The following is a 279,717-nucleotide window of genomic DNA, read 5'->3' on the forward strand; positions in this document are numbered from 1 at the left end:
AGCCCCAGGATCATCTCAAGACCAGCAGCCACATGGCCTTGAAGCCAAACTATCAAATTACTCCTGTAGGTTCCTTCCATCCACTGGGTAGGAGCAGGATGCCCTTCAGAATCAAGGACAGAGGAGACGGTAGAATGGGTATCATTAGGAAGATATTCCTGACAGGGTAACAGAGTGTCTTCGTCTGTTCAGACTGCTGTAACCAAGTATCACAGATTGGGTGGCTTACAAACAACAGAAATTTGTTTCTTACAGTTCTGGAGGCTGGAAGTCCAAGATCAAGGTGCCAGCAGACTGTGTCTGGTGAGAGCACACTTCCTGGTTCACAGATGGCACCTTCTAATTACGTCCTTCCATGGTAGAAGAGGCAAGGCAGCTCTCTGGGATGGCTACACTCTTATTCCTAATCACCTCCCAAGCCCCACCTCCAAGCAGATGGTAAGAGAATCAGACTTCCCTATCCACAATGTCCCTGTCCCCAATCTGTCCAGCACCAAGTATATAGAAAATTTCCCCTGACTCACAGTTTCTACACTAAAAAAAAAAAAAAAAAGATTGAAGTGGACAACCAGCTTCCCCACTATCTTGGGTTCCCCCGGCAGGAGATCTGTTCCTGCCTCAACCCAGGGGAAGCACTGGAAGTCCCTAAAGGGAGAAATATCTCAGAGACACTCTGCTCTGTAACCCAGCCAAAGGAGATGTCAAACAGGAGCAGCTCTTCAGCAGCACCACACTATAGGAAGTTCATTCCACAAGTCCCTGGGCATGAACCTTTAGGCAGCCTTCCTACACTACACTACCTTTGGGACCTCCCCCATTCTTAATAGGCACACTGTTTACTAAAACTGAGGCAAATCTGGGCTTAAGGCACCATCTAGTGCCAAAAAGGAGGCAGTGACTTAGCAGGGAAAAAAGAAGTAAGAAAATCGACAGGTAAATTACAAAGAATTCCTAAGCAGGCCGGGCACGGTGGCTCAAGCCTGTAATCCCAGCACTTTGGGAGGCCGAGACGGGCGGATCACGAGGTCAGGAGATCGAGACCATCCTGGCTAACACGGTGAAACCCCGTCTCTACTAAAAAATACAAAAATCTAGCCAGGTGAGGTGGCAGGCACCTGTAGTCCCAGCTACTCGGGAGGCTGAGGCGGGAGAATGGCGTGAACCCGGGAGGTGGAGCTTGCAGTGAGCTGAGATCCGGCCACTGCACTCCAGCCTGGGTGACAGAGCGAGACTCTGTCTCAAGAAAAAAAACAAAAACAAAAACAAAAAAAAAGAATTCCTAAGCAAACATATTGAATAAAAAACAAAACAATGAGGGATAAAAATAACTTCAAAAGGAAAAAAAAAGGCAGACAGAGAAAACTGGAATAAGTAATGAATCCTTAAATGCTGAAACATAGACATATATCCATAAGAAACAACAGCAATCTGAGAATGATGACCTCAAATGGACAAAGCAAGGAACCAGCAACTGGCCGTAATGAGACAGCAATATGTTTGAACTCTCTGGCCAAGAATTAAAAATATCAGTTTTGAGGAAACTCAGTGATCAAAAAGATAACACGGAACAACAATTCAGAACTTTTTTTCTTTTCTTCTCTATTCCATTATGACTGGTAGCAATTCAGAAATTTATCACAGAAATTTTACAAGAGTTTGATATAATAAAAATCAAATAAATCTTGAAACTGAAAAATACATTTGCTAAACTGAAAAATTCGAGGCTCTCAAAAGCTGAACGAATCAAGGAGAGGAAAGAATCTGTGAGCTTGAAGACAGATTATTTGAAATTTCAGTCAGAGGACAAAAAGAAAAAAGAATGAAAAGAAACAAAGATCATGTATAAGATACAGAAAATTCTCCAGGCACAGTGGCTCATGCCTTAATCCCAGCACTTTGGAAGGCCCAGGTGGGTGCATTGCTTGAGCTCAGGAGTTCAAGACCAGCCTAGGCAACATGGTGAAATCCCCATCTCTATAAAAAGAAAATTTAAAAATTAGCTGGGCATGGTGGCCTGTACCGTAGTCCCACCTACTTGGGAGGCTGAGGTGGGAGTATCACTTGAGCCCAGGAGGTCAAGGCTGCAGTGAGCCAAGTGCCACTGCACTCCAGCCTGTGTGACAAAGTGAGGCCCTGTTCCAAAAAGAAAAAACCGATACAGAAAATTACCTCAAGGCCAACCAAATCTAAAAAGTATTGGTGTTCAAGAGGGAATTGAGTAAGAACAGGGGTAGAAAGCTCATTCAAAAAAATAATGACAGAAAACTTTACAAAACTTGAGAAAGAGATAAATACTGAGGTACAAAAAAGTCAGAGAACACTAAAGAGATTCAACTCAAACGAGACTACTCCAAGGCATATAAGAATCAAACTCTGAAAGAACAAGGACACAGAGAGGATCCTAAAAGCAGCAAGAGAAAAGAAGTAAATAACATATAAAGGAACTCCAAACCATCTGGCAACAGACTTCCAAAACAGAAACTATACAGGCCAGAAGAGAGTGGATGGAACAACATTTTTAAAGTGCCAAAAGCAAAAAACCTCCCATCAAAGAGTACTGTATCCAGCAAAGCTATCCTTCAAATTTGAAAGAGATATAGCCTTTCCCAAACAAAAAAAAGGTGAGAGAATTCACCTCTTAACTTCTTCTTCTCATTTCTTATAAGAGAAATGCTAAAGGGAGTTCTTCGTCTGAAAGAAAAAGCACTAATGTGAAAAAGATAATTTTTAAGGCATAAAACCCATTGGGGGCCGGGCACAGTGGCTCAAGCCTGTAATCCCAGCTCTTTGGGAGGCCAAGACAGGCGGATCACAAGGTCAGGAGATCGAGACCATCCAGGCTAACACGGTGAAACCCCGTCTCTACTAAAAAATACAAAAAAAAACTAGCCGGGCGAGGTGGTGAACGCCTGTAGTTGAGGCAGGAGAATGGCGTAAACCTGGGAGGCGGAGCTTGCAGTGGACTGAGATCCAGCCACTGCACTGCAGCCTGGGTGACAGAGCGAGACTCCGTGTCAAAAAAAAAAAAAAAATCCATTGGGGAAATTAAGTACATAGACAAACCCAAAACACTAATATTGTAAATGTGGTGTGCTATCCACTCATAACTCTAATATGAAGCCCGAAAGACAAATCTATCAAAAACAATGATACCTACAGCAACCTGTTAAGAGACAGGCATTATAGGCCTGGCACAGTGGCTCATGCCTGTAATCCCAGCACTGTGGGAGGCAGAGGCGGGTGGATCTCCTGAGAAAATCACTTAACCACAAAGGAAGAAAGTAAGAAAGCAAGAAAGGAAGACAGGAGTTATAAAACAAACAGAAAGCAAGCAACAAAATGGTAGTAGTAAGTCCTTACTTAATAATAAAGCCGAATGTAAATGGACTCAATTCTCTAATTAAAAGGCACAGAGTGGCTGAATGGATAATCTTGCTCCCACAAGAAACTCACTTCACCAATAAAGCCATAGACTGAAAGTGTGGAAAAGATATTCCATGTAACTGGAAACCAAAAAAGGGCAGGAGTAGCTACAATCATATCAGATAAAAGAGACTACAAATCAAAGACAGTTTAAAAAGATAAAGGGGGTCACTATATCTTGATAAAGTGGTGAATTCAGCAAGAGAATATAACAATTATAAATATCAGGTCGAGTGCAGTAGCTCACACCTGTAATCTCAGCACTTTGGGAGGCCAAGGCGGGCAGATCACTTGAGGTCAGGAGTTTGAGACCACCCTGGCCAACATTGTGAAACCCCATCTCTACTAAAAATACCAAATTAGTTGGACATGGTGGTGCATGCCTGTAATCCCAGCTACCCATGAGGCTGAGGCAGGAGAATCACTTGAACCCAGAAAGCAGAGGTTGCAGTGAGCCAAGTTCGCACCATTGCATTCCAGCCTGGGCAACAAGAGTGAAACTCCACCTCGAAAAAAAAAAATGATAAATATCTATGAACCCACCAATGGAGCTCCCCCAGGTATATAAAGCAAACATTAATAGATCTGAAGGGGCAGATAGACTTCAATACAAAAATAGCAGGGGACTTCAACATCCCACACTCAGTAAGGGACAGATCACCCAGACAGGAAATGAGCAAAGAAATATCACAGTTAAACTATACGCTAGATCAAATAGGCCCAATTGACATGTAAAGAACATTTTGGCCAGGAGCAGTGGCTCACACCTGTAGTACCAACACTTTGGGAAGCTGAAGCAGGAGGTTCACTTGAGCCCAGGAGTTCAAGACTAGCATGAGCAGCATAGCAAGACCCTATCTCTACAAAATATTTTTTTAAAGAACATTTTACCCAACTGCTGCAGGATACACATTCTTTTGGCCAGTACATGAAACATTCTCCAGGATAGACCATACCTTATGCCACAAAGCAAGTCTTAACAAACTCAAAAAAGTGGAAATCGTATCAAATGTTCTGTCTGACCACAATGGAATAAAACTAGAAATCAATAACAAGAGGAGCCTCAGAAAATACACAATCACAAGGAAATTAAACATGCTCCTAAACAATCAATGGTCAGTGAAGAAATTAAGAAAGACATTTAAAAATTCTTGAAACAAATGCAAATGGAAATACAACATACCAAAATCTATAGGACACAGCAAAAGCAGTGATAAAGGGAATTTTATAGCAAAAAACATCAAAATCCAAAAGCAGAAAGACTTGGCCAGGAATGACGATTCATCCCTGTAATCTCAGCACTTCGAGAGGCTGAGGCAGAAGGATCACCTGAGGCCAGGAGTTTGAGACCAGACTGGGCAACATAGCAAGACCACATTTCTACAAAAACTGAAAAATTAGTCAGGTATGGTGGTGTGCACCTATAGTTCTTAGGAGGCTGAGACAGGAGGATTTCTTGAATCCAGAAATCTGAGGCTGCAGTGAGCTATGGCCATGCCACCGCTCTCCAGCCTGGTTGACAGAGCAAGATCCTGTCTCAAAAAAAAAAAAAAAAAGTAGAAAGACTTCAAATAAATAACATAATGATACACTTCAAGGAACTAGAAAAGCAGGAACAAATCAAACCCAAAACAGAATTAACATTAATATTCTGTTAATGGGTTAACATTAATTAAACCCATTAACAGAAGGAAAGAAATAAAGTTCAGAGTGAGACGGGCACAGTGGCTCACGCCTGTAGGCCCAGCACTTTGGGAGGCCGAAGCAGGTGGATCACGAGGTCAGGAGTTCAAGACCAGCCTGGCCAATATGGTGAAACCCCATCTCTACTAATAATACAAAAATTAGCTGGGCGTGGTGGCACATGCCTGTAGTTCCAGCTGCTCGGGAGGCTGAGGCAGAAGAATTGCTTAAACCCAGGAGGCGGAGGTTGCAGTGGGCTGAGATTACGCCACTGCACTCCAGCCTGGGTAACAGAGCAAGACTCTGTCTCAAAAAAAAAAAATCAGAGGGGAAATAAATGAAATTGAGACTCAAAAAAATACAGAAAACTGACGAAGTTAAAAGTTGATTTTTTGAAAAGATAAATAAAATCAACAAACCTTTAACTAGACTAAGAAAAAAAGAAGACCCAAACAAATAAAATCAGAAATAAAAAAGGATACATAACAACTGAGACCCTATAACTACAAAGAATCAGCCAGGTACAGTGGCTCATGCCTGTAATCCCAGTACTTTGGGAGGCCGAGGTGGGAGGATTGCTAGAGTTCAGGAGTTTGAGACCAGCCTGGGAAACATGGCAAGACTCCATCACTACAAAAAATGTAAAAATTAGCCATGTGTGGTGGCATGCACCTATAGTCCCAGCTACTCAGGAGGCTCAGGCAAGAGGATGGCTTGAGTCAGGGAGGTTGAGGCTGCTGTGAGCCATAATTGCACCGCTCCACTCTAGCGTGGGCTACAGAGAGAGACCCCGTGAGCCATAATTGCACTGCTGCACTCTAGCGCGGGCTCCAGAGAGAGACCCTGTCTCAAAACAAAACAACAAACAAAAGACCTCAAAGAATCATTAGAGACTATTATGAACAACTCTTAATATACACCAACAAATTGACAAATCTAGAGGAAATGGATAAATTCTCGGACACATACAGTCTACCAAGATTGAACCATGAAGAAATAGAAAATATTGACAAACCAATAACAAGTTAGAGATCAAAGCCATGATAAAAAGTTTCCTGTCAAAGAAAAGCCCAAGATCCAATGGCTTCACTGCTGAATTCTACTAAATGTTTAAAGAATTATTACCAATTCTACTAAAACTTTTCAAAACAATTGACAAGAAGGGAATACTTCCAAACTCATTCTATGAGATTAGTATTACCCTGATATCAAAATCAAACAAGGATATAACAAAAAAGGAAAACTATAGACCAATACCACTAGTCAACATAGATGCAAAAGTCCTCAATGAAATACTAGCAAACTGAATTCAACAACACATTAAAAAAATCATTTCCCATGATCAAGCAGGGTTCATCTCAAGGATACAAGGATGGTTCAACATACCCAAATTGATAAATGTGATACATCAATTAACAGAACCAAGAACAAAAACCATATGATCATTTCAATAGTTGCTGAAAAAGTATTTGATAAAATTCAACATCCCTTTATTATTAAAAAAAAAAAAAAAAAACTTCAACAAGCCAGGCGAGATGGCTCACCCCTGTAATCCTAACACTTTGGGAGGCCCATGTGGGCAGATCACTTGAGCTCACGAGTTCGAGACCAGCTTGGGCAACACGGCGAAACCCCACCTACAAAAAAATAAAAAAAAAAAATAGTTACCCAGGCATGGTAGTAAACACGTACCTGTAATCCCAGCTACTCAGGAGACTGAGCTGGGAGGATGACTTGAACCTGGGAGGTGGAGGTGGCAGTGAGCCCACTACACTCCAACCTGGGCAATAGAAACAGACCTTGCCTCAAAAAATAAACAAACTCAACATACTGGATGTAGACAAAACATACTTCAAAATAATAAAAATCATATATGACAAACCCACAGTTAACATCCTACTGAGTAGGGGGAAATTGAAAGCCTTTCATCTTTTTTTTTTTTTTTTTTTTTTGAGACAGAGTCCCCAGGCTGGAGAGTGTGCAGTGGCGCAATCTCGGCTCATTGCAACCTCTGCCTCCTGGTTCAAGCAATCCTCCCACCTCAGCCTCCCAAGCAGCTAGGATTACAGGCATGCACCACCACATCTGGCTTTTTTTTTTAAGTAGAGACAGGGTTTCACCATGTTGGCCAGGCTGGTGTTGAACTCCTGACCTCAAGTGATCCACCTGCCTCGGCCTCCCAAAGTGCTGGGATTACAGGAGTGAGCTACCACACCCAGACTCCTCTAAGATCTGTAATAAGACAAGGATGTCCACTTTCACCACTTTTATTCAACGTAACACTAGAAGTCCTGGCCAGAACTATCAGGCAAGAGAAACAATTAAAGGGCATCCAAATTTGAAAGGAAGATATCAAATTAGCCTCGTTCACAGACAACATGATCTTAGACTTAGAAAAATCTAAAGATTCCACCAAAAAACTGTTAGAACTGACAAATTCAGTAAAGTTGCAGGATACAATTAACATTTAAAAAATCAGTAGCATTTATATACACCAACAGCCAACAATCTGAAGAAGAAATCCAGAAAGCAATCCTATTTACAATAGCTACAAAGAATATAAAATACCTAAGAATCGGCTGGGCGTGGTAACTCCCAGCACTTTGGGAGGCCAAGGAGGGTGGATCACGAGGTCAGGAGTTCAAGACCAGCCTGACCGACGTGGTGAAACCCCATCTCTACTAAAAATACAAAAATTAGCCAGGCGTGGTGGCACGCACCTGTAATCCCAGTTACTCAGGAGGTTGAGGCAGGAGAATCTCTTGAACCCGTGAGGAGGAGGTGGCAGTAAGCCGAGATCACACCACTGCACTCCAGCCTGGGCAACAGAGTAGACTCCATCTCAAGAAAAACAAAAGACCTAGGAATCAATCTAACCAAAGAAGTGAAAGATCTACACAAGCAAAACCATAAAACACTGATGAAAAGAACTGAAGAGGATGCAAAAATATGGAAAGACCTTAAAGTGAAGGAACAAGGGACAACCCACAGAATAGAAGAAAATATTTGCAAACTATCCATCTGACAAGAGATTAACAATGAGAATACATAAGGAGCTCAAACAACTCCATAGGAAAACAAACAAACAAAACTAATAATTCAATTTAAAAATGAGCAAAAGATCTGAATAGATATTTCTCAAAAAGATTACATGCAAGTGGCCAACGGCTATGTGAAAAAAATGATTAGCATCACTAATCACCAGAGAAATGCAAATCAAAATCACAATGAGATGTCATCTAACCCCAATTAAAATGGCTTTTACCAAAACCGTAGAGGATAACAAATGCAGCCAGGCGCGATGGCTCATGCCGGTAATCCCAGCATTTGGGAGTCCTAGGCAAGTGGATCACTAGAAGGCCAGGAGTTTGAGACCAGCTGTGAGCAAATGACAAAACCCCGCCTCTACCAAAAATACAAAAAGTAGCTGGGCACGGTGGTGCATGTCTGTAGTCCCAGCTACTCGGGAGGCTGAGGTACAAGAATTGCTTGAACCCAGGAGGCAGAGGTTGCAGTGAGCCAGGATTGTGCTACTGCACTCCGGCCTGGGTGACAGAACAAGACTTTTTCTCAACAACAACAAAAAAGAATAACAAATGCTAGTGAAGATGTAGAGAAAGGAGAATCTTTGTGCACTGTTGGTAGGAACGTAAATTTTTAGCACAGCCACTGTGGAAAACAAGATGAAGTTGCCACAAAAAACTAAAAATTTGGCCGGGTATGGTGGCTCGCGCCTGTAATCCCAGCACTTTGGGAGTCTGAGGCGGACAGATCACCTGAGGTTGGGAGTTCGAGACCAGACTGACCAATATGGAGAAACCTTGTCTCTACTAAAAATACAAAATTAGCTGGGCGTGGTGGTGCATGCCTGTAATCCCAGCTACTCGGGAAGCTAAGGCAGGAGAATTGCTTGAATCTGGGCAGTGGAGGCTGCGGTGAGCCACGATCACACCATTGCACTCCAGCCTGGGCAATAAGAGCAAAACTCTGTCTAAAAAAAAAAAAAAAAAAAAAAAAACTAAAAATTAGACTTACCATATGATCCAGCAATTTCACTACTGGGTATGTATCTAAAAGAAAAGAAATCAATAAATTGAAAAGATGTTGCACTCCCATGTTTTTTGCAGCACTATTCACAGTAGGCATAATACGAAATCAACCTAAGTGCCCATCAATGAATGAATGGATAAGGAACATGTGGTATATATACACAATGGAATATTATTCAACCATGAAAAAGAATAAAATCCTCTCATTTTCAGCAACATAGACGGAACTGGAGATCATTGTGTTAAGTGAAATGAGCCAGCCACAAAAAGATAAATGTCACATGTTCTAACTTTTTTGGACCTGAGGTGGGAAATTGCTTAAAATGTTCTAACTTATATGTGGAAGCTAAAAACGTGGATCTCATGAACATGGAGAGTAGATTTGTGGTAACCAGAGGCCAGGAAGGGAGTGGGGGGATGAAGAGAAATTAATTAATGGGTACAAATATATGGTTTGAGAGAAGAAATAAAACCTAGTGTTTGATAGATCAGTAGAGTGACTATAGTTTATAATAATCTATTATGTATTTCAAAAGAGCTCCAAGTAGGCCAGGCACTCACGCCTGTAATCCCAGCACTTTGGGAAGCCGAGGCGGGCAGATCACCTGAGGTCAGCAGTTCGACACAAGCCTGGCCAACATGGTCTTTACTAAAACACGGCCTCAGCCTCACAAGTAGCTGGGATTACAGGCCTGTGCCACCATGCCCAGCTAATTTTGTATTTTTAGCAGAGATGGGGTTTTTAGTTTTCACTATGTTGGCCAGACTGGTCTTGAACTCCTGACCTCAGGTGATCCGCCCACCTCGGCTTTCCAAAGTGCTGGGATTACAGGCATGAGCCATTGCACCTGGCCTTTTTTTTTTTTTTTTTTTTTTTTGGAGAAAGGGTAACCTCAAACTATGGGGCTTAAGCGATCCTGCCGCCTCAGCCTCTGGAGTAGCTGGGACTACTCCAGACACCACTACACCTGGCTAGTTTTTTAAAATTTTTTTGTGTTTTTGTTTTTGTTTTTTTGAGACAACGTCTCACTAGAGTGCAATGGCGCATCTCAGCTCACTGCAAACTCCGTCTCCCAGAATCAAGCAATCCTCCCACCTCAGCCTACCGAGTAGCTGGGACCTCAGCTATGCACCACTACATCCGGCTAGTTTTGGGGATTTTTTGTAGAGATGGGGTTTTGTCATGTTCCCCAGGCTGGTCTCAAACACCTGGCTCAAGTGTTTTCTTAAATTTTTTGTAGAGATGGGATCTCACTATGTTGCCCAGGGTGGTCTCAAATTCCTGGCCTCAAGCAATCCTCCCACCTTCATCTCCCAAAGTGCTGTGATGACAGGAATGAGCCACTGTGCCCAGCCTTAGTTTACGTACAAATATAAATCATTGCTATGAGATAAAATGAAGCACTAGTATGGAATTCAGTAATGCTCAGGTTTTTTCTGTGTATCTGATGTCCTGGACAACTCTGGCCTTGACCCCCAGCCTCGCCAAGCCCCCAGCTCCTCTTTTTGCTGTAGAGCAAGCCTGCATTGCTCTGAGAGTCTCATGAGTCCTAACCGCACATCCCACCCACACTTGCACAGGAGTTAATACTTAGATCAAGTTATAGCAAAATAAGACTTTATTTTGCTTTATTAAGACTAAAATAAGCAAAATAAGCAGTACCCCAGCAGAAAGTAACATGGCTGGTTGCTACATTTTGGGCATCTTGCTCATGCCAGTGCACAGGGCTCAGAGATATAGGCTCCAAGATGACTAGTTTGAGATCAGCCTTCTTCCCTCATCCTCTGGTCCCTGGACCCAGTCATTAACAGCACACAAGCATGTGCACATCAGTATGAGGCAGGGTACCTCACTGTGTACCTAGATCCAGTACAGACCCGATGGTTGCCCCGGGGGTTGACAGTATTGCCCACTTCCCCTTTACCAATCCATCCCGCCCCAGGGAAAATGCAGATTTCTCTCTCAATTCCACTGGGTGACGAGGAAGGTCCAACCCCTTAGCCTGACTCCCAAGGCCACCTGTTTCCAACAGCAAGCTTCTCTCTTTGCAGCCATCATAGGAAGCAAATGGGCTTAGGAGGGAGGAGGGGTACCAGAAAATGCTGGACTTTGGGGGCCACGAATCTCACAAAGCTATTGTTCTCTCCTGAGACAGGGAGAAAGGAGATGTATACCCCATTTGCCCAATTTCAGAGGGTTTACAGTTCCTAAGGCCTGTCCTTGGGTCTCTCAGTTCATGGATCTCAGGTTAAAAATCCCTGTGCCATAGTGAACCCAATCCCACAGAGACATGTAGAGAAACAAAGCAAAACCAAGTTATATATCCAGGGTGGTATCTGTCAAGCAGGTTCCCTTTTCAGCAAGCCAAACCTGGGAGCAGTGAGAGGCGGGGACAGTCAGACAGGGAAGGTCAGCCATGAAGAACCTTCTGGAATCATGATCTGATGAGCAGAGGGGACCTGTGCAGCCAGCCAGCAGTGGCCAGACAGAGGAAATGCAGTGTCTGGCAGCTGGCCATCTTCTCCCTCTCCCACCAAAAGCATCTCTGGCCCCATCCTGACCCCTGGTGGCTGCCGGGAGATGAGGAGGAAAATATTTTCAAGCTCCTCCCTGCTCTAAGGGCGGGCGGGGTGGGGGAAACTCCCGGATCCCAGCACAGATGAAAAGCTGTACCCTCCCACCTCCACCCCCACAGGCCTCAGCTGGGGTCCCCAGGAGGTGCCAGCATGTTTAGGGCACCTTTAGGAGGATTTGCTCCACTGGAGTCACCAGATGCCTTCTTGATATAAGCCCAGCAGTCAAACAAATGTATACTGTATAAAGCACTTTTCACCCATCAAGTTGGCAAAAATGTGTGTGTGTGTGTCTGTGTATCTGTATATCTCTGTGTGTATGTGTATGTGTGTGTGTGTTACAACTAAAGATCAGTGCAGATCAGGGTGCAATAAGACCAGCACTTGCATGAACAATTGGTGAGGGTGTAAATTTGTACAACCTTTCTAGCAGAGATGCTGGTGAAATAAAGCCAAAATCTTTAAAAAATGTTTCTATCCTGTGACTCAGTTATCCTGTGTTAAGAATCCAGCCTGAAGAAATCAATAGACTGATAGAACATGATACCTGGAATGTGAAATAAATGAGGGAGAAGAAAAGAAGATTGGCCAAGAGTGAGAATTACTGCAGCTGGGTGATAGATACATGGAGGTTCTTTATTCTGTTCTGTTTACTTTGGTATATGTTTGAAATGTTCCATGAGAAAACTTTTTTTTATAAAACTTTTTAAAGAAAGTATCAGAGGCCAGGCGTGGAGGCTCGTGCCTGTAATACCAACACTTTGGGAGGTCGAGGCAGGATGATTGCTTGAGCTCAGGAGTTCGAGACCATCCTAGGCGACATGGCAAAACCCTGTCTCTACAAAAAAAAAAAAAAAAATTAGCCAGGCATCATGGTGTGCACCTTGGTCCCAGCTACTTGATCTTGGGAGGCTGAGGCTGCAGTGAAATATAATCATGCCACTGTACCCCAGCCTGGGTGACAGAGCGAGATCCCTCAAAAAAAAAAAAAAAAAAAAAAGAAAAAGAAAAGAAAGAAAGAAAGAAAGCGTTGGCCGGGCGCGGTGGCTCAAGCCTGTAATCCCAGCACTTTGGGAGGCCGAGACGGGCGGATCACGAGGTCAGGAGATAGAGACCATCCTGGCTAACATGGTGAAACCCCGTCTCTACTAAAAACTACAAAAAACTAGCCGGGCGAGGTGGCGGCGCCTTTAGTCCCAGCTACCCGGGAGGCTGAGGCAGGAGAATGGCGTGAACCCGGGAGGCGGAGCTTGCAGTGAGCTGAGATCAGCGTCAGAGATACAAAGATTTGTATATGAACATGTTAATTTTTTTTTTTTTAAACAGAGTTTTGCTCTCGTTGCCCAGGCTGGAGTCAATGGCACAATCTTTGCTCACTGCAACCTCCACCTCCCAGATTCAAGTGATTCTCCTGCCTCAGCCTCCCAAGTAGCTGGGACTACAGGTATGTGCCACCACTCCCGGCTAATTTTATATTTTTTTAGTAGAGATGGGGTTTCTCCATGCTGGTCAAGCTGGTCTTGAACTCCCGACCTCTGATGATCTGCCTGCCTTGGCCTCCCAAAGTGCTGGGATTACAGGCATGAGCCACCACGCCTGGTCATTTGTTAACTTTTAACAGAAAAAAATACAAATAGTGTAAAAGTGCTATGCTAAAATAAACAAATTATTGTGCATCCAAACATTGGAATATTATATAGCCATTTAAAAATCAAGGATGTTTTAATGACATGGAAAATGCTTACAATGTGCCTGGCTCACACCTGTAATCCCAGCACTTTGGGAGGCTGAGGTGGGCAGATCACTTGAGGTCAGGAGTTTGAGATCAGCCTGGTCAACATGGCGAAACCCCATCTCTACTAAAAATACAAAAGTTAGTCTGGGCACAGTGGTTCACACCTGTAATCCCAGCACTTTTGGAGGCCGAGGTGGGTGGATCACCTGAGGTCAGGAGTCCAAGAGCAGCCTGAACAACATGGTGAAACCCCATCTCTACTAAAAATACAAAATTAGCCAGGCTTGGTGGTGCGCACCTGTAATCACAGCTATTCGGAAGGCTGAGACAGGAGAATCGCTTGAACCTGGGGAGGTGGAGGTTACAGTGAGCTGAGATCCCGCCATTGCACTCCTGTCTGGGTGACAAGAGTGAGACTCTGTCTCAAAAAAAGAAAAAAAGAAAAGATTAGCCAGGCATGGTGGTAGGAGCCTATACTCCCTCCTACTCAAGAGGCTGGGGCAGGAGAATTGCTTGAACCTGGGAGGGGAAGGGTGCAGTGAGCCGAGATGACGCCACTGCACTCCAACCTGGGAGACAGAGTGAGATTTTATCTCAGAAAAAAAAAAAAAAAAAAAAAAAAAATCCTTTCAGCCCAAAATCTCCTTAGGCTGATAAGCAACTTCAGCAAAGTCTCAGGATAAAAAATCAATGTGCAAAAATCACAAGCATTCCTATACACCAATAACGGACAGAGAGCCAAATCATGAGTGAACTCCCATTCACAATTGCTACAAAGAGAATAAAATACCTAGGAATCCAACTTACAAGGGATGTGAAGGACCTCTTCAAGGAGAACTACAAACCACTGCTCAAGGAAATAAGAGAGGATATAAACAAATGCAAAAACATTCCATGCTCATGGATAGGAAGAATCAATATCATGAAAATGGCCATACTGCCCAAAGTAATTTATACATTCAGTGCTATCCCCATCAAGCTACCATTGACTTTCTTCACAAAATTGGAAAAAACTACTTAAAACTTCACATGGAACCAAAAAAGAGCCCACATAGCCAAGACAATCCTAAGCAAAAAGAACAAAGTTGGAGGCATCACGCTTCCAACTGACTTCAAACTATACTACAAGGCTATAGTAACCAAAACAGCATGGTACTGGTACCAAAACAGATATATAGACCAATGGAACAGAACAGAGGCCTCAGAAATAACACACACATCTACAACCATCTGATCTTTGACAAACCTGACACAAACAAGAAATGGGGAAAGGATTTCCTATTTAATCAACGGTGTTGGAAAAACTGGCTAGCCATATGCAGAAAACTGAAACTGGACCCCTTCTTTACACCTTACACAAACATCAGCTCAAGATGGATTAAAAACTTAAACATAAGATCTAAAGCCATAAAAATCCTAGAAGAAAACATGGGCACTACCATTCAGGACATAGGCATGGGCAAAGACTTCATGTCTAAAACACCAAAAGCGATGGCAACAAAGGCCAAAATTGACAAATGGAATCTAATTAAAAAACTAAAGAGCTTCTGCACAGCAAAAGGAACTATCATCAGAGTGAACAGGCAACCTACAGAACAGGCAACCTACAGAACAGGCAATCTACAAAATTTTTGCAATCTATCCATCCGACAAAGGGCTAATATCCAGAATCAACAAAGAACTTAAACAAATTTACAAGAAAAAAAAAAAACCCATCAAAAAGTGGGCAAATGATATGAGTAGACACTTCTCAAAAAAAGACATTTATGCAGCCAACAAACATATTTAAAAATGCTCATTATCACTGGTCATTAGAGAAATGTAAATCAAAACTACAGTGAGATACAGTCTCACGCCAGTTAGAATGGCAATCATTAAAAAGTCAGGAAACAAGCCGGGCACGGTGGCTCACTCCTGTAATCCCAGCACTTTGGGAGGCCAAGGCAGGTGGTTCACAAAGTCAGGAGTTCAAGACCAGTCTGGCCAATATGGTAAAACTCCGTGTCTACTAAAAATACAAAAATTAGCCAGGCATGGTGGCAGGCGCCTGTAGTCCCAGCTACTCAGGAGGCTGAGGCAGGAGAATGGCGTGAACCTGGGAGACGGAGCTTGCAGTGAGCCAAGATCAGGCCACGGCACTCCGGCCTGGGTGACAGAGCGAGACTCCATCTCAAAAAGGAAAAAAAAAAGAAAAAAGAAAAAAGTCAGGAAACAACAGATGCTGGAGAGGATGTGGAGAAATAGGAACGCTTTTACACTATTAGTGGGAGTGTAAATTAGTTCAAACATTGTGGAAGACAGTGTGGCCATTCCTCAAGGATCTAGAACCAGATATGCCATTTGACCCAGTCATCCTATTACTGGGTATATACCCAAAGGGTTATAAATCATTCTACTATAAAGACACATGCACACGTATGTTTATTGCGGCACTATTCACAATAGCAAAGACTTGGAACCAACCCAAATGTCCATCAATGATAGAATGGATAAAGAAAATGTGGCACATATACACCGTGGAATACCATGTAGCCATAAAAAAGATGAGTTCATGTCCTTTGCAGGGACATAGATGAAGCTGGAAACCGTCATTCTTAGCAAACTATCACAAGAATAGAAAACCAAACACTGCATGTTCTCACTCATAAGTGGGAGTTGAACAAGGAGAACACATGGACACAGGGAGGGGAACATCACACACTGTGGCCTGTCGGGGTGTGGGGGTACTAGGGGAGGGATAACATTAGGAGAAATATTTAATGTAGGTGACAGGTTGATGGGTGCAGCAAACCACCATGGCACATGTATACCTATGTAACAAACCTGCACATTCTGCACATGTATACCAGAACTTAAAGTGTAATAATAAAAAAATGCTTACAATGAAAACTAAGTGAATAAGTAGGATACAAAATTGTATATGCACCATTTAATTAATTATGCTAAAAGTACATAGAAGACTATATAAAAATATACTAAACTGTTATACAGTGAGACTATGGGTGGTTTTAATTTTTATTCTTGATATTGTTCTGTATTTTCCTGTTCTACAATGAGCATGTTTTACTTTTATAAACAAGACCCCCAAAATTGCATTTGTTAAAGCATACTAACTTGGGAGTCTGATATACATCAAGCTCCAAGGAACTGCTAGGTCCCCGATTTCTCACCTATAAAATTGCCATAATGCCAATCTAATTTTCAAGCCATTATTTACTGGGCATTTACTATGTGCTGGATACTATGCCAAGTGGTTTTCCCTCCTTTTATTTCTTTTTTGTTTGTTTGTTTGAGACAGAGTCTCACTCTGTCACCCAGGCTGGAGTGCACTGGTGCGATCTCAGTTCACTGCAAGCTCCGCCTCCTGGGTTCACACCATTCTCCTGCCTCAGCCTCCAGAGTAGCTGGGACTACAGGCACTGGCTACCGCGCCCGGCTAATTTTTTGTATTTTTAGTAGAGACGGGGTTTCACTGTGGTCTCGATCTCCTGACCTCGTGATCTGCCCGCCTCAGCTTCCTAAAGTGCTGGGATTACAGGCGTGAGCCACCCAGCCCGGCCTTTCCCTCCTTATATTATTATACATATTATGCATACTTACACTTCATACATGATCATTTCAATCCTCAAAATAAGGCATGGAGTAGATTGTGATATTCCTATTTTAGAGATAAACTAACTGCAGCTCAGAAAAGTTAGGTAATATGCTCAGGTTCACCCAACTAGTAGGTGGCAGATAGTTAGGATTCAGACATAGGTCTGACCATCTTTGGAAACCTAGCTCCAGGCCTCTAGCCTGGACCGCTCACAGGGACAGTTTTGCTGTGAGGATGGAATGAGGTCATACAGATGGTGTTCCAAGCACAGTACCTGGCTCCAAGCACAGAGCCGCTCCATCGAATGTTACTTCCCTTTTCTCTGACACCTGAATGTTAGTAAATTGTGACAAAACAAACCAGTGCACTCTCTGGGAAAAAAAAAAAAGTGCCCCTGCCCTGAAAGAACAGAAAGGGGCTGGAAGGCTAACTCACTTAGGTAGACATGGGGGCGGCGCTGGGACTGTGCATCCCACATGTTCTGGGGCACTTCTGTCAGAGATTTCTTCAGGACTTCATTGGACCCTACACTTAATTTGCAGCTCAGAATACAGTATAGCGTCCAACAAGGCATCACACTCCAACTTCCACTTACCCCTGTCAACTCTTCTCCCTAAGAAACAAGGCGCGGGTGTTCCAGGACCATACATTGGTTTTTCTTTTCTTGTTTTCCCTTTCTCTTGGAGAAAAGGGGAATTTTAGGGGTGGAGTGGGACAAGGCACTGTGTGGAGAAGGAAAGGCTGACACTGTAGGCTGAATATCTAGGGGTGAGCAACATAGCTTGGCCTGCCCCAGAACTCCCTTCTGGATTCATCTTAAATGCCTCTTTTTCTAGGGCACCAGCCTCAGGTGAATTCCATCCCTATTCCCTATTCCCACCCCACAAACTTGTGGCACTAACCACACTAGAATTTCTTATTGGTTGTCTATCTTCACTACTAGATAGTAAACTTCATGAGGGCAGGCCCCACAGTGTTCACCACTGTGTCTCTAGCACTTGGCTATGTGGGTGGTACTCAGTAAACTATGTAGATACTTGATAAATAGAGAAATGAGTGAATGAATAAATGAATAAACTCTCCATCAACAGTCATGCCCCAAGTGGACCCATAGCTGACCTGCTCTATGCTAAGCACTTAGAAGATGTGGTCCCTTTCCTGGAGGCTTAAATTTTACATTTCTCCAACCTCATATAAATTGTGGGAAGACATGATGCAAGGGAAATCCCTATTAATTCCAAACCTCATGCTCTTCATTTTACCAAAGTACTCAAAATGGAGGCCCTGAGCCTAAGGGAGGGTCCCCAAGTTCATGGAATCCTGGCAGGAATTACAGGGCTTAAATGGTCTGAAGTCTAGTGTTCTACTCCTAGCTCTGCCAGTTCTGTTGTATAACCTCTGGTGAATGACTTCCCCTCTGGGCCTTAGTTCTCTTCTCTGTAAAATGGGGATGCAGTGAAGGAGGAGTGGTGGACCAAGCTGTGTATGAAAATAGGGGCAATTGAGTGCATTTGACTATGTACTGTTGTATGCAATTGGACACAGTGTCCTCCTTCCTAAAGGCTTAGAAGCAGGGAAAGAACTAGATGCAGAGTCTAAAAACTAAGGGGAGAGGTAAGACAGTGTGTGCCTACTGTCTGTAAACGGCAAGGTCAGGATGTGCTGGCCCTCTGGTGAGAGGACAGGACAGAGGGGTGGTGGGCTGGAGGGGGCCTTGCCACAATAAGGGATCTCCCAAACATGTCTATGTGTCTTTGCCTCTAGGTTTGCAAAAGAAAAGATTCTAAAGCCCTGGGATCTTCACGCCATCACCAAGCATGATGCCCTCCTCCCCATTCAAAAGCAATAAACCCTCTTCCCCTTCAGAGAGACAACCCAGGGAGAAATTGGTGGTGGGGATGGAGGATGGGGAGGCCTGGAGAAGCATCGATGGGGCCAGAGTTCCTAGCAGGGTCCCATTTCAGGCTTCTTCAGAAAGTGCAAGAGCGTGAGCCTCCTGGTCCCCCTCCAGCGGCTTCTTCCGGAGGATAGTGGACTCAGTGGACACCTGCATCCATGCCCCAAAGCTTTCTGGCTTCAGTCCAAGCAGCTGGCAGGTTCATCTTTCTCCTTAGAGCCCCACAAACACCACTTCCGGCCCTCCTGCCTCTATTTGGGCTCTTCCTGCCTGGATCTCTATACCCACGCCTGCCCTTCCCTCTGCAGAGCTTTCTCCCTCCCTTCACGAGCCTTATTTCTCTCTCTCAGTCTCCATATCTATTTCTTTCCCCCTTCTTCCCTCCTCCCCTGCTTCTCTCCTCCTTGTCATCCCTCCCCAGCCCCTGAATGGGTCTCCCCGCCTTCCTCCCTCTCAGGCTGCATCTCCCCCCTCCTTAGTGCTCACCCCTGCACCTCTTTCTTTGTATTCTTCTCACCCTCTCTCAGCCTCGCCAGCATCTCTCCTCCCCCGCCCGGCTTCGGCCTCCCCCTGCCTCCCCATCTTCAACTTAGTCTCCTCCCCCTCGCTCCTCTTCCCTCCCCTCCGCCTCGCCCCACTCCCAGCCCGCATGCCAGGATTTCTCTCCTCCCTGGGGGTCTCAGTGCATCTCCTTCTCCTCTCTGCCTGCCTCCTCCCTCACCGAAGGGTTAGCGGACACCCATCCTTTTCTGCTTGGAGACCCCACCACCACCCGCATCACTGCCTCTGTCTCTTCTTCACCGTATCCTCCTCTACCCACCCTCTTCTCTCTTCTTTTCTCCCTGCCCCTTTAAATCTGCCTGGCCCAGCCTCCCCCGTGATGCTGGGATGGAGCAAACATTGATTTGTGCTGGGATGGAATCGGAATTTTGATTTATTTTTCCTCTCCCAACCATAAGAAGAAAAAAATAATAAAAACACCCCCTCTTGATAGCCCCCTCCCCCTTTGCATCCAGCTCCCAGCTCTTCTTCCCTATCTCCATCCAAGGCAGATTTTTTCCCCTACACTATTCTCATCTTCCCCCACCCCTGCCACTACCTCGCCCCCCCCCCCCCCCCCCCACCCAGCCTGCTCCTCCAGCGGGGAGAGAGGGGACTCACCGGACTCCCCCACCTTTCCTCTCTGGGTTGGAGCAGTCTCTCCGGAAGGGGAGGGGGCTTGGCTTGTCCGGGCGAGGTGGGAGTGGAGGTATCCTGCCATGGATGCTGTGCCGGGGAGGCAGCCTGAGCCCCAGCCCACATGGTGAGTAGCCTGCCCCCTCCCTTCTGCCTCTCTGCCCGTCCCCACCCTGGCCTTTCCCCTGCAGAGCCTCCCCTGGGCCCCATCCATTGCCCCCGAAAAACCGTCTGCCCACCTTGGTCCAATCTCCCCGCTACATATTCTACCCCCATCCCCATCCCTTTGCCAGAGACGCCGAAGAACCGGGACAGAGGGGTCCTGACAGCAGCCAGGGAAACGGGTGCCCTACGATTCTGCCCAGCCCCCTCTCAGGACCCCCAAACTGCCATCCACACTCGACACTTCGGGGTTCTAGGTTGGAGAATTGGGACTCCCGCTTGGGGTTGGGGCCCCAAGTCCTGGGAGGGGCCCGCTCCACAAAAACAGAAATGGGGGAAGCCCCCATGCCCCCCAAGCTTGGGAGCTGCTGGAAAATGCTGCCGAAGGAGGGGGGTGGATTGGGGGGCGGTGCTGATGCCCCGAGCCACCGGGCCAGGGAGCGGCGGGCAAAGAGGAGGGGCCTCTTTCGCCACTTGCCCCCCTCCCTCTTTCTCCGCAGCCACTCAGGATGAGGGTCCGGCCCTGCCTGCCCTCGCTGGGGCCCCCCCGCCCGGCCCCGGTCTAACTGCCCCCGCCCCCAGACCTCGCCCGGCTCCAAGGCCCCCAGCCGGCTCTCCAGCCCCAGGATGCGCTGAGCCGCCGGGGGGCTGAGGCCGCGCCAACTACATGCATGTCCCCCGGGGGCAAGTTCGACTTTGACGACGGGGGCTGCTACGTGGGGGGCTGGGAGGCGGGGCGGGCACATGGCTACGGCGTGTGCACGGGCCCCGGCGCCCAGGGCGAGTACAGCGGCTGCTGGGCACACGGCTTCGAGTCACTGGGCGTCTTCACGGGGCCCGGTGGACACAGCTACCAGGGCCACTGGCAGCAGGGCAAGCGCGAAGGGCTGGGCGTGGAGCGCAAGAGCCGCTGGACGTACCGCGGCGAGTGGCTGGGCGGGCTGAAGGGGCGCAGCGGCGTGTGGGAAAGCGTGTCCGGCCTGCGCTACGCCGGGCTCTGGAAGGACGGTTTCCAGGACGGCTACGGCACCGAGACCTACTCCGACGGAGGTGCAGGACCCGGCCCACCAGTGTCTGTCTGCTCGTCCGCGTGCGCCTTCCCTAGCCTTGCGCCTTCGCCCGCCATTTGCGCCCCTGCGCCCATCCATCTGTCCCCCGCCCCACATCGATGTGACCTCCCGCCCCCAATTTCTGCTTTCTCCCATGATGATTATGCTTTCCTCAATTGTCTGTCTCCTGCTCGCTTCTCCCTCACCCGTTCCCTGTCTGCCTGTCCTCACACCTCCCTCTCTACCTGCCTGTCCCCAACACCTCTGCTCTTCGTCGGCGTGCCACTCAGAGTCCTGTTTGCCTATCTAAACGCCCCCACCAGCCTGTCCTTCGCACGCCTGCCGGGCCCTCCCCGTTTCCCCTGTCTACCTGCACTGCCAAAATCTGCGTAGGGCTCCTGCTACCTGCCCGTCTTCGTTCTGCTCTTCCACACTTTCCCGCCCAGCCTGGCCTGTCCCCGGCTCCCAGTGCCCTTCCCCGACCTCCACACTAACCGCCTCCACCTCTCCCGCCTGACGCTTGGGCTTGCAGGGGGGCTTGGGACTTGGGGCGCAAGGAGCCCAGGGGCACGTCCTGACTCTTTCTCCCACCCCTCCGCCGCCCGCAGGCACCTACCAGGGCCAGTGGCAGGCCGGGAAGCGCCACGGCTACGGGGTGCGCCAGAGTGTGCCCTACCATCAGGCGGCGCTGCTGCGCTCACCCCGCCGCACCTCCCTGGATTCCGGCCACAGCGACCCCCCGACGCCACCCCCACCCCTGCCCCTGCCGGGCGACGAGGGAGGCAGCCCCGCCTCGGGCTCCCGGGGCGGCTTCGTGCTGGCCGGGCCCGGGGACGCCGACGGCGCGTCCTCCCGAAAGCGCACTCCGGCGGCCGGCGGATTCTTTCGTCGCTCGCTGCTGCTCAGCGGCCTCCGAGCGGGCGGACGTCGCAGCTCCCTGGGCAGCAAGCGAGGCTCCCTGCGCAGCGAGGTGAGCAGCGAGGTGGGCAGCACCGGACCGCCCGGCTCGGAGGCCAGCGGGCCCCCGTCCGCAGCACCGCCCGCCCTCATCGAGGGCTCGGCCACAGAAGTGTACGCGGGCGAGTGGCGCGCAGACCGGCGCAGCGGCTTCGGCGTGAGCCAGCGCTCCAACGGGCTGCGCTACGAAGGCGAGTGGCTGGGCAACCGGCGGCACGGCTACGGGCGCACCACCCGCCCCGACGGCTCCCGCGAGGAGGGCAAGTACAAGCGCAACCGGCTGGTGCACGGAGGGCGCGTCCGCAGCCTCCTGCCTCTGGCCCTTCGGCGGGGCAAAGTTAAGGAGAAGGTGGACAGGGCTGTCGAGGGCGCCCGTCGAGCCGTGAGCGCTGCCCGTCAGCGCCAGGAGATCGCCGCTGCCAGGTGGGCGTCCAGTTCAGAGGCCGAAGCTGGGCTAAGAGGAGGGGGTGCGCTGGGGACCGGGAAGGGGGGTGTGCCTAAGGGAGGACCAAGGCCTAAGGCCTAGGGCTTGGTGGGGAATAGCAAGCCTAAGGCCAGGCATTTGTAGCCCTGGGCATTCTCGGTGTTTATATCCGAGGCTACAGGTGGATGTGGGTGTAACTGTGGGTAGCTGGGTATTTGAGGGAGGTGGTGTAAGACTGTAAATGTGTCTCGGTGTCTTTTGTGTGGAGATGTGTCTATGGAATCCATTGTTGTGTGTGGGAGTAGCAAGGAACTGGTTTTGTGCAGGCCCAGAAATCTCTTGGAACTCAAAACATGTCCCTAGTCTTCCTCCTCTTGCAGCTGATCCAGTCTTCAGGCCTCAGGCTGAGAGCATCAGCCCTGGGTGGAAGAGGGACTGTCCCTTCCTAACCACATCCCAGCCTGACACCATTTCAGGCTTGGGCCTTTGGGAAGTCTAATTAGTACTGCTGACCTATCCACCTGAAAACATAGTCTCTCCCAGTTTTGCCCCCTCTGCCTTCTTTTACCCAACTGATAGGAAGTTTGAAGGGAGGAGGCTTCCCTGTAAATGAAACTTTTCTGTAAATCAAATTACATTTCCTTGCATCAGGAACCTTGCTATCTAAAGCAGTGCTGTCTAGCAGGAATATAATACAAGCCAAATAGGTAGTTTTAAATCTCCTAGTAACCACATTAAAAAATAAAAAGAAGTCAGACATTGTGGCACACACCTGTAGACCCAGCTACTTGAGAGGCAAGAGGATCACTTGAGCCCATCAAGACCAGCCTGGGCAACATAGCAAGATCCTGTCTCTAAAAAATAAAAAACCATACAAACAAAGGAATAGAAAATAAAAAGAAGCAGGTGAGATGAATTTTAATAATATTTTTATTTAAATCAATATATCCAAATATTATCATTTCAACTGGTAACCAGTGTAAAATTATTAAGATATTTTACAAATTCTTTTTGAACTAAGTCTTTGAAATCTGCAACTCCCTGGGCAGCAAGCAAGGCTCCCTGCACAGCGAGGTGAGCAGCAAGGTGGGCAGCACGGGACTGCCCCTTAAATTTTACACTTAAATCACATCATTTCCATTCAGACTAGACACATTTCAAATGCTTAATAGCCACAAATGGTTTGTAATTACTGAATTAGATAGCAGAGATCCGAAAGAAGGCGGGGCACGGTGGCTCACACCTGTAATCCCAGCACTTTGGGAGGCTGAGGCGGGTGGATCACCTGAGGTCAGGAGTTCAAGACCAGCCTGGCCAACATGGTGAAACCCTGTCTCTACTAAAAATACAAAAATTAGCTCAGTGTGATAGCAGGTGCCTGTAATCCCAGCTACTCGGGAGGCTGAGGCAGGAGAATCACTTGAACCTGGGAGGCGGAGGTTGCAGTGAGCCGAGATCATGCCACTGCACTCCAGCCTGGGTGACAAGAGCGAAAGCCAGTCTAAAAAAAAAAAAAAAAAAAAAAAAAAAAAAAAAATCTAAAAGAAGCCAAAAATCGGCCGGGCGCGGTGGCTCAAGCCTGTAATCCCAGCACTTTGGGAGGCCGAGGCGGGCGGATCATGAGGTCAGGAGATCGAGACCATCCTGGCTAACACGGTGAAACCCCGTCTCTACTAAAAAAATACAAAAAACTAGCCGGGCAAGGTGGCGGGCGCCTGTAGTCCCAGCTACTCGGGAGGCTGAGGCAGGAGAATGGCGTAAACCCGGGAGGCAGAGTTTGCAGTGAGCTGAGATCTGGCCACTGCACTCCAGCCTGGGTGACAGAGCGAGACTCCTTCTCAAAAAAAAAAAAAAAAAAAAAAAAAGAAGCCAAAAATCCACTTGTAATGAGATTCACAGACCCCTTATTTATACAACTCACATATTTGAATTTTCACATACTGGATTTTCTTTTAAAGGGGTGGGGGATTTCATTTAAATTTGAGACTTCTTCAGAGATCAGAGATCAGGATATGTCCAGATATGCTTAAATGAGTTTGTATAATGGGTGACACAGTGAGTGAGTGTGTGTGTATGTGTGTGTGTGAGAGAGAGAGAGAGAAAGAAAGAAAGAAAGAATATAAACATGCCAAATGCAGAGTAGACGTTTGAGTCAGAGAATGTGCATCTATAGATGTGTCTGGGAGTCTGGATGTTAGAGCCCAGGGCCTTAAGCCAGGGAAGGGGGAGGGCAGAGCACCAGGGAACATTTTAGGCTAGATAGAGTGGAGACATGTGCAGGAAAAACTGATCTCAGTAACTAGAGGATCAGGCAGTGGGAGGAGGTTGGTTGGTCTCCCCAGCAACAGGCCTGGCAATCCTGATTGGCTGCCAGCTGCCATGGAAACAGCAGAGCCTCAGCAGCAGGTGCCTCTGCCAGGTAGCCTGAGCCTGGCCTGAGTCTGAGGCCTGAGCACAGACTAAGTCTACTGAATAGGACTTGATCATCCATACTCTTCATATAGAAAAACAGGCCTCATCAGTGCACCAGTTTCAGGCCACCAAAATAACTCAGTACAACCCAAGACCATGATCCTCATGCTCATGGCTCAACAGGTGCCCTTGACAGCCCTGTCCACCTTCTCCTTGACTTTGCCCCACTGAAAGGCCAGAGGCAGGAGACTGTACATGTGCCTGCTGTGCACCCTGAGACCAGCTCAGTTTCAGCATAGGGCTAGTCATATAGAGTCTGAAAGTCTCTAAGACAGAAGAACCACGTTATCTGAGATCCCTCCCAACAGGCTCTAAAGATCTTTGACCCACCAGGTTTGAGGAGAAGGGACTAATCATAGCTCCCAAAGAACATAAATAAGAGGCTATGGACTAAGAATATGCACAGTAGATATCACCATCCTCTTCCCCACCCCCATACCAGCCTGTCTTCCTAAGCCAGAGAGAACAGGCCTGTGACCAGAGGAAGTCATGGGGTGTGATCCACTCAAGCCCACGGCAAGCTCATCTGACTGACTCTTTCTCAGCTCCTTTGTGTCCTACCCTCAGAATTACAGAACTCATTTAAGGACAAGGCATCTATGATTAACAGCAGAGGGTGAAAGGGAAGAGAAAACTGAGGAAGCATCTGACATCAGAGGGAGAACTGAGAAACAACAGTGGGGAAGGACTGATCAGACTCCCAGACTGCCTGCACCTAAGGAGCAGGGAAAGTGGGAGGGGGTGTGGAAGGGAGACTAAGGGTTTAGCCAGAAGTGTAGTTGCAATGGTGAGAAAGCATGCATATTAGTAGGGAGAGGGGATGGGATCATTACCGAAAGGGGAGACCCACTCTTACTCCAGTTCCAGAGCTCAGAAAAGCATGAGGGGGGGCAGTGGGGTGGTAGCAGTGACGGGATGAAGAACAATGTGATAACAGAAGAGGCCGAAGGAACGCAAGATAGGAAATTCTCATGCCAGGAAATCTGCACTGGTAGAGATAGGATTAATAATAAGGAAAAGAGATGGTAGAAAGGGAAAGGGAGGTAGAGACTGTTAACATGAGGGAGACAGTGGCTCTGAACAAGGGAGCGGGGCAGGGACGAAGCTGCTTGGAAGGGAGGACCAAAGTACAGGACCCTGCGCTGGACCCCACAGAGAGGCCTGTGACTTCAGGGGGTGAGAGGGGTTAGTAACAAGAGGAGGTGCTAACTGCAAAGAAGGTGGTAGGTATAGCTCGTAAGCACCAAGCAGGACTGCAGGGGATGTGCTAAAAGAGCGAAGTCTCAACTGTCACTGGGAGGGGGGCAGGACAGGAATGGAATGACAGAGTTCCAGGAGGTCCTGGCCCTTGCAACTGGAAGAAGTGTTACTACAGGACGTAGCAGTAGAAGGCTGTGAGAGGAGCAGGAGGGTGTGATGATGGCAAATGCAGCCCAGGTCAGGGGGAGGAAACCGAATGGGAGCTGCCCTGGCCTGCCAGGAGGGGAAGCAGCTGGCAGAGTGTGGGGAAGGGTGAAGACTCCAGAGGACAGGAGGATATGATATAGAGGGGACGGGTCTAGGGGGCTGGAGCATCTGAGCAGGGGCTAATTTGAAGTGGGGGAAGGTCTGCTAAGTCCCTGTCTCTGGATCCGACAGGGCAGCAGACGCCCTCCTAAAGGCAGTGGCAGCCAGCAGTGTCGCTGAGAAGGCTGTGGAGGCAGCTCGAATGGCCAAACTGATAGCCCAGGACCTGCAGCCCATGCTAGAGGCCCCAGGTGAGGCATGGGCAGCTGGGGGGAGGGGAGTGAGGTCCCTAGGAAGCTAGAGAGACTCAGGTGTGGGGAAACAGATGAGAAGCCCTGCAAGGGAACCGGGGATGGGACAAAACAAGGAGTGAGGGTGCAAGGAACACAGGGTAGGGGCCAGACCTGGTAGTCTGGGGAGTGGGACTTGGGAATGTATGCAGTACGTTAATGGGGGGTTTGGAGTCTGGCGGTGAGAGGCTATGAGCCTGGGAATTCCAAAGTCCTGGGAAGTGCCCAGTCAGGAATAAAGCTGCAGCCACTCCAGCCCAAGGCCAGTTAGGCCCCTCTGATTCTCAGCTATCCCTACCCAGGCCGCAGACCCAGGCAGGACTCAGAAGGTTCCGACACGGAGCCGCTGGATGAGGACAGCCCTGGGGTGTATGAGAATGGACTGACTCCCTCAGAGGGATCCCCTGAACTGCCCAGCAGTCCTGCCTCCTCCCGCCAACCCTGGCGACCCCCTGCCTGCCGGAGCCCACTGCCTCCTGGAGGGGACCAGGGTCCCTTCTCCAGCCCCAAAGCTTGGCCTGAGGAGTGGGGGGGGCCAGGCGCACAGGCAGAGGAACTAGCTGGCTATGAGGCTGAGGATGAGGCTGGGATGCAAGGGCCAGGGCCCAGAGACGGTTCCCCACTCCTTGGAGGCTGCAGCGACAGTTCAGGAAGTCTTCGAGAGGAGGAGGGGGAGGATGAAGAGCCCCTGCCCCTGCTGAGGGCCCCAGCAGGCACGGAGCCTGAGCCCATCGCTATGCTGGTCCTGAGGGGCTCGTCCTCGAGGGGTCCTGATGCTGGGTGCCTGACAGAAGAACTCGGGGAGCCTGCTGCAACTGAGAGGCCTGCCCAGCCGGTGAGATTCTCTGTCCCTGCTGTGTGCCCTCTTCTCCCAAAGCCTTGCCTCCCACCCTTTCCAGACCTGTCTGATCGCCAGGGGGCTTTTTATCTCCACTCGGCTTCCTCTGCCTGGCCAGTCTTGGACCACATCCCACCTCAAAAAAATAGAGGGTGCTCGAGCTGGAAGGAACCTTACACGCCTACAAGCCTAACTCCCTCATTTGACAGATGGGGGAACTGAGGCCCAGAGCACTTAGAGTAACTTGCCCAGGGTTATAAACTAATAATCAATGGGAGAGCCAGAACATTTTTCCCCCGTTCTCCTTCCATATCATTTCCAGCTCTCAGTTTCCTACTCCACCCCCACCCCCACCTCCGCACTTTCTCTCTTTGGTGCCCAGAAATAAAAAAGGAAAAGATTGTTCCCTCCCTACCCTGACTCTCCCTCCCTCTCCTGGGAAGAAGTTGAAATAGGGAAGAAGGCAGAAAACCGGGAGAGGCGGAGTTTCCCCAGAACCCTCTACTCTGATTGGGCTCTAGGCCTTCTGTTTCCTAGCAACCACATCCTCACCCCTTCATCCCTCTGCCTTGCTGCAGTACTGGCTGCTGCTGCCAATGTCTGCTACTAAGGCCAGGCACCTCCTGCCTAGGACACATGATATGCTGATGGGAGGGGACTAGAGGGAGGAGGTGGAAGGGCTGTCCCTGTATTGAAGGTGCCAGAGGAAAGGTGGGGCCCTGCCTGGGAGAAGACAGGGTTTTGCAATCCAAAACAAATGTTGGCGATCCCCCTGCTCCAGGCTCTGCAGGGAGGTACCTGAGACCCTTCAGCTCTGCCACCTCAGCCAGGGCAGGAAGGTGGGCCATGTCCTTGGGGACTGAGTCTGCTTCCCCCTCTGTCTCTCTAGGGAGCTGCCAACCCCCTGGTGGTTGGAGCCGTGGCCCTCCTGGACCTCAGCCTGGCGTTCCTGTTCTCCCAGCTCCTCACCTGAGGCTACTTCCTGGCCTGGTTCTGGCTTTGGTTGCGTGCCTCTTCACCCCTTTGACCGCCTTTTTTCTCTTCTCCTCTTCCTGGCTGTGTTTTTCCTATCTTTCTTTCTCTTCTTCCTTTCTTTTCTGTGCTCCTTTGTTTTGTTTTCTCTCGCTTTCTCTTTCCCTCTCTTCTTTCAGATTATCTCATTTCTTCTGGATCTGTCTCTGTATTCCTCACTCCCTTCCCCATCCCAACCCCTTCTTTCTCTAGATTGTTTACATATGAAGGGCTTTTCTCTCTCAGAGTTGCTGTCTTCTCTGAGACACACAAATCTAAGTCAGACCATTGCCCCACGCCCTCCCACCTTTTCTTTAGACCTCAACTTCGCTGCGGGTGGGGGTTTGGTGTCCTAAGGAGACTCCTGGAAGCTGAATGGAGAGGAGGAGGAAGAAAATGAAGAAGGAGTGATTGAATGCCGGGCAAGGGACTGGCTGCGCTGCTGTGGCTCCCTAGCCTGAGGGGCCTGCTGTCCCTCTGAGGCCTAGTGAAAAAGCTGCAGGAGGTGCATCCTCCACCTCTAATCTTGGAGGCTATTATCTCACCTCCAAGCACTGAGCTGGGTTCCTGCCCAATTCCATCCTTCCCTGAGGGAGAGAAGGGAAGTGAAAAGTAGAATAACTCCCTACCATTTCCCTCTTTTTCTCCTCATCAGCCAGCCCCTCCTCCAGCCCCCTCTGGTGGCATGCCATGCCAAGAGCAACGTGTAAAGGAACAGAGAATATCCAATGCAGTCAAGTCCACCCCGCCCAGACTTTGCCACTGCCTTCTCCCACCCTTCTGTCTCCCCCACAATAGTTTATTTGGTTGGTCTGGACTCACTTGTGGCCTTTGATTAAATTCCTAAGGGGCCTGAAGAAGACATTTCTATTGCAGAGGGTTAGAGGCACTTGAGCAAGGCCCCCACACCCCAACTCTGGGAGTTGTGGTCGGGGGAGGCACTTCTCGGGGATAGGACCAGACAAGATAACAGGAGCTCACAAGGAAGCAGAAGCTGTGACAAGTTTAGTAGTCTCAAAATGGGTTATGTCCCTTCCCCCTTCACATCAGAATCTTGTGAAATGGGAAAACAACAGAAGGAGGGGATCAAAGAAAGCTGATCTCACATGCTTCCCAGGCAGGGCAGAGGTGGGAGTCAAACCTGGGTGACAGGTGGGTGGAGAGCCCTGTTTGAGGTTGTGGCTGATCCCTCTCTGGTATTAGCTTTTCCCCTGGGAGCAGGAAGCCCTAGGAAGAGGGGACTGTAGGGTCCCCAGGGGATCTTTCCTCCCTCCCCTGCATGAGGCAGAGGCAAGCTGCCTGCCAACCCCCTCCCTCAAGGAATGGCCTTGCCCGGGAATGCCCACCACACATACCCTCTTTTTTTCTAGTCAAACTCTGTTTATTCCTTGGCTTGCCTCCCTCTTTCCTCCCCTCTCAACCTTTACTTCTGATTTCTATTTCATGGAATTTGGGATTGAAGTTAAACTACAACAGTGCCGCCAACACCAAGTCTTGCAGGAAAAAAATACAAAGAAATTTAACAAAAAAAAAAAAATATATTAATAAAAAAGTTCAAAAAAGGGGGGGGATTGTCATCTCCTTTGGGGTGCGATGGCTTCAAATCCAAACTGAGGCTCTCCGGGTGGTGAGGATGCGCGAGGAGGCCTCTTGAAGAACTCCAGGCCTATCATGCTGTCTGTCCGCTAAAGCCTGAGGCTCGAGGTCAGAGGATTCAGGAAGGCTCTGCATCGGCCCAGGAGGGCGGGGTCCCGTGGTGGAGGCGGGGAGAGGGAAGGACCGCACGGATCACCAACCCCTGCTCGGCCCCGTACCAGGAGGCGCTGGGGTGCAGAGGAGCGGAGTTGAGGCAGAAGCCAGGTGAGGCTGGAGTCCTGGGGGTAGGCAGGCTGTCGCTGCCGCTGTCTGAGATGGAAATCGGGGGAGGAAGCTCGCGGAAGAAACCGAGGAGGGTCGTGGAAAGAAAGCAATGGCTGAGCTAGGGATGAGATACCAGGTAGGAGGAGGAAACGGGAGAAATAGGTGGGGCTCCAGCGCATGCTCAATAGGAAGGGGCGCCGGTAGGGTGCGGACGCATGCGTAGTGGGCTTCCCGGGCGGTGGGGTGGTCGCGGAATTTGGAGACCCACTTCGAGAAAGGTAAAATGCGGGAGCAATTTTAGGGTACCTGTGGGACCCGGGCTCTTAGGGTCTTGACACAGGACGCGCCTGGGCCGAAAACCCAGGCATGCCCGGCCAGAGAGTGTTTCTTCACTCCCGGACTCTGCCAGTCAGAATGGTGGCGCCTTCGCTGAAGCTTCAGGACCTCATCGAAGAGATTCGCGGGGCCAAGACTCAGGCCCAGGAGCGGGAGGTGATCCAAAAGGAGTGTGCCCACATCCGGGCCTCCTTCCGCGATGGGGACCCAGTGCACAGGCACCGGCAGCTGGCCAAACTGCTCTACGTCCACATGTTGGGCTACCCCGCCCACTTTGGACAGGTACTGGCCAGGAATACCTCCCTCCTGAGCTTGATGAAGGCTAGTGGGGCAGAGTCACAGACTCTCTCACCTGTTTATGCCCTGGTTTTTTAAATTCTACAATTTCAGAGTCCTCACAGGCTGCACTGCAAACCTCTTTCCCCATTGCTACCCCTACTGGTCATCAGCTGGCCTGAACCCTTCATTCTCTGGCCAGCCTCGTTTAGGGCAGGCACCTCCTCCTTTCCTTTCCCATCCTCCTCAAGTCCTAGTTCCTCCTACCCACTAACGCCTGAATTTCCTAAGCTTCTCCTCTTGTTGAAGGGAGAGTGATGAGATAGGATGCCCCACAGGTTAATCTGGTTTTAAAGAGGAAGATGGAACAGGGATGTGAGTGTCTATGGTTTCACCCCTGCCTCTTCCTGGTTTGCCCCCTTGACTATAGATGGAGTGCCTGAAACTGATCGCCTCCTCCAGATTCACAGACAAGAGGGTGGGCTACCTGGGGGCCATGCTTCTATTGGATGAGAGGCACGATGCCCACCTGCTCATTACCAACAGCATCAAGAAGTGAGAGGGTTCTGGCAATCACTTGGAATCAGGGAGATGGGAGAGTAGGGACCTTGGAAATCCCAGGGGACTGCCTGTTGTGGGTATTGAAAAGGACTGATTTTCTCAGAGGTTTGACGGACCGTCCTCCCAAACCCTGCAGTGACCTGAGCCAGGGGATTCAGCCAGTACAAGGCCTGGCCTTGTGCACTTTGAGCACCATGGGCTCTGCTGAGATGTGCCGAGACCTGGCCCCAGAGGTGGAGAAACTGCTCCTGCAGCCCAGTCCCTACCTGCGCAAGAAGGTGAGATGGTGGGACTCCTGGCACTTGCTCCTGCAGATACTGCCTGCTGTGTGCCATATAGTAGTAGATGCAGGGGTCCATCCCCTCTGATCCCTGTCTGAGGCCCCGGACCTCTGCAGGCTATTCTGACTGCAGTGCACATGATCCGGAAGGTCCCTGAACTCTCCAGTGTCTTCCTCCCACCCTGTGTCCACCTGCTTCACGAGCGTCACCATGGTAAGGCTGTGGGGCTCCCCATCCTTTGCTTCAGCTCTGTGGACAGAAGAATTGAAAATCGGATGGGAACACCAGCTCATAGGAGAAGGGTAGCGCACACACACAGGCACACACGCAATAGACTCTCTTGCCCCTGGCCCCCACCATTCACTTCCCCGACCCTGACCCCAGGCATCCTGCTGGGCACCATCACGCTGATCACGGAGCTCTGCGAACGAAGCCCTGCAGCCCTCAAGCACTTCCGAAAGGTGGGCTGGTGCAGGGGCAGGCCCTGGGCCTGAAGAGAGGGTCAGTGGGGAAGGAATGGGGCTTTAGCTGGAGAGGATTAGGACAAATGCCCAAAGTTGTGCCCTCCCTCCAGGTGGTACCCCAGCTGGTACAGATCCTCCGGACTCTGGTGACAACGGGATACTCCACAGAACACAGCATATCTGGAGTTAGCGACCCCTTCCTGCAGGTGGAGTGACCTTTCACTGCTGTATCCCTGGAACAGAGAGGGCATAGCAGTAAGACCATGACCAGTGGTCTCCTCCAAGAGAACACTGGCCCTCTCAGTGTCCTGGGCAGCAGAATAGCAGGCACAGGATTGCTCAGGTCATCCCAGGACCTGTGAGGGGAGAGGGAATGCCTAAAAGTGAGGAAAATAGAGTTTGGTAACAATTTTTTTTTAAGCCTGTCCTGAACTCCCCTGGCCTCACACACCTCTGTTCCCCTCCCAGGACCAAGAGACCTGTGGAGCTGAGGAGGTATGGGGAGGATCTAGAGAGCGAGCCAGACCCTCACAGTGCTCTCCTCCATGTTGGAGTTTTCTCCTCAGCTCCGTGACTCCTTATCCTATGAACCCCTCCACCTTTCAATTTTCAACCCAACCTCAGGTCCAGATACTTCGTCTGCTTCGGATCCTGGGCCGGAACCACGAGGAGAGCAGTGAGACCATGAATGACTTGCTGGCCCAGGTGGGGGCTGGGAGGAGGGCACTGGTTAGCTGTGTTGCTTGGAGACCCCACCAGCCCTGGGTGCCCCTCACTTGACTCCTCACTGTGCAGTGGCCGTATCATTGCCTCTCCGTCTCCTCTAGACAGTGAACTCCACGAAGAAGGGACACAGTCTGTCTTAGTGCTATTGCCCCAGTGCCCAGGCCGGCCCTGGCACAGTAGAGGCTAAGGGAACTTTGTTGGATGGTTGAAGGCTGGACAGATGACATGTTGGAGTCCTTCAAGAGACCTGAGGATTACCCGGGCTTGTTGGCATGTGCCTGTAGTCCCAGCCACTCAGGAGGCTGAGGCAGGAGGATCACCTAAGCCTGGGAGGTCAAGGCTGCAGTGAGCTGTGGGCGACAGAGTGAGACCCTGTATCAAAAGAAACGGAGACCTGAGGAGGGCCCTGAGCAGATATATCTCCTCTCTCCTCCACTCAGGTAGCCACTAACACAGACACCAGCCGAAATGCCGGGAATGCGGTCCTGTTTGAGACAGTACTCACCATCATGGATATCCACTCTGCAGCTGGCCTACGGGTATCATCCCTTATGCCTCTCCCACTATGGCCCCGCCCACCACCTCACCCACACAGGTCCTGCTTGCTGGTTTCTTCCTCCTAGCCCCATCATCTTGCGCCAATGTGTTCCCACTCCTCAATGGCTGAGCAGGTTGCTTCTTTCCTGGCTGACCCCAGCTTCTGCCTCTCATAGGTTCTAGCTGTCAACATTCTTGGCCGCTTCCTACTCAACAGTGACAGGAACATTAGGTAATAGTCCCAACTGTCTGCCTAGGCTGTGCCACTGATCCCCTGGCCCTCTGCCCTCCTTCCTCCAGAGCCTCCTGATCCATTTCTCTCTTACCCCTATACCCAAGACAGGACGGGGATGGGGGCTGATGGCCATGGTGTGATAGAACCTCCCCCATCCTGACCAGGTATGTAGCCCTGACATCATTGCTTCGACTGGTGCAGTCTGATCACAGTGCTGTGCAGCGGCATCGGCCCACTGTGGTGGATTGTCTACAGGAAACTGATGCCTCCCTCAGCCGGTGAGCAGTGATAGAGGGGACAGGAGGGCAGGGCAGAGGTTCCCAGTGCCTTGTGGCCAAGACTCGAGCCAGCTTAGAGCAGCTGGAGTAAGGGGACTAAGGGGGACAGGTCCCTGGGGAAGCAGAGGGGCTGAGGCATGGACCAGTATAACCTGGGCTACCTGCATGGAAACCTCTTTCTCCTGCCAGGAGGGCCCTGGAACTAAGCCTGGCTCTGGTAAATAGCTCCAATGTGCGAGCCATGATGCAAGAGCTGCAGGCCTTTCTGGAGTCCTGCCCTCCTGACCTACGGGCTGACTGTGCCTCAGGCATCCTGCTAGCTGCAGAGAGGTGAGGTGCCCAGGAGTGGAAGAGGGTAGAATCTGGGCAGGGTCAGTACCAGGACTGATGAGCCATATATCCCCTAGGTTTGCTCCCACCAAACGCTGGCACATAGACACCATCCTGCATGTGCTGACAACGGTGAGGCAGGGGCTAGTCAGAGAGCTGGGCAGAAGTGGTCAAGATTCACCACACTGACTTGGCCGTGCCCACACCTTCCAGGCGGGCACCCATGTGCGGGATGATGCAGTGGCCAACCTGACCCAGCTGATTGGGGGGGCCCAGGAGCTACATGCCTACTCTGTGCGCCGCCTCTACAATGCCCTGGCAGAAGACATTTCCCAGGTACCATTCCCACCTACCCAGGCCCAGGGCTGCCCAACCACTCCCTTGCCCATCCTCGACCGCCTCCTCTCTATACTAGATTCCAATTTTTCTCTCAAGATCACAGCCACCTACATAGTGCAGAAGACATCCAAGCACAGAGCCCTGTTTTTAAGAACATCTGGGCTTTTGTCCTGACTCTGGTACCTCCTGGCTATGTAACTACAGATGACTAACTTCCCTTATGCTCCACGTACCCTGACTGCCTCTTAGAGCTGCCTTGAGATTAAAGCTCTTGTGTTTATGAGGTTTCATTATTACCTTGAATGCTGAATGAATTAACAGATGCCAGGCAGTATCTACAGCCCCCTCTTCCATCTTAATTAAATAGGGTGGGCAGAAAGCATCCACACCTTCCACAAGGGAGGGACCCTCTCACATTTCCATCCTGTGTGGTTAGGCCATGTAGTTCTGATGCTTGGCCACCAGAGGGCAGTGGGAGCCAGGTAACAAACTTCCCTTTCTCCACCCCTCCAACCGCCCCCCCCCCCCCCCCACCATCTCTGTACTGCCTAAAGGGATATTACCAGGTCTGGAAGTGAGGAGAGGACCTCAGACCCTGGCCCAGCAGTGTTTCTCTCTCTCTCTCTCTTTTTTTTTTTTTTAATAGAGACGGGGGTCTCGCTATGTTGCCCAGGCTGGTCTTGAACTCCTGGTCTCAAGCGATCCTCCCGCCTCAGCCTCCCAATGTGCTGGGATTACAGGCGTGAGCCACCATACCTGGCCGGCCCAGCAGTTTCTTATCCCATGTAGCAACCACTGGTGCAGGTGGCAGCCTGGTGCATTGGGGAATATGGGGACCTCCTGCTGGAGGGGAACTGTGAGGAGATTGAGCCCCTTCAGGTGAGACCTCATTGGGGGTACACTGAGGAGGGACTCGTCAGGGGGCAGGACTTGCACCAGGGTCACTAACTGTATCCATGTCTGAAGGTGGACGAAGAGGAAGTACTGGCATTGCTGGAAAAGGTGCTGCAGTCCCATATGTCCCTGCCAGCCACTCGAGGATATGCCCTCACAGCCCTAATGAAACTCAGCACTCGCCTCCAAGGGGACAATAAGTAAGAAGGGGTCCCAGCCTCTTGAGAGATGGCCTTTCACTGGGCCCACCTATTTCTGAGTTTCTTTCCAAGCATATATACCCAGCCCGCCCTAACCCCAAGCCCTTAGGTTCTTGTTTTTGAGCCAAATCTGGGTATTTCCCTGCTCCATGGGCCTTTCCTTCCTGCGACATCCTGCAGTGGCACACTGCCATTGCCACTTATATACTACACTGGCCCAGCCGCATCCGCCAGGTGGTGTCCATCTACAGGAGCTGCTTGGACGTGGAGCTGCAACAGCGGGCTGTGGAATATGACACACTCTTCCAGAAGTACGATCACATGAGGTGTGTCCAGCACTGGGCTGCAGCATGGGACCCAAACCCCTGCCCTCTCCCAGATGCCCTTTTGTAGGTACAAGGGCCTCATCCTCACCTGTGTTCCACATCCACGGTGAGAGCTTCCCACCCACTGTTAATTGAAGCTAAGCTGGCTTCCAACCCTCCTTGCTCATCTGAAAATCAGCAACAACATGTCATTTTAGGAAATCAGAAGGGAACTTCTGAGCCACCATGTGCCCAGGGCTCCATGTTCCTAGTCATCATCCTAGATGCCTCTTGTGAAAGGCCCAGAGACCACACAGAGGCACACTTGCATTCCATCCTCTCAGGGCTGCCATCCTGGAAAAAATGCCTCTTGTGGAGCGAGATGGCCCTCAGGCTGATGAGGAAGCAAAGCAAAGCAAAGAAGCAGCCCAACTTTCAGAAGCAGCCCCAGCACCCACAGAGTCCCAGGTGAGGAGGCTGGAAACCCTGGGGTAGGAAGACGGGCTGAGCTTCATACCCAGCCCTGCCCCTTCTGTCCCTTCCACCAGGCCTCACAGCTCCTGGATCTGCTAGATCTCCTGGATCGGGCTTCTGGGGATGCCCAGCATCCTCCCCCTCTGGACCCCTCCCCAGGAGGTGCCCTGGTATACCTGCTTGACCTTCCCTGTGCACCTCCACCCCCAGGTAAGCCTAAGCAAAAGGGAGATGTCTTAGAGAAGGTAGGTAGAAATGTGCTGCTTCTCCTAAGCCAAGGGCTGAGGCTCATGGACCCTGCTTCTTGTGGGTCCATGTGTGTCCCCCATCCCATCCCCATCTCAGGAGGTAAAAGGATGAAGTCAGTCATGGTCACCTGTCTTCCCTTTGTTCCAGACTTCTTTCTCTGGCCTACAGGGCCCTGCTTCCTTCCCAGCCCTTCTTATACCACTTTCCCACTACCCACTCACTGCCCCCTTCTCAGCTCCTCACACCCTCCCACCCTTGGCATTTCATGTTCTTTTTTACAGGGAATGTTCTTTCCCCAGCACGTCGAATGACCAGCTCATTCTCACTCCAGGCTTCAGCTAAAATGTCAGATGCCTTCCCCTACCACTCCTATTTAAGTCAGTTCTCCCCAGTTATTCTAGAATGACTTACTTCCTTCATAGCACCTATTATGGTCTGTAATTATCTTGCTTATTTTATTTTTTATTTTTATTTTTTGAGACAGAGTCTCACTCTGTCACCCAGGCTGGAGTGCAATGGCGCCATCTCGGCTCACTGCAACCTCTGCCTCCCAGGTTGAAGCTATTCTCGTGTCTCAGCCTCCCAAGCAGCTGGAACTACAGGCACGAGCCACCACACTCGGCTAATTTTTTGCATTTTTAGTAGAGACAGGGTTTCACCATGTTGGCCAGGCTAGTCTCGAACTCCTGACCTTAAGGATCCACCCACCTCAGCCTCCCAAAGTGCTGGGATTACAGGCGTGAGCCACCATGCCCGGCCCTTTTTTATTGTTTCTCTCCCCCATTAGACAGTCAGCTCCAGCCTCATCTTCATATCTACTTTGTTACTAGCCTCTCGAGTAGTGCAGGGCCAGCAGGTGTTCACTCAATTTTTGTTGAACAAACATGTTCTCTCAAACCTGCACGCTGAGCTGCCTTTGTCTCCCTACTCTAGCTCCCATCCCAGATCTCAAAGTGTTTGAGCGTGAGGGAGTACAGCTGAATCTGTCTTTCATTCGACCCCCTGAAAACCCTGCTTTGCTGTTAATCACCATCACTGCCACCAACTCCTCAGAGGGTGATGTCACCAATTTCATCTGCCAGGCTGCTGTGCCCAAGGTTTGTAAAGATCAGGGTTCAGAGGTGGCCTGAGGACTCCAGGAGAAAAGGCCACTAAGTAGAGGAGGTGGGTGGGAGACAGTGTGAGATGCGATTGAGTCATCTGGAGATCAGCACTTGGGGAGTTACAGGAAAAGGGTGTGGAGCCACTGGGTGTAGAGGAGCTGCCTGAGCCCCACCTACTGCCATACTGTGCTCTGTTAAACTCCTGTGCTCAGAGTCTCCAGCTGCAGCTGCAGGCCCCCAGTGGGAACACAGTTCCAGCTCGGGGTGGCCTTCCTATCACCCAGCTCTTCAGAATCCTCAATCCTAACAAGGTGAGCTTCAGGAGTTCCCCCAAGGCAAGACCCAGGGATAGCAGAAGTCATGGGTGCTAACCCTGGTCCCCGCTCTCCTATTCCTAGGCCCCCCTGCGGCTAAAGCTGCGCCTTACCTACAACCACTTTCACCAGTCAGTGCAGGAGATTTTTGAGGTGAACAACTTGCCTGTGGAATCGTGGCAGTAACTGTCTCCATCACAGCCTGAAATTCTCCTGTGTCCCAAACCCCAGCCGCTTGAAACCTACACCTGAGGGCTACCAGCAGGTGGCACTCTGGCTTTGCACTGCAAAAACTGGGGACCAGCCCCCTTCTCCCCCAAATAAAGCCCAATAAAGCCTGAGAGGGGAGGAAAGCCATATTTGGGTATATTTGAAGTGGAAAATGTGTATGAATAACAACAAGGGAAAAGCATTCTTACATAAGAGGTATGCATCTTCCCCTGAACCTTGAGAACCTGTCTCAACACAGGGGCGGGGATGGGGCGGCTGCTGGTTCTTTCTAACCCTCTTCAGTTCAGGGAACAAATTTGCCCCAAACTTCTACAGCCGGCACTCTACCCTCTGGGCCAGAGCTGGGCACAGTGGCAAAATCAGAATAGAATTTCTAGAGTTCTAACTGGGATTCCCAACAAATTCCTCAACTTGCTTCTATTTCCTGCACCCCAAGGCAGGGAAATCCCTGCTGCCTCCCCTCATCTTCTAACTCAGCTGTAAGGCGGTTTAGGAGCTGCTGGCAGAATCAATGGCATCGACCAAGGGAGGGGGGTGGCAAGGGATTTTCCTGTGCTTAACTACTGATCACGGCTAAGTGGAAATCCTATAAACACGAGCGGAAATCAATGGAGGCTGCTTAGCGGCCAGGGGAGAGGGGCGGCCCACAGATTGCATCTGACGGATAAGGGAAGAAGCAGCAGCCAGGGAGGGCTCAAGGAAGAGTAGCTTAGAGTAAGGGGAAGAAACAGGCAGAGCTAGAGAGAGAGGAGTCACTGTCAGAAGGGACGCTGAGGGGAGAGGCACAGTGGGCCAGGAGTGGACTCCATTAGACCCAGAGTTCCCTTCCCATTCTGGGAAGTGACACCCCTAGCCCAGGCAGTTATCAGGATCTTCAGTCCCCTGTGGCCTCTGCTTGGAGCTGTTCACTTCTAGCAGGCGCTGATAGTCTTGAGGCCGGAAACGCTGTAGGTACACGATCAGCTTGGCCGGTGCTGTCTCCTGTGCAGGCACACCTACAGGTAAAAGGACAACGAGGAGAGAAATGGACAGAGCCACAAGCACTTTCACTCTGCTCCCTGCCCACCTAGCCAGAACCCCATGGATGTTTCCAAAGCCACACTGGGGTTCTGAATGTCATCCACCCAGCTTCTATAACACACTAGTCCACTCCTTGCCTGCTTGTGGAAATGGGACCTAAAAGAGCAACTTCAGGCAAGAGTGGGAATAGAAGCCACACTTGAGCCTCTCCTCCAGCAAGGAGAAATGGCGAAGAGGCACCCAGGCACCAAGAAGACGAAGGATACCTCAACATCAGCTCATTTCAGTTATTACCCTGTCCCACAATCAAGAATAAAGCCCATCGCAGGCGCGGGGGCTGACGTCTGTAATCCCGGCACTTTGGGAGGCCGAGACGGGCAGATCACGAGGTCAGGAGATCGAGACCATCCTGGCTAACGTGGTGAAACCCCGTCTCTACTAAAAATACAAAAAGAGCCGGGCGTGTTGGTGAGTGCCTGTAGTCCCAGCTACTCGGGAGGCTGATGCAGGAGACTGGCGTGAACCCAGGAGGCGGAGCTTGCAGTGAGCTGAGGTCGCACCACTGCACTCCAGCCTGGGGGACAGACTGTCTCAAAGAAAAAAAAAAAAAAAAAAAGATTAAAGCCCATCTAGACCAGGCCAAAGCTCATCAGCTTAGTAATGAAGCACATGCGGAGATGTACAAATAGAAACCAAGAGCTATAGAAAGAAGAGGAGGGAAGCTATAGCCATGGGGTGGGATTCACATAGAGTTCTCACCTCTACATCGTAAGGTGAGAATGGAATTGCCTGTTGCCGGTGTCTGTTGTCAGTGCCTGACAGTGTGCTGGGCACGTAGCAAGGAACTCAGTGTATGTTTGCTGAGGGGGCTCAAACAGCACTGCAGGGCTGTAAGGCCTCATGGGGTGCAAAATTCCACACTAGTGCGAATGAACTGTCTACAAGGGAATTATGCTTGGGAACAAATCTGCCAAATCATGCCCCACTGTCTCACATAACTATAATGTTATTGCCCTTTACGAAAAGCTGAAAGGACACATTAAAAGGATCTAGGTAATTGTAAAACAAAAGGACAGAAGATTGGTTGGACTCTTGGTGTAGTGGGCAGTGCATCAGTCTCGTGATCTGAAGATCCTGAGTCTGAGCCTCCCAGAGGTCAGCTTTTGTAAAAAGGCTTTTTACTCCTCCTTGTGGAGTGGTGACTGAAGAAGAAAAAAAAAGATTGGGGGAAGGAAGAGTCAAAGCAGGGAACTGAGAAATGAAACTGAAGGAGATCTGGCTATAGGTATGAGAACTAAATGAGACAGGTTGGCTGGAATTAAGACACATGGAAGGACTAAATCCAAATTAGACAGCTACTGTTAAAGAGAAAACACGATTTCACAGAACTGTAAGCAAACTTAGAAAACTGCTAAAACAATTCCCATTACAAAAATAATCCAGGCCAGGCGCAGAGGCTCACACCTGTAATCCCAGCACTTTGGAAGGCTGAGGCAGGCAAATTGCTTAAGGAGTTCCAGGCCAGCCTGGGCAATACGACAAAACCTGGTCTCTATTTTTAAAAAAATTTTTTTAATCCAGAGGCCCTCCCCCACTACATGGTCCAGTGGGTGCCTCCAAAAGAGAAAAGTGGGGAGCAGGAAAAGCACAAAAGGGCCTGTCTCTCTCACCAAGCATGCTGCTGAGCCTGTGGATCTTCTCTAGGGCAGTTGGTACTTCAGCCTCCTCATGCACCAGGGCCTCTACCTCACCCACAGCATAGCCAAAGTCGGCTGTATCCAAGTCCACCCTGAGCTGTGGCTCCTCTTCATCAGTTCCCAAGAGCACCAGTTTCCAGGCACTCCGCTTAGTCACAAAACTAGCTACTTCCTGCAGCCCCAATGGGCCCAGCACAGCAGCCACATCTCCAGCCCCCAGGCCGTCAGCCCCCAGCACCTTACAGAGCTGGGCCACAATTGTAGGTTCCGCTGTGAGTTCCTTATACTCCGTGTGGTGTCCTAAGACACCTGCTGCTCCAGGACATTTGAGCTCCCATCCACTATCCTCTCGTCGTCGCAGCCAGTGGTCAGCCTGCATGAGGCTCAGCTCAGGGGTGTCATAGTAGGTGTCTCGGAAGGTGACCCGGTGCTCCAGGGTGCCCCCCAACTCCTGCAGCCGCTCCTCTGTGCCAGGCCCTGGAAGGAACTTTCGCTCCACCTCTATCAAGCCCTGGGCCATGCTACCTGCAATTGGTTGAACAAACATTTGCTGAGTTCCCAAGGATGCAAAGCCTCATGCTCAGCTCCTGGGGCGTCAACTCAGTACAGACCCCCTCCCTGGAAGAACTTATGAGGGGCACACTGTGTCGCAATAGTCTCTAGGGCTACTGCCCTTTTCTCTCTACCTCGGTGACATTAAGGCCCCGTCGGTCGTATTTTAAGGTTCTGACAGTGACAGGTCTCCAGTAAAATCCCTTCCACTGCTGCTGATGTCCTCAATCCAAAGAGCCCCCTAGAAAGCAGGCTGGGTAGCGGGTATCCTTTCAACGCCCCCCTCTCTACACCCTGCCACCCCAGGAGGCTAGTGCCTCACGACCCGGGAATGACCTGCCCTTTCCTGCTACACTACTGGCCAGCGGAACCTCAGGACTCACCTCAAAGCCCGAGAGTCTCCTCGCGGGACCCAGAGAGGAGGAAGGGAGCCCACGCCATACACCCGCGAGGAATGCCGGGAGCAGTTCCTGATCCCAGACCTCGTCCCGACCCTCCGCGGGCCCGGCAGGTCCCGGCACCAGCGGCCATATTAGGTCCGTCGTGGCGGTGCCGAGAGCAGGCCAGGGCTCGAAAGACACGCTATGTAATGGGAAGCCGCGACCCCCGTGGTGGCCAGGGGAGCGAGGCCGCCCCCTTGCGCTCTGCTCCTCATTGTCGGCCCCGCACGGCTCCCGGGGGTTGGTACAGGTCTCAGACCAGAGGCTGAGCCAGGCACCGTGGGGCGCGGATGCATGATGGGAGATGTAGTTCCAAAGGGAGACTTTGCCCTCTCGCCCGGTCCGTCGCTATGGTGACAGGAAAGCTGCAATTGGTGCCTGCAGTACTCTACCTAAAGCTGAACTGGGGCTACAGGGCGGCGGGGAGAGTCGGGTGCAAGGAGCTCAAGCCCCAGTTCCATCTCACCCACCCGCCCCACCCCCAACGCAGGCAGATGGGCCTGGAATACAAGCCATTCACACTGTCCAGCAGATATCTGCTATAGCAGCCAGTTAAGTGCAGGACAGTGGCAATGGTGGCAAGGAGGGGGTGATGGGGGGAAGGAAGGGAGCGGGGGCAGCGCGTAATAAAGTCCAGTTTAGCTACTCTGGAGTTTTAGAGGGGATCTAATACCTCCTGGCATGAACGTTCAAGGTAGGAGTGGGTGAGAAACTTTCTGTCAGAAAATAAAGTGATATTTGGCCAGGAACTAAAGATATGATGGAATTTCAACAGTTGGAGACCTGGATGGAGGCAGGAGTAGCCTAAGCAAAGGCCCGGAAACTGGAGAGCACCTGGGTGGTATGTAAGTAGAAGACTAGGCTAGAAATGCAGTTGAAGAAAAAGCCTTGAGTGCTAGACTGAGGAGTTTGTGTCAGAGTTTCCAGAGGTCCCTAAGCAGTTTTTGTCAGGTGTGGAACTACTTATGTTCATTTAGAATACAGAAAGGCCGGTGCAGTTGCTTACATCTGCAATCCCAGCACTTTGGGAAGCCGAGGCGGGTGAATCACCTGAGGTAAGGAGTTCGAGACCAGCCTGGCCAACATGGAGAAACCCCCGTCTCTACTAGAAATGCAAAAATGAGCCAGGCATGGTGGCGCGTGGCTGTTTTCCCAGCTACTCCAGAGGCTGAGGCATGATAATTGCTTCAACCAGGGAGGCAGAGGTTGCAGTGAGCTGAGATGGCGCCACTGCACTCCAGCCTGGGCCACAGAATGAGACTCCCTCTCTCCCCCCAAAAAATAAAATTCAGGAAAACATGGGGTTGACCCTTGGAATGCTTTGGGAGACAAAATATTAATAGAGACCATTCCTTCTTACTCCCTCTGAGGATTATGGTTATCTGGAGACTCTAACTATATGTCTGACCTTCCATGTGAGGAAGCTCCCTGAGGAACTGTGGCTCTTAACTCCTGGACTCCTTCCTATGATGGGTGAGAAGTGCCATGTTCTCAACACCTGCCCTCTCACCAGTATGTTTTTGGAAACACATGACCAGTGAGAGGTATTATAAGGAGAAGGACACTGGTTTAAAGACATGGCATTTTGGCCAAGTGCGTTGGCTCACACCTGTAATCCTAGCGCTTTGGGAGGCCAAGGCAGGAGGATCACTTGAGGCCAGGAGTTTGAGACCAGCCTGGGCAACATAGCAAGACCTTGTTTCTAAAAAAAAAAAAAAAAAAAAAAAAAAATTTTTTTTTAGTTAGCCGTGTGTGGTAGCACATGCCTGTGGTCCCAGCTGCTCAGGAGGTTGAACCAGGGGGATAGATTGAGCCCAGGAGGTCAAGGGCAGTGAGCTATGATCCTGCTACTGCCTGTACTCAGCAACAGAGGAAGACCCTGTGTAAAAATAAATAAACAAATGGCATCTTGAACTTGGGATAGCTGGGGTGAACCCGTGGCCCCACTCCATGTTAAGCACCACTGGTTAGGGAGGGAAGCAACCCCAGCTCCTAGGGCCTGCTTTTCATCCATCTTTTGCTTTCCAGTTTTGTTAACCTGGGATGAAGACCTAATTTTTCCTTGTGTTATAAGGTCCAATCCAGTGGGGTAAAAGCTGCAGCTTATTTGAACGGAAAGATCAGTTTCCAGAGCCAGACCTGGGGTTGACTCCCAGCTTCACTTTCTAGATGTTTGGCCATCAGCAAGCTACTCCACTTCTCTAAGCATCTGCTTTTTTTTTTTTTTTTTTTTTTCTTTTTGATACTGAGTCTCACTCTGGCATCTCAGGTCACTGCAACCTCTGCCTCTCAGATTCAAGTGATTCTCCTGCCTCAGCCTCCTGAGTAGTTGGGACTACAGGCACGTGCCACCACACCCGCCTAATTTTTGTTTTTTATTTGTTTGTTTTTGTTTTTTAGATGGAGTTTCACTCTTGTTGCCCAGGCTGGAGTGCATTGGTGTGATCTTGGTTCACCACAACCTCTGCCTCCCGGGTTCAAGGAATTATTCTACGTCAGCCTCCCAAATAGCTGGGATTACAGGCATGCGCCACCACGCCCAGACAATTTTGTATTTTTAGTAGAGACAGGGTTTCTCCATGTTGGTCAGGCTGGTCTCGAACTCCTGACCTCAGGTGACCCACCCGCCTTGGCCTCCCAAAGTGCTGGGATTACAGGTGTGAGCCACCACACCCAGCCAGCCTCTGCTTTTTCGTTGAGAAAATGTGGTCTGCCTCACAGTTACCTAAGAGGATTCAGTCATAAACTGTTACATAGTATAAACTCAAAATGTTCATTTCTTTCTCATTTTTGTCATGTGAACTTCAGGGTTTTGTTGTGTTGTTTAAGAGAAGTAGGCTATAGCAGTTAGTGTGGGCTCTGGACCCAGACCATGGAGGTTTTTGAATCCTGGTGCTGTCACTTACTTATTGGCCATTGGACCTTGGGCCTGTTAATTCACTTACTTGTGCCTTAGTTTTCTCAACTGTAAAATGGGACTATAATAGTATCTACCTCATGGGATTGAGAGAATTAGACAATATATGTAAAAATGCTTGAAACTGTCCCTCTGCATTCAAGAAATCTTAGAAATTATTGTTATTAGAATACAGGAGCGGCCGGGCAAGGTGGCTCACGCCTATAATCCCAGCACTTTGGGAGGCTGAGGCTGGTGGATCACCTGAGGTCAGGAGTTCGAGACCAGCCTGGCGAAGATGGTGAAACCCCCATCTCTACTAAAAATACAAAATTAGCAGGGCATAGTGACGGGCACCTATATAATCCCAGCTACTTGAGAGGCTGAAGCAGGAGAATCACTTGAACCTGGGAGGCGAAGGTTGCAGTGAGCTGGGATCATGCCACTGCACTGCAGCCTGGGCCACAGAGTGACTCTGTCTGAAAAAACAACAACAGAAAACGGGCCGCGCACAGCGGTGGCTCACACCTGTAATCCCAGCACTTTGGGAGGCCGAGGCAGGAGGATCACGAGGTCAGGAGTTGGAGACTAGCCTGACCAAGATGGTGAAACCCTGTCTCTACTAAAAATACAAAAATAGCTGGGTGTGGTGGTGCGTGCCTGTAATCCCAACTACTTAGGAGGCTGAGGCAGGAGAATCGCTTGAACCCGGTGGTGAAGGTTGCAGTGAGCCGAGATCGCGCCACTGCACTCCAACCTGGGCGACTGAGCGAGACTCCATCTCCAAAAAAAAAAAAAAATTGCAGGAACACGTAATGAGCTGATAAACTGAAGATGAGGAGGAGGAGCCCGAACTTCCCACTACCCAGCTCAGGGGACTATGTAACCGCGTGGAGGAGGCAGAAGCTCTCAGAGACTAAAGAGTAATTGCTGCGGTAGAAAAGGTTCTAGTACCCAATAAGGGAGGAGGGGAATAATAAGGCAGGAAGAAGGGAATGAAAAAAAGGAGGCGTTGGGCGGCTCAGGGTTTGTTCTGTAGCTGATTTAAAACAAAACAACAAAACACATGTATGGTTTCTGCAGACCACAGGATGAAGAGGAGAGGAGACAGAAAAGAGTTTAAAGGGGCCTGCCCTCTTTGCAGGCACCGGCTTGAACCTGGAGCCAGAGTCGAGGAGGCGACCTGGTGGGCTGGCCGGCCTGCCCCCGGGCCCTGGGTCCCGCGAGGCGGGCGGGCGCGAACAGACTACAACTCCCGGCATGCGCCGCGGCGGGCGGGTCGCTGCACCTGCTCAGTGGGGCCGCCCCGGGCGCCTGGGTATTGATTATTCCATTGTGTGGGACGCCTCGACTCCAGCCAGTGAATGAGGCGGAGGAGTGAGGGCGAGGAGGAGGAGGAGGGCGAGGAGGAGGAGGAGGAGGAGAAGGAGGAGGAGGAGGAGGAGGAGGCAGGGAGCGAGCGAGTGCCCAGGGTGAATCAATGGAAACCCCCTCACGAAGCCGGGGAAACACTTCAGCCGCAGCCAAATAGCATTGATTATTTTCCTTCACTTCCCTCACCGCCGTGAATTTATTTATTTATTTTTTCCATCTCCGTCCCCGACGCCCCGGAGCGAGCGCTGGAGGGAGGGAGGAGGAGGGGAAAAAAGAGGAATCAACACATCGGAGAAGTCCCTTCCAAGAGCCGCCCCCTCCCCTCCCCGCCTCGCGCTGCTCGGCGGCCGCGGTTCGACTCCCGTCCCTGCTTCCAGCTGAGGTGTAAGTGCATCGATTTCCGATGCTGCTGGGTTGGTTTTTTTCTCCTCTCCCTCTCTCTCTTCTTCCCTTCCTTGCTCTTTGGAAGCTCGAGACGGGAGAGGAGGCGCTCGGAGACTGCCGCTGGAGGGGACGGAGAGGGACGGGAAGGGGCTGGGGGAGGGGACAAGGACGGACGGACAGACAGACCGAGAGCCCAGGGAGAAAGCAGACAGGGGTGTGGGAGGAAGAGGGCGTGCGCGGGGACGGGGGTAGAGAGAGATGCGGGGGTGGAGGGAGAAACGGGAACGGGAAAGGCAGAGGCCCGCCGGACAGACGGAGGGTATGGAAAGCCTAGACGGACCACGCTGAGCTGTGCAGGGAACGGGGGTCCCGGAGGGAAGGGGAGGCCCGGTGAGTGTGAGGGCTCAGAGCTGTCAGCCTGGAGGGGCCTGGGTCTCGGCGGCCCCCCGCCGGCTGTGGGACGGGAGAACAGCGGCCGGCGGGCTGATGGATGGGCTAGCGCGCTGGGGCGTGGAGTGGGAGGGGACGTGGATACCCTCAATCTTCGTTCGTTTTTGGCTGAAGTTGGGCTTTCCATTCCTTTTTTTGAAAGGGTTGAGTAGGTGAGGGGAGGCCACATGCCCATTCAAGGTGAAGCGTGTCTGTCCTGCACACCCATCCCACCACCCCCATCCGCTCTTGTCTGCCCCTCTGAACAGCCCTATCATTTTCAAGCACAAGACCACGCTTCTCGCTGCGCCTGTAGCCCCGCTGATCTCTGTCCATGTGTCCCTGACTTTTGGTTTTGCCGTTCATCTCGTCTCTTCCATCCCATCCATCTCTGGGTCTGTATGTCACTGCCTCCACTTGTGACCCTTCCCATCCGAGTGATCCTCTCCTTGTGTGTCTCTGTCACTATGTGTCACGCCTTGGCTGCCTGTTCTGTCGGTCTAGAACTCCATGCCCTCTCCTTCAGAGTCTGTCTGGATATCTCTGGCCTTTTCAGGCTACTTTGGAATTTGCATATCAGTCATGATTGTGGTGGTCACAGTCAGGGCCTGGAGGAGTGGGATGATGGAGCAAATGTGTCTCCACCAAAGCCTCTAGTGCCTTCAGCATGGCCAGGACAGCCTCCTCTTCCACCTTCACCAGGGAAGCTTTGGAACTTCCTAGCATTGTTGACTGTCCCCTTTGCCATGTGCCTGTCTCCCTCATCAGAACCTCACTTTCTGGTCTCATGCGTGTCATCTGCCTTCCCAGGAGCTTCCCACCACAAAACCTCTTCCCTGCTGACTTAATTTTCCTCCCTTCCCCCACTTTATCATTGTATATTTTTTATTTCCCCATTTTGCTTCACCGCTTTTTTCCATCTGTTTCCCACCAGCTCTCTTATGAGTTTCCACCTTTGTTCCCATAATCTGCCCTCTTCCTACCTTTGCTTCTTGATCATCCTAAGTTTCTTTTATCCCTTTTCCTCTTATCCAGCATTTTAACCCCAGCAGCAGAATGTGCCAGCAAGCAAGGGGCTGGGAGAGGTGTGGAGTATGGTTTGTGAAGGCACATAAACAGGCCAAGAAATAATTTAATGGGCTTCCAGGGGCATATAACCCCTTCATCAATCAGTGCCGTTATGTCAGTTAACTGTCAACTTTGATTTTGTAAGAGGACATTCCCTAGGACTCTAAGCTCCACCCTGCCTGGTTGGCCCCCATCCTTCCGTTCATTCTAGATATCAGTTGCTTTTTCTTCACTTTTTAGTTCATCTTCTTCCTAGGCCCCTGCTACTATCATATTTAGATCCAGCACCATTTTTTTTATGAGGCAGTGTTTATTAGTGTGATAAAAGCTATCGTATGTAAGGAGCCAGTTTCATTCAGCCTGAAGAACAGTAAGGGTGGATAAAGGATCTGGAGAGTTTACCTTGGTTTTTAGCCCATCATTGTTTTTCCAAACCTCAGGAGCTCAGAAAGGTAAAAGGAGCAGGTAGACATGGGCAGAAGATGGACGATTTCAGAGGTGAACAGAATTAAAGAAAGGAAGGGGTGGTCAGTGCAATGAACACACGGGGTAGAGAAATGTATGACGTGAGGGATATGCAAAGGAAGAGAGGAAAATCTATGCGGACTGGGGGGCAGAGGAGGAATGAAGGGGTGATTAAGAAATTGGAAGAATGAAACAAAACGTGTTGATAGCAATACAGAAGGTAAAAGGAAGAGAAATGATAGAATATTCCTAAAGTGGAGGTCAACAGAAAAAGCACTATTAAATTAATACAATAGTGAAGAGGGGGAAGGAAGGAATTGCCGAACAAGATGAGATGGGAAAAGAGTATGGTACAAAGAAGGTAAATGGATGACAAACGAAGGAGTGCTGAGGCAGATCAGAGCTGCACAGAGCTTGGTAGGGGGAAAAGAGAGGATGAGGTATCAAAGGAAACAAATGCCTCTGGTGTGAGGAGGACACAGCGTGACTGATGCAAAGAAAGCGAGAGCACTGCGGGGCGGGTAGGGGAGGTTGGAAAAAAAGCATAGCAGAAATAGCAGGAATACCATTGGGTGAAGCCCCAGAAGAGAGAAATGCCCAAGAGAGGGAGAAAAAGCAGCAATATATGGGGAAGAGAGAGAGAACCTTACGAGCATTCATTTCATTGGCCTAATCACTCACTACCCCCACCAAAGGCCTTTGTACTTCATTCCCAAGCTAGAACACAAGCAAAGAAATGAAAAAGTAGAATTCCCATAAACTTCAGCTGAGAGGAACTTGAATCTTCCCAGCCCCTGAGAACCAAAGACCTCAAGCCTCTGATGTCATAAATTGCTGGTATTGCCTTGGCAACCTGACACGGTTCCTCCCTCCATGATGTCAGAGGCAGCTGGTGTTACCTTGAGACCCATACAGGAATAACTTGCTGCTTTGCCAGGGTGCTGTATCACCTATGGGGCCAGGGCCTGGGTCGAATTGGTAGGATTTCTGACTCTGGTAGCTTGACCTTGTCTCCCTGGAGCTCTTCTCAGCTCAGAACAACAGTTGTCACAAATAACTCTTGTTTGTGAGTGCCCGAGGTTTGCTAGAGCCTGACAGTAGCAAGAGGAAGGAACCTAAGACAGGGCATTGAGGTCGGGATGGTTGGATTAAAAGTCAGGCAGAGACAGAAGAGGAGGACTAGAAATGGCAGTTACAGAATGTGAAAGGAGAAGGGCTTTGTGAGCTGGGAGAGTTGTTGAAAGTGTAATGGCTTTGGGTTTAGGAATGGAGACTAAAGCTGGAATGCAGAGGAAGGGATCAGGGCTGTGTGAGAGTGTAAACTTATTCAGGGATTGAGAAAAGGGAAGAGTTGTGAAATGTCAGAGGGCACAGTGGAATTTGGCTATACAGAAAGGGTAAAATGGGACAGAGTCCCCTAGTCTGAGAGACTTAGGTCTGGTGAGAGACTCAGGGTTAGTCACATGGCCATCTGAAAAGTGGCTACATCTGTCTAGTTTCCAATTGTTTTCCAGCACCTAGCACAGCGTCTGTCACACAGAAAAGGCTTAATAAATATCTGTTGATCAAACGTTGAATTAGTAGGGAGAGGCTGGGGGAAAGAGGTGCCCACCTAATTTTCACCCACTCCCCCCATCTAAGTCTACATTAACGGGCAAACTGGGAAATAAAAAACCAGAGGGAATGGCTGGAGGGTAGTTAACCAGTGACAGTGAGATCTGAGGCAGACAGGAAAGACTGGGTTAGGGTCACACTTGGAGGCAGCCAGGGGAACTCTCAGGGCTGATATGCCGAGTCTTTGTAGTGATAATTGGAGGAAAACCTGAATGAACAGCCCTAGGAGCCCAAGAGGAAGATGTAGAGGAGGGAAGAGAAAGGAGGCGGTTTCCAGAAAAGGTTGAGAGTTGTTTCCAAAGAGAGAGTTGGCAAATGTGAATTAAAAGTAGCATCCCCACCCAATTCCCAATCATGAAACTACAACTGAATTGGTCATAACCATATATATACAATGACCGCAAATGAGGAGTTCATAAATCAATACCAGACCCATTCTAAACACCTATCCCAACCCAGATAATTATTATTACAAGGAAGGCAGCACTGGCCATGTGGGCCAAAAGGCCAAAGGAGGGAGAAGTTACTGCTGCCCAGATCTTGATGTAAAGAACCCTGTGACGGATGGCCTTGATGTCTTACTCTCCATTGTTGAAAGACTCCAGAGGTATCTAGAAGAGGGGGAGGCAAGAGATGTAGAGCTCACCACAACTCTCAGAGCGAAATCTGCAGAAAGCAGAGGTCTAAATACACAGAAGCTATAGAAAACAAAGATGCACCCAATCAGGAATCACGAGGTGAAGGGCCAAAAAGCCCCTGAATGGGTTGAGAAATCTACAAAAGAAGACAGGGGAGAGAGCTGGGAGTGCTGGAGGACAGTCTGGCTATAATAAGAAAAGGCCAGGGCAGCTGGAGAAGGGGCTGCTGGGCGGGGGCCCTGAAGGAAGGACAGTGGTGGCTGTTGCACTGTCAGCCGCCGCTACGGAGTTGGGCAGCTCATATTTTGCAGCAGGCGACAGGCTGTCGACACAGCGGTCCTTTACCTCACCGTTAGAAACTCATTTCATTGATTTTTCCATCTTTCTTCTTGAGCTTCTCACACTAAGCTCAGTCATCCCACCACCCACTTTCCCAGAGCCCCTTGCCTCTCTGGGGAAAGTCCCAGGGAACTGCCTGCCCATCCCTCCTCCCCAGGCTGGCAAGGCAGGGGTGAAAGATTTAGAAGTAACTTCCAGCCCCATAGGGTAATCCCATGAGCTCTCAGTGGCTTCCTCATGTAGGAACGAGTCCAGAGACCAGGGCCCCCACGTGCAGTTGTTAAGAGGTGACAGGGCTGAGGTCCACCCACAGTCCTGTCACCAAGCTGTACCACTGGCATGAGGGCTGCATACACCTGGAGGAAGATATCTTTGAATAATTTCTACTGAGACAGCTCAGCACCCCTCAGCATTTTTTACCCCCAAAGTCTAACGAGAGAACAGGAGCCCTCTTTCTGTGTTTGGCAGGAACACAGAATTACATCAAAGCTAAAGTTCAGGCCTTGGAATTCCCAGCAGGGCCATCAACTGGGATGTCGCATGCACAGAGGCCTGTGCAATCAGAAAGACATGAACGTTCCAGGTTGTGCAAGACCTCTCTGCAGAGAGGTTTATGCATGGAGAGTCTGATCCTATGGAACATGTTGATGTGCAAAGTCAGTGGGGCAGAATGGGTGTGGGCAGGAATTTAACTTCATGTATGCACATTTCCCTAGTGCCTCCTCCAGTCATAGCTAACTACCCTGGACCTCTCCCTTTGGGGCTGGGCTTGGGCTAGAGGTCAAGAGTCAATTACCAGTCATTTGGCTTTGTGAAGGAGGACAGAGGGTGGGCCAGAAGTGTTAGATTGTGTTTCCCCGAGGACCTGATGGGGTAAACGCCATTTCCATCCTCAGATTTTTCATTCCTTGTTTTGTGATGCCCTTTCCTTCCCCTAGTCTCAAGCCTCTGTCTTCTTTATTCATGGGCCATGGGCATGGGTCTAGATTTTTCTGCTCCTCTTTACTTGTGGGCCTCTTGCCTCCATCACAGTTGTCTGCATTTCCCCCCAGCCATCTCTGTGTTCTGTATCACTGGTCTGCTTGGGCCACAGATGCCCTTCTTCTTCTCACCTCCAGCTTCTTCAGGCTAAGTGGTTTCCACAAACCTACAGATAAATCCTGCTGCTTTAAGGAAAGAAGTGTGCTTGAAATTAGGAAGAGAGAAGGCCAGGAAAGGATAGGAAAAAGGTTGAGGAAAGATTAGGCAGGGAGAAGTTGGGAGAGAGTATGACAGAGATAGGAGTCAAAGGTGAAAAACCCATGACTTGGAGATGGGAGACAGCACAGAGAGATGGCCACAATTTAAATGAGAAAGGGAGGAGTGCGGTAGGCTGTGAGGACTAAGAAATTGGAGAGAAAACAGGAAGCCTGACCCCTCCGCAGGGAAATGAAGACAGCTGAGCAGGTGGACGAGTGGTTGTGTAAGAAGTAGGGCTGAAAAGCCAGGCCGTGGTCTCAGCCTGCCTGTGTCAGTCCTGAGTTCAAGCCGTGCTGGCTTTGACCCTTATGGGAGGAACTGAAGTGGCAAATTAACGATGATAATGAAGTCACTGCTCCTTGTTTGTCTTTGCTGGTTTCCCCTTGAGATTCGTCCTTTGGCCAGACAGGGCAATGTGGGGGAGGGGAGGGACTGGAGCCATGAAGGGCGGGGGAGAGGGAAGGAAAAGAGAATGGAGAAATGGCAATGTGGAGGACAAATCGACTAGGGGAGAGAAAAGGGGGGGGGGGGTGATGAGTGAAGAGAAGAGGAGCCCAGGAATCGAAGAGAGGAGTGGGGAAGGGAGACGTGAAAAGAGAACGAAAGAGGAGAGGGGTGCAGAAAAACGGCCAGGGAAAAGAACAATGGGGGACAGGAAAGGGAAACGTGGTAGGAGGAGCAGAAAAAAAAGGTGGGAGAAGGAAAAGTGGAATGGAGAAATGGCGAGCCGGAGGGAAAGAACGTGGCCAGGACTGCAAAAGCTGCAGCTGGCAGGGCCAGTGGGCGGGGCCTCATCTCCATCTCTAATGGCTGTGAAATGAGGTTAGCTCCATTAGAGGCAGTGAGAGTGTAACGAGATCACACTCATTAGGGCTGGGCCATCCCAGTAATTACCACCACCCTAAACACGCCCGCGCCAGCCGGGCCAAGCACAGACGGGCTCACAGCAACACACTGAACAGGACACCCTGCTACTGAACGGGAAGCACAGGGCCCACACACATGTACATGGAGGGCCTGGGAAAATCCAGCCAGGGAGAACAAGTACTTTCACCAACCCCAAAGAAGTACTGGGACAGGGCTACAGTCAGGTTACTAGCTGCCCCACACACAATCAAAAAACAACAAACATACACATACCCCAACACAGGAAATAAGGCATATGGATGAATAATTATCATTTCCATTTATTGATTACACCCAAAGTACCAGTCTCAATGATGATCCTCTCAATGGACGTTTAACTCCATGAGGTAATGTTCCCCATTCCCTTTTTTTTTTTCTGTTTTTGCTTTGTTTTATTTTTAGACAGGGTCTCACTCTGTCATCCAGGCTGGAGTGCAGTGGTGCGATCTCAGCTCACTGCAACCTCTGCCTCCTGGGTTCAAGCGAGTAGCTGGGACTACAGGTTTGCCTCAGCCTCCTGCCTCAGCCTCCTGAGTAGCTGGGATTACAGGTGGGTGCCACCACGCCCGGCTCATTTTTTTGTATTTTTAGTAGAGACAGGGTTTTACCATGTTGGCCAGGCTGGTCTCAAACTCCTGACCTCAAGTGATCCACCCACCTCAGCCTCCCAAAGTGCTGGAATTATATAGGTGTGTGCCCGCCCTGCCCCATTCTCTATATGAAGAGACTGAATAGAGACTTTAAGCAACTTACCTGAGGTCATTTACATATTAAGGAACAGAACTAGAATTTGATTCCAGGTCTCTTGACTTTAAAGGCTGTTGTTGTTTTTTTGTTTTTTGAGACAGGGTCTCCCTCTATTGGAGGGAGACTGCTTGTCTGATGAAGTTCATATGCTAATATGGATACACATGTGTAGACCTTCAACTTTAAGAGATGTTGTCACAAATGGTACACATATCATTCAAATAACACTACCTGCCATTATCTATCCCTCCCTCCTGTTCCCACTCCCTCCTCCCACTCCTTCCCTTCCTTCACACAGGGCATGGCCAGTGCCCCTGCATGGACTGCAGTGTGAATGGCACACCCTGGAGTTACACAAAGCAGCAGTCCTGTTCTGGCCTACCTTTTTTTTTTTTTTTTTTTTTGAGACAGAGTCTAGCTCTGCCACCCAGGCTGGAGTGCAGTGGTGCAATCTCGGCTCACTGCAACCTCCGCCTCCCAGGTTCACGCAATTCTCCTGCCTCAGCCTCCTGAGTAGCTGGGATTACAGGTGCATGCCACCACGCCTGGCTAATTTTTGTATTTTTAGTAGAGATGGCATTTCACCATGTTGATCAGGCTGGTCTCGAACCCCTGACCTCGTGATCCACCCACCTCAGCCTTGCAAAGTGCTGGGATTACAGGCGTGAGCCACCACACCCTGCCTGGCCCATCTTATACTAAGAAACAAACTAAATGGAAGACAGCCATCTAGCACCTTCAAGCTTAAAGAGGAACATGATAGCACAAGGTGACACACAGGAGTAATACAATCAGACTCAAAAGGCCTCATTCAAAATGCATACCAGGCAGAAGCTTACAAATTAACCCAAGAGCAGAGGCGCTGATGTCAGGCTACCTGAGTTCCAATCTCAATTCTACTTCTTTTTAAGCAGGAGATCTTAAAAATTACTTAACCCATATAAGTCAGTCTCCATGTTTGTAAACTAGGAATGAATAGCTGCATCTAACCCATATAAGTCAGTCTCCTAGGAATGAATAGCTGCATCTATTGCATCAGATTGTAGTGGAGGATTAGGTGATGTGATACTTGCCGAGGGCCTAGCACGGTGCCTGGCCCATGGCAAACATTTAAAGATGTTAGCTATTTACTATTATTATAATTAGTTTTTGTTGTTGTAATAGTATTTAAATGCAGTCATTACATCACACAGGTTCACAGAAGAAAATAACCAGAAAGACTTACGTAAATAAGACTTATGTAAATACACGGTCACTTAGAATGTTTTCCTTCCAGTCGGGTGCGGTGGCTCACGCCTGTAATCCCAGGCCAAGGTGGGCGGGTCAGGTGGTCAGGAGATAGAGACCATCCTAGACAACATGGTGAAACCCTGTCTCTAGTCGGGCGCGGTGGCTCACGCCTGTAATCCCAGCACTTTGGGAGGCCAAGGTGGGCGGATCACGAGGTCAGTAGATCAAGACCATCCTGGCTAACATGGTGAAATCCCGTCTCTACTAAAAAAGAAATCAGCTAGGTGTGGTGGCACGTGCCTGTAGTCCCAGCTACTCAGGAGGGCAAGACAGGAGAACTGCGTGAACCCAGGAGGCGGAGGTTGCAGTGAGCCAAGATCGTGCCACTGCATTCCGGCTTGGGTGGCAGAGCAAGACTCGGTCTCAAAAAAAAGAAACCCTGTCTCTACTAAAATACAAAAAATTAGCTGGGCGTGGTAGTGCATGCCTGTAATCCCAGCCACTTGGGAGGCTGAGGCAGGGGAATTGCTTGAACCGGGGAGGCAGAGATTGCCGTGAGCCGAGATCACACCACTGCACTCCAGCCTGGGGACAGAGACACCGTCTCTAAAAAAAAAAAAAAAAGAATGTTTTCCTTCAAAGTTCTAGGAGACCAAATTCTTCAGCGGTCCCCATGCAAGGATCAGATAGGATCCTGATTGTGAATTTAAGGGCACAACTCCCTGTCCCTTCACTACTCAGTGCTCACACAGAAGAAGGGTTCCAAGCTGGTTTGTGGTTGTCTAAGCCTGGGATATGTAGAAGGTGACAACCACATCCAGCAGGATGTTGAGTCTCTCCAGTGTACTATAAAATCACATAGATCTGTGCAGCAGAGCAGCTCCACACTGCTGTCCTAACACATCCAACATTTTCCAAGTCATCAAGGGAGATGCCTCCTCTCCTGGACACCCACCCCCACCAGTAGCAGACACTCTGCAGCACACCTCAGCAAATCCATGCAAATGTGAACGTGTGTGGTTTCAGTCTACCGCTTCCCTTCTCCTCCTGTCTGCTCCCTACCACCCACATCTTCTTCCTGAGCCTACCCTTTTCTCCTCACACCTCACCCAATTTACTCATGCCCACCTTAAGCATCTTGCAAAGTATAAGACACAGCCTCCTTGCCACCTCCTTCTCACTGGGGACAGGCCATCATCCCAATCTGGTGCCAGAGCTGGGAGGCCTGGAAAAGATTCACTATATGCAAATCAAGACCTAGCTTCATCTTCCTCTTCACTTCTTTACCTCTCCCTCTCTCCTTCCCTTCTTCCTCTCTCCTCTTCTCTGCCTTGGCAATCTTTCTTTGCCCTCTACAACACTCCTTTTCCTGCTTATCTCATTCCCTGCCATACTCATTCTTTCTCTCTCTTTTGGACAAAACTTATTTGCACAAAGTAAGCACTCCTTAAATATCTATAGAAAGGGAAGGGTCTAGGAGAGATAGGTAGAATTAAAAGGGAAGAATCAAAGTACTGTTTGTTTTCTTTTTAAATAGAGAAGGTAAGATTTAGCGATAGAGAGAATGATAGTTTTAAATGCAGGGATGACTTGGAAAGGATCCTTGGAATAAAGAAAAAAAGAAGACATGCAGGGAAAGGCCAGAATAGTTTTGATCTAGTTATTAGCTGCTTGTGTCCAAGTGTGAGCCTGGGCAAAATTTCTACTCTTTGCTCTGGAATAATGGGTAACTCTAGACCCAGCAATCAAGAGGGCTAAGTAAGAAGTGAACTCTATGGCTGAGTAGACTAGATTTAAATCCTGGCTGGGTGCGGTGGCTCATGCCTGTAATCCCAGCAGTTTGGGAGGCTGAGGCAGTCAGATCACCTGAGGTTGGGAGTTTGAGACCAGCCTGACCAACATGGATAAACTCTGTCTCTACTAAAAATACAAAATGAGCTGGGCGTGGTGGCACATGCCTATAGTCTCAGCTACTTGGGAGGCTGAGGCAGGAGAATCACTTGAACCCGGGGGGTGGAGTTTGCAGTGAGCCAAGATCGCACCATTGCACTCCGGCCTGGGCAACAAGAGCGAAACTCCATCTTAAAAAAACGAACAACAACAACAAAAATCCTGTCCACCTAAGATTCTGCCCTCAATTGAAAAGGACAGAGATTAGAGGATGAGTCTTGGTCAAGAAAGGGGTGAACAGAGGCCGGGCGCAGTGGCTCACACTTGCAATACCAGCACTTTGGGAGACCAAGGCAGGTGGATCACCTGAGGTCAGGAGTTCGAGACCAGCCTGGCCAACATGGTGAAACCCCGTCTCTACTAAAATACAAAAATTAGCCAGGCCTAGTGGCGTGCACCTGTAATCCCAGCTACTTGGGAGGCAGACACAGGGAGAATCACTTGAACCTGGGAGGCAGAGGTTGCAGTGAGCTGAGATCACACCACTGCACTCTAGCCTGGGTGACAGAGCGAGACTCTGTCTCAAAAAAAAGAGAAAAAAGAAAAAGAAAGGGGTGAACAAAAGGAAAGCTGTTAGCCTCTGTGCAAACACCGTACTCCACTCTATGATGGGAGACAGCCAAGAGAGAAGGAAAAGAACTACCCTCATTAAACACCCAACAAATGCACTTTACACATTACCTATCTGATCTTCATAACTGAGTAAGGAAAATATCATTATTCCCATTTTCCCAGATAAGGAGACTAAGGCTCCATAAGTAACTTCCCAAAGTTGCACAGCTAGTGAGTGGTAGAGCAAGGATTGAACCTGTCTCTCTGTGCATGGATCCAAAGCCCATGTTCTTCCATTGCCCTAAAAAATAGAGCTCATTTAGTTATAGTTTATTTGCTGTTTATACCAAATAATCCCCCTTACTAGGGGTACACACATCTCATCCTTCCTGTTTCTCTTCCCCTTCTCTCCATGGTCTCCTCCTCTTGTAATCAACAGGTTGAGACAAAAAGGGGAGGAAGGCGAGGACAGTGAGTATGGAAGAATGCAATGCCTTAGGCAATAATTTAAGAGAGAGGAATTAAAAAAAAAAAAAAGGTCCTAAAATTGACTCTGAGTAAGGGAAAGTGGGTAGATTAAACAATTAGAAAAGTGAAAAGCAAAACTGTTAGGAAGGCCGGGCTCCGTGGCTCATGCCTGTAATCCCAGCAGTTTGGGAGGCCAACGAAGGCAGATTGCTTTAGCCCAGGAATCTGAGACCAGCCTGGGCAACATGGCGAAACCTTGTCTCCACAAAAAATACAAAAATTAGCTAGGTGTGGTGGCACATGCCTGTAGTCTCAGCTACTGGGAGGGAGGCTGAAGTGGGAGGATCACCTAAGCCCAGGAGGCAGAGTCTGCAGTGAGACAAGATGGTGACACTGCACTCCAGCCTGGGAGACCAAGCGAAACCCTGTCTCAAAAAATGAAAAACAACTGTTTGGAAGGCCCTGATGTGAAAATCATTGTATGCAGACTTGGTGGTGCCCTGATAGACTTCACTTCGAAAGCCTCTGCCATGGAGTTGGGTTTAGAGAAAAGGGAGGAGAGTTTTGTGTTTTGGAGGGTAATTAAGAAGGAAAAAGCCAGTCAGGTCCCATTAGTCCTACCAACTCCTTGGTGATATTCCCTCTGTAACCAGTAGGGAGCAGTAGTGTTTCTTTTCCTCTCTTGGTCAGCAAGAGGTGGGAGGGGGCTGTCTTGGAGTCCTGGTCTTGCTGGAGAATGGGAGGAAGCACCCCTGGTCAGCTTTGCCTCCAGTTCTGCTGGCCAGCCTGAATCCACGACCTGGCTCCTCTTCAGTGAGGGGCAGATTCTCTCCTTTCTCAGACTTCAGTTTTTTGGTCCTTCCTTTGCCCATGCCCTTTGCCTCTTGTAATTCTCCAATCCTTAAGTCTCACTGTTTCCCTGATTTTGCTCGGTCAGGGCCTGCCTTTTCAGCCTTCCACCTGTGTTTCTGCAACTTTACATCTGAGCCTCTTATCTCTGTCTCATCACATTTCTCTCTCAGTAGCTTTCTGGGTCCTAATGTGTATCTTCCCACCTCCCATGGAAGAATATTTGCAGCTCAGCAATTATGACTGTGTATATTTTTTTGTTTGTAGGGCATTAACTCCCAGACTGAGCCTTGAAAGTAGCACTTCCAACCTTCCTTTCTCATCCTGAGAAGTAAATAGAGACCTGGGTCTCAACGGAGGAAGAGGGCAATACCAAAAGGAAAAAATGTCTTCTATTTCTCCACACCTTTCTCTTCATCTTCACCTTCGTCTCCTCTTCAGCCTTGTGAGGAAATAGTGCATTAGGGGAGGAGGGTAGAATGAGGGGGCAGCAGGGAACTCTGGAGACTAAGGGACATTTTGGAGCTGCAAGATTCATCTCAGGGGATGACTACACCCTCAGAACTCTCCACCCTCCCATGGCTCCAGGCCTCCCTCCTCCCATCCCCCTCAGTGGCAGCAGCCTTGTAATTTAAAGCTCTCTCTGTCGCCTCTAATGTGATCCTCTCGTTTTATTGACTCTCTCTGCCGTCTGTGGCGCCCCTTCACATCAATCTCCTCTCTAATCACACCGCCGCCACTGCCTGCTCTGTCTCCCCTAACCCCTCTCCTTCACAGAGGCCCCCAGCCCTTGCCTCTACCCAGGTCTTTCCTGGACTATTCCCAACCTCCACCCTACACCAGATCCACCCTCTTCCTTCTTCCTCCTCTTGACTCCTTCAGAGGCAGCAACGTCAGGGCCTTTCAGCAGTCACCTTGTCGCTTTATCCACACCTGAGATGTGTCCGCAGGGATAGAGGATGCCCTTAAGGAAAGCCAGGAACTAAAGGGAAGAATGGCGATGGGTCTGAGAATGAGCAAGAATCTTGGTCTTGGGGGTGGCAGGAGAGGGATGACTCTTAGGCCTGTCCATTTCTGCACTGTCTGCAGTTCAAGGTAGGAAGGGCAAAGAAAAGGACGTAGCAATTCAAAGAGGAAAGGAAGGAAAGATGGAGGAGTAAAAATGCAATGAGGGGAAAAAAAGTGAAAAAATAATTGCTGCAGCTAAAGGTTTGTAATAAATAGTGGGTGATGGGAGAAGCTCCAAGAAGGCGGAGCGGAAGTTGGGGTTGGGGGAGGATGTACTAAGGCAGAGATAGATTTGCAATTGAAATTCTTTCCTAAAGAGGAGGAGGGTTAGGTTGGGAGGTGGGGAAGACATTTGCAATTTTAAATAGCTGCCAACCTACCCTCAGCCGATCGGAGTCTCACCTACAAGCTAGCCAAAAGCTAAGCTCCTTTGGTTTCTAGCTAGGAATCAGCTCTGTCTTTTTCCATTTCTAGGAAATAGATGCTTTTGAGAGAGGATCTGGGAGTTACTGCAGGATTTGGGGTTTAGGTCTGCCTAGCCCTACTCTGAGCTGTGATCGAGCATGGTGAGTCAGGAGCCAGGAAGCAGCTGGTAGGCGTAGCGAGGGTGAACTCTAGCGCTTGGGCCAGCTGGGAGAGAGCACCCATCTGTGTGCAGCTCTTGGCGGCAGGGCCCAGGACAGGGCCTCTTGCCCAGAGTCAGTTATTCCCACCAGGTGGGGTAGTGGAAGGGCAGTGTGGCCCACCCTGTGGGTGACAATGGAATAACAGACCCTCACAAACAGCACCCTTACCTCTCTCCCTCACGATGGATTCTGTAGGAGGAATACCTTTCTCCCTCAACCTGAGGGCTTCTGCTTTCTGGTTATCTAGAAATCAGCTCCCCTCAGTCCAATTCCTTCACTTCCCTTTTGGTTCTCCAACTCCCCCGACCTCCCCATCCCTTCCACCCCTTTCCCAGGTGCTGATTTGCATTTTCATTAGCATGCTAATCCCACCCCACTCAGCGTTCCTTAATGGCTCTGACTTCATGCCTGACTAGACCCCCAGGAGGAGGAGGGAAGCAAGAATGGGGCCTTCAGGTTGGTTGGGGCCAGACTGAGGACCCATTCCAAATCAAAAACTCTGGAGGTGAGGGTTAGAGGTAGCCCAGGAAAAGAGAGGCCATGCCCCTCGCCCCTTACACGAAGCACTCTGGCCTGAAGCACTACCAGTTTAATCACTAGAGATCTGCTAATACAAGAGCTAGAGAGGATGTAGATGAGCCAGTTGGGACCTTGGGGGAAGTATAGGATGGAGAGGCATGGGAATTGGTGAGTTTGAAGGGGAGGTTCCTGATTTAGAAGGGGAAAAAAAAAAAAGGATGGGAGCCTTGGCACTTCTGCCAGCTGGAGGGAGCCCAGGAATCCTCATTTCTTTCTTTCTTTCTTTTTTCTTTTTTTCTTTTTTTTTTTTTTTTGAGACGGAGTCTCGCTCTCGCCCGGGCTGGAGTGCAGTGGCCGGATCTCAGCTCACTGCAAGCTCTCCCTCCCGGGTTTTACGCCATTCTCCTGCCTCAGCCTCCGGAGTAGCTGGGAATACAGGCGCCCGCCACCTCGCCTGGCTAGTTTTTTTTTTTTTTGTATTTTTCAGTAGAGACGGGGTTTCACCGTGTTAGCCAGGATGGTCTCGATCTCCTGACCTCGTGATCCGCCCGTCTCGGCCTCCCAAAGTGCTGGGATTACAGGCTTGAGCCACCGCACCCGGCCTCTTTTTTTCTTTTTTTTTTGGTGAGATGGAGTTTCGTTCTTGTTGCCCAGGCTGAAGTACAATGGCATGGTCCCAGCTCACGGCAACCTCTGCCTCCCAGTTTCAAACTGCTCTCCTGCCTCAGCCTCCTGAGTAGCTGGGACTACAGGCACGCGCCACCACACCCAACTTTTTTTTTTTTTTGTATTTTTAGTAGAGACAGGGTTTCACCATGTTGGCCAGGCTGGTCTCCAACTCCTGACCTCAGGTGATCTGCCTGCCTCGGCCTTCCAAAGTGCTGGGATTACAGATGTGAGCCACCATGCCCAGCCTGGAATCCTCATTTCTAGTCTTTTGGAGTCTCATTTTGCCTGTATTGTGTCCAACAGTCTAGCTGGGTAGAGAAGTCTAGACCACAACTTTGGGGTTTACTCAGTGCCGCATCAGTCCATTTCTAGTTTCACCATCTTGGAGCTGTGTGACCCTCAGTAGCTCACTTAACCTCTCTGTTTCTTGGATGCCCCATCTGTAAAATAAGGTTGCTGTGAGATTAAATGAGATGATTAATATAAAGCATTTAACATAGTGCCAGGACCATGGTATAAGTACCTTCATAACTATTAGTAATATTATTACTATTACTTATTATTTGTTACCTCTTTCGGGAGGAAGAGGAGGCAACAGACTAGTTGTTATCTTTCAACTGACCAGAGAAGCTCCCATCTGTTCCACATGCTGTGACCAGAGATGGATCTGGAAGGCATTGGAGAGAAGCATGGTGCCTGCATGCCAGGGGAAATCAATTATGCCCTATCTCTGGCAAGACTTAGGGAATCTACCTCATCAGGGTATGGAAAATCTAAGGGTCTTTCCTAGAATTCTGCCATTCAAAAGACACTGACTGTGGCAGGCATAGTTTTCTGTGCTAAAGATAGAGCAAGAACTAAAGCCTCCATTCTGACTGCTGGATGGAAAGAAAATACACTGTAGCAGGCAGTAGTGGAAGTGGGAGGCCAGTGTAGTGTCTGTTGTGTTAGTCCAGGAAAGAGATGATAATGGCCTGCCATCTGTGCTGCCCGGATTTCAGCAGGCCCCAGGATGGTGTTAGTGAAGGAGATAAATGGAGGGACTGACATGTTTTAGAGGTTGCTGTTGAATTGGATATGTCCAGTGGGTGAGGGCAAGATAAAACTTTGGGTTTTTAGCCTAAGCAACTGGATAAATGTTGGTACCAACTTCTGAGATAGGAAAGACAGGGAGGAGCATGTTCAGGGGATAAATAAAGAGTTCTAGGCTGGGCACAGTGGCTCACACCTATAATCCCAGCACTTTGAGAGGCCGAAGCAGGCGGATCACTTGAGGTCGGGAGTTAAGAGACCAGCCTGACCAACATGGAGAAACCCTGTCTCTACTAAAAATACAAAATTAGTTGGGTGTGGTGGCGCATGCCTATAATCCCAGCTACTCAGGAGGCTGAGGCAATAGAATAGCTTGAACCCAGGAGGCAGAGGTTGCGATGAGCCGAGATCGCGCCATTGCACTCCAGCCTAGGCAACAAGAACAAAACTCCATCTCAAAAAAAAAAAAAAAAATTAATTAATAAAATAAAATAAAATAAAGTAAATAAAATGAAGAGTTCTGATATTTGACATATTACATTTTGAAGCCTGTTAGACACTAAGTGAAATTTCAGGTTAGCAAAGTGGTGTCTGAGTCTGGTGTTCAGGGAAGAGGATGGGGCAGGAGTATCCAGAGATCTAGCTGCCCAGCTGGGGTCTCTGCGGCCTTACAGCACTGCTCTCTCCTTGTCTCCCTACAGGGTACTGGTTGTCACGCTGACATGAGCCCCCAGCACTCCTCCGTCTATCATGGCCACTCTTAACTCAGCCTCTACCACTGGTACCACCCCCTCCCCTGGGCACAATGGCCCATCCCCGCCTTCGGACACATCCTCCTCCAGCATCCCCTCTGATCCTGTCACCAAAGATCCCCCTGCTGCCCCCTCCACCTCTGAGAACATGAGGTCCTCAGAGCCAGGGGGACAGCTCCTGGAGTCAGGCTGTGGCCTCGTCCCACCAAAGGAGATTGGGGAGCCCCAGGAAGGGCCTGACTGTGATCCCTTCCCACCAAATGACCCAGGGGTGGAAAAAGACAAGGAGCAGGAGGAGGAAGAAGAAGGGCTCCCTCCCATGGACCTGAGCAACCACTTATTCTTCACAGCTGGAGGTGAGGCCTACCTAGTGGCCAAGCTGTCCCTACCAGGTGGCAGTGAACTCCTGTTACCAAAGGGCTTCCCCTGGGGTGAGGTGGGCATCAAGGAAGAGCCCAGTCTTCCCTTCCTTGCTTACCCACCCCCCTCACACCTCACTGCCCTTCACATCCAACATGGCTTTGATCCAATCCAAGGCTTTAGCTCTTCTGACCAAATTCTGTCCCATGATACCTCAGCACCATCTCCGGCTGCCTGTGAGGAAAGGCATGGAGCTTTCTGGAGCTATCAGCTGGCTCCAAATCCACCCGGAGATCCCAAAGATGGCCCCATGGGGAACAGCGGGGTCAACCACGTGGCAGTCTTCTGGCTCTGCCTTCTGTGCCGCCTGGGTTTCAGCAAGCCCCAGGCCTTTATGGGTCACACACAGTCTCATGGGGTGAAGTTAACCCCTGCCCAATATCAGGGCCTGTCAGGTAGCCCAGCTGTGCTCCAGGAGGGGGATGAAGGCTGCAAGGCCCTCATAAGCTTTCTGGAACCAAAACTCCCTGCTCGCCCCTCTTCCGACATACCCCTTGACAATAGCAGCACAGTGAACATGGAGGCGAATGTGGCCCAGATGGAGGATGGCCCCCCTGAGGCAGAAGTCCAGGCCCTTGTCCTCCTGGATGAAGAAGTCATGGCCCTGAGCCCACCCTCTCCATCCACAGCCACCTGGGACCCCAGCCCAACCCAAGCCAAAGAATCGCCAGTAGCAGCAGGCGAGGCAGGGCCAGATTGGTTCCCTGAGGGGCAAGAAGAGGATGGAGGGCTCTGCCCCCCACTCAACCAAAGCTCACCCACCTCCAAGGAGGGGGGCACTCTCCCTGCCCCAGTGGGCTCCCCCGAAGACCCCAGTGACCCACCCCAGCCCTATCGCCTAGCTGATGACTACACCCCAGCCCCTGCAGCCTTCCAGGGCCTCAGCCTGTCTAGCCACATGTCCCTGCTCCACTCACGCAACTCCTGCAAGACACTCAAGTGTCCCAAGTGCAACTGGCACTACAAGTACCAGCAGACCCTGGACGTGCACATGCGAGAGAAGCACCCTGAGAGCAACAGTCACTGCAGCTACTGCAGTGCTGGGGGCGCCCACCCCCGCCTTGCTCGTGGAGAGAGCTACAACTGTGGCTACAAACCCTACCGCTGCGACGTCTGCAACTACTCTACCACCACCAAAGGCAACCTCAGCATCCATATGCAGTCTGACAAGCACCTGGCCAACCTGCAGGGCTTCCAGGCGGGCCCTGGTGGGCAGGGAAGTCCACCAGAGGCATCACTCACACCCTCCGCGGGAGACAAAGAGCCTAAGACCAAATCATCCTGGCAGTGCAAGGTGTGTAGCTACGAGACGAACATCTCCCGCAACCTGCGCATCCATATGACCTCTGAGAAGCACATGCAGAATGTCCTAATGCTGCACCAGGGGCTGCCGCTGGGCCTGCCACCTGGATTGATGGGGCCAGGCCCTCCTCCCCCACCAGGCGCTACCCCCACTACCCACCCTGAACTCTTCCAGTACTTTGGGCCCCAGGCCCTAGGGCAGCCTCAGACTCCCTTGCCTGGCCCGGGGCTGAGGCCAGACAAGCCCCTGGAAGCCCAGCTGCTTCTCAATGGTTTCCACCACCTTGGAGCACCTGCCCGCAAGTTCCCCACACCCGGTAAGCTTCTGTGCTTCTTCCCTCTTCTCTCCTCCCCAGGGCCAAACTCTATTCCTTGCTTTCTCCCAAGGACCAACTCCCAACTTAGGTAACCATAAGTCCCTCTGAGCACTATCCTACTCATTAACCCACCTCCCCACATAGTGAACCGACCCTGCCCCATTTCTTTCTTGGGCCACTAATCTGTCTCTGTCCTCTAGCCCCTGGAAGCCTATCCCCTGACGCCCACCTGCCTCCAAGTCAGCTTCTGGGTTCCTCATCCGACAGCCTGCCCACCTCACCACCCCCAGATGATAGCCCGTCCCTGAAGGTGTTTCGCTGCCTAGTGTGCCAGGTCTTCAGCACAGACAACCTGGAGCTGCTGCTCTACCACTGCAGCATAGGCCGGAGCCTCCCGGAAGCTGAATGGAAGGAGGTGGCTGGTGACACCCACCGCTGCAAGCTTTGCTGCTATGGCACCCAGCTCAAGGCCAACTTCCAACTCCACCTCAAGACTGACAAACATGCTCAGAAGTACCAGCTGGCAGCCCACCTGCGGGAGGGGGGTGGGGCCATGGGCACCCCTTCCCCAGTGTCCCTGGGAGATGGGGCTCCTTATGGGTCTGTCTCCCTGCTGCACCTGCGCTGCAACATCTGTGACTTTGAGTCCAACAGCAAGGAGAAGATGCAGCTGCATGCCAGGGGTGCAGCCCACGAAGAAAACAGCCAAATATATAAGGTGAGGCTGGGTCAGAAAGGGCCATCAGAAGAGAAGGGAATGGGGACAGAGGGAGGAGATGCAGAATAAGAAAGTGATGGGAAAACCCTGGGTGACAAATGGAGAAAAAGGAAAGTATGCACCAGGTAACAAAGTATGTACCAGGGTAACAAAGTGACAGATATGGAGAAAGAGACCAAAGGAGAGTAGACTCTGACAAGTGAAACAGACTTTATTCAGCTCTTCTAGTGTTTGGCCCTGGAGGGAGGGGTGGTGTCAGCTCAGTTTGTCATGTCACCAGAGGTTCAAGAGGATGGAACCAGACTCCATTCGCATGCTGGGAGGGAGTCCAGGAGTGGTAGGAGAAAGAGAAAGGGTTGGGGAGAGCAAGCAATAATAAGTAGGTGGTCATAGGAGGGAAAGGGGGGGTTTCAGGAGGAGGAAGTGAGGGGTGGGGAGGGGGCTGCTGCTAGTCAGTCTCCCTTAGGGGAGGCAAGAAGTCCCCTGAGGCTACGTGTGGTGGCTCACGCCTGTAGTCCCGGCACTTTGGGAGGCTGAGGCAGGAGAATCACTTGAAGTCAGGAGTTCGAGATCAGCCTGGCCAACATGGTGAAACCCCATCTCTACCAAAAATACAAAAATTAGCCAGGTGTGGTGGGCATGCCTGTAATCCCAGCTACTTGGGAGGCTGAGGCGTGAGAATAACCCGGGAGGCAGAGGTTGCAGTGAGCAGAGATTGTGCCATTGCATTCCAGCCTGGGCAACAGGGCAAGACTCTCGGGGAAAAAAAAAAAGAGAAAGTCCCCTGAGATCTGGCATGTCCCTTCTGGGTCTGAGCCAGCCTCTTCCCATGATTCTAGTTTCTGCTGGAAATGGAGGGAGCAGAGGCAGGGGCAGAGCTGGGGCTATACCACTGCCTGTTGTGTGCGTGGGAGACACCCTCCCGCTTGGCTGTGCTGCAACACCTGCGCGCACCTGCCCACCGTGATGCCCAGGCCCAGAGGCGTCTGCAGCTGCTACAGAATGGCCCAGCTGCTGAGGAAGGACTTGCAGCTCTTCAGAGCATCCTAAGCTTCAGCCACGGGCAGCTCCGGACTCCCGGTGAGGAAGAGGGGACTGGAGAATAAGAGCTGGGCAGGGAGGGCAGCAGGATGTGGGGAGCACGGGGGCTGCGGAATTAGGGATACAAGGAAGTTTGAGAAGTGGGCCTGTGGGCCACCTATAGCAAATGGGAAGAAGCTGTGAAGAGATAAGACAGAATGAGCATGTCAGGCACCGTGGAAGCTCCCTTGAGTGGAAGGGCAAAGAAGGGCATTGGCTTTGCTGGGAGGGGGTGAAGAGGAACCACCTAGTGATTCTGAGTAGTGACTAGTGTCCTAGTAATGCTGGAGGATGGCAGGCTGGAGCTGGGCAGGAAGGAGAGAAAACCTGTTTTGTGCTGGGCCAGCACTTCTTGGAAGGAGATAGGAGCTGTGGGCATGATCCAAAGGCAGCAGGGATAAGAACAGGCCCCTGACAAGCTTCCCAGCCTCTTCCTGTCTCCTAGGAGGTCTTCAGCCCTAGGGCTGGGCTTAGAGTCACCCTTAGGCAGTTGAGGTTGTACCAGCAGAGGCCGGGAACAGCCAGCCAGGCACCATTGATCCACAGGGTGCAGGAGAAGAGCCTGGAAGGGGCTGCCAGAGGTGGGCGTGGGCATCGGGCTTTGTAGAGCCAGTGGTGGGCAAGGGCGAGGGCATGGGCAGCAGGAGCCAGGAACATGCAGCATTGACTGGTGCTAATTGAATTGCCAATATGCTGGCTGGAGTTAAGTGCCGGAGGGGCCCAGATCAATAGCTAACGATCCTGGCGCAGGACTGAATGGAGTTAAGGAACTTTAACACTTTAATTAGGCTGCCACCGAAAATAAATTCCTACACATCTGTCAATTCTTACTTGAGTGGTAATCTCCTCTTCCAGCTAGACCTGCCACTTCCTGCTCACCGCAGCAGCTGCTTCCATTCAACTGAGGCTTCCTTCTTCAGTGCCCCTCCCACTACATTTCTGGGGCTTCCCACTTCCGGGGTCAGTTAAGACAGGGAGCTGAGTTTGGTCTTGTTTCTGCTGTCTACTGCTGGACTTCTATAAAAGGACAGGAGTTGGACTCTCATAAAATGATCTCTTAGGCCCTACCAGTTCTAATACTGTAATTTTCCCTCTGTCTTCTGTGTGGATGTTTCTTGTTGGCTTTTCATACTCTCCTGCCTGCTGATTGATCCATCCATTTTCTCCTTCACTGACTGGCTGCTTGTCCCGCTTCCTCTGCCCTATGTCCTCCATTCCCTGATGCCACACCTCTTTAAGCTGACTCTCCCCCATCCTACACAGGGAAGGCTCCTGTCACCCCCTTAGCTGAGCCAGAGCCACCCACCCCTGAGAAAGATGCCCAGAAAAAGACAGAACAATTGGGTGAGTTGTTCTTCTGGTCTGTTTTCCCTCCCTTCCCCCCAGTACCTCCTACATTCTGAGATGCTCATGGGACCTTGCAGTAATCCAGGAGCCCAGCAATGTCTCTGCTCAAGGAGCAAAACTGATTAAAGAAAGGGCTCATCAGGGGGAAGGGAGGCTGAGTCACAAGAGGCTAGGCACTTCTGCCCTTTTTGAGAACTCACACCTGACCATCCTACTGACCCAGAGTCAGCCCTTGCCAAGCCTCACCTATCTACTGAGTTTCCTGCCCTTTCCCTAGTGCCCAGCTCCCTACCCTGGAAGCTCTCTGCTACAAATCATCTTGAGGGCTGTCAGGGTTCCTTAATCTCCTCTTCTTTCATCCTCAGCTTCAGAAGAGACAGAAAACAAGACTGGCCCTTCCAGAGACAGTGCCAACCAGACCACGGTCAGAATTGGGGTAACTGGGAAGAGCTGAAGTGGGGACCTGGCTTTACTGAGATCTGCTCATATTCTAAAGGCAGACCTAATTTTGTCATGCTTTGACTTATTTCACTCAGAATAGCACAGTTAAGAAATTCCACCCAGGTCCAGTTCCACATGTTCAGCACTTTGAGGGGCAGAGCTGGCCCAGCAGGGTGAAGCACAGAGGGAGATGATAGGAGGGAGACAGCAGGAACTTGAGGGAAAGATGAATAAAGGAATTGTGCTGAGAGTAGGAAAGAGTGGGGGTACATGCTGGAAGGAGGGGAGGAAAGCAGTAAAGAAATGAAAAGAGAAAGGCAAAAGCAAACAACTAGCTACTGCCCAGCTCTTTATCCCTCTGGAGCAAAAAGACAACAAGACACCAGTGTTCCTACCCTACAAAGCGCCCTGAGCCTAGACGGAACTGTCCTGGCACCCCCTTACTAAGGGTAGAGGCACCAACCAAATGATTCACGCTGACAGCATGTGCCGCAAATCTGTAAATCCCCAGGACTCAGACCTAGGCAGTACCCAGGAATGGCAGCTCTGTGGCCTGAAAGTTGGTTCTGAGGGGATTTCCAGCCTCAGGTTTGAGATGCTATCCTGTGCCTCACAGCTCTCCAAACTGGACTGCAATATGTAACATTTATTGTTATTGCAATGCGCAGTGTTACTGCATTACTGCAAGCTGAAGTAATGCCTTACGTCCTCAGCATCTTTTCTTCCTAACTCCGGCTCCCGTCAACAGACCTCTTCTAGATGTCTGCTCCAGGGGCTAGGCGCATTAGGATGAGCATCCGGATCCCCTTCCTTTATGGTCATCCACTCCCTGACACACAGGCCTGTGCCACTGGTGCCAGCCGGGATGCAAGCTGGGCAGGTCTGGCAGTCAGGTGATGGTGGGGCCTCTGGCAGCCTCACCCCTCTGGAAGTGTGGCTAAGAATGTGCTGAGAGGGCCAGGCCGGAATTTTCCTGGGCCACTGGGGAAGCTGTGGTGTTTATTCACATTAGGAAAAAGAAGAAGGAAAAAGAAAGATGGAAAATAAGGTGGGAGCTGCTGAGCCTGAGGGAGGATGAGCTGGCTTCTGAGCAGACAGGTAGGGCCCCTCGTCAGGTGACAGTTCACAGAGGCAGAGTGGGCAGGGACAAGGGAGCCTCTGGGTCCAGAAAATGCCCAGAGGAAATGGAACCATTTCACAGAGAAGACACAGGCAGGATAGGATAGGTAAGAAAAGAAAACTAAACCCAAGGTGGGGGCAGTAGGTACAGAGCCATCTGTTAGCTGGGGAGTTGAGGCAGGCAGCAAAGACTGGGAAAGACACACCAAGGAAAGGCAGAGAAGTCAGGATGGTGGAAGAGGGCCAAAGAAGAAGTACAAGGTAGCGGCCTAAGCTAGGCCTTTGTCCCAGTCCAGGGGGAAGTGGGGAGGAGCCAGCTCTCAGGACAGTGGCTGGAGGCTGGGTCTGCTGTAATGCTTTCCTATCTGGCTAGTTCCTCTTAAATTAGGAGTGAGAGGCCAAGCGTGGTGGCTCACGCCTATAATCCCAGCACTTTGGGAAGCCAAGACGAGTAGATCACCTGGGGTCAGGCATTCAAGACCAGCCTGGCCAATGTGGCAAAACCCTGTCTCTACTAAAAAAATACAAAAATTAGCTGGGCATGGTGCACACGCCTGTAATCCCAGCTGCTTGGGAGGCTGAGGGCAGGAGAATTGCTTGAACCTGGAAGGCGGATGTTGCAGTGAGCCGAGATCATGTCACTGCACTCTGGCCTGGGTGACAGAGCCAGACTCCATCTCGAAAAAAAAAAAAAAAAAAAAAAAGGAGTGGGGGCCAGTGCTGCATCCAAAGGACTATGTGATGATGGATCCCATCCTTCCCTGACCCTCCACTGCCCATATGTACCCTCCAGGTATACTGCTGTCCATACTGCAGCTTCCTGAGCCCAGAGTCCAGCCAGGTGAGGGCTCATACACTCTCCCAGCACGCGGTGCAGCCCAAGTACAGATGCCCACTGTGCCAGGAACAGCTGGTGGGCCGGCCTGCCCTGCACTTCCACCTTAGCCATCTTCACAACGTGGTGCCCGAGTGCGTTGAGAAGCTGCTGCTTGTAGTGAGTACAGGCTGGGTGAGGATGGTCCAGCGAGGCCTTATCATGGCTGTGCAGGAGGGGAGGAAGAGGCAGGGGTATTCAGGCAAGCACGTGTGTTGGGGACACGGAACATTCAGGCAAGTGCATGTGTTGGCTGGCTGAGGATGGTCTGACGAGGTCTTGTTAGGGCCGTCCAGGAGGGGAGGAAGAGGCAGGAGTATTCAGGCAAGTGCATGTGTTGGCGACAAAAGTAGCATTTCATGGATTTGAAGTTGGATTTTAGAGAGGGAGACTCAGAACTAAGCTTGTCTAGCTGCCTCTACTCAGAGATGAGAAAACTAGGCTTCTGTTTCACTTCCATTAAGTCCTGAGAAGAGTTGCTGAACAGCAGGTACCGGCCTGCCAGAACGATGACTGCCAGCTTGGGGAAAGAAGCCAGATAAGAGAGGCAGCAGCCCAGGCTCTCTCATCTGTAGCAAAAGCAGCAATTAGGTGGGAGGTTTGTCCAGACAGGAGGCTGGATCTGTGGAAAGGGATCTCGGCACAGGTACAGGTGTAGGGCAGATGGGTCAGGAGTGGCGTAGGGGCAGTGACGGGTAGTGGTGAAGCCACTAGGCTTTTTCCCATTGCAGGCTACAACTGTAGAAATGACATTTACAACCAAAGTGCTGTCTGGACCCACATTAAGCCTTCTGGACGATGGCCAAGAACCCCCAACTCATGGGCCAGAGCCTACACCCAGCAGAGACCAGACAGCAGGTAGGGAATGGAACAGCAAACCTCCCAAGGTACCAGGAAAGGGGACTCCATGGGCCATCTGAAGATGACTGAGGCCAAGGTCAACTGCCCTAGTATTGAGTGGGTGAGGTCTGGCTTAAACAAAGTTCCCTGCTTATTGTACCTTCTTCTCTCTCCCCTAGAAGGCCCTAACCTGACCCCAGAAGCCAGTCCAGATCCTCTTCCTGAGCCTCTGCTGGCCTCAGTTGAGGCCCCAGACAAACCCTCGGGAAGTCCTGGTCAACCCCCTTCTCCAGCCCCATCTCCAGTCTCTCAGCCTGATGTGCAAGCTGAAGACACAGCTCCTCCACCTACCATGGCTGAGGAGGAAGAGGGGACCACTGGGGAGCTCCGCTCTGCAGAGCCAGCTCCAGCTGACTCTCGCCACCCTCTGACCTATCGGAAAACCACCAACTTTGCCCTGGACAAGTTTCTGGACCCTGCCAGGCCCTATAAGTGCACTGTGTGTAAGGAGTCCTTCACCCAGAAGAATATTCTATTGGTTCATTATAATTCTGTCTCCCACCTGCATAAGATGAAGAAGGCTGCCATTGACCCCTCCGCCCCTGCCCGGGGAGAGGCTGGCGCCCCACCTACCACCACTGCTGCCACAGACAAGCCCTTTAAGTGCACAGTCTGCCGAGTCTCCTACAACCAGAGCTCCACCCTGGAGATCCATATGCGGTCAGTTCTGCATCAGACTCGCTCTCGGGGAACCAAGACTGATTCCAAGATTGAAGGGTCAGAACGCAGCCAAGAAGAGCCCAAGGAAGGCGAGACAGAGGGGGAGGTGGGCACTGAGAAGAAGGGCCCTGACCCTAGTGGCTTCATATCTGGATTGCCTTTCCTGTCCCCTCCCCCACCTCCCTTGGACCTGCATCGATTCCCAGCCCCTCTCTTCACCCCACCAGTCCTGCCCCCCTTCCCTCTGGTGCCCGAATCACTGCTTAAGCTCCAGCAGCAGCAGCTGCTCCTGCCCTTCTACCTTCATGATCTCAAGGTGGGGCCCAAGCTGACACTAGCTGGGCCTGCACCTGTGCTGTCCCTGCCAGCTGCCACCCCTCCTCCTCCACCCCCACCTCCCAAGGCTGAGCTGGCTGAGCGGGAGTGGGAGCGGCCCCCCATGGCCAAAGAGGGTAATGAGACAGGGCATTCCTCACCCCCCCACCCATTGCCCAACGAGGCTGCCCGCACTGCAGCCAAAGCCCTTCTAGAGAACTTTGGCTTTGAGCTGGTGATCCAGTACAATGAAGGGAAGCAAGCTGCGCCCCCTCCCCCTACCCCACCCCCACCTGAGGCCCTCGGGGGTGGGGACAAGCTGGCCTGTGGGGCCTGTGGGAAACTCTTCTCCAATATGCTTATCCTCAAGACACACGAGGAACATGTCCACCGCCGCTTTCTGCCCTTTGAAGCCCTGAGCCGTTATGCTGCTCAGTTTCGAAAGAGCTATGACAGCCTATACCCGCCCCTTGCAGAGCCCCCCAAACCTCCTGATGGGACTCTGGATTCACCTGCTCCCCATCTGGGCCCACCCTTCCTGGTCCCAGAGCCTGAGGCAGGGGGGACCCGTGCCCCTGAAGAGCGAAGTCAAGCAGGGGGACACTGGCCCATAGAGGAGGAAGAAAGCTCCAGAGGGAATCTTCCTCCCCTGGTGCCTGCTGGCCGCCGGTTCTCCAGAACCAAGTTCACAGAGTTCCAGACCCAAGCCCTGCAGTCTTTCTTTGAGACTAGTGCCTACCCCAAAGACGGAGAGGTGGAGCGACTCGCAAGTCTGTTGGGTCTCGCTAGCCGTGTGGTGGTGGTGTGGTTCCAGAATGCCCGCCAGAAAGCACGCAAAAATGCCTCTGAGGGTGGGTCCATGCCAACCGGAGGAGGCACTGGGGGAGCCTCCGGCTGCAGGCGTTGCCACGCCACTTTCTCCTGTGTTTTTGAGTTGGTGCGCCACCTCAAGAAGTGCTATGATGACCAGACCCCTGAAGACGAGGAGGAAGAAGCAGAGAGAGGGGAAGAGGAGGAAGAGGTGGAAGAGGAAGTAGAGGAGGAACAGGGCCTTGAACCCCCGGCAGGGACTGAGGGTCCATTACCAGAGCCTCCAGATGGGGAGGAGCTGAGCCAAGCAGAGGCAACAAAGGCAGGAGGCAAAGAGTCTGAAGAGAAGGCTACTCCATCACCTTCCCCAGCCCACACCTGTGACCAGTGTGCCATTTCTTTCTCCAGTCAGGACCTCCTGACCAGTCACCGCCGACTACATTTCCTGCCATCTCTGCAGCCCAGTGCTCCTCCTCAACTCCTAGATCTGCCCTTGCTGGTGTTTGGGGAGAGAAACCCCCTGGTGGCAGCCACCTCACCAATGCCAGGGCCACCTCTCAAACGGAAGCATGAGGACGGCAGCTTGTCCCCCACAGGCAGTGAAGCAGGGGGAGGAGGGGAGGGCGAGCCCCCCAGGGACAAGCGCCTGCGCACCACCATCTTGCCTGAGCAGCTTGAGATCCTGTACCGTTGGTACATGCAGGATTCCAACCCAACACGCAAGATGCTCGACTGCATCTCCGAGGAGGTGGGGCTCAAAAAGCGAGTGGTACAGGTCTGGTTCCAGAATACCAGGGCCCGAGAGAGGAAAGGCCAGTTTCGAAGCACCCCTGGGGGGGTGCCTAGTCCAGCAGTGAAACCGCCTGCCACAGCCACCCCTGCATCTTTGCCCAAGTTCAACCTCTTATTAGGCAAGGTAGATGATGGCACTGGAAGGGAGGCCCCAAAGAGGGAAGCACCTGCTTTTCCCTACCCCACTGCCACCCTTGCTTCTGGGCCCCTGCCTTTCCTACCACCTGGGAAAGAGGCCACCACCCCAACACCAGAGCCACCTCTACCTCTCCCACCTCCCCCTCCACCCAGTGAGGAAGAGGGCCCAGAGGAACCACCTAAAGCTTCTCCAGAGAGTGAGGCTTGCAGTCTGTCTGCAGGAGATCTAAGTGATTCATCTGCTTCCAGTCTAGCTGAACCAGAATCCCCTGGGGCTGGAGGGACCAGTGGGGGACCTGGAGGTGGGACTGGTGTTCCAGACGGAATGGGGCAGCGGCGCTACAGGACCCAGATGAGTAGCCTGCAGCTGAAGATCATGAAAGCCTGCTATGAAGCTTACCGCACCCCCACCATGCAGGAGTGTGAGGTTCTGGGAGAGGAGATTGGGCTGCCCAAGAGAGTCATCCAGGTCTGGTTCCAGAATGCTCGTGCCAAGGAAAAGAAGGCCAAACTACAGGGGGCAGCTGCTGGGAGCACTGGAGGCAGCAGTGAGGGCCCCTTAGCAGCCCAGCGCACTGACTGCCCCTATTGTGATGTCAAGTATGATTTCTATGTCTCCTGCCGAGGCCATCTCTTTTCCCGTCAGCACCTGGCCAAGCTCAAGGAGGCGGTCCGAGCCCAGCTGAAGAGTGAAAGCAAGTGCTACGACTTGGCCCCGGCACCTGAGGCTCCCCCAGCTCCCAAGGCCCCACCTGCGACCACACCTGCCTCCATGCCCCTCGGGGCTGCCCCAACCTTGCCTCGCCTGGCCCCGGTCCTCTTGTCTGGCCCAGCTCTGGCTCAGCCCCCGCTGGGCAACTTAGCTCCTTTCAATTCAGGTGAGTAGGGAGGCTGGGAGGAGCTGGACTTCAGAGAACATCCCACTCTAATGACATACCCTTCCTTTTCCTTCCTGATTCTTCCCATGTCCAATCTCCTGTGGCCCTCCTTTGCGTCAGGCTCTTGGGGGAAAGAAGGGAGGGAAGGGGCATGGAAATCCGGTGCTGGGAATGGGTGTGTGTGGCTGGAGGTGGCCTATGGCAGAAATAATGATGGGACAGGAGATGGCTAATCCTTCATCCTTCCTTTCATCTTCCTAGGCCCAGCAGCCTCCTCAGGCCTCCTCAGCCTCGCCACTTCGGTCCTGCCTACCACCACAGTGGTCCAGACTGCTGGCCCAGGCCGCCCCTTACCTCAGAGACCCGTGCCCGACCAAACCAACACCTCCACAGCAGGCACCACTGACCCTGTCCCGGGCCCTCCTACTGAGCCCTTGGGGGACAAGGTCTCCAGTGAGCGAAAGCCAGTTGCAGCCCCCACCAACTCCTCCAATGATGCCCTCAAGAACCTCAAAGCATTGAAGACCACTGTCCCAGCCCTGTTGGGGGGTCAGTTCCTGCCCTTTCCATTGCCCCCTGCTGGGGGAACAGCACCGCCAGCTGTCTTTGGTCCCCAGCTACAGGGGGCCTACTTCCAACAGCTCTACGGCATGAAGAAGGGGCTATTTCCCATGAACCCCGTGATACCTCAGACCCTCATTGGGCTGCTACCCAATGCCCTCCTCCAGCCGCCACCCCAGCCCCCTGAGCCCACAGTCACAGCACCTCCAAAGCCTCCTGAACTGCCCACTCCAGGGGAGGGGGAGGCTGGTGAGGTTGATGAGCTGCTGACAGGCAGCACTGGCATCTCCACCGTGGATGTAACCCATCGCTACCTGTGCCGCCAGTGCAAGATGGCATTTGACGGGGAGGCCCCAGCTACTGCCCACCAGAGATCCTTCTGCTTCTTTGGGCGGGGCTCTGGGGGCTCCATGCCACCCCCATTGCGGGTGCCCATCTGCACCTACCACTGCCTGGCATGTGAGGTGCTGCTGAGTGGGCGTGAAGCCCTGGCCTCCCACCTGCGCTCCTCGGCCCACAGGCGCAAGGCAGCCCCACCTCAAGGGGGCCCACCCATCTCCATCACCAACGCCGCCACTGCTGCCTCGGCTGCTGTGGCTTTTGCCAAAGAGGAAGCAAGATTACCTCACACGGACTCCAACCCAAAAACTACTACTACCTCTACACTTCTAGCTTTATAAACAGATAAACCAAGATGGGGAAGAGGGGAGGGCCTCAGGGTTCCCTCTTTTACCCCAAGGGGTGCTTGGTGGGAGCTCAAATCCCTCACCGCACCCCCTGGCCCCGCCCACCTCACGGGACTATTCAGTTCCCACCCTCAGTGGGCACCACACACCCCACCTCCAGCAGAGTCCTGCCTCCTCCCAATCCCCACAGACACACACACTGATCCTCATCCTCAGCTCCTTGCAGATGTAGCCCTTGCCCATCTTCAGACACATACACCCATCTTGGCACCCTGATTATTCATACATGTCTGCCTACCACACACAAAATATATCCTTGGCTGTATCTTCCTTTTCCTCACTGAATTCCCAGCTCCCCATCCCCATAAATGCATACACATACATGCACACACACATGTTATCCCATGATGTTCCACTGAGAAAACACCAAAAAATTTTCAAAAAGAAGATAAAAAGAAGAAATGAAAAAGAAAGCCCAAGGCCAAGAAGGGGGAAGGAAAACAAACTTTGCCACCCCCTCTTCTCCTTCCTAACCCTTTGTCTAGAGCACCATACTGCTCACAAACTCTTTCCAAATGCTCAGTTGGCTCCCAAAGTTGGAGCCTGGGATGGGCAGGGAGCCCACAAAACTCTAACCAAACTGGAGGCTGGCATGGGAGAAGTGCTTCTGGTTCACTCTCCTACCCTCTCCCTCCTAACCCTCTCCTTGCCTGACAGGGGAGCCCCTGTGGCCTGGACTCTAGGGGATGCTGCCACCAGAAACCCCTCTGCCAATCCCTACCCTGCACCCTGGGAACTGCAGTAACTTATTCTCAAAGGCTTTAAACACAGAGATCCTCTCAGCAGCCGTGGGCCCGCCCCTTGTCCTAGCCCTGCCACATAAGGGTCCAGCCTCCAGGGACAGGCACTGCCCACCAACGGCAAATCCAAAGTTCTTTAAAAAAAAAAAAAAACTGAAACACAACCAAAAAAACGAGAGCGAGAGACAGTGCGTGCACACGCACACAAAAGAGAGAAATGGAGACCAGAGGAATGAACTAAAGAAAAACATAAACTTGGAAAATACAGAAAAAAAAAAGAAAACTCTCCCATCAAACAAGTGTTTTTTTCCTATTTGTGTCACTCCCTACTCCCTGTCCCACCCCTACCCCCCGGTTTAAGGGTTTAAACCACCTCATCTTTGGAAGATCAAACAGCTTTAGTTCCTTGCTATGGGTGTGGTGGTCCTCAAAGGACTGAAGTCCGTGCAACCTTCCCCTGGCTATGCCCAGTCTCAGAGGTGGGAGCTGGCAATATAGGGAGAAGAGCCTGAACTCTGGGGAGAGAAATGTCCCAGTTCCTTGAATTGGGTATTTATTAGGACAGGTAATAGCCCTTCATTTCCAGCTATGAGTTAGAAAAGTCAGTGTCATCAGTGTCACCAAAAGTATCTTGGCAGTCCCAGGAAGAAAGGGGTGAGTGGGGTATTTAATTTCTGAATCTGAGATCTGCCTTTCTTTCATCTCCTACCTTTTCCTTGCATTTACTTTTCTCACAAACTCCTAATCCTATTGCCCTCCCTAGAGGCCCACCTTTGCTGGGTCCCTTGTTCCCTTCCCCCCAATATCCTTTTCTTCCCCCTTGTCCTCTGCCCTTGCTCCTGCTCCCTCCAGTCCAGCCCAGCCCAGCTCCTCCATTAAGCAGCAGCTGTTGGAGGCATTCCCAAGGGAGTCAGGATCCATCCATGAGACTCATGGGGGTCTAGAGCTGATACGAATTGAGGGGATGGGGTGGGCAAGGAGATGACTGAAGCACAGGTCAATCTTTGATAGGGTGTTATCACCAAGGAAACCAACAGAACCTAGAAGAATGTTCCCTACCCCTAAGCAAATGGTTTCTATAGCCATCAGGTGATCATTTTGGCAATCCTAAAGCCCAGCTAGTGTCGGGTAGAGAAGTCCATGTTTTCTTTAGCAAAGAAAAGTCTGCAAAATTCCCACGTCCTCCAGATAGTTTTTCCTACTACTCTTGTACCTAAGACCACTTGTCTTTCAAGGTGTTCTCCTTCCATCCTCTCTCCCCTTCAGGCTGTTGCTCTATCATTATCCATTTCATATTCATACAAATTCGCCCAGCCCTGGGATTTAGGTTTTCTGCTCTATCAGTCACATCACTCTGTGAACATGTTAATACTGAATCTGTGTCTTACATGTGGACAGGATGGGAGGGGAGAGAAAATTCAGCTCAGTCAGTAGCCCCCATATATTCCGTGAGTCTCACTTCTTCTCCCATTCACTTCTAAAATACTCCAACTCTAACAAACTAGGGGTGGGGTGGAATTAGTTTTCTAACTAACAGCAAATTAAGTGGAGTTAGTTGTGTAATTCCACCCCAATTTCTGATACCAAAAATGCCAGTCACAAATCTAGGCAACAGGAGAGAAACTGGCCACCTGGGTCTTGTGCTCACTGCCACCTTTCTTTCCCTGCCTCTCTGGTACCCCTCCCTCCCTGTCCTTTTCTCTCTCCTGTTGAAATTCTGTGTATAAAACTATTTTCTTAGCAGCATGTATCTGAGGAAAGAAGATTTTCCACTTGTGCTTTCTGGGAATGTGACTTGTGTATAAAAGTTGGAAACCAAAAACAATTTAGAACAAAAACAAGAAAAAGGAAACGTTTTAAAGAAAGCATCGACAAACACCTGGCATGGAATGGTTAGAGGTGTGGTGTCCTGTATCTTAAGAATTTACAGCCAGGGTAGGTTGGCTTTAGTGTGAACTATGAGTGTTTTCACCAAGAGTTGATGTAACCAGAAATCCCCCCTCCTCTTGTCACGCAACATGTTCTTTTACACCCAATACCCTGGCCTGGCAATACCGTGTGCAGTCCCAACAGTACATATGAGCTGATGCTAAGTAACTGTACTTACCTGGAACCCTGGAATTTGGGGGGCAAAAGAGCCTGGCTGACTCTGCTGACTTAGGTCAATTAACATGCTTCCTGAGGGGGCACCATTCCATGTTCCCAGGGGCTGGAAGCTTTCCTCCCCAGCCCCTTTCTCAGAGCAGAAGTCCTTAGCGGCAGCACTCCTGCTCCAGAGAGCAATACACAGTGGGCATTCTGGTGGACAGAAGGCTGAGTCAGCACAATCCTTTGCAGAATCCTAGAGGTTAATGTCAAGTCACCAGAATTAAATCATGGTACTTCTCTTGTGGAGTAATAGGCTTAACTCAAGCATTTGGCACAATAATACCTATTTTACAGTACCTCCCCCACCCCCACCCTAGGGCTTCTAACATACACTCGTCCTTAAAGAGGCACCCAAATTGAGCTCTGCCCTACTTAACGACCAGGGTCAGACCGAGAGGCAGGGGGTGAAAGTGATCTTGGCTATTTTTGCTCTAAACCAGAGTCTGTGTGAGGATGGCATAAGGTGTCCAATCCTCAACTAGGAACAAAAACATTGCTAGAAGAATATGAGAAAATCTGAAGCCTTAATGGCCAAACAGGACAGAGTTTGCAACAGAACCACATAAAGAAATCTGTTTCTACCCCACCCCTCTAGCCCTGGAGTACTTACAGAAGCATGCTTAAGAACCAAGCAAGCCTTTTATTCCAGGCATAATAGCACCCATCTGCTTCATTCTTTGTACTTGTTTCTTAACCACTTTCAGGGCTTATAGACCAGATCACTGATTCTCCAAATCTCCACCACCATGATCTAAGACAGTCATTCATCCCTGGAAAGATACGTAAATCTGAAATACAGAGCTCCATGTATATAACTATACCAGTGAAACAAACACACCCTCAGAAACAGCAGCAGACCCCAGCAGAGGGGGCTGCAGAGAAACACACCAGTGCCAGCAAGGATGGGGCCCCATGGGCATATATATAAGTACAAGGGACATACCCCAAGACCTATGACCTATACTCCCATAAGCAGAAACACCCTCCAACACGTGCTAATTTTCCTCACACAAAAGTAGGTAGAAAAAACTTATAAACACAGAAAGTGAGAGGAAAAAGTAACCAGTAAGAGGAAAAGTGACCAAATGTTGAGTATTAACATATGGGGAGAGGATCTGCTAAGGAGTGTGTAACAGCTCACCTGCCAAATCAACTAGCCCTGAAAATGGATGGGTATTGGGCCCATACCCAGCCGTCGCTGGCAGTTAAGAGGGGACGGGGGGATGGCAGCAGCGAGGGCATGCACATGGTTGGGGGGGTCCACTCCCCTCCTCACAGTCACAAAAAACAAACAAAAAACCCTATGGGGAGAGGACCTTAAATTATTCTGGACATCAGGGAAGAGATATGTAGGAGGCAAATGAGGAGGAAACTTTTGGGAAAACTCATGTGATATCACCATGAAACACAGGGTAAACTTCGGCGAATGGCCAGGTATTGGGGGACCATTTCTCTCAGAAGCAACCAGTCAGAAACCTATAAGCCATGAAAGCGTCATTTCTAGAAGACTGAGTTGTGAAGAAATGCCTTTATACTGAGAAAGCTCTTGCTACAAGTCCATAGACCCAGCCTCAGGGTCTACAGGATTATAGCTCAGATACATTATAAAAAGATCAGATGAAGGCAAATTTGAGAGAGGACATTTGCAGAAGACCTAGACCGTGGCCCACCAAGTTTGAGGAAAGATAGGAAGTAATCATGAAGGCAATTCCTCTTGAGAGAAACTACATGTTATGGGAAGAACATAAAATTGCAATTGCGTGACCACCCAGTGATGCTCCTTGATATACAGGACCCAGACAGCCCTCACACAAAGCACAGACAAGGGGTAAACGTCATTATTCTCTGTCAGTAGTCTGAGTATGGTATTTCTTGCAATTCCGCAGCCATAGAAAGAAGTCTGGCCAGAAGCTAATGGGGAAGCAGGTTAAGTATAGGTAGACCAGAGCAAGCTGAACCTGTCCAAGAAGAAGGGGAAAGGTGATGCAGCACCCGAGGTTGACTCATAATCCCACCCAACTGCACACATATTCTTACACAAACAATGGCTAAGACACTACAACCAGTAATCAGCAGGGGCTCAGTACTGCCCCATATCTACAAGTCCTCCCTGATACCAAACCCTGCACTAAGTCTTCTCAATTGGACATGAAGAATGACCCATGTGGTGCTCATTTCCAGATGTCTCCACCAAGTGCTCAAACAACAGCATCCTCTGCCATTTGCTAAGTATCAGCAGTAGGCTGAGTTGTACTCTGTGGATCCCTACTTCCATTACCCAGGACCCAGGCCTGCCTCCAGGACCCATCTTGTATCTAGCCACAAAATCTACACAATTTTGACTTGATCACAGAGAATAATCTCTTGGCAATGTTCCTAAGCTAGTGATTCTCAGTGATGAGGTTTCAGAAACCCACGGGTAGCCAGTCATCAGAATCTGGAGGGTGAAGGAAGAGTGAATTTTGAAAGTGTTCCCTAAAGGATTCTTCTGTGGTAACTACTGCCAATGAGGATCATTGTTCTAACAAGTTACATTCGCTGGATTCAACCTCACAATCTCTCCTTTTCCTCCTACTCCTCCCACTCAAAATGCATACACACACCCCACAACACACATATCCCAAACATGTCAGCATAAAGACATGAGTAAGTTTGGGGAAGACACATGCAAAAGGCAAGGGAAACCCTGGTTGGATCAACCACTCTAAAGGTGACTGCCATCTCTCAGAACAGTGTTTTTCAAAGTTTCAAGTGTCCACTTGCAACATGAGTGCTTATGTAAAGCGCATATTCCCGGACCACACCTAAGACCAACTGAATCAGAAACTCCTGAAGAGATTCTATGCCCTCTGAAGTTTGAGAACTACTGGCCTAGAGAGCTTAGCACCAGATCTGTGACCTGCCCCCATCTCTTCAGCACCTAGGGACCAACCCTGCTACCCTAGGGGCTACCACACCAGGGCTTATCATAACCTCAGATTTGTCGACTTCATCACTCTGACATCACCCCCACCCCCACCGCCAACATAATGGAAATTGACCATGGTCGTCTGCTTACGTTGGCTGTTCTTGAACAGGAGAAAAGATATAAACATTGTCCACTCACCACTTTGGCTGAGTGTCTCCCTGCTTTCTCCTCTGCTGTGGAAAACACCTTGCTTCTTCTGAAGCGGCCATACACTTCCAGAGATGCTGAAATCAGAACTTCCCCAGCCCTGAGCAGCTCAGCCCAGCATGGACTTTACTCCTACCTCTGGGCAGGTCTTATCTCCCAGAGCCACCCAGCCTCCCCTCCACATCACCTATAGTCAAATCTTCCAGATCTGAAGATCTGCCCAGTCATTAGGAAAGCCAAAGCTACTAGAAATTCTTTCAGATTGGGGGCCCAAAGTCTAGTTTTGTGAGGGCTAGTCTGTATCACCACAGTTGCTGGGGATTCTCCTCCTAGGGGCCTCCCCCTCTACCAGGGATCATTGCTGATCCTGTCTCCCTTCTTGGGGTGGATTTCAAAGATATGGAAATCTATCCAACTCTAACTGGGTGCCTTGTATAGTCTTTCTGGAAGGACAAGTCCCTTTGTCTTCCTAACACCTGTCTATCTCTCTAGGCCTAGAGCACCTTTCCATCTTCCTAGGACTATTATTGAATATGGACCTTTTAACAAGGGAGAAAGAACCAGTTCATCTCAACCACAGCTCAGCAAATCACAAGGTACAAGGCAGAATGAAATATGCATAGGTACAAACCACCCCATCACCCAAGAGCAAAGTCTGAGGGTCACTCCTTCCTACTTGCCTTCCAATCTCTTCTTGTGCCATCCTGGTAACAACACAGCTGGTGTCCCTCTCTCCACCTCCTTTTGCCCTCCTAGGGTTTTATTTTTCTGTTCTTGTTGTCCAAGGATATGTATGGTCCACTGGCCTGGAGCCTTGGGTGTGTCTACAGCCTGTGCTATAGCCTGTCCCTCTATGCTCGTTTCCTTTCGCATGGTGCTCAAACATTCAGTATGATACCATCTAAATCCCTTTCTTGGGGGCAGTAAGGGTAGGAGGGAGGTGGATATCTAGTTGGGAGGAAGGCAGAGCTGGGATTGACGAGGGAGTGCTGACTCAGCCCAGTTGTTAAGGGCATCCTCTCATGCCAGTTCCCTGCACAGAGCTCCACCCAATGCCTGGCACCGCTATGTGCAGAGCCCCGTCTCCCTGACTGCCACCAAGTGCCATCATGAGCACGTTTGGTGGCTTTGGGTTTGCCGCAGTGCCAGGATCTGAGACACTGTTCACGTGCCGGTGCAGCACTGCCAAACGTGGTGGCATCCAGTTGGTTGGGTGCCAAGCAGTAGGACCCAGGTGGTGATGAAAGATGAAATGGGGATGAGGCGAAGGGAGGGGGAGGAGAGGAAGGTACCGAAGAGGAAAATAGACACCTCACTTGTTCAAGTGGAGAGTCCAAATGGCATCTGCAGAAAGGTACTCTTCCCATTCTAGAGCCCAGCTCAGCAAGTCAGCCCTTCCCTCCTTCCACCCCAGCAAAAGTGGCATATACAGACCAGGCAAGGGGATTTGACCATCTTCAGCAGGGAACTGGCTGGGGGCCAGGCAGGACTGCCAGCGCTTTCCATCCTTCTTCCTTGGGGTCTTGGCAATGGTGTGCTTCCTCCTTTGTATCCTCATGCCACTCTCCGTCTGTTGCTCCACTCCCCATGCCTAAGAGGGAAGGGGAAGGAGGACCTGGCAGGAAAAAAGTCTGGTCTCCCAAACACCCCACCTCCCGAAATGTTTCACCTCCTTCCTTCTCACTCCTGGCACCATTGCCCTCTCAACCAGATTGGCAAGAGGCACTGTCGCCCTCCCCTGTTCCACACAATGCCAGAGCCTGTGCCAGGTGCCATGGGCAGTGCCAGTACCCACCCACCTCACATCTGGTCCCCTTGCTGTCTCCTTCAATACTCTGACAAAGAGCCAGATTGCCAGCCCCAACAAGTTCTCCCTGGGTACGGTGGCACACTCTCTCCTCCCTGGCTCGTAGACTGTTTCTTGGCACTTCCCTGGCTACTGTCTCCACCACTTTACTTTCTCAAGCTGGAAGAGCACTAATCACCTCATACTCCAACCATTTTTCAGAGCTGAGCTTCTAGAGGGATAGCAACGTCAGAAACACATTCCTGCCCCTTCTCCCTGCTTCCTGGAACCCCCCGTCTCCATTGCCCCAGTTCTGGGCACTGGCCTGACAGATGTGATGCCAACAGCTCCCATGTACAAAGCCTTCCTCCCAGAGCACAGGACTCCTGCTGCTGCGCCCTCCACTCGCCTCCTCCCATCTCCGTGGGCACAAGGGTGGCAGCTGCAATGCCAATGCCTGTAAGCAGGCAGCATGAAGCAACTCGTGCCCCCTCTTCTCCCCTCCCAGACCCCAAGCCTCTCCCCTCCTTCTTCCACTCCATCCCTCTGTCCTTCTGGTTGGACACTAGATTGGCAACCGCAATGCCAACCCCCACCCATGCCCAGGAGGCTCACATACAGCACACGCTTATGCGTACACGTACAAGTGCGCACATACACATACACACACACACGGCCCCATGAGTGCCAGGCAGCGGTGGCAGACACACAGCAATGCACAGTGACTGGTACCCGAGGAGGCAGCCGGATTCAGCACCTGATCCAGCACCCATTTGGGATTGGGTGGGTAGGCGGGCGGGCGGAGGGGTGATGGAGGCAGACGATGGCCCTAGGTTGGCAGCCGATGGAGCTGGGAGAATGGAGGGAACAGATGCTCTTTGCCCAGCCTCCCTCCCTCTCTCTCCCCGAGATCAGTGCCAAGCTGGGGGGATGGGGAGAGGGGAGGATGGGGGAAGGGTGGCATTTGGAGAGCTGGCAGGCGGAGGGAGCTGGGTCCGCCCAGGCTGGGCAGTGCCGGCACTGGCTGCCGCCTCTCCACTCTGCCATCTGTCTCGCTTCTCTCCCCACCCACTTTCCCTCTTTCTCTCTCCTTCACCCACAGCAAAACGAAAAGAGGAAAACAGGGTCCTCATTCCGCCCACCCCCAACCTCTCCCAGACCCCCCTCTTTTCCTCCCCACAACTCACCACACCATACCACCACCAAGCCATCTGTGCTCTCCTCCTGGCTCAGTCACCTTCTCTCACTCGCCTTCGCCCTCACACCAGAACGGGTGCAATTTTAAAAATATATATATATATTCATATATACATATATACATACATATATACATACATGCATATATGCATATATATATACACACACACACATATACATATTTTAGAGCAACTTAAAATAAAAACTCTTTTCTTTGGGAATGTCCTATCCTTCTGAGTCTGGGTCCTCGGTACCAATATTTATGGCAGGCAGAGGGAGGGGACCCCGTCCTCAGCTGGTGCCCATGAATCCCATGCCAGGGAGGAGGGGTGGCTGGGGTGGGGTGGGGGTGGGATGAGGTGGGTATCGGGAGAGCTCTCTTCTCTCTGCGCCTGTGGTTGTTTCTTTTTTTTCTCTTTTTCTACTTCCGGAGCAGATTCAAATAGATCTAGAGCCTTCCCCACCCCCAGCCCCACAGCCCCAGTTCCCAGGGCCCCTGTGCCCTTCCCTGCTTGCTTTTGATTCCTTGATCACCCTTTCCTTTTTGTGTGTGTGTGTATATACGTGTGCGTGCGCGCAAGTGTGTTTGCATCCATGGCGGTGGGCACTGTGCCAGCCACCGCACAGCCATCTGCGATGCCTTCTGCAGCCTCTGCCATTTCTCCCTGTCACCTCCAGCTCCCAACCCCCTGCACCCCAGCTCCCCAGCCCCCAGTCCCCAATCATTAATTAGCTACTGAATTAATTAAATCGTGGATGCTAATTAACATTCCTACAGGGCAGGCTGCCAGGCTGGGGGTGCAGAGGGGATGTGAAGAGAAGTAGAGATTGGGATGGGGGAGGAGGAAGGAGAGCCAGTCTTCTTAGAAGAACAGCGGAGAGGGAAAGAGAACCCAAAAGAAGGATGAAGGAGGAAGAGAGTTGACTGGTGATGGACAGGTTGGGGTAGGGGGAGGAAGAGAATAAGCATGGAAAATGAGGTGTAAAACTGAGATCCAAGTGAGCGCCACTGAACCTTCTTACCCAAATTAAGACTTAGCCAGTTCCTTGTCTTCAAGCTCATTTCCCCACCCCAGCCTAGAAGAATATTCCTCAGGCGGCTGACTCCAACAGTTGCTTCTCCAATAGAAAACCAACTCCAAACCAGGGAGTCAACAGCTACTATTTGCCAATCCAGCCACACTGACCCTCTGAGCCGGTCACCAAGGGAACGTTCTGGGCTCAGAGGCGCCCCTGTTGACTTGCCCTTGTCTACCTCTCTGTCAAGGGGAAGGGGTATTCTAGGAACATCTGCTGCAGGGAGACATGGGAGATCAATATAGGGAAATGTGAGGGTATCAATTCCATGGGAATTATTAACAGCAGAGAATCACTGGCACTGCCTGTAACACTGCCTTAGGAAGACCACGACATAACACTGCCTGCCTTTGGAGCTCCAGAGTAGGAAAAGTGTGTACTCTTACCCAACTCAAAAGTCAGGAATTTAGGAATAAGTGAGTAAGGGCTATCTAACTTTGAGTTGTTATTTTTTTAAAAAGAGACAGATGCCAATATAGTGAAACTTCTTCCTGGGTGTGCTCTGTGCAACACTGATCTGATGAAATGCTCCTCAAGAAAAAAAGGACCCTCCAACCAAATTAGTTTGAGAAACACTGCATATTCCCTCTTTTAAGAGATTCACAATGTATGCTGGTATGTTAAAGACTCTGAGGAGTTGGTTAAAAAACCCAAATGGTTGACCATATTTAACCCACTAATTCTCAAACTTACTTGGCCATAGAGACCTTAATATTTAAGTTTTATTTATTGGCCGGGTGCAGTGGCTCAATCCTGTAATCCCAGCACTTTGGGAGGCCGAGACGGGCGGATCACGAGGTCAGGAGATCGAGACCATCCTGGCTAACACGGTGAAACCCCGTCTCTACTAAAAATACAAAAACTAGCCGGGCGAGGTGGCGGGCGCTTGTAGTCTCAGCTACTCGGGAGGCTGAGGCAGGAGAATGGCGTAAACCCGGGAGGCGGAGCTTGCAGTGAGCTGAGATCCGGCCACTGCACTCCAGCCTGGGTGACAGAGCGAGACTCCGCCTCAAAAAAAAAAAACAAAAACAAACAAACAAACAAACAAAAAAAAGTTTTATTTATTTATTTATTTTGAGATAGGCTCTTGCTTTGTCACTCAGGCTGGAGTGCAGCGGCATGATCACAGCTCACTGCAGCCTCCAACTCTTGGGCTCAAGGAATCTGCCCACCTCAGCCCCCCAAGTAGCTGAGACTACAGTTATGTACCACCATGTCCAGCTAACTTTTAATTTTAAATTTTAAATTTTATTCCCACGGAAGCAGTGTTCTGCTTTGGGGAAACCCCTATCAAGTAACTAGGGCTGGTTCTGACCTGGAAGCTGGCAGATGGATAAGCCGGCCCCACCCAGGTCAGCAACATCCTAACAGTCCATGAACAAAGGGACAGCAGTGAGGCTGTCTTTCTAATGTAGGAGTAACACAGGAAAGTACCAAACCAGGTCATGGGGTGCGGAAATCACATCACAGACCTATACCCTTTGCCTTCACCCCCTCTTTGGAACCCTGCAGCATCTACCTTCCCCTGGAAAGTCTATTTTGTATCCCTGTAGGGGTAGGGATGGGAGAAGGAGTTTGTGTTTTTCAAAATCTCCCCTAAGTGTTCCTGATATCTTGGATTCAGAACTTCAGTGCTAAGCCATCTCTGCTCTCTCTCCTAAAACATCCTTCACTATAGACCATTGGTATCAACTCAAAGCTTCTATTACCATTACCTCCTCAATCCCATTCTGGTCCAGAAACTACAAATGTCTCCTGGGACATCTCCTGCTGCATCCGTAGCAACCTTTCCTTTTCCTGTCCTCACTTAGGCATCTAGAGTCCCTGAGGTCACTTAACCTCTCTATCAGAGTCCTCAAGAGAGGATAGGCTGTCTGAAACCTGCAGGGACACATGACTCACCTTAATTTTTAATTTTATTCCCACAGAAGTAGGTTCCACTTTGGGGAAAGCTTGTCAAGTGACCAGGGGTGGTTCTCTAGCTCCTTGAGCTTCAGAACATCTACCCTCATGATGACTGGCCTCCCCCTGCCATAATGAGCCCAGCTTCCCTTGCATGGCCCTTTGTGGAGCTGAAGAACAATGGTAATAGGTGGAGACCAACTCATTTTAATAAGAATATTATATATATATTTTTCACTTTCTGGGTCCTATTGTTGGTCCCATCCTACTTCATACCCATACTCCCAGTGTACAAACCCCCAACAACTTAACAAGAGTGATGACTCTTCACAAGAAAACTCACCATACCATTTCAAATACAGAACAGCTTTAAAATACAATTTTGATTTGCCAAAGAGATCTACATTCGTATTTCCAGGTGATAAGGTCCCTCCAAACTCTGAAAGTCTATGAATGTGCCATCTGACCCTATCTCCTCCTTCCCTCTCCAAAGCCTCCTGTAGAAGTCCCAGGCTCCTGACAGCCCTATGGCACAGGGCTGACAGAGCGATTTTAGAGTGTGACTCACTGTCCCACCTGCTGACTACTCCTCTAGCTGAGGAACCATAGGATAAAGGGGGACAAAGTGAAGTCACTCACCTAACCAGAGTATAGAGGCAAAACCTCAATGTTCTCAGGGGACACATTTTTTTTAAAGAAAGCATTTCCGGGCTGCTTTTATCATTAGGTGAAATCTTTGCTAAATTATCCTCTCAGTGGTCAGTGAGAGAGGCCAATATTCAGTATGCCAGGGTTGTAGATTCCATCCTGGTTCACTTTCCCTTCTAGAGCCTGTTTTATCTCTCCAACACCCAGATACTGAGCGGTTGTCAGTAGCACAGGCACTCCAGAGCTGCAATATAAATGATGATTATTATATTATCAAATAACATTGCCAAGCCTGGCTGGCTCCCTACAACAGTGGTGGTAGAGGTGAGCTACAAAATTCAGTATTGATAAACTGTATATTGTCTTCTGGAACCATCATTCTGCCTGAGAGCCACTCTCCAAGTCTCCTACCACTAGCAGCAAAGAAGCGGGAGAGACTACCTTGGGGGACTGGGAGGCTATGCAGGGAGAAAAACAGAAGGCCAGGAAACCTTGAGGAAGATGAAAAGTCCTCAGCATCCACCACTTCCACATACCCCCTGCAACCCGAACCAGCTTACTCCAACCTTTCAACCTAGATATGCTCCGCACCTAGGGCCGCTGCACTAGCTGTCCTCTGTACCTGGTGTGCATGTCCATGGATAACCGGGTGGCAAGCTCCCTGTCCTCCACCTACTCTTTGCTCACTGAGGCCTAGCCTGACAACTCTATTTTTTTTTTTTTTTTTGAGACGGAGTTTTACCCTTGTTGCCCAGGCTGGAGTGCAATGGCACGATCTCAGATCACCATAACCTCCCAAAGTGCTGGGATTACAGTAATGGTAAGGTTTATTCTTCAGACAGATTACTTTGGCAGCTAATTGAAGAACAGATTTGAATAGGAATAATACCAGAGGCAGGGGTAAGAGGAGGTTGTGGCTGGTTCAGGTTAGATGTAATTAGAAAGTAAACAAAAACATGGGTAATAGGTAATAGAAAGTAATATTAGCTTTCCTTAACTGATGGTGTATACGGACAAGTGGAGGAAAAAATCCAGAGTGATGCTCAGACTATGTGCTTAGGTGATCAGGAAGATACTGGAACCACCAACTGGAAAGTGACTAAAAGAAGTAGATGCTGGGAGCTAAGCTATGATGACACAAAGGCATAACAACGATACAACAGACTTTGGGGACACGGGGGAAAGGGTGGGAGGGATGTGAGGGATAAAAGATTACACACACAATGGGTACAGTGTACACTGCTCAGGTGATGGATGCACCAAAATCTCAGAAATCACCACTAAAGAACTTATTCATGTAACCAAATACCACCTGTTCCCCAAAAACCTATTGAAATTTAAAAACTATATTTTTTAATCAAAAACTTCTGCTCTGCCAAAAAAAAAAAAAGTGTATGTGTTTGTGTACACATACAGACAAACACATGTATATATATCAAGAGAATGAGAACACAAGGAACAGACTGGGAGAGAATATTTGCAAATGACACATCTGATAAGGTCTATTTTCCAAAACATACAAAGAACACATAAAACTCAATGATAAGAAAACAAATAACCCAATTTAAAAATAGGCCAAAGATATGAACAGATATCTTACCAAATAAGATACACAGATGGCAGGCTGGGCACAGTGGCTCATGTCTGTAATCCCAGCACTTTGGGAGGCCAAGTGGGTCACCTGAGGTCAAGAGTTCAAGACCGATGTGGTGAAACCCTGTCTCTATTAAAAATACAAAAAATTAGCTGGGCGTGGTGGCAGGCACCTGTAATCCCAGCTACTCAGGAGGCCAAGGCAGGAGAATCGCTTGAACCTGGGAGGTGGAGGTTGCAGTGAGCCGAGATTGTGCCACTGCACTCCAGCCTGGGCAACAAGAGCGAAACTCCATCTAAAAAAAAAAAAAAAAAAAAAAAAAAGATACACAGATGGCAAGTAAGTGTATAAAAAAAATGTTCAACATACATGTCATTAGAGAATTGGAAATAAAAATAACAATGAGATACTACTACATATCCTTAGAATGGCTAAAAACAAAATGCAGTATCAACTCCTGTTGAGGACGCAGAGTAACAGGAACACTCATTCAATGCTGATGGGAATGAAAAGTGATACACCCACTTTGGAAGACAGTTCAGCAGTTTCTTAAAAAAAATGAACATACTTTTTTTTTTTTTTTGGACATGGAATCTCGCTCTGGTGCCCAGGCTGGAGTGCAGTGGCGCCATCTTGGCTCACTGCAACCTCTGTCTCCCAGGTTCAAGCAATTCTCCTGCCTCAGCCTCCCGAGTAGCTGGGAACTCGGAACTACAGGCACCTGCCACCACGCCAAGCCAATTTTTTGTATTTTTCATAGAGACAGGGTTTCACTGTGTTAGCCAGGATGGTCTCGAACTCCTTAACTTGTGATCCGCCCATCTTGGCTTCCCAAAGTGCTGGGATTACAGGCGTGAGCCACTGTGCCCGACCGAACATACTTTTACCATACAATTCAGCAACTGTGCTCCTTGATATTTACCCAAAAAAGTTAAAAACTTATAAGCACACAAAAAACTGAAAATGGATATTTATAGAAGATTTATTCACAATTGCCAAAAATTGGAAGCAACCAAGATATACTTCAGTAAGTGACTAAACAAACTGTGGTACATGGAATAGTATTTAGTGCTAAAAATAAATGAGGTATCAAGCCATAAAAAGACATGGAGAAAACTTAAATGCATGTCATTAAGTGAAAAATGCCATTCTGAAAAGGCTACGCATACTGTATGATTCCAACCAAATGACATTCTGGAAAAGGCAGAATTATGGAGATAGTAAAAGATCAGTGGTTGCTAGGGGTCAGTGGGATGGGAGAGATGAAGAGACAGAGCACAGAGGACTTTTAGGTCAGTGAAACTATTCTATATGATACTATAATGGTGAATACATGTCAGTATACATCTGACAAAATTCATAGACTGTACAACACGAAGAGCAAATCCTACTGTAAACTATGCACTTAAGGTGATGATGGGTTAATATAGGTTTGTCAGTTGTAACAAATGTACCACTGTGAGACTGGGCATGGTGGCTCACACCTGTAATCCCAGGACTTTAGGAGACTAAGATGGGAAGATTTTTTAAGCTCAGGAGTTCAAGACCAGCCTGGGCAATCTAGTGAGACCCCATCTCTAAAAAAACAAAAACCAAAACAAACCCAAAAAACAACAACAACAAAACTCCCAAATGTACCACTGAGGTGGGGGGATGTTGATAATGGGGGAGGTTGTACATGTGTGGACACGGGTTACAATGGACATGGGAACTCTGTAATTTTCAGTCAACTTTTCTGTGAACCAAAAATTTCTCTAAAAATAAAGTTTATTTAAGAAAAAAAAGAAGTAAACGTGGTGGAGAAATGATGTAGTGGCTTTAGAAATGTTAAGCTAAGGTTGGGCACGATGGCTCACACCTGTAATCCCAACACTTTGGGAGGCCGAGGTTAGAGGATTGCTTGAGGCCAGGAGTTCGAGGCTAGAGAGGGCAACACAGTGAGATGCTGTCTCTACAAAAAATTTAAAAAGAAAGAAAGAAAGAAAAAGAGCCAAAGCAATCACACAAGAGAAAGGAATAAAGGGCATCCAAATCGGTAAAGAGGAAGTCAAATTGTCACTGTTCACTGATGATATGATTGTATAGCTAGAAAACCCTAAAGACTCATCCAAAAAGCTCCTAGATCTGATAAATGAATTCAGTAAAGTTTCAGCATACAAAATCAACGTACACAAATCAGTAGTATTGCTATACACCAAGAGCAACCAAGCTAAGAATCAAATCAAGAACTCAGCCCCTTTTACAATAGCTGCAAAAAATAAAATACTTAGGAATATACCTAATCAAGGAGGTGAAAGACCCCTCCAAGGACAACTACAAAATGCTGCGAAAAGAAATCATAGGTGACACAAACAAGTGGAAACACATCCCATGCTCATGGATGAGTAGAATCAATATTGTGAAAATGACCGTACTGCCAAAAGCAATCTAAAAATTCAATGCAATTCCCATCAAAATACCATCATCAGCCGGGCACAGTGGCTCACACCTGTAATCCCAGCACTTCAGGAGGCCAAGGTGGACGGATCACTTAATGCCAGGAGCTCCAGGTCAGCCTGACCAATATGGTGAAACCCAATCTCTACTAAAAAGAAAATACAAAAATTAGCCGGGTATGGTGGCACATGCCTGTAATCCCAGCTACTGGAGAGGTTGAGGCATGAGAATTGCTTGAGCCTGGGAGGCAGAGGTTGCAGTGAGCTGAGATCAAGCTATTGCACTCTAGCCTGGGCCACAGAGTGAAACTCCGTCTCAAAAAGAAAAAAAAAAAAAAAAAAAAGAAAGGCCGGACACAGTGTCTCACACCTGTAATCCCAACACTTCGGGAGGCCAAGGCAGGCGGATCACCTGAGGTCAGGAGTTCAAGACCAGCCTGACCAACATGGTGAAACCCTGTCTCTACTAAAAATACAAAATTAGCCAAGCATGGTGGCGGGCGCCTGTAGTCCCAGCTACTCAGGAGGCTCAGGCAGGAGAATCACTTGAACCCAGAAAGTGGAGGTTGCAGTGAGCTGAGATTGCGCCATTGCACTCCAGCCTGGGTGACAGAGCAAGACTCAGTCTCAAAAAAAAAAAAAAAAAAAAAAAAGAAATAGAAAAGAAAGAAAGAAAAACAAATAAACAGAATACCATAATCATTCTTCACAGAACTAGAAAAAACAATCCTAAAACTCATAAGGAACCAAAGAAAAGCCTCCATAGCCAAAGCAAGACTAAGGAAAAAGAACAAATCTGGAGGCATCACATTCCCGACTTCAAACTGTACAAGGTTACAGTAACCAAAACAACATGGTACTGGTATAAAAGTAGGCACATAGCCCAATGGAACATAATAGAGAACCAAGAAATAAAGTCAAATACTTACAGCCAACTGATCTTCAACAAAGCAAACAAAAACACAAAGTGGGGAAAAGACACCCTTTTCAACAAATGGTGCGGGGATACTTGGCAAGGTACATGTAGAAAAATGAAACCGGATCTTCATCTTTCACCTTTACAAAATTCAACTCAAGATGGATCAAAGACCTAAATCTAAGCCCTAAAACCATACAAATGTTAGAAGATAACATCAGAAACACTTCCAGACATTGGCTTAGGCAAAGAGTTCATGATCAAGAACCCAAAAGCAAATGCAACAAAAACAAAGATAAATAGATGGGACTTAATTAAAAAGGTTCTGCACAGCAAGAGAAATAATCAGCAGAGTAAACAGACAACCTACAGAGTGGGAGAAAATTTTTGCAAACTATACATCAACAAAGAACTAATATCCAGAATCTACAAGGAACTCAAACAAATCAACAAGAAAAAAACAAATAATCCCACTAAAAAGTGGGCTAAGGACATGAATAGATAATTCCCAAAAGAAGATATACAAATCACCAAACATATGAAAAAATGCTCAACATCACTAATTATCAGGGAAATGCAAATCAAAACCACAATGCAATACCACCTTATTCCTGAAACAATGGCCATAATTTAAAAAATCAAAATATAATAGATGTTGGCGTGGATGCAGTAAAAAGGAAACACTTTTACACTGCTGATGGGAATGTGAACTAGTACAACCACTATGGGAAACAGTGTGGAGATTCCTTAAAGAATTAAAAGTAGATCTACCATTTGATCCAGCAATCCCACTATTGGGTATCTACCCAAAGGAAAATAAGTAATTATATGAAAAAGACACTTGCACATGCGTGTTTATAGCAGCACAATTTGCAATTGCAAAAATACAGAACCAGCCCAAATGCCCATCAATCAATCAATGAGTGGACAAAGAAAATGTGGTGTATATATACCATGGAATACTACTCAGCCATAAAAAGGAACCAAATAATGGCATTTGCAGCAACCTGGATGGAGTTGGAGACCATTATTCTAAGTGAAGTAACTCAGGAATGGAAAACTAAACATTGTATATTCTCACTTGTAAGTGGGAGCTAAACTATAAGGAATCAAAGATATAAGAATGATACAATGGCCCTTGGGGACTTGAGGGGAAGGGTTGCGGGGTGTGAGTGATAAAAGACTACACACTGGTTGCAGTGTACACTGCTCGGTGATGGGTGCACCAAAATCATAGAAATCACCACTAAAGAACTTAATCATGTAACCAAATACCACCTATTCCCCAAAAACTACGGAAATACAAAAAAAAATTATTAAACTAAAGTTTGTTTAGATCATCCAGGTGAAAGTACCCATCAAATAATGAATACAGGAGTTAGAAGCTGAAGATAGAGACTTAGGAATTACCAGGAAATTGATGTAGTTGAAACCATGGGAGTGAATGGCATGACTCAGTGAGAAAATGCTGTGTGAGAAGCAGAGAGGAGGACAGACTCTTAAGATGTCTAAGGGGTGAGAGAAGGCTCTGAAGCCAAAGAGACCAAGAAGGAAAAGGGAGATACAAAGACCAATGGGAGTGTATATCACAGAAACAAAGGCAGAAAAGTTTCAAGAAGAAAAGTTCAACAGGTCAAATGGTGAGGTCCACCAGGTTTGGGCAAAGCCAAAGATCTTGTGGCCATGCTAATCTGTCCCATTCAGGCTATTGCCATGGGACACTGCTTAGGACTGCTTTGTTTGATGATTCCCATTTTAATGCCACTGAATAAGAAAAACTATTTATTTATTTATTTATTTAATTTTTTTGAGACGGAGTCTTGCTCTGTCGCCCAAGCTGGGGTGTAGTGGCAGGATCTCCGCTCACTGCAAGCTCCGCCTCCCGGGTTCACGCCATTCTCCTGCCTCAGCCTCCCGAGTAGCTGGGACTACAGGCACCCACCATCATGCCCAGCTAATTTTTTGTATTTTTAGTAGAAATGGGGTTTCACCATGTTAGCCAGGATGGTCTTGATCTCCTGACCTTGTGATCCACCCGCCTCGGCCTCCCAGAGTGCTGGGATTGCAGGCGTGAGCCACAGCACCCGGCCAAGAAAAACTATTTATATTCTCATGCTGAAGCTCAGCAAAGAAGCATGCCAGGACAGCAACAGCAGTACTCCAAGGGGGCAGCTAAAGGACCAAGATCCACATCTGAGAAAGGAGCTCATATAATAAATCTGGAACCCTGGAAAATTTTTTCACTATCTAAGGAAAAATCGGCAAAGCCTCAGTTTCCTCATCTGTAAGATGGTTGTAAAGTGCCCCAGTGATTGTAAAGATTAAATGAGCTCGTTTTCCTAAGGAAAATCCCTTATCCTGTGGTTGGCATTTAGGAGTCACCCAATAAATGCTAACACATATTCATTTCCTTCTTTCCTTTATAAGTCTTAAAAACTTTTACTTATTTTCATTTTTATTTTTATTTTTTTTGAGACAGAGTCTTGCTCTGTCGCCCAGGCTGGAGTGCAGTGATGCAATCTTAGCTCACTGCAACCTCCGCCTCCCAGGTTCACGCCATTCTCTCCTGCCTCAGCCTCCCGAGTAGCTGGGACTACAGGCACGCACCACCATGCCCGGCTAATTTTTGTATTTTCAGTAGAGAGAGGGTTTCACTATGTTGGCCAGGCTGGTCTTGAACTCCTATCCTCAGGGGATCCACCCACCTAGGCCTCCCAAACTGTTGGAGATTATAGGCATGAGCCACTGCACCTGGACTAGCGTTAAAAACTTTAAACCTGGCTGGGCATGGTGGCTCACGCCTGTAATCCCAGCACTTTGGGAGGCCGAGGCAGGTGGATCACCTGAGGTCGGGAGTTCGAGACCAGCCTGACCAACATGGAGAAGCCCCATCTCTACTAAAAATACAAAATTAGCCAGGCGTGGTGGCACATGCGTGTAATCCCAGCTACTAGGGAGGATGAGGCAGGAAAATCACTTGAACCTGGTTGCGGTGAGCCGAGATCACGCCATTGTACTCCAGCCTGGGCAACAAGAGCAAAACTCTGTTTCAACTAAAAAAAAAAAAGAAAAAAATTTGAAACCCAAGATCTCATATAATCAAACTAGAGAGATCGCAACCGAGGAAGAAACAGTGAAACCCAACTTCAGAGAAGTTAAGTGCCTTACCAAAGGCCACACAGAAAATTAGCGTAGAGCCAAGATTAGAATGCAGAGCTAAGTCTTTTGTTTGTTTGTGTTTGTTTTGAGACAGGGTCTCACTCTGTCACCCAGGCTGGTGTGCGGTGGCACAGTCATGGCTTACTGTAGCCTCGACCTCTCAGGCTCAGGGGATCCTCCCACCTCAGCTTCCTGAGTAGCTAGGACTATAGGCATACACTACCACACCCAGCTAATTTTTGTAATTTTTTTAGAGACAGGGTTTTGCTATGTTGCCAGGCTAGTCTCAAACTCCTCGGCTCAGGCAATCCACCCACCTCAGCCTCCCAAAGTGCTGGGATTACAGGTTTGAGTTACTGCACCCAGGCCAGAGCTGCTAAGTCTTAGTCTAGGGTTTTGTCATCTATAGCACATAAATGTCCCAAATCTTTTTGTAAGTAAAGCCTTTTTCGCTAATCATTAAATTTTGCATAAATCTGAGTTTTTGTTTTTTGTCTTTTTTTTGAGATGGAGTCTCACTCTGTTGCCCAGGCTGGAGTGCAGTGGTACAATCTGAGCTCACTGCAACCTCCATCTCCTGGGTTCAAGCCATTCTCCTGCCTCAGCCTCCTCAGTAGCTGGGACTACAGGTGTGCGCCACAATGCCTGGCTAATTTTTTGTATTTTTGTTTTTTTTTTTTTTTTTTTTTTTTTTTTTTTTTTTTTTTTTGAGACGGAGTCTTGCTCTGCCGCCCAGGCTGGAGTGCAGTGGCCAGCTCTCAGCTCACTGCAAGCTCCGCCTCCCGGGTTCACGCCATTCTCCTGTCTCAGCCTCCCCAGTAGCTGGGACTACAGGCGCCCGCCTCGTCGCCCGGCTAGTTTTTTGTATTTTTTAGTAGAGACGGGGTTTCACCGTATTAGCCAGGATGGTCTCGATCTCCTGACCTCGTGATCCGCCCGTCTCGGCCTCCCAAAGTGCTGGGATTACAGGCTTGAGCCACCGCGCCCGGCCTTTTGTATTTTTGGTAGAGACAGGGTTTCACTATGTTGGCTAGACAGATCTCGAACTCCTGACCTCAAGTGATCTGCCTGCCTTGGCCTCCCAAAGTGCTGGGTGGCTCCCAAAGGTGTGAGCCACCATAAATCTGAATCTTTAATATAGTAACCTCATTAGTAACTGGACCAATCTACAGGGAATTCACTCTAGGGAACCTGAGCCCTCTGAACCCTCTTGGCCTTCCCCAACAGAACAGTGCCTGTGATCAAGCTCAGGAACAAAGGAACACAAGAGTCCTATTTCCCAGATTTCTTCTTCCGAATATTATTTACTACCAGTTTTATCCTTGACCTAGAAGCTGAACCCAGCTAAACACACTACCAGGATCCTGGAAGGATCTTGCCAGAAGGCAAGACCCGAGACGGATAATGTCCAAGGCTCACTCCAGCCATGGCATTCCTCTGCTCTTGAGATGCCAGCAGAAACTGTACCATAAGGCAATGTTCAGTAGATAAGCCATCTCTAAGTATATGTAGTATGTTAGATGGTGAAAATGCCACAAAGAAAAATCAAGCAGGGAAGGGGGCCAGGGGTTTGTATAGAGGGAGAGATAGGGCCATTTTAAATAGAGTGGTCACAGAGAAGGGGACATTTGAGTAAAGATCATTCTCTGAAACAAAGACAAGATCAGCTCAAAACATAACCTTTCTAAGTCTCAGTTACTTCATCTGTGAGACAGGGGTACTTCAGGACCTACCTGAACACAGGAGACTTAATGCCTCCGAGGAAGGTGTTTTTGTGGGTAAGAGCACATTCTACTTTAAGCTTTGCTTTGGAAATTTCCTGTTCTATGTATCAACACAGAGTGGATATTACTGTCCCTTTAAAGATGAGGCAACTGAAAGGCTGACTCCCTCAAACTTACCCTGTTGTTAAGTAGCAGAGGTGAGAGTAGAACACAGGTCTTCTGACTCATAATCCAGGGCACTTTTCTCTACAACACATGGCCTGGACTGAAGCTACAGGCAGCTCACATCTCATAAGGTGACAAGGGTTTCCCAATGACATGCATCAGACTAATGATGGCATTCTGCATTTACTTCAATATCTCCCTCCAAGGATCTTAAAGCACTTTATATAATTTTAAGAGCTAAGGGAGTTTTTTTTTTTTTTTTTTGAGACGGAGTCTCGCTCTGTCGCCCAGGCTGGAGTGCAGTGGCCGGATCTCAGCTCACTGCAAGCTCCGCCTCCCAGGTTCACGCCATTCTCCCGCCTCAGCCTCCCGAGTAGCTGGGACTACAGGCGCCCGCCACCTTGCCCGGCTAGTTTTTTTTGTATTTTTTAGTAGAGACGGGGTTTCACCGTGTTCGCCAGGATGGTCTTGATCTCCTGACCTCGTGATCCGCCCGTCTCGGCCTCCCAAAGTGCTGGGATTACAGACTTGAGCCACCGCGCCCGGCCGAGCTAAGGGAGTTTTATTTTGTCAAGTGATGCAACACTATTTTACCAAGGTCCTCAGAAATGGCTTACTTTTCATTGTCAAACCTTAGTCAATCAACTAGTATTTATCAAGGGCTTTGCTAAGCGTCTAGCTCCAAGTAAGGAACTGTAGAGTACCTGCTTTTTAAGAAAAGAGAGAGATGTAATTATGAGTATCCCAATTCCTGCCATTAAGTTGTTTTAATAGTTACTGAATCACTTAATTCTTCCTCCTTTTTAATCCCTTTAAGCTTTGCCTTGAAACTTTATCATGGGCTCTTGGGATCAGGAAAGAAGTTTTATGTGTCCAATTCTTATACCCTCTTTGCACATGGGAGGTACTCAATTAACTTATAGATTATGATTCAGCTCTAGGTAAGAGAACTGGGACTTAAACCTAGGTCTTATTATTCCCAATTAGGGTTCTTGCCACTTTACCATACTAGACTGCATGTGAAGAGTATCCCTAAACCCAGGTGTGACCCATGATGCTATCAAGGTTTCTGCTCCAATAAACTCTCCTCAAAAGAGGGGAATGCCTCTACCATCATACCAGGTTTGCATACGACCCTGAGTCTGCAGACAGCTAAAGTACAGCCCCAGCCCCAACACTACAGTCCTGGACCAAGGCCCTCAAATCTCTCTGCCATGTCTTATGGACCCACTCCATTGATCTTACATAGTACTTCGACAGTCCACTCCAGAGCATACCCTATATTGTAATGACCATTCAAACATGTCCAACTCTTCCAAATTATGAATTCCTCTGTGAGAGGGCTCTTGTCTTAGCTTGGCACCTAGCACAGTACCTAATACAAAAAGCAGCACTCAGAAAGAGTTATGGTGTGCCTAGCAAATGCTGCCTGTTGCAGATATCAGACTGCCCAAATTACCTATGCCTAGAGTCATTTCCTTAGAATCCTCTGTAGACATGTGCTACCCTTACCTAAGTTAAGGCATGACGTCACCTGGTAAGGATACCATGAGCAATCAAACTCATTAGCAGCACTTAGCTAACAACACTATTCAGTGTCTCCCAACAGAAAATAAGGCCCTTTGGGAATGGACATAGGAAAAGATAATATAGGGCAAGAAAAGCAGGTAATGGTCCAGAGCTTGAGGTACCACAGTGAAGACAGCAGCCATGGTAGTTAGCATAGGACACGACAGTCCCCTGAAGTTAGCTCTAAAAGGAGAGTGGGTAAATGTTGCCAACTTAATCCATCCAGGACAATCTCTGTACAGAATCTAGCAATATGGGAGCCAATGATTCCCAAAGACACTTGCATACTTTTGCTGAGGCAAGATTCTCAGTCTTGGACCTTCCAGTTTCACATCCTCCTCCCTTCTTCCCTCTGCAGAATGCAGAAAAAAATATCCCAAAGGCCAACCATCTATTTTCCTCTCAGCAGCTCCTGGTTAGGAGGAAACAAGAGTTGACCAATAAGGTACCAATGCTAGGCCGGGTGCGGTGGCTCAAGCCTGTAATCCCAGCACTTTGGGAGGCCGAGACGGGCGGATCACAAGGTCAGGAGATCGAGACCATCCTGGCTAACACGGTGAAACCCCGTCTCTACTAAAAAATACAAAAAAACTAGCCGGGCGAGGTGGCGGGCACCTGTAGTCTCAGCTACTTGGGAGGCTGAGGCAGGAGAATGGCGTGAACCCGGGAGGCGGAGCTTGCAGTGAGCTGAGATCCGGCCACTGCACTCCAGCCTGGGCGACAGAGCGAGACTCTGTCTCAAAAAAAAAAAAAAAAAAAGATACCAGTGCAAATCAGCCTCATCCATTTGGAAGTCCCAGCCAACCAGAGCCTGTGAGCACAGTAGGAAAAAAGCGGGAGGGGAGTCAAGGAGCTCAAAGTACATTCCTCACTGCTTAATGCCAGAGATGGATCCAAGATGACTAGTTTACTGCCAGCAAGGCCTTCTGATAAGCCAGTCAATTAAATCTCCCCAACTGAGCATTTCTTCCTATCTTGTACCTCTGTGGGGTTCCCATCCCAATTATCTGCCTATACACAAAGAAAGACAAAGAAGGAAGAGGGTGCGCACATGTTGTGGGGTGAGGGCGGTGGCAGCAGCATGTTTTTGCTTTTTTTCTTTTTAAACTAAAGAATAAATGAAAGAAGCCTGTATTGTAGTATGGTAGAAAGGAAACTGGACGAAAAGTCAAGATATCTAGATTCTGGGCCTGCCTCTGCTACTCACAAGGTCTGTGACCTCAAGCTGGCTACTTCACTTCTCTAAACCAGTTTCCTCATCCAAATGAAGGTGCTGGCCCATATGATAACCACATGAGTACCTTCTACATACTAGGCACTTTGGGAAATGCTTTATACTTATTTCTATTTCTCATAAAAATCCTATGAAGTGGCCAGGCACAGTACCTCACACCTGTAATCCCAGCACTTTGGGAGGCCAAGGCAGGCAGATCACCTGAGGTCACGTGTTCAAGACCAGTCTTGACTGGTCACTCAAGACCAGTGAAACCCTGTCTTGACTAAAAGTACGAAAATTAGCTAGGCATGATGGTGTGTACCTGTAATCCCAGCTACTCGGGGGACTAAGACAGGAGAATCGCTTGAACCAGGGAGGCAGTGAGCCAAGATTGTGCCATTGCACTCCAGCCTGGGTGACAGAGTGAGACTCCATCTCAAAAAAACAAACAAAACAATCCTATGAAGTAGTTATTATCTTTATTTTGCAAATGAAGAAACTGCAGCTCAGAGAGGGGAGGCGACTTGCCAAAAGCTATGCAGCTAGGATGTGGTTGAGTTTCAAGGTCAGTTTTTTCAGATTCCAAACCCCATTAAGCCATATGCCACTGTAAATGACCTCCAAATTCCCTCTCAGCTCTAATGCTCTGGAGTTTCTTAAATGTCAGTTTTTCTTCATTGATCTGTTCATAGCATCAAGATCTAGAAGCTAAATAGCCCAACTTGAACTTTTTATGGCCACAGTGGCAAACATTCCCAATTATTCAAGGATCCTAGATCCCTGGGGCTGGAAGAGGCCTCTTACTCCCTCCCTCTACACATTTACTCCTCCATTACTCACACCGGAGGAAAATCAAAAAAGGCCTTCAAGAATAGAAGCCTTCCTGAATGCATCTATCCCTTTTATTTTTTCTGTAATAACTACTAAGGCAACTGAAGTTATTAAAGTAGCAAACAATATTCATTACTTATTTATTTTTAGTTTATTGTTTATTTGTTCCTGTGTGTAATCCAAAAGTCAGTAGGGCTTGAAGGTGACTGTACCCCTTTTCATTAGGGCAGGCCCATTTTCACTGTGCACTAGCCAATGCTGCCCTGTAATTAAGAGGCCTCCTGCTGAATTGACACACAAGCACTCTGATCCCACCCTTTCCAAGCACTCTGATCCCACCCTTTAGTGGCTTCTGTTCAAAGGCAGCCTGACGCACACATTCTAAACAGATCACAAATAGGGCAAAACAATATTTAGCAAACAAATAAAGTGTTAAAACAGAAAATAAGCAATGTGTTAAAGTGTTATATAATTCCTCACCCCCACCCCCAACGGGGCTGACAGGTAGTTAAGAGAAATCATTCTGACTCTAAGCAGAGTTATACCTAAACCACTCCAGGCATAATAGTGACTAAAAAAAAGGAAATGCAGACAGGCACAAGGATGTTCAAAAAAGACATAAAATGTAGACACTTGACTCAAAAAGAAAAAAAAAGACTATGTATCTCCGAGAACAGGTGCAGACAGAGGTCAGAAATAATAGGGGGAAAGTTACCCTAGAGTTTAATCAAAAGAGATCTGTCAATATTTGGTTTTTTCTGCAAGAGACCGTCCAGTAGAAGCAATTAACATAAAGCAAATTCAGGTGAGGAGCTACCGTTTGTCCCATGCTAGCAAGGGAAATGGTACTCTCATAGACTTCCACTAGCAGTGTATGAGAGTACCATTTCCGTTGCTAGCATGGTTTAGCGTTTTTGGAGGGCAACTTCCATCTCCATTAACATTTAAAACTTCTCTCCAGCAATTCTACTTCTATGAATTTATGACAAAATAACTCAACATTCTTTCTAATAGTACTGCTTATAATAATTCCCACCATTAGGGAAACAGTTACATGAACTAGAGACATTCGTTCCTTAGAATAATATTACTTTTTTTTTTTTTTTTTTGAGACAGAATTTCGTTCCTGTTGCCCAGGCTGGAGTGCAATGGTGAAATCTTGGCTCACCGCAACCTCCGCCCCCTAGGTTCCAGCAATTCTTCTGCCTCAGCCTCCCCAGTAGCTAGGATTACAGGCATGCGCCACCATGCCCGACTAATTTTGTAGTTTTAGTAGAGAGAGGGTTTCTCCATGTTGGTCAAGCTGGTCTCGAACTTCTGACCTCAGGTGATCTGTCCGCCTCAGCCTACCAAAGTGCTGGAATTACAGGCGTGAGCCACCTCACCCAGCCAACATTGTATCTTCAGGCAGAAATATTTTCAAGGTGTATTATTATTAAGTAAAAAAGCAAGTATGGTATAACCCTCTGTACAGTGTGCTCCTAGTTATCTAAAAATAAAACTCACAAAACCATGTAATACTCTTCTATGTAAATAAACGCACAGAAGGGAATCCAGAAAGATACACATTAATTTGATAACAGTGGTTACAAGAATTTGGGGGTGAGGATGAAAGGCGTACTCTCTTATCTATATTATTAATCTCACGGTTGGCGGCAGGGAATGAGGGAGGATGAACATTAGCCTACAGTAAGAGGCCTGAGTTCAGATCTTCACTCTGCCACTTACTAATCCCACAATTACCGGCAAGCTGCTTAATCTCCCCAAAGCCTTTAGAATTACCTAGCTGGTTCATGGGGTGCTATGAGGTTTAAGTGAGAATGTATACAGCACTTTCCACAGAGATCACCACAAATAAGCACTCAACAGATGGTAGCCATTATTTGTATTATTATTAATAATAAATTCAGTATAAAAAACTGGATCCCTGAGATCATTTCAAAGAGAATCTTTATGACACTTGATTATGACTTATTATTTATATTAATCATCACTCTTTTTAAAATTATGAATTCTGTGAGTTTCAGTCATTAAATTTTAGAGCTGGAAAGGATCCTATAAGTTCATTTAACCTAGTGGTTCCCAAATTTGGCTACACAGTAGAATTAGCTAGAAAGCTTTGGGAGTGGGGGGATATTCCAATGCTTCATTTCAGACTGAATTAGAACTTCTGGGAGGTAGAATCAAAATAATCTCTATTTTTTTTGTACAGATATTCAATATCTTCACATGTACTCATACATGCACAGAACACCTTTACGGAGGGGAAACAAGGGGCAAAAGTGGAAGAAAATTTCATTGCATTCCCTTTTATAGTGTTTAAATTTTTTACCTATTCAAAAAGTAAGCCTTTAAAAATTTAAATAATAATAAGCTTTCCCAGGTGAATCTAACACAATCTACAGACTAGAATGAGGGTCTTTATGCTTTGTGCCAGAAATTCCTCTTCAGAAAACTACAGAGACTTATGTATAAAGATGTCAATGTCATCATAAAAAGAAGAAAACCTAACTAAACAACAAAAATCTGGAAACATTCTAAATGTCTAACAAATAAGAAATGCTTTTACAAATTTTGGTATATCCATGATAGACTATTACATGTTCATTAAGCATGTTTTTGTTTTTGTTTTGAGACAGTATCTTGCTGTATAGCCCAGGCTGGAGTGCAGTGGTGCAATCACGGCTCACTGCAGCCTTGACCTCCTGGGCTTAAGCAATCCTCCCACCTCAGCCTCCCAAGTACCTGGGACTAGAGGCACAAGCCACCATGCCTGACTAATTTTTCTTTTTTTTTTTTTTTTTTTTTTGTAGAAATGGGGTCTCATTATGTTGCCAGGCTGGTATTGAACTCCTGGACTCAAGCAATCCTCCTGCCTCAGCCTCCCAAAGTACTGGGATCACAGGCGTGAGCCATCGTGCTAACCTAAGTATGTTTTTAATATGATTTCAAAACAGTATAGGAAAAGATGACACAATGTTAAGGGAACAAAACAATATAAATGTATATAAATTGCCTAATCATAATTTTGGAGTAGGAAGATAGGGGGAAATGTCTACAAAAAAGTGAAAGGAAATATAGTACATACAAACACAGGCCTATGCCCTTTTCTCTTCACTCCCCACTGCCTCTCTTCAGGCCTGCCCCCATTTAGGAACTGCCCCTATTTAGCCACCCAGGCTGACTTCAACTCCCATTTAGGAACCTAAGCAATTGATCCTATTCAGTTACCTATCATGTTCATCACATAATTATATCTTACTCACCCTCATACTTTTTGCAACTTTTAAAAAATAAGAGCTCCCTTCAGAGGACAAATACTTGCCACAACTAGGAATGTCACAGACTCTAAAGCAATGATTCCACCTTGATAAATGGTGATATATTAATCAACCAATTTACTGAACGGCGGCTAACATGTAAGACTTTAGGCTAGTGCTATTTGGACCTCACTCTGAAGCCCTGTTTCTTCCATCAAAAAGGCCCCCATCTCTGGGGACAGATAAGACACATATATGTAAGAATGAATATGTAACAATATATAAAAAAGAAGCACAGGCAAAAGTGCTACAGGAATTCATATTTGTATGTTCATACGTATATATGCAGAATGAGTTACTGCACTTTGTTGAGTTTTTTAAGGCAGAGTCTCACTCTGTCACCCAGGCTGGAGTGCAGTGGCATGAACCACAGCTCACTGCAGCCTCAAACCTCCTGAGCTCAAGCGATCCTCTAACCTCAGCCTCACAAGTAGCTCAAATCACTGGTGTATGCCACCATACCTGACTAATTTTTTTTTTTTTTTAATTTTTTACAGAGATAGGGTCTCCTTATGTTGCCCAGGCTGGTCTCAAACTCCTAAGCTCAATCTATCCTCACACCCCAGCCTCCCAAAAGTGTTGAAATTACAGGTGTGAGCCACCATGCCCGGCCAAGTTACCACACTTTGCTGTGTACATCCTTTCCCCACCCCACTAAACTGGAATATATAAACCCCTCAGATATAGTAGTTCTACCTCATTCTTTATTTTTGTATCTAACCCTAATGCTTAATGTGTCTGACAGAGATAGTAGGTGCTTAATATGCAAACATTTTTGAGTGAATTGATTATTATAGCAGGAATAATGGTGGTGGGCAATGCCATCTAATTAAATGAATGGTGGTGTGAGGGATATAAGATAGTACTTGCCCCTGATTCATTTCAGACTGAAAAAGGTTGGGTTAAGGGCCATCAGAAGGATCTGCTAACCTGTTGGATACCTTCCAGACATCATTTCTTGGTGGGGGAGCAGGGGACACAAGGGAGAGTTTAGATCTGTACTAAGCATAGTTTTCTTTATCTTTCAGAGGAAAAAAAGCAATGACAAGCAAGCTTTCCCTACTTTTTTTCAGGCTAGGCCACATCTCACAGTGGAGTCCTCTGTGCCGGCCATAACCTTGTCAATCCATACCCTCCCATCCCGCCTTCTTCTGGCCTCATACAGAACTCGTCATTCTCCTGTCTGTCAACCCCTCAGCCAAGAAGAGAATTCATGCTAGCCATCAGACAGCCATCTGACGTCCTAGCTAGGAATCAGTAACCTAAACCTCCCAGGGAAGCAACGACCTAATTTAAAGAGAGGGTTCATCCCTAAAAAGTTGATAGGACCATACAGAGCAAGGTCAAAGTTCACCCTGGATGCAATGAGAAGAGAACTGAGGATGAATCCTGAATTTTCCCATCCTGGATTTTCTTGGTTCTCCAGGACACAGTACACACTACAGGATTAGTATTTATCTAGAAAAAAATCTTCAAAGTACATCACCTCCCCTGGCTTTGGGCAAACTTTAACCATTCTGAGCAGAAAATAATTTACCTTCTAGAGTTCCTTTAGTAAAGTGTCCCATGGCCTTGAAATAAGGAAGTTCTCCTTCATTTCTAACCTAAAGTATTCCTGTTAAAATTGAAATTTATTTCTTTTTTTTTTTTTTCTTTTGAGACGGAGTCTCACTCTGTTGCCCAGACTGGAGTGCAGTGGCGCGATCTCGGCTCACTGCAAGCTCCGCCTCCCGGGTTCAGGCCATTCTGCCTCAGCGTCTGGAGTAGCTGGGACTACAGGCGCCCGCCACCACACCTGGCTAATTTTTTTTTATTTTAGTAGAGACGGGGTTTCACCGTGTTAGCCAGGATGGTCTCGATCTCCTGACCTCGTGATCCGCCCGTCTCTGCCTCCCAAAGTGCTGGGATTACAGGCATGAGCCACCGCGCCCGGCCTGAAATTTATTTCTTTAGAAGACATTCAAGGCAGCAAATTAGCATCCTGTGTCATTATTTCTCAGGTTATTCATGCATGCTAATGCTTGAGACTCACGGCTCTACTTCCTAACCTTTAGAGGCTTTAAGTTTCATTTCCCCAGTGCTAATAATTCTACTTTTTTCTTTTTCATAGGTTCCATGATTTCCCTTCGCTATCTCTTTATACCTATCTCAGTTTCTTTCCACTCTTAAAAGACTGTTCTTTCCACCTCAACCTTTATTCCTCTTCCCTCTACCTTCCCATCCCTAAATCTCCTATCTTAAATGGACAAAGCCTTGTTTTACCACCCCTCATTTTTCTGACCTGGCATTCTTCCCTGTAGAAATGTTAATTAGCATGTAGGATTTAATTAATTCAGCACCTAATTAAAAATGAGAGAGGAAGAGAGGGAGAGGAGGAGGGCGGGACAGACAGTGCCTGCTTCAGTGCAGAAGGCACCGCAGATGGTTCTGGGTTGGCTAGCATCATGCCACCGCCCTCCAAGCTCCCCCCTGCCCCCGCCCCCCCCCCGGCAACAGCATGCACAGCGAGGGGGGAGGGACAAAAGTGAGGGGCATAGGCTGGCAGAGTCTCTAGACAGGCTCATTCAGTCCTGCCGCTGCTTTGTGCTGGGGAGAGACAGAAAGAGAAAACGAGAAAGGGAGGGAGAGACATGGACATACCCACACTCAGGAGCCAAAGAATGGGGCATCTGAACCGAATAATTCCTCTCCTCTTCAACACTGGAAGAAGCCAAGAGAGCTTGTTCATTCCAAGAGTCAGCATCTTGGGGTTCCCTGGCTCTTAAGGATCACTGAGGACAAGATGGGAAAACATAGGACTGATCTTCTGGAGAAAAAGGATAGCTTACTTTGGCAACCAGGGACCTACTCTGCTGCCATTCTTCCCACAGCATGCTGTTTGCTCAGCAGGAGCAAACGATGAGGAAGATAGCTATTCAAAATGAAAGATGGGGGTAGTGGGCATGGATGGGCAACAGGGAGCAAACGAACAAGAAGGAGATTTAAAGGAAAGGTATCCATGAGAGAAAGGGAGAAGTGAGGAAAGCAAAGAAGAAATAAATGATGGAGGAGAAGGAAGAGGAGGAAGTTAGGGGCACTGCGATGCTTTGTTTGCCAAGATGGATAAAAAGGGATGGAAATGTCTATGCAGAGGACTCCACATACTGATCCCACATAGCCTAGGCCAGGCAGAGGGCAATGGCAGCACTGCAGGCAGAATGCAGGAGCAGATCTTTCTGAGGGGCAATCAAGCTGCTGATGACAGGGAACCCATTCCACAGGATCTTCCTAAAAACTGGATATTTCTACCAAACCAGGAATTTATCAAAAGCAATGGAGAAAATCTTCCAAATGAACACAGAAGGAGGCTAGAATGACAGGGAACTGCAAAATCCAATTCCAGGAGCTCCAGCAGGGAGATGGGTGAGGAATGGGATTTGGAGCAGTACCTAGTGGCTCTCTAGGAGTGTCCCCTGATACTCTCAGGGGAAATGTGTCCAGTAGGGGATTGATGTAGGATATGAGGGCTGAGAAAGAGACAAAAGATTTGGTTTCAGAAAGCACCCCTTTGGTGGGAGGCACCTAGGAAGCTTTATGGCTTGAAGCCTCAGGGGTACTACCTAAGGAGGGTAAGAAGGAAGTCTGCCATCAGTGACAGATTACGTAAGACTCGACTGAAGGAAACTAAGAAGGAAGGTGTGAAGCCAGATGAAGGTTTTCTGGTGTTAACTGCCACAGAGCTGAATGCAGTACAGAGAAGGGTCATTATAACTAAGAGACAAGGTTTTCCTGGCTAGGAATTTTGATTTGATCTCTTTACCACCTAGGGCTTCCTGTAAGAGTCAGCAGTGAGTAAATCAAAATTGGGAGAGAGGAAGTAGAAACTCAGGGGCTTTCTGTTCTCCAGAGCCCACCTGTGGGGCTAAACCCAAGGCTGGGAAATGAAACAAAGCAGTTTCAGGGTAAGGTACCATAGGCTCAGTCAAAGTGGCACATACAAATGCTTTCTAAGCCTATTTTCTATTCTAAGCTTTAACTAACAATAAAAATTATAAGGAAATGTATTAATATAGCTACAATGGTAGTTTTACACTAGAAAGAAATGCTGTAAGATTTAGAGTTACCAGCATTAGTGGAAGGGGGTGGTCCATAGAGCCTTTTGTTATTTAAGTGATCCTGGGACTGAAGAGCTTGCTGCAAATGATCAGCACAGAGAGAATGGAGCATCCAGAGTTCCAGCATCCACCACCACGTGCCACCCAGCCTCAAGGTATTTAGCAGAAGGAGTATGCTAGCCAGCAGTAAGGTCAAATTAAATCTGGAATGGGAATTTATTCCCTGCCTTGGTACTCTGGAGGCCCCTGTAGTAGGCTAGCCTATGCAAGGCCTGCGGAAATGCTAATCCCATCCCAGTGAGCTAGATTCCTCAACCAGCCAGCCAAGCCCACACACCCTGACTGTCTTGCTGCTGATGCTGTCTCAGCATCAGGCCAACCAAAGCCAGCTTTTCACACAAAACCTGGCCACGTTGCTGCCTTCAAGGCTGCCAGTGGCTCTGGGGATGAATTGGGGACATTGGTTTCTAAGGGGTAGTAAATGGAATGTCAGACCTGGATGTCAGAGAAAACAGATTCTAACACCAGCTCTGCTAATGATTTATTTGAATAGTCTTAGATAAATCATTTCCCCCTATAGGGCCTGTAAGCAAAAGAAAACAAAAATCAAACAATTTTAGCTACAGCAATGTAAGTACCTAGAAAAAAAATAGTTAAAACTCAATTTACTGCTCTCCCAAAGGATGCTAAAGCACAAAAGTCTCTACCATTCACTTCAACAAATATTTATTGGGCCTTGCTTTTTAAAAGAGGGACCTAAACAGAGATCACTGTCTATATTACATGAAACCATGATCCTAACTACAGTCCCCTGAATAGAGCAAGAAAGATCTCTAAGAAAGGAAACAGGAAAATCTGCCGAGGAAATGAAGAGGCCACTGGCCTCTGCCTCCACCAACACATGTATGCACCTTAGGAAGGCAGGAGAGGCAGGCAAGAAGACAGGGCTCCACAGGCACTTCCAAGGCTCAGACAGTAAGGTGAGGGATTGGTGTTCTAGTCCCTGCTTTTCACTTGGCTCTGGCAAACTCTGCCTCTCCCCATAGTCCAGGATTCAGTCTTGACCCACACATGCTGAGGAAATGGAAGCCAGCCATTCTAGGACTGCCACTTAAGCTAAGGAAGATCTCCTCCCAACAGGGAATCAAGAGGTCCATATTTTGGCCTATTCCTAGGATATACAGAAGTCAGACTCAGCACTACCATCCAGGGAGTAACTAGGATGCTATTAATTCATAAAGAATAATCCAATGAGAAAAAAATTAGCCATCCTAGAAACTGGATAACTTTACAATAAAAAACACTGCTGAATTAGGTGGTTGTGGGGTACTGGTCTCACAATGAAAGGTCTCCAAAATAAAGTTAAGAAGTGAGATGATGCAGGAGCTGACATAACAGTCTAAAGAGTGTGGGTGTATTCTGGAAAGGCTAAACAATACAGGTCACTGTGGGCTGAATGGGGCAACCATGTAAATTCAGCTGTGATAAAGGAATGACACGGAATGACAAAAAGAGGAAGCAGACTACAAGAGTGTGCCAAGGTCCTGCAGCCAGAATTGTGCTCAGCAGTGACCAGAGAGCCAGGATGCCCATCACATAAGTGTCACAGCTGTCCTGGCAAGAACCTTCTAAGGACACAAAAGATCAGTAACAGGACATCTCCTCCAGTCTTCAAAACATAGGATAATGACAGTAGAAGTATCCTTAGCAATCTAATCCAAAAGTTTCTGGATGAAGCCACTATTATCTGAATTACTACTAATCCCTAGCTCCCATTTTCCCAGCATGTAGAACCCAAATCTGTAGTTTCAGGTAACACAGGATCGATCCCTTGCCAAGTGAACTCTCATTATCCAAATCCAGGAACTGAATAGATGCGGACAGCAAAGGATATTTTCTCTCTCCCATAATGTTTCCCCTACAAAGCCTCATCATTCTCCCCACCTACTCTTCAGTACTGACCCCTCAGTTCTCACCCTATTCTCTTCTAAGCCACTCTCATCTACAGCCCCCTTTCATTGGGAGAGTCATCTGTAAGATGTCAAGGATAGAACAGATAATGAAAAAGAAAGGGAGTAAGGAAGAGTGTAGATTTCAGGTAAGGAAGTGAGACGGAGATCCTGCAGACAGACAGAGAGAAAGAGAGAGACAGAAAGCAAGAGAGCTGGAGCTGGGGGAGGGGAAGAAGATGGCACTGCGGAAAAAAGAGCACCACAAAATTAATTTGAGGAAGGGAACAGTAGAGGAGACGTTGGTGGAATAACAATCAGGCAGTAGAGGGCTGGGGAAAGGGGGAGGGCGACAGGGTGGGGAGGAATGATGTTGGTGGGGAGGGCCCTGCCTGCAGAGCAACAGCAGCACCACCTATGGGTATGGTGAAGGGCTACAGGCTGCAACAAAAGAGGTCCTCGCCTGGGCATGGGAGTCTGGGGTGCAGGTTGGGAGGAAGAAGCCATGGCTTTTGCCCTTCAAACCTCTTGGTTACACAACATGCAGGCTAGAAGAATAAATTGTATATGGCTCTCCTTGGAAGAGAGGGACTTAAGGTAAGGGAGGGAAGACAGAGAACTCCCGGCTTTTTCCATTACAACGGGGTTTCCCCTTCAGAATTCAGGCAGTAGAAAAGACAAGAATATGAAGAGGGAGGAACACCAGGTACTGAAAGGAAGGTGAGCACCTGCTTATTTCATTACCTGGAGAAAGAGTTTTTATCTTTATTTCCAAGTGATTTCCTTTCCCCACTGGATATGAGAGAATACAGCTACCTCCCTGGGGCCATGAATGCCCCTCATTCGGCTGCTTCCTCCCAGCACTGCCTCAAAACTCCCAACCACCATTAGAAACCCCCAGGGAGCCACCAAGCTCTAAGAAGGAAAGAAGGGAAAGGCTCCCCCCCACCAAACAGACCAAGTGGGGGAGGACAGGGCGGAATGAAAGAGAGAATGCAAAAGCTCTGCAGAGGGAGGGGAGAGAGAAATGTGATCAGCAGTATTTGTTGTGCTTCCAGGGAGGAAGGATCTGTCACATTTTTAATAATAATAAATACATGAAGACAGATTTGCCAGCACTGCTCTGGCTCCTTGAGAAGTGTGGGGGAGGGGAAGCAATGCAGCTGCAGCACAGACCAATATCTCCCCCTCCCCTCCCCTATTAGATAGGCTCAAGTATTGCAGCAGCCCCTCCCCCTCTAACTGCAGTCCTCCCCTTCACAGCCCACCCTTTCCATGGTCCCTTCACACAGATCTGCCCCTCCTTCCCCCACTTGTATCTCTACTCACTCCAACCCCATTCTATCCTTTCAGTGCTGGTCCTCATTTAACACAGGCTTACTCTAGCTAGAAGAGGCCTTAGCTCCTACATATTAGATGAATGAATCTGCTCCCCCAATCCTGAGGCTGTGCTCTTTCCAACCAGTGCCCTTCATTAGCTGACAGCAATCTTCCTCATACCCCACACAACATTCCCACAGATGTAATCCAGCACATTTCAGCATTTCCTGGATTCCACCAAAAAGGATTGCTTTTCTCCCCCATTTTAATCTCAATGTGACCTCCTTTCTCACATCCTTCCTTAAATATAATGGCCATCAAATGCGTTTCTGTTTAGGGGGTGTCAGGGCCTCAACACTCGGTGACTACTGCCACCTATTGACCCAAATTTGTTCAAGATAGACCTTTAATACACTTCTTACACAGCGATGCTCTGTTATTTCAAAAGCATCAATAGCTTAAACATGCAAAGGCATGGCTCTTGGGGCTTCTCTGAGACCCTCTGAACAATGAGATCAAAGAAACACAAAAGCAAGACTGGGCAGAGAGCCAGAGCATTGATGCCTTTCCTCATGCAGAGGCAGAAAACGAGGCCCAAGGAATGAAAAAGCAACTTTAAGTTCCCTCAAGGTTCTCTAAGCAAAGATGAATAGGAAAGAGTTTTTCTCAAGGGCTGGTAAAAATTTCATGTATCACAATATAAATGATGTTACCAATGGAGCAGGAGGCAGGATTCCACTCACATACCTCCATCAAATTAGTCAAATCTTTGGCATGAATCTGGGATTTATAGACTTAAAAACGATTCCAGGGAGGATGGGAGACACTCAGAGGTGTTTGATTTTCACCCAATCTGTACCAGTCAGAACTTGGAGATTGGACAAACTGGGCTCTGAAAAAGGGCACGTCTATACCACGCAGTTCTATGGTTTAGCTACGTCCTATTCACCAACTAAAGGAATGAGGAGAGTTTGAACTCTCCATGGTGCTGACAATTGACGCACTAATACTCTCCCCCACAAACAAAACACATTTTTCCTAATAAGGTTATCTATGAAAACTGTTGTGAATTCCCAACAGACATTTCCCCAAACCTTCATAAAATCCTAACAAAACAATGCTTTTAAGGCAAAGACAGGCCTTGGTCAAACTCTCTTCCCTGTCCCCTAAGATGAAAAGAATAAGGCGGAGATATAAACTACTTGTATAGAACAAAGCTATCACATGATAAAACGATCACGATAAAACAAACAGGTAAGGTGCTCATGTGTGCATTAATGACAGCTATTACTTAGTGAACACCAGAAATGATCTGTTGTCAGCAATACACTGAGAAAATCTGATATTCATATGCTCTGAATAATCAGAGAACTGATCTATGAGTAGGAATAAGGGAAAGAAAAAAGTCAACAGAACAGCCATAACAAAATCCTAAAATTTTAATTCTTAGTTCCCTTGTTCTACTACCCTAACAGTTGTTCTCAAACTATATTCTAAGGTATTCGAAAGGTTCCTTGGGGGCTCCCCAGGAATCTTGGAGAAAGGGGGTCATAAGAACACGGAACTTTAGGACTCCTCATCCCCACTTCAGTCAAAGTAACCGCACTTACCCCTGTTTTACATATTGAGAATCCATGTAATACTCTATCAAACAATACACTCTAAACAGTGTTTGATGACTCTGGCACAAATATTCTCAGAAATAGTTCAACTTTTTACCAGAAACTTATTTCTGGTAAAATAATGCCTAAAAGCCAGGGAAAACAAAACGTCCTGGAATTAAAGACTTGATTGAATTAATATAAGGTCCACAAACGCAGGGATTTTGTCTGCTGTGTTCACTGGTATACCACAAAGAGACCAGAATTGTGGAACTTGGGGTTTCCTTGAAGACGAGGCCTCTAACAGAAATGCGGCAGTAGGGTGGGGGAGCTAGATTATAAACCATCTACAAATAAAAAAGATTTTTTAACCCTGAAGATTTTCATGAACCACAGGACACTTGAAGTCCTCCATCCTCAGTGTTCTCCAAGCACTGGTTCTACAACTTAGGAAAAATTGTTTGCCCTAAGTGTCTCAGCTTCCTCACTAGTAAAATTGAGATGTCATACATTTTATAAGGATTACTAGGTGCAGTGGCTCACATCTGTAATCCCACCACTTTGGGAGGCTGAGATGGGTGGATCACGAGGTCAGGAGGTTGAGACTTTCCCGGCTAACACAGTGAAACCCCGTTTCTACTAAAAATACAAAAAATTAGCTGGGCGTGGTGGCACGCGGCTGCAGTCCCAGATACTTGTGAGGCTGAGATAGGAGAATCGCTTGAACCCAGGAGGCAGAGGTTGCAGTGAGTGGAGATTGCGCCACTGCACTCCTGCCTGGGCAACAGAGCGAGACTCTGTCTCAACATAAAAAAAAAAAAAAAAAATTGTAAGGATTAAGCATAAAGCACTTAGCTCAGCATATAATACAATTTTTTTTGTTTTTTGTTTTTTTTACAGGGGTCTTGCTGTCATTCAGTCTGGAATACAGTGGCGAGATCATAGCTCACAGCAAGCTCAAACTCCAGGGCTTAAGCAATACCCCTGCCTCAGCCTCCCAAGCAGCTGAGACTATAGGCGCACACCACCACATCTGGCTAATTTTTTTATTTTTTATTTGTTTTACAGACAGGGTCTTGTTGTGTTAAACACGCTGGTCTTGAACTCCTGGCCTCAAACGATCCTCCTGCCCCAGCCTCCCAAACTGCCGGGATTATAGATATGAGCCACCACACCTGGCCAGAAGGTAGTATCTGTTTTGCTTTTTTAAAAAACAGTGCTTCCCTTCCCCTGACAGTTCCCATAATCCACAAATCTTAATAAATTAGAAACAAATACAGTCGTCCTAACAAGCAAATGAAGTGGTTTTAACTAAAGTATTTTTGAACAGAATCACTCATCTAGTTAGTTCAGTCGTAAAGGAAAAAAAGTCTCCAAATCTGTTCTTGTGGCTTTGTTTAGATTCCCTCGAGGAAACAGAAGTATGAGAGCCCAGGGGATGTCAGACTCCCTCAGATCTATCAGGGACTAAAAGTGAGCAGCCCCAGACATAAGCCCATCTTGGTGTCATCCACAAAAGCTGTAGGCTCTTTGACTTGAAGGGAATCTCAGAGATGAAGTCTAATACATTAATTTCTTAGCTGAAGAAAATTAAAGGCCAGGGATATTAAGTGATTCGCCTGAGATCACAGAATTAGCAGAAGACAGTCATAGGTCCAGTCTCTTAACTACTTTCTACCAGGCAGCAGACGACTGAAAGTAGACCCCTGCCCCAATCAGGCAGAATAGTATAAATCCAAATTCATAAATTCAGAATCGACAAGGTTTTAGTCATATAATAACCCAAATTAATGTCTATCGATATAATCCAGCAATACTAGACACTAAAATCAAATGTTCATGAGACCCAAAGCCTTTTTTAAAAACTCCAATGAATTAATTCTACAGACCCAACTTCTATCTTTTTTTATCCCTTTTTTCACTTTCTGTATTATCCAAGGCCTGTGGGATATCTCACCAACAGAGGTTATTCTCTCGTTAGAATACAAGATCTCAGATGTGTAACTCCCACCAGTCTCCTGGATTGAGTTTGGCTAATTATTTCTGTGGGATTTTCATTTGCTTGGCTGTTAAGCTAGGAATATTCTGCTTATCTGCTGGCAATTTTTTTTTTTTTTTTCCGCCAGCTCTTTTTTTTTTTTTTTTTTTTTTTTTTTTTTTTTTTTTTTTTTTTTTTTTTTGAGACGGAGTCTCGCTCTGCCGCCCAGGCTGGAGTGCAGTGGCCGGATCTCAGCTCACTGCAAGCTCCGCCTCCCGCGTTCACGCCATTCTCCTGCCTCAGCCTCCCGAGTAGCTGGGACTACAGGCGCCCGCCTCGTCGCCCGGCTAGTTTTTTGTATTTTTTAGTAGAGACGGGGTTTCACCGTATTAGCCAGGATGGTCTCGATCTCCTGACCTCGTGATCCGCCCGTCTTGGCCTCCCAAAGTGCTGGGATTACAGGCTTGAGCCACCGCGCCCGGCCTCCGCCAGCTCTTTATAGAAGGGTTGGCCCTTACTGACTCTGGTAAAACAACCCTCAGTTGAAGGCAGGGTAAGAGACTGAATAACACGACTATACTGACTCTTCACTCTAGCCTTTTTTTTTTTTTTTTTTTTTTTGAGATGGAGTCTCGCTCTGTCGCCCAGGCTGGAGTGCAGTGCCCGGATCTCAGCTCATTGCAAGCTCCGCCTCCCGGGTTTACGCCATTCTCCTGCCTCAGCCTCCCGAGTAGCTGGGACTACAAGCGCCCGCCACCTCGCCCGGCTAGTTTTTTATATTTTTTAGTAGAGACGGGGTTTCACTGGGTTAGCCAGGATGGTCTCGATCTCCTGACCTTGTGATCCGCCCGTCTCGGCCTCCCAAAGTGCTGGGATTACAGGCTTGAGCCACCGTGCCTGGCCCACTCTAGCCTTCTTACTCACTCTACTATTTTCTACAAACTCTCTCAGTAACTGACCAAAGATCAGCCTTATGTTCATGCTATTTCAGAAAGAAATGAAAAACATTCAGGGAAGTGGAGACAAGAATAATCTTCCTGATGTGGAAAGGTTCTATCTTGCTTTTGATTACAGCCAAGCTCCACAAGTTTCTTGAACCACTTATGCCACCTGGTGGCCAGCCCAGATAACACCAATAAAACCTAAAACTCATGTATTAATATCTCAATCTGTACTGTAACAAATCATACAGGAAGTTGAGGCAACATGGGTTGGAAGAGTTATTATACCACCCTCGTCTATCAATATTTTCCAATTTTTGGTTTCTGGGAAAAATATACTATCAAAGAAAACAATACAAATGTTTTGCACTTCCAAAAAATCTTTCCCTTTTCACCAACCACTCACCAAAAATATCCCAAACCCAACGAGTCCAGTCATATAACACATGTGAAAAAAGGGGCTTTAATTCATAAGTAAAATCAATTTTATTAGTAAGGTTCTTTCCACATGTCCAAAGCAAACAATTAATGAATTCCACGGAAAACAACCCATATACAAATGAAATTAGAAGCATCTCAGGATGACAAAAAATATACAAATACGTACACCCATAATCACCGCCGCCTCCGAAAACCTGAAAGGAAGGGAAACCAAGAATGAGGCAAAGGACAGTTAGAAAAGCTAAAGGGACAGGAAAAGAGGACATCTAGAGAAAAGGGCTCACAGGGGTGGGGTCTCCTAGGCAGTACTCTGAGTATCTTCCCAGGACAAAAGATGAGAAGTAGGAATAAAATTGAAATGGGATAATGGTCCTATTTAGGGAAGCCTGAACAGGAGCTGTGGGACCTTAGAGGTGGAATCCAGAAATTCATTTTGTGAATGATGCTGATTTCCAGCTTAGGAAAGAAAAAATAAAAGCCCACCTAAGGAGATTATTGCCCAGTACAGAAGAGATACTACAAGGGTTGGTGAGACGCAGAATGGCAAATCCAGAGAGTCTCAATTTGTAGTCCCCACCTTGCACCTGATCACCTAAGTCCTAGCAGTTCACTGACCTTTTTTCTTCCGACCTTTCTTAGGTATCTTCTTCCGCTTCTTAATAGGATTCTGATCCTGGAGACAGATGGAGAAGTGAAGGAATGGCACTGTGCTTTTGAGAGCCAGCATCCCTTCCCCAGTTTCTCATGGTAATAAGCCCCACACACATTTGGCTGAAAGTAAGAAAGTCACATCCTACTACAACCATATCTCAACCTCACCTCATCAAGATGAGAAGTTCCCCCTGTCAAAGCACTGATGTCACTGAAGTGCGTAAGGGAATGAAGTTGTGAGCTCATGACATCTGCTCGTTTTCGTCGTCCTTTCTCTCGCTTACTGACGCTCAAACGCACCATCATGCTCTCCTCATAGTTAATCCTGCCAGAGAAAGCCAGTTTCCAGCAGGCTCAGACCATGGAGATGGAAAGCTCCAGCCCAGAACCTGGCCCAAGTATTTACTCATCCCTTGTTCAGGGAGTTCTCAAGAAGTTTCACAGCAGATCAACATATTGATTTAGTAAGGACATATTGAATGTTCAATACTGAGCTTCCTCAATGAAACGTGCTCTGTGCTAGAACTTCCCTCATGCTAGATATGAATCCATAGCCTATCCATAATACTATTTAAAATATTATATCAACATTTTTTTATTTCAGCTCTATAAATGGGTTTCCCTAAATGTGTCCATTCATGCAAATCCATCAACTGTAAAGACTGCACCTGAGCAAAGTTGATGAGCCTGTATTCAATTACACTGCTTTTCTACTTTCCTTCCCTGAACTTATCTAGCACTCACAATGTCACTATAAAAACTATCTTTATTGCCTTCTGCACAAAAGTGAGAGCTGTGACAGTGACACACAGAATTTTAAAGTTGTACTATGTGGAACTGCATATATTCCTCTCTATACTGCTTTTTTTTTCCCCCTCGAATCTCATGTCGAATTGTAATGTACTGCTTTTGCTTTGAACAGTTGGGGTAAAAATTTTCCTAGTTCCTATCCTGTACTCCAAACTCCTGATTCTTAGAAACTATCATCCCAAATTTTTCACTCCATTTTCTACATAACATCAATTCTCTTGGTACCAAACTTAGTCACGTTAGTCTAAAGCATGAGGACAGGACTCTAGAGTGTAGGAACAATTTCTAATGCAAGGGCTCAGACCTGTGTTGGTCCTCCTGACTCTGGTGAGTAACATGGGGATGCCGAGCATCACGGATTTCCTCTGGAGCATCTGAGTACTGCTCCTTAAGTTCACGAATGACAGAGCTACTCAATGCCCGTCTCTTGGCTCGTTCTAGACGCTTCTTCTCCCGCTCAGCTTCTGTTTCATCTACATGATGAAAATAAGCAGGGGTTATCCAAGAACAGAGAAAAGAAGAGAAACAATTCATACTGAGGAGGCAGCAGCCAAAGTTCATACCATAATGTACTGGAACCAAGCGTGGAGGAACATATTTCTTAGACACTCCTTTCACAGATTTCTTCCCTGAAGCCTCAGACTGGCCATCTTCTACTTCATCTTCCTCCTCATCCTCAGAGCTCAACTACAAAAGAAATAATGTCTGCAAACTTAGGAAACATTCATAAGTGAGAAGAAAACCCAAAGCTGGAGTACCCTGGGGAGGTGGGAATATAAAAAGGGAGAAAAGGAAATCTCATACTCAGCATTCTAACACACAAGTTGGAAAGTCAAGTCCTAAGAGAATCCCAGGGGATCCAGGATCACCACGAGGCTCACCTAGGTATAGATATCTCAGAAAAAAATCAGGAGAATAATACAACCCCTTACCTTGCTCATCATATTGCTGGGATGAGGCTTAAAACGAAGTGGGTCATTCTCACCTGAAATAAATAACCCAAGGAATTTTACAAAATTTGTAACTTTCTGATGGTCCCCACAACTTCATGGTGGTCTCTTCACTTACTAAGGCTTCCAGTCACTGCAGTCTTGACCAGTTTGTCAATTTGATACTTCAGTTTTTGGTCCAAGGGACGAAGCTTTTCCAAAACCTACAACATGGTAGTTAAACGGGATTACATTTCCTTCCTAAAATGAAGCACACACCAGAGTCCCTATATTAAGGTGCCACATAAGGCACCTAAAATAAGTACAAAGTAGAGCAAATGAACAGAAAAACACCTTTTTAAATTTGGTTTCCTTAAACATGAGAAAACTCACTTAAATGAGAGCTACTATGTGACAGCCTTGGAGCTCAAGATTTAGAAACTTAAAACCCCAAGACGCCAAATGCTTCATACCGTGCGAATCTCCACCAGTCTCAAAACTCCATCATGTCCCTGAAGAGACCCTCCTGAGGCTTTGTCCAGAATGAGGTGGGTCAAATCCATAAGGTACATGAGCAGCAGCTGGTCTTTCACTTCCAAGAAGCTGAGACCCTGAGTTGAATAAAAGAGAAAAAGATGCAGATTTGGTTTTAGCCAAAGAACTAGGATGAAAGCCTAGGGTAAACAGGATGTTTCTCCAAGTTCAAGATTTTCCCAATCACTTCATATTAGATATCTGGAGTAGTCTCAAGAAGTAGCTGTGCCTAAGATGGCCAATGAGAAAGTTACGCTAATACAAGACAAACAACGCTCAGAGAATTCATAGAAGACAATGAGAAGAGGAAAATCGATAAACTACCCCCAAAAAAGACTATAAAAGGGTTTCTCAATCTCAGAGCTTTTGACATTTGACGCCAGAACATTTTTTGTTGAGGGCTGTCCTGGGCATTGTAGGTTTTCAGCAGCATCCTTGTCCTCTTCCCATGGATGGCCCCTCCAAGCTGCAGCAGTCAAAAATGTCTCCACACACTGCCAAATTTTAAATTAATTTAATCAAAGTAATTACTAATTTCCCCCCATACAATGGAATTATATGATACAGGTAAAAACAACGATTTATATATAATGACATCGAATTAAATCCATGTCAGCACAAGTTGCAGAAAGTATAATATGACTTCAATTGTGAAAGTGTGTGTGTGTGGGGGGGATATGATGAATACATTTTATACACATAGAAAAATGTCTACAAGACAACACACAAGTAACTGCTACTCCTAGGGTGAGACGAGGAAAAGGAAGAAATGGTGTACTCTAGACTGAAAAAGTGTTGCATATATTATTCTCATAATTTTAAAAATCTCAAAAAAATATACCACAGTGGTTATCTCAGAGTGGTGATTACACTGATTTTTCATTTTTTTCTTTGGGCTTTTATGTATCTTCCAAACTTCACAGCCCTAAGAAAACCTATTTCAGAGGCGTTAAACACTTTGGCCAAGATAACACAGTAATATAAGTAGAGCTAAGATTCAAACTCAATCTGACTCCAACACCTAATCCCTGGATGTCTTTAAGCCAACATGCTAAGCTCTTGAGATCAACACTACTGTGGTATAGAAGGAGAGCAAAGGATTTAGAGTCCACAAGCTGAGTTTAAGTTCTGAATTAGGTATTTGGTAGTCAAACATTGAGTAAGTCACTTAACCTTGTGACTTCAGTCTTTTTTTCTTTTTTTTTTTTGAGATGAAGTCTCACTCTGTTGCCCAGGCTGGAGTGCAGTGGCACTGTCTCAGCTCATTGCAACCTCCGCCTCCCAGCTTCAAGCGATTCTCCTGCCTCAGCATCCTAAGTAGATGGAATTACAGGTGCCTGCCACCACGCCCGGCTAATTTTTTGTATTTTTAGTAGAGACGGGGTTTCACCACGAATGGCCAGGCTGGTCTCGAACTCCTGACCTCATGATCCACCCGCCTCGGGCTCCCAAAGCGCTGGGATTACAGCCGTGACCTACAGCGCCAGGTCAACCTCAGTCTTATCAGTAAAATATATACGATATTTCCTTCCTGCCACAAAGAACAATTATGAGGCTCAAACAAGATAATGTGAAAGTACTTTGTAACCTATAAAGCACCTAGTAAAACTCTTTGGTCAAAAAGATAAGTTAATATGTATTTGTTCAACAAACAAACAAATATATAGTGATCTAAGAAGGATGCTGGCAACTCATCCATCTCCAAAAGGCACTGAAATGGTTCAAAGCATGGTACCCAAGGCCAGGTGTGGTGGCTCACACCTGCAATCCCAGCAATTTGGGATGCCGAGGCGGATAGATCACCTGAGGTCAGGATTTCGAGACCAGCCTGGCTAACGTGGTAAAACCTCGTCTCTACTAAAAACACAAAATTAGCCGGGAGTAGTGGCAGGCACCTGTAATCCCAGCTACTCGGGAGGCTGAGGCAGGAGAATCACTTGAACCCAGGAGGCAGAGGTTGCAGTGAGCCAGGATCATGCCACTGCACTCCAGCCTGTGTGACAAAGGGAGACTCCATCTCAACAAAACAAAACAAAAAAGCATGGTACCCAGGACAAAAACAGGTAAGAACTTGAGAAGCAGGCTCTTCTGATGTGCTTGGGCATTGTTAAATTCAAACTGAGCTACAAGCATATGAGAGAAAAACAAAGACTTAAATTTTTTTTTTTTTTTTTTTTTTTTTGAGACGGAGTTTCGCTCTGTCGCCCAGGATGGAGTGCAGTGGCCAGATCTCAGCTCACTGCAAGCTCCGCCTCCCGGGTTTACGCCATTCTCCTGCCTCAGCCTCCCGAGTAGCTGGGACTACAGGCGCCTGCCACCTCGCCCGGCTAGTTTTTTGTATTTTCTAGTAGAGACGGGGTTTCACCGTGTTAGCCAGGATGGTCTCGATCTCCTGACCTCGTGATCCGCCCGTCTCGGCCTCCCAAAGTGCTGGGATTACAGGCTTGAGCCACCGCGCCCGGCCACAAAGACTTAAATTTTTTAAATAAAAATGGACAATAAGAACATAAGCGAATGATAAAGGCAAGAAGGGAATATATTTTGAATGCTTAGTTATCTTTCTGTAAGCACAAATTTGCTGTAACTCCTGTGCTTAAAACTCCTTCAGTGATTCTTATTACAATGATTTTCATACTTGTGTTTACCCATAGAATATTTGGCTTAAATATCTTAGGACAAAAGCTCAATATACAAAAACAGATAATACCAAAGTTTTTCAGTTAAGCAGGAATGAGAGGTCCAGAGTTGTTGTTCTACACTGTCCCCAACCAGTAATCCCTGAGAAGGTTCTACCAGACCTTAATTTGAAAACTACAATATTTCAATTGTTGTTTTGTTTTTTCTCAGATGGAGTCTTGCTCTGTCGCCCAGGTTGGAGTGCAGTGGCGTGATCTTGGCTCACTGCAACCTCTGCCTCCTGAGTTCAAGCGATTCTCCTGCCTCAGCCTCCCAAGTAACTGGGATTACAGACAGGCACGTGCCCCCATGCCTGGCTAATTTTTGTATTTTTAGTAAAGATGGGGTTTTGCCATGTTGGCCAGGCTGGTCTCGAACTCCTGACCTCAGGTGATCTGTCCGCCACAATCTCCCAAAGTGCTGGAATTACAGGCGTAAGCCACCTTTTTTTCTTAGCCAGGCCCTTTTTCTGCTTGTTTGTTTAGACAGTCTCACTCTGTTGCCCAGGCTGGAGTGCGGTGGTGCAATCGTGGCTGATGGCAGCCTCGCCCTCCTGGGCTCAAGCAATCCATTCACCTCAGCCTCCCGAGTAGCTGGGACTATGGGCACACGCCACTGCGCCCAGCTAATTTTTTATTTTTTTGTAGAGACAGGTCTCACCACATTGCCCAGGCTGGTCTCAAACCCATGGGCTCAAGCAATCCTCCCACTTTGGCCTCCCAAAGTGCTGCAATTACAGGCGCATATTTCAATTTTAAGATGCACATTGTTTTCATATTTTAACATCTCTGAAATCAGGATGCGTGTTTCAGTCACTGGCATCTTGGTATTATGTCATGAGGAATTTTTTCTTTTTTTTTTTTTTTGAGACAGCATCTTGCTCTGTCACCCAGGCTGAATGCAGTGGCACAACCACAGCTCACTGCTGCCTCAACCTCCCAGGCTCAAGCAATCCTCTGGCCTCAGCATCCCGAGTGGCTGGGACTACAGGCACATGCCATCATGTCCGGCTAATTTTTAACTTTTGTAGAGACAGGGTCTCACTGTGTTATCCAGGTTGGTCCCCAGCTCCTGAGCTCAAGCAATCCTCCAGCCTCAGCCTCCTGAAGTGCTGGGAATTACAGGCATGAGCCACCAGGCCCAGCCTGTCACATTTTTTCTTAATATACACAATAAGTGGTATGTTCCAATTAATAACTGTCTTAGATTAGATGAAATCTGAAAGTAACTCCTCATTTGGCCTACAGTGATCTTCAGAGTGACTACTTTTTCAGTCTTATTTCCTACCCCCACCACACATAACACAGAAAGTACATCCTATCACAAAAACGGCTTCCTCCTTTCCCATAATATCACCATACTTTCAGGCCTTTGTGCATTTGCACATGTTCCTTCTTTCTGTCCCTCCTGTTTATTCCTCAAAATCCTATCACCTCCTCTGGGAAGCCTGTCCTGAATCCCTCTGCTCTTCTGGCAGTTAATTAATCCCCCCTCTCTTTGGCTACAGACTCCTCATAACTCTGTAATGTGATTGCTACTATTAGTACTTACATCTATTGCTTTGCTTTGTCTTCCCACTAGACTTCAGCACAGAAACTGAATCGTATTTATGTTTGAAGCTCGAGCACTTAGGATATATAAGACAATAAACATACAATAAAAGAACTACTGAGAACGTTAAGTCAGGGGATGCTTACTGCTTGAGTACATCTTACCTTTTCTGTAGGATAGGCACCAGCTTGAACTTTTTGTGTCAGTGATTGCACTTGTGCAGTTATAGCCATCACCTGAAATTAGTCCGAATGAAACAACTGACTAGACTGTATCAAATCATGTCTGCAAACTGTGAAGAGCAAAAACTAAGCAATGCCACCTAAAAATCACCTGAAACACTGTCTAAAGTACAGTACTATCTTCTCACTTCTGGGAAAGTATAGGGGAGATGGTTCTTCAAAAAGTAAAAAAAAAAAAAAAAAAAAAAAAAAAAAAAAAAACTTTCCATTTCTTAAAGAAGAGACCATCTTTTACTGAACCATAGGGAGGAGAAAAGGACTGGGACAGTAGTGACTGGAGGACTGTAATTTTGTTTGTACTGGTTGAACTTACAATGCATAAAACTACATAACTCCCAGACTTATGTCTTAATTTCCACTTTACAAGGGTGCAAAAGCAATATGCATTCGGTAGAAACCGTCCGTTTCTCTCGTGATGCTGGGCAGTGGCATGAAGTCAAAATTTTGACTTACGAGATTTTTGTATTACAATGGGTTTATCAGGCCATAACCTCCATCGTCAAGTCAAGAAGCCTCTGTATTTAAGTGTGTATTACCTGGGCACCCAACGGGCAAATCATGTTACCATTCCAAGCACTGGTTTCCTTAGCTATATGAATAAAGGAAAACTATTCAGATAATTTCTTTTTGGAGTTTCTTCTATTCCCTTGGGTGCAGAATCAATTACTTAGAACTCTGGCCTGGAAAGGTTTTCATTACATCACTTTACTCTTACGGTTTTTGGGAGCATTCATGTATCTCAATCACCAAAGTTTTGAGGCGAAGTACATAAAGTCAAAGCCAATCCATGACTAATTTATTCCAGAGGCGACACTACTCACTTGCTCCTGGAGATTTTTCAGAAGTGTCACGGCACTTGGCAGGTCTGACTCCAGCACCTCCTACAGAAGGGAGAGGAGGAGTAAAGAAGTCATTCTTTCCTCAGGATTATAAGAAGGCGGAACGTCTAGGTTGGGAAAATGCCCTCTCTCCGTCTGACACCCCAGACTCGGGGCCTTCACACTCCTGTTCACAGACTCGCCCTAAAGCCAGCCCCTTGGGTTACTGGACAGGAACAGTAACTCTAGGGAGGCCGCCTCCCTGAAGCAACTTTCATCACCACCCTTCCCTGGTACCAGCAGTTTGCCTCCAGCCGCTGAAGGGAAAGGAAAACTCCACAATAGCTACGCGAGGAAGAAACCACACCAAACTCACCAGCGCCGCCATCTTCGCAAAGCCCACTCCTTCCGGTTCCGTACTTCCTGAGCGCTAAGGGCGTCTTGATAGATTTGATAGACAACTGCCGCTTGCAAACCTAAGCCAATACGAATAAGGCCTCTCTCACTTCCGCCCCCAACGGGATAAATAAGAGGAGGAGTCTGATCTGGCCAATGGAATAAAGGAACTGGCTAAATTCGTCAGACTCAGTGATGTCAGGCCCAAAAAAAAAGCACTTGGCAAAGAGCGTGTGATTGGTAGACTGAGTAAAATGATTGACGGCAAGCCAATAAGAGATAGGCAAATAGTTGATTGACAGTTGGAAGGACCAATAGAAAAAAGGAATTAGCAGCGCGAACTTAGCGCTTATTGGCTCCCGTCTGCCGCAGAACCAGAGTCTTTTTTCACGGCACTTTTCTTGTAGTGCCTGAACAGGCCGCTAGGTGACGGGCCTCGGCTTCTCTTTGCGGTGTAGACGTTGCGGAGCCGCCATTGCTGGCTGCTCATCCAACGGCCACCGCGCCAAATTCCTCACAGACCCGGTGGCCCGGGGATCGATTCTGTACCAATACTCCTTGTGGCCGGGCGCGGTGGCTCAAGCCTGTAATCCTAGCACTTTAGGAGGCCGAGACGGGCGGATCACGAGGTCAGGAGATCGAGACCATCCTGGCTAACACGGTGAAACCCCGTCTCTACTAAAAATACAAAAACTAGCCGGGCGAGGTGGCGGGCGCCTGTAGTCCCAGTTACTTGGGAGGCTGAGGCAGGAGAATGGCGTAAACCCGGGAGGCGGAGCTTGCAGTGAGCTGAGATCCGGCCACTGCACTCCACCCCGGGCGACAGAGCGAGACTCCGCCTCAAAAATAAATAAATAAACAAACAAACAAACAATACTCCTTGTGTGACTGTGGACAAGTCACTCGGTCTCTAAGCCTTCTTCATCTGTAAATAAGAGAGCGGGGCCAGAGAAGCCAGAGTTTAGAAACTGACTGCGAGGACACCTACTCTCTTGATGTGCACCGTGTGGCGCTGAGAAACGGCTCCAATAACGCCCCGACACTCTTCGCTCCTACCAGTTTGGGGACATGAAAAGAACGTTTTACAAGTTGGGGACCGTTCGTATTTACATGACTTACCCCGGTCACACAGGTCTTCAGCAGCAGAACTTGGTTCAGACTCCAGCAGTGCATGTTTCAATATGACCTGCCTCATCATTACCCAATGCTTTCAGATGTGTTCACTCACTCTGATTTTTCACAGGCTGGTGAAGTAGACTGGACAGATATTCATTGTTCCCATCACATGCCTTGGGAAATAAAGCACTGAAAGGGTGAATGATAGTGTATAATTTTCGTTCACAACTGTCCAGCAGAGCTGGGTCTAGAAATCAGACCTTCCTGACTTGAAGCTGCTTTGGAATTAAGAATAACACCCGTATCTGGGCAGCTGGGGTGAGGAAATCCTGGTATCTAGATCTTGCTGGAATCAAGAAAGCAGGAGGGTGTTCAGTCCCCACTCCTCTGACATTTATTTGCTGCTTCAGGCCTACTGTGGAAGCTCAGGATGCTGTTGCAGCATACTTAGTCAATTATCCAGTAGCTTTTGTAATGTTTTATCAAGATTTGTATTATGAAAAGTTTCTGTTTCTACATAAATTTTCGGACCTGTGTAGTTAGATCAGCAATAAACTTTTGGGGGAACTTGAAATTTAGTTTGTTCATATGCTTTATGACATCAATGAGAAAACAAATTGCACTGCCATATTTTGGTCTTGATTTTTTTTTTTTTTTTTTTTTTTTTTTTTTTTTGTGACGGAGTCTTGTACTGTTGCCCGGGCTGGAGTGCAGTGTCACAATCTCGAATCTTGGCTCACTGCAACTTCGGCCTCCCTGTTTAAGCGATTCTCCTGCCTCAGCCTCCTGAGTAGCTGGGATTAGAGGCACCCGTCACCATGCCCAGCTCATTTTTTGTATTTTTAGTGGAGATGGAGTTTCACTATGTTGACCAGGCTCGTCTCAAACTCCTGACCTCGCCATCTGCCTGCCTTGGCCTCCCAAAGTGCTGGGATTACAGGCATGAGCCTCCACTCCCAGCCTTGATTATTAAAATAATTGTCCACTAGGAACGGTGACTTAAGCCTGTAAGAGGCAGGAGAATCACTTGAGCCCATGTGTTCAAGGCAGCATTGAGCCATGATCATGCCACTGCACTCCAGCCTGGGTGATGGAGCAAGACCCTATCTCTAAAAAAAAAGGTGACAGAGGGAGACGCCATCTCTAAAAAAATAAAATACTTGTCAACTATAGGGGCAGAAAAGTGTGATACCTTTCCTCACCCATCATAAGGGTCATAGAAGACACTCCTATAACAAAAGACAAGTTAACAAGAAAAAAGTTTGATGAATGTATTTAAAGTTTTACCTGACACAGAAGCCTTCAGAAATGAAGATTCAACGACCCAGGGAAAACTGTCCATTTTTATGGTTAGGTTTGGTGAAGAATGGACAGTAAGTAGAAATGTGACAGGACAAAAAGAGTACGATCTGACAGAAATAGACTGAGGGGGGGAACCCAGCAAGGCCTGTCCAGATTTTTCTTAGCCTCTCTAGATAACAATCCTTTTGGGTATAGGGAATGTGAAAGAAAAATAACTTGGAACCCCAGTTCACTATGCCAAAAGAAAAAAATTAAATTCAACGCAGAGTCATGCAAGCAACTGCCTTTGCTTTTGTTCCTAAGTGGATAGCTACAGATAAAATGTTAAATATCTCTACAAGGATCTACCGTGTGTTCACCTTATCTTGTATGCCGATTTACTGAGCCTGAAACAAATACCAATTGACTATTCCCCTACCTGCTCCTTTTCTCTTGCAACGTGTGGATTAGTGTACCCTCCCTTTTTCCCCTCCAGCTTGCTTTTTCCCTTGTAACAGTGAAGCCCTGAAAGTCACCTTTGGAGAAAGGCACAAGCCTCACTCCCCAGACACGTCCTTAATCTTGGCAAAATAAACTTCTAAATTGATTGAGACCTGTTTCAGATACTTTCTGGTTTACAGGGAGGACCCCTCCAAAATGAGGATTTATGACAATCAAATGAGGAAGTCAGAGAATATTTTTTATGGTTAGCTCTCAGCAGAAAGGTGAGAGAAATTTAGAGAAAAATTTTTATGTTTTATGGCGGGTTTGGGGGACGGAGGTTCCAGTTTTTTGTTGTTTTGTTTTTGTTTTTGTTTTTAAAGACGTAGTCTCACTCTGTCACCCAGCATGGAGTGCAGTAGCGTGATCTCAGCTCATTGCAACCTCTGCCTCCTGGGTTCAAGCAATTCTTCTGCCCCAACCTCCCGAGTAGCTGGGACTACAGGCTTGTGCCACCATGCCCAGCTAATTTTTGTATTTTTAGTAGAGATGGGGTTTCACCATATTGGCCAGGCTGGTCTCGAACTCCTGACCTTGTGATCCACCAGCCTTGGCTTCCCTAAGTGCTGGGATTACAGGCATAAGCCACCGTGCCCAGCCTTTGTTTTTGTTTTTTAGACGGATTCTCGCTCTGTTGCTGAGGCTGGAGTGACTGGAGTACAATGGCACGATCTCGGCCCACTGCAGCCTCCACCTCCCAGTTTCAAGCGATTCTCCTGCCTCAGCCTCCCAAGTAGCTGAGATTACAGGCATCCATCATGATGCCTGGCTAATTCTTGTATTTTTAGTAGAGATGGGGTTTCATCATGTTGGCCAGGCTGGTCTCAAACTCCTGGCCTCAAGTGATCTGCCCACCTGGGCCTCCCAAAGTGCTGGGATTACAGGTGTGAGCCACCAGGCCCAGCTAGAATTCTAGTTTCTATGGCTTGCCTTGGAGCAGAAGGAAGGGCAGCAGACAGGAGGGCAGGAGAAGGTCAGAGAAAGACTTTGCTTCTGAGGCTGCTTCTAAGGCCTTGCCATCTCCTTTAGTTCAAAGTGCTTAGCATGCCAAAGTGCCATACTCTGGAGTATTGTTTTCTGAGCCCTGACACAACCATTCCTTTTGTTACAAGAGAATCTTGGAGTTAACAGTACAATAAATCTTTGTAAAGCTCTTCTACCACTCAACCAACAAGCATTGGCAAAGAATACAAGATCATTAAATTTATTGTCTTCTATTTCTTTCAACAGTTTCATAAACAGGCAATCGTCCAAAATATTTCAAGTATACACTGAGAAAAATTGTTAACATCTATACTGAGATTTAATACACATACCATACAATTCACTATTTAAAGGATACAATTCGGTGGGGTTGGGCATGGTGGCTTGCACCTGTAATCCTAGCACTTTGGGAGGCTGAGGCAGGAGGATCACTTGAGGCCTAGAGTTTGACACCAGCCTGGGGAGCATAGTGAAGAAACCTGTCTCTACCAAAAAAAAATTGTTTTGATTTAAAAAATCATAAAATTCAGTGGTTTTTAGTATATTCACAGAGTTGTGCAAATATAACCATAATAATTTTAGAACATTTTTACAATGTTCTAAAAAAAACCCAGTACCCATTAGTAGTCACTCCCCTTTTTTTCACCAACCCTCTAAACCTCAGCTGTAGACAACCACTAATCAGCTTTGTATCCCTGTCGCTTTGTCTATTCTTAACATATCCTTAATGTGGAATTATGCAATGTTAGTCTTTTGTGACTGGCTGCTTTCACTTAGCATAATGTTGTCAAGGTATCCATATCGTAGTGTATATCACTACTTTATTCCTTTTTACTGCTGAATAACATTTCATTGTATGGATATACTACATTTTATTTATCCATTCATCAGCTGATGGACATTTCGGTTGTTTCCACGTTCTGGTTAAGTAGTGCTGCTATAAACATTTATAGCTAAATTCCTATGGGAACATATGTTTTCATTTCTTTTGGGTTTACATCTAGGAGTAGAGTTGCTGGGTCATACAGTAACTCTATGTTTAACCTTTTGAGGAACTGCCAGACTATTTTCCAAAGAGCTGCGCTATTTTACATTTCCACCAGCAATAAAACAGTTCCAATTTTTCCACATCCTTGCCAACATCTGCTATAATCTATAGTCTTAATTATAGTTACTCTAGTGAGTTACAAAGCAGTGTTTATTGAGATTTTGATTTGCATTTCCCTAATGTCTTATGATGTTGGACATGTTTTCATGTGCTTATGGGCCATGTGAATATCTTTGAAGAACTCTTAGCTGGGCATAGTGGCTCACGCCTGCAATCCCAGCACTTTGGGAGGCTGAGGCAGGTGGAGCACGAGGTCAGGAGTTCAAGACCAGCCTGGCCGATATGGTGAAACCCCATCTCTACTAAAAATACAAAAATTAAGCTGGGTGTGGTGGCACACGCCTGTAGTCCCAGCTATTGGGAGGCTGAGGCAGAAGAATTGCTTGAACCCAACCCAGGAGGTGGAGGTTGCAGTGAGCTGAGATCTCACCAATGCACTCCAGCCTGGGTGACAGAGCAAGACTCCATCTCAAAAAAAAAAAAAAAAAAAAAAAAAAAAAAAAAAAAAAAAAAAAGAACTGTCTGTTCAGATCACTTGCTCAGTTTTAAATTGAGTTTTCCTTTTATTATTGGTCGTAAGAGTTATTTCCATATTCTAGACGCAAGCTCCTTATTAGATACATGATTTGCAAATATTTTCTCCTACTTCGTTTTGTCTTTTCACTTGCTTAATGGTATTATTTGGAAGACAAAAGTGTTTAAGTTTGTTTTATTTTGCCTTGCTTTTTGAAACAGAGTCTCGCTCTGTCGCTCAGGCTGGAGTACAGTGGTGTGATCTCGGCTCACTGCAACCTCCACCTCCCGGGTTCAAGCAATTCTCCTGCCTCAGCCTCCCGAGTGACTGGGATTGCAGGCATGCACCACCATGCCTGGCTAATTTTTTGTACTTTTAGTACAGATGGGGTTTCACCATATTGGCCAGGCTGGTCTTGAACTCCTGACCTCAAGCGATCCACCTGCCTTGGCCTCCCAAAGTGCTGTGATTACAGGTGTGAGCCACCATGACCTCCCTGCTTCAAGTGATCTTGCAGCCTCAGCCCCCCATAGCTGGGACTACAGGCATGTACCACCACACCCGACTAATTTTTGTGGGGTTTTTTTTTTTTTTTTTGTGGAGACAGATTTTTGCCATGTTGCCCAGGCTGGTCTCAAACTCTTTCTTGGTTCAAGCAATCCTCCTGCCTTGGCCTCCCAAAGTGCTGGGATTACAGGTGTTAGCCACCATGCCTCACCAAGATTTTAATTTTTAGGAAGTCCAATTTACCTTTTTTTGGCGGGGGGAGAGTATTGCTTGTGTTTTAGGTGTCATATCTAAGAAATTGTTGCCTAATACAAGTTCATGAAGATTTACACTTATGTTTTCTCCTAAGAATTCAAAAATTGACTCAAAATGGATCAAAGACCTAATGTAAGATCCACTTTGTCAGTTTTTGTGTGTGGTGTGAAGTAGGGGTCTGCCCTCATTCCTTCGCATGTGAATATTCAGTTGTTCCAGCAACATTTTTTGGAAAGACTGTTCTTTCCTTGTTGATCATTTCCTCAAGGGTCTTGGGACCCTTGTTAAAAATCAGTTGGATATAAATGGCCGGGGGGGTGCAGTGGCTTAGACCTGTAATCCCAGCACTCTGGGAGGCCAAAGCAGGCAGATCACTTGAGGTCAGGATTTCGAGACCAGCCCGAACAACATGATGAAAACTGTCTCTACAAAAAAAAAAAAAAAATTAGCCAGGTGTGGTGGCACACACCTGTAGTCCAAGCTATTCAGGAGGCTGAGGCAGGAGAATAGCTTGAACCCAGGAAGTGGAGGTTGCAGTGAGCCAAAATTGTGCCACTGCACTTCAGCCTAGGCAACAGAGTGAGACCCTGTCTCAAAAAAAAAAAAAAAATCAAAAATCAATTGACTATAAATGTACTTGTGTATTTCTGGACTCTTAATTCTATTCCATTGATCTCTACGTCTGTCTTGATGCCAGTACCACACTATCTTGATTACTGTATATTTGTAATAAGTTTTGAAATTAGGAAGTATAAGTCCTCCAATTTTGTTATTAGTTTTTTTATTTTTTATTTTTTATTTATTTATTTTTTTTTTGAGACGGAGTCTGGCTCTGTCGCCCAGGCTGGAGTGCAGTGGCCGGATCTCAGCTCACTGCAAGTTCCACCTCCCGGGTTTACGCCATTCTCCTGCCTCCGCCTCCCAAGTAGCTGGGACTACAGGCGCCCGCCTCGTCGCCCGGCTAGTTTTTTGTATTCTTTAGTAGAGACGGGGTTTCACCATATTAGCCAGGGTGGTCTCAATCTCCTGACCTTGTGATCCGCCCGTCTCGGCCTCCCAAAGTGCTGGGATTACAGGCTTGAGCCACCGCGCCCGGCCTCGTTTTTTTAATAGAGACAGCTTTGCCATTTTGACCAGGCTGGTCTTGAACTCCTGGCCTCAAGCAATCCACCAGCCTCAGCCTCCCAAAATGTTGGGATTACAGGCGCGAGCCACAATACCCAGTCTAACAATTTTGTTGTTTTTCAATATGATTTGGCTATTCTGGGTCCCTTGCATTTCCATATGAATTTTAGGATCAGCTTGTCAATTTTTGTCCAAAAAGGACAGCTGGAATTTTGATAGGTATTGCAGTGAATCTGTAGATCCATTTGGAGAGTATTTCCATGTTAATTACACTAAGCCTTCAGATCTATGAACATGAGACCAGGAGTAGGAAGCCCAGGATGTCCACTCTTGTCACTTCTATTCAACATTGTATTGGAGTCAGGGCAATTAGGCAAGACAATGAGATCAAAGGCATCCAGAATGGAAGGGAAGAAGTAAAATTCTATTTGCAGATGACATTATTTTATATATAGAAAATTTCCATTTGTTTAGGTCTTCTTTAATTTCAACAATATTTTGTAGGTTTTAGTGCATAAGTTTTGCATTTCTTCTGCTAAATTTATTCCTATGTTTTCAAAATTATTTTTCATGTCATATTATGTTCCTATGACTGCTTTTAAAATTACCATAAACTTGGTGGCTTAAAACAACAGGAATTTATTATGTCATCATCCAGGAGGCCAAAGGTTCAAAATCAGTTGAATCTGTCTGAAATCAAGGTGTCAACAGGGCCACACTCCCTCTGGAGTCTGTAGAGGAGAACTTGTTCATTGCCCCTTTCAAGCTGGTGGCTGTCAGCATTGCTTGAGTTGTGGCCATGTCACTCCAGTCTCTGCCTCCTTGGTCACATTGCCTCCTCTTCTGTGTTGTCAAATCTCCTCTGCCTCTGTTTTATAAGGACACTTGTGATTGGATTTAGGGCCCACTTGGATAATCCAGAATAATCTCCCTAAGGTAATCCCCTGGATTTTATCACATTTGTAAAGACCCTTTTTTCTTATAGGGTAACATTTCCAGGTTCTAGAGATTAGGACTTGGTATTTTGGGATGGCCATTATTCAGCTGTTGCAGATCCTATTGTAAATGGAATTGTGTTTTAATTTTATTTTTTGATTGTTCATTCCAGTATGTAGAAATCCAATTATTTTTGTATATTAATCTTGTGCCCTGCAACTTTGCTGAACTCATTTATGTTTTTTGTTGTTGTTTGTTTTGAGACAGAGTCTCACTCAGTCACCGAGGCTGGAGTGCAGTGGCACTGTGTCAGCTCACTGCAACCTCCATCTCCTGGGTTCAAGCAATTCTCCTGCCTGAGCCTCCCGAGTAACTGGGATTACAGGCGTCCACCACCACACCCTGCTAGTTTTTATATTTTTAGTAGAGATGGGGTTTCACCATGTTGGTCAGGCTGGTCTTGAACTCCTGACCTCAGGTGATCCGCCCACCTTGGCCTCCCAAAGTGCTGGGATTACAGGCATGAGCCACTGCGCCCAGCCTAGGTGAATTCATTTATTATTCTAATTGTGTTTTCGTGGATTCCTTAGAATTTTCTATATATAAAATAATGTCATCTGCAAATAGAATTTTACTTCTTCCTTTCCATTCTGGATGCCTTTGATCTCATTGTCTTGCCTAATTGCCCTGACTCCAATACAATGTTGAATAGAAGTGACAAGCGTGGACATCCTGGGCTTCGTACTCCTGATCTTGGGGGAAAGCATTAAGTGTTTCACTATTAAGTATTATGTTAACTGTGGAGTTTTAATAAATGCCCTTTATCAGGCTGAGGAAGTTTCCTTCTATTCCTAGTTTGTTAAGTGTTTTTATTCTGAAATGGTGTATTTTGTCAAATGCTTTTTCTATGTCTATTGAGATGATCATGTGCTTTTTGTTCTTGATTCTGTTGCTAATGTGTGTTATATTAATTGACTTTCAAATGTTAAGCTAGCCTTACATTCCTGGTGTAAATCCTAGTTGCTCAGGGTGTATAATCCTTTTTATGTGTTGATGGGTGCAATTTGCTTATACTTTGTTAAGAATTTTTACATCCATATTCATAAGAAATATTGCTCTGTATTTTTCTTTTCTTGTGATATCTTTGCCTAGTTTTGATGTCAGGATAATATTGGCCTCATAAAAATGAGTTGGGAAGTGCTGAGAAATTTTTAACAACCATATCCATGAATTTTTCATATAGTCTGTTTCAGAAAGTTGAACACAAATATTTTAAATATGTATCATGTGGTGTGATAAAACAATAATGGAAACTTCAGTCTCTTGTTTTAAAATTCCAATACATTTGAACTTTTAACCTAACATGACTGGAGCACCATCCATTTTGATAGAAACCAAACTTTTTATATCTAGCAAAATTCTTCTATGCCATGAGTTTAATTTTGGGGGGAACCACATATTTCTTTGTACATTTAGAAGTCTTTTGAGACCAATGAAACAAAACAAAACAAAAAGCCAAAAGTATTAATTGGACAGTGTCTCATACTGCATAATTCATCTAAAGCTAAAGAAAAGCACTTGCAATTTTTGAAATTTTGAATCATTTGAATTTTTTTTTTTTAGACGATCTTGCTCTGTCACCTAGGCTAGAGTACACTGGTGTGATCTTGGCTCACTGAAACCTCTGCCTCTAGGTTCAATCAATTCTCATGCCTCAGCCTCCCGAGTAGCTGAGATTATAGGCATATACCAGAACGCCTAGCTAATTTTTGTATTTTTAGTAGAGACAGGGTTTCCTCATGTTGGCCAGGCTGGTCTTGAACTCCTGACCTAATCGATCTGCCGCCTCGGCCTCCCAAAGTGCTGGGATTACAGGCATGAGCCACCACTCCCGGCCTGAATCATTTGAATTTTGACTTTGTTAGAGGTGTCTTGAATTCCATAGCAACTGTTTTGTGTCTTAAATTGGAGAGCCTTCATTTAAAATTTTTTTTCTATACTTTTCCTTATAATTTTCTAACAAAATTTTCATAACGGAAACAACAGATTTTTTTACATCTCCATCTAAATGTGGTTTTCTTTTTTGTGTAAGAATCTAAGCCATTTTATTGCTCAATAAAGCTACAAGCTCAGATTCTGTTAATTTTTAAAAAATTTTTGGACATTTAATTTTGATTTTAGGAGACTAATTTTATCAATCCATTTTGATTATTGAGCAGAAATTTAAAAATCAAGTTCACTATTTATTTATGGAAAATTTCTGTTAATATTTTGTGCATTTTATTATCTTAAAATTTTTTTACACAAGGAACAACTTTTTTTTCCCATTTGCTTTGCTGCTGCAAATTGCTATTGCCATCCATGGTGACATTTATAATCACTCACATTTAAAGTGATTATTGATATATTTGAATTATATATTTACCATGTGTGTAATTGTTTTGTATTCACTACACCTTTTTGTTTTTTAAAAATTCTTCCCCATTTTCTGCCTTCTCTGGTTTTAATTGAGCATTTTATGGGATTCCGTTTTCTCTCTACTCAACATATCTAAAAGAAAACTGTTTCTCTACTCACAGGACTTCTGATACCAAATATGTACGGTTTTCACACAGAGCAGTTTCCAGTTCTCTGCAGATGCCAACTGAGTGTGCTACAATTTATTTTTGTTGTTGTTGGTTTGTTTGTTTTGTGACAGGGTCTCACCGTGTCACTCAGGCTGGAGTGCTATGATGCCATCATGGCTCACTGCAGCCTCGAAGTCCTGGGCTCAAGCAATTCTCCTGCCTCAGCCTTGTGAGTAGTTAGGACTACAGGCAGGGGCCACCATGCCAACTAATTTTTGTGTGTGTGTGTGGGGATAGGGTCTTGCTATATTGCCTAGGCGGGTCTCAAACGCCTCCCCTCAAGTGATCCTCCCGCCTTGGCCTCCCAAAGTGCTGGGATTACAGGTGTGAGCCACCATGCTTGGCTAAGTGTGCTACAATTTAATCCATTCCGATACTAACTACCTGGAGTTAGCACACATCCCACAGGTTAAAGACTTAGTCCCACAAGACTGCCCCACCTCCGCATCAGATGCCAGTTACAAGTATTGGATCCCCAGGTTACCCACACTTCTCTCTCATTGGACTACAAATTGAGGATTCACATGACCCCCTCCTCAGACTCAGTAATTTGTTTTAATGGCTCACAGAATGCAGGGAAGCTATTTACTTACCTTTACCAGTTTATTATGAAGGCTATCATAAAGGATACAGATGAATCACTGAAGAGGTACACAGGGCAAGGCCCAGAAAGGTCCTGCGCACAGGAGCTTCTGTTCCCATGGATTTGAGGTGCACTATCCTCCCAACACATGGATGTGTTCACCAACCTGGAAACCTTCTCAACCTCATCATTTAAGGTTTTTATGGAGGTTCCATTACATAGACATGATTGATTAAGTCATTAGGCATTGTGATTAATTCAATGTCTAGCCCCTCTCCCTTCTCTGGAAGTTGGGTGGAGGGGGTGGGTGCTGAAAGTTCCAACCTATTTTAGTTCATTCTGCTGCTGTAACAAAAGCATCACAGACTGGGTAATTTGTAAATAATAGAAATTTATTGGCCTGGCATGGTGGCTCACACCTGTAATCCCAGCACCATGGGAGGCCGAGGCGGGTGGATCACCTGAGGTCAGGGGTTTGAGACCAGCCTGACCAACGTGGAGAAACCCCGTCTCTACTAAAAATACAAAATTAGCTGGGTGTGGTGGTGCATCCTGGTAATCCCAGCTACTTGGGAGGTTGAGGCAGGAGAATCACTTGAACCCGGGAGGTGGAGGTTGCAGTAAGCCAAGATTGCACCATTGCACTCCAGCCTGGGCAACAAGAGCAAAACTCCGTCTCAAAAAAAAAAAAGAAAAAAGAAATTTATTTCTCACTGTTCTGGTAGCTAGGAAGTCCAGGATGAAGGCACTGGCTGACTTAGGGTTTGGCAAGGGCTTGCCTTCTGCTTCCCAGAAGGTACTTTGTGACTCCATCCTCTGGAGGGGACATATATTGTGTCCTCACTTGGCAAAAGAGCAGAAGGACGAAAGGGATGAATTTTCTCCTTCAGGCTGTTTTAGAAGGATACTAATCCCATCCACAAGGAGGAGCTCTCATGGACCTGGTCACCGAGGTCCCCAATTCCTAATAATGTCATCTTGTGGGAGCTATAGTCCAACGCATGAATTTTGCAGGGACACATACATTCAAACCGTAGCCCTCTAATCGCATAGTTTGTCCCTCTGCCAGTCAGCCCCCATCCTCCTAGGGTCACTTCATTTACACAAGACCAGGTATGGTTGCAAGGGCCTATTATGAATAACAATAACTACCACCTCTATCACCCTGGATATTCCAAGGGTCTGAGATACTCTGTGTGAGGAACTGGGGACAAAAATAAAATATTAATTTATCGTATTACAATAGGAGTTCTGTGTCAGAAACCAGGGATAAAGACCAAATATATATTTCTCATCATATGACTATATTACATACACTACTGGGTTTGTTTGTTTGTTTGTTTGTTGAGATGGAGTTTCACTCTTGTCACCCAGGCTAGAGTGTAATGGCACAATCTCAACTCACTGAAACCTCTGCCTCCCAGGTTCAAGTGATTCTCCTGCCTCAGCCTACCATGTAGCTGGGGTTACTGGCATGCGGCCCTGTGCCCAGCTAATTTTTGTATTTTTAGTAGAGACGGGGTTTTACCACATTGCCCAGGCTGGTCTCCTGACCTCAGGTGATCCACCTGCCTTGGCCTCTCAAGTGCTGGGATTGCAGGTGTGAGCCACCATGCCCGGCCCCAGCTACACCTCTTACAAAAATTTTTTAGTGGTTGCCTTAGGGTGTGCAATATATATTTACAACTAATCTAAGTCCACTTTCAAATAGTATTCTGTCTCACAGTTAATGCAGGTACCTTATAACAGAGTATTCCCAATTCTTCCCTCCCTTCTCTAGTAACGTTGCTGTAATTCATTGAACCACTTGTTCATGTGCTCTAATCACCCAATCCATTGCTGCTATTATTACTTTGAACAAACAGTTATCTATTAGATCAGATAGGATTAAGAAAAACAAAGATTTATTTTATCTTCATCTTTTGCCTTCTCTGATGTTCTTCTTTCTTTATGTAGATGCAAGCTTCTGGTTTATATAATCTTTTACCATTTCTTGAGAGGAAGGTCTACTGGTGACAGATTCCCTCACTTTTGTTTGAGAAAGTCTTTTTTTTTTTTAAATTGGAGTAGACTCCATTCTACAAAATAGAAAGGTTCCCCTGAGGGAGTCTTTATTTTCTCTTCACTTTTGAGAGATAATTTCACTGTATACAAAATTCTAGTTTAGTGGGTATTTTTTTCATATTTAACATTTCACTTTACTCTCTTCTTGTGTGCAGATTTCTGACACGAAATTACAAGTTAATTCTTATCTGTTCCTCTATAGGTAATTTTTTTCTCTTCTTTAAGATTTTCTTTGTCTTTGGTTTTTGCAATTTGAATATGATATGCCCAGGTATAGGATTTTTTGGTATTTATCCTGCTTTGATATTTTTTCTGTAATCTTCCTGCATTATGGTTTGAGTTCTGTCATTAATTTAACAAAATTATCAGCCATTATTGCTTCAAATATTTATTCTGCCCATTTCCTTCTTCTCCTTCTGGTATTTCTATTACACATAATTACATCTTTTGTAATTGTCCCACAGTTCTTGAATATTCTGTTTCTTTTCTTTTTCTGTTACTTTCCTTTTTGCATTTCAGTTTGGGACATTTCTATTGACATATCTTCAAGCTCATTGAATATTTCCTCAGCCATGTCCAGTCTACTAATCCATCAAAGGCGTTCTTCCTTTTGGTCAGTGTTTTTGACTCTAACATTTCCTTTTGATTCTTTCCTAGAGTTCTCATCTCTCTGTTTACATTACCCATCTGTTCTTGAGTATTATCCATTTTTTTCATTAGAGTCCTTAGCATATTAATCATAGTCAATTTCAATTTCCACTCCAATAATGTATTAATCATGTTTTTTAATTTTCTGTATTTTATGAGGTTTCGACATCTTAGGGTCCTGCTAATCCTGGAAAGACTGCCTTTCCCAGAGCTAACTGATTTCTGGAGGTAGTAAACAACTTGCCCATGAGCATCAAGCAAACCAACCAATCCAAAGCCTGTATCCCTAACCACCTCCTTTATCTAACTCTTTTTTTTTCTTTTTTTTTTTTTTGAGACAGAGTCTCGCTCTGTCGCCCAGGCTGGAGTGCAGTGGCCGGATCTCAGCTCACTGCAAGCTCCGCCTCCCGGGTTCACGCTATTCTCCTGCCTCAGCCTCCGGAGTAGCTGGGACTACAGGCGCCCACCACCTCGCCCGGCTAGTTTTTTTTGTATTTTTTAGTAGAGACGGGGTTTCACCGTGTTAGCCAGGATGGTCTCGATCTCCTGACCTCGTGATCCGCCCGTCTCGGCCTCCCAAAGTGCTGGGATTACAGGCTTGAGCCACCGCGCCCGGCTACTTTATCTAACTCTTGCACACTGAGCCAATATTTCCCCTGCCCTAAATAATCTCAGGGCCAGAGACCAGACAACTAGAGATCACTGCTGTAACACAGAGCCTGCTAAAATTGTCCAGACTGATCAAAGCCAAGCTATTTACCTTGCCCTGCCTTCCTTTCCTGTGGAAAACACAATAAAAACTTGTGTCCATGCTTTTCTCTCTCTGTTTACCTCCTGACTGAACCTGATGCTTCTCCATCTGGCCCTGTGTGGCATGACTTGCCCCTCCCCTTAAGAGCTGTAATAAACTCTTCTTTCAAGGCAGTTGTCTCCATGTTTGTCATTTTACTATATTTGATTAAAACAAAATCCTCAGTACATTTTAAAACAGATAATACCAAAATCTCTGCCATATCTGAGCCTAGTTCTGATGCCTACTATGTCTCTTTGGATTGTGTTTTTTCTTGTCTTTTAGCATGCCTTGTAATTTTTTGCTGAAAGCAGGCATGATGTATTGGGTAATAGGAATTGAGGTAGATTTTGTGTGAAGTTTTATTTTTATTTTTATCTGGCTAGGAGTTAGACTGTGTTTAGTTTGCTGCAGCTGTAGGTGTCAAAGATTTTAATTTCTTCTAAAATCCTTGTGTTTGCCTCCTCTGTTGTCTTTGAGTTTCCCTAGAAACTCCTTCGTAAATAGAATCTAAGCCTTGCAGCCCTTTCAGCTGTAATCTACTTTTACTATTCAGGAGTCCTGTTGATGTGATAGCAAGATATGGGGTAGGAGAGCATTCTATAATCCTATGATTAGGGCTCAGTATTTTAGTGGGCCTGTGACTCCAGACTGTCACCTTCATAATTGCTTCTTAGGGTATTTTTTTGTTTTGTTTTGTTTTTTACCCCATATGTGAGACAAGAAGTCCAGAATGAGATGGAGCTAGATAATTTCCTTTTCTCCAAGTAAGACAAGGCATCGGTGAAGGCTTTTCCCCTGCTGGATAGGCCTTTGTTGTGGAGAAAGTTGTGGTTTTATTTCTAAAAGGTCACTTTACCCTCCCCCTGCCAAACATAAGGATATTTTTCTCCATTCTTCATCATGAGAACCTGGTGGGAGGTAAAACTCAAGAAAGTGTGGGTTCTCCCCTTAGACTAGGCTCCCAGGAGTTTTTAACTGTCAAGCTAATTCACACTCAGCCTCTGGCAATTCATCGAAGATACCATTTAGGTGTACCTGTCAGTTACTGGTTCCAGCACCTCCTGCTTCAGGTAAGCTGGCTTGTATTCTCTGTATTCACCTATCTCTCCAGTTTTCAGGTTGAGAGTTTGTCCTGTAGCCAAAATTTCTAATAGAGCTAAGAAAAGTTGTAGGTTTTCAGTTCAGCTTTCTTCTTACTTTGAGAATGAGAGTGACCGACTTATAATCTCTTTACATGTTGGAGTGTTCACAATCAGAAGTGTTCACACTAGATTCTATATTAGTAACATGTCTTCGTTTTAAACTAAAACATTTTGTAATACTTATTTTTCAACTAGAAAAGTGTCATATTTATTAAATTAAAATAATAAGTATTTCAATTTAATTATCAATTATGACTCTACATAGGTATCACTATAACCGTGCTATCTATATCAAATATTCAAATAAACACATTATAATGTTAAATTAGTGTGACAAAAATGCATTGGAACAAATCAATCTATTGACAACAACTTGTTTGGTGGTGTCTGTGTATACACTAGAAACAACGCATATTCTTGACTAGAAACAACGCATATTCTTGTTGCGTTACTATAATACAACAATATCTTATGTTGATCGTTAAAGTAAAACAATCCTACCAAAACAACAAAGCTGTGTTTTGCAGAAAAGTATTTTACACTGCTTTAGTTTTTTTTAAGAGCTTTATTGAGGTATAATTTACATAGCATAAAATTCACCCCTTTATACGACTCAATTATTTTTAAGGAAAATTTACATTTGTGGAAGCATCACCACAATCCAATTTAGAGCATTCCCAATGCTCCAAAGGGATCCCTTACACCCATTTGCAGTCCATTGCCATTTCCACCACCAGCTTCAGGCAGCCATTGCCTTCTGTCTTCATAGATTTTCCTTTTCTGGACATTTCATATAAATGGAATCATAAAATAATAGGTGGCCTTTTCATCTGGATTCTTTCATTTAGTATGTTTTTGAGGTAAATCCATGTTACATTAATAACATGTCTCAGTACTCATTCCTTTTTATTGCTGAATAATATTCCATTGTATGGATTTACCACATTTTGTTTATCTATTCACCAAATGATAAACATTGGGATTATTTCCACTTTTTGGATATTACGAATAATGGATGGCTGAGTTATTTGGTACATGTATGTCAGTTAAGCTTTTAAGAAAAGTTCAGCCGGGCGCAGTGGCTCAAGCCTGTAATCCCAGCACTTTGGGAGGCCGAGACGGGCGGATCACGAGGTCAGGAGATCGAGACCATCCTGGCTAACAGGGTGAAACCCCGTCTCTACTAAAAAAATACAAAAAACTAGCCGGGCGAGGTGGCGGGAGCCTGTAGTCCCAACTACTCCAGAGGCTGAGGCAGGAGAATGGCATAAACCCGGGAGGCGGAGCTTGCAGTGAGCTGAGATCCGGCCACTGCACTCCAGCCTGGGCGACAGAACGAGACTCCATCTCAAAAAAAAAATAAAAATAAAAAATAAAAAAAAAGAAAAGTTCAAACTGTTTTCCAAAGTAGCTGTTCCATTTTACATTCTCACCAGCAATGTTTGAGGGTTTTGGTTTCTCCACATCCTAGCCACAATTTATTATTGCCTGTCTTTTTTATTACAGTCACATTAATGGGTATGAAGTGGTATCTCATTGAGGTTTTAATTAGAATTTTTCTATAACGACTGATGATGTTGAGCATATTTTCATGTGCTTATTATACATTTGCATATCTTTGTTGCGATATGTATAAATCTTTTCTTTCTTTAACCTTGCTAATCAGCTGATTTTAAGTCTATAAATCTTTTGACTATTTTAAAATTCTATTGTCTTATTATTGAGTTGTAATAGTTCTTTATCTATTCTTAACACAAGTCCTTTATTAGAAATATGATTTGCAAAATCCAGTCTGTGGCTTGGATTTTAATTTTCTTTTTAAAATTTTAATCTTCTTAGTGACATCTTTTGAAGCACAAAATCTTTCAGCTTTGATGAAGTCCAACTTATCAATTTTGTCTTTTGTGGATTATGCTTTTAGTATTCTATATAAGAACTTGTTTCCTAACCAAAGACTTTTCATATGTTTTCTTCCAAAAATTATAAGTTTTAGACCTTACATGTAAGTTTCTGAACTGTTTTAAGTTATTTTTGTGTATAGTGTGGGGTGTGGTCTAAATGTATCTTTTTGCATGTGTGTATCCAGCACCATTTCCTCAATGAATTGCTTTGGAACCTTTGTTGAAAATAAATTGATCTCCCTTCATTTTAAATTTTAACTAAATGAAAAATTCAGTGTCTCAGTTGCAGTAGACACATTTCAAGTATCCAACAGCCATGTTTGGCTAGTGACTACCACACTCAATAGTGCAGCCCTGGGGGACACAAAGATGAAAATATTACAGTTCCGAACCCCAAGGACCTCATATTCTGGTGACATCAACTTAAGAAAACTGAAGCAGTGTGAGAATAAGCAATATGCTAACAATGAAAAGCAACAGCAGGAAAAAAAGCCACAATGATTGTAAGTTAATGCTTTCAAAGAGTGGCATATGTAAACATATTCATCATTTTTGACTAAGGAATTCATCTCCTAGAATTTGTTCTATTGAAATTATTCAAAAGAAAAAGAAGCCATGTGTACTTATGTTTAGAAATACATTATTTATAAGTTCAAAAAAACTACAAATGGGGGTCAGGGGAAATGAGGAGTAATTGCTAATAGGTATGGCATTTCTTTTGGGGGTGATGAAAATGTTCTAAAATTCGATAGTGGTGATGCTTGCACAACTCTCACTATACTAAAAACTACTGAGTTGTATGTTGTAAAATGGTAAATTTTATGGCATGTGAATTACATCTCAATAACAATGTCATTTAAAACTATAAACAATCTAAATATCGAACAAGTAAATGTTAATATTTTAACTCAGAAATAGCAAATGAATAGCTCCGTAGCTCCATTTATTGGACATTTACTACATGCCAGGCACTATTCGGAGCACTTTACATGCATTAATTCAGTGATTCTCAAAGTGTAGTCCTCAATCCAGTAGCATCCGGTATGCAAATTCAGGCATCCCAGGCTAGAGTGCAGCGGTGCAGTCTCAGCTCACTGCAGTCTCCACCTCCCAGGCCCAAGTGATTCTCCTACTTCAGGCTCCCAAGTAGCTGGGATTATAGGCATGCACCACTGCACCAGCTAATTTTTTTTGTATTTTTCATAGAGACGGGGTTTCACCATGTTGGTCAGGCTGGTCTCAAATTCCTGACCTCAAATGATCTGCCTGCCTCAGCCTCCCAAAGTCCTGGGATTACAAGTGTGAGCCACTGCTCCCAGCCAAGAAAATGTGTCCTAACAAAGCTTCTGTGTGATTCTGCAGCATGAACAAATTTGAGAATCTCTGTATGTATTAGACCATTCTTGCATTGCTATGAAGAAGTACCCCAGACTGGGTAATTTACAAAGAAAAGAGGTTTAGTTGTCTCACAGTTCTGCAGGCTTTACAGTGTCTGCTCAGCTTCTGGGAAGGCCTCAAGGAACTTTTACTCATGGCAGAAGCCAAAGCAGGAGAAGGTACGTCATCTGGCAAGAGCAGGAGCAGGAGAGGGAGAGGGTTCCACACACTTTTAAACAACCAGATCTTGAGGGAACACACACACTGTTGTGAAGACAGCACCAAGGAGATGGAGCTAAATCATTCATGAGAAATCTACTCCCAGGACCTAAACACCTCCCACCAGGCCCCACCTCCAAAACTGGGGATTACATTTCAACATGAGATTTGGGGGAACACATATTTAAACTGTATCACTGTATTACAATATTATTATCCCCATTTATGAAATAGAAGATTGTAAAAATATGAAATGCTAATTGGTATTTTATGAGATTATGTTCATATATATCTACACACAGCAGCCATACAAAAAATACATATACACCCTATACACACCCCTTGGAAAACTGAACAAAGAAGAATAATGTGATTGGGTAGGAGATCTTGGGTGTCATTTTTGTAATTGTAAAGTTTCAACAAAGTTTGTTTTGTGTGTTTCAGGGGTAGCTGTGTTGGACTGGCAAGTGCTTTCATAGCAGAGCCACTGAGCTGTGCCTAGAAGAGCAGGCAGAAAAAGTCCCGACAAGGTCAGGGCCTGAGAAAGCCCAACCTGAGGTAAGGGTGCTGTCTGTAGACCAGCCAGACCTGGTGGGAGACTGTGAAGGGATAAGGTGGGGCAGTTGGGCCAGCTTATGGAGCACCTTTAAATGTGAACCAGAGGAGTCCAGGTTTCATCTTAAACACAACAGGGAGCCCTGGAAGTTTCTATGAATGACAGATACATAAGTAGTGCTTTTGAAAATCAAGTCTGCTAGCCATCTGGTGAAATAAGCCTCTGGAAGACTAGTTAAGGTGCTGTTGCAATTATCCAGACATGAAAAGGGGCCTTGCCTAGTGTTTATAGAGAGAATGGAAAAGAAGGGAGGAGGCAGGACATTTCGAAGGTGGAATCTACAGAATAGTATAAATATAATTGAGTACCCTTCTCCTGGATCCCTTCCCCTTTCTCATCTCTAGTTCCCAGTTTCTCTAGGTAGTTTTCTTCATTCTCTACCTGTGACCACAAATCTAGAATCTCTCATGCAAATGAATCAGAAACTAAACATTGCTTTCCCCAAGAATGATGGGTTATGCCACCTATTCTATAAAATCAGATCCATGATCTCTCTTAAAACACATTAATACCTGCTCAGTGCCTATAGAGTCCAAACTTCCTTAACTTGGTTCAGAAGGTCCTTCATGACCAGCTGATTCTGCCTTCTAGGCTCTTCTCTTGTCATATTCCCCGATTACTCCCATACTTTAGCCATTCTGAATCAATTTCAGTTCTTCTCGGGGCTTTGGACATGCTGGTTTCTCTGCTCACCTCCTTCTTGACATATTCTGATAGAATTTGGATCTGTGTCCCCAACCAAATCTCATATTGAAATGTAATCCCCAATGTTGGAGGTGGGGCCTGGTGAGAGGTGACTGGATCATGGGAGCAGATTTCTTATGAATGGTTTAGCTGCATCCCCCTTGGTACTGTCCTCATGGTAGGGAGTGAGTTCTGGAACAATCTGGTCATTTGAAAGTGTGCAGCACCTCCCCTTCTCTCTCTTGCTCCTGCTTTCACCATGTGACATGCCTGCTCCCTCTTCACCTTCCACCATAATTGGAAGCTTTCTGAGATCTCAGCGGAAGCAGATACCACTATGCTTCCTGTACAGCCTACAGAACTGTGAGCCAATTGAACCTCCTTTCTTTATAAATTACCCAGTCTCAGGGATTTCTCTATAGCAATGTGAGCATGGACTAATACATATTCCAATTTATCCTTTAAGTCTCACCTAAAATGGTGTTTCTTCTAGAGAACCTTCCCTGATCTCCAGTCCAAATCACGTGGCCTTGCTTCATGTTCCCATGGCATCCGGACTTTGCCCTTCATAGCACCTGGTACTTCCTCCATCACAGAACCTGTTCTATTGTAACCACCTCTGCGCTTGTCTGCCCTGCTACAGTGTTAAAGTAATTGAAATGAACACTGGGCCTGAGGAATCCCTGAGCAGGAAAAGTCAGTTAGGCCTCTTAAGTGATCTTTTTTTTTTTTTTTTGAGACGGAGTCTCGCTCTGTCGCCCAGGCTGGAGTGCAGTGGCCTGATCTCAGCTCACTGCAAGCTCCGCCTCCCGGGCCATTCTCTTGCCTCAGCCTCCCGAGTAGCTGGGACTACAGGCGCCTGCCACCTCGCCCGGCTAGTTTTTTGTATTTTTTAGTAGAGACGGGGTTTCACCGTATTAGCCAGGATGGTCTCGATCTCCTGACCTCGTGATCCGCCCGTCTCGGCCTCCCAAAGTGCTGGGATTACAGGCTTGAGCCACCGCGCCCGGCCCTCTTAAGTGATCTTAACCTTGCTTGATTTGCAAACATAAGTGAAACTGTACTTCGGCTATTTCTTGTAAATGCCTATATTAAAGAAAAACAGAACCTAAGCTCCATGAATCAGAAGCAACCAACAAACTTATAATTATGTGACTAGGGACTTTCCAACAGGACAGACCAAATAAGACAGCTGTATAACTGTAACCAATCAAATGTTTTATTTGCCTTACTTCCATGTTTCTTCTGTAAAAACCTCCCACTGGTGTACCCTTAGTGGAGCCTCCCAGCCACTTCTGGTTTGGAGCTGCCTGATTCATGAATTGCTGTTTGCTCAAGTAAACTCTTTTAAATCTTATGTGCTTTAGTTTATCTTTTTAACAACGTTATTCTGTGAGCTCCCAAAGTCAAGACTATGCCTGCCACAAAGCTGGTGCTAATGAATGTTGGTGTGATGAATTCCTGGGGTGTGGTGAGCTGTGTTCCTGTTAACTGCAGTGGAACAGTAGGCCTGGAAGGACCTGGGATCTGGAGTTAGACAGGACCCAGTGAGATGGGGCAGATCCCAGAGAACATTCTCATTGCAGAGGCTGGGAGGATGTCCAGACTAGCCTGGCAGCAGATAAAAGGAGGTAGTCTATTAAAGCAATCAGAATCAGGAAGATGTTCTAACAAGAGGGCACTAGAACAGGTTTGGAAAGCCAAGCAGGCCATAGATAGTAATAGATACATTCATTGTTTGTGAATTCACTGTTTGCTAGAACCTGTGCCTGTAACTTCATATACATAATCCTCAAGATAAGTATATGGAGGAGGTATTGCCATCCACATTTTACAGGTAAGACTGAGGTTTAGAGCTGGGATTTAGGGCAAGATCTTCTTGGTTCCAAAGCTTGTGCTCTTTCCTCTACATTAGTGCTTCTTCTTCTTTTTTTTTTTTTTTTTTTTTTTTTTTCTTTTTTTCCTGAGACGGAGTCTTGCTCTGTTGCCCAGGCTGGAGTGCAGTAGTGCGATCTCGGCTCACTGCAAGCTCTGCCTCCCAGGTTCACATCATTCTCCTGCCTCAGCCTCCCAAGTAGATGGGACTATAGGCACCCGCCACCATGCCCGGCTAATTTTTTGTATTTTTAGTAGAGACGGGGTTTCACTGTGTTAGCCAGGATGGTCTCGATCTCCTGACCTCGTGATCCGCCTGCCTCGGCCTCCCAAAGTGCTGGGATTACAGGCGTGAGCCACCGCGCCCAGCCAGTGCTTCTTAAACATTAATGTGCACAGAATCACCTTGGGTTCTTGTTAACACGCTAATGTCTCAATAGATCTAGGCTGGGATCTGAGGTTCTGCAATTCTAACAAACTCCCACTGATGCTGATGCTGCCAGTCTATGGATTATATTTTGGGTCATAAGACTGCACATGATACTGCATGTTTTTCTCAGAGACATTAAATAGCATACCCAGGTCACATAGCTGGTTCGTGGTAGAGCCAGGATTTTTTAACCTAAGTCGGACTCCAAAATCTTAGTTCTTAGTTATCAAAATATGCTGTCTGCTTCTATGAGCAGGAAACAGTGCCCCCGGCTTCTTGGCTGGTGCTTAAGGGAAAAATCTAATCCCTGAGAAGTAGACAGGGGCCAGAAAAACTTAAAGGGTTACCAAGACAAGGCCTCTGGCAGAGGGAACCAGGGCTCAGTTACCAGCCTGTGGCACAGGGTGGGGCCCAAGTCTTAGGAACAGGATAGAAGCTGAATTTCTAGAACTAGGGCACAGCAGCAAAGGTGATGATGCTGAGACTCCAAGTGTGGGCCGGAGCCCATGCAGGTCCTCCTCCTGGGTTTTCACATGCATCCGGGAACAGGGGGGGACTGACCCTTCAGGTGTGATGAGGCATGGGAGAGGGGAAGAAGGACACAAGGGCTGGGAGCCAGGCCACTCCTCATATTCTCTTCCCCAGGATTTTTGGCACTGCCCAGAGAGGTGAGGCCTTCTTGAGGCTCACCTTTGGGGCTGTAGGCCCCACTCCCTGCACTTCCCTTTCTCACCCTCCATTCTCTTGATTTCAAGCCTTCCAATCCCACTTTGGTCCTCCACAGGCATGCCCCCTGTTTGCAAGAGAGGATGGTTCCATATCTCAGACCCTTATCCTACTGATAGAGCTGTCAGAAGCCATAATAATTATCTTATATTTTTCTTTCCTTTTTTCCATCCCACCTTTTCCCTTTGATTGGCCAGTGCACACGGTGGGTCTCTGAAAAGGCAGAAACTGGGGAATTAGTATTGGCTTAGTGTGGGACCTGCAGTGGGGAGGAGGGGGCACAGCACGGAGCAGAATGAGAGTAGAGAGTTGGGCATTTCAGATGCTTCTGGTCTCATGCTTTCACATCAGGAATCCACCCATCCACGCTACACCAGCTGTCAGCTCAAGGGCTGCATCAGCGTCATCAACTATATTAGGATCTTGCTCAAAACTTTTGATTGACTTTTGGCTAAAGGCCTCTTTAGAGCTTCCACACAAAGGACAGGTACAAATGTGACATTCAGGATAAGTTCCAGAGTTCAAAACAGAAAAATGACCAGATAAAACGACCACCTTTTTCTGAGCATGAAAAATGTGACATTTCAGAAGCAGCCTTGCAAAATTAATTACTAGGCATCATTATGCCAATGCTACCATTGTGGAAAAAAAAAAAAGTCTTTTTCACAGCAGAGACAGGTAACTCTGCCATGAGGATAATCTCCCATGACCCGAGAGTCTACCATGCGCCTACTGTCACTTCTGACCCCAGACAGACCTTGTCCAAGTGACCTCTCCCGAGAGGAGGATGTCCAGGGACAAAGAAGGGGTGAGGTTAAAAGGGGTCAGCATCCTCTTACTTATCCTTCCTTGGCCTCTTTCATTCACTTCTCAAAATTTACTTTGATTCATTTTTGAGTGTTGATTACTGTATAGCCTCTGAAGGCTCTGGTAACTGTCCACATGTGTCACTTGAAGAGGGATCCTGGAATCGTTAATGACTTGAGAAGCTTCCAAAAACGACATACTTTTTTTTTTAAGTCAGCATTCCCTGATTGCGTATACATGTTTCATTTTTTTTTATATCCCAGTTGAAAAGAATCCCCATGTGGCCGGGCACAGTGGCTCATCCCAATAATTCCAGCATTTTGGGAGGCCAAGGCAGGAGGATTGGTTGAGTCCAGGAGTTTGAAACCAGCCTGGACAATATAGGAAGACCCTGTCTCTCTCTCTCTCTCTTTCTCTATTTTTAAATCCACTGGGTGTGGTGGCTCACGCCTGTAATGCCAGCGCTTTGGGAGGCTGAGGCAGGTGAACCACCTGAGCTCAGGAATTCGAGACCAGCCTGGGCAACACGGTGAAACCCCATCTCTACTAAAAAATTAGTTGGGTGTGGTGGTGCGCACCTGTAATCCCAGCTACTGGGGAGGCTGAGACACAAGAATTGCTTGAACCTGGGAGGCAGAGGTTGCAGTGAGCAGAGATCACACCACTGCATTCCAGCCTGAGTGACAGAGTGAGACACTGTCAAAAAAAAAAAAAAAAAAAATCCCATCGTGTATTTTATGCATATACATAAAAGGTTCCAAATGGGCAAGCACAGGATACACTCTGACTATTAACTTTTGGGGATGGGATTGTGAACAGTGGAAGGGACTTCACTTCTTTTGCCTTATAGAAGATTTACTGTTTGAATTTTTTTTTTTTTTTTTTGAGAAGGAGTCTCGCTCTGTCACCCAGGCTGGAGTGCAGTGGCCAGATCTCAGCTAACTGCAAACTCCGCCTCCCGGGTTTACGCCATTCTCCTGCCTCAGCCTCCCGAGTAGCTGGGACTACACGCGCCCGCCACCTCGCCCGGCTAGTTTTTTGTATTTCTTTAGTAGAGACGGGGTTTCACCGTGTTAGCCAGGATGGTCTCGATCTCCTGACCTCGTGATCCGCCCGCCTCGGCCTCCCAAAGTGCTGGGATTACAGGCTTGAGCCACCGCGCCCGGCCGACTGTTTGAATTTTTAAAGTAATGAGCATTACTTTTATAATTTGGGAGAAAGGAAAGAAGAAAGGAAGGAAAGAAGGAGGGAGGAAGGGAGAGAGGAAGACAAAGCAACTTGAGAGAGAGAAGGAACAGAAAGAAAAAGAGAGAAAGCAAGCTACCTCCACCCTCCTCCACCCTCTCCCTGAATATGATCCAGAGAATCTCATCTATGTCCCTCATCCTGCAAGAGCAATTGGAGCCCTCATAGGAACAGAGAACAGCAGCTGCTCACTTTCTTTGGTACATTATTCATCATGTATTTATTTTATTTCGATTTGTCAGAGTCAAAAGAGCTCAAAATAAAAATATGCATGATAACTTTTGGCCATTTTAAGTATCAAAACGATAAACAGTATTTAGGGATACTAGAGGCAAGAGGGAGGCTAAAGGGAAAATATAAAAGGAACACGTTGGACAAGAAAGAAACAGCAGTTTTAAGTAAATAGCAACAAATACCAGTGTGCTTAAAAACCCAGGAGTCTGCTACTAAGCTTTTAACAACCTTGCCCCTAGAGACTGGGCCAGAAAAGTAGACATAGAAGCCACTGTCCCCTTGATTCCCTTCTTTCCTCCGGAATGCCCACAGCATTGGCCAGCAGCTGTGGACATGGTTCCTCAAGATCCATCCTCTCAAGACCCACCTCCAAGCTCGACTTCACCAGAAACCCTTCTCTGTCTGCCCTGTCCTTTCATGACTCTGCTGTTTTGCATCCCCATGGCTATGTGTTTGACTTTCCAGTTATTTTGCACATGTTAACCGTGTTATTTTGCACTTGTGATCATGTTGCTTGTGTATTTATTCTATTGATCTGAAAACTCTTTGAGCACAAAGACCTCTGGTGCACCTCTTCACCCCTCTCTGTGTCTAGCTGCTGCCTCATCCACAGAGGGTGTTCTGTGACCTTCCGTCCCCTTCCCACTACCTCTCTATCCTCTTCTCCAGTAACATTGCCTAGAAGCCCGGACGCCGTGGTTAGCAGATGACCACGCAGGCACGTCTGTCTAATTCTAGCCAAGGGCATGGGGGAAAGGACAGAGCCCAGGGACCTGTGACCCATTCTCTGAGAGGACGCTGGGCTAATAATAGGAGGGGAGATTAGGCAGGGATTTGACTGCATTGTTATCTCACAGGAATGGCGTTTGAGAGCCTTGCTTCCAAGCTCTTCCAAGAGTCATGCTACCCCCCTCCATCCCTGAATCTCTGTGAAAGCACCCCCTTCATTCTCTTCTCTCCTTCCATCTGCTCTTCTCTGTCAACCCGTCCATCCTGCCCCCCCATCCCCCAGCCCATTCCTCATCCCTTTGCTTTCCACATTCTGACCTCCATGTGCACCTATTCTCTCTGCTTCTCCTCCGCATCCCACAAGTCCTTCCCATGTGTCTCTCCCCGCTCTGGCCTCTTCTGGCTGCTGTCCCTCAACCCCTACCCTTCCCAGAACCCTCCCTGTCTTTACTTTCAGACATTAAATTTGTTTTCCAGGCTTGTGGCCTTTGTCTCCTCTCCCTACCTTGGGGCCACTCCATGTCTGCCCCTCCACTGTCCCTGGGCCTGTGCCTTCTCCCAAAGCTGAGCTGGACAAGCACAGGTAGCAGAGGCTGAGGTGGGCTGACAGCCTCCACTTCCCCAGCAAGTAGCAATAAGCCCTGCCAACACCAGGCATTCAAACACCTCTGAGAACAAGACCCGGGACAGGCAGGCCACAGACACCTCCCCACACACAGCCAAGCTATTCTTAGGAACCCAGAATCACAAAGGGCCCTTTGCTTTGTTTCACACCACCCCCATGGAGCTACTCTTGGCAGCCAAAGCTGTAATCTCAGAGACAAGGGGCCCAGGCATGGGGAGACCAGGCTGGAGCCTGTGCCCCCTGCCCTGGCTTCTCAAAGCCGCAAGGCTCTGCCCTTGGGCAAGGTCACCTCCTCCACCATGGACAGACACACAGCTCTGCACCTTTTCTGCAGTCTTGGCCTAGTCACTCCACTGTCTTTGTTCCCACAGCCAGACCTCAGCTCCCCCAGCCCCGCTACTATGCAATATCTCTGCATATCTCTCCCTCTGCCCCTCTCCCAGCCTCCCCATGGAACCCTTTCCTGACTCTTCCTCATTCCCAGCAAACCAACTACTGTCCCATCTTGCTTCCTTCCCACTCTTCCTGCTTAGAATGGTTCAGCTGTTTTAATCTAGTAAACTCCCAGACCGTTGATAAAGGCCCTTCTTTCCTTGCTACAAGTAGGAAAGCTGAACCTCTGCACTGGTCCCTTCAGACATCCAGGAGCCTGACCAACTCTCAGCCTCCAATCTGATTCATGGACCCAAGAGGCAGTCTGGCACTCGGACTGCTAGCTGCCCTGGAAAAGTTTCCTTGGGTAAAAGCAGCAGCCAGCTCCCCAGGCCCCTCAGTTCCAAATCTGACTTTGTGACTCTCAGACCCAGGGAGGTCACTTACCACCCTCTCCCATGGCCGGAAGGACCTGCATAATGTGTGTATCTGTTGCCTACTTACTCAGTTTCTAATTCTTGTGGCGAACTTTGGGGCATGTGTAGCAAAGGACTGGAATTAAGGTTCCGTACTAAAGTGGAATTAAGGTTCTGCTGGGCTTGCACACCCAGCAAGTGCTGCTGCTGTCTCAAACGCCTGCTACAGCACAGAACATCCCAGAAGGCTCAACATTCCACCATCCTCCTGCAGCACCAGCAAAAGCCCTGCCCTAAGAGACTAGGAAGCTCTCTTGGGGCTGAGTTGTAGGTTGGGCCCAGTAGAGGCACCTGTACCTTCACACCAGGGACATTGTCTTTCTAGGTAAAGTAAAAATACCGAAACAAAAACAAGGAGAAGACATTGAATTACTGAGCACTACTTATGTTTCCAGATCATTCGCTAGGGCTACTCCCTGCCCTCCAGCCCTACTTTAGTCTTTATGTGATGGAACTCAAGAGGCTGAGACCCTTCCCAAGTTAGTCAGTGGGCCCAATGGTGAGAGAGCTCTCCCTTGAGCTCCCTACGTGCATATCTGAAGATGAGGAGGGAGCCAGCTGAGCCTCATGTTTGTAAGCCCACTTTCTGGTGGTGGGCACCCAAACTCCCCAGGCATTCCCAAAGCACACCCCAGTCTTCCAAAAAGAGAAATGAGAATAAGAAAACAACCAGAAAGTGCAAAAGAAAATGGTGAACAAAACAAGGGCATCTTTTATTACCCCCCTTCACATATTCTGGACTGCCCTATCTTAAAAACAAAACAAACTGTGCTACTTGGCCCTCTTCCCTTGAGTTGTTGTCTAATCTCATTTCACTGCCAAACTCCTCAAATGCATGGTGTACATCCACTGCTTCCACTTCCTGTCCCCTCATCTTTTTCCTCATTAACTCCCTGTGGCCTGGCTTTGCCTGTGACACTACACAAGCTGCTTGCTCCAAAATAATCCAAGTTCTTTTCTCTGTCTTCCTGACACACAACCTTTCTTTGGCATCTGACACTGATGGCCACCTGCTCTTCTTGAAATGCTTCTTTTGGCTTCTAGGAAACTGCCCATTTCTCACGCTCCTTGGCTCTCTTTGAATCTTCTCTTCTCTGCGGGCTTCTCTTCCTTCTCCCATCGCTGTGCTGTGGGTATCTCCCAGGCCTTTCCTCTTCTCTCCAACCTCACAGCTTCTTTCACATCCCCTGAGGTAGTCAGTCCTCTTTTTCCAGTTCTGCCCACTGGTCTCATAGCTCCAGCTTCCTTCAGGAAAGCAAAACATCTTCCATTGGTTGCCCCACTGTTACCTCCAGTTCTCCCAAACAGAACATTGTCCTTCCTCCTACATGTCCCTTTTGCCATTATTCCCATCCTTGCTGACATCGTGCAGTCATGCCTCTCCCTTCCTCATTTCTTACGTCCAGGCTGTCAGCAAGGCATTTTATTCCTCCTTTAGAAAGGCCTTCCAGCCTTGCCTCTCCTTTCATGCTGCTGGTCTTGCTCTCCTGCTAACGTTGATGGCTACTGTATCCTCCTCTCAGGTCTCCCTGCCTCCAGCCTCTCTTCCACAAAGAACCCAATAATACCCCTGCTAGGCCCATCAAACTCTAGTTTCAAGAAATCACAGTGACTGCTATGGTTTAGAATTTTAGTCATTCCCCATTGCTTCCAGGGTATTGTCCATTTTGCTATCCTGGGAAACAGGGCAGAGTCTGTAGAAAGTCCTTTGAGCAAGACAGACCTGGGTCTGAATCCCAGTGCCACGTTTGCTACTTACCTTAAGCAAATATCTTAGCCTCTCTGAACCCCATTGCTCCTCCATAAAACACAATTTAAGTGACACACAATTGTGAGCATGTGTGAGATCATGCTGTATAAAACACTGTGCACCTGGCACAGGTGGTCACTCAACATGTATATGGCCCCTTCCCCTCTTCGACAATGTGGCCCCACCTTTCTTTCTTTCCACCTGTGTCTCCAGATCCCCCATAGCATAGCCTTACCAGGCATGTGTCCTCCGAGTCCTTATGAACTCACCACACCATTCCCCTTCCATGCCTTTGGTCACTCTGTGATTCTCATTGCCTAGAACATTTCCTGATACTCAGTGCTTCCCAAAGCCCTCTCCTCACTTCAAGCTCCAGTGTCACGTCACCATCTTGAAAGCTTATTTTATTTTATTTTATTTTATTTTATTTTGAGACAGAGTCTCACTCTGTCCAGACTGGAATGCAGTGGCATGATCTCAGCTCATTGCAACCTCTGATTCCCAGATTCAAATGATTCTCATGCTTCAGCGATTCTCACACCTCCTGAGTAGCTGGGACTACAGGAGTACACCACCATGCCCGGCTAATTTTTGTATTTTTTGTAGAGACGGGGTTTTCACTATGTTGGTCAAGCTAGTCTTGAACTCCCGACCTGAAGTGATCTGCCTGCCTCAGCCTCCCAAAGTGCTTCGATTACAGGTGTGAGCCACCAACGCCTAGCCTGCTCCTATCCAGTGGCCTGACCAACGTCACCACTTGGCCTGGGTCAACTCCTGGTGGACCTCAGGACACATACTGGCTTATCATGAGGGAAGTTCAGTAGGCAGCAGTCAGGCAGCGATGCCTGTCCCAGTTCAGGGTTGGGCTTTGGGCCAGGACTGAGTCTAGGACAGTGTGAGAACCTTGGCCTCCTGGCATGACATTCCCAAAGGCAGCCACAGTCTGGGTAGAACAGACCACAAGACTACAGGATTTCTGGCCCAGACCATCCTTTGAACCAAGTGGACTTAGTGGGGCGGAAGGAGGTTTGGGGACCAAGAACCTATGGCAGGGCAACTGGCCCTCCTGTCTGCAGCCTGGCTTCCTCAATTCTGTGTTCCTAACCTAAGAGCTGCCGTTCAGTGAGGGCCCACAGTGTGTCTGCTGTGTGTAGACTCTTTATTTGTGCAATCTCTAATGGCCTGAGTAGCCCTGGAAACAAAATGTGACTATCCCCATGTTATAGATGACAAACTGGCTCAAAACAATTATATGACTGACATAGACCACACAGCTAGAAAATGGAATCACTGGGTTTCAAAGTGGATTTTTGTGACTGACTCCAAAGCTCACCAGGCTGCTCATCCTGTATGCTTCTGAGGCCTCTGGCCCTCCAGACCCGCCACTCTCCACCAAGTCTCCCTTTTGGTGAGTCATGTCCCTCCAAATACTCCCTGAAGGCAAGATCAACCTGCCCTAACTACCCCAAACTGAACTAGGCCAGCCCCAAGCCTGTCCCTGGCCCTCCATCTCTCTCACTGTTCACATCCATCGGAAAGTAGAGACCTGGAGTAGGGAATGGGAGGGGTGCACAAGTACAAAAGATTTTGAAGCCAGCAGGAAGACAAAAGAATGACAAGAAGGAGCAGCTGTTTGTAAAGGGAAACCTGAGACAGGCAGAAAGCTCAGCTCCCTAATCCTAGGCTCGTGTAGAGCCAGGGCAGGGGCCCCCAAGGTCAGGGATTCTGGGGGCAGGCGGATGGGAGAGTCAGCCTCCGCTCCTGGGTGGCTCCCCTCTGCCCTGTGCACAAACAACGAGTACCTCATTCCTCCCCTGTGCCAAGTGACCTGCCTCTTCCTGCCCCGTTTCTTCCTTCCCTTTGGGTACCGGGGCTTCTTTCTGATTCCCCTCTCTCCATGCCGACATCGCTTCTAATTCACCCTGGTGTCTCCCTCCCTCACAATTACTGGGAGTAATTTTAGCAACTTTTCCTCTCAACTACCGCTGGCATGTTCACAGCAAATGGCCCCTGTTTTGGCTTGACACTTGATCAGGGTGGTGACAGAGTGCAGACAAAGCCGGCACAATGCGGGGAGGGGAGGACAGAGGGACAGATCACCTTCCTTTCACTTCAGGCCTTATTTGGTCTACCTTGCTGAAGCGGCCCTCCCTCCAGTCTCTCTTTATTTATAGCATTTTGCTTTGCTCTCCCTTATCTTGCTATCATTTTGTAGCACACTCTGCACAATCCCCACCTACCCCCGGCATGGTGGGGCCCCTGGCCCCTCACTCTCCCCACAAGGAATGTGCATGTGTGCAAAGCGTAGGCCTGGATTCCATTTCTACAGAGCTGACCAGAGCAGCCCGGAGGAGGGATCTTTCTTTTGGTCATTGTTATGTCCTTATTGACCAGAATAATGCCTGGCACATAATAGGCACTCAATAAATACTTGTTGAATGGAGGAATCTACAAAGCTGCTCAGTCTTCAGACAGCAGCAAGCAGCAGGAAGAGAATCATGATGTAGCCAAGAGCAGGTGCTGGAGGGGCTAGGGAGTGAGTGGAGATCTTTAAGGACAGCAAGCCCTCTGATCTGTCTGAGCTGTGAGGAAGAGCCCAGTTAGGGAAGTGAGTTCTATTCTGCAATGACGCAGGGCAGGGGTAGAGAACAGTAACACCCGAACACCAATAGACCAGAGCCTCCCAAACCCGAAGGGAGGGAAACAAAGTGTGATTGATTTCTCAAATGCGGGAAAGACTTCCCAAGTCCCCAGCCAAGGAAGGAGGCTGGCCCATGGTGAAGACACTAGCTTTGAAATGGCTCAAGTACATCCCAAGCACCCTTTGTGCATCTTAATTGTCGGCATCTGTGCCTGAGCCCTGGGAAATCAGGGAGGGGTGGCAGTTTGGAGCTTGGAAAGCAGGAAGGTGGGGACGAAAGGAGTTTTTGCCCCTCATCGCCAATCCTTAAGGTTCCTACAGGGAACCTCAGACAAAGCTGTCTTAGGGGTTGTCTTCCAGCTCCAAGCAGCTGTATTATCTATAGCTCCAAGAGGGTCTGTCTCTGTCAATAAGGCTGATTCCTCAGCGCCTGGCAGGGCCTGGAGGGCACTGCCAGAGTCTATTCTGCTGGGCATGTTAGTAGCAGAGCCTACTGGGATCACCTCAGCAACTGTATACCTTAGCACTGCAGAGCTGCAGTGGTGTCAGTCACAGCCCTTGCAGTTCATAGTCTACCCCCACTTGCCTGCACACCCCCCTTATAGCTGCTCAGTGTCCTCAGACTGTACCTTAGTGCCTTGATTACCAAGCAACCCCCACAGAGGCCTCTTCCTGGATTTTCCCTTCCCTGCTATGCCCACCCCACCTTCAAAATGTACCTGCTACACCCATCCCCCAGGTCTGCCTCTCTCCTTCCAAGCTGACAGCTAATCAGATGGATTAATCCGCATGCGCCGAAGAGCTGTGCTCGGAAGAAGGGGGAGATTTCACACCAAACCCTGCAGTGGTTGCCTAGACACGGAGCCAGTCAAGCTTGCACACCCCGTTGCTAGAAGAGCATGGCATCGGCTGTGTTCTGTGCTCATAGGCTGGGCCCCAGCTCCCTTTCCTCCCCTCCTTTGTGGCTGTTCCTTAGGCCTGCAGAGGGGAAGATTTTTCCTGTCCTGTCGCTCTGCCTCACTTGCCAGAACACTAGTCGCCTCCAGCTCTGGACAAAGGTCATCCCACCTGAGGCTGGGTGGGCCAGACAACAGCTGTCTTAGGGGTCTCCTTCCAGCTCCAAGCAGCTATATTATCTACAGCTTTGAGAGGGTCTGTCTCTGGGCTCAGGCCTTTAGTACCCGTGGGGCAGAGCCAGGAACATGAGTCAGGCAAAGGGCTCCAAACTAGGACCATTGCAGCTGGGTCGTGCCCTCTGTGCATAGGTGGTCCCCACACCTTTGGAATCCCAGCCCTCCTTTCCAGGCTACCCTCCGCAGGCCCGGCTCCACTCCCATCTGCTGAGGTTTCCCACCTTGAATCCTGCTGCCCCGATTAGCTGTATAACCTTAAAAAAAAAAAAAAAAAAAAAAAAAAAAAGAATGCACTGTCCCTCTCCATAAAATGAAGTGCTTGGACGGCTTGCTAAAGGCCTGTCTGGCTCAGAGGCTTGGTGACCTCAACACATTGCCTGCTGGTCCAAGGAAATCAGTGCCTGAGCCAGAGTCCCCATCCCTAAGCTCCATGGTTATTGTTCTTGCCACCTGGCTAGGAAACATCCTTCCAGCTGCCCCAGTCTAGCCTCACCCTGGGGCCATGCCCCCAACTCTGTCCTACCCCTCTCTGCTGCTGACACTTAGCCCCTTCCCAGCTTACAGTTGGATACAGGACCTGGGCCAGGAGAGCAGGGAGGACACTGTGGAAATGGGGCCAGGCCAGCAGGGGCCTCAGGGCAGGAGACTGGAGGGGCAGCAGTGTCCAGGGCCAGAAGTGCCCTGTGGGAGAGCCAGGACCCTGGCTGCCTTGGTCTTGGTGGTCGTGGTCAGTTCCCTCTCTTGCCAGCTGTGGAATGTGAGGCCTGGCCTGGGAGATATTTTTGCTGCACTTTGAGCCACCCCGCCCCCTGGAACTCAGACCCTGCACACTCCATGCCATAACAATGACGACCACTTCCAATTGTTTCCTAGCTGGAGCGGGGGGAGGGGAGCACTGTTTGGGAAGGGGGGGAGCCTGGGGGAAATGCTTCTAGTGACAACAGCCCTTTCTAAATCCGGCTAGGGACTGGGTGCAGGTGGGGGTGGGGGTGCCCTGCTGCCCCATATATACAGCCCCTGAGACCAGGTCTGGCTCCACAGCTCTGTCCTGCTCTGTGTCTTTCCCTGCTGCTCTCAGGTAGGAGCGGGAGCTGGAGGCTTTCCTCTGGGATAAGGGGGCTCCAGGCTTAGGAAGGATTCCTCTAGGAATAGCAAACTTCATGCAGGACTTTATGCAGTGTACCAGGTCCAGTCACTGGGCACACATGTGCAGGTCTAAACATGGGAGTATGTGCCACAGGAGTTCCCAGGGGAAGATATCTGCATTTGAGCAGATGGGACCAATATGCATTACAGGGTGTGATGTGTGTGTATGTATGTGTGTGTGTGTGTGTACAAGCCTGCATAGTCTGAATGTGATAGAGGGTATGTACCTCACTGACTGACACAGAAATATCAAGTGGGAGATGTGGGTGTATGATCATGCCTGTGAATGAGGAGATTCCTTTGCAGGGAGGGAGAAAGGATGGTGGAGAAGGATTCTAGGAAGTGTGTATTCCTTCATGTGATTCTGTGAGGCCTGGAATGTGTAGCTACCCCTGTCCATGCATGCAGAGATGATTGTCTATGCCTCCAGGAGTCATAATTGTTATAGTATGTACCCTCTGCAGAAGGAGCTCACAGGCACGGGGGTGTAGGATGTTCCAGGTCTTTGTGTACTGAAGAACACGCAGTGATGTGAGTCTACTTACGCAGCACACATCCTGAAATGTGCACATTTGCTGTTGAGGCATATGTGGCACCCTGGGGGTGGGGTGCGGACTGAGGTATGGGAAAGAAGCCTGTCTTTGTGTCAGATGCACTCCCAAGCAGCAGGCATGAGTGTTCATCAGAGGGCTTGTGGAGGGTGTTCAGCTACGTGATGGAGGTGTGTCTATGAGAGGAAGCCCACAGTGTCTTCTCTCTGAGAATGTCCACAAAGTCTGACAACAAAATGGGGACAGGATGGAAAAGAACTCTCTTTAGAGTCATCAGACTTGCATTCAAGTCTTGGCTCTCCCACTTATTGTCATAGGCTCTTGGACAGGCAAGCCACTTAACCTCGACTTCCTCATCTGTCAGATGGGGTGAAGACTGAGTAGGAGAATGTGCATTGAAGTGCTTTTAAACTGGAAAGTGCTCAGCAAATGTGACCATTAGTTGTCTCTCAGATGGCTCAAAGAAAGGTACCACTAGATGGGTACAGGCAGGGGTGGGACCGTCTCGGAGGAGTGAAGAGGATTAGGGTTCAGGGTGAGTTGACACCAGGAAGCTGTTAGAACTAGTTCTTGAGGAAAAAGGGAAAAGGGTTTGAAAAACAAGAAGGATGGGACCAGAGAAGTTGACCGCCCTTTCCAACTTGTTTTGGAAGAGGGTGGATGCTGAAGGATAGAGCCAGGGAGAAGCACGAAGGTGGGACTGGCCAGGTTGGGCACAGCCTGCCCTGACACAGCCTCTTCCCTCTCTCCAGGTCCCCTGCAGGCCTTGGCCCCCTTCCTCATCTGTAGACACACTTGAGTAGCCCAGGTAAGAAAAGCTGAAGCTAGAGGACTGAGAATCTAGTGAGACTGGGCATTAGAGCCCCAAAGCCAGCCTATGGAACTCTAGTTTCTGCCCTGTGCTGGAGAAATATCTTGGCTATCAGGAGCTCCTTACCTGTGGCCAAGGGGTCCAGGGACAGATGAGGGTCAGAGATGGAAATAGTTAGATTTCTGCTCCTACCAGGAGCTCAGGATGCTCTTCCTTCCCCTAGGAGAGCTCCAGCTTGAATAATAGTTAGTTGCTCCTTTTACTCTGGCATGTTTGCTAGGCTGCTCTTCTGGTTAAGGGGTAACCTCAAAGAGGAAGGGACTCACTGGTAACTCTTCTTGACTCTTGAGCATGGTGCTAGGTTTTGGGGCTCCCACTGAAGGGGAGAGCCCAGGGAGGGAAGGGGAGAGTGGGCAGATGGGAGGGCAGCCAGCTTCTGCTCACTCCAGGCACAGCCATGGGAGATTCGGAGATGGCCGCCTTTGGGGCTGCCGCCCCCTACCTGCGCAAGTCAGAGAAGGAGCGGCTAGAAGCCCAGACCAGGCCTTTTGACCTCAAGAAGGATGTCTTCGTGCCTGATGACAAAGAGGAGTTCGTCAAGGCCAAGATCCTGTCTCGAGAGGGTGGCAAAGTCACTGCCGAGACCGAGAATGGCAAGGTGGGTGTCAGACTAATGTGAGAGTCCACCCTGGCCACCTGCACACCTGGGTGGACACAGAGGGGTACACCCATGCCCCACCCTCACGCAGACCTGAGGATGGCCCCATTCTCCTTCCCTTTGGGGAAGAATCCAGACCCTCCAAGGAGCCCTGTCCTTCCAAATCCCTTCTGTCTTCTCTGTGAGATCCTGGTTCCTTCTGTCTTGAGCACTATTGCCCTGTCACTCATCAACTCCTAACCCTCTTGAGGGAGAAGGGAAAGCCCAGGCTGACCGGAGGGCCTGGATGGGGGCTCTTGCAGACAGTGACTGTGAAGGAGGATCAGGTGATGCAGCAGAACCCACCCAAGTTCGACAAAATTGAGGACATGGCCATGCTGACCTTCCTGCACGAGCCCGCGGTGCTCTACAACCTCAAGGATCGCTACAGCTCCTGGATGATCTATGTGAGTGCTGCACCTGGCCCCACCTCAGAATCTTTGTTCCTGCTCCATCCATGTCCGTCCCAGGAGCCAAGAGTGTCTTCTGTTTGTGTCTAGGGAGGGTTACACTCTAACCTCATCCCAACATCCTTGGTTCAATTCCAACACTCTGGGGACTGGCATTACTCAGATTGAGTGCATGCAGAGTTTTTTCTTTCTCTTCTTTCTCTCCTGGGATCTTTCTCTAACTCCCAAAATCACCAGCCCTCCCCCTTCGCAACTGGCAAGTCACTGCTACTTTTCTATCCCCAGACCTACTCGGGCCTCTTCTGTGTCACCGTCAACCCCTACAAGTGGCTGCCAGTGTACAACGCCGAGGTGGTGGCTGCCTACCGGGGCAAGAAGAGGAGCGAGGCCCCACCCCACATCTTCTCCATCTCCGACAATGCCTATCAGTACATGCTGACAGGTGAGAGGCCCCAGAAGGGTCTTCCTGAAGGGAACTGGGAGATGCCAGGAGGGAGAGGGAGAAGGTGAAGGAGGGGAGAAGCCCCACGAGAGCATTCTGTGCAGCTCCTGACCTTTACTCCCCACCCTCTCCCCACAGACAGAGAAAACCAGTCCATCCTGATCACGTGAGTGTAGCTGCTACCCTGTTCCCTTCCAGAATCTCCCTGATCCCCGCCTCCAGCCCCATCAGGGATCCCAGGCCCCTACGCATAGACTCAGCCTCTTTCCCCACCACCTTCTGCCCATCTCCTTCTCTTCTGACCCTTACCCTGACCCCTCTCTTTGATCTCCCTATTCCTTTCTGCTTTCCATCCCCTTCATGTTTTTCCTCTACCACCTCCTTCACCCACTCTCCTCCAACTCATCACTCATTTATCCAGAAGCTCATTATCGCCATGTCTTCATCTCTTCCTTTTCTTTCCCTTTGGAAACATTTCCCATTCTTCCAGCCCCACCCACTTTTCCCAAAACAGCCCAGGCCCATCTCTTCCATTTACTTTGCCCAGCCAAGCACAGGCTCAGCCTGCCCAAACCAGTGTCTTCTGGTGGCATCCTTCCTGGTGCCAGCCCTGACCTCTGTGCATCAGAAGACAGTTGTGGATTTTGGGTGCAGATAACCTGGCAGCTTCTTGTCCAGGGCTCCTACTCTTGGGTAGGCCCAGGCATTCTCTCCTGATTTGAGGCTTGTTGGTCTCCAGCAGTATTGTTCACTGCCCAGTAAGCCCCTGACTGTCTTCACAGCGGAGAATCCGGAGCAGGGAAGACGGTCAACACCAAGAGGGTCATCCAGTATTTTGCTGTTATTGCAGCCATTGGGGACCGCAGCAAGAAGGACCAGAACACGGGCAAGGTAGGCCTACTGCCTTCCAAGGTCTTGCACTGCAGAAAGGGAGGGGGAAGAGCTCTCACCTGCCTCCTTCTTGATCTCTGCAGGGCACCCTGGAGGACCAGATCATCGAGGCCAACCCTGCTCTGGAGGCCTTTGGCAATGCCAAGACTGTCCGGAATGATAACTCCTCCCGCTTTGTGAGTGGTCCCTGACCTTGGGCTTGGGACTTGGACTGGTGGAGGGATGGTCTTAAATACGAGCCTTTCCCAGACTCATCACCACTCTCTTCCATCTCTCCAGGGGAAATTCATTCGAATCCATTTTGGGGCAACAGGAAAGTTGGCATCTGCAGACATAGAGACCTGTGAGTGCCGTGAATCTGCTAGGCTCAGCCTAAGCTCACCCTTGCTCTAGACCATCTGGTCTTGACCTCTCTCTCTCTCTCCTCCCTCCCTCGGTTTTTCTTCTCTTTAAGTCTATGTCTGTAGGTGTCTCTGTTTTCAGATCGACATATCTGTCTCTCTCTGAGACTTTCTCTGCATCTTTCTCCATTTCTGTCTCTGCATGGCTAGGTGTCTTTCTCTGGGATTTCTCTCTGAGACTATTTCTCTCCTTCTGGGTCTCTCTCTCCATCTCTCTGTGTGATCTCTTTGTGTCTGTCCAACTAGTCTCTCTGGCTCTTCCCTTCCCTCTGCCTTTTGCTTGCTACATTTATCCTTAATTTTCCTTGTGCCCAAACCCTAACTTTTCTTTCTCTCCTTCTTCTCCCCGCCTGTTCACAGATCTTCTGGAAAAATCCAGAGTTATTTTCCAGCTGAAAGCAGAGAGAGATTATCACATTTTCTACCAAATCCTGTCTAACAAAAAGCCTGAGCTGCTGGGTGAGTCAGAGCCACTGACTGAGACCAACTATTTCCATGGCAACCTGGTCCCCTCTCCTTGTGGCTGGATTCAGCTGGCATGCCCTGGGTTTCATGGCACTGCTGGATTCAGTTCAGTGGGATGTGGGGCCAAGCCAAGCCCTGTCCTGTGCTCCTCCTCAGGCCATGTGCTGTGGTGAGCAGCCTCCATGAGAGCCGGGGGCTTGTGTCCCTCCCTAACCATGTTTTTTCCCCTAGACATGCTGCTGATCACCAACAACCCCTATGATTATGCATTCATCTCCCAAGGAGAGACCACTGTGGCCTCCATTGATGACGCTGAGGAGCTCATGGCCACTGATGTGAGTGTGTGAGGACCCAGCCAGGGGGTGGGAGGATTAGCAGTGAGGGGCAAACAGGGGTCCAGAAGCAGAGCTAAGATGCTGGCCATTGGTTGTTTAAAGTGGTACGGATCTCCTGAGAGCCAGAATGTGCCCCGTGATCAGGGTGTACTGGGGAATGGATGAGGTGAGACAGGACTGGCCAGTATTTGGTGTTCTATTAAACCAGGAAGGGCTGAAAGTCATGAGACAGAGAGGCACACAGCCAAGAAATAAGCATCACCAAGGGAGCAGGATGAGGAGGGAAGGCCATGCAGATGGCATGGGGCCAGAGGGGCTGTTAGGTAAACAGATGCAGACAGGTATGGAAGGCCAGGCAGGAAGCAAGTGTAGGGCCAGGAAGCATAAGTGGGTAACTCAGAAAAGCTGTGGCCACTGACATTGGGGCTGGGACCGGCTGATGCCTGCTCTGCTCTTGCATCTTCCATCCTTTGTTTTGGAGTTCCCCACTGGGTATGGGAGTCTCAGAACCCACAGGGATTAAGAAGACAAGTTTTCTCTACAACTTACAAGGGATCTCACTTACCCATCATACTTCTTTTTGGGGGGTCCACCCATACGGGGCCTCCCTACAGAATGCCTTTGACGTGCTGGGCTTCACTACAGAGGAGAAAAACTCCATGTACAAGCTGACAGGCGCCATCATGCACTTTGGAAACATGAAGTTCAAGCAGAAGCAGCGGGAGGAGCAGGCAGAGCCGGACGGCACTGAAGGTGGGAGGCAGGGATTCTAGGGGGCAGCTGTCAAGTCATGGAGGGCCACGTCTGCTCAGCAGTCATCTGCCTTTTTGTAGTTTTTATTTTTTATTTATTTATTTTTTTGAGATGGAGTCTTGCTCTGTTGCCCAGGCTGGAGTGTAGTGGCACGATCTTGGCTCACTGCAATCTCCACATCCTGGGTTCAAGTGATTCTCTTGCCTCAGCCTCCCGAGTAGTTGGAATTACAGGCATACACCACCATGCCCAGCTAATTTTTGTATTTTTACGATAGATGGGGTTTCACTGTGTTGGCCAGGCTGGTCTCAAACTCCTGACCTCAAGTGATCTCCCCGCCTTGGCCTCCCAAAGTGCTAGGTTTACAGGCGTGAGCCACTATGCCCGGCCAGCAGTCATCTCTTTACCAACTTTGCTACTTGTCTTTTCCTTCCAGAGGCTGACAAGTCTGCCTACCTCATGGGGCTGAACTCAGCCGACCTGCTTAAGGGGTTGTGCCATCCTCGGGTGAAAGTGGGCAATGAGTATGTCACCAAGGGGCAGAATGTCCAGCAGGTGGGTCCATCTTCAGATGATAATGGGTGGGCAGGGTAGGGAGACTGGCATGATTGGGTGGGAGTTTTCAAGTTCACTCTTCCCAACAACCCTGCTCAATATGGGTCTCTCCTCTACCTTGCAGGTGGCATATGCCACTGGGGCACTGGCCAAGGCAGTGTACGAGAAGATGTTCAACTGGATGGTGACACGCATCAACGCCACCCTGGAGACCAAGCAGCCACGCCAGTACTTCATAGGAGTCCTGGACATCGCTGGCTTTGAGATCTTTGATGTGAGTTGGGACCCCTGGGAAGGGGAGAACAATCACTCGCTCACTCCCACATTCAACAGCCATTTGCTGAGAGTCAGTTGTGGACCAGACACAGGAAGGCAGTGGGGACTGTGCGGTGACAGAGGCAGTCATTGTCCCTGTCTTCAGGGGAAGCCCTCCTCCACTGCCCTGACATGGAGGGGACCAGCCACGCCCTGCTGGGCTCGGACACAGCACACGGGCACAGCCCCAATGGCCACTCACACCCACTTCCTGACTGCTCCCACCCCTCATGCCCCCTGCAGTTCAACAGCTTTGAGCAGCTCTGCATCAACTTCACCAACGAGAAGCTGCAGCAGTTCTTCAACCACCACATGTTCGTGCTGGAGCAGGAGGAATACAAGAAGGAGGGCATCGAGTGGACATTCATTGACTTTGGCATGGACCTGCAGGCCTGCATCGACCTCATCGAGAAGGTGCCTCTTTGGCCTCACCACCTGAATTCTCCCTGAACACCCAACATGAACACCATAGACAAAATAGCAGCCCCTCTCCCTTCTGGGGAATATAATCTTGACAATAGAAGGGGCTGAAGGATCCTGAGCCCTTGGTTCCAGAGCCTATGTTGTGCTGAGCACTGAGGACAGGGTGGCACCAGGGACAGCTGAGTTCCCAGGGGCTTGAGAGTGGACACATGGAGGATGGGCACCTGGATGATGACCTCCCACACCTGCATGTTTATTGGGCCTGGTTTATGCATCCAAGGATCAGGAAGTGTGAGGATGGTGTGGGAGATCATAAGAGTGCACCTATTTTCAACCCTAGCATCTCAGGAATCTGGGTGGTGGGGTGATGTGTACAGTGTTGATAGCAGCCACACTCCCAGACTTTCACAAAGGTCCTTCTGTCATCAGACAAAATCCTCCACCTTGAACCGGTGCCAGTCAGTAGATAACTGTATTCAGAGCTGAGCCTACTACCTTAACACCCAGCGGGGCGCCTCCATGAGCAAGTATTGATCATAGAGCAGAATCCATGTCCACCTGTGTGAAGGACACTCAGTGATGCTCTCCCCTGCTTCCTCAGCCCATGGGCATCATGTCCATCCTGGAGGAGGAGTGCATGTTCCCCAAGGCCACCGACATGACCTTCAAGGCCAAGCTGTTTGACAACCACCTGGGCAAATCCTCCAACTTCCAGAAGCCACGCAATATCAAGGGGAAGCCTGAAGCCCACTTCTCCCTGATCCACTATGCTGGCACCGTGGACTACAACATCATTGGTTGGCTGCAGAAGAACAAGGACCCTCTCAATGAGACTGTAGTGGGCTTGTATCAGAAGTCCTCCCTCAAGCTGCTCAGCTCCCTGTTTGCCAACTATGCTGGAGCTGATGCGCGTAAGTAGGAACTGAGGCTCCCAGGACAGAGGAGCAGGGATTCTGCCAAGGTTCTGAGCTAGGTCAATTGCTACACCCCACCACTTAAATGTCAGGTTGTACCCCAAGGTTTACAGACTCAGTGGGATGGAACTTGGTGAAGAAACTGAGGCAGCCATATTGAAGGCCCTCACCTAGGGGTCAAATGCCAGCAAGGATGTAAAGAGGGGCTGTGATTCTTTACTCACGCCCTCACCTCCCCACACTGAGGCTTCTTTTGTTGACTCTCCTTCCTGCAGCTATTGAGAAGGGAAAAGGCAAGGCCAAGAAAGGCTCGTCCTTTCAGACTGTGTCAGCTCTGCACAGGGTGAGTGGGACCCAGCCCCAGCCAGCTCAGCTCCCCATCTGCCAACTCCACCCAGCCCAGCCCTTCCCTGCCTTGTTCATCCCCTACACCTCCCGCTCCCTGTCTCCTTGGTGCATTCGTGACCATTTTCACTCCATCTTCTCTTCCCATCATCTCCTGGCCTCTTCACTTATTTACTTCCCATCTCACTTCTCTCCTCTTTCCCTCCTGTCTCCCACCCTCTCTCCTTATCTGTGTCTTCCCCAAAAGCCCCTTCATCTCTGTGGCTCCTTGAATTCTCTCCATCTCTCTTTTCCTTCCTTCTTCTCCTCTCTCCTTCCTGCATCTCTTTCTTGCATTTTCTTTACTTTTCTCTCTTGCATTTTTGGCCACAGGAAAATCTGAACAAGCTGATGACCAACTTGCGCTCCACCCATCCTCACTTTGTACGTTGCATCATCCCCAATGAGACAAAGTCTCCAGGTGAGGCCACAAACTCAGGCCAGCCCACTGCTTGGCATACACCACCCTGGGAACAGGACCTCCTAGGGCATCTCCCTACCTACCACCACAGCGGTTTCCAAACCACATTCTTCTCTCCCCATCCCCCATAAGGCCTCACAGGCTACCTCCCTCTCAGTGCTGCCTTACACTTGGAGTGTATAATGTGGGTGATGTGTAAAGCACTCTGATGGACATTACCTCATCAGTGACCCTACAACCCCTTGGATAGCTGGTTCCAACATAGAATCTTAGTTCAACTTTAAATTTACCTGCAGAATCACTTAATCCTCTAATGAGACATATTCAAATTGTTAATCCATTTTTGGCTGATTAGGAGACAGAGGCTCAGGGACCTGAGTTCAAGACCTGGCTCTGTTCTTGATCAGCTTAGTGGCCTTGGGCCAGTCCCATAACCCCTCTGGGCTTAATTTACTAATCTAGAAAATGGGATATATCTGTTCTGGCTACCGCCTATGATAATAGGTAAGAATCATATAAAAAAGGAATGTGAAAGCCTTGTGGTTAAAAATGTGGCTAGAAGAAAATGAAACAAATAAAGGATTATTACGACCTGACTTGCTAAGATTACAAGCTAATCAGTGACAGAGCCAGGATCGGAACCCAGAACTTCAGTTCAGTGTTCTCACAGACTCCTCCCACTTCCCTCCTGCCACAGGGGTGATGGACAACCCCCTGGTCATGCACCAGCTGCGCTGCAATGGCGTGCTGGAAGGCATCCGCATCTGTAGGAAGGGCTTCCCCAACCGCATCCTCTACGGGGACTTCCGGCAGAGGTGGGTATGAGGGCACCCCAGAGCTCATAGAATGGGGGAGCCAGGCTGCCCTGGTGGGAATGAGAGTCTGCAGGTGGCCCTGGAATTCCGTGGGCAGAGCAGATAACTGCAGAGCATGGGCACTTCCCTCCTCAGGTATCGCATCCTCAACCCAGCGGCCATCCCTGAGGGACAGTTCATTGACAGCAGGAAGGGGGCAGAGAAGCTGCTCGGCTCCCTGGACATTGACCACAACCAGTACAAGTTTGGCCACACCAAGGTGAGGAAAGGAGACTAGCTAATTAAAGGAAGACATCTGTTGTGCATTGACTCCTCTCCTCATGATGCTTTTTCTTTTATAATCGTCTTAGCAAAATCTCTTACCTGTATGCTACCCCTCTCAGCAGAACATCTAGCACCACTCCCCTCATTCCAGCTCCAGCTGCCATTGACCTCCTCCCTGCAATCCTTTTCTAGGCTGTTACCCTTCCTAAGGTACTCCCCACTACCTCTTTCCCTCATACCACTCCCTAGTCATGCCCAACACACACCTTGCCTGCAGGTGTTCTTCAAGGCCGGGCTGCTGGGACTGCTGGAGGAGATGAGGGATGAGAGGCTGAGCCGCATCATCACGCGTATCCAGGCCCAGTCCCGGGGTGTACTTTCCAGAATGGAGTACAAAAAGCTTCTGGAACGTAGGTGAGAGATCTCAAGAGGAGGTTTCCACTTCTCTGAGGCCCAGGCTGGTTCAGGGGCAGTGTCAGGAAAAAGAGCTCAACAGGTCTTCAAACAGAGAGACCTGCAGGAGGGGCTCATGTGAACACATTGCAGTCACAGGGTCAGAGGGCCTCAGGGAGAGTGGGAGGGATGAAGAAAATGGGACATTCCCAAGGTTTCAGGACCTCAGGTAGGAAGGAAGCAGGAGGCTCAGCACTCCTTTCAATGGGCCCCTGCAGAGACTCCCTGCTGATAATCCAGTGGAACATTCGAGCCTTCATGGGGGTCAAGAATTGGCCCTGGATGAAGCTCTACTTCAAGATCAAGCCGCTGCTGAAGAGCGCAGAGACGGAGAAGGAGATGGCCACCATGAAGGAGGAGTTTGCACGCCTCAAAGAGGCACTGGAGAAGTCCGAGGCTCGCCGCAAGGAGCTGGAAGAGAAGATGGTGTCCCTGCTGCAGGAGAAGAATGACCTGCAGCTCCAAGTGCAGGCGGTGAGGCTCCTGGGCTACTGTTGGTTCTTCCACCCTGCTCCACCTTCACCTCCCACAACCCTGCACCTCCCTGCACAGGGGCTCACTGTCTTGTTCCTTCAGTAAGAGGACTCTGGGCTCAACACTTCTAAAGATGTCCAAAGAGGTCCCTCAGGAGGAGGAAAGGGCAGAGAGAAAAGAGCTGACTTTTAAAAGCATAGGCTTTCTACTTGGGTTCAACCTAGATTCACAGCTTAATACTTTGTGACCTTGGGCAGACCATGCATCATCTTTGAGCCTCAGTTTCCTCTAGACAGGGAATAGAGCTGTCCATTTCATTGAGCCATCATACATAAGCGCTTGGCATCAGCAAATGCAATTCCCGCCCTTCGTTGGAGGAGACCAGAGGAAGAGGTCCAGATGAAGACTTCTGGTTCCTTTCCTCTCTGCTCCCCTCCCCATACTTCTGAAGCTCTTGCCAACTGGGGATATCCTAGAGTTCCCGTCCTATTTGAGGGATGTGCCTCTCCTTCCCTCTACCTGCAAGAATGAGGACTTTGCCCCCCGAACAGCCTCCCCTCTGTTCCTCGCTCTCAGGAACAAGATAACCTGGCAGATGCTGAGGAGCGCTGTGATCAGCTGATCAAAAACAAGATTCAGCTGGAGGCCAAGGTGAAGGAGATGAATGAGAGGCTGGAGGATGAGGAGGAGATGAATGCTGAGCTCACTGCCAAGAAGCGCAAGCTGGAAGATGAGTGCTCAGAGCTCAAAAGGGACATCGATGATCTGGAGCTGACACTGGCCAAAGTGGAGAAGGAGAAACACGCAACAGAGAACAAGGTAAGGGCAGCTCCCTTTGGCTGCAGCCCAGGTCTCCTCAGGACTCTAGACCATACTGACCTTGACCCAGGCCAGCCACTCGGCATCCAGAGAGCAGCATGGACCTTGACATGGAGCTCCCCATAGACAGCACCAAGCTGGTGACCTTTGACCCTAAAGGAGATGGGATTCTTGGTCGGCAGGTGAAAAACCTGACAGAGGAGATGGCTGGGCTGGATGAGATCATTGCTAAGCTGACCAAGGAGAAAAAAGCTCTGCAAGAGGCCCACCAGCAGGCCCTGGATGACCTTCAGGCCGAGGAGGACAAGGTCAACACCCTGACTAAGGCCAAAGTCAAGCTGGAGCAGCAAGTGGATGATGTGAGTAGATTGAGCGTTGTGGGGCCTAGATATGCCATGTCCATCTGTGCCCAGAGGGGTGTGTGTGTGCGTGCGTGTGTGTGTTTGGAGGGGGGTGGGGTTAGAGGATGTTAACTTTCCTGATATCTTTCTAGAAAGGAGCTGGGGAATGAAAAGTCAGAGGTGGTGATCAATTCTGAATTATGTATCTAATCTCACTGGTATGATCAATAATAGAGATGAGTTTCCTTATTTAATTTAAGTTCAATCCCAGATATCTCTGCCTTTGACACAAGATTTAGAGGGTCATCTCATAAGAACATGATATATTTCTTTGGAAATTTTGTGAGGCTCTCCAAGAAGAATTTTTGAAATTCCAATATTTAAGGTAGAATCTGATCATTGTTCCCTCTGATGCACATATGTCTGTTGACTCACTTATCACTCTGTATTATAATTATTTAAGCTTCTATCTCAGCCATAAGACTACAGGCTTCTTTTTTTTTTTTTTTTTTTTTTTTTTGAGACAGAGTCTCGCTCTGTCGCCCAGGCTGGAGTGCAGTGGCCGGATCTCAGCTCACTGCAAGCTCCACCTCCCGGGTTTACGCCATTCTCCTGCCTCAGCCTCCCGAGTAGCTGGGACTACAGGCACCCGCCACCTCGCCTGGCTAGTTTTTTGTATTTTTTAGTAGAGACGGGGTTTCACCGTGTTAGCCAGAATGGTCTCGATCTCCTGACCTCGTGATCCGCCTGTCTCGGCCTCCCAAAGTGCTGGGATTACAGGCTTGAGCCACCGCGCCCGGCCTGACTACAGGCTTCTTTTAGACAGGAACTTGGATCTATTCAATTTGGGGACTGCAGTGCTTAGCACAGAGCCCAATGCCCAGTAGGTGTTTATAGGATGCTGGAAGAATGAATACTGAGGCCGGACGCGGTGGCTCACGCCTGTAATCCCAGCACTTTGGGAGGCCAAGGCAGGTGGATCATGAGATCAAGAGATCGAGACCATCCTGGCCGATATGGTGAAACTCCATCTCTACTAAAAATACAAAAATTAGCTGGATGTGGTGGCACGTGCCTGTAGTTCCAGCTACTCAGGAGGCTGAGGCAGAAGAATCCCTTGAATCAGGAAGGCGGAGGCTGCAGTGAGCCGAGATCATGCCACTGCACTCCAGCCTGGTGATAGAGTGAGACTGCATCTCAAAAAAGAAAGAAAGAAAGAAAGAAAGAAAGAAAGAAAGAAAGAAAGAAAGAGAGAGAGAGAGAGAGAGAGAGAGAGAGAGAGAGAGAGAGAGAGAGAGAGAGAGAAAGAAAGAAAGAAAGAAAGAAAGAAAGAAAGAAAGAAAGAAAGAAAGAAAGAAAGAGAAAGAAAGAAAACGGCTTTGGGGTTTCATCCCACAATCATTCATTCCTTTATTTATCAAATATTGATTGAGCATCCCCTATATCTAGGCAATCTCACAGTCCCCTAATAACATCTGGTCCACTCTGGGGAAGGTTTCCCAAGTCCTGAACTCAAAGATTTACCAAGTCCTGGGGCAACTGAACAACAGAATCACCAAGTCAGGATGCTTTGCCTACTGGGCCTGGCTCCTTCTCTCTACCAGCTGGAGGGATCCCTAGAACAAGAGAAGAAGGTGCGCATGGACCTGGAGCGAGCGAAGCGGAAGTTGGAGGGCGACCTGAAGCTGACCCAGGAGAGCATCATGGACCTGGAGAATGACAAGCAGCAGCTGGATGAGCGACTGAAAAAGTACTGTGTTCCCTCCCTGCTGTCCTTCCTCCTTCCCAGCCCATAACAGTACAAGCAGACACAAGACAGCCATCCTCTGAGTCAACAACCTCATGCAGCCTCCACAAGCAGAGTTGCAAACCATGGGAAAAGACCTCCCACACAAGGGCTTTCCTCCCTCAGTCCCACATATCAGGGTTAGTTAGATGGTCCTCCCTGGCAAAAAGTCCATTGTATCCCTTAAGTCCTTTCTTATTAGGCACTCAGGGGGAATGAAAATAACAGCCTTCCCCCTTTATACACATCTCTCTTTGGAGACCAGTTCCTTGACATGGAGGAAGGCTCCACATGAGAGCCTCTTAGGAAAGTCCCTTTGTGGCTTTTCACAGAGAGCCCACAGGGCACCAAGAAATGCCCTCACACTTAAGAAGTCAGCGGATCAGGGCCATTTCTTTGTTTTGCTTAATTTGTGGTTTCAATTCTTAGTGTAAGTTCTTCCAAAATGTATAGACTTTCCAGACTTGGTAAACAGTGAGCTTGCAGAACATATTTTGATAATTGAAAGTCTTATGGTGTTTCAGGCTCAGGACTTTGAAAGGCTTTGAGAATCATCATAATCTACATCCTCTTCAAGTTTGTGTTTGCACAGGAATCTTCATACCTTCCCAGGCACAGAATGTGTTGAATAAATGAATAAATACATGATCCTATTTGATTCTCAAAACATCTTTTAAGGATGGTATCTTTAATTTCACTTTACCAAAGAGGAAAATAACTTTCAGAAAGGTTAGCTGAGTTACCCAAAGCAACAGTGACAAAATTAAAGACCATCAGAGCTAAAAGGGACCTTTCAAACAATCTAGTCCAACCCCCTCATTTTACAGATGAGAAAACAAGGACCAAAGATGGGAATGTCCTGTAGAGCCCAGGCCCCATCACCCTGTCTACAGCACTCCTCCCATGACGTTCTTGTTGGATTTCAATCCTACCGCAGGTGTTACACCTCCAGGGATCCTACATCACCCCCAGAAGCTGTTTTTCTAATGAAATCCTACTCTTTAGCTGTTTCATTACCATTTTCAACCACTGGTGGATCTTCCTGAGGCCCCACGAGTCTTCCTTACCTCGCCATCCCTCCTTCCCCACAGGAAAGACTTTGAGTTGAATGCTCTCAATGCAAGAATTGAGGATGAACAGGCCCTTGGCAGCCAGCTGCAGAAGAAGCTCAAGGAGCTTCAGGTGAGGTCTGGACACCCTTGCAGGATGCTTAGTCCCTGGGCTGGTTCTGTTTCCCCTGCCCCCTCCTCTAGGGTGTCCTGTTCACAGCATTACAGGAACTGATTATGTGTCCATGGAGGCAGACACGCAGCTATCACAGTGTCCCCACAGATACATCCAAAAGGGGCCAGGTGATCCACAGCCACCCCAAAAAGGTCACAGGCCTGGAGGGCAGAATTTCTGGCTTCCTGTCTCAGCTCTGCCTTAGTTGGGTGACCTCGGGGAGCCCACTCCAGATCGCTGGGTCTCCATGCCCTCCCCTGTTACTTGGAGGTTTTTACGGGCTCCTCAACTCTGATGGCATGACTTTCCTTACTCTAGAGCAGAAGTTGTGTTAGATCTTTAGTTGTCTGGTCAGACAAATATGACTCTCTCATTTTCAACTTTTCTTATTTTTTTATGACTAAACTACTTAAAATATCCCCAGAACACAGGTCTCTGTCCATCTTTAAGAGCAAATTTCAACCACTTTCCTTCCAATAAAGAGCATGTAGACTGTCAGGCCCTCGCCCAAAGGAAGGCTAACACCGCTCTTCAAGCCATCTTCCCCAAATCCTTTCATTCTCACCTCTCTGCTGGAAGAGCTAAACTGACTTGCTGTTCCAGAGAAGCTGAGAGCCTTTTAGAACCAGGTGGAATCCAGTGGAGGGGTCCAGGCGGTGGGTCTGAGCCTTTTGTGTCTGACCCAGGCGCGCATCGAGGAGCTAGAGGAGGAGCTGGAGGCGGAGCGCACCGCTAGGGCTAAGGTGGAGAAGCTGCGCTCAGACCTGTCCCGGGAGCTGGAGGAGATCAGCGAGCGGCTGGAAGAAGCCGGCGGGGCCACGTCAGTGCAGATCGAGATGAACAAGAAGCGCGAGGCCGAGTTCCAGAAGATGCGGCGGGACCTGGAGGAGGCCACGCTGCAGCACGAGGCCACGGCCGCCGCTCTGCGCAAGAAGCACGCCGACAGCGTGGCAGAGCTGGGCGAGCAGATCGACAACCTGCAGCGGGTGAAGCAGAAGCTGGAGAAGGAGAAGAGCGAGTTCAAGCTGGAGCTGGACGACGTCACCTCCAACATGGAGCAGATCATTAAGGCCAAGGCAGGCTCTGCTCGGCCTCCCCTCCTCCAACTTCCTCCTCCCACCTCCACTTTCTGCCCGTGTCGTCTCTCTTCCTTCATGGTTCATTTTCCCACTTCCCTTCCTCTGCCTGGTTCTCCCATCCCCTCCTTCCTTCCACACCTTCCTCTTCCTTTCTCCTTTAGTTGTACCCCTTACACTCCCTTCATTTGCACCCCTCTCCGCCCCCAACATCCATCATATAACTCTCCTTCCCTTCTCAGGCTAACCTGGAGAAGATGTGCAGGACCTTGGAAGACCAGATGAATGAGCATCGTAGCAAGGCGGAGGAGACCCAGCGTTCTGTCAATGACCTCACCAGCCAGCGGGCCAAGCTGCAAACGGAGAATGGTGAGCCTAGAGCAGGGGCTCCATGGATCCTACCACAGTCTCCCCAACCTCCTGAGCCGCTCCAGCCTCCTGCACACACCAATACATGCATACAGCGACACAGAGTCTCTCCAGAGAATGGGGCCTGAGGGTTAGGGGAGGAGGTGGAGATAGGAGTGCTGATCTAGAATGGTACTTCCCCAGGTGAGCTGTCCCGGCAGCTGGATGAAAAGGAGGCACTGATCTCCCAGCTGACCCGAGGCAAGCTCACCTACACCCAGCAGCTGGAGGACCTCAAGAGGCAGCTGGAGGAGGAGGTTAAGGTAAGGGCTAGACTCCGGCCACCTGGCCCAAGCAAGGAGCACACTGACTAGCCTTGCATTGACATCACTTCCCTTCCCAGGAATAAGGCTGGCTGTAGACCAATTGTTCTCCAAGAATTCTAAAAAACAATCATAGCCCAAACCCTGCCACATGCCATCTACTCCCCAGGCTGAGGCCCTCTGCTTTTGCTGCATCCCTGGGCGGGAAGCAAGGTGTGAGAAGGAGGAGAGGAAATGAACTAGGGAGGCATGAGATGGCTTTGCCTAGGCACAGCAAGGGATGTAAGGACTGCACAAATGGGTCCTGGGATTCGCAGGGCAACCTGCAAACTGGAGAAAGAAATTAAACTGGAGCCTATTCCTAGCACTTTGGTGGTCTCATGAAAAAGGAGAAAGAACATGAGTTTTAAAAAACACCAGGATTCAATACTAACCTGCCTCTTACAGCTCAGCGATCTTGGGGAAGTCCCCCAACCTTTCTGAGCCTATTTCCCTCTCCCCAACCAGGTAAAATGGCAGCGACGATGACCACGTCTGGTGTGGGGAGGAGCTCAGGGCCAATGGCCATGAAGCTTTTCTTAAATAGTTCACTGCCATATTGGCATTATTTGTTATTAGCAAACAGTAAACCATGCTAGGTCCACCAGGGGTTTGGACGTAGATGAGGCCAAGGGACGATGTTGACATTGGGGTGAGGAGAAGGGCAAGGGTGGGGTTGCTTTGTGGAGAAAGCTGAGCCCACCTCCTGGTGCCCACCCCTCCCCAGGCGAAGAACGCCCTGGCCCACGCACTGCAGTCAGCCCGGCATGACTGTGACCTGCTGCGGGAGCAGTACGAGGAGGAGACAGAGGCCAAGGCTGAGCTGCAGCGCGTCCTGTCCAAGGCCAACTCGGAGGTGGCCCAGTGGAGGACCAAGTATGAGACAGATGCCATCCAGCGGACTGAGGAGCTTGAGGAGGCCAAGTGAGTTCCGAGCAGCCTGACTTCTGGCTGAGGCCCCGTTGCAGGCAGGACTTGGCCCAGCCCCAGCCTCAGCAGATCCCACACAGGAGATGCTTAGCTAGTGTTTGACAACATAGGAGGACTCTGTTCCGGCCCCACCTCCTTCTCCTCTCAGGGAAGCTTTTTGCTCGAATTATGTTTCTGATCCGAATATAAGACGAACAAAAGGTTTGTCTGAGGGCAGAGTGCTTCCGTCTGGGGCAGGGCACTGTGGCAGGGAAAGGCAGTGGGGAGGGCTGAGGAAACCTATACTTCCTCCATGTCCACAGCCCAGAGGCTGGCCCAGGGTCAGAGGGTGCCTGGGTCTCCACACCCTGCTGGGATCCTCTGTCTGCCATTCTTAGCCCCTGGGACCTGTCCTCAGGCTTCTCCAGCTACACTTCTGAGTTTTCAAGGATTGTCTTCTGGAAGGCTCATATTGTTTCTTCTTGTCCCCATCTATACCCTCCATCATCCCCATCCTCTCCCACCTTCCCCTGGGCAGGAAGAAGCTGGCCCAGCGGCTGCAGGATGCCGAGGAGGCCGTGGAGGCTGTTAATGCCAAGTGCTCCTCACTGGAGAAGACCAAGCACCGGCTACAGAATGAGATTGAGGACCTGATGGTGGACGTGGAGCGCTCCAATGCTGCTGCTGCAGCCCTGGACAAGAAGCAGAGGAACTTCGACAAGGTGGGTCGTGGGTGGGGGATGCAGCCGGCAGGCAGGGCAAGGGGGTGTGAGGGCTTCAGTGTGAGGCCAGAGCTGTCCCCTTTGAAGCGGGGGGAGGAGGGCTGAGCCCAGGCAGGTCCTGAGACAGACCCTGGACATGGGGCTGAGGCTGGGGGGCTGAAGACTGAGCCATGTCCTCGGGCAGATCCTGGCCGAGTGGAAGCAGAAGTATGAGGAGTCGCAGTCGGAGCTGGAGTCCTCACAGAAGGAGGCTCGCTCCCTCAGCACAGAGCTCTTCAAGCTCAAGAACGCCTATGAGGAGTCCCTGGAGCATCTGGAGACCTTCAAGCGGGAGAACAAGAACCTTCAGGGTGTGCTGGGGGCCCAAGAGGCTGGGGAGGGGCTGCACTGGCAGTGTCCCCATATGGTGCCACCCAGGGGCTCCAAGAGGGGTCTGGGCAAAGAGGCATGTCCCTGCAACTCCACTGGACCTCAGCAGCCCTCAACCGGGTTACCGTGTTCCCCACACAGAGGAGATCTCCGACTTGACTGAGCAGTTGGGTTCCAGCGGAAAGACTATCCACGAGCTGGAGAAGGTCCGAAAGCAGCTGGAGGCCGAGAAGCTGGAGCTGCAGTCAGCCCTGGAGGAGGCCGAGGTGTGTGTGTGTGCAGGGCATGGGGTGCAAGGAGCTGAGCTTCAGGCTTTTGGTCCCTGTTGTCATCCCCCACTTTGTCTGCTTTGTTCACTGTCCCATCCCCAGACCCTAGGACAGAGCCTGGCACATAGTAGGCACTCAATGAAGATTTGTGGAGTAAATGAATGACCAGTCACTGAACTCCCTTCATATAAACATTTTACCCATTGCATCTTAGCCGAGTTTCCCATTTCCACACACCTCCCGGTTCCCACCTCTGCCTGCCTGTTTTCTTTTATACTGTATACCTGATTGCCTCTGTTTCCTTGGCAACACCTTTCTCTTCATTTTCCTCCTTGTCTTCATAGCTAGCTCTCCCCTGTGAGGGCCTGAATCACCTTTCCTTAGGCTTATTTCTATTTTCTCTTAGATTCTCTTTTCCTCCACCTCCTGCTTCTTTGACTGAATCACTTACACCACTCTTGAACTCACTGTGTATCCATGATTAGTGAACAGATCCCCACCCTGCCCTGTGCCCTGACTGTCTGCCTGCATCCCCTCCCCCACCCCTTCCCAGGCCTCCCTGGAGCACGAGGAGGGCAAGATCCTCCGGGCCCAGCTAGAGTTCAACCAGATCAAGGCAGAGATCGAGCGGAAGCTGGCAGAGAAGGACGAGGAGATGGAACAGGCCAAGCGCAACCACCTGCGGGTGGTGGACTCGCTGCAGACCTCCCTGGATGCAGAGACACGCAGCCGCAATGAGGCCCTGAGGGTGAAGAAGAAGATGGAAGGAGACCTCAATGAGATGGAGATCCAGCTCAGCCACGCCAACCGCATGGCCGCCGAGGCCCAGAAGCAAGTCAAGAGCCTCCAGAGCTTGTTGAAGGTACACAAGGGGAGGAGGTCCCCTCACCCGGAGGGGACTGGCCTCCACATGGCCTGGCGAAGGAGTGGTGTCTCAACACAGGCACCAGATTCTTCCTGACCCTGGGTCACTGAGGGACCTCTGACAGGTGCCCTCAGTGAAGGGCACCAAGGCTGGCTCCCCACTCATGCCCACTCTCGTGATCCCCAGGACACCCAGATTCAGCTGGACGACGCAGTCCGCGCCAACGACGACCTAAAGGAGAACATCGCCATTGTGGAGCGGCGCAACAACCTGCTGCAGGCTGAGCTGGAGGAGTTGCGTGCCGTGGTAGAGCAGACAGAGCGGTCTCGGAAGCTGGCAGAGCAGGAGCTGATTGAGACCAGCGAGCGGGTGCAGCTGCTGCATTCCCAGGTGAGCGGCTGCCCTGCTCATTCCTGAAGGGAGCACAGGCTGGGACTCAGCAAGCAAGGCTTGAGAGCTACGCATAGATGCTCAATGCTTTTCCTGTTCTGCCCACCCCTCCCCCAACCCAGAACACCAGCCTCATCAACCAGAAGAAGAAGATGGATGCTGACCTGTCCCAACTGCAGACTGAAGTGGAGGAGGCAGTACAGGAGTGCAGGAACGCCGAGGAGAAAGCCAAGAAAGCCATCACAGATGTGAGTGCCCCCCTCCACCCACCCAATCCAGACCACTATCTCTCCGTGGGCTGGGCCGTGAGTGTGTGAGGACTTGACCAGACCATGTGCCACCTCTCTGCTGCACACAGGCTGCCATGATGGCAGAGGAGCTGAAGAAGGAGCAGGACACCAGCGCTCACCTGGAGCGCATGAAGAAGAACATGGAGCAGACCATTAAGGACCTGCAGCACCGGCTGGACGAAGCCGAGCAGATCGCCCTCAAGGGCGGCAAGAAGCAGCTGCAGAAGCTGGAAGCGCGGGTGCGGGAGCTGGAGAATGAGCTGGAGGCAGAGCAGAAACGCAATGCGGAGTCGGTGAAGGGCATGAGGAAGAGCGAGCGGCGCATCAAGGAGCTCACCTACCAGGTGTGGTGGGCGGTGACTCCAGGCAGAGCCCTGGCACCATGGCCACGGTGACAACCAGCTAAGGAGAATGAAGAGTTTGCTCTTAGCCTCTTCCAGGGCGAGGGTGGGAATGCAGCCCCCATTTCACTTTGCCTAGCCCTGCCCCACCCTGAATGTCCCCTAGCTCAGAGGTCAGTCTCTGAGCCTCCTGGCCTGAGCTCCATCTCAACACCCACCCTCAGCCCATCCCCAGGAGACACACACAGAATTCCAGACAAAGCTCACCTAGCACAGCTCACCAGCGTCACCCCCAAAAGACACCAAAAACACACCAATCCCATTCAAACAAGCATCAAAACTTTTCCATTACCCAGGGCAGTGTGGACTCTAGCTTTCCCAGGTGTTTTCTAGAATCAGACTCTGAATTAGAATTTGTTTCTTTTCCAATCCAGGATGTCACCATCCCTCTAAGCACACTTTGTCCTTAACCTAGGTTAAGTCAGTGTCATCTGCATTGCAGCCCAGGAAATTCCATCACACTCATAGCCCCAAAGTCACTCCCAGCATGTGCTGAGGTCCAGAGCAGGGGAATTTATCCTCCATGGGGTCCCCGGACCCTGAAAAACCTGCTCCCTGGAGCACTGCACACACACAATTTTGTGCATAGTTTCAGGAATCCCACTAGTTCTTTGGACTTCTTCCTGGTACAGATCATTTAAAATATTCACACGTATCAGGTAAGAAATTATAAGGAGAATTCAAGTGTTCAGTGAGGATCAGAAAGTAGAATTGGGTCAGGATATCAGATGAAGCAGGGCAGGGCAGAGGGGATGCTACCTTCTATGACTGTGCCATCTTCACCCCCTGCCTCTCCTCTGGCCCCCAGACGGAGGAGGACAGGAAAAACCTGCTGCGGCTGCAGGACCTGGTAGACAAGCTGCAGCTAAAGGTCAAGGCCTACAAGCGCCAGGCCGAGGAGGCGGTGAGTGACCCTGATGGGGACTAGGTCCAGGGGAGGCATAGGAGAGCTCATCCCCCAAGCCAGAAGTCAGAGAACCCAGGCCCCCTCTCACCTCATGCTCCCACCTCCCGCAGGAGGAGCAAGCCAACACCAACCTGTCCAAGTTCCGCAAGGTGCAGCACGAGCTGGATGAGGCGGAGGAGCGGGCGGACATTGCCGAGTCCCAGGTCAACAAGCTGAGGGCCAAGAGCCGTGACATTGGCACCAAGGTGGGTCCCTCCTCTGGGCTTTGCTAGTCACCCCCACAGCAGGCATACCCAGACAGAGCACCCTCAAACCAGGGATGCTTCCTTTTCATTTATTCCACACAATTGAACCACACAACCCCAGAGGCCAAGGTAATTGGTAATTCAGTTCTGTGTTATTTCTAAGATTCTCCCAGCTCTAACTTTTTTTTTTTTTTTTTTTTTTTTTTTTTTTTTTTTTTTGAGACCGTGTCTCACTCTGCCGCCCAGGCTGGAGGGCAGTGGCACAATCTCGGCTCACTGCAACCTCCGCCTCCCAGGTTCTCCTGCCTCGGCCTCCCAAGTAGCTGGGATTATAGGCATGTGCTACCATGTCTAGATAATTTTTGTATTTTAGTAGAGATATGGTTTCACCATGTTGGCTAGGCTGTTCTTGAACTCCTGACCTTGTGATCCACCTGCCTCAGCCTTAACCCCCCTAAGTACTGGGATTACAGATGTGAGCCACCACTCCCAGCTCAGCTCTAAGTTTCAGTGGCTCTGGGAATTTCAGCCCTAGGGTGGTCTGCCACCCTAGAAGACCCTAATTTACATACAACCAGTATATCCCAATTTTCCCCCAACTGCTAGTTTCCAGTTCCCTCTCACCTAATTTTGTCCTATAATCTTGTAACTCAAACCTAAAATGAACATCCCAGAGAACCCCCTTGTTCTTGCCAGGCAACTTCCCTCTGGCCAACCCCAGAACCCTACCCTGCAGAACTTGCCCCCTGCACATCGATCTCTAGAAACATATCTGCTGCTGCCACAGGGGCTTCCACTTGCCCACACAGCAGGCCTCCACCATCAGACCCCTCTCACATTTCTTTCCAGTGCCCCATCCCTGCCCAATATCTTCTCTCCAAGGACTGATTGGACTTTGTTTCCTTTCAAAAGGGCTTGAATGAGGAGTAGCTTTGCCACATCTTGATCTGCTCAGCCCTGGGGGTGCCAGCGAAGCCCCATCCTGGAGCCTGTGTAATAGCTCCTTGGGAGGAAGCAGAATAAAGCAATTTTCCTTGAAGCCAAGATCCTGACTCCAGACTCTTCTTCACTGCCCTGGGGACCCGGGGGTGGGGTCTGGACTAGGGGAGGTGGAAATGCAGGGGAGAGGGGGAAAATTCAAAGGCCTGGCCTAGGAGGGCTTCCTGGAGCACTGAAACCCCCTTTCACTTCCTCCAAACCAGCCAAATGCAGCAGAGGCAACACCTCTCCTCCCAGCCTTCTCTCCGGTCCAGCTGGGATTTAAAGATTTAGGGAGACCCCTAAAGTTCACCTAGAGCGCCCTGAGCCCATCTACTGTGGACCTGCACCCCAGCTTCCATCAACCCTGCCCCCAACCAAGCACCATGGATAACGCCCGGGGCTGGGCAAGGGGCGGCAGTTCAGGGTGTGGGTGCTGGCCAGTGCCCTTTCTGAGCCTGCAGAAGTGTGAACCACTGGGCCAGGTGAGGCAATGGTTGCCTAAATGCCAGTCCCAGGCAAGTCTCTGAGAGTACACAAGGACTCACAGCTGTAGCCCACATCCCCTTACAAGTAGAGCCACCACCCTCTCCAGCCACCTCCAGAGGCCAACACACCCCCTCCCCATCACAGCTGGTAGAAACACAGTCTCAGCCCACCTGCGGTCCTCCTCAGCTCCTCCCAGGGCTGAGCCCCCTTGGTCCAGGGTGCTCCCTTCTTCCCACTCATTTCTTCCCATTGTAATTCCCATTACCAAGCCCTTTGTCCTCTGGGCTTGCGGGAAGATGGGGTTCTCTCAGCCCATTTATGGCAAGTCATCTTGAGAGGAGGCAGACGGATGAGGGGCTGGGGAAGGTTATGTGTGAGCAGGACTCCAGGGAGAGGGAGGGAAGGGATGGCTCCCCAGAAGGTCGGGAGGTGGAGGAAGGAGTAAGTCTCCTCCAACTAAACAAGTTCAGCCCCTTTGGAGTTCCTGCCACAGCTGGGTTGCTTAGGTGGGCCTGGGACTGTGGGCCACAGAGGGCAGGGGCTTGGGAGGCACTGGGGCTGTCAGCCCCACTGGGAACCTGGGAAGCCATGGTTCAGCCCGGGACTGGATCTCCCCTAACCCACCAACACACCCACTCAGAGCCCACTCCTGCTCTGTACCCGGCTCTGAACTCTGAGCTCTGACTGTGGCAGCCAGGGCAAGGGCCCTATGCCGGAGAAGGAGAAACCAGTACTGGACAATAGCAGGTGACAGCAGAGGAGAAAAAGGGGGTAGGGAGGGGACAAGGAAAGACCTGAGGGGGTGGCAGTGGACAAAGAGATTGAGCAACCAGGGGACAAGGTAGCCAGAGGAAACAGAGACAAGGAAAAAAGATACAGGAAATGAGGAGGCTCCAGAAAGATCCACAGGCGCCACCAACTTTCTCCTCGTAGCCGCCTCCATTCTCCCTCCCTAGGACAACCCAGATAGAGCACCCTCAAACCAGGGATGCTTCCTTTTCATTTATCCCGCTCAATTGAACCACACAGCCTCAGAGGCCAAGGTAATTCAGTTCTCCGTGATTTCCAGGATTCTTTTCCAGCGGTAACTTTTTTTTTTTTTTTTTTTTTTTTGAGACGGAGACTCACTCTGCCGCCCAGGCTGGAGTGCAGTGGCATGACCTCGGCTTGGGCCGAGATACCTAGGGCCATTCCTCTGGCTAGGAACAGACTTCAATAGCAATGAAGAGATAACTAGAAACAAAGGAGAGGACCCTTGAAAAGGGAGCTATGCAGAGAGACCCAGGGCACCTAAACAACCAGAGCAAGAGAGACTGCAAGGGATACGGATCCTTCGAGAATGGCCAGGGACTGGACGCAGGCCGCAGGGTTGAGAGAGGACTGAGAGTCAAGCCAGGGAGAAGGAGGGGTGCTGAGGGGGAGGGGGAGAGAGGAAAGGAGAGGGAGCCTTGGAGGGAGAAGCTTGAAGAGCTGAGGGCATTGATCCCGAGTGAAAGAAAGAATTCTGGGTCACTTGCAAATGCAAGGAGAGTCAGGAAGGTGCAAGGAGATTGGAGAGAGGAGGCGGAAGAGCCTGGAGCAAGATGTGAAGGCCCAAAGTGAGAGAAGAGTCCAGCTTGGAGAAGGCAGAGCCTCATGTTAGACCCTGAGCTGGGTGGAGATATGGGTCAGGGAGAATTGGAGGCAGGCCCCACTCTGAGATGGGGAAGCAGGCAGAGGGAATGAAGGTGAGACATAGAGACAGATGCAATGGGAAGCCAGGCAGAAGAGAGGCAACCTGTGCCAGGGAGGCCAGCCCTGCCTCCTTGGCACCCTCACCTGTGGCCAAAGCCTCCATCGCTGTCCTCATACGCCAGGACTCCCAGCAGAATGAGGAGCTGTTTCATGGCAGCTGAGGGAGGACAGAGAGCAGTATGTGAGAGCCAGGGAGAGAAGAAGCCTGCGGAAGGGAGAGGACAGTACAGCAGAGCAGACAGGGGCAGGGCCTGGGGCTGAGCGAACACCTTCCTTCCTCCTCCTTCCATAGGAGTGGGGGACTAACCACCCCCATCTCCACTACCCGCTGCCCTGCCACCACCACCTATACCAAGTGAGGCCTGCTCAGAGCCCAGGGTTCCCTGAGGACAAAGCCTGGTCTTTGTCACCTGGACCCGACCCAGACTGACCTGGTGTTCTCAGCTCCTTATCATGTCCCCAGAGCTATGGGAACCAAGCAGTGACGCACTGGGCCATGGGCTAACCCCCTGGCTCGAATTCTGGGGCCTCGAGTAACCTAGAGCTGGGGACAGGTGGCCTGCATCCCCTGGGGGTAATGATTTGGCATAAGCACCTGCAGGAGATGGGGATGTGGGGTCAACTCAGGTCCCTCCAAGGACACTGAGAAAAGGTCCAAATGCCCTGGAGAGAGAGGTGTGTTCCTGAGCCCAGGAATGGGGCAGCTGCGTCCTAGGGAGCTAGGGAGCTTGGGGAGAGGCCACATCTTAATGGAAAGTGCTCCTACCCAGAGAAGCTGACCCTTGTCTCCCTACCCACCTCCACACCCTAGAGCTATATTGAGAGGTGACAGTAAACTGGTGGGAGGGGGGCTGGGAGAGTGTTCCTGGGTGTGAGGGTGGGGGGAAAGCCAGAGCAGGGGAGTCTGGCTTTGTTTCCTGAACACAATGTCCACTCTTAGTCATAACAGGAACAGCCTGCTGAAGCCCTGACACCTACAGCCTCTGAGAGGTGGCAGCATTGGAGGATGGGGAACAAAGCCTTGAGGACCTGGGGTGCTTGAGGACACCCACAAAGAAGGGCATGTGAGTATTAGCCCTGGAGGGCTTGGAAGGGGGCACCAAAGTTCTGCCTGGGGAGGGGGCAGGAGACAGAGCCCCACCCCCATGGAATGCGGAGCCTGGGGACTAGCTGGTGTAAATCCCCAGGCCTGCCAGGCACCTGCACCCTCTGGCAGCCCGGAGAGGCAGAAGGGGGCAGCCCCCCACCCACCCCCCTCCTCCCTCAGGCCCTGGGATTAACACCATCTGCTTCTGCCCACCCCACCCCAGGAGTAGAGAGTGGCAGGGGAGGGCAAAAGCCTATGTGTGCAAATGTGGATGTGCAAATGTGTGCATCCGTGTACACAAAAGAAAGTAGAAAAGAAATCTGCAAACTTGAGTGGGTAAGTGTGAAAAATCTGCATGTGTGGCTGAAGATGGGCACAGACACAGTCAAGTCTACATGTGAGAGAGCTGAACTGGGGTTCTGTGTGAAAATCTGCCTGAGGCGGCAGGGGAGACTCCCTTCCATTGTTTGAGCAGGTTGGATGATGGCCACTTTATCAGGAGCATCAGGGAAGGGGTGGGGACTCCAGATGTGTCCCCAAACCAGAGTGGCCTCCAGACCTCGGGAGGACACTTGTCTGGAGACTTGGGGAATAGAAGGAGACCAGGCATGGCACTTGTGCAGACTGAGGCCAGGACAGAAGTTCCTGACGAAAGAAAACTGAGCCATGGAAGTGGACAGCAGATCCCTTCCCTGGGCACCATACTCCAGCTTTTAGTCCCTAGCACTGGGGACTCCAGTTCCAAGAGCAGGAAGATGCTCCCAGCCTGGGGCTGTGTGAAGGCAGGTCAGAGTGGGAAAGAGAGGCTGGGGAACAGGGGAGGAAAGCCCATGGTTGGGAGGGAGAGGACAGGCATTTGGCCTGCAGGAGAAGGTGACCCTCACCCATGTGTTCAATTCACCCTTCACGTTAAAAATAACTGAGGTAAGGGCCATGGTGGGGTGGGAGAGGCGGTGCGAGAAGGTCCTGTCTTCCCACTATCTGCTCATCAGCCCTTTGGAGGGGAGGAATGTGCCTAAGGACTAAAAAAAGGCCATGGAGCCAGAGAGGCTGAGGCAGCAGACCTTTCATGGTCAAATCTGGGGGCCCTGCTGTCCTCCTGTCACCTCCAGAGCCAAAGGATCAAAGGAGGAGGAGCCAGGAGGGAAGAGTGGTGGGAGGGAGGGTCCCTCCGGAAGGACTCCAAATTTAGACAGGGGTGGGGGAAATGAGATATAAAGGAACTGGAGCTTGAGGACAGACAGAGACTTCTCCGGCCCAGGTAAGAGGAGGTTTGGGGTGGGATGCCCTGAAGCCCGTCCACAGATCCCCCACCGTGAGGGACCCCCTTCACCAGGAGTGGGGTGCAGATCAGTTGGAGGCCTAAGGACTCTGTTAAAACTGCCTGTCTCCAGGCCCAGGGAAGTTCCCCCGACACAAGGAAGTTCCACAGGAAACCCAGAAACCTCTTTTCTTCTCTGACTCTCCATTTCTTTCTCTGCATCATTCTGTGTCTCCTACATGGTGTCCCCATCTTTCCATCTTCCTTCCTCCTTGGGATGGCTTCCTTCCCTTGATCCTGGTTTTATCTTGCCTCTTGGTCTTCATCGACACTTGTCACAATCATGCTTCTTTGTCTCTCTCCCTTGCCCTTCCTTCTTGGCACATGTTCTCACATCCCTGCCTCTCTGCTTCTAACCCTGTTTCCACACCCGGTCCCTCACACTACTACTGACTCAGCGACCTTTCTTTTCTGCCTCTGCGTCTTTCTCTTTCTGACTCCCTGGTCTGTCCTGCCTGTCTGTGCTCCGGGGCTGCCTCCATCCCCGGGTGGCCTATTGTTCTTCACTCTCCTCATCTGTTCTCTCTGCCCGGCTCTACCTCTGTGGTTCCTCGCTCCACCCACGGTTCAGATTCTTCAGGATTCTCCGTGAAGGGATAACCAGGTGAGAACTGCCCCCATTTTCTCTGCAGAGAGCAGGGCACGCTTCTCCTGAGAACCAGATTGCTGCACCAGGGTTCTGCTGTCCCACGCACTCAGCATCACCCCTCAGCAAACTCCAGCCGATGTCACCCCAGGCAAACCCCTTGCAGAGATTGTCCTTCAGCATCACCTCAGAGAGCAAGAGAAGCAGAGCCCTGAGTCGGGGAGGGTGCAATAGCAGGTGCCTCTCCCAGGGTGGAGGAGAGGAGCAGGCACAGGGAGGGGGGCTGCAGAGGGCAAAGTCATTCGCTGGAGCCTGGGCCCCCTCAGGAGTAACACAGCCCTCCTGTCTCTGACCCAGAGGAGCACCAAGATGACTGATGCCCAGATGGCTGACTTTGGGGCAGCGGCCCAGTACCTCCGCAAGTCAGAGAAGGAGCGTCTAGAGGCCCAGACCCGGCCCTTTGACATTCGCACTGAGTGCTTCGTGCCAGACGACAAGGAAGAGTTTGTCAAAGCCAAGATTGTGTCCCGGGAGGGGGGCAAGGTCACTGCTGAAACCGAGAATGGGAAGGTGAGTGGGGCATGGCGCCAGGGCGGAAGGGAAGGAGGTCTGGGAAAGAAGATGCAGAGGTGGAGCCACTCGCAGTGGGAGCTGAGAGGGCTGGAGAAAAACCAAGGCCAGTGGGGATGCCAGGACATGCTCCTTTGAGGAGCCCAGAATCTGATCCCTCTCAAATTGACGTAAGCAGGTGCAACAGGTGCCACCCAGGGCCATGTGCCCCTTGCCAGAGAGGATGCTGAGGGAGAAGGACCTCAGTGTTCATCTCAGAGGGTCTTGTAGAGAAAGAAGAAAGAGGGCACAAGCACAACATTAAATGATGCCCCTTCTTGCACTTGTATCCCTCTTCCCTGTGCCTCAGTTTCCTCCATGGGTCCACTTTCTTAAATTCTGTTCACCCAAATCAGGAGTAAATTCTTAGACCCAGATGAACACAAAGATCAGGAACTTTTGAGCTGAGCACTCCATCCTTGACTGGCACTCAGAAGCTGCTGGTCCCTGGTTTGCTCATGCCAGCCAAGAGAATCACCCCTGGTTACCAGCTGCGGCTCAGGGCTGTGTGTCTCATGAACTTGTTGACTGAATGTTACAACCCATTAAAGTGTAGAATAACAGGCCACAATCCCCTGAGGCTTTTGACTCTGATCCCAGCTCTGCCACCCGCTAGTCACTGTGCAGGCAAATCATTTAGTCATTTAGAGCCACGGATTTCTCCACTATAAAAAACGCTGGAATACCTATTGGCAGGATCTGGTGACATCAGAGCATGGCAAACTGCTGCCAATCAAACCACACCAACAGTGATGGATGGGGAGTGTGGAGTAGATGGGTGAACTGCTTTTCCAGCAGGGGTGAAGGTTTGCCCTGAGCAACAGATACCCTAGAGCACTGCCCGCGGGAGACAGTCTTGGGGTCAGCATAAGGTGTGCAGAGATCTGAGAGCTGCCAGTCTCCAGGTCTGCCCCAAGATCCTTGGAACATAGGGACTGAAGAGTGATGGTCATGGGCACAGGTGTCCCCAGGATGGTCTGGGCATCAGGCAAGAGAAAGGTATCCTAGGACAGTCTCTAGGATGGGAGATACAGTGGGAAGGGACATTATCTGGGGAAAGTGTCCCAGGGGACATAGAGGGTAGGGGCTGGGGCACTGGTCAGAGCAAGGAGAGCAAGGCTGTGTCCTGGAAGGAGGTCAGTGGGCAATGCTGGCAAGGGTCCCGGAGGGAGTGTGGTCACTCATCCTCCTGCCTATGTGCCCCCTCCAGACGGTGACTGTGAAGGAGGACCAGGTGTTGCAGCAGAACCCACCCAAGTTCGATAAGATCGAGGACATGGCCATGCTGACCTTCCTGCACGAGCCCGCAGTGCTTTTCAACCTCAAAGAGCGCTACGCAGCCTGGATGATATATGTGAGTGGCTCCTGCACACTGCAGAGACTTCCTGTCCTGCATGGAGGCCAAAATAAGCCAGGGAGGCTCTCCCAAGGAAAGGGGGAGGACTCTCCCAGGGGACCCAAGTCCCCTTCCCCACTCTACCCCTAGTCAGTCACAGGAGGAGTAGAGCCAGCTGAAGTGAACAGGGACTTGCCTGGCTGCCACCACAGCCTGTCCCAGGTTCTCCCCACCAACCTCATGACCAGCCTTGTCTCCTGCTCCAGACCTACTCGGGCCTCTTCTGTGTCACCGTCAACCCCTACAAGTGGCTGCCGGTGTACAATGCTGAGGTGGTGGCCGCCTACCGGGGCAAGAAGAGGAGTGAGGCCCCGCCCCACATCTTCTCCATCTCTGACAACGCCTATCAGTACATGCTGACGGGTGAGCCTGGTGGCCCCTGGCCTCTGCCCCTCCTCCCGGACACCCACCCAGACCCTCAGCCCTCACCCCATTGCTTCTCCTCTTTTTTCTTCCAGATCGGGAGAACCAGTCCATCCTCATCACGTGAGCTAGTGCCATCCTCCCACAGAAGGGACTGGGCTGGGGGCATACAGGTTGATGCCCGGGGTGTAGCTGGGAGGAGAGGTTTAAGGCTGGGATTGCAGGGAGCATGGGGCACTGAGCTCTCATTAGAGGGGTGCCAGAGCAATGAACCATGACAGGCATATCCTGCCGAGTGCTGGGCTCTGATGGCCAGGCTGGGAAGGGAAGCATGCTGTATGGAGAACAGTAGGAATTCTGAGTTTTGATTGGTTCCTGTGGCCCCCAGGGGAGAATCCGGGGCGGGGAAGACTGTGAACACCAAGCGTGTCATCCAGTACTTTGCCAGCATTGCAGCCATAGGTGACCGTGGCAAGAAGGACAATGCCAATGCGAACAAGGTGCCATGGGGGCCACAGGCTCGGCAGAACAGGGGTTGGGGGGCAGGTTGACCCGAGTTACCTGTGACGTGGTGGGGACAGCCACACTGAGCTGGGCTTCTGATGGTCAGCCCAGTGTGGAAGACCTTCCTGACAGGAGACACTCACCCTGAGGTCTGGGTAGGATCCTACGGAGTTGCAGACCCACCAGAGGTTCACCCAGCCCCCCACCTCCATTCCTCAGGGCCAAGGCAGCCTCCCTGCCTTCTCACCACTGCCTGGAGGTGGATGGAGGATGAACCCTTGTGGTTCTGCTCCTTTCATAGGGCACACTGGAGGACCAGATCATCCAGGCCAACCCCGCTCTGGAGGCCTTCGGCAACGCCAAGACTGTCCGGAACGACAACTCCTCCCGCTTCGTGAGTGCCTTTGACCACTCCCAATGGCCTCATCCATCCTTGACAAGAAAAAGGGGGTGCTGTTTTGCCACACCCAGTTGATTGTACTGTATCTGGCTTTGGGATATCAACATGCACATGTTGGTGGGAAGAGAGCTTAGGCTTTGAAGCCAAAGGCCTGACTTTCCACTTGCTCAGCAAGTCCTCACACCTCTCTGAGCCCTAGTTCCTTCACCTGTGAAACAGGGGGACTAATATTCACCCTGCAGATTACTGGGAGGATTAGGTGAGATCATATGAGGGGTACGAGCAGGTGGCATTCCATGTGCATTCCCCTCTGGGCCGAGGTTCCACTAGGAGGTCCCTGCACATTGTGTGAGGGTGGCATCCTCTGCCCGGCTTCACTTATACTCAACTGAGACACCAAAGAGGTTGTTTACATTTCCAGAACCATCCAGGACTTCTGGGCTGAATAGAAGTCCAGGATTTCATTCTGTCCTTCCCACCAGTTCCCTCACGCTGTCCCATTCATCCCCCAGGGGAAATTCATTAGGATCCACTTTGGGGCCACTGGAAAACTGGCTTCTGCGGACATAGAGACCTGTGAGTACCAGCAGGGAGGCTGCCACCCTCCAGGTCCCCCTCTGCCTTCTCTCCCTGCCTGGTGGCCAGTCTTATCATTCCTGCCATCTCCTGTCTTTGTCTGCATTTGCCTCTGGGCTTTAGGATCCTTTTTGTTTAAGCCACATCTTCTCGCCTGTGGGTAACCCCTGCCCCCATGGCCACCTTCTTCTGGCTCTACTCTCTTTCCTTCCTCACCTGCCTTCTTCCCCTCCGCCCACCTCAGACCTGCTGGAGAAGTCCCGGGTGATCTTCCAGCTGAAAGCTGAGAGAAACTACCACATCTTCTACCAGATTCTGTCCAACAAGAAGCCAGAGTTGCTGGGTGAGCCTGCCTGCCACCCCCCACCCACTGCTGTCCCTGCTGCCCTCCCCAAAGCCAGCTGTGTGCAGGGCAGGGCCCTCCTGCTCCCCACTGTGCCCCCATCTTGTGGCTCACTTCCCTCCTCCCTCTGCTCACTCCTCCAGCTCTGTCTCCCTTCCCGCCCAAGATCACCTGAATCTCCTCTCGCCTCCTTGAGCAGTCACACACCTCACTCCTTCTCCACCCTTCTCCCCACTCCTCCCTCGGCTTGTTTTTTGCCTTCTCTTTATTTGCCTCCCTATCTCCCATGTGTCACTCCCCTGCCACCCTCCCTCCTCCTTGTTATTGGAGCCCCTGCCAGGGCCCCTCTTCTACCCTTTCACTTCCTCTGGGTTCACTCTTGGTCCTTGCTGACTTCTCTTCTCTCCCTGCTCCCTGTCCTCCCCTCCTCCATTCTCCCCGTCCCTTACCCCTCCTTGCCCCCTCCCTCCCTTTCCCAACTCTCCCTGCCTCTTCCCTGCCCTCCACCTGCCCCCTTGCCCCTGCCCCGCCCCTTGCCTGGTGCAGACATGCTGCTGGTCACCAACAACCCCTACGACTATGCCTTCGTGTCTCAGGGAGAGGTGTCTGTGGCCTCCATCGATGACTCCGAGGAGCTCATGGCCACCGATGTGAGTGAGGGGGCTGCTGCGGCCGTTTAAGGGCCCCCAGGAGCTCCTGGGGCCACCGCTCCAACTCCTCTCTTTGCTGCTCGCTCTGTTCCAGAGTGCCTTTGACGTGCTGGGCTTCACTTCAGAGGAGAAAGCTGGCGTCTACAAGCTGACGGGAGCCATCATGCACTACGGGAACATGAAGTTCAAGCAGAAGCAGCGGGAGGAGCAGGCAGAGCCAGACGGCACTGAAGGTGGCAGGGGCAAGCAGGCAGCACTGGGAAGGACAGAGGTGCTGACCAGGCTCTCCAAGGGACTCAGATCCTAGAGAATCTGAGGCTTGTGAGGCAGCGGGGTGTGTTGAGGGATGGTGAGGGACAGGGACGTGGGAGAGGTGGGCAGACAGAAAGTCCACCACAATCCCACCAATTCCTCAACCTCCTGCACTCACCAGAACTGAGGTGGGGATTTTTCCTCCATGCCCAAGACTCGCCCAGCTCCAGGAAGTACAGCCCCTGAGCTCTGCACATCACCATCACTAATGCAGGGCCTTTGCTCCTCAGCCCTTGGGTAAGCCCCTGGTGGGCTCATACCATGTTCTATTTGGGAAGCAGTGGGCCAGGGGTCAGGACACAGCCCAGGGCATTGGTGCATCAGTTTCCTCCTCAGTGAAATGGATCAACGATCTTTACTTACTCCTCTGGTGGCTACTGTGAGGTCCTTTGAGAAAATGTGAAGGTGCAAACAGTGTTAGACAGGTGCCCAAGAACATTCCTTCCTACCTTCAGGGACCCGTCTCCAAGTCTGCCCAGATCAAAATGTCAACCTGAGGTTCATGATAACATACCAACAGTTATTACAACATTCTTGAAATTACACCAAATAACTCCTCTAAATAGAGAAATCCCCATGTTAGGTGGCACATTTGGAAGGCTGGGGGTGGGAGTGTGGTGCTGTCTGATATACTCTTGGGGGTCTTGCTCTCCCAGCCAGTCAGATTTGGTGACATGTGGATGGAGAGGACAGCATGGCCAGTCCAGGGCTAAACATTGGGGTAGAGAACGAAGGAGACAGGGAGCAGAGGACATCTAGCCCCTCAGCCACATCCCTGCCCTGGAGAGGTGAGGGACACAGTGAAGGTGGGGATATGCCCACAGCAGTGCTTGCGAAAGACCTGGCCCAGAGATGCCGGAGATGTAGAGAGAGAGAGAGCTGAGAAGAGCCAGTTGTGGCAAGAGACCATGGGCTGGATAAGGGGGCCTGGGCTCCAGCCTGACTCAGGCACACATTGGTTGAGCAACCACAGCAAGCCCTGTGCTCTTCCAGGCCTTGATTTCTTCCTCTTTAAGGAGAAGAAATTGGACCTGATGCTTCCTAAAGTCTTGGCCCCAGGACAGAGAAGGAGGCTCACTCATTGAAAATGCTCACTCAGGCCAGGTGCAGTGGCTCACGCCTGTAATCCCAGCACTTTTTGAGGCCAAGGTGGGCAGATCACTTGAGGTCAGGAGTTTGAGACCAGCCTGGGCAACATGGTGAAACTCTGTCTCTACTACCAATACAAAAATTAGCCTGGCGTAGTGGCTCACATCTGTAGCCCCAGCTACTCGGGAGGCTGAGGCAGGAGAATTGCTTGAACCCAGGAGGTGGAGGCTGTCGTGAGCCAAGATTGTGCCACTGCACTCCAGCCTGGGTGACGGAGCAAGACTCTATCTTTAAAAAGAAAAAGAAAGAAAGAAAGAAAGTGCTCACTTACTCCTTTCCTTCTCATCAAGATGCTGACAAGTCGGCCTACCTCATGGGGCTGAACTCAGCCGACCTCCTCAAAGGGCTGTGCCACCCTCGGGTGAAAGTGGGCAACGAGTACGTCACCAAGGGGCAGAGCGTGCAGCAGGTGTACTACTCCATCGGGGCACTGGCCAAGGCAGTGTATGAGAAGATGTTCAACTGGATGGTGACACGCATCAACGCCACCCTGGAGACCAAGCAGCCACGCCAGTACTTCATAGGAGTCCTGGACATCGCTGGCTTCGAGATCTTTGATGTGAGTTGGGACCCCTGGGAGGGGGACAACAATCACTTGCTCACTCCCACATTCAACAGCCTTTTGCTGAGAGTCAGTTGTGGACCAGACACAGGAAGGCAGTGGGGACTGTGTGGTGACAGAGGTAGTCATTGTCCCTGTCTTCAGGGGAAGCCCTCCTCCACTGCCCTGACATGGAGGGGACCAGCCACGCCCTGCTGGGCTCGGACACAGCACACGGGCACAGCCCCAATGGCCACTCACACCCACTTCCTGACTGCTCCCACCCCTCATGCCCCCTGCAGTTCAACAGCTTTGAGCAGCTCTGCATCAACTTCACCAACGAGAAGCTGCAGCAGTTCTTCAACCACCACATGTTCGTGCTGGAGCAGGAGGAATACAAGAAGGAGGGCATCGAGTGGACATTCATTGACTTTGGCATGGACCTGCAGGCCTGCATCGACCTCATCGAGAAGGTGCCTCCTTGGCCTCACCACCTATGTTCCCTCCTCTGCCATCCAAAGTGGCAGCCGAGTCACTTCTACACCCAAGAAACTAGAGTCCCAAGAATCCCAGGCCTTTCTCCAGGCCCAGCTTCTCCCCACTGTGAAGTCATGGGCATAAACAGGATGATCCCCTCCCCGTCCTTCCTTTTCCAGGAACTTGCACTTTATGTCCCTGTGTGGTGGTCCCCTCAGTGTCTTAAGAGTGAGATGTGGTGAAGGAGAGGCCCCTGGCCCCTCTGACTGCCCATGACAAGCGTCATTCATGGAAAGATCCTAGGCTGAAATTAGAGATGTTTGCCTCCCACGACCTTCCTGTTGGTTGACAAATAAGCTAGTCTCCAGCTCTCTTGCCTATGGGCATTCCTGAGAAGAGACAAGGCCACAGGCGGAAGGACCTGTGGGCTGGGTCTGACTTGCTCTCAGGAAAGCTCTGCTCTTTGTCAGCACAGGCCAGAGCCAGGAGTGTCTGATCCACACCCAGCCCAGCCACAGCCTTCAGAAAATGGGAGCTTCCCCACATATTTTGGGTCATTATCCAGATTCTTAACCAGAGTTCTCATCTTTCAGAGCCCTCAGAATCCCATAAAACTGTGTGTGACAAAAGCATGTGTACATTCATACGTGTGTGCATGTGCATGTGTGTGTACGTGTGTTTGTGTGTACATGTGTTTTTCTGGAGATAGTTTTTAGTTTCAACAAATTCTTAAAAGGATTCCTGACCCCAAGAAAAGTCAAGAACTACCACATTTTCGGAAGTGCAGAGTGTGGTGAACAACCTGGATCCTTCTACCTAACCCTTGAAGAATTGCTACTGGTGTCATATAGACAGAGCCTGGCCCAGTGCCTTTGACACACATCTGTCCCTGCCCTCCTGCCTCTGGGGCAGTGAGCCATCAGAGAGAAGAGGCTGTGCTGTGAGGTGCTGTAGGCCTTGTGGAGGGTGATTAGGAGTGCATGGCTCTTTGTTGTATCCACTGGGCAGAAAGAGGGAGGAAGGGGCTCTTTTAATTCCAGGAATATTGGATTCCTGTTTTGGGCTAAGAGGTACCAGCACAGCCCCTCTTCAGCAGGCCAGTGCTACTGGCTCTAGAGTCCTTTTTCTGTCAGGGTGTGGGACTGTGGAAGCCTGGGAGCGTGCTCAGTGATTCTCTCTTTGCCTCTTCACCCTGCCCTCAGCCCATGGGCATCATGTCCATCCTGGAGGAGGAGTGCATGTTCCCCAAGGCCACCGACATGACTTTCAAGGCCAAGCTGTACGACAACCACTTAGGCAAGTCCAACAATTTCCAGAAGCCACGCAACATCAAGGGGAAGCAGGAAGCCCACTTCTCCCTGATCCATTATGCCGGCACCGTGGACTACAACATCCTGGGCTGGCTGGAAAAAAACAAGGATCCTCTCAACGAGACTGTTGTGGCCCTGTACCAGAAGTCCTCCCTCAAGCTCATGGCCACTCTCTTCTCCTCCTATGCATCTGCCGATGTTGGTAAGTGGGCAGCCCTTGCGCTGGGCCTGGGGACTTCTGAAGACACAAAGGGCCAGGGTCCTGATGCTTCAAAGCACATGACTCCAGAGGCAAGCACAGGGGAGCCCATGAGTCAAGCCACCTCCTGGCTCACCTCACCACCATCCATCTGGGCTTCTGTAGCACCTGCCGTTCTCTGCTTTGTGTTATGGGTGTTGATATAGCTGTCTCATGTTTCATCAAGATTGGGAGTAACTGGAAATCAGTGAGGGTGGCGCATGCATCCCTGTACCATGCCCAGCAGGGAGTGATGCATGTGGGAGTTCTCAACAAACATTGAGAGGACACTGAACAAAGGAGCCTCCAGTTCAGAAAAGGAAGAGAAAGGATGTGGCTTGAAATGAAGAAGATAAAGTGTAAGAAGAAAAGTAGAGGCTGGGCACAGTGGCTCACACCTATAATCCTAGCACTTTGGGAGGCCGAGGCAGGTGGATCACAAGGTCAGGAGTTCGAGACCAGTCTGGTCAACATGGTGAAACCCCCTGTCTACTAAAAATACAAAAATTAGCCTGGCGTGGTGGCGCATGTCTGTAGTCCCAGTCACTCGGGAGGCTGAGACAGGAGAGCTACTTGAACCCGGGCAGCAGAGGTTGCAGTGAGCCAAGATTGCGCCACTGTACTCCAGTGTGGACGACAGAGTAAGACTCTGTCTCAAAAAAAAAAAAGAAGAAGAAAAGTAGAATGTGGAAAGATATAAGAAGGAAGGGTAAGTCTAGAAGAGGGAGGGCTAAGGGCACTGATGTATGTCAGTGCCTACTATGGGCAAGCGCCAGTGAGCTGCCCCAGAGGCGTGGTCTTATCTAATCCTCTTTACAACTTTGGGAAGTTGTTACTGTTATCCTTATGGTAAACTGAATCTTGGAGAATTCCTTACCCAAAGTCTCAGAGCTACCAAGCTAGCAGCGGAGCTCTGCCTCTGCTCAAGGTCTCCTCTCTTTTCCAGCTCCTGTTCATTATTCCTCCTCTCATTATTTAGGGGACAGTGGTAAAAGCAAAGGAGGCAAGAAAAAGGGCTCATCCTTCCAGACGGTGTCAGCTCTCCACCGGGTAAGAAGGGCCCAGGGGTGCCAGGACACTTGGTGGAATGGCCCAGCCCAGAGTCTTCTGGCTGCATCACCTATTCTGATGCTTGAGTTTAATGAGGAAAGAAGCTAGAGCTACGTAGTCATTTTTTGGTGTGTAGATTCCACACAAGCCTAAACTCACATCATAAATTATGTGCCAGCCCCTGTTCCTTTGATGATTCTGGTGGAGAGTGTCTAGGAACCAGGATTTAAGGGCCTAAGAGATGGTCCTTGTGGCTCCTAACTCCCCACCTTCATCTGCTTCCAGGAAAATCTGAACAAGCTGATGACCAACCTGAGGACCACCCATCCTCACTTTGTGCGTTGCATCATCCCCAATGAGCGGAAGGCTCCAGGTGAGCCAGGAGAAGGCCTTAGTCTGGGGAGGACGGCTGCCATCCACTTTATGCTAAGGCTGACCCTTTTCCCTTCCCTCCTGCCACAGGGGTGATGGACAATCCTTTGGTTATGCACCAGCTGCGCTGCAATGGCGTGCTGGAGGGCATTCGCATCTGCAGGAAGGGCTTCCCCAACCGCATCCTCTACGGGGATTTCCGGCAGAGGTGGGTATGAGGGCGCCCCAGAGCTTAGAGAACAGGGAAGCCAGGGCTACTCTGGTGGGAATGAGAGGCTGCAGGTGGCTCTGGAATTCTGTGGGCAGAGCAGATCACTGCAGAGCATGGGTGACTCTGGGCACTTCCTTCCTCAGGTATCGCATCTTGAACCCAGCGGCCATCCCTGAGGGACAGTTCATTGACAGCAGGAAGGGATCAGAGAAGCTGCTCAGCTCCCTGGACATTGACCACAACCAGTACAAGTTTGGCCACACCAAGGTGAGTCTAGAGCCCCATTGGGTGGTTGCAGGGCAGGTGGCCATGTTGAGTGGAGCAGAGAGGAGTTTAGGAGGCAGAACCCTAATTCTGGCTTCCTTATCAACAACCCAGGCTTCACTCCGGTCTTGTTTGTCTAATTTTTATTCTCCCTTCTAGAAGGCATGGGATGATGGGTCACCTGGGAGCTCATCCAGGGTCTTCCACCCTCTTCTTCCACCCAGGTGCTCCCCTCTGAGGCTGCGGCCTATTGCATCTACCCTTTGCCTGCAGGTGTTCTTCAAAGCAGGGCTGCTGGGGCTGCTGGAGGAGATGCGGGATGAGAGACTGAGCCGCATCATCACACGCATGCAGGCCCAAGCCCGGGGCCAGCTCATGCGCATTGAGTTTAAGAAGATAGTGGAACGCAGGTGAGACAGCAGGAAAAGGGAGGCATGCACTAGAGATATAGAGGCATATCTGCAATGTCAACTAGGTGTGGGTCAGGAGACCTGGGTTCAGACCTACCATCTGGCCTGGGAAAGTTACTTTACCACTTCGAATCCCATTGCAAATTCCTCTTTTTCTTTTTTTTTTCTTTTTTTTTTTTTTTGAGACGGAGTCTTACTCTGTCGCCCTGGCTGGAGTGCAGTGGCCGGATCTCAGCTCACTGCAAGCTCCACCTCCCGGGTTTACGCCATTCTCCTGCCTCAGCCTCCGGAGTAGCTGGGACTACAGGCGCCCGCCACCTCGCTTGGCTAGTTTTTTTTTTTTTTTTTTTTTTTTTTGTATTTTTAGTAGAGACGGGGTTTCACCATGTTAGCCAGGATGGTCTCGATCTCCTGACCTCGTGATCCGCCCATCTCGGCCTCCCAAAGTGCTGGGATTACAGGCTTGAGCCACCGCACCCAGCCTCTTCTTCTTTTTTTTAAGAAAATTCTCTATAGTAAAATGCAAATTAAGAACCAATGAACTACCATTTTAAAACACTAGACTTTGCTTGCTCAGATGGTCTACAAATTTTAAAAAATGAAAGAAATAAGTAGATAATAAAATGAAATAAAAAATAATTTTAAAAAGTTTTAAAAATCACTAGACTGACAAAAATTAAGAAGCCTGATCCACTGCTTACAGATGTGTAAATCAGTGCAACTTCCTAAGAAAACTGTTTATCACTATCTTTTAAAGTTGAACAGCTGCATACTTCTCCATTCCACTCCTGAGTACATTCCTATAGAGAAACTCTTATACATGTACACCATGACATGAAAAATAATCTTTTTAGCAGCATTGGTCATAATAGCAAAAATCTTAAAACAACTTGAATTTCCATCCACAGGGGAATGGGTAAATAGTATTATAGTCATTCAGTGGAACATTATAAAACGGTGAAAAGAATTGAACTCCAACTACATGGTACAATATGTTTGAACATTAAAGCATATTGTTAGTAAACAGAGGCAAATCTTGGAAGGATACATACAGTATGATGTAATTTTTATAAAGCTCATAAATAATCAAAACCAGCCATTCACTGTTTAAAGATACATACATACGGCTCGGCACAGTGGCTTACGCCTGTAACCCCAGCACTTTGGGAGGCTAAGGCAGGTGGATCACCTGAGGTCAAGAGTTAGAGACCAGCCTGGCCAACGCGGTGAAACCCCGTCTCTACTAAAATTACAAAAATTAGCTGGGCATGGTGGCAGACACCTGTAATTCCAGCTACTGAGGAGCTGAGGCAGGAGAATTGCTTGAACCTAGATGGCAGAGGTTGCAGTGAGCCGAGATTGTGCCATTGCACTCCAGCCTGGGCAACAAGAGTGAAACTCCATCCCAAAATAAATAAAATTAAATTAATAAAGATACATACATATGCGGTTACAGCAATTTTCAAAAAAGCAAGGAAAGGAAAAATAAGATTCAAAGTAGCGGCTGCTCCTGGTGGGGTAACAGGGGTGTAGGAAGGAATGCACAGGTAGATCAATGGCTGGTAACATTCCAGCTCTTGTTTGGGTGGTAGGTTCATGAATAGTCATTTTGCTTTCATGCTTCATAACTTACATACTTATTATAGACATTCTTATACGTAAACCCCTACATGATTTTTAACATATTTGAAGTTCTTATGAGAATCGAAAAACTGAACAGAGTAGACATTCTGTAAGTGGTAGTTTCCATTACCACTACTATCCCAGCTGGGAGGATATAAACTGCCCTTTCATCAAATTGATTAATGAATATTTATCAGGCAACTCCATGTTCAGTGTAGTGATGTTGGAGGTGGGTGTGCACAGGAAGGAAGTCTACATGCCTACGAACTTGCTTAGTAGGTCCCACGATTGGGAAGCTCTCTTTTATAGTGCCCCACCCTGCCTCCACGTTTTCTTGTCAGGGATGCCCTGTTGGTAATCCAGTGGAACATTCGGGCCTTCATGGGGGTTAAGAATTGGCCCTGGATGAAGCTCTACTTCAAGATCAAGCCGCTGCTGAAGAGCGCAGAGACAGAGAAGGAGATGGCCACCATGAAGGAGGAGTTCGGGCGCATCAAAGAGACACTGGAGAAGTCCGAGGCTCGCCGCAAGGAGCTGGAGGAGAAGATGGTGTCCCTGCTGCAGGAGAAGAACGACCTGCAGCTCCAAGTGCAGGCGGTGAGGCCACATGATTATCACTTCAGCCCTCGCCTCCCCTCCCCTAGATTATAGCCCATCTCACAACCAGGTGCTGGGAGTCTAGGAGCGCCAGCTCTTTTTAAGACCCTAGGTCTCCTCTCTTTAACTAAACATCAGCTTCCTCCCTGTTCTCTTCTCCCAGGAACAAGACAACCTCAATGATGCTGAGGAGCGCTGCGACCAGCTGATCAAAAACAAGATTCAGCTGGAGGCCAAAGTGAAGGAGATGAATGAGAGACTGGAGGACGAGGAGGAGATGAACGCGGAGCTCACTGCCAAGAAGCGCAAGCTGGAAGACGAGTGCTCGGAACTCAAGAAGGACATCGATGACCTGGAGCTGACACTGGCCAAGGTGGAGAAGGAGAAGCATGCAACAGAGAACAAGGTGAGGGCAGCTCCCTCTGGCTTCAGCCCAGGTCTCCTCAAGACCCCCAGACTAGAGCGTGGTCCTGTTCCTTGGCGTGGAAGTCCCCATAGATGTCTCCAGGCTGGTGATCTTTGACCCTAAAGGGGATGGGTTTTTGGTCGGCAGGTGAAGAACCTAACAGAGGAGATGGCTGGGCTAGATGAGATCATCGCTAAGCTGACCAAGGAGAAGAAAGCTCTACAAGAGGCCCATCAGCAGGCCCTGGATGACCTTCAGGTTGAGGAGGACAAGGTCAACACCCTGTCCAAGTCTAAGGTCAAGCTGGAGCAGCAGGTGGATGACGTGAGTAGTAAGAACCATGCTCCTGCTCTCAGAGCAAGATTTTGCAGGCAATACCAATGGCCCAGAAAGTCCTGATCCCTAGAATCGACTTCTATGGCCCTTGGAGCTTTTTTACTCTCTGTAGTTCCTCACTAGAGTAGGTCTCTGAATCCTTTGTGCTTGCAGGATTTCTCTACTGGTTTGACTTCCAATCCCACTGGACTTCAAGTTTAGAGGGAGGCAAAAAAGCATACACTGTGGATGTCATATTTTCCACACTTTGCTTATTTTCTTCTCTTCATTAGCTGGAGGGATCCCTGGAGCAAGAGAAGAAGGTGCGCATGGACCTGGAGCGAGCGAAGCGGAAACTGGAGGGCGACCTGAAGCTGACACAGGAGAGCATCATGGACCTGGAAAATGATAAACTGCAGCTGGAAGAAAAGCTCAAGAAGTAGGAGACTGTGGTGGCCAGGAGGGGCTAATGGAGGTGTCTGACCTGGTAGATAGAATGCAGGGTGCTGCACCTCCACTGCCCACAGTTGCCTTGGGCACAATGGGAATGAGGTCAATCATAGCCCTCTTCCTCCACTCTCTGGGCTGGCCTGGGGAGGGGGAGGTACTGATTTTGGTGTACTAAAGCCAAGAAGAGAATGAGCACCAGAGGAAGGAAGGCTATTTGTCACTCCCCCACCCCCACCCTTCTCCTGCAGGAAGGAGTTTGAAATTAATCAGCAGAACAGTAAGATTGAGGATGAGCAGGCACTGGCCCTTCAGCTACAGAAGAAACTGAAGGAAAATCAGGTGACTTTTTTTCCCCAGTGCAGGAAAGTGAGAGCTCAATAGCCCTGAGGTGACTGAGGCTGCAGGAGCTGCTTAGGGTTCTACACAGTATCTGAAACTCTAGGCAGCCTCATAGATCCAACCATCCCTGACTTACAGGCACTCAGGAACACTAGCCTTCCTCTGTGGAGCAAGAATACATTGTGTTAGCAAAACTGTTTGAGAAGGGAGACTCATACCTACTAAAGGGCTTCTCCTTTTGAGATCTGCTCTGCCTCAGGGACTTTCTACTCTAAGACAAATGATAGAGCTCTATTCTCCTCTAACCCTTCCTCTGGTAGTTCTGCCCTCTGAATGTGGGGTGAGAAAAAAAAGCTTCAAGGACCACCTTCCTGTGAGCTGCTCTGTTCACATTCTTCCTGATACTAACCCAGCCACTAACCCAGGCTGAGTCCCCATAGGGCACTCATGATAAGAGCCAATTCCTACAACCTTGAGCAAGTCACTTACCCTGCCTGATCCTCAGATTCTCTTCTCACCTGTAAAATGACACTGACAATACCTACCACACAGGACCAGAGGGGATAATGTATTTGAAACCACTTTGTCAACTAGGAAATTCTATACAGGCATCATATTAATATAGCCCAATTTAGAGAAGTCAGCCAACCACTAGCCTAAGAAGGTATTGTTTTGTCTTCTCCATGGCCTTCTCATTCCTCTGCAGGTCAAGATTAAGTGAACAGCAGTCTCCCTTAGCTTTAATGAACCTCAAACCTCAATATGTTTTTAGTATCGGGTTTGTCAGAAGAGCCCTGAAGTCCACTGTCATCCCCATTTTAGAGCTACAGAAGCTGCATGGCCAGGACTTGACATAGTGACCCCAAGGGCAACAGGAACTCAGCTACTGGGGCAGGACCTTGTCCTCTCACTTTGGGGCAGACTGTGGCTGGTAGAAAGAGGTAGACTCCCCTCTGCACTTGAGGCCCATGGCCCAGGCTGCAAGTAATGTATGAACATAATTCCACTCCTCTGGGCCTGCACAGGGATTGGCCCACCTTCATTAATAATTTGCCCTCCCATCTTCTTGGATGCTCCTTCTGGGTTTTAGCTAGAATGTCGGGCCATCCTCAGGTTCTTCTACCCCAGGTCTGGGCAACTTCTTTGGCCTCTTGGACTCAGAATAACAGTCCTGTTAATCTCATCAGGTCTTGGCAATAGGCTATGGCTCCTCCTTCATCCCCAAGATCTTGCTCAGAAGTCCCACCTTCTCCATCCTGGGAGCAGAGGGACGGTGGTCCTCTCTGCTGCTCCTAGGACTCATCCATGAACAGTCCTTTAAAGCTGTCCATAACCCCAGGTGAAGGGATTCCCAGTGAACCCCCGTTTTGCTCCTGGCTAACCAGACAACAGATCAAAATGGTAGATAGGATATTCTCCCAATTTAGCCAAGACCAAGGCTAAGGCCAGAAAAGTGAGGTAAGGGCATTTAAAGAGGATGAGGAGATGAGGTGAAGAGGAGAGTAGCCTGCTAGCACTTTCCTGGCCTGGAAGGGAGCAATTGTCTTGAAACCCAGCCCTGGGTATAAACACAGCAAGCCTGGGAGAGCAAGGAATATGGTTGATTGGACTTTGTGGTTAACTTGGAGAATTGCAAAGGTATTTGATTGTTTTGAGGCATATTGTCACAAATATTTGTAAAATACAAGCACTCACTTTCCCGTCTTATGGATAGCAGAACAGAGCCTAGTGAATCTGGGGACTCTGAACTTCTTGACCTCACAGGATCCCAGGATTCCCCTTCAAACACAGATTCTCAGTATTCAGGGCTGCAGATGCTCAGACTGGGTCTGAGATGCCCTGGGGAGCATCAACCAAATTCCTATTCATGGCCTATGCATTATAGGATGTTCAGCAGCATCCCTGGCCTCTGTCCTCTAGATGCCAGTAGCAAGCCCCACCAAGTCATGACAATCAGACATTGCCAACCATTCCCTGGGGCAAAAAATTGCCCCTGGTTGAGAACCACTGCTTGAGAGGGACGTGAGTTCCTGGTAGCCTTTTAGAGCCGGGGGGATTCCAGTGGAGGGGTCCAGGCAATGGGTCTGAACCCTTTGTGTCTGACCCAGGCGCGCATCGAGGAGCTGGAGGAGGAACTGGAGGCGGAGCGCACCACCAGGGCTAAGGTGGAGAAGCTGCGCTCAGACCTGTCCCGGGAGCTGGAGGAGATCAGCGAGCGGCTGGAAGAAGCCGGCGGGGCCACGTCAGTGCAGATCGAGATGAACAAGAAGCGCGAGGCCGAGTTCCAGAAGATGCGGCGGGACCTGGAGGAGGCCACGCTGCAGCACGAGGCCACGGCCACCGCCCTGCGCAAGAAGCACGCCGACAGCGTGGCAGAGCTGGGCGAGCAGATCGACAACCTGCAGCGGGTGAAGCAGAAGCTGGAGAAGGAGAAGAGCGAGTTCAAGCTGGAGCTGGACGACGTCACCTCCAACATGGAGCAGATCATCAAGGCCAAGGCAGGCTCTGCTCGGCCTCCCCTCTCCCTCTCCCCTGCACAGGGGCACCTCCCCCACGCCTTCTCTCTGTCCAACATCTCCCTTGTCATTCTCATTCCCTTCATCACCCTTTGGTCTCTCTTCCTCTCTCTCCTGCCCCTCTCTGGCTCTCCTCTCCCTATCTCATGTTCCTCCTTTCTTTAATTCAAGTACCTCTTCAGACTGCGCCCTCCCACACCTTCTGTGTCCCCCTCCTGCCCTCTGACGTTCCCCATCTCTGACCCTCTCTTCCTTCCTCTGGTCAGCTCAGCCCCTCCCACACTCACCTTTCCTGTCTTGCTTCCTGAAGGCAAACCTGGAGAAAGTTTCTCGGACGCTGGAGGACCAGGCCAACGAGTACCGCGTGAAGCTAGAAGAGGCCCAACGCTCCCTGAACGACTTCACCACCCAGCGAGCCAAGCTGCAGACTGAGAATGGTGGGTGCCTCTAACCAGCCCTGCACCTGCCTACGGCACGACATGACTTGTGGAATGGCCCACGAGCCCCTCTCATTTCACCTCCAGGAGAGTTGGCCCGGCAGCTAGAGGAAAAGGAGGCGCTAATCTCGCAGCTGACCCGGGGGAAGCTCTCCTATACCCAACAAATGGAGGACCTCAAAAGGCAGCTGGAGGAGGAGGGCAAGGTGAGGCCCAGTGGGGAGGTGGGCAGGCTTGACGGCAGCCCTGGGGCAATTCACCTCAATGCCAGAAATGGAGCCTGGAGCTGGAGAGAGTCCTCTGCATGGGAAAGACCCTCCAGTCTAGGTTCTGCCCTGCAGCTAAACATCATTTAATGTGTCTTTCCTTATTCTTAAGGGGATGGGGTGAGCAGACTGGAAAACTCCTCAGACAGTGAGGTTTCACATCAGCCCACGTGGTGAATAAAGCTGGGCTTGGTTGAAGTACTAGACAAGAAGAGAATCTAGAGAATGGGGCACAGGGAGTCCCTCCCACCTCCTGGTGCCCACCCCTCCCCAGGCAAAGAACGCCCTGGCCCATGCACTGCAGTCGGCCCGGCATGACTGCGACCTGCTGCGGGAGCAATACGAGGAGGAGACGGAGGCCAAGGCTGAGCTGCAGCGCGTCCTGTCCAAGGCCAACTCAGAGGTGGCCCAGTGGAGGACCAAGTATGAGACGGACGCTATCCAACGGACCGAGGAGCTCGAGGAAGCCAAGTGAGCTCCAGATACCCCCTTAACCTGACTCTCGGAGAGGAAGGGGCGAGAGGACCTGGGGTGGGGACCGGCAGAGTGGTCATGGGAAGAAAGTGGAAGAGACAGGAGGAACTCAGAGGGCAACAGAAGTGCTTAGAAGAAAGCCTGAACTCTTTACTCTGTGAACTCTGGCTGGCCCTGACCCGCTTCCTGTGACAGGCGAGCTTTTGGCCCGGGTTATACCTGATGCTCACGTATAAGACGAGCAAAAAGCTTGTTGGTCAGAGGAGCTACCGTCGATCAGCCTGTGTGGGGGGCGAGGGCAGGGGGCACTGACGCCCAGATACCACTGCAGGTAGGGAGGATGCCTGGGCAGCCCGGGCTGGCGGACTCTGTTCCAGGCACGAGCAGGCTCAGCTCCTGCTAGGCTGGACTTAACGGCGTCTCAAGGAGATACAGGGAGGGGGTGGGAGGAGGTCCATCCAAGGCTCCACTGTTGCCCAGCAGAGTCACACACACACCCTCCACCCTCACCTGGGCAGAAAGAAGCTGGCCCAGCGGCTGCAGGATGCCGAGGAGGCCGTGGAGGCTGTTAATGCCAAGTGCTCCTCGCTGGAGAAGACCAAGCACCGGCTACAGAATGAGATTGAGGACCTGATGGTGGACGTGGAGCGCTCCAATGCTGCTGCTGCAGCCCTGGACAAGAAGCAGAGGAACTTCGACAAGGTGGGCCCTGGGTGAGGGCTGCAGCCAGCATGCAGGGCAAGGGGGCGTGAGGGGTTCAGTGCAAGGCCAGAGCCATCCTCCTTGGAGGTTGGGGAGGAGGGCAGGGCTGAGCCCAGGCTCAGGGCCAGGGACAGATCTTGGACATGGGGCTGAGGCTGGGGGCTGGGGCACTGGGAAGCAGGAGGGCTGGGGGGCTAAGGCTGGGGGGCTGAAGAGTGAGCATTGTCCCCGGGCAGATCCTGGCCGAGTGGAAGCAGAAGTATGAGGAGTCGCAGTCGGAGCTGGAGTCCTCGCAGAAGGAGGCTCGCTCCCTCAGCACAGAGCTCTTTAAGCTCAAGAACGCCTATGAGGAGTCCCTGGAGCACCTGGAGACCTTCAAGAGGGAGAACAAGAACCTTCAGGGTGTGCTGGGGGTCCAAGAGGCCAGAGATGAACTGGTGGGAGGGAGGGTCATGCGGGGGCAGGGGGAACACAGGCTTTGAGCTTTCTGGCCCTCTGGTCCCCAGAGGAAATCTCGGACCTTACTGAGCAGCTAGGAGAAGGAGGAAAGAATGTGCATGAGCTGGAGAAGGTCCGCAAACAGCTGGAGGTCGAGAAGCTGGAGCTGCAGTCAGCCCTGGAGGAGGCAGAGGTGAGGGCTGACAGCTCCCAGCACCCCAACCCTGGTCTGCCACTGTCTCCCACGTCTCCCTTACCTGCAGGTGACCTTGAACCCAAGACAAAATCTATTCATTCCATATTCTTTGTTCAACGTTATCTACCCACTATTCACTAACCATGACTACCTCCAAAGCCAAGGTCTGCACAAAGGAAAATGTCAGTCTGATTAGACGCCAAAGGTTTTTGTTTCTTATCAGGTTTCAAAAGTTGGAATCTGGCCATGATAATAACCACTTAAACAGTGGGTGGGAGTGTGGGCTCCAGAGTCAAACAGGCCTGAGTTGGAACACAGCTTGAGGACTTTCACTGTGTCATTGAGCAAAATCTTTAATCACTCTCTGCCTCAGTTTTCTCATCTGTAAAATGGAATTAATTGCACATACCTCATACAATTTTACACATGATTATTATAAAGATTAAGGGAAGTAACACATTTAAGCACTTAATATATATTAGCTATTGTTACTCTTCATTTGTATGCACCTGGGAATAGCCCTGAGTTTTCCTGGCTTCTAACTTTTCTCAGGAAAGGGTGAGGGACCTGGAAAACAAAGATAAAATTTTGAATTTGTGGTTATAAAAATTCCTCTCTTTTCTGTAATACTTTAGACAGGTCAGGAATTTATGCAGTGTTAGTGCTGGAGGGTATGGCAATTGTGAGGTCCAGACCCTTTCCTTGACAGAGGAAGCCCAGGGAGTCCAGCACTTTCTCCCCAATAGCACCATGGTGGGCATGGATGCAGATCCCACCTCCCCATCTCTCCTCAGCTCTTCTTCTCTGGGCCATAGTTCTGGCTGACACCCTGTATCTTCTCATCCTCTCTCCCAACCCTACCCTGTTCCCTGTCTGCCTGCCCTCGCCCCACCCCTTCCCAGGCCTCCCTGGAGCATGAGGAGGGCAAGATCCTCCGGGCCCAGTTAGAGTTCAACCAGATCAAGGCAGAGATCGAGCGGAAGCTGGCAGAGAAGGACGAGGAGATGGAACAGGCCAAGCGCAATCACCAGCGGGTGGTGGACTCGCTGCAGACTTCCCTGGACGCAGAGGCACGCAGCCGCAACGAGGCCCTGAGGGTGAAGAAGAAGATGGAAGGAGACCTCAATGAGATGGAGATCCAGCTCAGCCACGCCAACCGCATGGCCGCCGAGGCCCAGAAGCAAGTCAAGAGCTTGCAGAGCTTGCTGAAGGTACACGGGGACAGGACGTCCCCTCACTCAGAGGGGACTGGCCTCCACGTGGCCTGAAGAAGCAGTGGTGTCTCGATACAGGCACTAGATTCCTCTTGCCCCTAGGTTACTGCAGGGACCTCTGAGAGATGCCCTCAGTGAAGGGCACCAAGGCTGGCTCCCCGCTCATGCCCACTCTCGTGATCCTTAGGACACCCAGATCCAGCTGGATGACGCAGTCCGCGCCAACGACGATCTAAAGGAGAACATCGCCATTGTGGAGCGGCGCAACAACCTGCTGCAGGCTGAGCTGGAGGAGCTGCGTGCCATGGTGGAGCAGACAGAGCGGTCTCGGAAGCTGGCAGAGCAGGAGCTGATTGAGACCAGCGAGCGGGTGCAGCTGCTGCATTCCCAGGTGAGAGGGTCAGGAGCCACCTTGTGGAAACCTGCTGAGTGCAGAGCCCAGTACATCTAGAAAAGCCAGATGTTCTAAGTGAGCACATCTAACCAGGGTCAGAAATCATTTCCTCTCTTAGGCCAACTCTCATCTATGGTGGCTGCAGAACCATTGTATTGAGAAAGCCGTCTCTGCTTAGAAGCTAAGAGTGTCATGATTGATTGCTGATACCTGCCAAAGTCACAAATCTGGGAGTAGTGGAACGGATCCTGTTATTTGATATTCTTGAACTAAAGGACAGCCTCCAGCTTGTTCTGTAAAGAGGAGAGTTTGGGAGTTTAAAGAAGCATAACTGCATCTCTTGCAAACCAAGCTGGATAGAACACCATTTTTCTGCAGTCCCACCCACCCACACTGTTTTCAGTTGTACTCTGCAATGAGACTTTGTGCCCACCTTTTACAGTGCCCTGTGGAGTTTTGTTCTTTAGTATGTGTGAGAATGACATCATCCGCTTACCTCATCCCCTCTTCCTTACCCCACTACATTCTTGGTATAGCTGTAAACATCTCTGGAATATTGTCCTGGTAGAAAGTTGTTTCCATTTTCCTTGGAATATTGGCATGCTCCTACAAAAACATGTTTCTAAAGAGCTCCAGGGTATTACTGCAGACCTTTTGCTATTTGAAGTCTTTTTTCAGAATTTAGTAATCTTAGATATAATGTCTAGAATGTATCCACTTTCACAGGAAAAGGGAAAGCAGGTACAAAACAAGGAATAGTCTAAAAGCAGGCTTGTTGTTATTTAAAAAATGACCACCTTTAATTCTCTCTGGAGAAAGGGTATGAAATCAGGTAACAAAGTGCGGTATATGTTTGATCATTTTTCTCTCTCCATGTCTAGAACACCAGCCTCATCAACCAGAAGAAGAAGATGGAGTCAGACCTGACCCAACTCCAGTCGGAAGTGGAGGAGGCGGTACAGGAGTGCAGGAATGCCGAGGAGAAGGCCAAGAAGGCCATCACGGATGTAAGTGACCGCCCACCTTTTGCCTCCCCTAAAGACACAAACAAGGCCCTGGGTTCAGGCCAGGCCAGGCCGCTGTGCTGTAACACTAAGCCAACTCTGCAGTTCTGAGGGTTTGAGGGCCTGATGGGAGAAAGGAGATCCTCGGGGGACAAAAGGCCCTGGCCCTGGGCCCATGTTCCTTGCCACCTCTCTCCTGCACACAGGCCGCCATGATGGCAGAGGAGCTGAAGAAGGAGCAGGACACCAGCGCCCACCTGGAGCGCATGAAGAAGAACATGGAGCAGACTATTAAAGACCTGCAGCACCGGCTGGACGAGGCGGAGCAGATCGCCCTCAAGGGCGGCAAGAAGCAGCTGCAGAAGCTAGAAGCGCGAGTGCGGGAGCTGGAGAATGAGCTGGAGGCCGAGCAGAAGCGCAACTCAGAGTCGGTGAAGGGCATGAGGAAGAGCGAGCGGCGCATCAAGGAGCTCACCTACCAGGTGCGGCGGGGGGCCAGAGGCCAGGAGTACATGTGGAAGTGGCTTCTCTGGCCCCACTGCCCCACCCACACAAGGCTCCTGTTACCTCCTCCTTGAGATGCTGTCGGTAGATTTAACTTTCTTCTCACGCTCTGCAGTCAGTTTGACTTGAGTCTATGAGTTTTTCCAGCAAATGAAGAATCTAATTCTACTTCCTGAAAACTCTTCTAACTAGCCTTTCCCCAGGTTTTTTTTTTTTTAAATAACTCAAAGTGCTACCATGAAGACTTCAGAACAGTCCAAAGAATCTTTCCACCTTCAACTGTGGGGATGAGTCAGGCGAGGGGAAAAGACCTGGAAATCTTCCATGGAACTTCTGGCACACAAAGAGAAGGCCACAGAGAAAGAGGACCCCAGAATGTTTTAAGACCTCCATTTGCATAGCTCAGAGTTGTGCCCATGGCCCGTTATTTTCAGCGTACCTGGGAAGAAAAGTCCAAGAAGACAAGGGTGTCAGTCCATTTGATAGATGGATACCAGAGGCACAAGAAAGAGGTTACAGATACAGAACCACAGAGTGATTTGTGGACAGAAGTAGAAATGGCATCCTGGCACATACAATGATAAAGAGATAGGAATGATCGAGTGATGTTGGAGCCAGTGATCCTGATGCCTGAATTCTGGTCCAGTACAATATATTAGAATGTAGAATAATCTGGATTATGATAATACCCCCTTCTTTCTGCATTCCTCATTATTCCTCTTCTGGTCAAGAACTGCTGGCCAAGAGAACCTATGTAGGTCCAGGTTGGAGCTTTATCCACCAGATTGGAGCTGGATCAGATCTGATGCTTTTATATTACCACTTTAGGGAATTCCATAGGTTCTGAGCCCCTGCCCCAATTCTAGCTTTAAGACTTCAGCCTTCATTGCTTTGTGGATCCTTGACTGACAACCCTGCATTGCCCCTTTGACCTGCAATGGAGTCAGAGAATCTTCCCCACCACATCCCCACCTGGATCATTGCAGGGAGGGGCAGCAAAGGCAAAGGGAGAAGAGTAAAATGATGGAGGAGGGAAAGGTGATTGCATTTGCTCCCCCTCCAAACTGGCTTCTCCCACCCTCCTACCCCTAGACAGAGGAAGACAAAAAGAACCTGCTGCGGCTGCAGGACCTGGTGGACAAGCTGCAACTGAAGGTCAAGGCCTACAAGCGCCAGGCCGAGGAGGCGGTGAGTTCAGAGTTTTCTTCCCTTTCTCATCAACACACGTACTATATGTGAGAACCAATGCATGTCTCCCCCAGAGGAGCCTGGTCAAAGAGTTTGCTGTAAGCTGTAACTCTCAAACATTTATTGTACACATCTGGTATGCTCAGAGCCATCAGGTGTTCTGAATTAACAAAGGCACCACCTACAAGCTGCTTACAATTCAGACACCATAACCCAACAGAAGGCTAGTGCAGGACATGGGGCAGCCAAAGCTGAAGGCAGGAAGGTGACAGTGGAATTGGGCCTGGAAGGGGACCCAGCTAGGCACAGGGCAGTGGGGAAGACATCTGGGTGTATGTGAGTTGCTGATGAGCATGCGTGCACAGGAACAGGTGCAGCAAAACAGGATTCTGAAGGGTCCCAGATCGGGCAGCATGGGATTTGTCTTGGGCAGTGGATGGCCGTGAAGGACTCTGAGTGCTGGATATGTTTGAGGAGAGCGCAAGGCAGATGCAGGATACCCTTGGAAAGGCTGTTGCAGGAATATGCATGAGGCATGGGTGCCTCAGGGACAGGGAGCTGGAACCTCAGGTTGAGAGGCTGAGAATCCCACAGCCCATCTCCAGCTCATTCACCCATCCCCATTGTCCCACCACAGGAGGAGCAAGCCAACACCAACCTGTCCAAGTTCCGCAAGGTGCAGCACGAGCTGGATGAGGCAGAGGAGCGGGCAGACATTGCTGAGTCCCAGGTCAACAAACTTCGAGCCAAGAGCCGAGACATTGGCGCCAAGGTGGGTCCCTTCCCTGGGCTTCACTAGTCACTTCCACATTAGCATGACCCCTGATTTGGGTGCCCCTCAGAATGGGCACTGCTTGCCCTATATGTAGGCAGTTCTGGGGGTCCCACAGCTCACATAACCTGAGAATCCACTCTCCTGCTCAAAACAGCCCCCCACTGACTAGAACTTCTGCAGAGATCCCCAGTTCCATCCCCCTAAACTACAAGTGCCTCTAACTTGAGACCACAAGATCCCTGGGGCCCTGCCTCTTCCTCCAAGGGCATCTCCCTTAGGCCTCTGAAAGCCCCAGGGATTTGTCCCCACACACTTCTCCCTCTTGCCAGTTCCCCACTCACACCTCTTATCCTTGTTGCAGCAAAAAATGCATGACGAGGAGTGACACTGCCTCAGGAACCTCACTCTTGCCAACCTATAATAAATATGAGTGCCAAACTCTGCCTGAGCCCATCTGTCCTTCCTGCCAGCTGTCCATCCTGGATCAAGGCAGTAGGGGGCCTGAGAGGAGGGAGGCCCCCAGCCCCTGTGTCAGAGCTGCCAGAGCCAAGGCGTCTCATATCCACAAGGAAAGAGACCGAGGTGCAGAGGAGTGAGGTGTTCTGCCTGAGGTGGACAACCGTGAGTCCCAGTTCTGCTCAGTCAACCACACAAAGGCGGAGAGGGAGAAATTTCAAAAGTGGAGAAAACGATGGCATCAAAATGTTGAGCCAGTCCTAGATGGTAGGAGATAGAATTTTGGTGCTGAAGTTGAAGCCACTCTCCACCTACCCCACCCCTGAGGCTGCAACGATTAAAGGTATCCTAGGACCCCCTTTCTTTCTGAAATGAATTTTCCACTGATGCCAGAAAAAGCTCAGAGCTGGCTGAGAATTAAGGTATGGGAAAGGAGATGGGAGAGATTCCATTCTAGTCAGTACCTAGGAAGTAACTCCCAGGGAGCCCCCTCCCTGTCTTCCCCAGGGGTCTCCCCCTGTCTCCTGTGATTCAGCACCTCACTGTGAGGGCATCTTGAGACTCTGGGGCCAATCAACACTGAGCCCAAACCAATATGCCATGAGGACCAAGCCTGGGCATTGCTCATTTCATGTTAGTTCTCACACAGACACAGATAACACAGGTGCCTGTACAAGGAAACACTGTGGTCACATTTCTGCTCTCTCTAAGCTCCTACTGGGGACAGTCTGGCCTGGGTCACACAGCTGCTTGTGGGAGAGGACTGGTCCTGACCCCATTCTGCACAAAGCAAATCCCCACTCCCCACTGGGCTTTGCAACCAGGCTCTGCTAACCACCTCCTTAACCCTTCACCTGGCACCCTATGTCCCTGACTCCCCAAGTGGAGCCTCTTCTATCCCTCCTCTGAGACCATGAGAATGGACTGTGCATAAAGCCCTGAGAACTGTGAGCAGTGACCAGAGAAACACAAAATCCTGTTGGTTCTAGCCCAGGAGAGGCTGCCAGCCCTGACGGTGAGCCAGGACACAAGGATAGGAGAACAGGAAGCAGGAGGCAGGAAAAAGACCAAGAGAGAGGAGTGGTTGCCACCAAGGAAGCAGAGCACAGTGACCAGAGTCCAAGATCCAGGGTTCAGGCAGGACTTGGGAGCTGGGGCCTGCAGCTGGAAGGAGCGCTCCTGAAGAAAGATTGTATCACAGGGCAGGAATACACATGCATCAGGGAGAGGAGATAGCACGTCAGCTGGGATGGAACTGCTGAGCCAGGCCATGCTGGGCTCCTTGGGCTGGGCAGGAACGTCTGGCTGCATGTCCGTCTGTCTCAGCCCAGCGGGGCTGACTCCCGGGCTGCAGCAGTGTCTGCTCCAAACTCCTCCGAGCCTTCCCATAGCGTTCACCATGGGGATGCCTTGACCAGCCTTTCTCTTTCCCAGCCTTTGAGTGCTCAAGGGCAGGCCCTCCTGTCACCTCTGAGGCTCTGGCACCCAGCACAGGGTCTGTGCATGGGAGATGCTCAGGAAATGTGTGCTGAGGAGCTGGCAAGCTGGGAAGGTGGACCCACAGTGGAGGGACGAGTTGGCCGTTCTTTTCTGAGCTACAAGGAGGCTCAGTACAGTATCCAGAACACTCGCTTAGGTGTCAGAAGAGCTGCGTTCTGGCCCTAGCTCTGTCACAAATGAGTTCACCTCCCCTAGCTGGGCCTGTTTTATCTTATGTGAAATGAGGGCATTGCACCAGCTGATATCCACAGGCTCTCCCAGCATTCACATTCTGGGAAATCTCTCCCTTCTCTGATGCCTCAGGCTGCCCTCTCCCTGCGTCCTGTGGGCCAAGTCTTCCCCACACCACGAGGGGGAGCTCTGCACACACCCCAGGCGAGTGCCTCGCCTCCAGCCCACTAACCTATGGGAACAGGTGTGGTGGTGGGTACATGCTCCCTTGAGGAAGGCTGTGCCTTCTCAGACACAGAACTCCAGATGCCCAGCCACCAGGTACACCACAAAGTGGCCATGCACACAGAGGCGTAGCGTAGAAGTTTTGTGTTGGAAGATGTCTTCAGCTTCTTCTGGCTAGCCCCCACATCCTCACTGTTCAGACACGGTCCCAGAGACAGACCACGACCTGCTCTCGCAACATTCCCATGAATACTCCTTGGCATTCCTGACCTGCCTAATTTCTGGGGAAGAAAGAGACTTGCCAGTAGAATTTGAATATTTTAATCTGGGAATGACTTAGGGGCCCAGATTCCTCCCCACCACCCTCCCTCCCCCCATAAGTTCCCCTCCTGTGGCCAGAGCTTCACCAGGAGCCAGATCCCGGAGCACCAGGCTCCACAGATAAGTCCCCAGTGACGTCTCAGGCTGGACATCTCTGTAAGTCTGGGGTGGGGTTTGGCGGGCTGGGGGTTAGTGAATCCCAAGGAGACGTGTCTGGGCTCCACTGTCCCCTCTGGCTGGCTGGGCCTAGGAGCCAGGTAGCTCCAGAGTCAGTGCTGGTCCCCTGTGAGGATGGAGCCAGGTAGGGAACCACGTCAGGATGAGTAGCTAGGGTTGGGGAGGGCATCTCCTCTCCACAGAGCACGGGCACTCACCCTGGATGGCCCCGGGTGCCATCTCAGTCCGGTAGATCTTGAGGGCATCATAGGCAAAGACGGAAACCAGGATGATGCCAAAAACCTGTGGGAGTGCAAGTGGGGATGGCAAAACAGAGGCTATCTGGCCATTGGGTTAAGGTACAGGGCGAGGTGCAAGCCAGAACCCTAAGCCCTGGCTGTGGCTTCTGACACAGAAAGTGTGCAAGCACCAGCCTGAACTCTTGAAGGGCTAAGGAGTCCTGCAGGGCTGAACTCACAAAAGCAGCAATGGCAGCTCCATCCCGGGAGGTCACAGCTGCAAAGGAGACCACCAGGAAGATGATGATGGCACTGACACAGCGTAGGAAGTCCTGGGGGTCAGGGGTGCAGGGTTAACAAGACCTCAGAAGGCAGGGGGCATTGCTCTGAGGTTTTCCAGGCTAGCCAGCAGCCCGAACCTGAGGGATTCTGAACCCCTCCATGGGATACCCCTCACACAATATGAAGCACGTTCAAGAGACAGAGCGCTCACACTGCTACCCAGGGAGTGGAAGCAGATGAACCAGAGCAACCAGGACCAGAAGCCAAGTGCTAGGGCTGAAGCCCAGGTGACAGCAGCTGGAGTCCACCAGCCAGGGGGGTCAGGCCAGGCCAGGGCTGGGTCTGGACCTTTGCTGAGTGGGAGAGCAGATCTAGCGGATGTGGTCCTCCTGATTGCCCACGGCCCTGCAGCTGTGAAATCAGTGTGAGTCAACACACACCTTTGAGCGCAGGGCATAGCACGGGGCAAAGCCCAGCTGAAATGTGGAAATGGAAAGAAGCTCGGGGAGGAAAGGAAAACACACCATTTAGAGGAGAAGGAAGGGCCCCATACTGGGCTGGGGGTCAAGGTTCCTCACCAGACAGGGCCAGTTAAGTCGGTCGAAATGCTGGTAGTACTGGGTGGCATAGAGGAAGAGGAAGGCAAGTGTGATGAAGAACTCCAGCAGCGCCGCGGCCATGTAGGCAGAGATGGAGGCCGTGAAGCAGATGAAGATGATGAGGGTCAGGGCCTGCAGTACCGAGCATGTGAAACATGCCAGGAAGGGGACACAGACAGGGGCCAGGGCTTTGCCTTCCCCTCCTTGGAAGCTCCCCTAGGCTGGCACCTACCACCTGTCCTTGGAGGGAAGGAAGGACTCTGGCACATCTCCCTATTCCCTGGTGTTAGGAACCACCATTGCAGGGCATTTGCCCATCAAGGGCAGTCTCCGGCCTCCCACTCTGTTCCCAGCAACCCCAGCAGTCTGGCCAAGTCATACGGCTCCCAGGAGCACTATCCCACAGTAATTCACGGGTACAGTGTGAATGCCAGCCCCTAGAGTTGTGCCCACAGAGACCCTACTCCACAGGGACCAAGAGGCGCCCCCTGCCCCATAATGCTTTCCCCACCCCTAGATGCCTTTGATTCCACTCCAAGAGAGAAGGCAGATGCTGCACAGTGGACTCTGGGGACCCCTTTAGCTCTGATGACCTAGGGTGGCATACATACAGAGGCCTTAAGTCTACACTGTGGTCTTGCTAAGAAGGGGGAAGATCCTTTCCTGAGAAGAGATGTTTCTGGGCAGCAGACCACAAAGTGCAGCTGCAGGAAGTCTGCCCTTTTTGATAGTTGGACTTCTTGGACATGCTGAGAAGTGGCCATGTTAGAGGCTGTCATTGCCCCTGTCCCATCCCTATGTTTCATGCTCCCTCAATGTCCCAAAAGTCATCCTGTCTAACTGCAGTCCTTCCTGCTGCAACTGAAACCTGCTGTAAATGCCTCCAGGTGCAGAGGCAGCAAGAAGGCAGAGTAGGAGATGAAGGGGCAGCTGGGGGCAGGAGAGGTGTCCAGAGGGCCTGGGGAGGGAGGCTACTGAAGGGCAAGCTGGGGGCTGGCATAAGGCTGGCCAGGAACCGGGGGTCAGGGAAATGGAGGCACCAGGTTGGGGAGGCAGCTGTTACCAGCTCGGTTTCCAGCAGGATGCCTTTGTGGGAGGTGAAGAAGGCCTTGTCCACCGCGAAGCCCTGGAGCTCTGCAACTACCCCCTCCTCAGGGGGCCGGTCCCGGCGATCCCGAGCACTGAGCATCTTCATGGGGTCCACCAACACAGCCCCTACTGCCAAAAGCCCAGCAAGAGAAACAGAAATCTAGCAGGATGGGGAAACAGACAGGAGCAAGAAGGCACTTCGAGAAACCTGAAAGTGAAGCAGGAGGCTTGCCCACAGGGCCCCGCGAGAGAAGGCAGCCGCTGGGGGCCTTGCCCAGATGGGCCTTCACCCAGCTGCCCAGAGTGCCTCTGCTGCTGCCCGCACCAGCCCCCTAGAGACCCATGGGGAGGGGCAGAGAGGGAGGAGGCTCTAATCCCTCCCCTTGCTTAGAGCCCAACCCAGCCTGGAATAGAGACGGGAGGGAAGAGGAGGAGGTCGGAAAAGAAACTGGGAGGAGCTGGGATGTGAGTAGAGGAACAGGGGCAGGACTGGGAGCCCCCAGGGACCTAAGCCTGAAGACATTTGTGTCCCCCTTCCCTAACTTTAACCCTCTTCTTTTGGCTGGTCGTTTCTCCCATTTCCTTTTAGGGAGGGTGTGAGCTGGAGCCCAGCCCAGGCAGCACCCCCAGGACCAAGCTGCAGCAGCCAGGACTGGAGGACAAAGGCGGATTGTTGGGGGACAAGGGGGCGCTGTGTGCCTGCTACAATGCCTCAATGGACCTCTGTCTCTCCAGCATGCTGGGAGCGCAGCCTGGCCCCCACCCTGGTGTTCGGGATGGGCCAGGGAGACAGAGATGGGAGAGGACGGGAGGGTGCAGCAGAAACTCTGGAGGGCAGAGAGAGCTGGCAGGGTGGACAGAGGTGAGGGCCGATGGTGGAAAGGAGAAGGGACAGGCTGGGAGACCGCGAGGTGTTCAGGCACCACGGATGCCAAAAACAGATTAGGCCATTTTAAAATAAAGGTATTTATTTGGATAAATCTCTATACATTCAATAACAGCTTCCTCCTCAGAATCATCCATGTCAAAAGACCAGTAACTACACCAGAATGCACCCAAAGTAGATGCTTACTGAGTGATGAGTAAACAAGCAAGCAAATAAAATGAGGGGGTCTTTCTTCTCCGGCAAGGGGAAAATATCTAGAAAGTGCCTGTGCTGGGCCAGGATAGCAGGGGATGGGAAGAGAGGAAGAGACAGGAGTGGTGGCCTCCAGAAATGGGCAGAACTTTGAAAACCTTTCCTGAGAGAAAATGACAGGACACCAGCTTCCAGTGGCCCCAAGCAGCAGCTGCTCTTTTCAAAATGTGCAGAAGTGCCAGTTTCCCCCAAAGTCCCCCATTCTGTTCCGGAATCTTGCTGCTCCAGACGGCACTTCACAGGGGCGAAGCATCTGGGCATCCTGGCTCTTCATGGCAAGTGGTTGTACACCTGGCTCCAGGTTTCCCAAAAAGGCACCAGCCTCCAGCAGGTCCAGCTAGCCCATCACACGGGGTCGCACACACACACAAGCCAAGGAAACACGGTACAGCCTGCGCTGCAGACAGTAGCCCTTGTGGGTGTTCTTCTCGCCATGGCACGGCCGCCGGTAGAAGACAGTCTGGTTGTGGTAGAGCAGCTCCGAGTTGCCCCGGGGGTCCATGTGGGAGCCTGTCTGTAGGCTGACGCAGTGTGGGCACAGGCAACGGGCGTGGTACAGGTCCTGGGGGAGCCGGTTCAAGTCTCTGTCCAACCTGTGGGGGCGGCACTTGTCAGGCCCTGGAAAGATGGGCCAGAAACAGAGAGGGTGGGGTGGCGTGGGAGTGCCAGAGGAAGGAAATGGTCTGTCTGGGGCCTTGGCCTCTTGTCTCAGTTCTGCGCCCACTTGCTGTGTAACTTTGAACAAGTCACCTCCCTCCTCTATTAATTTTTCCCCACTGTAAATGAGGGTAGCAGGTGACAGAGTACTTTCCAACTGGTCCTGGGACCCTGAGGGAGGCAGCGGAGGGTGAGCAGGCTCCTGCCTTAGCCTCCATTGACTAGCACTGCTTCTATCTGGCTCAGCATGAGGTTTCTTATTGTAATGATTACACTTTAGATTTTTGTTTGTTTGATTGTTTTTGTTGTTGTTTGTTTGTTTGTTTTTGACAGAGTACCCAGGCTGGAGTGCAGTGCCACGATCTTGGCTCAACTGCAACCTCCACATCCTGGGTTCAAGCGATTCTCCTGCTGCCCGCCACCATACCCAGCTAATTTTCATATTTTTAGTAGAGATGGGATTTCATGATGTTGGCCATGGTTGGCCAGGCTGGTCTTGAACTCCTGATCTTAGGTAATCCACCCACCTGGACCTCCCAAAGTGCTACGATTACAGGCATGAGCCACCAGGCCGGACTTTAGGCGGTGTTTCTATTATTATTATTATTATAGCATTATTGCAAAAGTAAAAACCACTCTGACATCCAAGTATAAAAGAGTATAAAGAGTGAAAGCTAGTAGTCTCTGCCAACCAGTCCCACTCCCGAGAAGCTATCCTCAACTATTTCCTGCACATTCTTCCAGACGCTATACAAGCTTATATTATAAGCATACTTGAGAGTGCATGGAAAGACTTCTTTACTTATTCTGAAAGGATTTCACGGCAAAAAATAAATAAAAAAAGAAAGACGAAAAACACTGAAAAGTAGATGTCCCACAGGTCTGCGACTCCGTTAGTCTGGCAGGTGACAGTCCCCAGCTTGTAGGACTATTCCCCACACAGACAAGCCCTGGCAAATGGGTTTAGCTAGCACACCACTTCCCAAAGTGGGTTCCCTAATAAATCACCTGCACCTGTTGGGTGCTTAAATGAATTTGGGAAACACTCGTTTAATGGTTTACTTTCTACAGACTTCTTGCAGACTTTAATGTACAGATGACAGTATGAATCTCCAAGGGGTAAGAGATAGAGCAGTCTTTCCTAAGTTTACCTGGCATAACTTTTTTCTGAGAAGCAGCTCATGGGACGAGCGTTGCACAGAACACACTTTGGGGAAAGCCACCTGAGTGGTTCACAGACTCCCAGCAAGGGGTCTGGAAGACAGCTGAGTTAACCTCTGGCACCCAGCCTCCCCTAAGAGGCTCCCGTGCCATCTGATTTGGCCCAGTACCCAGTCGGCTTCTGAGACCGCTCCAAAGCATCATGACCTGTAGTATCCATACTAGATCCAATCTCAGTTAAATCTGACCCCCCTCCCCACCACTGAACTTCTCCATCCACCCCAAAGCCAATGCTAATACAGAACTAGAAGGAAGAAGTGAAATCATATGTCTGGAATCCCTAATACCCTAGTTTTTAATATTTTGCTTCATTTTTCTTATTTCAGCCCTTCCTAATAGTTTTCATATCATGGCATAAATAGAGAATTATAATATTTATGTGGCACACTGAGTCAAAGAATACAGTAACCATGATCATGATCAAAGATATCCAGTCCACAGCTCCAGCCAGCCAGCTGCCCCTAAAAGTTGAGCGTTTCACTCCCTTAGTATGCTTATAACTAACCCATTCATAGTCCGGGCAGTATCATTTGGTATTGGGATGCTTCATGCCTGTATCATGCTATTATTCCCTAATATTTTACCCAGAAAAACATGGGCCATTATAGAGATTGTTTTTTAAAGAAAAGGAGAGAACCAACATAAATACAGACTTTTACATACATTATATTTCATTTGATTTGCACATTAGCCTATGGGGCATTATATCATTTTACAGGTGAAATAAAATCCTGAGTTTTGAAAACTTGAATTGACTCAGAATCATCCAATGAGCGTCAGAACTAGGACTCGAATACAGATCTTGTCTAATTCCCAAACCTTTACAGCCCCTCCAAGATCAAAATGGGAAAGTAAGCTGGAACTGCCCTGGTCCCTCACACGTACCCTGACCAGCACACACAGGGGAGCACATGCAGGCATTCGGGAGGGGCAGCAGACTCACTCATATCTCCAGGGGGAGATGGCCCTGCTGTTGAGGGGCCCATCTTCACTGGTCCTACAGGATACTGCGTGGTGGTTGGTGCTAGCCAGCTTTAGGGGAGGCACAGACACAGTGCTCCACCTCAGCAATTCCTCAGATGAGTCCTGCCCTTTGCTGGGGCAGCAGCTGGGCCAGTGGCTGTAGGTGTGGGTTCCCATGACCATTGCCAAGAATGCAACCACCTGTAAGAAAAGGCTAATGAGAGAACTGTTCTCACCTAATCTGGGTTGCCCCCTCATCTGCACCCTCCCCCTGGGATCCCAGTTTCTCACTCCACCTAGCCCCCTGCCCCAAACCTGGCAGCTTAGCCTCCCTCCACCCTCAGCAGCATCTCTGCTCCTCTCCCTCTCAGCACAGCCCTCAAGCAGCCCTCTGCACTGACCTGGTACATGCTGGGCACTGCGCACTCAGTCAGGTGGAGCACTGGCTGACAGGCCTCGTGGAAGCAGGCTGACTGGAGCAGGTTAGGAGTCCTGATTTTATTTTCAGCAAGCCTGTTTTGTTTATTCAAATTTATTTCCACTAGCTTTTTAGGGAGTGACTTGAGATTAAAAAACAAAACAAAACAAAAAAACTCTGAAAGTATTTCCAAAGGCTGCTTAAAATGCGATACTCATGGAAGTTGTGATGACCATCATTACACGCCTGGTAGCTGATTGGGTAAACTTTGCTCTTTGAACTTTTCTAACTCTGGGGTCAAAGCAATAGCGGTCTGCTGTTCTGTGTCCTTGTGAACTGGCATTAGCAGAATTTCCCTGGTTGGTGTGGTAGCCAAAATTAGGAAATGTCTTGTGGCCTCCCTTCAAGAGGCCTCATTTCCATGATCCATTCTGCTCCCATCCAGGGTCTGGTTTCACCATGCCCCTCTTCTCAGATGTCATCCTCATCATCCACCTTCATGATTATTTCCTTGCCCTTAGATAACCTTTGACTCCTATCCCCTTTGTTCTATGACGTCTTCCACATTTTCGATGACCCCAAAATTCTATGACCCCCAACATCTATGAGTTCTCCCCCATTGTCCATGACCTGCTCCCTAACTCCCCCTTGCCCTTGCCAGTCACTGCCCCACCCTGGGGATACAAGCCTACCCTCACAGGGCTGCCGGAAGGCCCTGACTTCCTGAGTTTGTTGGCTGGATGGGCAAGGTCTGATGGAAGAAGCTGTGGGTGAGTGTTCCCATTGCACAAATGAGAAGGTGAAGCAAGGAAGAGGAGGGAAACTGAAACAGCCTCACCTAAGACCCAACAGGAAGGAGGTCTCAGTTCCAGGGACCAACCTGCTCTCATTCACAGAGCCGTGGGGACCAAGCCTATGACAGGGCCAGCTACTGCTTTCAGGCCATGAAGTGAGCCCACTCAACCTCAGCAGGCCCAGAAACATGGGCCACTGTCAGCCAGGAGGGAGTATGTGTGCCTTAGAAAGGCTTATAGTTGAACTTGACCCCAAAGACACAGGTCAGCCGGCTCCAGGCTGCTTGAGAGACACTGTGCTGAGAGTGGGCCAGCCCGTCCTTCCCCCCAGGTCCTTCTCTTAATGCTTGCCTATTGGCCTGCCTCATCCCCCACACCCACCCAACATACCCATACACAGACATTGTCCCTAGAATGATGCGGCTTGATTTGCATGTGCTTTCCCTTAGAAAATACTCCTCTAGTAACCAAGGACTCAGGAAATAAACAAAGGGAACCAGGAATAACTTAAACTGCAAAGTGAGGAGGAATCTTTCCAATGCATTAGGGCAAAGCAGCCCCAAAAGAGAGAAGTGATGAGGTCAGAGGGCGATCTGGAAAATTGGGAGAACCTGCTCTGCTCTGGTGAGTCTTGGGGCACCTGGAACTGTGGGATGGGGGGCTCTTAGAAGAAGCAGGTGGTGGCTGGGAGAGCTGGGGCACTCAGGAAGAGTCATGAGGCCAGTATCATGGCCCTACTCTCACTGCCTCACCCTCTGCCCCCAGTACTTGCAGACATCCTCTCCCTTCCATATCCTGCTGGCCTCAGCTCCTGTGCGCTTACATGTGCCAGGCATGGTGCTAAGCCCTGGGCATGCATCATCTCATTTTATACTTACAATGAAACCATGACATGGAAACTATTATCCCCATATTACAGATGAGGAAACTGAGGCCCAAGGAAATTTAGAAACTTACCCAAGATCACAAAGAAAGAGGCTGAGCTGGTTTCCCATTCCAGCTCTGACCAATTCCACATCTAACCTGGCATGGAAGTGCCACACCATGCCTACCCCAGCTGGCTGTGAATGGAAGGGGAGCCCCACAGTGAATGCTTTCCTACTCACCTGGGCTTGGGTTGGGACAAGTTTCAACAACACCTGCTGAGGGCCACAGGGTGTGTCTGCCTGCTTAGGCATCCAACCCTGCTGTTGGGATTCACTGCACTAGCTCCCTTTCCTAGCCTTTGGTCTGGCAGACATGGCCTCAAGGTGGCTTCTGGTGCTCCTGGGAAAACCTCAATCCCAAAACAGACTCTTAGGAGGCAGTGCTGTTTCAGAAGAGCTGGATTCCGATGGATCTCACTCTCACCAATCAGAACCTCAGGGCTAAGAAGATAGTAGAACTGGAGTTGGCTCAGATCTCCTATCTTGACCCCTGCCCAGGAGGGGATGTTCAAAGGAGCCAGAAGTGATCCCAGCTACCTGTTTCACTTGCTGACACTGCAGGGAGGACCCAGCCTAGGTCACCAGGAACGTCGCCCTTCAGAAGAGTCCTTTGGGGTGTCCCCTTAGGACAGAGGGATAACCCCTCCAGGAAAGGTTGGCTTTTCCCATCCCCTTGATGACCAGGACTTACCTGAGAACCTGTGCTCTGAGCCACATGCCCCCACCCCACCCCACTTGCTCACCCTCTGTCCTTATCTCAGTAGCAGCTTTGTGGGACTCCTTAGGGTGACTCCCTGTCATGAGAAACATTTTCCAGTGGGGTTTTCTCCTGAGGTGACTAGTTTTGGAATCCCTGAGTCACTTCAGGTTCCAGGGAACCCTTGGGGGTGTGAGGATAGGTGGGTGACAATAGGGAGAAGGCTGGAGGCAGGGAACAAAGGAAAGTCTGCATGTCACATGACATCAAGGTCCCCTCCCAGCACGTCTTCACCTGCCTAGGCCTGACCTGGCAGCTGAAGAGACCTTCCTGGGATTCTTGTCCCTGTGGCCCTGAGGAAAGAGAGAAGCACCTGCCAGGAAAGGGCAGGGAAAATGTGGTGGAATACACTTCCCAATCTTGGCTTGGAAAGGCTCTTGGAGCTTGCAGAACATGAGAATATGTCTTCCCTGCCCCTTCTCAGGAAGATATGCAAGTCTCCACCTGCTGCCTTGAAGTCTTGGCCCTGCCAATGACCAGCTCTGGACCTTGGGCCTTCTCTCTGCTCCTCCCTCTTCAATTGTAGAAGTGGATGGGTTTGGGTGGGTGGAGATTGGGGGGAACATTAACCTGGACGGCCACAAAGGTGCCAACCAGCTTAGCTGCTCCAGAGCTCAGCTCCTGAAATGGTGCTGAATCCACAGGACTCATCAGGGCCTATCGAAGCTCATCGGCATCAAGCTCATCGGCACCCACTGTACGTGAAGATAGGGCACTGAACGTCAAAATGTTGAAATACTTCACCTGCTGGTAAGTAGAAGCTTCCCTCAGCCTTGGGACATCATCTTTTTTTTGTTTTTTTTTTTTTTTTTGAGACGGAGTCTCGCTCTGCCGCCCAGGCTGGAGTGCAGTGGCCAGATCTCAGCTCACTGCAAGCCCCGCCTCCTGGGTTTACGCCATTCTCCTGCCTCAGCCTCCCAAGTAGCTGGGACTACAGGCGCCCGCCACGTCGCCCGGCTAGTTTTTTGTATTTTTTAGTAGAGATGGGGTTTCACCGTGTTAGCCAGGATGGTCTCGATCTCCTGACCTCATGATCCGCCCGTCTCGGCCTCCCAAAGTGCTGGGATTACAGGCTTGAGCCACAGCGCCCGGCTTGGGACATCGTCTTACCATACCTCCCTATGATCCAGCAACTAAAGGTTGAACACCTGGCACAGATGGAGGCCCCCAGAACAATGCTCCCACTTTCTGATTGGTAACGGTTTAGCTACAAAAATGTCTAGGCTCAGGAGCAGCCTTCAAGGAGAACTCAGTCTAGACCCTGGGAGACACATGGAGAATCAGAGTTAGCAGAACAAGGAACCCAACAAACCCATGTTTTTAGCCCAGGGCTGGACCCCGGCTTACTCAGCTTTGTCCTATGGTCATGGCTGCCTTCGTTCACTCATCCACTCACCTAATATTTATTGTGCACCTACTGTGTTCCAAGCACTACTCTAACTGCTACAAATGCAGAGGCGGACAGGCCAGACAAGGTCCCTGCCTCATGAGGCTTACGTTTTAGGAGAAGAGAGATGACAAACAAGGAAACAAGATAATTTCTGATAATAATAAGTGCTATGAAGAAAATGAAACAGCATTATGAGATAGGGAGTTACTGGGGGTGGGAGAGAGGAAGGCTGGGCAACTTTAAGTTGGAAAGCCAGGAAAGGCCTTCCTGAGGATGCAGGATTTGACCTGATGACGGAAAGGGTCTGGGGGAAGTGGTTTAGGCAGAGAGGGCAGGACATGCAGAGTCCTAGAGGTGGAAAACAGCAGGGCATATTTGAGAAACAGAAAGGACAGTGTAGATGATGAACAAGAGATAAGGAGGAGAGATGAGATGAGTGAAAGAGGTAGGCAGGGAGCAGATCACATAGGGTCCTCCAGGCTACCATGGAGCATTTGGATTTTTTTCTGGGGTCAGCGGGAAGGTATTGACTGGATTCAAGCATGAGCTACATGATATATTTCTTAAGGACAGGCACCATGTCCTTGACATGCTAGTGCCACCACAGGGCCACCATCAAATAACAATAATAGTAGTTGCCTTTGTCCAAAATTTGTACCTCATGGGCCAGATACTGTTCTTGGAATTCTCTTAATCCTCATAACAAGTAAATGCTAAAAGTTTGATTAACACTCCCACTTTACAGACAAGGAACCAGAGGCTCCAGGAAGTCACAGAACTTGCCAAGGTAACGAGCCAGTGTTGGAACCAGAATTAGAACCCAGGCAATCTGGGTGCTATGGGTCCAAAGAGAGGAAGACTGAAGAATTGGTGAGCACCCAAGAAGTTTTGGGTAGCAGGAGAAACAAGGAGAGGTCCAGGAAGTCTTGGGGTCAGTTAAGGAAAAAACCAGCTCATTGGACCTGCAGGGAAGGGGAAAGAATGGGAGAAAAGACTAGGACCCAGGAAGCCAGATGGAAGGGTTCCTTCCTTTCTTCTCCCTGAATATGGCAAGGGCAAACCTTGAAGACCCGCTGCTTGAGGCTGCCACCCACCCAGGGTCTCAGTTACCTGCCAAGTCTGGGTTTTCTCCCACCTCACCTGCCCTCAACAACAAACACGTTCAGCTTTCAGGAAAGCACAAGTCAGAGGGAAAGCCAAGGTAAAGAGGAAAAGCCACGGAAGAAAAGCACTGTGCCTAGCAATCTACATAAGCATACTCCTCACCAAAGTCACTGCCACAAAGGAGGAACTGAGACTCAGATGCCCTATAACTGGACCAAGGTCACACAGCTAGTTAAGTAGGATTAACTAGCTGTGTGACTGACTGGCTACATTCCACACCTGGGTATTCCAGAAGCAGTCTTATTTCCCACTGGTCTGCCCTCTGCTGTCCCTCTTCTACCCTTCCCCGGGCAGGGAAGCTGCCTGCCCATCTCCCAAGGCATCACCTTGCCTGGTCCTAGCAGCTTCCTTCCTGCTTAGCCTTTTCTGGCCTCCATCTATTTCCCCTCATGCCAGTCAAGGCATTCATCTTTGAAGACAGGGTTTCCTGACCACCTCCACCTTGGACCCCAATTTGCCTTGGCAGTCCCCTGGGCAGAGATCACACCAAGTCACTCCCCAGCAGCTGGATATCTGTGTGCCTGGCAGCCAGGTGCCCCAGGGCTGGGGTCTGGAAGAGGTTGGAAAATCTTCCCTAGTGGCCACCTCCAACCTAACTGGAGCTGGGAAGCAGGAGATCTCCCTGGAAATTTAAAAGGTCCTCTGCCATCCTAGTGGAGTTGGAATCTATTCAGGAGTCTTCCATCACAGAGAGCCAGCCTAGAACCAACACAGTTCATCCCCATCCACATGTTTATCCCAGAATCTCTCCCTATTCCACCCCATAGGCTCCACCACACCCTTCACGCAGAGGTTTCTTCACAGGTGCTCAGGCAATAGAGTGGGGAAGGAGCTGGGGCAGGGGTCCTGACCACACTGTCCCAGGAAATGCCTAGATGTGTGGGCCTGTGGAATATTGAGGCGGGGTTATCTGTTCAGGTCCTCAAGTTCACCAAAGGCCTTATATTACATTTCTGATCTTATCTCCAAATAAGGTTATGCACATACATACAATAAGGTTACATATGTGTTTGAAGGGTTAATTTGTTCAATGTAAACATCCAAAATATACCACAGCTTTCAACTCTGTTTATCATCTTGCTTTTTAAATACCAGGAACCTCAAAAATGCAAGAAGGTAGGCTTCACTCAAGCTTGAGAGGCCCTGATGTGTGTGTCCCAAAGGAAAGGTCCAGGGAAGCAGCACACACTAAAGAGTTATCCCAGGGCAGAGGAACTGTGGGGGGTTAGGAGCACTGTCCTTTCAGTGGAAACTCCTGGCGGGGCTAGATCCCAGCTTCTCTGAAAGAGTTCTAGCAACTTTTGTGCCAGCGGTCCCCAGTCCTCTCCCCATAGCAGCAAGAGTGAGCCAGGCTGAAGAGGCCGACAGGCCCAGACTGGCAGAGGAGTGTAAGAGGCCGCACAACCTGCCCGCCTGCAGCTCTAGGGCCAGACGCCCTGCTTCATGTTCTGTCACCAGGGCCAGAATCCATGTCCAGCGCCAGACTCCCGCCCTGTGCCCCGCAAGAACGGCCCAGCGAACCCCGCTGCCCTGCAGGGGAGGCGCCGAGGATTGGAGAGGCTCTGCTAAGGGCCCCGCTGGGCTGGAGGCGCGCGCTCCCTCCCTTGGGAAAGACAGATGTGGGGCTAATGAAAGGGAGGCCGAGAGGCGCGGGGCCGGCGAGGGAGACGGGGGCGTGGCGGGGAGAGGAAAGCTCCTGGAGAAAGCCGACCGGACCACCGCGAGGGAAGCCTGCGGCGGAGTCCAGAGGAGGAAGGCGCCGGGGACTGGGGCAGGGCCAGGGCGGGAACGGGTGGGGGAGGGGTACCACAGGCAGTTGGACCCGAGGGTCCTGAGCTGAAACTCAACACCCGCCTTTGGAAGAATCGTCCCCCTTTCTCCTCCGCCCCTTCCCTTCCCCTCCCCTTTCCCCTCCCTCCTTTCTCTTAATCCCCAGGACTGAGCCCCGCGCCGGAGAAGAGAGGGCCTGAGGGGAGGAGAAAGGAACAGCACTGAGACGGGCCAGGAGCCCAGGAAGGGGAGGGAAGGGCAGCCGCGGGCCAGGGGTGAGCCTGGGGGCCACGCGCGACCCCCGGAGCCTTCGCAGCCCTCTCAGTGTCCCCACCCCCAGCCCAGGCGAGTCCGCAGGACCCGGGACCCTGCTCCTCCTTTGCCTTCTCTTTGCTCCTTCTTTTGCATTGTGGCCTTTCTTTCCCTTCCCAGAGACACCTGGGAGCTGCCCCCAAGCTGTGGGGCGCGCCGCGGGGTCCTGCCAAGGGTGCCTGTGAGAGGGGGCGACGGGGCTGGCGCCGGGTGCCAGGGGCCGAGGGTGGGAGCAGGAGCTCGTGGCCTTGCGCCCTGGAGCCGAGGACTGGAAGGGGGCTGGGCCCCTCTGCCGCCTGGGCCCGGGCAGCGCGTCGGGAAGGCCGTCCAGCCTGTTCCAGTGGTACCTGTGTGCTGGCTGCTGCTGCTCGGGGTGAGGCGCCGTGGCGGCGACCTCAGACCCCCGGGCGCGCTGAGTGAGTGCGCGCGTGAAAACCGCCGCGCCGCCGGGGGTGCGAATGTTTGGGCAGCAGCGGCCACTCCAGCGACCCAGCCCCACAGCCACGCTCTCGGGGACCTTTGGCTCCGGGCAACTTGGGACAAACTTCTCAGTTCTCGCTCTCCCTCCCTCCCAGCGGGGTCGCCGCAGACCCAAGCCCTGGGAGCACCGCTCTGCAGCACAGCCGGCGGGTGGAAAGGGTTGGCCCCTAAACTCGCTCGTCCAGCCCAACCGCCCCGGCGGCTTCTCCCAGCCCTCGAGGCTCTCCTGAGCTGCCTGGAGAGGCGTCGAGCGCAGCCCAGCGCCCGCCTGCTCACCTGCCCCGGCCCCCGAAGGGAACTTTCGGCTCCTGCGAGCCCGGGGCGCCCCCGCGGCCTAGGGCGGGCAGCTGCCGGGGACTGGACGAGGTGGTGGCGCCCGGGAGGCCGCGGGGACAGCACGCAGCGCGCGCCCTTGGATGCCGTCCCGCAGCGACGCCCCGGCCCGCCCCGCTCCTCCTCCTGCCTGGCTAGCCTGCCTCTCATTTGGGAAGTTTTGTGGGTTTTCTTTCTCCTCCTCCAACCTTGGCGGAGGCCACGACTCAGGCGCCACAGCTGGGGGCCAGAGGCCGCGCATCATGGTGCGGTGCAGCCACCGCTGAAGTCAGCAAAACCAAGCCTGGCCTGAGGCAGGCTGCGCTGGAGGCCAAAGCCATGGCCATTGCCACGTCGGTGAGTCCACCAGGGAGAGGAGGCTGCCGGGGAGAGACCTCCACGGCCTGCCCTGCGCTCCTGTTACTTTATTTCTGCCCTCTCTTTGTCTCTCTCCTTGGTCCCTTTCTTCTCCAGGAGGCTGTGTCCCCCTCCTCTCACTTTTGTTTCCCTTCTCCCTCTCACTCCTCATCCCCTGCTCCTCCTGGCTCCGGGCTCGCCCCTCTTCCCCGCCCCCTCCCCGTTCTCCTTTTTCTTACTAGAGGCTGCGCCTGAATGGAGGGGAGGGGGCAAGCGTAGCCCGAGTCCTATCTGCTTCTTTTGGGCGGGAACAGATGGCCACTGGTGGTTGGCAGGGGCTTGTGATTGGGAGGCAAGTAAAAGGTTTGGAGGGGGCTGAAAGGACCTAGTGGCTCACGGAAAACGGAAAACGAGAGGCTGAAGGACCCAAGGAGGCCCATCTCCAGACGAGGGATAGGGAAAAGAGGGAGATAGACCAAAGGAAGGAGATCAGGAAGGAGAAAGAGAAGACAGAGGGAGGAGGGGAGGTGATGTCAGCCAGCCTCAGGCCACTTTCCAGGGATCAGGACAAAGGGAGGAGACAGCTGGCATGATGGGACAGTGGGAGGAGGCCTCCCAGAGAGTACAGAGGCCCTCTGCCACCCACATTAGGCTGGCCATTCCCTCACCAGTCAGCTGGACCCCTGGGGGATAGAGCAGGAGTGGCCACACCCATCATCAATCAGCCCATCAACAACTCTGTCCTGCAGTGGCTGCAGTGGCAGGGCCCAGAGGCTTGGCCCCATTAGACAGAACTCAAACTTAACACCAGGGAGGAGCCCTCTACAGCCCCACCTCGGTTTTGTGTTCTACAGTCTATGCAGTCTGAATCCAGGCAGCTTTGTTCCCCTTCCACCCTCTTCTAGGTCCTGCCTAAGCTTCCCAGGGAAGCGAGGGCGTCACTTGCTTTCTGGTCCCTTCTCAGTGGGGACTCTTGGAGAGATAATTGTGAGACTGGAAAGAGAAGCACAGAGCCACCCAATGTCCTCCCATACTCTTTGAGGACAGGTTCAAGTTTGGTTCTTTCTCAGACCAAACTCCTTTTCTTTTTTTTCTGAGACAAGGTCTCACGCTGTCACCAGGCTGGAGTGCAGTGGCACAATCATGGCTCACTGCAGCCTCCACCTCCTGGGCTCAGGTGATCCACCTACCTCAGCCTCCTGAGTTGCTGGGACTACAAGCACACACCACCACATCAGCTAACTTTTTGTATTTTTTGTAGAGGTGGGGTTTTGCCATGTTGCCCAGGCTGGTCTCAAACTCCTGGGCTCAAGCAATCCATCTGCCTCAGCCTCCCAAAGTGCTGAGATTACAGGCATGAGCCACCGCACCTGGCCCCAAATTCCTTTTAGTTCCTCAATCTGTAACGATGGCCAGGAAACCCTAGCTCAGAGTGGAAAAGGAGGCCTTCTGGAGATAGAGTACCTCTGGGAGTACTCTGGCATAGAGATGCTGGTTCAGGAGCCAGCTAGTCAGCTTTGTAGTCCCAAGAAGGTAGATTTTTCTTTTTATGGTCAGGGGCATTTATACTAATCAAACTCACAGGATTCTAATAACAGCTATTACTTATTGAGCATTTACTGCACCTGGCCCTGTGCTACGCTTTGTCATAGTTTCTTTATGCATTATCTCATGCAACTCTCACAACCACCTTGTGAAGGTAGTACCGTTATTATCTGAAAATGGATACGTGCATACGGAATTCTACAAAGCAGAAAACTGAGACTCAGAAAGATTAAACAATCTGCCCAAAGGCACCTAGCTAGAAAGGGACAGACCTCCAAACAGTGGGTTGCAACAGTAATCCCAGCTGTTTAGGATGCTGAACCCAGGCATTCGAGGTTACAGTGAGTTACGATTGTGCCACTTTACTCCAGCCTGGACCACAGAGCAAGAGCTGGTTTCTAAATAAATAAATATTTTAAATAAAAATTCTAAAAGAAAGAGACACAGCCAAGACTCAACCCCAGGTCTGCCTCTAGAACTGTGCTTTTTAATCCCCTGGCTAGATCCAAAAGACTGATTTATAATTTACAACTAAAAAGAAAAGCGCAGCACTAACCGGGAATTTGTGTCAATTGGTTAGCATGTTTCTTTGTGTGCGACAATATCCTTTAGAAACCAAAATATAATCAGAAAATGGTTTGATGGGTTGGGAATCAGGCAAGAAGAGGAGTCAATTTGTTGTTAAAATCACCCAGCCATGAGGGGCCGGACAACCTCACCACCAGAGGGAAACATCAACCAAGAGGAATATGCACTCCTGCTGGCTCTATCAGGGCACCCTTCTCCCCAGGATCTGGTGGCAGCCTGCCTGAGATATTTAACTTGAGATTTTTTTATTGCATTAGTCAGTCCATTTGGCTACCTGGCTAGTAATGCCTAACTAGCTGCTGTCCAACACTACATGTAAGTCACCACTGCCTAGGACCCCACCAGCAAGCATCATCATTTAGCAATCAAAACTGAAGCTGAATGTCATTGTACGTTTTGAGTGGTTTAAGCTTGATTCTACCAAAAGACATCATGGAGCAAGAGCACTGCAAAGGGTTACAGCAAAGGGAAATTGGGTATAAGAAGGCCTTCCTGTGTGCTTGACTTGCTTTTGAGTTAGGGACCTTCTCAGCCACTGTTACTACTATTTCTTTTAAGTAGATTCCTACATTTGTGATTATGGAGAAGCAGTAGCACAAGTGATTGAGAGCACAGGCTCTGAGATCAAGCAGTTTAGGGTTCAGATTATGCTCCACCAGCTGTGCCAGCGATATGACATCAGACAAAGTACTAACCTCCCTCTTCCAGTTTTCTCTCCAAAATGGGGTAAGGACGGTTCCTCCCTCGTAAGGTTGTTGTGGGAATTAAATGAGATGAGTTGATTAATGCAGAGATTTGCACAGTGTCTGGAAACATTGCTTGCACTTGGTACCTGTGACTTATTACTTGAGCCTGTGGCCCTTGATGGAAAAAGCTTATAAGCCCCCACCAGACAGGACTTGAAACAGGATGATACATGTTTCCCTTTGGTTGGCCTGCCAACCCCCTTCACACACACACAAAGACACACTCTGTCCTTCAATGGAAGGGCCCATTGCTAAATGATGATGCCTGCTGGTAGATTCCAGGCAGTAGTGACACACACACAAGAATACACACTTTTCTCCATGGTAACCTCAGCCTCTTCTGGTTGAAACTTATTTGTTCAGACTGAGAGCAAACAATTGCTTTGTTTCTGTTTTCTTTCTTATTATGCCTAGGCACACTGTCTGGACTAGGCCTCTCCCAGCCTCTCAGAATGAGGGGTCTCTGCGGCTGCTTAATCTAACCTTTTGCTAGTGAGGGATAATGACTTGGGAACAGAGAGAAGGTAAAGGAGATTCTATGAGAGACTGTAGCAGGGGTTCATATGTTTTGGAAGAAATTCATTCAACATGTGTATTGACCAATTCCAGGTCAGGCCTTATTGCAAGGACTACAAATATAGCAGTTCCCATGTCCATAGGGTTTACAATATAAGGGAAGAAATCGATATAAAAAAAGCAAATAGACAAATAGTATGAAGTATGAGGACAGAAACAGTAGGTGGAGACAAACAGAATGGGGTGGGGAGAAGAGTAAAAAATCGGCCTCTTTGAGGAGAACTGGTCTAGTTGAAGGAACTGAAAGGAAGAGGGAGAATGCAGGTGATGAAGCTGGAGAGAAGCTAGGGCCCAGGCAGAAAGCTGCATCCAGAGTGCAAGTTTTTAGCTTGAGGAAAATGCGGAGCTCCGAAGGCTTTTGAGCAGGGGATGACATGATGTGAAAGGGGTCTGAAGACCCTTCTCCCCACTCCCACCTCCCCCACCAGGCCCAGCTGGCCCGGGCACTGTATGACAACACCGCTGAGTCCCCCCAGGAGCTGTCCTTCCGCCGAGGGGACGTCCTACGGGTCCTGCAGAGAGAGGGCGCTGGTGGACTGGACGGCTGGTGCCTCTGCTCCCTACATGGCCAGCAGGGCATTGTGCCCGCCAACAGGGTGAAGCTCCTGCCTGCTGGCCCAGCACCCAAGCCTGGCCTCTCTCCTGCACCCCCAGCCCAGCTTGGCTCACCATATCCAGCCCCAGATCACAGCAATGAGGACCAGGAGGTGAGAGTGGGAGCCTCCCCAACCCCAAGTCAGAAGAGCCCCATTCCTCCCTGACTAGCCCCACCCAGGGCCTGCAGCAGGTGGGCAGGAAGAGCCCTGAGGCCACAGCTCTTCACTGCTCTGCGCTGGCCAAAACCTGTCTACCAACCTTTCTGAGCTGTGGCCCTCTAGGTACAGGGGGAGTTGGAAGGTCTGTAAGCTCCTCGCACTCAGACATTATTTGATCACTGCCCACTCCATTCCTCCTGACCCCCCATCTATTTGATCCCTCAGGTGTATGTGGTGCCGCCCCCAGCTCGGCCCTGTCCAACCTCAGGACCTCCAGCTGGACCTTGCCCACCCTCTCCTGACCCCATCTACAAGATCCCCAGAGCCAGTGGGACCCAACTGGCTGCTCCCAGAGATGTCTTGGAGGTGAGGGCTAGAGGTCCCTGTGTATGTTGGGTGGGAGACAAATCGCCCCAAGGGAGGGTTCATTGCTGAGCTGACAGATGACTGACCACTCCTCTCCACAGGTCTACGATGTGCCCCCTACCGCCCTTCGGGTGCTCTCCAGTAGCCCCTATGACTGCCCTGCCTCCTTTTCCCACCCTCTGACCCGGGTTGCCCTGCAGCCCCCTGGAGAGGATGATGCTCCCTATGATGTGCCTCTGACCCGAAAGCCACCTGCAGAGCTAGAACCAGATCTGGAGTGGGAAGGAGGCCGGGAACCAGGGCCCCCCATCTACGCTGCCCCCTCCAATCTGAAACGAGCGTCAGCCTTACTCAATCTGTATGAAGCACCTGAGGAACTGCTGGCAGACGGGGAGGGTGGGAGCACTGATGAGGGGATCTACGATGTGCCTCTGCTGGGGCCAGAGGCTCCCCCTTCTCCAGAGCCCCCTGGAGCATTGGCCTCCCGTGACCAGGACACCGTGGCCCAGCTTCTGGCCAGAAGCCCCCCACCTCCACACAGGCCCCGGCTCCCCTCAGCTGAGAGCCTGTCCCGCCGCCCTCTGCCTGCCCTGCCTGTCCCTGAGGCCCCCAGCCCCTCCCCAGTGCCCTCTCCTGCCCCAGGACGGAAGGGCAGCATCCAGGACCGGCCTCTGCCCCCACCCCCACCCCGCCTGCCTGGCTATGGGGGCCCCAAGGTCGAGGGGGATCCAGAGGTCAGGGAGATGGAGGATGACCCAGCAGGACACCACAATGAGTATGAGGGCATTCCAATGGCCGAGGAGTATGACTATGTCCACCTGAAGGTGAGCGTCCCTGGGCAACCCCACCAGGAGGGACCCCAGGGGTACCAGGGGAGGAGTGTGGAGACCTAGGGCACAGAAGCAGAACCTCCCTGCCTCCCTTCTGTCCCCCTTCCTTCTCCCCTGACCCTCTACCCTGCAGCCTGGGACCCCAGTACTTGGCCACAACACTTGTACTAGTGCTACACCGTTCCTCCTAGACCCAGCCTGGGGCCACCAGAGCTCTCTGGAGTCAAGGGACTACAACCTCTGATAACAGGAGTGTCCTTGGGAAGGAAGGGAGGCTGGGAAGGGGCAAAAAGGCCACAGAAGCCACCCCGTCCTGCTCCCCCACTCCAGCACTAAGACCTCATGCACCCCTGCAGGGCATGGACAAAGCTCAGGGATCTAGGCCCTCGGATCAGGCCTGCACAAGGGATCCTGAACTGCCCGAGACGGGGATGCCGGCACTACAGGTGACCCTGGCGGGAATGGTGCTAAAGAAGGGGGCCGGGGAGGGAGGAACAGGGACTTGGGAGAAGAACTGAGCCATCATCCATGGAAGGAAATAGGTTAGGATGTAGTAAGAGATCACAGGAACCAGGGACAGAGTGGAGGGCATGTTAGAAATCTACAGGAAGGAACTGGAACCTGGAAGAGGATGTTAGGAATTCAGAAAGAGGGGAAAGAATGTGTTGGAGAGGAGTCAGAAAATCAAGCGGCCAGGAGAGCAGAAAGTTTCTGAGTTGTGGGGTCAGAGCTAGGCCTAGGAACTTCTGAGCCTCCTTCCAACTGTGAATTCCTGGGCTCCTAAGAGACCTGGCTTCTAATCCCAGCTCCACTACTGAGAAGCCAGGGGCTTTGAAGCCGTCAGTTAATCTCTCCAGGCCTCAGAAAGTAAGGTGGTTTCCTCAAACCTGTGTAGAATGGTCGCAACACAACAGCTACCATTTATCAGGTATTTACCAAGTGCTAGACCCTGTGCTAGGCATGCTGCATGTGTTCGTATTAATCATAGTCGCAGTGAATACGCATCTGGTGCTCACAGTGTGCAATGCACTGTGCTAAGCCCTTTCTCTATATTATCTCAATTGATCTTTGCTGCAGCGTCATGAGGTACATACTAGAACTGCACTATCTAGTACAGTAGCCACTAGCTACATATGGCTATTGAGCACTCGAGATATGGCTAGTTCAAGTTGAAATATGCTGCAAATATAAAATGCACCCTGGATTTTGCAGACTCAGTATGGGAAAAATCTCAATAATTTTCATATTGATTACCTGTTGAAATTATAACATTTTTATATTTGGAGTCAGATAAAATATATCAGGGTTTTGTTTTGTTTTGTTTTGTTTTGTTTACCACTTTTAATGTGGCTACTAACTCATCTAAAATTTCACATGTGGTTCACATTATGTTTATATTGGACAGTGCAGAACTAGACTCCCTGTTTTAGAGTTAAGGAAACCAAGTTCAAAGCCTTGTCTGAAATCAAGTTTGAGGTTGTTTGAATCCAGATCTATCTGATATCAAGTGTGGGCACTTCACTGCTGCTCTCTCTAGAATCTAAACTTTCCGATGGGCAGAGGTAAGAGCTAAAAGGATCGCCTTTGGGAAGAAAGGGAGGAAGGAGAAAAGAAGTGAGGGAGGAAATGGCACTGATGAGAATGTTCTCTCTGACCACTCCTCTTGCCCCTCAGGAGGCCCTGTCCCCAGGGGAGCCACTGGTTCTGTCCACCGGAGATCTACAGCTCCTGCACTTCTACGCTGGGCAATGCCAGAGCCACTACTCGGCCCTGCAGGTGGCCGTAGCAGCCCTGATGTCCAGTACCCAGGCTAATCAGCCCCCGCGACTCTTCGTGCCCCACAGCAAGAGGGTGGTGGTGGCTGCTCATCGCCTGGTGTTTGTTGGGGACACCCTAGGCCGGCTGGCAGCCTCTGCCCCTCTGAGAGCACAGGTTAGGACTGGAGGTACAGCACTAGGCCAGGCATTGCGGGCCACTGTGCTGGCTGTCAAGGGAGCTGCCCTGGGCTACCCATCCAGCCCTGCCATCCAAGAGATGGTGCAGTGTGTAACAGAACTGGCAGGGCAGGCCCTGCGATTCACCACCCTGCTCACTAGCCTGGCTCCCTGAAGGTCCTTTGGCACAGCCCTGTCCCTCCCCTGTCTGCCAAAGCCCCCCTCTAGGCCTTGGGTGGCTGGAGGGCTTTGTTAAGGGACTAGGAGAAGTGGGGGTATCTTTCCCCTTTCCTGCCCTTTCTGTTCATCTCAACCTGTCACAGAGGTATCTTCTCCCCCTAACCCACAGCTTTTTGTATGAGCCATTTTGTATAAATTATTTATATTTAATATTATTCCCTGCTTTGTCAGGAGCAGGTACTAGGCTCTGGGGCAATGAGGAACTGGACTCTTCTCTCCTCAGCCTAGGGTGGAGGTCACTGCACTGCCACCTACCTCTGGAAGACTGGCCATGAAAAGTCAGTTGGCAGAAACCTGAGGCCACATAGAGCCTCTCTCTTTTCCTGTTTCTTGGCTCTAGAAGATCAGCACTGCACTGTTAGCTGAGAGTGAGGGCAAGACATAAACTGTCCAGAGTTTGAAGGTCTCAGAAAGACCAGAGAGCTTCTCCCCACAGAAGGTGGAGAGAGCTGGGACTCAGATATGGGTGTGCACCTCAATAAACCCTGCAGTCTGCCTCCCTGACTCTGCTTCTTGGGAGCATGGTGAGCAGCCCTGGTGCTCAGCAGCCATACACTATGAACAGGATGCCTTTAGGGGTTTGGGGGAGATTTTGCTCCTTTCTTCAACAACTATTCACTGGACAAGTTCTCTGCTCCCATGATGCACCAGGCACAGTTCTGCAAGCATGTTGTGAATGTGTCATTCTAGTGGGATACACAAATAAGTCAGTTAAAATGCATAAATAAAAACATAAACCTGCCATAGATTTCACATTTGCTGGTGATGGAAGTCGGCAGGATGGTGTGAAGAAACTAAGTAGATGAGGGGAGAGGCCAGTGAAGGAGACTTTAGACAGGATGGTTGGGAGGTGAGATCTGAACTGCTACCCAGAAGAGGAGAGTCTGAGGACTAGTATTCCCAGAAGGCAGATGCCAGTGACTGACCTGAGGGCCTTCCTCCAAGACTTCATTGTCATATGATGTCATTAGAGAGGTGTCAATGTGGAGAGAAGCTGACTACACAAGGGCCTTGAAATGTGCCATCCTGGAGAGGCCACCCCAACTAAAGGCCCAGCCTCAGCTTTGCACCACAGGATAGCTCTGGCCAATTGGAGACTGCTGCTGGCCAGTCTAGGCACTCTCTTCCTTAGGTGACACCAAGAGGGTATAGGCCCTTTCACTCAGCTTCCCAGGTAGATCATCCCAGGATGACCTGCGCATCCACAAACCATTTTCAGGAGGATCCGTGGTGGCAGATGAATGCAATGTGTCGAAAGGTCAGTCCTCAGGACTTTGGTGAAATTGATGAGACCATGGCTTAGATAGGAGATCATTCTAGCCATTTACCACAAGAGAAAACATCCAAGCTACAAATCAATTGCTTCAGTTCTGCTTTCCCAAGATATTACCATGGCATGATGACTGGATTGGGGGCGCAATCATAGTCTGTTGGCACCCCCGCACATTTGCCACCTCCCCTTTAGGTTCCTTTCTCATCTCACTCTCAAAGAAAAATGCACTTTCAGATTTTGGGGCCAACAAAATTCACCCCTATGTGTTGAAGTCCATCATCCATCATCTTCCAAACAGAATTTCAAGAGATTAGCCTGGAATTAAAGTCAGAGATTTCAGTTCAAGTCTCTGATCTGCCATGTACTTGTTCATCCATGGGTAAAACATGCCAGTCCCTCTGAAGTCCTGGTTTCATCTTCAATATTAGCATGATCATAATGGTCTTACAGGGTTATTGTGAGGACCTAACAAAATAATGCATGTGAACAGCCCCACAATGTATAAATTAAGTGATTATCATTATTCCAGGACAGACACCAGGAGTCAGACAATAAATCCCCAAGGAATACTGGGTATGTAGCACCATAGTAAAACCTGAAGAGATGCTGAAATGAGTTGGGAGAGGGGAAGTGGTAACAGGCTGCGTGACTCGCACCTGTAATCCCAGCATTTCCGGAGGCTGAGGCCAGAGGATGGCTTGAGCTCAGGAGTATAAAACCAGCCGGGGCCACACAGTGAGGCCCTATCTCAACAAAACATCAAAAAATTAGCCAACTGCGGTGGCACGTGCATGTAGTCCCACCTATTCAGGAGGCTGAGGTAGGAAGATTGCTTGAGCCGGGGAGGTGGAGACTGCAGTGAGCTGTGATCAAGCCACTGCACTCCAGCCTGGGTAAGAGAGTGAGACCCTATCTCAAGAAAAGAGTTTCCTGTATGTGGAAAATTTCTGAACAGAGGAGACAAGTTAAAGGTGTGGTTCAGTGGAGAGAAGGGGGAACAATTTCCTGGCTGACAATGATAGAACACTCCTTTCTAGCCCTTACCTAGGATTAGAGAATAAAGTACCTATCAGGTAACAAATCTCTTAGAGATGTGTGTCTCTACCTTTAATGTATAATACCTACACCTGGAGATCTGGTTAAAATATAGATTATGATTCAAGGGTCTGTCGGTGAGACTTGGATTCTGCATTTCTAACAAGCTCCCAGGTATGCTGCTGGTCCATGAACCACACTTTGAGTAGCAATTCTAGAGGTTAGGGAAGACTCCTGTATAGCAAAGATGTTTGAGCTGAGAGCTGAAGGATGAGAAAAATGTGACTAAGAAGTTTTTTAGGGGCAGGAATGAGCTTGTTCAAAGGCCTCGTGGCACTGGGGAGAACTAGAAGGTCTGTGGCTAGAGTGCAGAGAGTTTGGGGAAAGAAGTGAGACGGAACTACAGAGAGCATGTGATCAGGCATGCAGAACCATGTATGAGGTATCTAGACTTTTAATATTCACTTTGACAGTGAGGAGACACCGCTGAAGACTGGTTAATAGGAAAGATACACGATCAGATCTGTATTTTGAAAAGATCATTCTATCTGACTATAAATGACATATGGGTGGCAAGGAGGTATAAATAAAGTGGATGCAGAACACCAGTTAGGAATTAGGGGGCGAAAGTGGTCTTTGCAGCAGGTAGTTTGACTAATAGTGGCAGAGATGGAGAGATGTGGGATATCTGAGAATATATAGGAAGTAAAATGGGCAGAATTTTGTAAAGGATTCAACGTGGGTAAGGAAGAGAAAGCTCTAAGGGATGTTGCCTGAGCATTTGGCCACAATGTGATGTTGAGGGTGCCATTCACCGCAGAAAAAAGCAGTGGAAGACAACCAAGTTATGGGGGAAAAGCACAAATTTGGTCTTGAACATATTGAGTTTGAGGTCCCTGTGAGTCATCCAAGGTGAAGGTCAAATAAGAGGTGGCTTCATGGGTCTGGAGCTCAGAACAGAGGTGGAAGCTGGAAATCAGTCTGGACATCAGGTTTGTATTGTTTGTATGGGTGATGTTTGAAGCTGTGGGCATAGGTAAGATCCCAAGGTGGAGACAGTGTGAGATGAGAGGAGGGCCTAGGACTAAGTCTCTGAGGATTCCAGACACTGAACGATGGTGTCTAAATGATACAGACAGGAATGGCCCTAAAAGCCAGCACCACCACCCTCCTCACTACCAATACAGACCCCTCCTGCAGTTGCTTCATCCCACTGGACTTCAATCATTGCCTCAAGAACCGGGATGATAATGGCCTGCCCATGCTCAGCACCAATGCCATGAGCTGGAAGACGATTTCTGCAATGGAGAAAAGGGGAGCAGGAGAGACTCAGCAGCAAAGGAAGGGAGTGTTTAAAGGAAGAGGGGGTCAACAGTGCCAAATGCTGTTGAGAAATGGAGATTCAACCAGGATGGGAGTGATGAAACCCAAGGAAGTGGTCTCCTTGTAGAGTACTGAAGCTAGGGCCGAATACAGGGCCAAGCCAGTCTTCCATATGCATAAGTTGTACTGTAATAGCCAGTTTACATGTCTGTCTCCCTGGAGTAATGGTCTCCAAAGTGGACCTTGTCCACCCTATTATCCTTAAAGTCTAGTGCAAGTCCTGGAACGTAGTGGACACTTACATTTTACTGATTAGTGAATGGGTGGATGAATGAATGAATCAGTGGTGGCAAATGATTGGAAGCAGAGGAAGAATCTCTGGCATCTGCCTGGACTAGCTACTATCCTTCAGCTTTTTTTACTTTTTACCGCAATGGCCTGCAGACCCAGGAAAGAGACGACAGAGCCCCCTTCCCCTCCCTCCCCTGGGCCCTGGCCCCCCTTCCTCTATCTGACGAAGAGTCTGGACCGAAGGTTCTGCTGACGTGGGAAGGGGAGGAGAGTCTAGAGGAAGAGGAGGGGAAAGCAGCGCAGAGATCGCAGAGACCAAGGAGGCGCCCGCGGCTGCAGAGCTGCGGAGCGGGATCTCTTCGGGCTCTCTGGGTCCGGGCAGTCGGCGCGCAACTGGACCAGAGGGCAGCGCATCCTTTCGGCGCGGGCTGGCAGGGCCCCTGCGGTCAGCAAGCTGGCTCCCCGGGTGGCCACCGGGACCCCCGAGCCCAATGGCGGGGGCGGCGGCAAAATCGACAACACTGTAGAGATCACCCCCACCTCCAACGGAGTAAGTGCCCGAGCCCCAGGTGGCGACGCCATCGTCTCCCCGCACCCCCGCCCCCGCGGAGCGCCGTTCATTTTCCTCCTGCGCATCCCCGGCCCCTGACTGCCTTCCTAGCCCTCGCTCCCGCCTGCCCCCTGCCCTTGCTCTGCGGTTTCCTCCGCTTCACCCTTCTCCTGCCACCCCCTGCCCCCAACAGCAGGTCGGAACCCTCGGAGATGCGTTGCCCACGGAGCAGCTGCAGGGTGAGCGGGAGCGCGAGCGGGAGGGGGAGGGAGACGCGGGCGGCGACGGACTGGGCAGCAGCCTGTCGCTGGCCGTGCCCCCAGGCCCCCTCAGCTTTGAGGCGCTGCTCGCCCAGGTGGGGGCGCTGGGCGGCGGCCAGCAGCTGCAGCTCGGCCTCTGCTGCCTGCCGGTGCTCTTCGTGGCTCTGGGCATGGCCTCGGACCCCATCTTCACGCTGGCGCCCCCGCTGCATTGCCACTACGGGGCCTTCCCCCCGAATGCCTCTGGCTGGGAGCAGCCCCCCAATGCCAGCGGCGTCAGCGTCGCCAGCGCGGCCCTAGCAGCCAGCGCTGCCAGCCGTGTCGCCACCAGTACCGACCCCTCGTGCAGCGGCTTCGCCCCGCCGGACTTCAACCATTGCCTCAAGGATTGGGACTATAATGGCCTTCCCGTGCTCACCACCAATGCCATCGGCCAGGTGAGGCGGCCAGGGGGCCGCGGGTCTGGGGCGGGCAGAGAGCGGCGAGGGCGGGGCCTCACGCCCCCTGCACCCTTCTCACATCCCCAGTGGGATCTGGTGTGTGACCTGGGCTGGCAGGTGATCCTGGAGCAGATCCTCTTCATCTTGGGCTTTGCCTCCGGCTACCTGTTCCTGGGTTACCCCGCAGACAGGTGAGGGGTGTCGTGGGGGCAGGGCTGGTAGAAAGGAGGGGGTGCTAGGGAAGCTAGCCCAAGCAGCGGGCGCTTACAAGAGGTCGAAGACGATTCGCTGGACCCTGCAGTCTTCTCTGGACTTCTATTCAATGGTCTACCCATGTCTCAACTTCACTCCCCATCAAGAAATACACCTTCCCTACCTCTTCCGTGCAAGGGAATGACTGGACCTCCATGGACTATTAGTCCCATTCCCACTAATTAGTGGCCCCCTATCCATGAATCATGGCCTCATCTCCAAAAAGTGTCATTCCCACTAACAGCCCACATGGACTGTTAGCTCCATCTCAGTGACCTCATTCCTAAAGATCAATGTTAATTCCTAAACACCAACAGCTCCATTCCCACTGACCAATAGTTCAACTTCACAAGCAAATTACCTCATTTCTGACCAGTGGCCCCTCCCCTACAGGTCAATAACTATCTCCAAAGAAAATATCCTCAGACTCAATAATCCACAGTCCCATGCCTGCCACCAAATGACCCCACCCTCTGTAGGTGAATAGCGCATAGATTAAAAGTCACACCCTCATGGATCCTCAGGGCTTTGAGATCCTCTCACCAAAATCCCCATTTCCATGAGTCAATAGCTTCACCTCCAGAGATCAACAGCCCAATCCCAGCAACCAATAACTCTTCCCACAGATCAAAAAATCTCATCTCTGATTCTGGTCACCATCACCACTGACCAGATGCTCTCACTGCACTAAACTTCCTCCTGGATGATTAGACTGAGCCCCATTGATCCACAGTTCCATCCAAGTGGATTAATAGCTCAAGTTCTATGGATCAAAGCCATCCCAACATTCAGTAGTCCAGTTCCTTAAAATCAATACCCATCCTCACTGCCCAATAGTCACACACCTCTGTGGGCCAATGGTCCTAAACCCACAGGTCAATAGCCCATGCCTATGCATCAGTGGCCTCATTGCCACAGACCAGTAGCCTCATTCCTACGGAACAATGGTTTCATCCCCAAAGATCAATAATTTGGTCTCTTAAAATCTGTAGCCTTCAGGCCGGGCGCGGTGGCTCAAGCCTGTAATCCCAGCACTTTGGGAGGCCGAGACGGGCGGATCACGAGGTCAGGAGATCGAGACCATCCTGACTAACACAGTGAAACCCCGTCTCTACTAAAAATACAAAAAAAAAAAACTAGCCGGGCGAGGTGGCGGGCGCCTGTAGTCCCAGCTACTCGGGAGGCTGAGGCGGGAGAATGGCGCAAACCCGGGAGGCGGAGCTTGCAGTGAGCTGAGATCCGGCCACTGCACTCCAGTCCGGGCGACAGAGCGAGACTTCGCCTCAAAAAAAAAAAAAAAAAAAAAAAAAAAAAAAATCTGTAGCCTTCAGCACATTAACCAATAAGCCCATCCTCATGGAAAAATACTCCACCTCATTAGATCAATAGTCTAACTCCCAGGGATTGGTGCCCCCTTTCCAATGACCAGAGGCTCCCTATCTTCATCTCCATAGATCAGTGGTCTTATCCCCAAAGATCAGTAGCCCAGCCTCCAAGGATCAGTAACCATGTTTTCACTAACTCATAGTCAGTGACCATCATCACTTACCAATGATCTCATCTCCCCTGGTCTGTGACCTTATCTTTACGCATTATTCCCATGGATTAATAGATTCATCCTATTGATCAATAGTCCTGCCCCATGGATTAATAGACCCATGTCCATGTCCCCACTGACCTTTCTTTTTTCTTTCTTTTTTTTCTTTTTTTCTTTTTGAGACGGAGTCTCACTCTGTTGCCCAGGCTGGAGTGCAGTGGTGCAATCTCAGCTCACTGCAACCTCTGCCTCCCAAGTTCAAGCGATTCTCCTGCCTCAGCCTCCCAAGTAGCTGGGACTACAGGCACACACCCCCACACCTGGCTAATTTTTGTATTTTTAGTAGAAACAGGGTTTTACCATATTTGTCAGGCTGGTCTTGAACTCCTGACCTCGTGATCTGCCTGCCTCAGCCTCCCAAAGTGCTAGGATTGCAGGCGTGAGCCACCGTGCTCAGCCTGACCATTCTTAATGTATTAATAGACCAATGTCCCACCTCCATGGAACAATGGTCTCATCTCCAAAAATCAATTACTCAGTCCCCTAATGTCATTAGCTTTACCTTCACTGACCAGTAGTATCCCCATGCACAAGTGGACAATGGCCTCCCCTCCACAGGTTAATAGTTCCAACTCCGTATATCAACGAACCCCCATCCCACATCTCCTCTGAACAGTCTAAGCAAGACAAGCTCCATGCCTACTGACCATTAGCTCTGTTCCTAAGGATGAATGGTCCCAAATCCCCTAAGCAATTACCCATCCCTTCTGATGAGTGATCTCATATCCATTGACAAGTGCCCTAATCTCTGACCAATAGCCCAAGAGTCAATGTTCCCACCTCTTACAGAATCACAACCACACCCCAGTGCCCAGTAGCCAGGCATCACCCACCCATGGTCCCCATCCTTTCCCATCTTCTCAAGCCTCTTTCCAACTCTTGCTCCCAGAACTTCATTCTCATACCTCTAACTCTAAAGTGTGCAGCTGGGTCTTTCCCAGCCACTTCCCCACCACCAGAGAGTCTGGGTGATCAGAAGCCCTTCCCACTTTCTAGGTTTGGCCGTCGTGGGATTGTGTTGCTGACCTTGGGGCTGGTGGGACCCTGTGGAGTAGGAGGGGCTGCTGCAGGCTCCTCCACAGGCGTCATGGCCCTCCGATTCCTCCTGGGCTTTCTGCTTGCCGGTGTTGACCTGGGTGTCTACCTGATGCGTAAGTGGCACCCTCCCAGAATTCCCTCCCTTGGGTCTCATGCCTACCTGCCTGCATCCCCAGGCCGTCCCCACTGCCCCTTAGGCCACATTTCAGCTGCCTAGAATTTCAGCTATCTTTCTGCCCAGGCCCTTGAAGAATCCAGGGCTCCTGCTTCTCTCTACGCCTATCTCCCTATCCCCACAATCTTTAAAGTCTTCGCCCTGGACTTACTGCTGCCAGGGGATAAGGTGCTATTCCCCTAACAGTAGTAAGTCCAGGGACAAAGGTTGTCCCTAGCTGTGCGACCTTGGACAAGGGTTGATGTGAAGGTCAAATAAGAGGCCTGATGGGAAAGGGCCTATAAACTGGAAATGCTGAACACCCACCAGGGACTCTGGCCCTAGAGCCCTCCTAGGTTTGAGCAGGAGAGGAGAGAGGGCTGAACAATCTCCCCAGTCCTTGCCACCCAGAGGTTAGCAAGGGAGGCAATGGCTGCAGCCTCCACTCTGGGTCTGACCTCGCTCTCTGTCCTCCTCCCTCCCTCTCTTCTCTCTTATGTCTTCTTCCTCCCTGGCCTCCCTCTCCTCTCTCCACCCCTGCTGTATCTCCAGGCCTGGAGCTGTGCGACCCAACCCAGAGGCTTCGGGTGGCCCTGGCAGGGGAGTTGGTGGGGGTGGGAGGGCACTTCCTGTTCCTGGGCCTGGCCCTTGTCTCTAAGGATTGGCGATTCCTACAGCGAATGATCACCGCTCCCTGCATCCTCTTCCTGTTTTATGGGTCAGTATTGCCCTTCACCTGTTGTCTGGCAATTCCCATCTCTGCCTCCAAACTAGCCCTAGCCCAGAGACCCCTCCTCTTCTCCAACCACCCCTGGTCCAGGCCTACCCCAGCCCCAGTCCCTCAGAGGTGCACGTTTCCCACCCCTAGATCAGGAGAAGGGAGGCCTCACAGTATACCCCTTCCACCTTGCCCCCAGCTGGCCTGGTTTGTTCCTGGAGTCCGCACGGTGGCTGATAGTGAAGCGGCAGATCGAGGAGGCTCAATCTGTGCTGAGGATCCTGGCTGAACGAAACCGGCCCCATGGGCAGATGCTGGGGGAGGAGGCCCAGGAGGCCCTGCAGGGTAAGAGATAGGGGTCCCTGTGAGTGTTGCTTCACTTGCACACATGATGGTGCCCTCTGCATAGTTGTAGCTGTGCCACCTTCTCCCAGGGTCCCCACCACCCATGTGGGAGGATCCTGGGTTCTCAGGGTTTTCTTCTGACAGCTCCTCTCTCTCTCCCAAAGACCTGGAGAATACCTGCCCTCTCCCTGCAACATCCTCCTTTTCCTTCGCTTCCCTCCTCAACTACCGCAACATCTGGAAAAATCTGCTTATCCTGGGCTTCACCAAGTGAGCCTGGGTGTCTGGGCTGAGGGCCAGGCCAGTAGCTGGAATGGGGGCTGGCCGGGTGGGAAGGCCCAAGGACCCCTGCAGAGGACCATCAGCACTGTGGAAGGCTGCAGGAGGGGATTCTGACTCTGTTCTTTGCTTCCCCACCCCTTCTCACAGCTTCATTGCCCACGCCATTCGCCACTGCTACCAGCCTGTGGGAGGAGGAGGAAGCCCATCGGACTTCTACCTGTGCTCTCTGCTGGCCAGCGGCACCGCAGCCCTGGCCTGTGTCTTCCTGGGGGTCACCGTGGACCGATTTGGCCGCCGGGGCATCCTTCTTCTCTCCATGACCCTTACCGGCATTGCTTCCCTGGTCTTGCTGGGCCTGTGGGATTGTGAGCATCCTACCTTTCCCACAGTGTGGGCTCAACAAGGGAACCCCAACAGAGGTGTTTCAGACAGGCTCAGCCATTTCTTCTGGCACAAGCCTCCCAAGACAAGCCCCAGACCCTGTCCAGCTCTTCCACAAGCCTCCACCAGGCCGCACAGCCCCATCTGCTCTCCCAGTCAGTTACTGAATGCCCAGAGCCTGCCCAGCTAGAGCCATGGGAACAGAGAGCCAAGGGGATGACACCCAGGACTAGGAGAGCCTTGACCTCCCCACCTCCATTCATATCATCCCTCTTGCGTCTGCAGATCTGAATGAGGCTGCCATCACCACGTTCTCCGTCCTTGGGCTCTTCTCCTCCCAAGCTGCCGCCATCCTCAGCACCCTCCTTGCTGCTGAGGTCATCCCCACCACTGTCCGGTGAGAGCAGGGGTGACCCCAGAGGCAGAGCCAGGACCCTCGGCCCCCCCTTCCCCCAACCCACTCCTGAGGACGGGGCTTGCGGGCTGGAGGAGGGGGGACTGTGGGAGAAGGGCGGGGCAAGGCCACAGCTGTGGGCTGAGCTCCTCCTCCTTCTTCCCCAGGGGTCGCGGCCTGGGCCTGATCATGGCTCTAGGGGCGCTTGGGGGACTGAGCGGCCCGGCCCAGCGCCTCCATATGGGCCATGGAGCCTTCCTGCAGCACGTGGTACTGGCGGCCTGCGCCCTCCTCTGCATTCTCAGCATTATGCTGCTGCCGGAAACCAAGCGCAAGCTCCTGCCGGAGGTGCTCCGGGACGGGGAGCTGTGTCGCCGGCCTTCCCTGCTGCGGCAGCCACCCCCTACCCGCTGTGACCATGTCCCGCTGCTTGCCACCCCTAACCCTGCCCTCTGAGCGGCCTCTGAATACCCTGGCGGGAGGCTGGCCCACACAGAAAGGTGGCAAGAAGATCGGTAAGACTGAGTAGGGAAGGCAGGGCTGCCCAGAAGGCTCAGAGATACCTTACGCCAGCCATCGGGGAGAGCTCAGAGGGCCATCCCCTCCCTGCCTCCTCCTTGCTGCTTTGCGTTCACTTCCTTGGCCAGAGTCAGGGGACAGGGAGAGAGCTCCACACTGTAACCACTGGGTCTGGGCTCCATCCTGCGCCCAAAGACATCCTCCCAGACCTCATTATTTCTTGCTCTATCATTCTGTTTCAATAAAGACATTTGGAATAAATGAGCATATCATGGCCTGGACTTCCCTCCCTTCTGTTTGTCCTTCTATGTCTTGGGGGAAGGTTTTTCTCAGTGTAATGCACACCAATAACAATCTCCTCTCTCCCTCCCTGTGTCCTGCCCCGAGTGATGACTTACAAACAACTGTCACCACTTACTGACTGCTTGCACTGTTGCCAGAACGGGGCTAAGCATTTGACACACTTCGTATCATTTAATTTTTACAACATTGCAAGGTAGGTGTTTGGATCAATGTTTTTGTTGTTGTTGTTGTTGTTGCAAGCAATAAAAACTGGCTCTAATTAACTTAAACAAAAAGGGAATTATTAGATTTGGTGGGGCAGGTTGTGGTGGGAGCTCACAGAATGAAGGAGAAGCAGAACTAGTCATAAAATAACTAGTCAGGAACAGAGAAGACTCCTTGTCTGAGGAGCAGAAACCAGCGACATTTTTGTCAGGGCTTCTAGATGAATGAGCTCCAGTGGAATGTAATCTTCAGGTTATCCCACTGAAGATTCATTTCCAGAGAGCATGTCACTGGCTAGATAGAGTAACATGCCTCCTACACCCCATTTCTCCCAACTGGGAATAGGGAAAGCAAAAGCAGAAGCGGGACTGGGTGTTACTCAGAAAAAAAAACAATGGAAGCTCAATACAGCGTTATTACTCTCTTAAGCAGATGAGAAAACTTATGGTCAGAGAGACTCAGTAACTTGCCCAAGGTTACAAAGCTAATGAGTGACAAAGCTAAGACATGATTAGATCCCAGAGAGCTCTTCATAGATGCATACTGTAGTCACCTTCCCAACTCGTCTAACTTTTGGGCACGTTTCTTAAAAGGCAAAAGTGGGTTCTCTTGGCTCTCTGGAAGGTGGCAGCAGAAAACTGAGACTTCTACCTCAGTGCCAGGGCCTGCCTCTTAAACCACACCTGGTTTGGCTTTACCACTTTGGGCAAATCTCTTAGCTTCCAACTTCCTTTAAGAGTTGCTATGAGGATTAAACAAGATAATGTATCCTAAGTGTCTCTTAAACTACCCCCACTAGGTGTAAACTGTGTAAACCAAAAATTCTCTGAGACAAGCTTCAATCAATTTAGAAAGTTTATTTTGCCAAGGTTAAGGATGCACCCATGATATAGCCTCAGGAGGTCCTGAAGACATGTGCCCAAAGTGGTCGAAGTACAGCTTGCTTTATACATTTTAGGGAGACATAATACATCAGTCAGTACGTGTAGGATTTACAATGGTTGGATCTGGAAGAGCGGGACAACTCAAAGGCAGGGCCGGGGCTTCCAGGCTATAGTTAGATTTAAACATATTCTGAGTGGCAATTGGTTGAAAGAGTAATTATCAGTAGAAAGGAATGTTTGGGTTAAGCTAAGGGGTTTTGGAGACCTACGTTTTATCATGAAGATGAAGGCTTCAGAGAAAATAGATTGTATGTTTCTTATCAGACTTAGGTTTATGTTGATATTAATACTGGAGGGATATAATGAGGCATGTTGGACCTCCACTTCCCATCATGACCTGCGCCAGCCTTTCAGGTTAAATTTTAGAGTGCTCTGGCTGAGGGGTTGTGTCCATTCAGACGGTTGCAGTGTGGGTGGTGAGGCCTTTGAGTTTTATTTTTAGTTTACATTCTCGCCCTTCTGGCCAAGATTTGCCAGAGATAACATCAATGGCCACCAATTTTGATTTTGTTCCATAGCATTGCCTGGGTGACATGGCTGCCTACCCCAGGTCCATCTTGTCCCTCAGTGGGACTCCCTATAACCGAGGGACTTACACTCAACAAGACTTACAGCCAATTAATTGCTCTAGGCTGGATAGGAATGGACATGGACAGGCATTCACCCCTTAAAATTGTTTTTTCTTTTAAGTAGAAAGTGAACAAACAAAAAGCCAAAGGAGAGGTTACAAAATTGACTTATTTTTAAACTTCTATGCATTAAGCTACTGTAATCTTGGTTTTAGTTACGGACTTATAGCAATTAGCTATATAAAACATAAGCATTGTTCAAAAAAAGATTTTATATATATCTATCAGCACAACTTATCACTGGGAGTATTATACCCAGGAGGCTGGGTAAGTCGCAAGGTATCTTTATCTTATCAGTAATTATTTTATTTTAATTCTACAGGAAGTAGGAAATTTTTTTTATTTATTTTTTTTTTTTTGAGACAGAGTCTCACTCTGTTTCCCAGGAGGGAGTGCAGCGGCGCAATCTTGGCTCACTACAATCTCTGCCTCCTGGGTTCAAGCAATTCTCCTGTCTCAGCCTCCTGAGTAGCTGGGATTACAGGCGTGTGCCACAACGTCCGGCTAATTTTTGTATTTTTAGTAGAGACAGGGTTTCACCATGTTGGCCAGACTGGTCTTGAACTCCAGACCTCAGGTGATCCACCCAGCTTGGCCTACTGAAGTGCTGGGATTACAGGTGTGAGCCACCATGCCCAGCCAGGAAATTCTTCTTGGTTGGGATGGATGCAAAGGTGACACATAATAGCTTAGAAGACAAAATACTTTATTTTACCATCTGTTTACATGTTTTTATACCCATCCTTGATTTGGAGGGCCTGACCTTGACCTAATTCTATCCCTTAAAACCAACCTTTAACCATCTCACGCATCCACCTCGTCCACAACAGTCCCTGGGCTTAGAGAGAGGGTGCTTATATAGTCTCAGCAGCAGGGCATTTTCAGTGAATAACAGATCTGGCCCAGTGGGATGCCAAATGAGAGAGATTCACATCTCTGGTCTTCAGAGTACCATGATTTTGGTTTCCTAGGAAATAGAACAAGGAGAGATAAATAACATAAATATTTTGATAATCAAAAGAATATTTGTGTGTCAGAACAGAAAAAGGGAGCTGTTCTATTAGAGTACCAACTAAAAATATGAAGAAAAATTATAATCTGGTACTCTTTAGAGGATTATTGTAGCCAAGAAATAATTCATTGTTCAATCTGCACTCAAAAACAAAAGTCAGGGCTGAAATTTGTGTACAAAATAAGTTTTAGGCTTATTATACTTTGGCTGATTATTCATATAAAGTGCAGCAAGAATTGTTTGGCCATATAGGCTCCTATTAGGTTGACTTTGCTGGAACTTTACCTACAAATATGTTATTCTAGTCAAAGCCTTGGCAAAATAACCAGTGTCTCCAATTGCTCTGTTCTAAAAGACTCTTACTAAGCTTATGCAAATGACTATGTTGTCATAAACTCACAATCCAAATTTTGGAGAACTCAGATAGATAGAAAGGAAAATTTGCTTACAAACACATACTTCACCCAGTTGCTTTAAACTATAAATAACTCAAAATAAAAGATTTGTTTGATTCTTCTTTAACCATAACAGCGGCTTTCAAACAGGATATTTGTTCACCTTGGAACTGCCATTCACAAGTCAAATAGCTAATGAGAGTTGTCTACCAGGCACTGTAGAATCTAGCAGCTCCTCACATAGTTAGAATCAGTCCTAGATGAAAAAAAAAAAAAAAAAAAAAAAAAAAAGAGGCTTCCTGCTCATGAGTGTCTCCTCCTTGTATTCTCAGGTAGCAGCAAGATCTTAGGTAAATCATTTTTATTTTGTCATGGAACTCCTTTGGGCACCATTATTTCCATTGGCATAGGGTAGCTTCAGTTAACATTCCATAGCAAGGCAGTAAATGCCTCTCAAGCGGAAATTCTCTAGCCCAGTCATTGTCATTGGGAAGTGCCCACAGTCTTTTGCCATCAGCACGAATAAATGCCCCACAAAGGGCTATAAAGTGGTGGATTTGTTCGACTAGCACTCCAGCTTCTACCCTACACTTTGTGGGCTCAGGGAATCTTACTAGTTCCCATTTGGCGTGTACAATTAACATTTCTGAAAGAGCAGATTTACATGCCTTCAGTTTTATGGCACTAGATACGGAAAACACACCCCAATTAGACACAATACCCATTTTCTCTTTTCTTTTCTTTTTTTTTTTTAGATGGAGTTTAGTTCGTTGCCTGGGCTGGAGTGCAATGGCACCATCTTGGCTCACTGCAACCTCCACCTCCCAGACAATAACCATTTTCATAAGACATTTAGGTAAAGGAGTTACAACTACCTTACATAAAGCCTGTTTATGTAAACATCTCAAATTTCATAATCCTTTCAACCTGTGATTTTTTTGGGGTGGGGGACAGAGTCTTGTTCTGTCGCTAGGCTGGAGTGCAGTGGCACAATCTCAGCTCACGACAACCTCCAACTCCCACATTCAAGCTGTTCTCCTGCCTCAGCCTCCTGAGTAGCTGGGCCACCAAGCCCAGCTAATTTTTGTATTTTTAAGAGAGACAGAGTTTCACCATGTTGGCCAGGATGGTCTCCATCTCTTGACCTCATGATCCACCTGCCTTGGCCTCCCAAAGTGCTGGGATTACAGGTGTGAGCCACCACATCCGGCCAATCTGTACATTTTTATGTTCTGGTCACAGGAACTTTTCTTTTCTACCCACTGACTATTTTACCTTTTCTGGTGAAAAAAGGCTTGGGTTCCCAGCAGGGAGTTGAGCCAAGGGACTCAGGTTCTTTTGCCAATTTTTTATCTTAATTTGCCCCAGCATTGCCCTAGGCAATGTCAGCTTTCTCGTGATAACCTTTGCCTTTTGATTTTTTTTTTTAATTTTCCAATCTGGGGAAAATAGTGAATAACCATCCAAAAAGGGTGATATTTCCATCACCCCTTCTGGGGAGAGTCCTTCGACTCTGTTTTTCCTTTCTCTGTTTTTTTTTTTTATTAATTACTTCAATGTGTTATGCCCCACAAGGGATAACAAATTTGATAAGACCTCTCAAACAGTTGCATGCTTCTGTGGGAGGGGTACCCATGTAAAAATGGGTCCCCTTAACCTCCAGGTTTACCATGACATGGGTAATAGGCATATTCAGTGGGAGAATATCTTGGTCATCATAAAGCCAGTTCCACATGGCTCACATATGAAGCATATTAAGTGCTTCATTTGGAGTGCTGCGCTTGGTATTTTATAGGGCAGTCAGGCAGTCCCCTTTTCAGGGAAAACAGATCTTACAGTGGCCACTAGGCTGGTTGTTTTCTCAGGAATAACCTCCTGTACATTTGGATCACATGTAGTTATCAGTGATTAATAGTGAACTGTGGGTCTTACATCAACCCAAACAAGCTTTTTCCTTCTGTAGCATTTAAAATTAAGGAATTGTCCTAAAAGTAGCTAGGTAATATTTTTACTATCCATTATAGTAAAGGTTTCTCAAGAAGCTGATGACACCAACCTATAAAATGGGACAATTCCTTTACATTGTACCCTACGGTTTAATAGTTACTCGGTTTTGCCCTTCCCTCACATTGACTATCTTCTCTGTAACCTCAGAGGTAACTTTTGTTGCCCTGGCTTAATTTTTTTCTTTTTATCCATTTAGTTTTATCTCTGTAATTTTTCCTTTATCTTAAAGTGACTCTTAAATGGTTTCTTAGCTAGAAAAAAATTATGTTTTTTTTTTTTAGCAAGAACCACATCCTTGTGTTGTATAAACTTCACCAAAAACACCTTTTACGCTCCTACTATTTTAACTCTTAGTAACCCAAACTCCTAGTGGGAAAAAAAACCTAAGGTTACTTAATTTAACGTAACATCACTTTAAGATTTTAAACTATTGCAGATAATTTTTAGATTAAATTTACCGAATTAATCTTACCAAAGACTGCCAAAGTCATGAATTAAAGGGGATCTAAGCTAGGTTCTATCAGTCTGATGAGTTGTTAGTTTTCTTTAAGTCAAATCATTAGAACGCTTTCATACAGTTTAGTTTAATAGTGAAATATAACTTCCTCATGATACATGCAAACATATAGATATAACAGGCAAAGTAGGCAAAAGCAGACCCAAAAGATTTCTCATTTGCCCAGTTTCAAAAATGTTCTCCCTTACTTTAGACTATTAATTTTAAAACTTACAACAAAAGTTGAAGGAGAGAGTTACCATCCCAGGCCTTCTCAAAAGAGAGAAGATAGTGAAATAGCAGGATACAGCTTCTGAGACATCAATCTGAATAATTTCAAAAAGAAATAGATTCTAGAATTTAAAAATTAAAAACATCTTGCATTGTGTATTAGTCCATTTTCACACTGCTATAAAGAATTTCCCAAGACTGGGTAATTTTAAAAAAAAGAGGTTTAATTGACTCACAGTTCTGTATGGCTGGAGAGGCCTCATGAAACTTACAGTCATGGTGGAAGGGAAAGCAGGCATGTCTTAAACGGCAGCTGGCAAGAGAGAGAATATGAAAAGCCCAGGGGAAACTGCCATTTATAAAATCATCAGATCTCATGAGAACTCCCTCACTATCACAAGAACAGCATGGAAGAAACCACCCCCATGATCCAACCACCCACTACCAGGTTTCTCCCTCAACACCTGGGAGGGATGTTAAATTAAAATTCAAGATGAAAATGGGACACAAAGCTTCACCATATTACGTTAAGTAACTCTATTTTAAATGAAATCTTGTTTTAACCAATTCTTTAGATTTTTGTGAGTGTATTTTTAATATCAAAATTCAATTTTTAGAAAAACTATTTACTATAATTTCCTTTAATTATAGCCAATTAATTGCATTTTTATAAATTCCTTTTTCACCAACCTTATTACAACTTAGACCATTTACAACATGCTTGGACTTTTGGCTTGTCCTAAATATTCCTCTTTCTTGAATAATCCATTCATTTTATTTTATTTCATTTTATTTATTTATTTTTTTTGAGACGGAGTCGTGCTGTTGCCCAGGCTGGAGTGCAGTGGCACAATCTCGGCTCACTACAACCTCCGCCTCCTGGGTTCACGCCATTCTCCTGCCTCAGCCTCCTGAGTAGCTGGGACTATAAGCGCTCACCACTACGCCCAGCTAATTTTTTGTATTCTTTAGTAGAGACGGAGTTTCACTGTGTTAGCCAGGATGGTCTCGGCCTCCCAAAGTGCTGGGATTACAGGTGTGAGCCACCACGCCTGGCTCATTTTGTTTTAGAACAAAAATTTACCATACAAGACTCTTTCTCATATAAAATTATTTTAAGCTTTCTTACCAAAAATACCTCTTTATTTTCTATAACTTTCTTTGCATGTCTCTTATTTCCTGGTTCCTCTTACCTTGTTTTACACATAACATTTAAATAAGCTTTAAATAGACAAAAATTATTCACCTTTTAATAAGAACGTATTTTTTAGAATGTTCTCCTACACCGTAATTTTTTTAATTGGAAAATACCTAGGCATTTAATGAAATATTTAATTTAACTTTAGATTCTAATTTATGACAAGTTTGTTTACAATTATTTATTCCATTACATTTACCTAATTATTTTAATAGTTTACCTAGTGATATGGTTAGGCCTGTGTCCCCACCTAAATCTCATCTTGAATTATAATCCCCATAATCCCCATGTGTCGAGAGAGACCAGGTGGAGGTAATTGACTCATGGGAGTGGTTTACCCCATGCTGTTCTCACACTAGTGCGTTCTCACGAGATCTGATGGTTTTATGTGTTTGGCAGTTCCTCCTGCATTCATTCTCCTTCCTGCTGCCTTATGAAGAAGGTGCCTTGCTTCCTCTTTGCCTTCTGCCATGATTATAAGTTTCGTGAGGCCTCACCAGCCATGCTAAACTGTGAGTTGATTGGACCTCTCTCCTTTACAGATTACCTAGTCTTGGATAGTTCTTTATAGCAGTGTGAAAATAGACCTCCAGAGAGAGAAACTAGATTATTTATGAAAATTGTGATAGTCATTATTTAAAGTTATTTCCCTGTCAACCATTTTTATAGCCTGTGAATTTCAGGTTATCACCTAAGTAAGTACCTTAAGATTAAATACATGATTATTTTACCAATAATTCAAGATTTAACTGTTTTCATTAAATCAACAATATTAAGTTCTTTTTTATTAAAAATGACATACACAAAAATCATTATGTTTTTTATTGGGTTTATAGTTTTATAACCCTTATGCCAAATTTTGACACCTTATAGTATTCAGCAGAGATAAGTATGAAATCACTTGATCAATAAATGTAAACAAAAATGTATGCTGACAATTCTTAACACATTTCAAATATTTACCAATAATTTTAAAGCTGGCTTATTAAAGATTTTACTTAAGTCATGTAAGCTTGAAATGCATTTGGGCTTATCATTTAATTTATAGTTAATCTATAATTGGTAGCCAATTTGTTACCTTGTGACCCAAAACACAACAGAATCCATGTATGTATACATAAACACACATACACACTCATGCAACCAAAGATCCTATAGCTTTTACTTCAGAACATTAGCCATGAGACATTAATAAAAACTCGTTGGTTTGCAAAAACAATAACAAAAGAAATGGTTGGATACCAACAGTGGATTTTATCTCAGTAGAAAAGTAACAGCAGACTTAAAGCAGGCAGAAAAGAAAGCAAAGAAATAGAGAACTTTGGAACTTTATAGTTGCAGATTGACCTTCAGGCTCTGAATTCTCCTTGAGGTGATTTGCCCATCAGTTTAAAATGTGCACAAGAGCAGACCTGATGTTTAACCAGCTGGAGTATTAGAAAACCTGGCGTGCCATTCCATTTACACAACCACTTGCAAGTAAAGGGTCATAAAACCAAACAGGGTGCCTGAGGGGGTCATCCTTCTTGTCTGTCCTCATTCCTAGAAAATTCATTCCCCACATTTTTTCTTAAAAGGAGGAACTGAGCTGTGGCCTAGAGTTTGGTGGAGTGTGGCAAATTGTGCTGGTTGTGGGTGAGACTCCACAGTGTGTCACACACAATGTGTCTCAGTTTCTCTCTCTGGAGGTCTAGCACCTCCAGGAGGGCTGATAGCATGGGGTGACCAGCTCCTATATGTGCTTCCTGGATGAGCCTTTTTAAACTAATTTTGTTTGGAGTTCCCTGTAGGGCCACTGCACATCATGGGGACTCAACCCCCCAACATTCCCACTCAGCCCCCTGTCACTCAGGGGCACCTTTTGACTGGGAAGAGCAAAATGCCCTTTCTCTTTGGAACTGTGGAAACTCAGTCTCTCATTTATCCATGGAAAGGACAGTTCACTTCTTCCCACAAATGCAGAGCAGCCAATCAAGACTAATTTCAGGAGGAAAGGCAATGGAGAATACACTTTTTTTTTTTTTGAGACAGAGTGTCACTCTGTCACCAGGCTGGAGTGCAATGGCATAATCTCGGCTCACTGCAACCTCCAGCTCCTGGGTTCAAGCAATTCTCCTGCCTCAGGCTCCTGAGTAGCTGGGACTACAGGTGCATACTACCATGCCCAGCTAATTTTTATATTTTGAGTAGAGACAGGGTTTCACCATGTTGGCCAGGATGGACTCGATCTCTTGACCTTGTGATCCACCCACCTCAGCCTCCCAAAGTGCTGGGATTACAGGCATGAGTCACCTCACCAAGCTGGGGAAGACACTTTTTTAAATGTACCTCCAAACTAGAATTAGGATCCTAAATATCTTCCCAGGAGGGAAAAAAAAAAATCTAAGACCACTTTCTGTAAACTGTTCTCAGCCACGCCTAACTTTGTAGCTCTTGTCTGCCATTACACACACCAAAGTCAAATCCTCACACAGTGCAAGGTAATCTTTGGTATCCCCCAAAGCCAGAGAGGTCAGGTAATAAAATACAGGAGAGCAGAACTTTAGACCAAAGAAGAATCTGCCTATGACTCTTGAAACTTCAAAAAGAAACCAGAACACTCCAAAAGGGATGCGTTGCACCTTTGTTTTGAATTATTTGAGGAATTCGGGTCATTAGAAGCCTTCTCTAGATTTTTTCTTGGTACTGAAGATGGCAAAAGGGAAGGAGGAATAGGATAGAAGGAAATTAAGACAGCAAACACAGAAACTATGCCTATGGTTTCTTTATTTTCTTTTTACACCTGTGAGAAATTTTAGCTTATTCAGAGGCCTTGTTCCCCATAATTTGGAATTTCATTAGGATTTGACCAAGACAGGTAGAGTTGGTCAAATCCAATGGGAAAAAGGGACAATAACAAAGAAAACCAACAATATGATCACTTAACGCTCTAATGGTAAGGAGAAAATAAGACCAGCTGGTTGTCAACTTTTTTTTTTTTTTTTTGAGACGGAGTCTCGCTCTGCCGCCCAGGCTGGAGTGCAGTGGCCGGATCTCAGCTCACTGCAAGCTCCACCTCCCGGGTTCACGCCATTCTCCTGGCTCAGCCTCCCGAGTAGCTGGGACTACAGGCGCCACCACCTCGCCCAGCTAATTTTTTTGTATTTTTTAGTAGAGACGGGGTTTCACCGTGTTAGCCAGGATGGTCTCGATCTCCTGACCTCGTGATCCGCCCGTCTCGGCCTCCCAAAGTGCTGGGATTACAGGCTTCAGCCACTGCGCCTGGCCTAACTTTAACCTTTAGTCATTATGGAGAATTTTCAAGACAAAAGAAAAGCAAGCAAGCAAGAAAGAAAACCGAATCAGCTTCTTACCTAAAAATGGGTCTTAGGTTGAAGACTACTCTCTACCATCCTAGAAGCAGGAAGAAACTCAAATTTGCCTTCCCTGTTAGATATTAGCTAAAAGTCCAAAAAGGAGTTACTGCCTTCCAACATCATGGAAGCAGGAAAACTTGCCCTCCTTGTTGGAAACAAGTAAAACTCCAGAAAAGGAGTTGTCGAGCAAAATAAACAATAGATCTCAACCAAATTTTGAGAGATCAGGGATTCTCTGGAGAAAGGGGAGTTCCCAAGCTTCAACAAATCAAATTGTCCTGTTGATTTGAGCCATAAAGATAGCTCAAGCTGGTGCCAAGAACCAACAGGAGAATAGTCAAAGGTCAGGGCTACATCTCCACTCAGAGTCCCTTCATGGTCACCAATTTGTAAACCAAAAATTAGCTGAGACAAGTCCTAATCAATTCAGAAAGTTTATTTTGCCAAGGTTAAGGATGCACCCAGGATACAGCCTCAGGAGGTCCTGAGGACACAAGCCCAAAGTGGTCGAAGTACAGCTTGCTTTATACATTTTAAGGAGACATCAATCAGTTTGTGTAAGACTTACAATGGTTGGATCTGGAAGGGTGGGATAACTCAAAGGCGGAGCCAGGGGATTCCAGGCCATAATTAGATTTAAACATATTCTGATTGGCAATTGGTTGAAAGAATAATTATCAGCAGAAAGGAATGTTTGGAGTAAGATAAGAGGTTTTGGAGACCTAGGTTTTATTATGAAGATGAAGGCTTCAGAGAGCCACTGCGCCCGGCCTGTAAATGTTTCTTATCAGACTTAAGATTTGTGTTGATGTTAGCGCCAGAGGGGTATAATGAGGCACGTCAGACCCCCACTTCCCATCATAGCCTGAAACAGTCTTTCAGGTTAAATTTTAGAGTGCCCCAACCAAGGAAGAAGTCCATTCAGATGTACATGGGAGGCCTTCAAATTTTATTTTTGGTTTGCAGCAGCTTGAGGAGGACAGGAACTTTGTCTTATTCAACTTAGAAACACCAATGTGTGACACATGGTAGATATTCCAAAAGTTGAGTAAGATTTGTTTATTCTTTCAGCAAATGTTCATAAAGCCTAGAGGTATGACATGATATGGTGTGCTTGGAGAACAGCAAGTTTATTTCAAACATCCGTGGATAAAGGACATCTATGAAAAACCCACAGCTAACGTCACATTCAGTGAAAGACTGAAAGATTTTCCCTTAAGATCAGGAACAAGAGAGGGATGCCTGCTCTTGCCACTTTTATTCAACATTGTACTGGAGGTTCTAGCCCAGGTAATAAAGAAAGAAAGTGAAATAAAAGCCACACAAAATGGAAAGGAAGAAATAAAACTCTCTATATTTGCAGATGACATGATCTTATTTAGAGAGAATACCAAGAAATCCATAAAAAAACTATTAAAAACAAATATGTTCAGCAAGGTTACTGAACTTGCAAGATACAAATCAATATAGCTGGGCAAAGTGGCTCACGCCTGTAATCGCAACACTTTGGGAAACCGAGGTGGGAGGATCACTTGAGATCAGGAGTTTGAGCCCAACCTGGGCAAGATGGCAAGACCATCTCTACAAAAAAAAATTTTTTTTAATTAGCCAGGTGTGGGGATGTACACCTGTAGTTCCAGCTACTCAGGAGGCTGAGGTGGCAGGATCACCTGAGCCCCGGAGTTAAAAGTTGCAGTGAGCTATGAATGCACCACCACACTCCAGCCTCAGTGACAGAAAAACTCTGACTCTAAAAACAAATTAGGAAAAAATAAATCAATATAAAAATTCAATTGTACTTCCATACAATAGCAATTTTAAAAATCTGAGAATGAAATTAAGAAAACAATTCCATTTACAGCAGAAAAAAATCCCAAAATACTTAGGAATAAATAAATAAAGAAGTGCAAGGCTTGTACACTGAAAACTATGGAACACCAAGGAAAGAAATTAAGGACCTAAATACATGAAGAGACATCCTGTGTTCACGGATTGGAAGACTTAATATTGTTAAGATGAGCCAGGTATGGTGGCTCATGCCTATAAACCCAGAACTTTGGGATGCCAAGGCAAGTCACTTGATGTCAGGAGTTCAAGACCAGCCTGGCCAACATGGTAAAACCCCTTCTCTACTAAAAATACAAAAATCAGCCAGGCATGGTGGAGTGTGCCTGTACTCCTAGCTACTCTGGAGGCTGAGGCAGGAGAATCGTTTGAATGCAGGAGGTAGAGGCTGCAGTGAGCCAAGATTGTACCACTACACTCCAGCTTGGGTGACAAGAGCAAGACTCCATCTCAAAAAAATTAAATAAAAAAATAAAGTATATACATATATATATAATTAAGATGGCAGTACTCCCTAAATCGATCTACATATTCAGTGTATTCACTATTAAAGTCCCAGCTGTCTTTTTTCAGAAACTGATAAGCTGATTCTAAAATTGACATGGAAATGCAAAAGACCCACAGTAGCCAAATAATCTCGAAAAAGAGCAAAATTGGCAGACTCACACTCCTAAAATTTCAAATTTTTTTACAAAGCTACAGTAATATAGACAGTGTGTTACTGCCATAAGGACAAACACGAAAATCAATGGAATAGAATTGTGAGTCCAGAGACTGGTCAATTGATTTACAAAACGGGGACCAAGACCATTTAATGGGAAAATAAGTCTTTTTAACAAATGATACTGGAACAACTGGATATCCACATGCAAAAGAAGAAAACTGGACCCCTGGCTTATACTATACACAAAAATAAATTCAAGGGCGGAGTTCAGTGGCTCATGTCTGTAATCCAGCACTTCAGGAGGCCGAAGCGGGCAGATCACTTGTGGTCAGGAGTTCAAGAACAGCCTGGCCAACATGGTAAAACCCTGTCTCTACTAAAAATACAAAAATTAGCTGGGCGTGGTGGCAGGCACCTGTAATCAGGAGGTGCTGCTCAGGAGGCTGAGGTATGAGAATTGCTTGAATCCAGTGGGCAGTGGTTGCAGTGAGCCGAGATTGCACCACTGCACTCCAGCCTGGGTGACAGAGTTAGACTCTGTCTCAATAAATAAATAAATATTTTTTTAAAAAACTCAACATGGATCAAAGACCTAAACATAAGAGCTAAAACTATAAAACTCTCAGTAGAAAATATAGATACATCTTCATGACTTTTGTGCTTCAAAAGATGCTATCAATAAAGGAAAGAAATAACCCACGAAATGGAAGAAAATATTTGCAAGTCATATATCTGATAAGTCTAGTCTTCAGTATTCAGTATTCAGCAAAGGAAGGCTGGGCATGCTGATGCACACCTGTAGTCCCAGCTGTTGGGGAGGCTGAGGTGGAGGGTTTGCCTAATGCCAGGAGTTCAAGGCTGAAGTGCACTATGGCATGCACTGGAGTACCATGCCTATGTACGCTAGCCTGAGCAACATAGCAACACTTCATCTCTAAAAATAAAAATTAAAAAAAAATTTAAAAATTAAAAAGAAGTCTTACAAGAAGACAATCTAATTTAAAACTGAGGGCCACCCTTGGTGGATCATCCCCATAACCCCAGCAGTTTGGGAAGCTGAGGCAGACAGATTGATTGAGCCCAGGAGTTCAAGAGCAGCCTGGGCAACATGGTGAAACCCCATTTCTAGAAAAATTAAAAACTAGCCGGGCATGGTGGCACACACCTGTAGTCCCAGCTACTCAAGAGGCTGAGGTAGGAAGATCACCTGAGCCCAGGGAGGTTGAGGCTGTGGTGAGCGGTGATTGCACCACTGCACTCCACCTGAGGGACAGAGTGAGACCCAGTTTCAAAAAAGAAAAAGGGCAAAGAATCTGAATAGACATATATACACACACACACACACACACATACATACAAATGGCAAATAAGCACATGAAAAGATGCTAAACATCTTTGAGTCATCAGACAAATGCAAATTAAAACCACAATGAAATACCTCTTCATACCCTCTAGGATGGGTATAACCAAAGAGATTGACAATAACAAGTTTGGTGTGGATGTAAAGAGACCAGAAGCCTCATACATTGCTGGTGAAAATATAGAATGATGCAGCTGCTTTGGAAAACAGTCTGCCAGTTCCTCAAAAGGTTAAAGGTAGTTACCATGGGTCTTAGTCCAGTAATTTGGGCTGCTGTAACAAAATAAGGTAGACTGGGTGGCTTACAAACAAGTTTATTTGTTGCAGTTCTGGAGACTGGGAAGCCCAATATCAAGGTTCTGGCAGATTTGGTATCTGGTGAGATCCCGTTTCCTGGTTCATAGATGGCACCTTCTCACTGTATCCTCATGTGATGTAAAAGGGCAAGGTAGCTCTTGGGGCTTCTCCTATGAGGGCTCTGCCCTCATGACCTAATTACCTCCCAAAAGTACCAAACTGCTAATATCATCACTTCGGGGGTTAAGATTTCAGCATATGGATTTTGGTGGAGGTGCAAACACTCAAACCATAGCACAATATGACCCAGCAACTCCATTCTTAAGTATATACCCAAGAGAAATGAAAACATATGTTCACACAAAAACTTATACAGTTGTTTGGAGCAGGACTATTTGTAATAGCCAAAAAAATGGAAACGACCCAAATGTCCATCAGTTGATGATGGAAACAAAACGTGTTATATCCAATGAAATACTATTCAGCCATAAAAAGGAATACTGGGCCCGGCATGGTGGCTCATGCCTGTAATCCAAGCACTTTGAGAGGCTGAGGTGGGAGGATCACGTGAGCCCAGGAGTTTGAGGCCAGCTTGGGCAACATAGCAAGAGCTCATCTTTACAAAAAATAAAATAAATAAAATTCTGGCTCTGCGTGGTGGCTCACACCTGTAATCCCAGCACTTTGGGAGGCCAAGGCAGGCGGATCATGAGGTCGGGAGTTCAAGACCAGCCTGGCCGATATGTTGAAACCCTATCTCTACTAAAACAATAAAGAAATTACCATCCTGGCTAACACAGTGAAACGCCGTCTCTACTAAAAATACAAAAAAATAGCCGGGCGTGGCGGCAGGTGCCTGTAGTCCCAGCTACCCAGGAGGCTGAGGCAGGAGAATGGCGTGAACCCGGGAGGCGGAGCTTGCAGTGAGCTGAGACCGCGCCACTACACTCCAGCCTGGGCAACAGAGGGAGACTCTGTCTCAATAATAATAATAATAATAATAATAATAATAAAATGTGATCATAATTTGAGAAAGGTTGCTCATTCTAACCATACATAAAAACAAGGAAAGCAGCAACATTATTGTAAAAACCCACCAACTGCTTCTTTTCTCCATTGCCAATGTTGGATTGGGCGAATCCTACCTTAAAAAGCACTGGGTTGCCTCGGTTTATTTTGCATCATCCAAAGGCCTTCTAAGGATCTCTGACTCACAGACCCTCATCCCAGACAGATTTTATACACAGACTCTCCCAGTCTCTTTCTTTCCATAGAACTCCCGTGAGATTGGGCTCATTTCTATCCCTCAGTTAACAGAGAACTGATCAGGAGTGACTGACAGAAATCATCTACCCAAAATAACCAAGCTTGCCCAAGGAAAGTAACTTTCGCCTGGCGCGGTGGCTCACGCCTGTAATCCCAGCACTTTGGGAGACCGAGGCAGGCGGATCACCTAAGGTCGGGAATTCGAGACCAGCCTCAACATGGAGAAACTCCGTCTCTATTAAAAATACAAAATGAGCCAGGCGTGGTGGTGCATGCCTGTAATACTAGCTACTCAGGAGGCTGAGGCAGGAGAATTGCTTGGATCTGGGAGGCGGAGGTTGTGGTGAGCCGAGATCGCACCATTGCACTCCAGCCTGGGCAACAAGAGCAAAACTCCATCTCAAAAAAAAAAAAAAAAAGTTAGCCAGATGTGGTGGCGGGTGCCTGTAGACCCAGCTACTCAGGAGGCTGAGGCAGGAGAATGGCGTGAACCAGGAGGTAGAGCTTGCAGTGAGCCGAGATCGCACCACTGCACTCCCAGCCTGGGGAACAGAGCGAGACTCGGTCTCAAAACAAAAAACAAAAAACAAAAAAAAAAGAAAGTAACTTTCTTTCCATGCTTCTTCCTCTAAACCTAGTATCTTTTAAGTAAAATAGTTAGTCTGACTCTTAAAAAGAATAAAAGTAAAGGCCAGGCGAGGGGGCTTACGCTTGTAATCCCAGCACTTTGGGAGGCTGAGGTGGGTGGATCACGAGATCAGGAGTTCGAGACCAGCCTGACCAACATGGTGAAACCCCGTCTCCACTAAAAATACAAAAATTAGCCAGGCGTGTGGCGTGTGCCTGTAATCCTATCTACTCTGAGGCAGGAGAACTGCTTGAACCTGGGAGGTGGAAGTTGCAGTGTGCCGAGATTGGGCCACTGCACTCCAGCCTGGGTGACAGAGCAAAACTCCGTCTCAGGGGAGAAAACAAAAACAAAAACAAACAAACAAACAAAAAAAACTCTAGAAAAGGAGTTGTCAAGCAAAATAAACTTTTGATCTCAACCAAATTTTGAGAGATCAGGGATTCTCTGGAGGAAGAAGAAAACTATCAGGTCCAGGTTAAAGGCAACACTATTGTTGCTCCTACCTTCTCCAGGACAGGACAGGCAAGCCCAGGGTGAATAAACGTCTTTTGGGCACCTACTAAGTGGCAGGCCCTGTGAGGTAGACACAAAGTCACAATCGATGCCCTCCAGGAGCTTGCATTCTAGTGGGAAAACAGAAATGTAGTTATTTTCATCATAAAACCACGAAGTAAATATTAAACAGGGATAGGACCAGTTTGTCCTGACTGCAGGAGTGATTACTTCTGACTAGGAAATCAGGAAAGGCTTCATGTCTGTTGTACCTGGCTTACACTTGGAAGGATATGCATGACTTTGATAGAAGAGTTGGAATGAGCATAGGAGGCTAGAGGGAACAGCATGAGGGATACATGAAAATAAATAGAATGCATAGTGCATCAGATGTAGGGCAGGATGTGGAAAGGAAATGTAATCAGGATCAGATTGAAAAAGGTTGTAGTTCCGGACGGGCGCGGTGGCTCACGCCTGTAATCCCAGCACTTTGGGAGCCCAAGGCAGGTGGATCACGAGGTCAGGAGATCAAGACCATCCTGGCTAACACGGTGAAACCCCGTCTCTACTAAAAATACAAAAAAAATTAGCCGGGCGTGGTGGGGGTCCCCTGTAGTCCCAGCTACTCCGGAGGCTGAGGCAGGAGAATCGTTCAGGAGGCGGAAGTTGCAGTGAGCCGAGATCGTGCCACTGCACACCAGCCTGGGTGACACAGCGAGACTCCATCTGAAAAAAAAGGTTGTAGTTCCATGTTTGCGTTTGTACTTTGTACTTATCAGTGGCATCATAGAGGACTTTTTTGGCAATAAGAAGTTTGGAGGCTGAGCATGCTGGCTTATGCCTATAAATCTAGCACTTTGGGAGGCCAAGAGTTCAAGACCAACTTGGCCAACATAACAAGACCCCATCTTTTAAAATAATTTTTTTAGGAATTTTTATTTTTCAAAAAAAAGTTTGAAGCCAATACATTTGCCAGGACCCCTGCAATGATGATGGGGAGTTACTCAAGCAGTGAATGTAGGAATACAGAGAATAGACAAGATACAGTAGAATTGACTGAACATGGAAAACTAAACCAGAGAAGGGTCAAAACATGATTCACCCTCCAAGACCCAACAATGTATAGGGATCTTTTAGAGCCAGCCATTTAGTGCCCCCTGGTGGACAGATGAGGCCATCACAGCATTAACAGCAACAAGTCACTTAGGTTGTTTCATTCTTCCAGTAAAAAGTTTATATTGAACACTATCCAGACCCTCATTAATCAGCCTCTGCAGAAGCCACAGAGATCACCAGGCACTATTTTAGGTGAATCTAGTTAGGAGAAAAGATAGACCTCAAATGCCTAACCCATAGCAGAAGGTAGAATAAATGACAAAATGCTAAAATATGTGGTGGGTAACACTGACATGAGATTTCAGAAAATACTGCCATTTGAGAGGTGGGTTAAGGCTTCAGATATAACAGAGTTTTGTGTTTGTTTGTTTTGAGATGGAGTCTCGCTGTCACCCAGGCTGGAAGTGCAGTGGCTCAATCTCAGTTCATTTCAATCTCCACCTCCTAGGTTTAAGCGATTCTCCTGCCTCAGCTTCCAGAGTAGCTGGGACTACAGGTGCAAGCCACCACGCCTGGCTAAGTTTTGTATTTTTAGTAGAGACGGGATTTCACCATGTTGGCCAGGCTGGTCTCGAACTGACCTCAAGTGATCCGCCCACCTCCGCCTCCCAAAGTGCTGAGATTGCAGGCATGAGCCACCATGTCCAGCCACAGAGCCATTTCTTTAACATATGATTTTTGAAGAGCATCCAGGTCAGAGGCAATTGTGAACAAAACATCCTGAGAAGTAAATGAAAAAATAGTAAGTTTGAAATCCTAAGGAATTCTATAGGCAACAAAGTCTGAAGGCTTGAGCTGGCTAATGATGTAGTGTCAAGACTAATCTGACAATGGAATAAAAAATGGAGAAATTAAGATGCTCAAGACAAATTTTAGATATAAAAACAGTGAAAGCCAGCTGTGAAGTCCTAATAAACTGATCCTAGCCAGGCACTGCAGCTCACAACTATAGGAAGGCCAAGCCAGGAGGACTACTTGAGCTCAGGAGTTCAGGACAGCCTGGGCAACACAGAAAAACTGTCTCTACAAAAAATTAGCCAAGTGCGGTGGCAGGCACCTACAGTCCCAGCTGTGTAGGAGACTGAGGTGGGAGGATCACTTGAACCCAGGAGGTTGAAGCTGCAGTGAGCCACTGCACTCCAGCCTGGGTGACAAAGCAAAGACCATCTCAAAAAAATAAAACGGTCCAATCAATATAAGTTAGCTAGACACATCAGTTACTATATTGTTGGAAAAAACAAGCTTTCCCATTGTCTCTTGGCTAAGTGTCTTTTGTCTTTTGCATTTCTTGGGCCCACCTTGAGGCAGAAGAGAAAAGGTAGCTGGGCCCAGTGGCTCACACCTGTAATCCCAACACTTTGGGAGGCTAAGATGGGAGGATTGCTTGAGAAAAGCCTGGTCAACATAGTGAGACCCCAAAGAAAGGTTAACCAGACCTCAATCCAAAGCTCTAGGGCTGCTCGCATGGACAGTTCATTTGCATGTAAGTTGTATCAGGAGCACACAAAAGCGCCATTAGGTCAGTAATTTGGTTATTCTTTTACTTTTACAGGCTTATTTCTCTCTCAAATGCCAATCAGGGTTACATGTTATCCAGAAAACCTATCATTCTCAACTAAACACATAATGTTCCTGCTAGTTGTAATTTAACTCCTACTCCTTAATTCACAAGCGGCAACCTCCCTTCCACAACACCAGTACTTCTACCGCAAAGCAGAATTAATAGCCATCTGTGATCTAAGAGAGAATAGGAAGATAAATAATCCTTACACCCAAAAGGCCAAACAATTTTTATTTTCAAAAACAACTTTATTCATGACACATATTAAAAAAAAATTCCCACCCCTGGAAATGAGCTAAAAAAATAAACAAAATCCACCTCCCACCTCCCTGTTCCCACTTCCTCCCATTCCCTCCAAATAAAAGGGAAAAAAGGCAAAGGAAAAAAAACAAAAAAACAAAACAAAACAACTGAAAAACAAAAACACCCCTAAACCCCCCAAAACAAGGTAGTGCATTTCCCCAGGGGGAAGGGGAATTTACACTGGAGCCGCTGGGAGCGGATCGGAGATCTTCCGGCTACAGAAACCTGCAAAGAAAGACACTCAAAACAGAAAAAGAAACACAAAAGGAAACAAAATAGATCACCAGGCAATCTGGAGGGGCAGGGAGCCGGAGAAGAGGGGTGGGGTGGGTGGTAGACCTGGCTGGACAGGAGCAGGCAGGAGGGGACTGTGAAAGGCGAGAAGACGGAGGGAAGGTAACAAGCAGAACAGTTTGGTGTCCTTCCAGAGCCCTGGGTAAAAAAAAAACCTCCTACCACCCACGCCCACCTACCCTTGAGCAGCCCCCAAGGGGGTGAAGTGGGGCAGGGAAACATGGGGAGCAGCTTGCGCAGTTGAGACGTGTCCATGGCGAATCCCCAGAGTGAATAAGCAGCCCCCTGCCCCACTCCCTGGGCCTTCCCCTACTCCCCAAAGCAGGTCCCTCCTCAGCAGTTAGTTATGGGATTCTCCCCCCTTCCACAGTATATCTTTTTTTTAAAAAATATTTTTTTTCCATCAAGGTCATCTTCTGTTTTTCTTTTTTTTTTTTTTAATTCTTTTTTTTTTCCTTCTTTCCTCTTTTTTTCCTCTCTCTCCTCCTAATACACACTTTTTTTAGTAAGGGGAATACCATGATGTCGCTCTAGCCCGGCCCCTGGAAGAAAGAAGGAGAGTTAGGTGTTAACGTGATCACTAGATAGTTCAGTACAAGCCCCTCCCCGTGGGCCCTTGCCCCAGTTACTGTGAAGGGAAGTGGGGAAAAGAAGTTTTCAAGTGTCCTAAAACTGACCCCATGATCCCAGAAATAGTAACACACCTTGAGAACTGGGGCAGGGGGAGGGGGGCTTAACAGAAAACTTTGCCAAACAGTGGCAAAAAAAGAAGCGCATCTGAGTGAGAAACAAGGGCAAGAAAAACGACCCTCTTTTTATCCAGTTTTCAGTCCTCCACAGCTCTTATACCCTAGGCCATCACAAATAGATCCTCCCTAACTCCTGGGAATAGGCAGGTAGAGTTTATGAAAAGCCAAGGTTTATATGCCTAACCTGTCTATTTAAATGTAAAGAGACAGAAGTGAAGCAAGGCAAAAACCTGGACACCACACTAGGCCCAGTGAGAAGTTAACCTTGCAAGACTGGCTCAAATAAAGAGTAAATATCTCAAAATCCTCCCACAAGGCTGTTGGGGAGGATCAACTAGCTAGCCTCTGGTATTCTTCCAAGGGAGGTTCAGTCTTCAACCCCTCCCTCCGAAAAAAGAAAAAAGTAACAAATATCCAAGCAGTGCTTTCACTGCCTGGAGGCCCCGTTCCTCCTGGCTTTGTGTAAACACCTTCAAATGCCACCAACTCCCAAGAAAAAAAAGGCTGGGGGTGGAAGCCTCTTTGAACCAAGGGAGGGATGCAGCCCTTATCACCAATTACTACTGCAGAAAAGATGATGAAGTTGGCCTTCTGGCCTGGCCTGCAACTACCTTCCTCACCCTGCACAGGCAGGAGACAAAGTTCCTGAAGACCACAGGGAGGGGTGGGGGAGGGAGGTTCCTTAGACCAGGAGAGAAGGAAGCATACAGGGCTCATGGGAGGCGGGGGGAGGAGGAGCAGCCCATCTATCCTGACCTGTAGACGCGACCCCGGGGCCTGCTGTTAAAACCACTGTAGAAGCGAGAGCGGGAACTGTTGTAGTTGGTGGTCCGGGCGCGGTAGCGGGCTCGTGGAAAACCCCGGTCTGTTGTGCTGATGCCTGGTCTGTTGGTTCGTTTTGGGATCACCTGAGTCAGTGATGAACAAATGATAGCCTTAAAGTCAACCCGGAGAGTTTATACAGAACCAGAACAGCAATGGACGTAGGCTTACCTTGATTTGCCTTCCTCTAAATAGGGACTCATCTAAGGCCAAGGAAGTCCTCACTGACTCTTTGTCTGAGAACTCTATATACGCAAACCTGAAAAGAATTGTCATTGTATCTCTCTGAGGTTACAAATACCTCACAGGTCAAATTCAACTTGCAGGCATGCTTCTTTTTGGGCTACAATGTGATTACGTTTTTTGTCAAAATTCTTCTAAATGGAAAATTTCATTCAAAATCATTTAAATTTTAAAATTTCCAGCTACTCTTTGAAACTGGTAAAAATAAGACACACAGGGCCTGAATTTCCATATGGCCATAACAGGCCAAGTAGAAGCTGCCCCTCCCCTTCTAGTTTGTGATGCCACCCACACCTAGCCTTCATTTTTGTTATCTGGCCTCTGAAGACATTTAGGTGCAACTCCTGATATATATCAAAATTGATGTCATGATCTTAAATGACACAGATCACCTGTGTTAACAGCAAATAACTCACTGCTCACTATAAAACATAGTTTATCTATTTTTGCACTGTAAATTATCTCAACTTACTCCCCTTTACTTACCCTTTGGGATGGCCACTAAATTTGTCACAGAGTATGGTAACACGGTTGACTGATCCACAGCCATGAAAGTGAGCTTCCAGCTCTTCTGCTGTTGCACCATAGTCCACCTGATGAGAGGAGAAAAATTTCACAGGCACCAGGCAAATTCCTGTCTCAACAGGAACCCTCCCCAGCCTTTGGTCTGGGCCATCTATACACCAAAGCACATGAAATCTGGTAATTTGAGGAACTAATCCTTTTGCTTCCAAACCCAGAGCCTTTGCTGATTACTGATCATTCCATTACCTTTAACCTCGTTCCCCCACTCCCTCCACACACACCCAAAACCACACCGATCCCGGAGATGTTCCTTTCAGGACTATTAAATAACTCCCCAAAAGAAGAACTTGCCCCCAACCCCAATTAGAGCCCCAGCACATACATTGCCAACATAGATGGAACGGGCATCAGCCTCCATCTTCTCCTCAATGGACATGATCACTGGGCCAGCTATCAGGAAAAAATAATATTTTTTAAAAACCACATACTTGTTTTTGACCAATATATTGCACTTCCACCACCAGCACTATCCCATTAGCTCAATGAAAGCAAAGATTTTGGTCTGTTCTGTTCTCTGCTGTACCCATAACCTAGAATAGTGCCGAGTCCATAGCAGGTACTCACTAAACATTCGATAAATTGAAAGAATAAACTAATACACACTTAAAACAGTATAGGAATCCCTCCTGCCTCCAAATCAAATCCCTAATGAATGGCTTTGGCTGAAATGCTTTCAAGAGTGAGCAAAATTAAGTGGCTGAGACTCCACATTTCCAGATTAAAGGGGAAACCCCTTGCAGCTTGCTTTCTCAGAATCCTAACTAAAGCGTCTCCAATTGGAGGAAAAACTATTAGATTTGAAGGTCAAATGCGAGCTTGCAACCTCTACAAAGGATAGACGTAGACTAAGAACAAAGAGCAACACAATTACAACAGGGACAAAGGGAAGCACAAGGCTACCACCACCAAAATATAGGTTCTGCCTCACAAAGGTCAGGCGAACACACAACGGATTATGACCGCGGCACAGTCATAATAGCTCAGACAAGCAGCTCCAGGGTGCCGAGCATCTTACCCCACATTCCCCATCTTCCCCACAACCCTTCCAGCCCGAGAACCCTGGCTCCGCGTGCTATCGCCAGTTACTCACCATTGCCTGGAGGTGGACTCATATTCATCTGCTTCTCTACCTCGTTCTGTAGCTCCTTTAGCTTCTCAGCTTCTTCCTCCATCTCCCTGACTCGAGCTTTGATAGCTTCCAGCTCCTAATATAAGTGGGGAGGGTATGGAGGAGAGCTTAAGAGGAACCAACGCAAGGGCTATGCCCTGTTCTCGGCCGGAGCGCGGCCTCAGCCACGCTCGGCCATTTCCCTCGCCCCATGCGAGGGTCTGATAAAAGAAAAGCAAGCTACCCTCTCTAGAACAACACTAGGCACCCGTGACGCCCCAATCAAGCCAGTCGGGCCCCTTGTAGTGATCGCTGACCCAGCCCCGGCCCGACCCGGCCCCAGCCACGTTATTCCCCGCCCAACCCCACCCCCCGCCTGCCTCCCGCTCGCCCGAGCTCTGGGCCTCCAGTGACCCGGCCGGCCAGTCGCCGGCCTGCTGGCTCGCCCTCCTTCCCTCACCGGGTCCTCAATGGCGCCGTCCCCCGGGTCACCCTCGACCAGTCCCGGCTCCTCCTCCTCCTCTTGGCTGCCGGGGGCTCCCGAACCAGGCCCAGGGCCCGGAGCTCCCGGGGGGGCGCGGGGCCGGGGCGGCTCCTCTTCGGGCTCGGGCTCCGGCTCGGGCTCCAGCAGCAGCTCCTCAGGCTCCAGTTCCTCAGACTCCAGGCCGTTCCCGTAGTCCCCTGCGCCCCCCGGGGCCCCCTCCCCGGCCTCCCCACCGGCCCCGGGCACAAGATGGCGCCGCCGCCCCGGCCCGGAGCCCCGACCGCCCGCAGCCCCCGCTGCTGCTGCCGCCGCCGCCGCCGCCGCCATCGCCGCTCAGACTGGGGCCCGCCGCCCGGCGATTGGAGAGCTGCGCCGGCCACGCCGAGGACTCATTAGTCAAGCTGCCTGCCCGTCATCACGAGCTAGTACTCCATTGGGGAATATTACTTGGCAATCAAATGAGACCCCACCTCTAGGGCGGGGTACTGTGCCAAATTCTCAAATCCCGGTAGGGAAAATCTGCCTGTCAATCAACACGCATCCCACCTCCTATCGAGTCCTTAGGTAATAATACCGCCACGCTGTGACGATATTCCTGGTTCTCCCTGGCCTACTGGCGGGCCCGCGAAGTATAGGACGCTCCGTGATTGGCCCTAGCTAGGCGACTGAAAAGGACCAATCTTCCGATCGCCTCACCGCAGTGGCCCAGTCTCAGATGCCGATTGGCTCGCGAGATTCGAAGGCGTGACACTCGTTTCGTGACAGGTGAACCTTGCCCCCGAACGGACTGCCGGGCTTCAAACTTGGGAAACCCGAAGTCACATGACTAGGCAGCCCTTAGGGGGCCGCCATCTTGATACTACTGCTTGCCAGCTAGTGAGCTGTTGGCCGGGTGAGGCCCAAAACAGAGCAGCAGTTTCAGGAAACTTGTATCCTGACCAGGAAGCACCAGTAGATGGGATGTTGCTGAAAATGGAGGTTGTAAATGAATCATTCCAGGAGGGAGCTTACTTTCTCCATCCAGGTTATTGGCACCATCATCCACTAGCTCTCCCACACCAGAAAGCAGGGAGGATTCCTCAGTCCAGAGCTACTAGTCACGAGTCCTCTCTGTCCCGCCCTCTTGCGTAGACCTTCTGCTCCCTAGTTCCAATTTCTTCTCTTCCCTGGACAGCTTCCAATGTCACCCTTCCAATCTGCACCGCTAACAGACTGGCCCCCCTTTGCTGGCAAGGTAAAGCCTCAAAACCGTAAATCACAGCCTTCGACACCCCAACATGTGGTTACTTTGTGGATGTTGTTTCCTTCCACCCTTCTCGTTCCATTGGTTGTACCTGCACCCTGTCTGTGCCTCTAACATGTTGTCCCCCTTCAACCAAACCACTGCAAACCCCAGCTTCCCCTCATTTCCCAGGACAAGTGGGCCTCTTTCCACAGCGTGCTTAATTGTTTTGTGCTGTTTCTTAACTAGGTTGTGAGCGCCTTCAAATGACGGGCCGGATACTATTTATATTCGCATCTCCACGGCCTGGCAATATGCCTACCACATAAGGTCCTGTTAGATGTTTGTTGATTGAGCATGCATTGATTGGGGATCTGGGTGCCACCCTTCATTTCAGCCCTCAAGCTCCCAAGATCCCAGAGGAATTTCTCCTGGCAGGCTCCCACTACACGGCTGCACCCGAAATATCAATGAGACCTAGCCCTGGAGGGCAGGAGTGCCACATTTTTGTAGCAATCTAACACATTTATTAAAAGGAAGGAATGGCAGTGTAAGTTTGCAAGAGAAATTTTTGTGGGCACACTAACCTACAGTTCGAAAGATACATATAAGCCCAACCAAAAAGTTAAACAAACATGGTTGGCGGAGGCATTTGGACAAGAGAACACCTTCATTAGCAAACCAAAAACTCAAAAGTGACTCATTATACCCCACTATTCCCCTCACCCCCACTTTTTCTCACAATTCCTTACCTCGAGATCTGGGGAACTTGGAGCAGAGTCACAGTCGCTTAAAATTTCACTGCAAATTACTTCATCAGCCATCTCAGCTTCAGTGATCTGGGATAACTAAAGTTGAGCACCGAAGACAAGCTCTAAATGATTGAATACCCTGGAAGAAAGGTCTTTTATACTAATCTTAACCTAATCAAGATTTGTTTATCTTATTGGTACCCAATTTAATCAAGCCAATGAAGGGAAATGTGATTTTTAAAAATGGCTTTGAATCCTATTTTTGTTGAGCGCTTGATTTTGTAATAAGCACCACTCCTTATTATCTCATTGGACTCTCACAACAACCCCATGAGGAAAATATTTCCAAAACCATA

General features: G+C 49.0%; 12 protein-coding genes and 1 long non-coding RNA gene across 43 annotated transcripts in view; 7 read left to right on the plus strand and 6 right to left on the minus strand.

The window, feature by feature from the left end:
- The first annotated feature begins 19,627 nt into the window (after window positions 1–19,627).
- Window positions 19,628–30,403, plus strand: JPH4 (junctophilin 4). 2 transcript variants are annotated; one of them, XM_030929991.1, is made up of 7 exons: window positions 19,638–20,259; window positions 20,426–20,551; window positions 20,795–21,344; window positions 21,952–22,723; window positions 26,835–26,953; window positions 27,295–27,827; window positions 28,720–30,403. In XM_030929991.1, exons 3-7 carry the CDS (start codon window positions 20,966–20,968, stop codon window positions 28,801–28,803), a joined length of 1,887 nt encoding a protein of 628 aa, XP_030785851.1. In that variant the 5' UTR covers window positions 19,638–20,259; window positions 20,426–20,551; window positions 20,795–20,965; the 3' UTR covers window positions 28,804–30,403. The 2 variants fall into 2 exon arrangements, with proteins under 2 accessions (XP_010364850.1, XP_030785851.1); XM_010366548.2 differs by lacking the exon at window positions 20,426–20,551 and having other exon boundaries at window positions 19,628–20,259.
- AP1G2 (adaptor related protein complex 1 subunit gamma 2) lies at window positions 28,817–38,960 on the plus strand. Of its 17 annotated transcripts, none has more exons than XM_030929987.1 (22): window positions 30,619–30,701; window positions 31,111–31,319; window positions 31,744–31,868; window positions 32,011–32,152; window positions 32,272–32,368; window positions 32,540–32,616; window positions 32,730–32,825; window positions 33,244–33,324; window positions 33,786–33,884; window positions 34,059–34,114; window positions 34,282–34,395; window positions 34,585–34,725; window positions 34,803–34,857; window positions 34,939–35,061; window positions 35,854–35,943; window positions 36,031–36,158; window positions 36,380–36,484; window positions 36,808–36,931; window positions 37,012–37,147; window positions 38,120–38,283; window positions 38,502–38,600; window positions 38,688–38,960. In XM_030929987.1, exons 2-22 carry the CDS (start codon window positions 31,116–31,118, stop codon window positions 38,787–38,789), a joined length of 2,358 nt encoding a protein of 785 aa, XP_030785847.1. In that variant the 5' UTR covers window positions 30,619–30,701; window positions 31,111–31,115; the 3' UTR covers window positions 38,790–38,960. The 17 variants fall into 17 exon arrangements, with proteins under 17 accessions (XP_030785839.1, XP_030785843.1, XP_030785848.1 ...); XM_030929986.1 differs by lacking the exon at window positions 30,619–30,701 and adding an exon at window positions 33,088–33,114 and having other exon boundaries at window positions 30,867–31,319; XM_030929979.1 differs by having other exon boundaries at window positions 28,817–30,837; window positions 32,272–32,616.
- On the minus strand, window positions 38,950–42,843 carry THTPA (thiamine triphosphatase). Its single transcript, XM_010366546.2, has 3 exons — window positions 42,487–42,843; window positions 41,525–42,076; window positions 38,950–39,829 (listed from the first exon to the last, which is right to left on the minus strand). Exons 2-3 carry the CDS (start codon window positions 42,069–42,071, stop codon window positions 39,684–39,686), a joined length of 693 nt encoding a protein of 230 aa, XP_010364848.1. The 5' UTR covers window positions 42,072–42,076; window positions 42,487–42,843; the 3' UTR covers window positions 38,950–39,683.
- A 3,923-nt stretch (window positions 42,844–46,766) lies between these two features.
- On the plus strand, window positions 46,767–78,749 carry ZFHX2 (zinc finger homeobox 2). The gene is made up of 10 exons (XM_010366547.2): window positions 46,767–47,197; window positions 64,247–66,336; window positions 66,537–67,054; window positions 67,894–68,134; window positions 69,398–69,478; window positions 69,847–69,905; window positions 71,835–72,035; window positions 72,647–72,773; window positions 72,935–76,408; window positions 76,670–78,749. Exons 2-10 carry the CDS (start codon window positions 64,296–64,298, stop codon window positions 77,647–77,649), a joined length of 7,722 nt encoding a protein of 2,573 aa, XP_010364849.2. The 5' UTR covers window positions 46,767–47,197; window positions 64,247–64,295; the 3' UTR covers window positions 77,650–78,749.
- Window positions 62,686–110,467, minus strand: LOC115897438. Of its 3 annotated transcripts, XR_004057221.1 has the most exons (5): window positions 109,898–110,467; window positions 83,710–85,333; window positions 81,214–81,373; window positions 80,563–80,796; window positions 62,686–62,953 (listed from the first exon to the last, which is right to left on the minus strand). It is a non-coding gene; the product is annotated as an uncharacterized LOC115897438 (long non-coding RNA). The 3 variants fall into 3 exon arrangements; XR_004057222.1 differs by lacking the exon at window positions 109,898–110,467 and having other exon boundaries at window positions 80,563–80,753; window positions 83,710–85,924; XR_004057220.1 differs by lacking the exon at window positions 109,898–110,467 and having other exon boundaries at window positions 83,710–85,924.
- Window positions 110,468–119,587: 9,120 nt separating this feature from the next.
- On the minus strand, window positions 119,588–128,268 carry NGDN (neuroguidin). Of its 2 annotated transcripts, XM_010366535.2 has the most exons (11): window positions 128,169–128,267; window positions 127,796–127,855; window positions 126,897–126,968; window positions 122,445–122,582; window positions 122,111–122,195; window positions 121,975–122,027; window positions 121,606–121,729; window positions 121,347–121,515; window positions 120,401–120,557; window positions 120,197–120,254; window positions 119,588–119,775 (listed from the first exon to the last, which is right to left on the minus strand). In XM_010366535.2, exons 1-11 carry the CDS (start codon window positions 128,178–128,180, stop codon window positions 119,756–119,758), a joined length of 948 nt encoding a protein of 315 aa, XP_010364837.1. In that variant the 5' UTR covers window positions 128,181–128,267; the 3' UTR covers window positions 119,588–119,755. The 2 variants fall into 2 exon arrangements, with proteins under 2 accessions (XP_010364837.1, XP_010364838.1); XM_010366536.2 differs by lacking the exon at window positions 126,897–126,968 and having other exon boundaries at window positions 128,169–128,268.
- Window positions 128,269–163,193: 34,925 nt separating this feature from the next.
- LOC104664872 (myosin-7) lies at window positions 163,194–186,499 on the plus strand. 2 transcript variants are annotated; one of them, XM_030930231.1, is made up of 40 exons: window positions 163,194–163,290; window positions 164,662–164,717; window positions 165,170–165,378; window positions 165,681–165,824; window positions 166,113–166,269; window positions 166,408–166,435; window positions 167,052–167,160; window positions 167,244–167,336; window positions 167,440–167,503; window positions 167,922–168,020; window positions 168,258–168,361; window positions 168,976–169,114; window positions 169,551–169,669; window positions 169,794–169,943; window positions 170,228–170,398; window positions 171,009–171,318; window positions 171,597–171,664; window positions 172,039–172,126; window positions 172,824–172,941; window positions 173,077–173,200; window positions 173,483–173,619; window positions 173,877–174,132; window positions 174,709–174,951; window positions 175,134–175,310; window positions 176,897–177,042; window positions 178,170–178,260; window positions 178,989–179,378; window positions 179,621–179,747; window positions 179,931–180,049; window positions 180,816–181,012; window positions 181,536–181,719; window positions 181,904–182,069; window positions 182,230–182,354; window positions 182,911–183,219; window positions 183,409–183,612; window positions 183,735–183,860; window positions 183,971–184,246; window positions 185,112–185,207; window positions 185,321–185,455; window positions 186,368–186,499. In XM_030930231.1, the coding sequence occupies exons 3-40, from the start codon at window positions 165,178–165,180 to the stop codon at window positions 186,383–186,385; spliced, it is 5,808 nt and encodes a 1,935-aa protein (XP_030786091.1). In that variant the 5' UTR covers window positions 163,194–163,290; window positions 164,662–164,717; window positions 165,170–165,177; the 3' UTR covers window positions 186,386–186,499. The 2 variants fall into 2 exon arrangements, with proteins under 2 accessions (XP_030786091.1, XP_030786092.1); XM_030930232.1 differs by lacking the exon at window positions 163,194–163,290 and adding an exon at window positions 164,290–164,377.
- Window positions 186,500–191,635: 5,136 nt separating this feature from the next.
- On the plus strand, window positions 191,636–217,106 carry LOC104674161 (myosin-6). 2 transcript variants are annotated; one of them, XM_010378417.2, is made up of 38 exons: window positions 191,636–191,668; window positions 192,008–192,220; window positions 193,470–193,613; window positions 193,862–194,018; window positions 194,114–194,141; window positions 194,407–194,518; window positions 194,824–194,916; window positions 195,435–195,498; window positions 195,743–195,841; window positions 196,388–196,491; window positions 196,586–196,724; window positions 198,243–198,511; window positions 198,796–198,966; window positions 200,173–200,482; window positions 201,498–201,568; window positions 201,854–201,941; window positions 202,031–202,148; window positions 202,295–202,418; window positions 202,689–202,825; window positions 204,790–205,045; window positions 205,209–205,451; window positions 205,599–205,775; window positions 206,060–206,205; window positions 206,465–206,555; window positions 208,664–209,053; window positions 209,382–209,508; window positions 209,596–209,714; window positions 210,049–210,245; window positions 210,767–210,950; window positions 211,187–211,352; window positions 211,457–211,581; window positions 212,487–212,795; window positions 212,986–213,189; window positions 214,074–214,199; window positions 214,403–214,678; window positions 215,793–215,888; window positions 216,526–216,660; window positions 217,025–217,106. In XM_010378417.2, the coding sequence occupies exons 2-38, from the start codon at window positions 192,020–192,022 to the stop codon at window positions 217,046–217,048; spliced, it is 5,820 nt and encodes a 1,939-aa protein (XP_010376719.2). In that variant the 5' UTR covers window positions 191,636–191,668; window positions 192,008–192,019; the 3' UTR covers window positions 217,049–217,106. The 2 variants fall into 2 exon arrangements, with proteins under 2 accessions (XP_010376719.2, XP_030786090.1); XM_030930230.1 differs by lacking the exon at window positions 191,636–191,668 and adding an exon at window positions 191,738–191,887.
- Window positions 217,107–219,320: 2,214 nt separating this feature from the next.
- CMTM5 (CKLF like MARVEL transmembrane domain containing 5) lies at window positions 219,321–222,571 on the minus strand. 3 transcript variants are annotated; one of them, XM_030931433.1, is made up of 5 exons: window positions 221,676–222,571; window positions 220,592–220,744; window positions 219,971–220,063; window positions 219,711–219,795; window positions 219,321–219,619 (listed from the first exon to the last, which is right to left on the minus strand). In XM_030931433.1, the coding sequence occupies exons 1-5, from the start codon at window positions 221,805–221,807 to the stop codon at window positions 219,606–219,608; spliced, it is 477 nt and encodes a 158-aa protein (XP_030787293.1). In that variant the 5' UTR covers window positions 221,808–222,571; the 3' UTR covers window positions 219,321–219,605. The 3 variants fall into 3 exon arrangements, with proteins under 3 accessions (XP_030787293.1, XP_030787294.1, XP_030787295.1); XM_030931434.1 differs by lacking the exon at window positions 220,592–220,744; XM_030931435.1 differs by lacking the exons at window positions 219,971–220,063; window positions 220,592–220,744.
- An 85-nt stretch (window positions 222,572–222,656) lies between these two features.
- IL25 (interleukin 25) lies at window positions 222,657–234,055 on the minus strand. Of its 2 annotated transcripts, XM_010378416.2 has the most exons (4): window positions 233,968–234,055; window positions 226,082–226,193; window positions 225,661–225,881; window positions 222,657–223,432 (listed from the first exon to the last, which is right to left on the minus strand). In XM_010378416.2, the coding sequence occupies exons 2-4, from the start codon at window positions 226,088–226,090 to the stop codon at window positions 223,177–223,179; spliced, it is 486 nt and encodes a 161-aa protein (XP_010376718.1). In that variant the 5' UTR covers window positions 226,091–226,193; window positions 233,968–234,055; the 3' UTR covers window positions 222,657–223,176. The 2 variants fall into 2 exon arrangements, with proteins under 2 accessions (XP_010376718.1, XP_010376717.1); XM_010378415.2 differs by lacking the exons at window positions 226,082–226,193; window positions 233,968–234,055 and having other exon boundaries at window positions 225,661–225,938.
- EFS (embryonal Fyn-associated substrate) lies at window positions 233,616–242,686 on the plus strand. Of its 4 annotated transcripts, none has more exons than XM_030931432.1 (7): window positions 234,025–234,360; window positions 238,244–238,522; window positions 238,796–238,936; window positions 239,038–239,760; window positions 240,123–240,212; window positions 241,441–241,698; window positions 242,112–242,686. In XM_030931432.1, exons 1-7 carry the CDS (start codon window positions 234,343–234,345, stop codon window positions 242,166–242,168), a joined length of 1,566 nt encoding a protein of 521 aa, XP_030787292.1. In that variant the 5' UTR covers window positions 234,025–234,342; the 3' UTR covers window positions 242,169–242,686. The 4 variants fall into 4 exon arrangements, with proteins under 4 accessions (XP_010376713.1, XP_010376711.1, XP_030787292.1 ...); XM_010378410.2 differs by having other exon boundaries at window positions 242,164–242,686; XM_010378409.2 differs by having other exon boundaries at window positions 233,735–234,360; window positions 241,441–242,686.
- A 3,466-nt stretch (window positions 242,687–246,152) lies between these two features.
- Window positions 246,153–253,061, plus strand: SLC22A17 (solute carrier family 22 member 17). 3 transcript variants are annotated; one of them, XM_010378407.1, is made up of 10 exons: window positions 246,153–246,412; window positions 246,606–247,109; window positions 247,200–247,303; window positions 249,958–250,112; window positions 250,706–250,871; window positions 251,071–251,216; window positions 251,381–251,486; window positions 251,646–251,863; window positions 252,165–252,276; window positions 252,441–253,061. In XM_010378407.1, the coding sequence occupies exons 2-10, from the start codon at window positions 246,843–246,845 to the stop codon at window positions 252,727–252,729; spliced, it is 1,563 nt and encodes a 520-aa protein (XP_010376709.1). In that variant the 5' UTR covers window positions 246,153–246,412; window positions 246,606–246,842; the 3' UTR covers window positions 252,730–253,061. The 3 variants fall into 3 exon arrangements, with proteins under 3 accessions (XP_010376709.1, XP_030787383.1, XP_010376710.1); XM_030931523.1 differs by having other exon boundaries at window positions 246,156–246,412; window positions 246,609–247,109; XM_010378408.1 differs by lacking the exon at window positions 246,153–246,412 and having other exon boundaries at window positions 250,831–250,871.
- Window positions 253,062–273,013: 19,952 nt separating this feature from the next.
- LOC104674154 (bcl-2-like protein 2) overlaps window positions 273,014–279,717 on the minus strand; it is an 18,932-nt gene continuing 12,228 nt past the window's right edge. The window contains exons 1-7 of the mRNA XM_030929700.1: window positions 277,364–278,997; window positions 276,886–277,000; window positions 276,118–276,185; window positions 275,697–275,803; window positions 275,139–275,226; window positions 274,902–275,053; window positions 273,014–273,938 (exon numbers count right to left, since the gene is read on the minus strand). Coding sequence (XP_030785560.1) covers window positions 273,899–273,938; window positions 274,902–275,053; window positions 275,139–275,226; window positions 275,697–275,803; window positions 276,118–276,185; window positions 276,886–277,000; window positions 277,364–277,714 — 921 coding nt within the window. The 5' untranslated portion in view covers window positions 277,715–278,997 and the 3' untranslated portion in view covers window positions 273,014–273,898. Of the gene's footprint in view, window positions 273,939–274,901; window positions 275,054–275,138; window positions 275,227–275,696; window positions 275,804–276,117; window positions 276,186–276,885; window positions 277,001–277,363 lie in introns of the transcript that reaches the window.

This window comes from Rhinopithecus roxellana, chromosome 5 (genome assembly GCF_007565055.1).
Source record: "Rhinopithecus roxellana isolate Shanxi Qingling chromosome 5, ASM756505v1, whole genome shotgun sequence".
Classification (NCBI taxonomy): domain Eukaryota; kingdom Metazoa; phylum Chordata; class Mammalia; order Primates; family Cercopithecidae; genus Rhinopithecus; species Rhinopithecus roxellana.

Coding starts and splice junctions, on each gene's coding strand:
- JPH4 (XM_010366548.2), top strand. CDS start 20,966: ATGTCCCCCGGGGGCAAGTTCGACTTTGACGACGGGGGCTGCTACGTG. Junction 21,345..21,951: donor CGAGACCTACTCCGACGGAG/GTGCAGGACCCG, acceptor CGCCGCCCGCAG/GCACCTACCAGGGCCAGTGG. Junction 26,954..27,294: donor GCCCATGCTAGAGGCCCCAG/GTGAGGCATGGG, acceptor ATCCCTACCCAG/GCCGCAGACCCAGGCAGGAC.
- AP1G2 (XM_030929976.1), top strand. CDS start 31,068: ATGCCCGGCCAGAGAGTGTTTCTTCACTCCCGGACTCTGCCAGTCAGA. Junction 31,320..31,743: donor ACCCCGCCCACTTTGGACAG/GTACTGGCCAGG, acceptor CCTTGACTATAG/ATGGAGTGCCTGAAACTGAT. Junction 38,284..38,501: donor GCCAGGCTGCTGTGCCCAAG/GTTTGTAAAGAT, acceptor TCCTGTGCTCAG/AGTCTCCAGCTGCAGCTGCA.
- THTPA (XM_010366546.2), bottom strand. CDS start 42,071: ATGGCCCAGGGCTTGATAGAGGTGGAGCGAAAGTTCCTTCCAGGGCCT. Junction 39,830..41,524: donor CAGGCTCAGCAGCATGCTTG/GTGAGAGAGACA, acceptor TTTTACCTGTAG/GTGTGCCTGCACAGGAGACA.
- ZFHX2 (XM_010366547.2), top strand. CDS start 64,296: ATGGCCACTCTTAACTCAGCCTCTACCACTGGTACCACCCCCTCCCCT. Junction 68,135..69,397: donor CGGGCAGCTCCGGACTCCCG/GTGAGGAAGAGG, acceptor CATCCTACACAG/GGAAGGCTCCTGTCACCCCC. Junction 76,409..76,669: donor CTTAGCTCCTTTCAATTCAG/GTGAGTAGGGAG, acceptor TCATCTTCCTAG/GCCCAGCAGCCTCCTCAGGC.
- NGDN (XM_010366535.2), bottom strand. Junction 121,516..121,605: donor CTTGGTTCCAGTACATTATG/GTATGAACTTTG, acceptor TTCATCATGTAG/ATGAAACAGAAGCTGAGCGG. Junction 120,558..121,346: donor AGTCAGGAGGACCAACACAG/GTCTGAGCCCTT, acceptor TTTCTCTGGCAG/GATTAACTATGAGGAGAGCA.
- LOC104664872 (XM_030930231.1), top strand. CDS start 165,178: ATGGGAGATTCGGAGATGGCCGCCTTTGGGGCTGCCGCCCCCTACCTG. Junction 168,362..168,975: donor AGGAGCTCATGGCCACTGAT/GTGAGTGTGTGA, acceptor GCCTCCCTACAG/AATGCCTTTGACGTGCTGGG. Junction 183,613..183,734: donor TGCAGCTGCTGCATTCCCAG/GTGAGCGGCTGC, acceptor CCCCCAACCCAG/AACACCAGCCTCATCAACCA.
- LOC104674161 (XM_010378417.2), top strand. CDS start 192,020: ATGACTGATGCCCAGATGGCTGACTTTGGGGCAGCGGCCCAGTACCTC. Junction 192,221..193,469: donor CTGAAACCGAGAATGGGAAG/GTGAGTGGGGCA, acceptor TGCCCCCTCCAG/ACGGTGACTGTGAAGGAGGA. Junction 214,200..214,402: donor CCAAGAAGGCCATCACGGAT/GTAAGTGACCGC, acceptor TCCTGCACACAG/GCCGCCATGATGGCAGAGGA.
- CMTM5 (XM_030931433.1), bottom strand. CDS start 221,807: ATGAAGATGCTCAGTGCTCGGGATCGCCGGGACCGGCCCCCTGAGGAG. Junction 220,064..220,591: donor GACTTAACTGGCCCTGTCTG/GTGAGGAACCTT, acceptor CCTGACCCCCAG/GACTTCCTACGCTGTGTCAG. Junction 219,796..219,970: donor GAGCTGCCATTGCTGCTTTT/GTGAGTTCAGCC, acceptor GCACTCCCACAG/GTTTTTGGCATCATCCTGGT.
- IL25 (XM_010378415.2), bottom strand. CDS start 225,938: ATGAGGGGGCAACCCAGATTAGGTGAGAACAGTTCTCTCATTAGCCTT. Junction 223,433..225,660: donor ATCTCCCCCTGGAGATATGA/GTGAGTCTGCTG, acceptor CCGCCCCCACAG/GTTGGACAGAGACTTGAACC.
- EFS (XM_010378409.2), top strand. Junction 238,523..238,795: donor ACAGCAATGAGGACCAGGAG/GTGAGAGTGGGA, acceptor TTGATCCCTCAG/GTGTATGTGGTGCCGCCCCC. Junction 240,213..241,440: donor CGGGGATGCCGGCACTACAG/GTGACCCTGGCG, acceptor CTTGCCCCTCAG/GAGGCCCTGTCCCCAGGGGA.
- SLC22A17 (XM_010378407.1), top strand. CDS start 246,843: ATGGCCTCGGACCCCATCTTCACGCTGGCGCCCCCGCTGCATTGCCAC. Junction 247,304..249,957: donor CTGGGTTACCCCGCAGACAG/GTGAGGGGTGTC, acceptor CCCACTTTCTAG/GTTTGGCCGTCGTGGGATTG. Junction 250,113..250,705: donor CCTGGGTGTCTACCTGATGC/GTAAGTGGCACC, acceptor CTGTATCTCCAG/GCCTGGAGCTGTGCGACCCA.